Source organism: Sander vitreus, chromosome 14 (genome assembly GCF_031162955.1).
Source record: "Sander vitreus isolate 19-12246 chromosome 14, sanVit1, whole genome shotgun sequence".
NCBI classification, from domain to species: domain Eukaryota; kingdom Metazoa; phylum Chordata; class Actinopteri; order Perciformes; family Percidae; genus Sander; species Sander vitreus.
In genome coordinates, this window is record NC_135868.1 from 21,002,986 (window position 1) to 21,291,343 (window position 288,358).

A 288,358-nucleotide genomic window follows, 5' to 3' on the forward strand; every position below is an offset into this window, starting at 1 on the left:
ACAACATGTAAATAGGAAAATGTTGGCGTTATTTTGTCACTTATTGGGAGCAGTAGGCTAGTTGGAGCCGGTTACCTCCAGGATCTGGGCTAAGCTAGGCTAGCGTGGGTGCGTCAGACAGAGTAACAACACGCATTGAGATGAGAAGGGTATGTATGGACTTATCTAACTCTGGGGGATACGGTGAATAAGCTAAAGTTCAAATAAGTCGGCGTGTTCCTTTAACCACTGAAAACCGACGACAACGATAAGATCACCAACACAGTTCTCTTTATCGTTTCTTCCTCCACTTTCCTCTGATGCACCTCTGATATCGTCATTTGATCTCATGTCATGCTCTCATGAAATCTAATCACAGCTGTGATTATTTAGCTTCCCCACAAGCCACTGCACTAATAACTATCAGTGTTATCCATGATCATGATCATGATCACTAATCTTCTGGATTGTCGGGCAGCTCATCTGAGATTTGCCATAATATGTAACACTTTTGCAGTTAAGGGAATGACAGACACTTGTATTTTATAGAAAACTTCCCCTTTTAAAATGTATGTTTATAAGCCTGTGACTTTTTGTTCTTGTCAGCCTTTTCAAGGTTTTAGGGACAGTGTAGCGGAAAAAAAGTCATACAGAAATATTATTAAAGGAGAAATAAGTAGAGCTGTAAAATAGAAAAATATGCCCCATTGTCTCCCGGTATCCTTTCTGTGAGCTATGCACTGCATTTTGAGGAAATAAGGGGACATTAATATAGAGAGAGTTGTGTTTGTGATATTACCTTGTTATTTTCTCTCTTGCTAGTTATTTACTACTTTTTCTATGAAGCCTTCTCCTGGAGGGCGCTTCTGACTTTTCAAGAACACAGGGTTGGTCCCTCAGGGGGGCATTTTGGGGAGCTGTTTGTGCGTGGGTGCCTTTCGCCTGTCTGTCAGAGAGAAAGGGAGAGAATGGAGAGAGTGAGATGGAAATGAAAGAGAGGAAGAGACTAGATGGTGTTTGATCAGTGGGGTGCTGAGTCACACTGGGATGCGATGGAGAGATTGGTGCTTTGTGACAGAGGAGAGGGAGCAGAGAGAAAGAGACTAAAAGTGATTTTGAGAAGTAAAACATCAGTGGTCTCCTTCCTCCTTCAAGTTGTCTTTCATAGAACAAACGTGCTGCAGACACATGTGCACAATACAATTCTTTCCACTCTCTTTTTTTCTGCCTCCGTCTCCGTGGGCATCTGTCTTTGAGTCGGGGTGTGATCTGTGAGGTAGATGAAGAAAAAATACAGTGATATATTTTGCCATCCGTCAGAGGTGTGGTACAGTGTGTGCAAAAGAGTCTGCTGTCAGCGGTGTTCTCTCCAGAGCTGACAAATGTGGGGCCCTAAAAGCTCCACTTTTACACCTCCAACAATGCCGAGCCTCCTCTATTGTTTAGTAGGATTTGTGTCACATCGTCACAGTGCATGTTTCCAGAAAGAAACACGTGATAAACCCATTTACATTGACCTTGCTGCTTATGCTTCATTGCAGCCCCACGCAACACTAAGTTTTCCAAAGTTTACTAAGTTTTTTCATCAAATTAGTGATGCATAGAATCGGAATTTTTGCAATATAGGAAGCAGGCGAGTCATATACAACCAATATAATTGACAATACAGATACGAAATTATGTAGGTTTAATTAATCAGCCAAATACAAATATTTATAGTTTTGCAGTTATAACAGAATATTATGATGTCTTACTTAGTGAGGCCATTAGTTGAAACACTTAAGGTAATTTTGGTATTTTTCAACCTGGACCCTATTTTTCCATGCATTTGTAAACTACTAAAAATCTTTGAAATTGGTCCAGTATTGAGCCATTGTACGTCGAAATGTGCTTGTTTTTGCCACAGTCAGGCTCGGATTGTTATTATAAGTGTCTGACTACATTATGGAGGGATGGAGAAGTTGCCGTTATCCTGCCATGCTTTCATGTGTAACTTACTGATGCCAGGTCAACACAATGACTTTAGCTAATAGCATTAGCTTACTTCCGCTCTGTCTGCAGCTCTCCAATCTTGGATCAAATCATTTTTCTTTAGGAAAATGTGATTGGAAATCTTTTAAATATAAAAATAGCGCCAAGCTATGCCGTCTGCACTCCGAAAAACAAACTCCCCGGAACTCCTCTCTCACCAATCGACCTTCCACACTATATACATCCATGACTCCACACCGCTGTCTTCCGGCAAGTAACCTTGCATGTTTTCAGAATGAGACTTCTCCATCTTCCCATAGTCATACTTACAATAACAAACTGAGCCCGTCAGTCACTTTTTGTAGACGTACATTGACGGTGCGCATTTTCCTATTACATAGCAGCCCAGTCTGTGGCTGCCGGATAGCCTTTCGCTCAATACTGGACCAATTTCCAAGATTATTGTTCACATTAGTCACTTAGACACAAATGCATGGGAACATACGGTCCTGTTTGGTCCAGCTGAAAAGAAATATGACATTAGTGTTACGATTGTATATATGACCCAGCACACAGAGATACCACTCAGGACACAGAAACCGTTAAAGTATTTTAATAAGCGTATATACTCAGAGGGAGATGAACAATTGAGGCTGAGCTTGGAATTACTGGGAATGGACTGAAGCCCAAGGGAATCAGGCAGTGGCAGATCCAACGGAGTTCCACAGTAGAATCCAGGCGAAGCAGGTGGGGATGTCTGAGTGGCGTGAGGCAGGCGGCACGGCGGAGCAATGGCAGGTAGGAAGCACAATCTGCACAGAGGAGCTGAAGTTAGACGGACTAACTTACAGAATAACAAGAGTTGCTAGAAACACGAGCAGGGATACAGCGCCAAGTTACCACGTTGGAGTATGTAACGATCTGGCGCTGAAGAGGTGAACAGCCCGGGTCTAAATACTGCAGGGGTGAATCATGGAATGTGCATCAGCTGTGTTGAAACAGAGCAGGGATGAATCTTGACCTAGTTCCTCTTGACACGCCCCTTGCAGGTGGAGACAAAGACACACAGGGGAAAAGGGAGATACAAACACACAGGATGGGGGGGGAAAAGGCAGCTGACCCCCCCAGTACAGTACCCTGCAGGGGTTCTGTGTCTATCCGCCACCTCTTTATTACGCTCCATGGTCCGAAGCAGAGCTTCCCGGGCATCGCTCTAAACCCGGTGGCAGCGGCGAAGATGTTCCTGCACAGAGGGCACAGCCAGTTCCTTCTCGTGGGTGGGAAACAATCGAGGTTGAAAGCCCATAGGTACCTCAAAGAGAGGTGGTCAGCGAGTTATGAGCGTACTCAATCCAAGGAAGGCGTTTCGCCCAGGAGGAAGGATGCAGAGCAGCCACACAACGGAGGGATGCTTCTAGATCCTGATTTGCCCTCTCCGTCTGACCATTAGATTGAGGATGGAACCCTGAAGACAGACTGACAGACGCAGCAAGGGCAGAACACCTTCCAAACACGTGAAATAAATTGTGGGCCTCTATCGGAAACAATATCCACAGGTATTAAATGGAGACGGAATACATGTTGGACTAAGAGGTCCGCTGTCTCACTGGCAGTAGGTAATTTAGGTAATGCTATATAGTGGACAGATTTAGAGAATCTATCCACAATGGTAAGTATAGTATCATTACCTTCAGACAGGTAGGCTGGTGACAAAGTCCGACGTCATTGGGCGATTGGTGGGAGGCTTTACCCTGAGCACAAATTGAGCAAGCTGCCACATAGGCTCGGACAGCCGCTTCCACTGAAGGCCACCAGAAGTGTCTCTTTAATAACGTCAAGGTGCGGTACATCCCAGGGTGACAGGCAAAACGTGAGGTGTGGACCCACTGCAAAACCTGAGGCTGCACAGACTTAGGAACGAAGAGCCGATTCGGTGGTCCCTCTCCAGGATCCGAAACTTGGGCCGTTTGCACTAGCGACTCAATTTCCCAACGAACAGCGGCCACGACACAGGAGGGAGGTAGGACTGCTTCAGGTTTGTTGGAATCCTCAGAGTCGGCGAACTGACGGGCCAGAGTGTTGGGTTTAACATTCCGAGAGCCAGGTCGGTAGGTCAAATGAAAGTTAAACCTGCTGAAAAACAGGGCCCATCTGGCTTGACAAGAATTAAGTCTTTTGGTGGACTGGATGTAGGCCAGGTTCTTATGGTCAGTCCACACCACAAACTGTTGTTCAGCTCCATCTAGCCAATGCCGCCATTCCTCCAGCGCCAGCTTTACCGCCAACAACTCCCGATTCCCCACGTCGTAGTTTCTTTCTGCTGGGGACAGTTTCTTAGACCAGAAACTCCACCTCTGTGCTTTTCTGTCTGAGGGGGAGCATTGGGAGAGGACGACTCCCACCCCAGAGTCAGATGCGTCCACCTCCACAACAAACTGCAAAGATGGATCGGGATGGATCAACACAGGTGGGGAGGAAAACAGTCTCTGTAACTAGCTTTCCATAGCCAGATTTGCCTCGGGGGACAAGTGGAAAGGAACTTTGGGGGACGGGAGTTTCGTAAGGGGAGCTACCACACAATTAAAGTCTTTAATGAGTCTGCGGTAAAAGTTAGCAAACCCCAGAAAGCGCTGTAACTGTTTGCGAGTAGTGGGCGTGGGCCAGTCAGTTACCGCCTTGATCTTCTCTGGGTCTGCGGACACCTGCCCACTCTCAATGATGAATCCCAGGAAGGGGACCGAACGCTGATGGAAGACACATTTCTCTGCTTTAACATAAAGTTTATTTTCCAAAAGGCGCTGGAGGACTTGGCGGACGTGAAATACATTGTATATATGACCCAGCACACAAAGATACCACTCAGGACACAGATAAACAGTTCAAGTATTTGAATAAGCGTATATACTCAGAGGGAGATGAACAATCGAGGATGAGTTTGGAATTACTGGGAATGGACTGAAGCCCGAGGGAATCAGGCAGTGGCATATCCAACGGAGTTCCACAGTAGAATCCAGGCGAAGCAGGTGGGGATGTCTGAGTGGCGTGAGGCAGGCGGCACGGCGGAAAAATGGCAGGTAGGAAGCAGGTAACCAGCGGAATCTGCACAGAGGAGCTGAAGTTAGACAGACTAACTTACAGAATAACGAGAGTTGCTAGAAACACGAGCAGTGATACAGCGCCAAGTTACAACGTAGGAGTATGTAACGATCTGGCACTGAAGAGGTGAACAGCCCAGGTCTAAATACTGCAGGGGTGAATCATGGAATGTGCATCAGCTGTGTTGGAACAGAGCAGAGATGAATGGCCACGCCTCTTGACCTAGTTCCTCTTGACACGCCCCTTGCCACTTGCAGGTGGAGACAAACAGCACAGACAGACACACAGGGTAAAAGGGAGATACAAACACACAGGATGGGGAAAAAAGGCAGCTGACCCACAACAATTAGATTATTACAAACAACTTGTCCCATGCTAATCAAGTCATGAAAGATGTACTCCATTTACTTGTCATTTTTGACTAAACATTTATTTAAGCCTGTTTATTTCCCAGCTGAAGGCATTCATTATTTAAAAGAAATAAATAATTTGACAGTTGAATGAAAACAGCTTTTTAGAGAACAGAACACAGGATGAAATTGCAAGTTTGCCATTTCTATTTTTCCCAAGGTAAAAGTGTGTTAACCTCTACGACATGTCATTAATAATGGCAATGCTAATTTCCAGTTGGGGCCAGTTTGGGTTAAATGTGGCTCATCCGGAGGAGGGCCAGAGGCAGCAGCAGCTGCCAGTAAGAGAGCAGGAGGGGCACACAGCTGTCACATAGCTCTGACCTGACTGTATACAGAGGGGAGTAAAGGTCCAGTGGCCCAACATGATACTGCAGGGACCCTGACCTCTGTCTGCGATGTGACGGCCACAGCTAATGAGGAAACCCACTTGAATATGAATTATAATTCGGTGAGAATACAACTGAATACAGAGATGAACTCATTTATTTGTTTTGGAAAAGATAATGGAGACAGTGTAAGCAGAAGCAGTACTATTATTTAACTACAGTGGTAATAGTCTCGCTTTGCCAGACCTTCCTCCACAGCGCTGCGGAGGAAGGTCTGGCTAGTCCACAAATCATTCCGGGATGGGAGAAAAACGTGCTCTGGTTTATTGGCATTTCTTTGAACCAATCACAATCGTCTTGGGTGGTGCCAAGCGCCGAGCGGAGCCACGGAGCAACTTGTTTTGGTGGAACCTGTACGTTCAACGGTTGTTTTAGTCGGGCAACAGAAAACTCAGATTGGACAGATAGCCTAGCTAGCTGTTTGGATTTACTCTGCAGAGATCTGAGGAGCAGTTAACTATAGTCCTCATAAATCGACCAAAGTTTAAAATTATAACACAAAAAAAGCAGAAGATAACAGACATCTGGCCAAAAAGAGGGACATCCGGCGGAATTTCCGGCGGCAACAGAGCAATCCTACAAGTGGAACGTCGTGGATATAGACTAGAGTGGTAATAATACTTACAGTACAGTTTGTGATTGTCTAACATACAACCAAAGTTGTGTAATGTAGGTTACATCTGACCCCCTGCTGTGTAAACATGGGCGGCCAATGGAGTGCCACACTGTAAGTAACGTTACAGGGGGACAAGGGAAAAGAAAATCGTAGGCTAACACAAACATGGACTAAAAGGAATAAAATGTCCGCGCTAAATGGAAGGGGGATGTAAATTAATGTCGGCTACTGGCGTACAACCACATTGCGCATTGTAAAGTTATTTTATGAATGAAATAGATGTATTACATACCTGAGGGCAAGTTCGGGGACGTTTTCAAATCTTTTACAATCCCATAATTGTCTCCATCTGTTGAAAGCCCGACCGAGATTGACTCGGTTTTCGCCGTCTTTCACTTTTCACCAATACAATAACAGAAACTATATAAAATTAGCATTCTTTTCACTGTTAGTCTCGTTTACTGTTACAGGTCATTTATGATCATCAAATGGAACATTACACAGTTTTTATAAATGTGTTTCACTTTAAACGTGAAGAAACATTACAAATCAACTTTAAGCTACTTATCACTATTAAAGAATGAATTTGTTAATTTTCCTTTGTATCAGCATAATTTTAAGAACAATGTGTTCAATATTTCAGTTCCAAAAAACAGAAAAGACTACAAAGATCACAAAATATTGAAGTTATCCAATGTATTGTGCTGCGTAGAAAGTTTCACCCAAGTGATAGAGTTACTAATTTCCAATCTTTGAGTTTGACATTGAATACAGTTCCACTGCCCAGACCCCATCTGTCCCCACCCGGGTCTCGGTCGTGGTGCAACAATAAATGTAGATAAACATTAAATCAGCCATACAACAGTAATGCTGCGTTCCAGGCAACCCGTAACCCGTGTTTTCACAACCTTCTACCCGTGAAAGTGCCCTGGAACGGCAGTCAAACCCGTAACTTACTACCCGTGAACTCGTACCAGATCGTTGTACTTCCAGTTACAGTTTTTGACGTCACACACACATAAACAACAATGGCGACCCCTGTTGATGCTGTACAGACGCCGGTAATTAACGGTGAGAAATAGAAATAAATAGATATAAATAGGCAACGTAAAGTAATTCTGCACATTGTAATCAAAACAATACACATACAATTGTGTACTACTACAGGTTATGTTTATTAAATGAAGCCCCAAATATGTTGCCGACTAGAAATCGCTAGTATCAGCTAGCGCTAGCTAACGTTAACGTTAGGTAGCCTAACCTGAACCCTGCCAACGGCACGTTTAGCTAGCCAGCTTTGACGGTGTGCCAAATGTCATTATTTTTATCATCAGACGCACAAATCTGCTGTACATAAATGTAACTAAATCGACTTTCACTCAATCACAGTTCATCAGACCAAAGCCGCAGAAGGGTTTGTCGTGACTTTGCCGCTACCAAGTCATGAGTTGAAGTTGTATAACTTACAGGCTAAAAATTTTGTCTGGAATGCAGCATAAAACCCAGGTAACATAAATGCACACCCAAAACATTAACAGAACATTATTAAAACACACTTTAACTAGGACAGACACCTTTCAGAACATATCTTTTTTTCACATGAGCCTTTACACTGCTTCAGCACAGAACAGTTCAAATGACCTTGCATCTCCCGTACAGAAACTTCGTACGACATCCTTAGTTATCTCTGTTTAACATGATCTACGCACTGCATACCTTAGCTGATTATTACAACTAATGTGATTTAGTAATGAATATGCTTTTTATAAAACATGAACGAATAAGTAGTGACCACTACAAAGTTTAATTACAACTACAGTAAATCTGGGTTTACAGTGTACACACACACACACACACACACACACACACACACTTGCATTTGTGAGATCACCGGAGGCCTGCAGGACAGAGGCCATTAGAGACTTAGCACAGCCAGAGTGCTGGTACCTATAGCACCCACTAATGGAATACATTCACCACACCTGTGCTCGGGTGTTTCTCTGTGTGTGCATGCACTTTAATGTCTGTGTGCAGTTACACACAGCAAAACCTTCAATGTATGTATATGCAGTTAATGAACTCCATGCCTATGAACGCATGTATTCCCCTATTCCTGTCATGCTACTGGTTCCAGCTCATCCTCAGTGTTGGCTGCACTCATTACTGATTCACTATCAAAACTCTCTCACAATGTTGGCTGTAGGAATGCTCATACAGTACATTGTTAGAGGTAGTTGCCTTTTTTTGCATTTTGTGAAGAAGATTGATGCCAAAACAGTCGCTCGGTCTATCAATCGATTTTGAAAAGCGATTAATCATTTAATTGATTCATCAAGGAGGAACTGCCAAATATTTGCTTGTTCCAGCTTCTCGAATGAAAGGATGTGCTCCTTTCTTGGTTTAATATAATTATGTAAAACAATAAAGCTATGTATGGATCTGTTACATTCAGGTACGTACATTACCATCAGCTATAGAAAAAGGCAGGTTTACGGGTCCATTTAAGGACTACATGTTTATGTAACATGTCCTTAATTTCTGATGAGTTCTTCGGGTTGGATGATTCTAAAAAAAAAAAACTTGAGCTGTGTTTTAGGGAGGGAGCCTTCTTTGTTGCAGATTTTATTTGTCAAGCTCAATTGGACAGAAGGAAAAGTTCTTTGTTTGCAATCGAATGTTATATGTAAGAAGTTATGTTCTCTGAGTCTGACACATATTTCATCATTGCAACATTATTTTTTGTGTCTTCATGGCCTGGCCATTTAATGTGCATGACACAATATATAAATAACATGTTTTAGGTGTATTTGGCTTTCAGGCTGTAGGTTGGACATAACAGGCTATTTGAAGATATCAGGGATTTGAGAGTTTGTGATGGACAATTTTCACATTTTATTGACTAAGTGCTAAGAAGAAGTGATCAGTCATGTCAGATGTATCAATCATTCAAATAATCATTAGAAAGTGGACTGTAGTGGAGGTAGTAGAAGAAGTAATCTACCCGAGCCAAATAACACCAACTATGTCGCATAGCACAGTCTTTATACCTTATTTAGATGCTGAAACTCTGAATGTACTACCGATACATCATATCGGTAGACTGATATGGTTTATGCACAGAATTTATTGGCAGGTTGTAAACCACAACTGTCTGTAAATTGTTCAGTTTCAAAAGGCAATTGAATTACCAAATGGTTGTTGTGCAGAGGTTAAATAGTGTTTATTGTACTCTGTGTTGGATTTAATTTTGAGTGAAAGCAGCCAGGAATTAAGAGCGTGATTGTGTTGTGCTGTGTGTGTGTGTGCTGTGTGTGTGTGTGTGTCCTCTGAGCTTGCCGTGCTGCGCCCTGTGCAGCCCAGTGTGACCATTTTCTTTGACAGCTCTTGTGGACTGGGTGTGTGTGTGTGTGTGTGTGTGTGTGTGTGTGTGTGTGTGTGTGTGTGTGTGTGTGTGTGTTCTTGTTTAACTATATTCGTGGGGTCCAAAAACCAGGAGTCCAGTATACTTGTGGGGTCCGGACAGCTTTGTGGGGCCAAAATGCTGGACCCCACAACTTTAAAGGGTTGTTTGAGGGTTAAGACTTGGTTTTAGGATTAGGGTTAGAATTAGGTTATGGTTAGGGTAAGGGTAAGGGTTAAGGTTAGGCATTTAGTGGTGATGGTTAAGGTTAGGGTAAGGGGCTAGGGAATGCATTATGTCAATGACGGATCCCCACAAAGATAGTGCCATGCACTATGTGTGTGTGTGTGTGTGTGTGTGTGTGTGTGTGTGTGTGTGTGTGTGTGTACTTTGAAAATAAATCCCATAGCTCATATCTATACAGTATACGTAGCTACCCCTCCAACTTCTATGATTTCGCCTGTCACTCACTCTTGACATGTTCTAACTTCCCTTCTCTCACCTCTGCTCTTTTTCCTCCCTCTCTCATTTCCAGCTTCTGATATCAGGGTCTCTGCTTCAGTCCATTGGTTTTGGAGGCTTTGGAAGTAGATGGACAAGGTGAGAGTGAAGCCAACGAGGAGTTCAGAAGAGGGTGAACGAGAGAAGATGTAAGGGTCAGCAGTGATGGAGAGGCTGGGAGATAAGGGACGGGTCAGCAGAGAGAGAGGTCAGATGAGGGTGCTGGAATGGAATGAATCAAGGAAGGAGGAGAATGGTAAGGGTAAGGTGAAAAGGGAGGATAGGGAAAGATGGAAGGAAAGAGGAGGAGGGGAGGTGGTTGCAGGTGAATGCTTAAAGAGGGAGGGAGGGTGCAGGAAGGGGGGGATGGGGTTGGGTGAGTCAGTAATAGCAGGACTGCGGTCAACAACATTCATTGAGGGCAATAGTTTTTGTTTGTAATAATATTTCTTTTGGCAAATACACAAACAAAAATTTGGATTTTTTTACAAGATGTTAAACCTCCCAATAGAAAGAGATCATTCCACTTTACCAATGCAAATCAACTTCTTTGCAAGATTTTCCTACATTTAGTGGCATAAGGTGGATAGAAGTTAAGTGACTGATGATTGTTTTGAAGACATTTCTGAAGAACGGGTTCATTTTCATTAAAAGCAATTGGAAATATCTCCTAGCCCGGGAAACTTTGCTTCATGAAAAACAACTGAATTCAAACCTAGATTTGAGATGGATATATTTTAAAAGGACTATTACAAAGGAACAGTTTGTGGAAATACCCTTATTTGCTTCCTTTCTAAGAGTAAGAGCAAATAAGATCAATCTCATGTGTGCTCATTAGGTAGGGTGCTGGAGGTAGGACTTCTTTAGCCTACGTTAGCATAAAGACTGAAAGAGCCAGGGCGAAACAGCTAGCCTGGCTCTGTTGCAAAGTGGAAATTCAGTTTGTGGAATGGATCATTATGTGAATGTAGAATACACAGCATTAATGCTTGGTCATCATCATCATCTCATCTTACGCTTCGAAAGAAAGCTTGTTAGTATTTTTCCACAATGTTGTACTATTCCTTTAAGATTGTTGAATCCTGCAGATGTAAACAACATGACTGCCATACATTATCATGTTGTCATTATGATGACAGTTGGACTCAATGGTTTTCACCTATCCATTGAAACGCTAGGCCTACTTCTTTGGGTTTAGGTCACTTGTCCTTGTTTCCCCTCTGTCCCTTTCTCTCTCTCTCTCATTCCATATTCTGTGCAGCCATTCAGGTCACTTCTAATTACTGGGCACCAATTGGAATTGGCTTTTCAATTTTTGACGCTGCAGTGGTGGAAATCACAAGGTGCCGGTGCCAGCTTTCTCCCACCCCCACCCTGCTGCTCAGCGCCCTCCTAGTATGACTTAATATGCCTGATACATTCACCTCACTGCGCCAACACTTTGCAATGCAGTGTGACTGTGTATGTTTGTGTGAGGGAGAGAAAGAAATAAAGATAAGACTATTACTGTAAGTCACTATATGGCCAGCCAATTGTGTGGCAAGAGAAGTGTGTTTAGACAGTGTGGGGGGGTAAGTGCATTTGTGCATCAGTGTGTTTTAGAGAGGAATTGAGGGAGAACAGCAGAAAATGAAAAAGAGGCATCTCTGGGAAGCGAAAGAGGGATAGGAGTGGCAGAAAGAGCCTGGGTCTCTCTCTTCTGTCTTTCCTTGGGTCCGCAGTGCAGGAGAGGAGAAGATTAAAGTGGATACGCTGCTTTTGAAGTTGGGCAATGAAGAAGAAGAAATAGCAGCTACACACACTCAAATACAGAGCGGCTTCTTCCTTATAGCCTAGTATAGTCAGGGAATATCAATGCTGCTTGGACTGCCTTTGATTCAAAGTGCCGTTATGTGATTCCTCACAACATTCTCTCACCTAAACCACACAATAAACACCCTTTCAAAAAAATCAAATCCTATCCTGCTATTTAAATGAGAGCAAGGTGATAGAGAAGTAAACTGGATTAAATCCTGACTTGAGTTGTGTTTGTGGCCGTTGTGAGGATTTGGAGCCTGGGTCCACGCAGATACACTGGCAGCCCCAAAAGATAGATGGGGTAGAAAAAAATACAGCTGTAAATGTTTGCAGTGGTGGTAAATAAGAGGTTTAATCAGTCCCTCCAGGATTTCGCGGCCTTTTTTTGAGATTGTTGCGGCCCAAAATGCCTGATTTCGCCGGGGGAACGGAGCAGCCCCGCCCGCTGTAGAGAGCCGACAGGATTGAAACAGCAGCCACTGACTTTAGAGTGAAAAAATGTTACAGCGTTACAGTTACATTGATGTTAAAATGTATACAGGTTGGCAGGGCGGTCTGAAATGTTTTGCACGGTCTTTCGCCGTAAGTTTTTTGGTAAATGTGAGATGTTCGAGTCTCGTCTTCATATCGGAAACAAGCTCTCTCTCACTCCCACTTGGTCAGTGGCACTCAGAGTCACATTATACTGACGTAAAGTCTGGCACGTGGGACTGCTGGGATTGGTTGAAGTCGCGGGAAACTCCGGTTATTGGTCAAATTTGCGGAAAAGTTGCGGTGATTGGTTGAATTTGCGCGATTGCGACATCGTGAAATCCTGTAGGGGCTGTTTAATCGTCCACTTTCCACACACACACACACACACACACACACACACACACACACACACACACACACACACAGAAATGTCAAGAAGGATTGTAGGAGTAATACTCAGAGTGGTGAAATGTCAGACTCGCCCTCCCATTAGTGAGTAGACTCCAACCTGCACCCTAATGCCAATCATCACAGGCATATGGACAGTTCCTAAACTAATGGTAAACAATGATCATCGACCACTTCATGGTTGTAATTGTGTTATAGCGTGCATGACATATTTACCTTCTGTGTACATGTCAGTGTGTGCTTGATGAGTCAGAGGATGCGTGTTCAGGCACACCTACTAACATTTCTGTGTGTGTGTGTGTGTGTGTGTGTGTGTGTGTGTGTGTAGTCAGTCACATCCATTCCCAGCTTTCAAATCAATCTGCATTGATGGACATCGACATGTGCCAAGCTGTCATGAAGACTGATCAGGCTTATATTCGCCCTGGATCGCAGTGAAGTGCCCAAAGTGACAAATCCTGAATAATACTGCTGATGACACTCCAGAAGAGCATAAAGCAATATGTGTGTGTGTGTGTGTGTGTGTGTGTGTGTGTGTGTGTGTGTGTGTGTGTGTGTGTGGGGGTCCAAAATAACCTCAGAAACGCACTGGCCTCATAATGTGAATAAATTGGATTTTAATGTCCTTGTCAAGTCGAATGGTTTCCCATTTGAATTCTCTGGAGGCTGGTACACGCGCACTCCGTGGCTGCTTTCCTACTGGCCTAAAATTCCCTTTCGCTGCACGGGGGGGGGGAATGGTGCTAGCCTTTCTTGTTCTTTGGCTTCATCTTTTTGCATCATTCCCTTCGACTGCTCTTCTCTCTCGCTCTCTCTAGAAGCCTCAAGACAGTGGAAGATTTAATGGATTTTAGGGTGGTTAAGTAAGCATTTTTCTTTTTTTCCTTTCTTCTTTTTTCAGCCTTTTCCCTCATCTATCCATCCATTAATCTACCCAATAGTATAGGTAGTATCAAACAACTTACAACCAGGAGCCGGTTGTGCCAGCTCTTTGTAAGTTCAAATTTTTGTTTACTAAGTGGACTTTTACTAAATAAGAGGTTGCAACACAAACTAGTTTTTACATAGTTGTTACTAAGTATTTACACCCATTAACTGCCAGGTTACTGAACTGACCAAACTAATGTTAGCTTGTTAATATATGACCTGTGTAAATATAAGGTTGATACATCTGACCATATGAAAATGATAATTTTAACTGTTAAAATGCTATTTAATAATGATTTAAACTAGGAAGATTTGAAATTACTTTTTTTAAAGTGCTCATATCATGCTCATTTTCAGGTTCATAATTGTATTAAATTAAATTTTGAGGTTGTACCAGAATAGGTTTACATGGTTTCATTTTCTAAAAACACCATGTATTTGTTGTACTGCACATTGCTGCAGCTCCTCTTTTCACCCTGTGTGTTGAGCTCTCTGTTTTAGCTACAGAGTGAGACATCTCACTTCTGTTCAATCTTTGTTGGACACACATGTGGAGTAGCTAGGTAAGGACTACTAGCTTGTCAGTTGCAGAGTATGAGGGAGTGCCATGCTAGCAGCTAGGCGAGCATTATAACGTGTTACAAAGTGACGCATGTTCGTTACAGAAGTAAAGGCTGGACTACAACAGAGCTGTTTGGAGCAGTTTGTGAACAGTGTTTTCTGTTAGAGATGGTAAGTCCCTTTGGGGTGGACTTTGGGCTTTTTCACTTTGTAAACCTATAACGTCCACAAAAAAGATATATAACACAATAAAGGAAAGGGAAAAAGCCAAAAAGCATAATATGAGCACTTTAAAATAACACATTCCTTAGATCAGTGGTTCCAAACCTTTTTTCCTTGAAGCCCCCCTCCTCCTCTAAGAATGACACTTTCTGTCCTGTCCTTCATAAGAAAACCAAAATGAAGGTAACTCTCCAGATATAACCTTACTTTCTGTTTAGATACTGATAATGAGTCAGACAGATTTTACGTTTCTCAGACATGTTTCATTCATAAAATAGTGACGCTCTGAATGCAGAAAAAACTAAAATGAGCTAACTAGCTGACCTAAAAAAACAAAACAGATTGAGAGCGCTGGTCACAGAGGTTGAGAGGTCACAGAGGTGTTTGGCCTTCTAGGTAGTCTACTTTTTTTTGAGTGAGGACAAACAATGTATCCTTTTAAAATGATTTTATGTATAGACTTTTGTAGAAATGATCCAGTAAGTGTGTATATTATGATTTTAGTTGATATGTGCAAATCTAATTTTGACAACCTCAGAGCCGACAAAGCCTCGCCCCCTGTGATCTTTGGATCTTTCTTGAGGGGGGCCCAGACCCCAGGTTGGAAAACACCTGCCTTATCACAAAAATGCTATGCCAAAAATTACAAAATAACATTAGCTAGTTAGCATTTCAACAGATATTTCCCTACTTATTCTAAGCTGCCGAACAGCTTACGATTAACTCTGAAACACATTTCTCCATGTATGCAGATAGTATAATACCTACAGTACATTCATCAGCAGTGAAGTTTAATATATTGTCTGCCCCCTGAACTGTGATTTTTGAAACTTATGCTACATGTTGTGATGCTACAGTGACTTCCTGTTAGCATAAATTATTGTATTTGACTGAATGGCACTTCAGATGTTCCTTGACGACCAATTTACACATTAAACATCTTTAAAGTCTTTACTAACTAAGACATTTCTCAAGTTTAAATGGTCCATCTATCTATCCATCTATCTATCTATCTATCTATCTATCTATCTATCTATCTATCTATCTATCTATCTATCTATGTTCTTGTATCTTCTACACACACATGCTCAAACAGCTAGGTATATGCCTTTCAAATATCACAATAGGTTCATTTTTGTCCATGAAAAACAATATTAAAGCTGCATTCTGGAGAGCTCAGCGACATCCAAGTGAACACACACACACACACACACACACACACACACACGCAATGTCTACACACAAACAACAGAAATACAGCTAGAACAGCCTACACATTGACCACACTCATTTTAAAATACATGCAGCCGAGGCCCCTGCATTCCATTTCTTCTTCTGCAGAGCACTCTTGCTATAAACACACACACTTGCAGCACACACGCTTGTTCAGGCACACACTCTTCCATCAGTGATGTTCGAGCTCTCAGGCTCACTGTTTGTGTCTCTGAAGGGACTCCTACCTCACAAACTGTACACCAAGAGAAAAGCTGCTTGAATTATTGAAGGCAGAAAGAGAAAGATGGACAGTGAACAGGGAACTTGTGCGTGAAGGGATGAGAAAGAAGTGGACTGGCAGATTGAAGTAGGGAATGGAGGGAGAGAAGGAGGAAGGCATGGAGATATATTGGGAAGAAGTAGACTGTAAAAGAATATGCATGAGAGGGTGGAGATGCCGAAGGAGGCAGAGAGGAGTAGAGACCGGAAGAGAGAGAGGTAGAGGTAAGTAGAATTTGTAGTTTTCCCTGTGGCTTGCTTGCCTGCTGATGGGAAGAGGAAATGGCTAGATCAGCAGGGGCTTTCACCTAAACTGAGTTTAACTAGTTGCGGAAATGCATGCGTGCCACACACACTTATAAAAGGCCATGCCCCACGGGAATAAAAGAGATGAAGGGAAAGAAAAACAAACACTGTGCAGCAATGTCTTCTTCATGCTCAGGTTACCCTGCTCAGTAGAGCTGCAGAGGTTGTTGGGCTTTTTGCGCTTTATTGCTCATGTCAGTGTTTATGTGTGTGTGAACATATATATGTGTGTGTGTGTGTGTGTGTGTGTGTGTGTGTGTGTGTGTGTGTGTGTGTGTTGAGAGTGGGGCTTATTGTATGTATACGTGTATGTGTGTTATAAACTGGCAAATCTACTGGGACTCTGACTTCCCCTGGTGCTGGCTTTGTATAAGAACCCAGCTGAACATGGCTGCAGATCAATGCCTTTTCCAACACACACTCACACACTTGGACTTGTTTACAGTTTAAACAGCAGGTGGCACAGATAATAACTTAATCCACAGCCATTTGGACGACTGAATGTGATACCCACAATGTTTATCTATCTTCTTTGTAATAGTCTTCTTTTGTGTGTGTGTGAGTTTTTTCACTTAGAGTAGTCTAACTTTTGTTAACCATGCTGCAGTGAGGTGTACTTTGGGACACTGTGACATCACCTTTTTTTGTGTGGTTACAGGTGCAACAGAGTGCACTTCTAACAAACGCAGGCAACCTTCTTCCTCAAGCTCTTTCTCAGTTTTTGGAAAGATTGCCCGAAATGATCACAGGGGTGAAATGTGATAATCTCTCAATGACAGCAGTCTTATCACCTGTGGTTTGAGGTTACTATAAAGGATTTTGCCTTCTGATGTCCATCGGACGACATAGATCATACCCCCACCTTAAGGGGGTAGGGATGCACCGAATCAAACTTTTGTTAGTCCAGATATCGATACCGGTGTTTAATTAATTATCTGACTGCCGCACTGTGTGGAAGTGACTGGGATCATTCTTTTATGTGTAAGGCAACATCAGGTATGGCTATGGTGACCAGATGAGAATGGGTAAAAATGTTGTGTTATGAAACAAACACAATGACTGTGCTTTAACATCAGCAACATCCAACCCAATCACTCCTCGTGGCTGCCTGCAATTACCATGAAAAGTTTTTAATGTTCTATCAGACTATAACTAGTCGAGACTCTTCTCTTGAGACTTTGCTCTAATTTTCAGGATTCGGGACAATTGCTTGGATTTGGGGACTGTCCTGAATTTTTCGGGACGTCTGGTCACCCCTAGGTTTGGCTTAAACAAACTGGCTTTCATAACTTTGTATAATATGTAAGAAATAAATATATAGATACACATTTTCAGATTTGTATACAGTAGCAACTTGGTAAAACTATAATATGAATGACAAATGCCCTTTGAATGCAGTAACACATTGGTAACTTAAACAGGATATGAGGATAACATTTAACTAAAACAGATTGGCCCCATTGTCAACGATACCAAATCCAGCTATTTGAGTCGAGTCAGTATCGGCCTGATATCCTATATCGGTATCAGATCGGTGCATCCCTACTGAAAAGTGTGGTCAATGAGCAGGTAATACGTGGACTTTCATGTTGAAGAACGAAGTTTGTGTCCTGTCACAGACCAACCAAGCATTTTAGTTGCTAACCTTAGCCATACCTTGACAGGGCTTTACAGATTATATGCCATAATCACTAGATAAATCCAGGGTTTTGCAGAACTGTCCGATATCAACGTTCTGTCAACAGGGCTAAAAAGAAATAAGTGCCTCATAAAGAAACACAACAACACATTTATTTACTGCTGCATTCCTGAGAACTGTGTATTCACCTAGTGATTAAAGTTGAAGTGTGGGAAGTGGTGCCTACCCATTGTGAAAGCTGTCAGCCGGCATGTATTTACTGGTGGCCAGCTGTAAGAAAAGTATAGATGAGGAGGAAGGACAGTGGCACGTGAAAGAAGAAAAGAGAGCTAAAGAGTTTTAGCTAAAGTAAGGAAAGCGGGCAAGGCATGTGGCGTGGTGAAGGCTCTACCAGTCACTATGGCAACTCTTTAAAGGCCGATCCCCAATGCAATTAGAGTAGCTTTGAGGCAGACAGTCTGAGGGCAGAGAGTATGAAAAATAATGGCAAGAAAGAACAGACAGATGTAAGGGAAACAACCCTGCTGAATGAATGAAAACCAGCTATTAAGTGTGTCAGTGTTTGCACGGGATAATTGTGGGGAGGCAACCATTCTTCTACACTGGTTGTGGGAATTTTAATAATGAAGATGCTTCTGGCTAGGCATGTTTAAGGGTTTGTACGCAAGTGTGTGTGTGAGCTAGTATGTGCACATATTTGTGTGTGTGTGTGTGTGTGTGTGTGTGTGTGTGTGAGAGTTATTTAATGATACCTTTGACCGCAGAATCCACAGGCTAAAGCAAACTTTACACACGTAAAAGCAGCAATACTTCAAGACAAGACAGAGGGAGGGAGGGAGAGAGAGAGAGAGAGAGAGAGAGAGAGAGAGAGAAGGCATATGTTTGATTTATAGCAGCACAGAGGGATAAAGGCTGAGGCTCAGGCCACCAAGGTGATATGATCAATGAGATTAAACCTCAGAAATAGTAAGTATTATTGCTTGCAATCCTCTCAAGTCCTATCTAAGCTCATTAAGCACAAAAGAGCACAACATATCCAGTCACAATGAGTTCCATTTTCTTTGTTGGACACAAGATCTGCTTCATGCTTATTGCTTAAACTAACAAAACAACTGCTCTCATTTTATGTCCATCACAAAAGCAACATGCAAACTTAATATTCAGGTTTGCGTAATAAGGGCCTTGGCTGTCCATCCAATGAGGATCACATTGATTAGTTCATCTTCACACTGCTGATCAACTGCCAGTTATTAAGCACATAGATTGAGGATTTTTAGATCAATCGGCTGTCGCGATCAACATCATAAGCAGTTTCTGACTTGTGAGGACCAGCCACGTCAACAGCCAAGTCGTAATTACAATTTATGAAGTTTCATAGACGAAACAATGATGATTTACATCAGCCAAAATCAAAAAAAAGTTGTTCAGTGTAATAAAATGTTAAACTTATGGATATAAATTATATAAGATTGACCATGCACAGTATATTTAAACCTACACTCGTCTAAAGGTGCCAGTCTGCTTAACAAAAAAGACGTTGGATCCTTGAAACCCCCCTCCCCTAACAGATTTCGAATTCAGGTCGCATGCGTCCCAGCAATTGGCCAGTTGTTTAAGGGGGTGAGATAGTAGGGCAGGATTTGAACTTCTCCCTCATTCTCCATTCTTTACACAACTACTTCTGTCACTGTCTGAAAGTGTGTACCATTACCCCCCATATGTATGATTCATGAGGTTCTTCTCATGTCGCTTAAATTGCCTCCTCGACATCTCCACTTGCCTCCCTTCCTCGCGTCTTAGTCCTCCCTCCGAGGAGGCATGGGAGAGACAACTTCCGGTTCAGGTGAGGAGCTATCAAATAAGGGCCATGAGATGCAGCTCTGGTTTTCATGACTTGAAACATTTTGCCCAGCCTTTGACTGTGGACTGTGGGTATAACAGTTTTGCCTTTAGATATGGTCGGACTACATTTTGTACGAACTTAAAGGGATGAATATATCTTTAAATTAGGTCACTTATATAGTAGAAATGTGATTGAAATTGGTGGCTTCTAGGCCGAGAAAAGCCATAAAATGTGTTTTTGGCTCATGTGGATGAAAGACACCAAATCCCAGAATGCACTTGCTTCGCTGCTTTAGCGTCTACCCCCCAAACCACGCCTACCGTTACAGACAGACGGTGAGACAGTCAACTCAACTTTAGTCTGTTTTATTGTCATTTCAACCATATACACGAAACGTTTCACCGTGGCTCAATTGGTTACACAATTAAAATATATGAAAACGACACTATATAAAAACGACATACGAAACGGGCTACATTTAGTACACATGATATGCTCCGTAAGGTTCAGCTAACACATAGCTAGCTACTAGCATTAGCGCTTGGTACAAATTTGCATGTAATGTAGAATGGTCGGCATTTAACAGTCACAAACTACACCAGCAGTTAGCAGTTAGTTGGATACAAGCACCCCCATTTCTGCGGCAGGCAGTCCCTGTTAACACAGCTCATCTCCACTAGTCTTACCCGGTGACAGAGCGGTAGCTGCATAGTCCATAGCAATTGTTTCCACAACAACAAAAACACAGCAGTCTCTGAACTCGCGTTGGGAGTTTCGTTGAAGTTGGATGTAGTCCAGTTTGTTGTCTAATGAGCGGACACTTGCAAGGAGGATTGATGGAACAGATGGCCGGCTAACTTTAGTTTTCCACCCGCAAACTCGCTCAACGTCCGACGCTGATGATGTCCCTTTACCGGCCAGAGGCATCGAGCAACACCGCTGGTCTCCATAGCAGGCGGGCGAAGCTGTGTCGAGTATTCCGTCTTTAATAAAGTGTCCTGCATATTCTCCGATCTGTACCAATGTATCCCGGTGGTACACGTGTGCGGTAATTTGAATGCACATAATTGTTGTTCTAAAATTTCCTTCGGGATGAATAAATCCGTCTAAAGTTTTGATTCTGAGAAGCCACTAAAGCTACGCGAAGATTCAAGATGGCTGACACTCGTTTTGTTTTGTGGAATTTCGGAGAATGTGTATGGGCGGGTTTGAAATATGCGGAAGTTGGACTGTAGTCCATTGCCTCTGGGCAAAAAAGCCTCTTATGACGCAAAATGACAACTTTTCCGTCATAAGAGGCTTTTTTCCAGACCCACAATACAGAGATCTCCCCTCACAGGGGGACATGAGGGAGAGAAGCACAGTCATTAAAAAATACTACCGGGTTTCTACTGATACAAAGCTAAATGCTAAATCGGTGAAGTATCCCTTTAACTCTACACAACCAAGAACGAGAATCTTGCCCTTCACAATTGTCCATTGTCCATCCCACTAGAAGAGAACATAACAAAAACACGACCATATTGTTGTGAAATTTTTTGCCACAACACTAGCTCTGCTTGCAGGGGGAATGTCTTGTCATTGATGGCGGTCTAAAATACTCTGAATGCCGATCTTATGAGAAGTACACTGCGCTGCCCATACATGCAGTGAGTCAACAGCAACTCCATTCCTGTTGGGAACACTTGGAAGGGAAGCAATGAGGATAATTTTCATTGCACATCGAGGGCAATTTGATGGCTTGTGTTGCGGCCATAGCCTACTGAGTGTTTATTATGTAAAATTTGCACTCCACTGCCCTGATCCTGCGACCCCCAGAGGGAATCGATTTCTGCCGCTGCGCTGCCCTTTTCACGTCTCTTATCTTCTCTTGTTGTATTCACATTCTCTCTCATTCCATCCTCGGTTTCCCTTTTCTCTTCTCTTCCCCCTACCTCCTCCTTCTCTCTTTTTTTTTGTACTTTCTTTCGCACACACACAGATGTCTGTATGATTCTGCTCGGTCTTCATCTTTCTTCGTCGTTCATTTCATTTGCTCTTTTGCCCTCCTCCCTCCCTCTGGCTCTCTTGTCTGGCCTGCTTGTTTTATTGCTTCATACAATATCTCAAAGCCTCCAGCTAGTCTTTGCTTCACGATTCCTCCCCACACACTCAGCTCTCAGTTTCATCTTTCGCCACTGTCACTCTATACTTTCTCCTTGCTCTTTCCCTCTCTCCTGTGTTTACACCCTCCATCTGTCTAATCACTCAATCGTCTCTTTTCAGTCTTTTCTCCCCGTTTGTCTTCCCTCTCATCTTCTATTTCTTATTTCCTATCCCTCCTCTCTGTTTGCGCCTCTAACGCCAAGTGTTTCCCTTCCTCCTCTTCTCCGTCTGTCTCTGGGTATTGGGTCCTGTCCTCAGCCCACAGCTTGGTTGACAAATGGATTATCTCTCCAAAGACACCACATAACCCTCTCCAGACATCTTTATTTAACCAGCTACTGCTATTTTATAGCTGTCACTTTTGCAGATTGCTACTGGTGAGGTAATGGCCCCTGAGAAACGCACATTTGCGCATGTTTTGCTGCAATTTTTTTGGCCCTTATCTTGATGTTAACAATCTTTTTACATATCTCATCTTCACTCATAATGTCAAATCTTATCTCTGACTATGTTTTATTCCCGCTCAGTTCAAGCTTATTTCAGACTCTAAACATCCTAGTTATCTCATTTAGGAGCTTTAATGGCAAAGAATGTCAAATATTAAGTACAATTATCTCATTGTAAATGATCTCATCTTTATAGAAAACACATTTCTTTCATGCTTTTTCTGACTTCGCTCACGTATCAACGACATGACCTGCAGAGACCTCCCTCTCAATCTTTCTGCCATTGCTCCGCCCAGGCCCAAATATTAATTTGAAGAGGATCCCAGGTGGCCCTTTTGGTATTAGATATATTAGCTTTGAAGTAGTCTGAAATGAAAGTGCATTATTCAGTGTGGGTTGTGACTTGCCCCCTGTACAATATATTCGATAGGTTAGCTCAGGTGGTTAAAGCTTTTCAAAACTGCCCTTTAGTGTGAATTATTTAACATTTTTACAGCAGAAGCCTCCACCAAAGGCTAGGTCCCGTCACACCTGACCCATATTTCTGTCAGGAAAAAGTTGTATCAACTGCACGACTGTGAACTTTAACCATGACACCAATTGACCTGACATTTCTCACAAGCTGCATCGGAAAGTACATTAAAGACATGTAAGGAAATTAGAGAAAGACCTTTGTCTGTCTAATGATGTTTTTTTTCTTTTTCGTTTCATTAATTTTCACGTTATGTCCTGTGTGTGTGTGTGTGTGTGTTTTATAGTGTGTGCACCCCACCTTGCCTGAAATAAAGAGCAGCTCAGCTACCGTCACAATAGATTCCCAAATCTAACATGAAATTTGGAATATTTCCAAGTGACTTCCTCTGCACTTGTGCCTCTAGTGTGTGTGTGTCGTCCCTGTCGTTCCCCAATCACATACAGTACCTGCTTAGAGCCATCCACAACATTCCCACACTTTACATACAGTGCAGGCATACAGCACCATACAGCACTACTGAAAATAACTAATTCAGAAGGATGTAACTGAACCATGAATTTTTGTGTAAAATTCAAGGTGTGTGTGTTAAATTATTCTAAAGTGCAGCATCAGTAAGTCCATGCTTTCTGCCATTTAATCTCCATGTCATTATCAGGCCACCTCTGCATGGCATGTATGTGTGGGTGTGTGGGTTTGCCTCTGCCTCTGTGATTATTACATATTGCATACGGTTAGAGGATGGATGGCATGTTACTGTGAGAGATTCACAGCTGAGGGAACAGGGATCCCATAGAAAGAGAGGAAGATGGATGGAGAAGCATACAGAAGGGACCACAGAGGAGCAGAGGGGAGGATTTCTTTGAAGGGCTGGTTGGGATGCTGTGTGACGGGACACAGAGAGGGGAATGACATATGTGGCCCAGACAGGTGCTGTGGCCACAGCCACAGACTGAGTGAAAGACAGAGGCAGTGTGAAAAATTGATGTGCCCTACTTACAGCAGCTGAGCAGAGACAGGAGAGGGAGGGTGGGAGGCTGGAATGATGTTAGATTTTGGAAGCGAGCAAACCATGTTGTGTTTTTTTTCTTCTTCTTTTGTGCATTACATCACGCCAATTTGTTTCTGGGTGTGGGTGTGTGCCTGTAACTCGTTTAGCTTTATGTTCAGCCAACATGCAGCGCAGCCTGGCTGCTCTGTTGTTGTTTTTTTTATATGTATCATCTCTGTGTGTGATTTGTTTTTAAACCAACAGTTTTTTCTACAGGCTTAGATGTAAACTAGCAAAAAATATAAAGACTTTCTCTTTTACACACACACACACACACACACACACACACACACACACACACACACACACACACACACACACAACTCTGGAGGCCTGGGCCACGCAGCTCCCATTAGCCCATCTCACACTCTACTGCACTGTTTGACCAGGTGGAGCCCTTTATCTACCCTCCTCCTATTTGAACGAGGTGGGAAGAAGAGCTGGTCCCTGAATGAGTCAGCAGAATGGAAACCACCACGCGTTAATCAACGTTCCCAAACTCCACACGGGAACAACTAAGGAGCTTTGCCGCGTTAGCCTGTTTACTCCAAGGAATATCTTAATGACCAAAAAGGATTTATGGAGGCTAAGTTGCAGGCCACCCTGGCATTGGGTCTTTGAATTTATGCTGTTCTCAGCAGCCGGCTTAATGCAATGTAGTGACCATGACTCACCAGAGGGCTGAGATAACTATTACAGAAACCTAGCTCACAGCGTTTCACTCTCACCTCCCCACTTGTTAGGTGGGTATGAATTGATATGCGATATTGAAGGAATTTAAGGCACTTTGAAGGTTTTGCCTCAGATCTCCTCCTCTTCATCCTCCCCCACTTCCTGTTTCTCCTGTCTTTTTTTCCTGTCCAGAGCTTAATGAGCGATAGCGTTCCTATTTGATTAACAAAGCCTTCGCCTGTTACCAGGGAGACAATCTTACATTTAATTATCCCCATAATAGCATACAGTGTGTATACTGGCCATGGATATACATGCTACCAGACAGTTGACAGAGAGAGAGACAATACCTCTAGCCTCAGGTGACAAATTGGTCCAACACATTCAAAGCTATGAAACATAATTACACAAATTGAACACGCTGTCATTCCACATAAAAAAAAAGAAAAGAATGCCAACATGTTGTGATGGACAAACGAGATGAAGCTTTGACTGAGTTGCTTGGTAAGTACTCGTAAGTAGCTTTGGTGTCATGGTGGTCTCGTGTTTAGAGACTCGCTCTCTTTCAACCATAAAGTATGAGGCCCAGTTCTAACAAGGGTCTTCTTGCTGAAGTATACATGAGTAAAATGCTAAATCCCGTCCTTGACCTTTGACCTCGCAGGGGAAATAAGCTAAACAAAAGGGATTTTTTTTATGGTGTACAGTTGTCATGACTAGAGCTGGGTTGGAAATCTCAATACTTTTTATGCCTCCGCGCCAGGGAAAGCTGTGACCGGAGGCATTATGTTTTCAGGTTCGTCCGTTTGTTTGTTTGTTTGTTTGTTTGTTTCTCATGACCGCGATTTCTCAGGAACACTCTGAGGGAATTTCTTCAAATTTGGCAGAAATGTCCACTTGGGCTGAAGGATGAAGTAATTACATTTTGGGGGTCACTAGCTAAGTTTCCATCCACTTGTCAATCGAATTATCTGAAGTTCGGTAAAAAAACGTATGCGAATAAAGCTGGTGAAAGTGTGTTTCCATCCAGCGGCTTTAAAGCGAATAAAAAACAAAGTTTTGCTAGACAAAATGGATCGCGCCATCTACCAACAAGTGATCAATATTGCACAAGTTGTAATAGTGCTTATGTGCCAGCTGATAGCGACATATCAAGCTATAATAAGAAAACGACGACGCTATCAACACATTGCTATGATGATGATACAGATGCACGTAAATGCCCGACGATAACGGAGGCGGCCTGTGGTGTAGGAACGACGGCGCTCCAAACTGTTCTGGGAGATCGTGGTTCAGAGACACTTCACGGAAACCCTTTGGTTTTACATCTGTCTTTGTTGACACCCGCCATTTGTGCAAACAGAGCGGAAATACTGGGCGGAAATGAACTAAAACTTCTTCTTCTTCCTTTTGTGGCGGGTTGCAACCATACAATGACCTAAAACTCGCAATTCATTATTTATCGGCAAATAACGTTTCCATCAGCGTTTATCGCATAAGCCGTATATCGGTCAAGATAAAATCCGATGAGACCGAACGTATTTCCTTTGAGTCGATATTCATGTTATTGTTTCCATAAGGCATTTTTCATTCGATATCACTTAATTCGGATAATAACGTGTGGATGGAAACATAGCTACTGTCACCTAGGGGAAGGCGATATGGCAAAAAATATGATCACGATAATTTTTTCCATATTGATCAATATCGATATTTATCACGATTAATAATTTGATAATGCTGCCAGTTTGAAGAGTATCCTGATAATAACTGAAGCCTGAAGAAACCAGAGGGTCCATTAGTTAAACTTTAGAATATAGTTTAACATACAAAATAGAACATAATGTAACATTGAACTGTGCAAACATGGCTTGGTTTAGAATATATTGTGTGATAAAAGAATATATTGAATAACATCTAAATGATAACATTTAACTTTGCAAACATGCTTTATCTGCCTTAACAAAACAGTACAAGTTAGTAATGTAAATGCAAATAATGTAAATAAAACTAAAAGCTGTGACTACTATCACATTCACTTTTCATGTGGGGCAATGGTCGCAAAAGACGACACGATTGATTGTTGTTTTTCAGCCCTGATAACCCTGTTAACAGCAGAAGAACCACTAGGACGTTGGACAAAACATGTGGGCAGACTAACGTTAACATGGGCCCGCGTTTTCAAACTCTCTGTGTGGGATGGTACCTTTTCAAGCGACAGAAAAAATTGGGTAGGTTGTGTTTCCTGTCTTGGTCGACATCGACCAACGACATATTTTGCAGACAGTGTTAATCTGCGCTTCATCATTTTTGAAATATCCAAACCACTTCCATATAATTGACATTGTGTTACCTTTTTTGTCAACAATATGGTATTAATATATTGTATTATATATATATATATTATACAATATACTGAAAACGATACATTTTCAATATTGCATTTCCAATACAATATGAAAGGAATCAATTGTCCGTTAGATTGCCATCAATCATTGTTTCCCAAATAGCATTATCAAATCAGACAATTGGTCTCAAATTTCAACACAAATATGCACTTAACAACTGGCAACAATTTTACACAACAATGTCCATCCAATGTCCCCACCGGTTGCGTCTCCAATTTTCTCAAATCATGAGCTGAATGTGTCTGAATGCGCGTCGCTTCTTCTTCTTCTTCTTCTTCTTCTTCTTCTTCTTCTTCTTCTTGTGTTTTTGAATGGCGGTTGGCAACCAGCTTTTTGGAGCATTACCGCCACCATCTGGACTGGAGTGTGATCAAGAGGTCGAATACGCGTCTCCTCGTCAAGGAAGGAATTTCAGTGAAATGCTTTGTCCCAAACTTTTCACCACCTGCTCTCACAAAGGTGCACCAGTTTAAATGTTCCCTAGGGAAACACAAGCTAATGATGGGTTCCAACAATGCATGCATTTTTTTGCCCCCTGCTGGTGTTTTATCTTGCAAGGAAGTTGAAAAGGTGGATGCTTATGTTGTTGTTGTACTGTCTCTTGATGCAACACCGTTGCTTTTGTGCCCATGCACCTCGGTTCCACTCATTTCTTTCATTTTCTTCACCGCCGGTAGCTCAAACAATGCTCTGCGTAGGAAATGGGCGTGTATTTTGACGTGCAAGCCAAAAACTTCTTCTTCTACTGACGTTTTCTGCCGGTTGGCAGACAACTTTTGATGTGCATTACTGCCACCTTCTGAAATGGAATGGAGTTTATTTCTGCTGTGTGATAGGCTGTTAGATCTATCATATCGAGTAAAATATGTCATTAGTTAATCATCGTTATCGCCCTGAATTTTATCGCGATCCCATATCGAGATCGTTTTATCACCCAGCCCTACTGTCACCTCACATAAAATGTTTTGGGCCATAACTCAAGAATTAATACGCTAATTATGACAAAATTTCACACAACTTTCTAATAGGATAAAAAGAAAAACAGTTGGTCGGACAGTGAATTGGTGACACTAATCTTGAAACTGTGGTGATTGAACAGATCTTCTGTGCTGCCAGGTTGAAAATGTGTGTGAATAATCCACATTTCACCAAACAATACACTTATAATACCTTTTTATTGCATTTCTTCAAAGTCTTCACTACATCTATTATATGAGTCTGGACAGACATGGAAGAAACTGCAACTTGACAGGTTGGCGGTATTTCTAGTTTAGTTGAACTGAACTTTGTCTGTAGCATCAAGTATCAAAATTGTCAAATACCAAAAGCTGCTAGCAAAATGTCCGGCCAGATTTGTTATCTTGTATTCTTATTCTTCGATCACATAATTTGTGATTAGGCCCAGTCACGCCAGCATTTAAAACTAAGACATTTTGTAGTGGAATCAATTTATTTCAATGGAATAGGCACAATAAGGATTTGCTCATTAGGGTGAATCAGCAAATTTTTCACATTGAGTTTGAAGTTGGTTAACTTTGACATGCCAGTGTGTGCATTTAACTAATAGCAAACAGTCCTGACTGAACAGGAAGCAAAAAAGAGGAAGCTATTAGCTGTGTTGCACCAACTACTTTTTTATTTCTGACAGTCATGATACAGAAATCGTCTCTTCAATAAACTGTGTGAACTTATTAGCAACAAAGCCATAATAATAATGCAACAGAGAGCTATGTCTAGCAAGATGCTGTTCCCAGCTATGTGTTAGCAGTTAGCTACAGTGGTTCACCAGCCCTGGGAGTAGTCATTGCGCACCAAAACACCATCTGTTTTGCGAAGATGAACATTGCTGTGCTAACTTTTGCTGTGATCAAGCCTTCTACAATATTTTATTTAGGTAAAGATCTTGCATTGAAAAAAGTATAATTGTTACATTGGTATAGGAATTCAATAATCTGCCCTATAGTCAGAGATAGATTACAGATTTGATACTGCCTTTGTACTGTTGCCTAACTTTGTAGGGCAGTAGGATATCCGGCAGCTCCCACATTTTAACCCTGGGGTTAGAAAATTATTCAGTTTGACTTCTGACCAAGACAAATACACAATGGTCACATTCTCCTCTTGGACACAGCTGTTAAACAATAAGAAATGTCCCACACCACAATATTTTAGTTTGACAGCATTGACTGATTGGGAGCACATTCAGGAAAACAGCCTAATTACAAACATATCACTAGTTTAAATATTCTTATTTATGAGGTACACAACCTAAACAGTTATATTCCTGCTATAATAAGGTTTCTAATGAGGTAACCTTCACCAAACAGATTGGAGCTTATCAGAAGTTACATATAGAGTATAAATCCTATGTGACTGAGAAGATCATTTTAGCACCTGTCATCTCTTCCTAAAGTCTTTATCTGAATTTTATGTTTGCCCATCTGTCTCTCTTTCACAGCACTCATTGAATAGGCTTGTTTCTCTGTGGGAGCGAGGCATGCTGGGTAATTGAAAGGGGGCAACTGGCACAAGTCAAACAGATGGAGATCTAGTGTGCTTACAGTGTGTGTGTACGCATGTTTGTGTGGGGCGGCGTCTGGCAGGAGTCAAACGGCTGTGGATTTATCATCTCCCCAATGAAGGCCAAGAGCATTGCTTGCCAGATCTCACACTCTCACTCACATGCACACACACACACATACTGTCCACATCATGCAACACGTCTTCCAGTATTTCTCCCTCTCTTTCTTACATGGGCGTAAATCTGATCTAACAGTAGGGGGGGACAATAAACATAACATTTCTGAAGAGCAATTTTTGAAGGGGACACAAATAATTCAGCCACAGTTATACTCGTAGAGGACATGTGTACACAGAGGAAAGTCTTAATACTATCATTAGTGTAGCATGGAGACTGTACCATTATCCTTCTTTTCAGTGTTTCTCTCGATTCAATAAAAAAGCTGACTAAATTGACCAAAATATTCTTCTTTAAAACCATTTATTTATTTTTAAGTTGTTTACAATCAAGCCACAAAAATACCTTAAAACATAATGACTTATTTTGAAAATATTTCCCCATATAAAAGAAATACAATACTTTTGTATGCTTGTTAAATTAGCTGATCATAATGTAAATTAGTGAGCCACTGGTAAAGCTCATCTGCTAACCCTGATGGCCACACACCTCCAAAAATATGAACTAAGCTCAACACACTTACCTGAGACTCTCCACCTGACTGTCCCTGGTCTCCCTGAGACTCTCCACCTGACTGTCCCTGGTCTCCCTGTTCCTCAGTTCTTTCTGTCTCCTTTGCCAGTGACATTGTGACGTTATTATTTTCATAAATACCCATTCTTATAAAGATGTTACCAAATTGTCATGTCATGTCATTGTCTTGATATGAGGACTTATTGTACTTACTTGGCGTTTTGGTGTACTGAAAAAGGATCTTATGCGTGTTTTTCATTTCTCTGTCATTTTATCTGGGCAACAACAACACAAATCTTTAACGTCAGATGTCTAAATATGAGTTAGTTTCATAGGTTCACCACGCGGTCATATTATAATTATGAAAATGATCTTGCGTCCTCCACATAAATATTAGGTTTATATTTAACTGATCTGCCACTTAACTTCATATTCAGCAAAACACAACTGTAGATCTTCAATATTAACCCTAATATCAGTTCACACACATAACGTTAGGCTTATTGCCATGGTAACGTTAGTTGTAGTGGGTGCATTTCTATCCAACAAGCTATTAAATAAGCTAGGTAACGTTACATTATATTAAACTAACATAGCAAACTTTTTGTCATGACTAATTCATTAATTACTCAGCATCATTTCTATTTGAGAAAAGAACAACTTCATCCGATGTTTAATGTGAATAAAATAGCCTTGAACGCCTACTTACTACATTCCTGTCACTACCCGATGTGACTGTGAGTCTAGTGCAGATCCTGACGTACAGCAGGCAGTGGACCAAACCACTGTGAGGCAAAGGAGGGGGAACTCAAAATGTTTCTAAACTTAAAAAGCATTTTTTGGGGTTTGTATTGTTTTACTACTTAAACAGATATTTTAAGTATACATCATTATGGTATTTACAATACACAGCATTGTTTTAATGATATTTCTAGGGGGGGGGACAACCATTAGATGGGGGGGGTCCTGACCCCACCCCTCGGATTTACGCCCTTGCTTTCTTATGCCTGTCTTCATGTAGGTTTCTATTTTTCAGCAGCTTGTTGTTTTATTCATTTCATGCATCCGTCCATTCATCCGTCCATCTCTTTGTAGTTTCTTGGAAGGACTCTGAACACCACGTCATTTCTTTTCTCAAGTATGCTTCCTCTTTCTCGCTCCCTTTTCACTCTCTTCTCACATCTCTTTCCCCTCATCTTCTTGCTCCTTCATGTTTGCTATTGGCATTCCCAGTAGTAAGTGACAGATGCCAGGGCAGAAATGGATAAGGAGTGAAGCAGAGATCGAGAGAAAGAGAGAGAGAGAGGGAGAGGCTTGATGTTTTGTTGCTCCTGTGTTCTAAAGGAAGGTCTCTCTTTTATCAACAGTATAACAGGCTGCTGGGCTCAGTCATCCTGCTTTTTCTTCCGACTGTTTACTGCTGGGTGTCAGGGCCCTCACAGTTGGTGCCATACACCATACTTCTTTCATGCTTCAGTGTGCACGCACAAACACACACACATGCACACACAAACAGGAGCACACTTTATTCAACAAAAACATTCTGTCACCCAAAACAAATATTGACAAATATACAAAGTATTTGGGAATTTGTAACGGCTGATTTATTCAACAAAGCATCTCTTTTCTGAAAACTGGAGGTCACTTTTGTTGTAACCGTATTAGTAGGAAACACTCGGAATGACTCAGAAAAAGAAACATTTTATTTTCAAGTCTTTTCAAGCTGCTGTCCTCTCCTTGACTGTTCAGTTTAGGATTTAAAAGAGCTTCTTCAATGCGCAGAGGAAATAATCCAGTGTTTCCATAATCCTGCTTGGATGTATGTGTTCACTCGGTCACTTTCTCACACACACACACACACACGCGCATATTCAAATGAGCGTACAAGCAGACACACACATATACCTGCAGCAGGTGTTTTGTCTTGTTTTTGATAACCTGCAGAAACGGTCGGTCAGTGTGCGACAGTCATTTACCAGCTTTATTGCAATCTTTATGGCTCTGTACCGAACAGGATTTATCACATGTGAACTGAATCTTTGATGGTGTCCACGCTTTTGAAATACTCTGAGATCTTCTGACCTTTTCATCTCCTTCAGCTTTTTTCATCTGAAAAGAAAATGAATAGGCTTGTCAATCAGCCTTAGTGAGCCACCTGGAAATCATATGATTAGGTTTGAAATACTTGGTACGCCATCACTTTGCAGTGCAAAGGGAGTGATTGAAATTGTGATTGAGTGTGTGGCTGTCCAAGGACTGTCATGCAATCAAGGGGAATAACATATGCTGCCAATGACAAAATATTGTCATAATATATATAAGTTTAAAGAAATAAAGGATTTGTTGCCCAAATGTCCCAAAAATCTTTGTCTGTCATGTTAATTCAGTTATCGACGTGTTCTCCATACTTAGTTGAAGGTGACTTTTCCTTCCATTCCCTTCCACCGCCTAATTGTGGTTGAGGATGAGCCATTTGGCATTGCAAGAATTGTTTTATTTTCTGTCTGTAGTTTGGCTCAGCTTCTTGGATAAGACTTGGTATGAGGACAACAAACAGCTTAATATGTTTTAAAGTGACTCCAGAGAGGATTGAATACAAAGGCAGGGGATATGAAAAGCCCTCTTTTAGCTCTCTGTATAGAGGGTGGAAGGGAAGTGAGCTGTCGTTTGCTGTCGCATACCTTTTAAAAGATCTGCAGTTTCACAGGAATCCATCCATTGCCTGACAGAAATCCTGAGCACACGCATGCACAAACACACACACCAACACACACACACACACACACGCACTGAAAAACACAAATACTCCAAAAAGCAAGGAGTCTGAGTGTCAGAGTTTAGAAGTTTAATTGGCCAATGTGTCAGTAGAGGAACAGGGTGTGAGAGAAGTGTGGACAACTGCAGAGAGAGCGCATCGCCCTCCAAGCTCTCTCTGATTTACAAGGTGTTACAGCTGAAGATGTGTTCCTGTCTGATTGCCAGTGTCCCCTGTGTCTCCACTGTTCCATTCAATGTTGCAAGCACGAGTGAGAAACAGTTGTAACAGTATGGAGCTGTCCTTGTGTTAGATGTGGGTGTGTTTGGATATGAGACAATTTTGTGATTTCTGGGTTTCTAACACCTGACTGCGGTTTGTGTTCTTGAAAACAAAATGGCCCACCAGTATTTGGGTTTAGGGTTAAGGTTAGTGTTAGTATTATGTCAAAGTTAAAGCCCTGTCACACCAGAAAGTAGCACAAAGAAATGCATCTGTATGTCTAAGCAAAATATGTTGTAGAAGATTGGTGACAAAATGACTACTCGCAGGGCTAGTTGACAAACTACTAGCTGGTGAGCTAACCTATGCTAGCCAGCCAGAAACATCACAGTGCTAGTCAGTCACAATTTCATTTATCATTTGAATAAATCATTTCATTTATAAACAATAAAGAGTATTTGTAGGGGGATAAAAAGCTCTCTGTGCAAGCAAGATTTTGTGCTGTCAGCAAGGTTGTTGGATAGGTCGCTAACTGGACAATAAGTTTGTACCATTGACTCCTGTCTCATAGCTATCTGTAAAATGTTGCTCTTTTGTGGAGGAATTTATACTCCGACAGAGGAGGTTGTAAAAGTGGATTGTGACACATAGCTAGCTAATAATCTACGATAGCTTCCTCCTTCTTGGACTCTAGCTCTTCGTTGCCTCAAAGGTCAGCACTGTCAAGACGGCTTGCCATTGGTCAATAGCTTGAATTTGCGTGGCTGTGCTTCAACCAAATCTACTGGTTGCTGTAATTCCATTGGAATGAATTTTGGCACAAAATGTCACAATTTGACAATGCTGATGTGACCAGTTCTTTAAGGTAAAGTTGTGCACATAGTGTAGAGTAGTAAAAAGGTCAGGTTTTAGAGATCAGTGGAAATGTCCTAAGTAGTTATTACAAACCTTTGAGTGTATGTGTTTGTGTGTTTCTTTGCGTGAGCATTTCTGTGCAGGCACGAAATGGTAGGAGGACTCCCTGAAGGAAAGACCTCATTTCATGGCCTTGCCTGTCGATATTACAGCTACAAATCAGACCTCCCACAACGCTGAGAGCAGCAAATAGTACACAATCACACACAAGCACACACTCTCACAGACTCCATTGATGAAGGGAAAGTTTTATTACCAATCTCTGCCTGATACAGCTCCCCTGCTACAGTTTGGACTGTGCGAGAGTAGTTCCAGTGCTCTCTGTTTTGTGTATCTAGTGTGTGTAGGATGTGCTTATGCATGCATGTTGTGTGCTAATGCCTTCATTTTATTTGTTTGTGTCCATGTGTATGTGCATTTGCAATTGTGGAATGTAACGAAGTACAAATACTTTGTTACTGTATTTAAGTACATTTTTCACGTATCTGTACTTAAGTAGAATCAATAGTGCATACTTTTGACTTTTACTTTGTTACATTTTGCAGCAATTATCTATACTTTCTACTACACTACATTTCTACAACGTTCCGTTACATTTTCGTGACATTTTCTGATCAGTTTTTCCCCCTGCCAGAACGTCTTCCTGACCGTCACACGTTTGCCTCACCAGTGAAGTTTGGTTGCCATAGATATATATGGTGCACCGCTGATCCTTCATCGGCTTCCAAGCCAGCTTCCGTGCTCCAGAGCCCGGACGCAGCGCCGCTGACCCTCGGTAATACAGCCTCCGGTAAAAGTGAAAATGACAATGTTTTTTATCATTCTCGTTTTGAAATCATAGTTGCCATCTATTTCTCTCCCCAGCGTCGTTTACTTCTCCGCCAGGCTGCGTAAGACGTGTTCATATCTTATTTATTTGGCTGGACCTCTTCACATCCGCCTCCCCGTTTCCGCTGCTTCACACACTTTTTTTGCTTACGCTCCCATGGTTAAAGGAAATAATTTTTTGTCTTAAAATACATCCATGAATAAAAACAACCGCATTTTGATTCTAACAACATATTTCCGTTTTATTCTGGTCAGGATAGGAACTTTTTTTAAAAGCCAGGCCTTGTTTGTGGTAGTGGACAGTATGGATACTGCCGAAGCTCAGCACCTTTTATAAATCACGGGTCACTAGACACAGTGCCCTCACTGACCAAGGTGCAAACTAACCAACTAACCAACTTTTTTTTCTTATTTACATATTACCATTTAAAATGGTAATATGCAAATAAGATTAAGAGAATAAATCGTTATGCAAGTACTTTTACTTTTAATACTTAAAGTACATTTAAAATCAGGTACTTTTCACTTTTACTTAAGTAGGGTTGTCATTGTGGTACTTCTACTTTTACTAAAGTAAATAGGTCTCTGGTTATTTGTACTTTTACATAAGTACTGAGATTCAGTACTTCCTCCACCACTGTGCATTTGTGCCCATATGGGTGTGTTATTAGTATGCATGTGTACATGTGTGAACTGGTTCGGCCTGTTTGCTCAGTTGGGAAAACAGATTGCTCTCTATCTGGCCAGAGATGTGCATTGGAGCAACAGAGAAAACAAAACTAATCAAATGACACCGTTGCCATTTACAGAGCCTTTAAAACCTTAGGAAAACCCCATGGTGCATTTCTAATACTGTGTTTGACCTTTTTGTATTTTACTTCAGAATAGGGTGGTCCATGACACCCATTTCACTAGTGATTATGTGCAAAACTAGTGATCTGTGATTCTCTTTATATATTTCTAACACTTCATTTTATTAAATTTTATTAACACCCTACATTTCAACATGTACATTTGTATTACTGGCTGATAAGCCATATTGATAAACATTAATACATCTCTGTATATCCCCAGCTATCTTAGAATAGAGTAATTATAATAAGCTAGAAGACAGGGAAACTACTACCCAGGTGTTGTCCGTTATAATAGAGCTGTGTTCAGCTAGTTAAGCCTGTTATCAGGTATGATAACCGCTCATCCCACCAGCGGATCACACCGCATCCATGAAAGATCCATTGCTGTTAGGTTCAGTAAAGGACACTCAGTCATCATCATCCATCTGTTGTAGATTCACCAGACCTCTAGTCTATCTCTCATCTGACGATAGACTTTGCTTTGTATCGGTTGAGAAAGGGAAAGAAGAAAGACTATTTGAGGAAGAAACAAAAAGGTGTGATTAATGGAGAGAGACAGTGAGAGACAGAAAGAGACCACTAAGACCCACCAAGTCTCTTCCCACCTGCAGTGTTAATGTGACTGGACAGAGAGGGTGTCAGACAGAACAATGTCACAGTTGAGTCCATCACATGTACTTCCCTTGAACTTGTGAAGTTGGACACCCAACTTGAACTCAAACATGAGCTTTTAAGTTGAAAATGCAAACTTGGAGGCAATGAAGTATCTGTTTTTTTCCATTTTCTTCTCACAAAGAAAGTCCAAATACTGGTGGCATATTGACAATGTGAGATTGATTTTAGATAGCAGTTACTGTAGATCAGGGGGGATCTTGTTTTTGTATTGACAAAGTTGTCACATTTGGATACTATTGTATACAGTAACACACACGTTACATTTTTTTTCTTGTCGTGTCTAAATGGTAACCAACGATTTGCGAATGTCCCAGAGATGGTTAAGGTTACATAGTTAAGACTAGGCATTGAAAAGTAATGGTTGAGGTCAAATGGTTAAAGGGTTAGGGTTAGGGTTAGATCTAGATCTCTCCAGACAAGTTCAATTTAAAAAATGGTTGCTATTAACGTCATTCAATCAGAAACAAGAAAATTGAGTTTCCTATGATTCAAATATTGGACAATAGTATGTGACTTCCTAAGTACCGTACAGGCTGACGCAACAATTTATGTAACACTGGACACTGGACGTGGGGAATTGACTTTGCTTTGCCATCAGTAGCCTAAGTATGGATTGGGTGTATTGTGTGGTTTGCGTCTCAAATGATCAAACCACTAAAAAGTCCTCATGTGGCTCTTTGTCCACTTGTTTTTCTAAAAACACAATTTCCATCACACACACACCCTTTTGTTCTGTGTCCTCATTTAAAGATTTAGGACTGTTATGGACTAAAGTAAATGGCTTGTATTGTTGAATTAATTCAGTTCAAAATTGAATGCCCATGCACGCATGCACACACACGCACGCACGCACGCACGCACACACACACACACACACACACACACACACACACACACACACACACAGATCTCTGCTCCCTGGTCATGCGGATGCTTCCGAAAGCATAATAAAAGCATAATTTAAACAGAATAATTCATCGGTTGAAGTATTGTTAAATCACTGCATGTTTGTTGACAGAAGCCTGTGATACCAATTTTAGTCCAGAATGTAATACATTTTTTATGAATACATTATTTCGACTTTTGTGTGTGAGTGTGTCACACACCGCACCAACTATTAAAACCTTAGATATTTGATAAATTCACAAGACTGACACAAGACAGAGCTCCAGGAATTAAAGGGGGGGGGGGGGCAATTATGGTCACCCAAAAAGAGCTCAGCTCAGTCACTCTGGGTCCAGCCAACCCTCTGTTAGCCTCACTGCCTCACCAGGCCTTGATCCGTGGGTGGAGAACTGGACTTTGGTAGTGCAGCAGTCTTCAGCCAATTGATTTGGCTTGGAAGTGGCCATTTATCTTAATTAGCTAATGAATAGAATGGTTGAATGGGATGGACGCAGGGTTGTTTAACTTGATCACGTTTAGAAAGCAGCAATAGAGCCCAGTTAACTGAAGAGCAGCTCCCCTGTTACAATGAATCAACCGGCTGGTTTTTATTTCACAAGAGATACAAAGTGAATGACTAAATTAAATGCAGAAGTTACAAAAAGAAAAATCCAAGACAGAGAGCACAACAGAGAATGTTTCCAAACTTTTAAAGCTGTGTTTGAAGTCTGACGGATTGTCCCAACTCGCAGCGTGTTCCCTCTTCTTATCCAATGCTTTTCTATGCGGTCTGACAATGGATTCATTTTCCTTTTTCAAGCCATCCTGTAACCACAAGAGGCTATACAGTAGGGCCTAACACCTGGACATCACCACCACAGGAAGCAATTGATGTTCACTTACATTTTTCAGTGATTCAAACATAACAAACAGAACATGAACAGCCAGGGCATGCTACCTTGGTTCTTCAGAGAGGAACCAGTGAATCACTGGAGGGTCGTTTTTGCAGCAAGACCCAAATGCCTTTTCAACCCAATGCAGCCCACATTCTTTATCAGAGAGGACAGATTTGACTCTAGCACTACAGACTGTCAGGTACTTGGAAGAACCCGCAGAGATGCTCGGAACATCATTAGCAATTGCACTCATTATCTCTATCTGTTATGTTCTGTCAACATGATCAGCGCTTCCCACACCTTCAGTGGAGATCAGGGCTTTAGGTCTAGCGCTGACATAGGAATTTGTTAAACACTGCAGACTGTTTGAAAAAGGTTGGAAACAATGTCAAGTGTAAAACCATGAAGCCCACTGTTGCATAGGCCTGTTGGCATTAGCATTTAACCAGCTGTTCTCTTTAGGTTGACAGAAGGTGTGTGACATAAGAAACCTGTAACGTGTTATCTGTTACGCTCACTTTTAAACAAGAACTGAAAACACAGAGTTTGTTGTCATCTCAGAAGGCAGGCGTTAATGCTCACCGAATGTAAGCAGATGGTTGAGAAAACAAAGGCTTGGCCGGGTTTGAGATAGATGATAAAGGTAAGAAAAAGATGCATCTACCATACCTGAAATATCAAAATAACATTCAGTAAGAATTTTAATTGCAGGCAATGTTTAGACAACCTAATTTTGCGACGGTAGGCATTAAAATTCATGACATTGAATTCAGGGTTAAGCCACACTACTAAAACTAAACAAAGCACAATTAACGATTAGTGGAGGAAATCGCACAGAGTTATGAAGGAGAAGGAGAAAGACCAAAGAGAAAGCTGGAGAAACTGAGCAAAAAGCCAAATGGATAAGAAGACTTAGCAGAGCAGATGGTTTCAGCCTTTTTGCCCAAGGCGCTTCATACTGATGATGAGTTGAAACACTAACTACACATCTGCACTTCCTCTCCTCCAGTGCTTCACAAGGGCAGAGAGAGTAGAGAGAGAGAACTGTAGGGGTTTTGACAAGCATCACCAACACTGTGCCACATTCAGTAGTCTGTGTTCAGAGCAATCACAGTTGACACATGGCATCCATCATCTCATGATATGTATTACCAATACACTTTCTTTTACTTTGGATTTTCTCCTTTTTTTTCTGTCAGGCAGATGTACTGCAACTTTTAGACACATGTATTATTTTTTTCTAAATTGTAGTTCAGTGTTTGTGGGGGAAAACTCAAACACAAAACATAGCTGACCTGAAATCCTGCAGCTGAGCTTCAGCGTGCAGACCCACTTGACAACCAATCTCCTCAGTGTCATGTCACCTTAACATACACTGCGGACAAACACACACACACAAACACACATGAATGGTGAATGATGGATGAGTGTGAGGCTTGGCAGTGTTGCCATCTGTTCCGACATGAGACATAGAGAGTGGAGGACTCGCGGTTCATTGAGCTTCAAGCCCATCACAGCGTTCCGCTCACCTACTGCATACGCTCCACTGACACCTGGATGGATTTTTGTGCGACTGTGTGTGTGAAGAAGAGTCGACTGTATAAGACACCTCTCAAACTAATGCGACTCACATTACTTAAGCAGAGATGATCATTTAAAATATGGTAATATCAGACTGCATGAGTTCATAGTCGTACCCGTATCTCTACTCAGAAGTTGATCCAAAACCAATTTACGGTTTCTTTTCTCATTGAAAATCTCTCAGTGTCGCACTGCCTCACAGTCAATTTTCTTTGACTCGGCCATCGGCGCCTCCTCGCACAACCTTCCCCTAACTGCCCCTCTCCGTCTCTATTACGCATCCTGCCATTCTCTCTTTACACCACGATAGCCACTCTAGACATAATTGCCATTGATTGCTTCATATCTCCTCTTTTTTTTGTTCTTCTGAGAGTTTGGCTCAGGTGAGAGGAATCACAGGTTTCTGCATGCACCGCCTGAGAGGGAGAGAAGACAGGGATTGATAAAGAGAGAAAAGCGTGATGGGATATACTGCGAGTACTGTTTTAGGGATGCTCTGTATGGTTTGACACGTTCGGATCCCTTCACAGGGTTGATGCGCACACATTGTGACCAATGTGTTGGGTGTAACGCGTTACAGTAACATAACTACTTTTTTGGGTAAAAAGTAGTGTAACGCGCTACTACTGAAAATTTGGTAACGAAACGTAGTTCCTTTTTCAATTCGGCGCAACGTTACTTTTCCCAGGGACAGATTTGACAGAGACACTGCCTTCTCAGCTGCGCGCTCACAAGCTCCACACGGGACGTGACAGAGGTAGCAGAGTAATCATGGCAAGCAAGAAGCAGCCAAAGCTAACTTTTGAGAGCTTTTTAAGCTTCGTTGCTTTTTGCTGGACGGCGCTCTGAGCCAGGCAGACACAAAGCTGACAACCTCACAGATGGATGCGGTGGAGATGGCCTCATACATACACGCAGTGGACCGCTGTGGACTTGTGTCGGTTGCACGGACACGCAAGGATTTCCAGAAAAGAGGCTTCATGTGTCTACGACAATGCACGGACATGCAAGTCGATACAGACATTACATAGTATACACTAACACCATGTAACGCCGATGACCTGCTGATGTGCATTCAACCCGCGCTGGACTCGTTTATAATGAATCAGCTGTCACTCTGTGAGGAGAGAATCCAGTCTGCAGTTCAGACACTTCACTGATAAACCGGAGATTAGCTTTATGGTCAAAGATAGTTTTTGTATAATTAACTTCAGTCTCTGCCAGAGACGCCTGCTTTTAAAAGTAACGTAAAAGTAACGAGTAAAGTAAAAAGTTACTTTCCACAGGGGGTAACTAAGTAAAGTAATGGATTTCTTTTTTAAGAAGTAACAAGTAACTTCCCCAACAGTGATTGTGATATAGTGTGAACAGCCATCCCATTACCAAATGATCAACAACCTGGCATGCAAAGTCAGCCTTGGAAAGTCACATGCAGCATATCACAGTGCCATTTTGAATGCTCTTATAGTGTTTGTGTGAGTGATGCAAACTCTCCCTCTTATCCCCTTACCCTTCCGCCTCCTGATGACGAAAAGGTTATTGGAGGAGTGTCATGCCCAAAAGCCAGCAGACAGCTTTGCCCTTTACAGCAGAGTACCGGTGCTAATTAGAGACTATGAGTATGCCACTGGACTTATGGTGTGTCTCACTGTGACTATCCAAGCATGGCTGTATCAGCCTCTTACATTCAAACACAGGAGTAGTGTGTTCGTTCCACTCATCATTTCAATGAGGACTTTTGAGATTTGATCCTTTGTGTTATGAGGCCACATCTCCGGGCGGCCACACATGGCCTGAAAATGTCAGTCATTCATCTTGCAGGGATATATTTATTTATTAAATATCTATCCATAATACCTTTTCCTGCTCTCCCACTTTGTCTCTGTGCACAACTGATATACCCATAGTTTAGTTTAGACTTCATTGTGAATGCAGAGAATCATCAGTCTTTTTTGAATACCAGTCCAGTTGTCTTGAGACAATGTTGCAGTGTTGGAGAGACTCATTTATCAATGCAGTTTTTGTAAATAAAAAAGTCTAAACTTCAGCCATGCTAGCGGCTCTGTGAGGCTGTGACAAAGTTAGCCCACTGATGGCGATACCTTCACCATACCTAGAGATTGGCATGGGGTACTTTCCATAAAATCATCTCTCAATGCAAATCAAACCAGCTATTAGGCTAGCTGAAATAAAACCATGCCAATCTCTAGGTATGGTGAAGGGGATGTGATGATGTGGGGCTATTTTAATTCCAAAGGCCAAGGGAACTTTATCAGGATCATAGTATCCTGGATCCATGAAATAACTGGCTTTTAAAAAAAAAATCTGCCTGCCTCTATGGGAATTTAACATAGGGGTGTACTCACTTATGGCCCCTGTATTTTAAGGAAGAACATTTATTTATTTACAATACATTATTCATTCACAAACAAAATTGGTGTCCTTAAAGATTAGATTTTTCCTCTTTTTTTTGTAATTAAGGCATTAAGATAAATTTCCTAAAGATGATTTTTTTTTATCCCTCTTTTTAGTCAACTTTAGCATGGGTGTCCTATTTTTTTCACATGACTGTATACTGTATTCCCGGTTTTTGGACCCTACGAATATAGTTAAACAAGACACATACACACACACACACACACACACACACAGCAACACTCATTATGAAGTATGAGTCCTTCAGTTCAGTTCAGTCCTTGGACCCTGTAGCCCAGAGAGCACCTCTTCTTCGTCTTCTTGTAGTTTTATTAATTCATCGAATGAGAGCTGTGCACTGCAAGCCTCACAAACCGCAATTTACCATGCACTGCGCTAACAGCTGGAGCATATCTCAAATAGAGTATAGTTACATTGCCCCCACTGTCCTTTACATGAAAACAAAGCCAGCAGCTCAGTTATTTTTGATCCGATGAAGAGAGCAGGAGAGGAACGCTGCACAGACTGAGTCAGGGAGATAAATTGCCTAAACTCAGTGTGCTTCTGATGTTCATCAGCTAGCAGAAAAGATGGAGCTTAAATGAAGGAGAGAATTATTGCCAGTTGGGGGAAAGGAAAGACTGGGTGGTTAACAGAGGATTAAAAAACACCGCATGTAGCAGTACATATTTGAATAAATAAACTTTTCCACTTCTGTCTTTTCCACTTTGGGTTAACCTTCCCCTATCTCTCTGCTTCTTTTTTGCTGAAGTCTGAACTCATGCTCTGAGGGGGTGGGCAGAGAGAGTGTGTTTGTGGGACCCGGTAGAGAGTGTGTAAACTCAACCACTAACCCACCCTGGAGAGATCCAGTCCAACAAATCTGCATGTGGCAGCTGAAGCAGCTATATGGTTTTCTGTACAGTGAACTCTGAACCAGGCCCCTTCTCGCTTTCATACAGTTAAATGCATCTAGAAGACAAAGTACAGAAATAACATGCACCATCCCTCCGATTAATGCCCTCTTTTAAATGGCAAATCAAAAAAAGGTGATGCTGGGAGTGGAAGTTTCTCATTCTAATTGCAGACTCACCAGATTGTGACTCCTACTCTGCTCTTGACCGCCTGCTTTTTTTCTAGCTTAACATCAGCGATTTCCATTCTTTCACCAGCACAAGTACTAAGCTTTTGACAAGGTTGCGCCTGATGAGATGGGTTCACACAAAAGAGCAGGAGCGTGATGAAACGAGGATCTGCCTCACATTTAGTGAGCATGCAACGAAGTTCCAGTCTGTTCACCTGGAAAAGTATGAGACAATGGGAGAGAGTCAAATGAGAGTAAATCCTAAAATGCTATAAAGTCCTCACGCGGTGTGCGGCTTCACACTGTTTCAAAGGGGATTGTTATCATTCAACCAGGATGCATTTGCTGGCTGCTGTGGGCGCTGTCAAACACTATGAACTGTAATCCAATGAGCCAGATCTCATCATGAGGAGGCCTGGTTGCCACTTGAAGGTATAGCTTTATAAGCCTGGACACAATCCCATCATAATGGGCTCAATCAAGTCCTCTCATAAAGAGAAATCCACCGCCAAAATGATGGACCTTACACTTCTGGGCCTATTTTATTGTTCCATGTTTTTTTTCCCACCACCCCCATCATCTCCAAATAGTTTTCAGAGTTTATAGCTGTGCCATCGAAAGACTAAAGACTCAGGGTTCGCCTCAATATATAACGGCATAAAATGTTGCGGCCACAAGAGTGTGTGTCTGTGTGTGTGTGTGTGTGTGTGTGTGTGTGTGTGTGTGTGCATTCTGCATTTTTATGAGAGGTTGTACGCATGCTCGTCTACATGTTTGTGTGACTAGTACCCAGCAATTTATTCTCATGCAATATGGATGTCACTGAGTGCTCCGAGTGGACTAAAAGGGAGTGTGTGGGGATATCACAGTAATGTTATGCAAGGCTGCATTTATTTGTGAAATAGTTTTACAATATTTAATTTAAGGAATACACTGTCATTTTTGTTGTGAATTGTTTCAGAGAAGTTTGGCCAGTGAATGAGAAATGCATGCATTTAAAAATAACCAGCAACATGCACAGATGCACACAGCCAGCACAGAGATCAGGTCTGACAGATTTCTTTGGCCAAATATACATATTGTATTTATTCATGTTTTGGGGAAAGGATAATTCATACAACAGATTCCCAACCACACAAAAACAGACTCTCATTAGCATTGACACACACATTCAGCTACATACCCACATGTACCGGCTTGCCAGGCCAACATGAACAGTTGTGAAAACTGTGACTTTCAGTATATTCAGATATACTGTTGGAATATGAAAAATGTATTAGCAAAAATGCCACGTCATATTGGAAATGTAAGGCGTTTCAGTGTGTGATGGAAGTAGATATGGCTCCATCATGTGAGTGACACATGGAGAGGGAGTTGATATGTGGTGTGTGTCTCTTTGCGGGCGTCTTTGTATGTGAACACTTCCCTCTGTGTTGGCACTTTGTTCATGTAGAGTTGCTCACAGTGTGTGGATGTTCTTGCTCTGTTTAATGAGCAGGTCTCAGGATTAACACAGGAACATAATGAGAAACAGCGTTGCAGGAAGATACTGAGAGTGCCAAAACAGTTGTTCCGATTTTCTGCACCCTGCTAGTTCCGCAGCACATCAGGCTGACTGATTCCATAACCTGCTCAACGTCCGAAAGGAAAGCTAAGTGGATAGAAAAGTAACCGGCTGGCTTGAGATGGTCGTAATGACATGCATTTCACTTCCTTATATGTAGACTGATATACCACTAGAAGCAACAACAGGTATAAACCATCAAAAACTGCTGAAATCAACAAAATTATTGTTTCTTTCTTCAGAGCACAACTACTATTGTATCAACACACATCCACACCTCCTTTTAGAGGTTAATCTTACTGACTTGTATGTAAAGTAAGTAGTGTTGCAAAAGGCTGTTAATATTTAAGGTGGGAATTAATGGTAATTTATGGGAAATTGGAAAAAACAAAAATGGTAATATAGCTGTTATTTGCTAATGCTGTATTTACCATGTCATATGTCACAAGCAGACATCATCCATTAAATGGCCAAATAAATCAATTGCACACACATACATATATATATATATATACATACACACATACATATATATATATATATATATATATATATATATATATATATTATGGCATGCCGTTTAGGAAATTATTATTATATATGTGAAGTTTGACTATATTGAATGAACCTCGAATATATTGAATGAACCCCGAATATATATATATATATGAACCTTGACTATATTGAATGAAAGTTGAAATGGAATTTGACGTCATCGTCTGCCACCATCTTGTGTTTTCGTTGTGATTAATCCTAACCGTAAAGTGTGACACTATGAGCGAATCAGCAATGAAGAGATTATTAACACATTGGTGAATGCATGTACGGGCCAAAACACTGGTTACGGTAACCATATCCAGTACTGATCTCCCAATGAAGAAGTTTATTCACTTTTTCGTCATGTAAGACCGAATGAAAGGAACCTCTCTGGTCAGGCAAGTCCCTTTCATCAGGCTAACGTCAACACGCCTTTAATTCAATATATTCAGACTTTCATTCAATATATTCAGACATTCATTCAATATATTCAAGATTCATTCAATATATTCAGACTTTCATTCAATATATTCAAGGTTCATTCAATATATTCAAGGTGCATTCAATATATTCAAGGTGTATTCAATATATTCAGATGTTCATTCAATATATTCAGACTTTCATTCAATATATTCAAGGTGTATTCAATATATTCAGACTTTCATTCAATATATTCAAACGTTCATTCAATATATTCAGACTTTCATTCAATATATTCAAGGTTCATTCAATATATTCAAGGTGTATTCAATATATTCAGATGTTCATTCAATATATTCAGACTTTCATTCAATATATTCAAGGTTCATTCAATATATTCAAGGTCCATTCAATATATTCAAGGTGCATTCAATATATTCAAACTTCACATATATATAATCATTTCCTAAACGGCATGCCATAATATATATATATTCAATCCAGAAATAAGCTGAATGCATTGCAGGTTACAATGGGCATAACTCAAACCAAAACATGCCATAAGACCAAGCATTGCTTTTTATGAGTCTTTTTTTATGTTTCCCCTCAAACAATAGAACAATAGTCTTTTGTACAACAAAATTGTACTTCGTTTCAGAAGCATCATGTAATTGGTGGAAACTGAAAATTACAAACACAGGCAATGGGTAGGAAATTACTTTATAAACACCTTGAGAGGAAGCAACAGCAACACTTTCATGTTACTAAGTAACAAGCTTGGGTCTTGATCTAGCATCCAGCAGTTTCGCACAGAAAATATGCCCTCAGTCAGCTTATGCATAACAGCAAATGACTATACAGCAAATTGATCAACATAGAATCCTCCCTTTCAAACATAATGCAATGGTTAAAGCGATTCATGTTGCTCTCCCAAGTTGTCAGGTAACATGTAGGTAACAGCAACCTTTTATTATCCACCGATTCTTAAACATTCTGCAAAAGCTGAAAAAGATCTTACACCATGACTTAATAGGCCGAATCCAGTAGCAAATGTTTGTACCAAACACCCTCATCTCTTTGTTTTTCCTCGCTCTTAACAGAGCTCTCCCTCAGGTCCTAATGCAATGAGATAGATTCCTTTAGATCACAGTCACATAGTACAGCAGGAGCTTCACAGAACAAATTATACGCTAATCCCTGTATTGCTTAAGGGCTACAAGCCAAGAAGTAAAGATGGCGTTGCACAATTCCACAGCCCGTAAAGGATTCTCGGTAGGCGAGAAAATTAGTTCTTTGTTTTTACTTTACTTTTTTAATTTCTGCTCCTTTCGCTGTCACTCTGTGTGAAGTCTCTGTAACTGAAGTCTTTTTATTTCTTTTTGCGTTTTTTTTTTGGCACTTGTGTGTGTTCAAGTGTTGGTTTAATGGAAAGGGCAGCAAAGTTAGAAAGCCAGGTAAGAGAAAAAGTTAAATGAATAAGAAAGTCTAAGACTTGATTGATGGAAACAGTGGGGACGAAACTGGCAAAGAAGGAGGAAGAGAGAGCTTGTGAGTGTGTGTATAGGTCACCAATGTAGTATTCACACAGAATAAGATAATCACCTCCCTCTAGTTGAAGTTGAAGTTGAAATGTCTTTAATGTCCCAAGGGGCAATTTGGTTCACAACAGGTAGCCAACACATACACATTCGCACAAAAACACATAAAAACATAAAATACTAGATAGATAAGAGCATAAATACACATGTACACTATACGCAAATAAATGAAAAAAATGTGCTGTGACATGGTCAGGGATGGCAGATGACCTATAGTTTGTTGAGAAACCCAACAGCTGATGGTACAAATGATCTCAGGTATCTAATGATCTTCATCGCTCATCGCTGGGGGCAACCGAAGCCCACGGCACTCTGATGTTGACAATCACCACACACGCTCGCACACATCCAGACATAGATCAAGACCCTCACAAGCGTGACAGCCAATTAATGAGAGGGAAGGAATGGAAGAGGAGGGACATGCGGAATTACGACATTTCTCATTGTCAAAACTCTTAGCACCGCTTTGCTCCCATCTGCTAATTAGTGCCTGGATGTCGCTCACTTTCTCTCTCTGCTTGGCATCCATGTAGGTCTGTTTGACATCAACAGTGCAATTTTAGTCTTTGCAGATTTTTTCCCCTGCTAATTGGTGTAAGCTGAATATCCTAGTCTAAAAAAATAGATGTTTAAATTCAGGCATAGTTTCCAAATGGACTTTGCCACAGTTGTGTTTTACATCAGAGAACATGTATAAGGGCAAGTTTGTTGCATTTATTTTGCATTTATCTTTCATGCATGAACAAACATAATGATTATCAGAGAAAAAACGAGGCCTGCCTCCATCTGATGCGTGAGAAACACGCACTGGATGTTTTTGTTTCAATGCCTTTATGGTCGCTGGAATAATGTCCATACAGATTATGTTTGTGTGTATGTATGCGGCGAACATGTACAGCCGTTACCTAGAGACTCCAAAAGCAGCTGTGACTGTGCTGGCCTTTAGGAAAGGTCCATGTGATGGAGGGTTTTACATGCTCAAATGATAAGGTGAATCCTCAATCTGCAAAAGCAATGCATTATTGCACCAATATGACACTATGTGCCTCTGCCTTCCTCACTTAAAGGTCGCCGGATCATTTGTTTTTACGAAACATGCAAATAAACATAGACACACACATTCACACTGACAATGACTGTTTAGGTCAAGACTGACTCCCAAAACAGAAGATACGCAAAAAGAGATACGCAAGCAATCAATGTTGGTGTTTGTTATTCTGAAATAAGACACACAAACCTATGCGCATTATGCAGGAATATGCTAATTGCAGCAGAGACAGCCAGTCTGTGACAAATGTTACACCCATTGGTTCCGCTGGTGCGCACAATGACAAATTTTTACAATTTTAAAATATACAAACTCCACTGTTGCTTGTTTAGCATTCTGTCTCTGTCTTTTTCAAATGCAAATAATGAGGATAGCTTAGCAGGTAACGGAAGGATGTTTTGATGCTTTCCTCCCTCCCTTTTCCTCTCTTGTCTCTCTCTGCCTCCTCCATAATACTTGTCATTGTAATGGGGCTGTTTGATGTTGCACTTCTTGATGAGGTGTCCTTTTCCATGAACAGCATCTGACCACAAGTGCTGTGTGTTTGAACGTCTGAATTTTAAACTCAATTAGCACCTGTGCACACAATAGCCAACTCAGTTTCCACTTACACTGGGCACTGGCACAAATTAGACTGTGAAACACACACACGCACGCGCACACACACACACACACACACACACACACACACACACACACATTTCCATGCACTTGAGTGGTGAAGCTAATTTGCCCAAGCCGACTTGAGTGAAAGGAATAATGAGGCTTTGATGACTTCACTTGAAGAGACTCTCTCCACCGTGACATCATCCGTGACCTTGCCATGACCTCTCCATTTTGCGCTTATTTTCATTTAATTTATTTTTATTTCGAACAAAACTAAAATAAATATATATACACACATACACACACACACATACACATTATATATATATATATGTATATATATATATATATATATATATATATATATACACATACATACACACACACACACACACACACACACACACACACACACATATATACACACACACGTACATATATCCATAAAATAAAAAAGTGCGTAGCAACACACCAAAGGAAAAGTAACAATATTTATCCAGTGTTACAAATAAACAAATAAACAGCTGATGCTCTTTGGTGAAAAATAAATCCAAAGCACTCTTGAAAATGGGCCAATAGGCTTGTCCATTGAAAAGTGTAAACTAACTCCAAATGACTGTTGAAAGACTGCTAAAATGATCCAATACGGTTCTATGCTGATGAAGGTGTCCTTTTATCTGAGTGGTACAAATAAGGGCCAACATAGAGGTTCCACTTGTTCTCATACAACAAGGATCCATTTAGTAGAAAAGGCAAAAGGGAAATTGAAGTGTGCTTGCTTATGCTGAAAATTTCCACAACACCGTAAGCATATAAACACATGTAAATATCTGAAATCGTCTGCATCTTAGATGTTGAATGGGAGTTGCAGTTTAAATTGAAACACTTAAAGCAGTTAAAGTTGAAGCACTGAAAGGATTTGAAGAGTCTTTTTAATGTGGGGGTCGAAACAGTTAAAGGTTTGAGCAATGTATGCAGGGGAATTTTCAGTGTTTACATGTAGTAAAAGTAGTTAAACTGTCTAAGTGTGAAAGGTGAAAGCAATTGAACCGTCATTTAAAGAGTAAGAAATGAAAGCATTTGAAATGTCAATTGAATTGTAAACAATTAAATTTCAGCTGAAGTTAAAGCAACAGGGAAGTGCACTGTGAATAGTTGAAGTGTCAGTTTGTATACAAGGAGTAACAGTTTGAATGTGAGGCTACATTTACACTACTACGCTTGTCCACACTACTCCAGCGTTTCCGAGCCCCTAAAACAGACACTTTTGGAAGCACAGCTGCCCCCGTTTTGGTTTGAAAACAGGCTTTGTAGCCTGGACGAGCACAAAAGGAGACCTTTGGAAAAGAAATGGCACATCTGTCAGACTTAACGGTTAGGTAGGCTTACATACTTTTTAGTAGTAAATAAATCCCTGATCTTATTTTATGCCATTGTTGTTCTTTCTCCAAAGTATTTTCTGTATTTTCAATTTATACATCCATGATTTTCAACTGCAGAGTAACGTTAGACAATCTGCTTTCTATTTACACTGGCACGCTCATGCCCAGTGTATGCGAATGGTCATGTGATATATGTTGTCAGATGTGTTAATATGGACGGAGATTCGTTCCATTACGGAGCTAAAACAGACAGTTAAATACAGTTAAAGCGTCACAGATAGTCGAGTTGTGTGCACAACATAAATACGAGAATATGAGTATGGATTGCTAAATCCACTAATTCAAACAAATGGCAGAGAACCCCTACAAGCTTCAGATAACTGTAATGCATGAACAAATAACAGCCACCAACAAAGAGCAGTTCACCAACGACACCCAGCATGACAGGAAGCTCTGTGGCAAGAGGAAGGGGCTGAGCCTTGGATCTGGGAGCTTATATGCAGCTTCTCTGATGACCAGATGGAGAACAGATGTGGATGATCTAGGTGTGGCAGACAGTCATTTTTTGGAAGTCCAAGTCAAGTCTCAAGTCTTTGAGCTCGAGTCCAAGTCAAGTCTCAAGTCTCTGGCCATCTGATCTGTCCCTAACACTGTATTGTTAAATCTTATGAATTGAAAGCATGTCCTGTAGCTACCATCCATACAGTACAGTATCAAAATCAGTTGTAGGATAACTTCATGGGGTCTACTTAAAACATCCCTCTAGCCCTCTGACCTGGTTAAATATTAACCTAAAGCTGTCACATCATATGGATACAACTATAAAGATACAATGTGCCTGTTCCCAGCATTAGCACAACACTTTGCGATGGTTAGCTTGTTACCTGTGGTGATATATCCTAAATGTAACGTCTCTTTCACTCAAAAAAATCTAATGTCGAAGTGGAAATCAAGAGAATAGTGGCAGCACCACACCAGTTACAGAACAACATGCATCTCAGTATCAGTCCAAATTACGCACAATAAGCAGTTTGAACTCACTAATCTAATGCAATTTATTTATTTTCTAAGTGTTAGTATGTTCAGTGAAACTACAATACAAAGATACAATGTGCCTGTTCCCAGCATTAGCACAACACTTTGCGAGGGTTAGCTTGTTACCTGTGACGATCTATGCTAAATGTAACGTTTCACTTTCTTAGCGTGTGAGTGACTGACCTATTTGGGTGCGTTTTGAGATGCCTGATGAAGGTCGACGTTGTTGATCCGGCATAATTTATCTTGGTGCCACACACTTTGCATGTAGCTGTTAACTTACTGCCACTGTTTACCAAGTTATTGAAAGCAAAACTAATGACAAAAGGCACAACTCCGGGAGGACTTGGTGTCGCCATCGTCAATGTATTTTTATGTGTGAGTGCGCGCACATAAGGCATAACGCATGCGTTACGTTGCACATTATGGCAAAGGGCAGGGGACATGCAGCTCGTCATACGTTTCCCCGTATATGCGGCAATAAAAGAAAATAGAAATACATGAATACATTTAGATTTAAAAAGCTATAATTGCATGAAAACATGTTGGCATTCAGACTCAAGCTTTGATACATGAGTCTCGAAGCTCGAGTCTGAAGTCTTTTGGGTCGAGTCCGAGTCAAGTCTGAAGTCAGCTGTTTGTGCGAAACACAAACGACTCTCTTTCAAAAAGAGGCCAGAGTAACCTAAGGGAACATTGTGTTTTCAATCAAACATTTTTTTTAAATGTTGGTCTTTTTTGTTTCTGACCCATGCATCTTTGATAGAAAATACTGTATGGTTCCAACTACACATGTTGGTGAAAAAACTGGCATTCACTCTCAATGTTATATTGCACGTGACATTGAGTGGAAGCTGATGATGTGGCTTGGGATGATGCTGTAACCCCTGTGTCGTATTAACAATAGTCTGCCACTAATGGGCATCCTATTCATCTCCTTGAGACTGCATCTGAACACACACAATTACACATACACACAAACACATTTACACACTCACAATGGGGCAAAACAGCATGCATCATTCATTTCTGTAATCAGTGCACCGTCAGTATATTTGTCTAATGATCCATAATACATTAGCAAGCTTGGAATTGGGTTTCGGGTGAAGGGACACGGACGAGAAATTACATTTTGAGATTCACACATGTGTGTGCATACATTTCAAATATGTTCTAACACCCACACGTACACCAAATCTTCCGCAGGTCTGACTGAGAATAATGAGAAAGATACTGATTGTTTAGATGCTCTGGGGCATCATTTATACTGCTATATTCACCAGCAGCAGTGGAATGAATTAATCATAACTTTTGTCATTCTCCAAATTGCCCGCTTATGACTAGCGAATAGCGGGAGGTAATATGCGGCCAGGCTGAACTCTGCAAAATTGTTTCTAGGTCGTTGTTGTTGAAATGTTGTCTTGTTCTGCTTTGTTGTTCGTCATCATCCTGTTGTTGTGTCCTAGGAGAGCTGAGCAATTTAGCTGGAAGAAAAAAAAAAAAAAAAAAAGGAAAGGATAGAGGAAGAAAGAAATGAAAAGGCTGGGCACAGGTTGTTGGCTAATAAAGAAGAAGGAAGCAAGGGTTAAAGGTTAAATTATACAAGTGGAAGGTAGTAAGAGGAGTGGGTAGGAAAGGGTGAAAGATTGATTGAGAGAGAGTGAAAGGAGAAGAAACACTCACTGTATCCAGCTGCTGCCAAGGAATCGGCTAATGACAACCAAGGGATCCTTGAGAGTCGAGGGAGAGAAAGAGATCTGTAGAAATGCTATGAAAAATGGTCAGTTGTCAGGTAAGTACTAGAGAGGGAGCTGGGCTCTAAGTGTTTTGCCTTGACCACAGAAATTATGTGTGTGAGGTATCCCTTTGATATATGCCTGCAGTTCGGTGCCAGCTTAAAAGCACCATATCACCACCAGCTCACTCTAATGTGCAGTGCAGGCGTGTCCCGAGCTGGTACATTCATTTGATTTGTGTACAGTCAGAACAGAGTCTAAAACCCATTAGGACAGGAGATGGGGGTGCTTGTTTTGCATCCAGTTGCCTGTGTGTGTGTGTGTGTGTGTGTGTGTGTGTGTGTGTGTGTGTGTGTGTGTGTGTGTGTGTGCGTGCGTGCGTGTGTGCGAGCGTGCGCGCGTGTGTCTACTCAAAAGATCTTTATCTAGCTGCTCATGTGGAGAGGATTTGGCAAGGTGACAGTCCTGATGTTGAAACAGGTCATGCGGAGGCCAACCGTGTAAAGTTCTCTCCTGACGCTGATGTCATTCATTGAATGCAAACCTGGTTTTGTGTAAAAAGATTTTTCAAAGCATCAAAAAAAAAGTTCCATGTCGAACATTTACAACAGCGTGCAATAGCAAACAACAGTTACAGTTACATCTTTTTTTTCTGAAACTATTAGCGTTTCAGGTACCTTCTCCTAACCACAAACTGGCATCTCCACTGCAAACCTTCACTGAGATCACCGCTATCTATCACAGAATGAAATAACATAAGTATGACGACTGCAAAGAAAAGTCTCATTTACTAATTAAACAAGGCGGACATTGCCGGATAATAAAAAAAAAATGTAAAGATTTACTGTTAATAATACAAGTCAAGACATATTATCTGATCACATACATCAGGCCCAGGATGAAGTGGAGCAGTTAAAAATGGCGATGGGCCAAATATTTTTATATCATATAATATTTCCCTCCTGCAGTTGGCAATATATTGCTGTTTTGACAAAATGCGAACAATTCCCTACCCAACCGGTTTAATGTGTGTCTCTGCGTCATGGCCATAATGTGAAATAGGAATATTTGGTGCAGATTGCCAGGTCAGTGAGGTCACCACCTTGATCTGGTGGTAGATTTAATGATATTCATTGATTCAACCATGCAATAGTCCATGAAAAGCTAAATAACAACAACACAAGACTACTGTTTGAAAATCAAATGATCCATTTATTTTGCAGCACTGGTGAAGCCAGTATTAAACCTGAGTGTCCTCTCACAATTTAGAGAATTGAGTGCTCGGAACGTCTATTAGATGCAAAATAATAGAAGTTGTGAACGATTCTAACCACTGAGAGATGACTGCTAATATCAACAAAATGAATGCCAACAGTGTCAGGGTCATTAAGTTTAAAAAAGAAGGTGGTGAGATCATTTTGTCTGTCTGTTTGTCTCTCTCGTTAACTAAAACTTCTCTTCCCTGTCGTTTCTATTCTGTGGATTGCTAAAATGCCTATGCAAATATAATCTAAATGTATCTGTTTCCGACATGCCAAACCAAATAACTTGAAATATTTTATGGGGGAAAACTTCAAAGAAGGTGTTTCATAACTGTCGTCTCTATGACACTTCTCGGACAATAATTTTGTTGTTTATTCTATAGGGCAGGCCTACATAAAACTTAAACTGGGTGGGCAGAAAATCCCGCCCCTTCATGACACAATACCAACAAATCATCCAAACCATACGATCATATAGGTTGTTTATTCCTACCTCTAATACTACCCGTAGGAGCATTTTATATATTACTGCCCCTAGCGGTGGCAGGAAATACGACCCACAGGAGCATTTTCCACCATTAAGTTTTCACTGGTGTCACGATTCAATTCCATTACGATTATCCTGTCAAAGACTCAAATCGATTCGATATCACGCTGCGTCACCTCCTCAATATTATTATACTGTATATTGCTACACATGGTTTTCATCATCATTCACCTAATTCAAGCAGTCAGATATATATATGAAATCCCCTTTTTATTGTATCTGCTCTTGAAAAAGACACTTCCTGAATGTAGCGGAAAAGGCAAAAACAAAAACAGCAGCTACGGAAGAATCAACAAGTAACATCAGTAGGCAATAATTGATTATGGTCTGTCATTGCATCGATGCAATGATTAATTTCAACGCCCCTATTAAGTTTACACTACACTTTACACCCTTCTATGTCTCATCCACCTCTCACTGTCTTTTTTTGTTGAGTTTACACTCCGCAAAGCAGGGTTATAAAATTGCATGGTACGACCAACACAGCTTACACTTTTCTAAATTTGGACTTCCAGTTCTCTCAAAGGTCAGCATTGCCAAAATGGTTTGCAGTTCAGACAAGGGCACACATTTACGTGTCAAACTTACGCACAGATTTACTTTGCCTGCTATGAGAGAATGCTAGCATGCCTACTAATTGCAGAAATTCCATTAAAATGCATTGTATTTGGTGTTAAGTAGCACTTTACTTTACTGAATTATTTATGGGGGAAAAAGCAGCAAAAAAATACTTCTCTGTTTGTTTTAGCTAGCAAAGTTCACCATTCCCGCTTCATTCTGTTAACCTTTCCTCCCAAATGTCTTTCTTTTATTGCTTTTCGTCATCCATCTGCTACATCTGGATCAGTTCTAATAGATCACTAGGGAAAAGCAAGCATTCCTCCTGTTCTTGCTCTCTTCTCTCCTTATCTTGTTTTTTCTTTCTTCTCTCTCTGAGAAAGGCTGACCCATACAGTCTCTAAAGCTCTGTCATCTCATGTGCAGCTTAATAAAGCTCCTTTCAGCAGGCAGGGTGCATCAGGCATTTACAGTATACATGATCTCCTCAAATGTTCTTAGCATGATCCTTACAGCATGTATGTGTATGATAGGCATGAAACTTAACTGTATGCCGTATTCAAAAATATGCATTGGTGGGATCAGGGTGTTATCACACAACTTCATGGTATGGAATGAAGGAAATTAGATCAGTACATACTAGCTATATTCAAGGAATGCACACAACTCTTATTAAACTTTAACTCCCCTCTGTTAAGCTGATGGAAATCCCCTATAGGGTGTTTGCAGAGCTGAAGTCAGTGTTCTGTTAATAGGATCTAATTGGAAATGGCTGGTGTTAAGGAAGTTGCTTGAGTTGTCTGAACCTAATCCTGTGGAAATCCCTAAGAAGTTATTAAGAATCTCTGTGCTATGTCCTAAATGCAGGGCAGTGGTTTGCAAACGGAACTAAGCCTTCGAACCCATTGAGTCAGATGGCCCAAATTTGAGAATACAGTAACGCAATGCTCTTTACAAAGGCTCTTTAATGAAAAAAAACACGAGTGTTTTGTTGAGGTGTATGTTCAGTTCATCTGAGCGTCAGTCAGTTGTCAAATACAGCTGTGACTTCAGCTGCTGTATTTGTATACTTACACTTATGTTCTCAAGTATTTCACTCATTTAGGCCGGATATCCGTTGCCTTGGGCTTTCTTTTTGTTGGCATTTTAAACTCCGGTTGATTTATGAGGACTATGGTTAACCTTTTCTCCGATCTCTGCAGGGTAAATCCAGACAGCTAGCTAGACTATCCGTCCAATCTGAGTTTTCTGTTCCACGACTAAAACGACTTTTGAACGTACACATTCCACCAAAACAAGTTCCTTCCCGAGGTTATTTTGCAGAGGCGCCGTTGTTTTGTGATTGGTTCAAAGAAATGCCAATAAACCAGAGCATGTTTTTTTTCCATCCCGGAATGCTGTGTGGACTAGCCAGACGCTCCTCCGCAGCGCCGCAGTGAAGGAAGCGAGACTAGCCAAACCTGAACCATGGACTGTAAGCTGGACAGTCACAGTTTTTTAATCATACTCATCTTTAAAGCCTTTTCCCTTATATAATTGCAAGTGTATACAATTTGAAAAACTATACAAACAAGTATGTAAGCTAAGCAGAGTAACAGGTTAGGTTGAAATTAATAACATCTGATCTTACATTCTTCCTTACCGTAGGCCTACTTAGAATATTAGGACTAAAGGGCCGTCCACACCAAGAACGATAACTATAACTTAAACTATAATGATAAAGTTCTGCAAACAGCGACGTCAATAATACAGCAGATAATAATACATACAGCAGACGTTGCAACGTAGGATTACAGGAATGTGTGCAGTAATATCCTACATATACATTTGTGAATTCGGGTACATTTTATGAACGAAAAAAGTCTGACCGGCGGTGCTGACACCGCTGCCTTCTCCAGGAAACAGGGGGAGCACAGAGCTCCAGAGAGCCGGGGATGAGAACGGGCAGTTGGGTTTCAGATCTGACGTGGTAAAGTTGGTTTTATATTGGACATTGGATATTCGACACAGTCGAAAAATCTATTAAGCGGCTTGCCATTTTGACCTATTCATGTCAAAATACTTCTGATGAACTCAGCTAACTCCCCTACATATAACACAAAGCTTCTTTTCTCAAAAAAAAATCCTTTCATTTTTTTATATAAATCTATTATGCGGCTTGACCTTTTGACCTATTCATGTCAAACCACTTTTGGTGAACTCAACTAACTCCCCTACACATAATACAAAGCTTCTTTTTAAAACAAAACCCATCCTTTGATTTTTTTTAATATTTTTTTTTATTATTTTTATTATTTTATTTTATCTTTGTAGACCCAATTTGACTCATGCAGAATATGGTTCCAAGATCTCTGCACTCCAGCAATCGGAATGGTACATGTTCCAGAAGAATTGTTTCAATGTACACTGTGTGAAAAACTATAAATAACTAGAACTGCAAGCAGTTATGACAAGGTTGTGGGTAGCCCCTGACGACCCGGGGAGCGCGCGAAAGTGGGACCCAAAGCAAAACGTGAGGAGGCAAACTTCAGTAAATATCGACATGTGTGAGCCGCAAGGTCTGTGGTACATTGCCGTTGCAAATATCCCATTAACATTGATTGAGTAGAAGGGCCGAAAATGGTCTACGTTGGCTACAGTGCCCCTTAATGGCCGATCTTCTTAAAATGTGTGGGGGACCCCCAGAGGGTCATGGCAAACTAGGATCTAAATTTTTGTGTTGGTTGCATTTATTTTGGTAAGTTGGTGTTTTCATAGTTACCTATACAAATTTGTTTGTGCGTAATTTGCGCAATTGTTGTCTATTCTATAAAATTAAAGGATGGGTTTTTTGAGAAAAGAAGCTTTGTGCAATGTGTAGGGGAGTTAGTTGAGTTCACCAAAAGTGGTTTGACATGAATAGGTCAAAAGGTCAATCCGCATAATAGATTTATAGCATTTTTACGCGCATTAACGCGTTAATTTCGATTAATTAATCAGAAAAATATATACGCAGATTAATCCATTCCATATTGACGTTTGCATACAGACGAAAATCTGGTGCCACTGATATGTCTGCGCTTCTCTCTGCTGCTCTGAAACAGACGTTACAGGAAACACAAACCCCACTGCACGTGACGCTAGTTAACACAATACTCAACAGCAGCTAACGTTAGCCTACCGCTAGCTAGTAGCTGGATTAAACACGGTTAAAATGCTGACAGCTAACGCTAAACGGTGTAAAGTGTGACTGTGTTTTACTGTAGGATTCAACACTGGTATGTAACAATCTGCAGCTGCCATTGGAGAAACAACACAGCCGGTGTGTTCAATGAAACTGGTAAACTACAGCCTCGTGGTGCATTTTAAGTTTTTGTAAATGTCCTTTTCCTATCTGGTTGTTGTTTTTGTCGTTCAACAGCAATTTACTAGTGAAATAAGTTATTGTTATTGTTATACATTATTATTAAATCATTTCATTTTGACCATATGGCCTTAGCAATAAACAAGCCGTTCTTTAATGTCACCAACTGTTGTTTAGTACCCTTTTTTTCCCTTTTTTTTTTTACTTTCTTAAAAAGTATCAGTTCAGGCACCGTTAATTATGTATGCGATTCATTTTGATTAATTAATCACAGGAGTATGTAATTAATTAGATTAAATTTTTTAATCGATTGACAGCCCTAATTTTTTTACATTAAAAAATATTTAAAAAAATCAAAAGGATCTTGTTTTTGAAAAAAGAAGCTTTGTGTTATGTGTAGGGGGGTTAGCTGAGTTCATCAGAAGTATTTTGACATGAATAGGTCAAAATGGCAAGCCGCTTAATAGATTTTTCGAATGTGTCGAATATCCAATGTCCAATATAAAACCAACTTTACCACGGTCAGATCTGTGCAGAGGAGTACCGAAACAAAAACACCGACAGTATGATAATCACATCTAAAACACAAGATTCACTCTCAGTGGTTTCTGTGACATGAGAAATACTTTCAAAGTACTGATGTTTAAAAATACAAAAATACACAGACCTAAAGGATCGTAACCCCATGGAGGGGAAAAGTCACGCCACTAACCATTCTGATTGTCTGTCAGTGTTTCTATCTTTCATCAAATTGCTCTGAAGGTGATCCGAACGATATCGTTGTCCACTGTCGTTGTAGTTGTGGTGTGGACTTGAGTTAGAACGATTTTTTAAACTATATATTTAAAGTCATCGTTATAGTTATCGGTCTTGGTGTGGACGGCCCTTAACTAGCTCACTGCAATACAAGAAATGTCTTCTACAAAGATCATCAGCTGATAAGGATGCTGACTGTTTGCCCAATACATGCACTATGAATCTCAATCGTTTAGCCATAATGGTAGAGACCCCTTTTACAAGATTCTTGCTTAAAAACGAGACAGCATTAAAAGTTTCAACCACCTAGAGGAGCCAAAGTTAGCTTAAGCTAGCCAGCGACAGTCCTCATTTCAGCAAAATCAACGGATGCTAAACCTACTTTGGCCTGAAATGAAGGACCCATTGTATAAAAAATTTTTTTTGAATGGTACATCTGGCATTATGATTCACTATAAACTGCATGTGTTCCCTGTTAAAACAGAAAGCTTACCAGGCATAGGGTTTAGCAAACTGTCAATTCACTCAAGAATCCAATTTAGAAAATACTGCCAAGTTTAAACAAAAGCTGTTTATTACAAATACCTGTTTGTGTGTGTGTGTGTGTGTGTGTGTGTGTGCGTGTGTCTTTTAATTTTATCATCAATAGAAGCCAGTTCAATAGAGCTATTAAAGTTAAGCAGGGCCGCTGTAGATTGCTGCGTGTCAACTGCTCTCTCTGTGGTCTCTCATTGTTTCCTGTTTGCAGTGGTCAGGCCAAACCTGTCCTCTCCTAGCCTGGTATGAATGGGCCTTACTGCTCAGCCCTGTGGGGACTCCTTGGCGCATGTCTGGCCCTAGTTAATGCCCCTACTGCAGTCTCTTGTTAAAGGGGAGATGGAGAGAGCAAGTGAGAGGGGAGAGAGTCAGTAGAGAAAGGGACTATCAAATATTGATTGTATTTGCATAAATAGACGCAGTTGTTAAAAGCCTTGCATGATCCCACTAGCTAGCTTTGTACTCTCCGGGTATGCGTAGGGAGAAAAAAATAAAGAGAGTCTGAATGAAGACAAAAAGTGGTGATTAGAGTCAAGAGAATGCATGGATCTCCCGCAATGCGACATAGCACAGGACTCTCAATCAAGCCATCCCAAAGGGCTACGCCACTACTTGTTCACTTTGTAATTTGCACCAATTATTGCCCCATTAGTGAGTCCCCTGTAGTAAAGCAGACAGAAGATAATGATGCTTTTCGTACTCTGGACATCAGTGGTGGCACTTAATGAATGTGGCCTTTGAAATAGAGGGGGCAACATAGTGTAGTGCATGGAGAGAAAAAGGAGAAAATAATTTCTCCTCGCTCCTCTTCATCCAAGCTGCTCTTCAGTTTACACCCCATCAAGCTCTGCAGTCTTGGCTCCTGGATCCTGTATGAGCAGGTAGTGGCTTGACTATATATGGTACTAAACGTCGGTGTGGAAGTACAGCAAAAAGTGCAACACAGCATGTGTTGCGTATGCATTTGAGAAAGTGTCTATGAGGATATTGAGGATTTACTGTTAACTAAGCTGTAGCCCTCTCTGCATTTTTAGAGGTTATGCAGAGGAAAACTTTGAGTCCCACAGTTGTTGCCAAAGAACAGAGTGTTCAAAAACATTTGCTTTTCCAGCTATGTTGAAAGAAAAAAGAGAGAGAGGATAAACTCACAAAAAAGCTAAGCAAAATAACAAGATTTCTGAGCATACTGGTAAACAAAAAGTCTGGTAAATATATAAGAATTCTCAGTTAACTTTATTTTCAGAAAAGAGTGTATAACTACAAAGCTTTATGTAACTGAAAGTATGATATGAAATGTTAGGATACTGTATGACAACTATGATGGGTCTACAGGTATGAAAACAATCAAACAGAATGCAGATTTTTTTCACCACGTCCTTTGCTCTGTCAAATATTTATTTGATGTTTGTGGTACTTGTATTCATTACATCCAAGTATCAAAAATGACTATAACTAATGCAATTATTACGCCACAGTATTATACACACAGACTTAGGCTACTGTCACAGACTAACAATTTCCAGTCTGGTATTGATTTTGAAAACAAGTGAATGAATTTGCATCGACAATGTCTGGCAATATTTTCTTTTGCTGTGATGAGCTTGAAGTTACTTATTTGCACTGATGTTTTGAATTAGGCAGTGTGCGGGCAGTAGCTGGAAACGGGTGGGCATATGAAGCCGTGAGCGGCTGAGTTTTTCTGAACTCACACACCCGTTGTGACTGTCATCATTAATGTAGAGGCTGTAGTGTGGGTATTTACCTGCATATGTCTCAGCGTGTATGCCTGTACAGTATGTGCACCCTACATATGCCTCTCCATATGTGTGTTTTTGCATGAGTTTGACTGCATATTTTGTGTATGAGAGAGCTAGCAGAGCTGATCAGTGTCCATGCTGAGGGCTTTGTCACAGCTGACCTATATTAGATGAAAGCAGCTGGATCAGTGGCCTGCAGGGACAGCAAAAGAGTTGTGTTCTAATTATCTCTGCAGCTAGCTAGCGACACATCACACCCGCGCGCACTTGCACACGTACACACACATATACACACTTTTTGGCAACTCAATGGGAGCTCATGAGAGCATCTGCCATGCTTCGCTTGACGAAGGGCGGCGGCAGCAGATCCTCCGTGTAGGATTGGCCAAGCTACAGCGCCTTATGTCACACAATGCATATTAAAATCCCTCTGTAATCATGAACTATGCACTGCGGTCTCTGAATGTGACTATGTGTGACAGAACTCTACTTTGCTTAGCAAAATATAATTACCCTAAAACGCCACTAAAATGAAATCAGGCTCTTGTTGTGGCATCTTTATTCCTTATGTGGATTCACACTGTATACATGTAAATGTAGTCTGTGTACTATAGCCGCTGTTGCCATGGAGCCTCAACCTAACACACGCTGAGGGTGAGCGTTAGCTATAATGAGGCACAAAATCACGACAGAAAGAAAACAGCCCAGGGAGCTAATGCTAACAGATAATAGTAATCACTGGACTAATGCTAATTGCTAATTGGAAGGGTAATAAAGTGTGTGGAACCCCATGGCATCCTACAATACGACCGCAGTTAGCTTAGTAGCATTTAGCATTCAGCTCACTCAAACACATCAAGGACGAAGGCACAATGCTTTGTTTTTTCTTTTGTCCCATTATCCCCATTGGTATGAACACATTTACCTACACACATGTTCTGACATAAGGTTAAACACTGTTATTTCTGTGTAAGCCCCAGTGAGAATTGATTTCACACATTCTGCTACCTTTAGGAGGTAATTGGACGCAGCACACACTCAATTAAGCAGTTTGCCTCAGTCATCCCCTCCTCTTTAGGTCTCTTTCTTCTGCCTCGACTTTTTCCCCATTCCTCACTCCCAACCCTTTATTTCCAACGCTTATGTTGCTCTCCTCTCCTGACAGACCCCATTGTCCCTGTATTTGTGGGTCCAGGGCCTATAGCGCTCCAAGCAGGAAGTTTGTTAGTATCTGTAGCCTTAGCTAGACAGTCAGGGGAGCTTCTGGTTTCAGGACCAAGAGGCACATCGGCACATTTTCCACCATGTTGCATCTTCAGGCACCGCCAGGGACTATTTTACAGGTCGGAGCTTATGAGTAGGGGTGCTTTTCCCATGACAGAGGGAGGGACGTATTGTAGAGAAATGAAAAAGAAACAGAGCTTAACGCTTCCTGCCAGGTACCATAGTGTTTGCACAGATCAGCTCATTTCATTTTTTTGCAGTTTGAGCTTCCCTGATGTTTCTCTTGTTTTCTTTGTGTCTTCCTCTCTGCAGAGTGACCAAGAGCAAGTTATTTAGCCGTCCGTTTCTACCTGAAGACATGGAGCACCATTTCCTGATGAGACTGTGGTAAGTAAAGCATGTGGTAGTCTTGCATTGCCAGACCTTCCTCCACAGCGCTAAGCCCCGGACACAGTGACAGTGTCTCAGCAAAATAGCTTCAGGAAGAAACTTGTTTTAGTGGAACGTGTGTACATTCAAAAGTTGTTTTAGTCGTGCAACAGAAAACTCAGATTGGACAGATAGTCTAGCTAGCTGTCTGGATTTACCCTGCAGAGATCTGAGGAGCAGTTAACCATAGTCCTCATTAATCAACCGGAGTTTGAAATTCCAACACAAAGAAAGCGGAAGGTAACAGACATCCAGCCTAAAAAGAGGGAGATCGGTGGAATTTCCGGCAGCAACATTCCCAGAATGTCGTCAATAGAGACTATGCATGTGAGTGTCAGACACACACACACACACACACACACACACACACACACACACACACACACATATATATCTTGCAGCTACATGTCACCTGTACCCTCACATATTAATCCCACTTCTGTCTTTTGCATCCTTGAAATAGTACATAAGGGTTCTCAGTGGAACCTCAAGGATTAAGCCACGACAGTGAAGCTGCTCTTAGTAAGTGTGGATCAGAAGCACGTCACTCACTCTCTCGGCCTCTAGTGTCTTGTGTTTGATCTCACATGTGAAGCAGTATTAATTGAGTTACTCTCTGTAGATGATTTGCTTTTGAAGCTGCAGTCCACATTTATGGCCAAACACTAAATCCAACAGTTTGAGTAGTACCTACAGTGCGTGTGTAGGTAATGCAGCAGAAGTCACAGAACGCGCTGAAGGTTACGTAGGAATGCTAAGAGACTAAGTTGGTCTTACATTTTGGAAAATGACTGATGGAGAAAGTGATACAGAAAGAGAGAAGAGAAAGATGTCAGACGAGTGCTGGCTGGAACAGTATAGTAAAGTAAAAAATAGCAGGCAGGGCCGACTGATTGTGCTGGCCCGAGGTTGTACTACTATTCTTAGCCTCAGTCTCCTCCTTTCCTCACTCTCCCTCCTTTCTCCTGAGTTTTCTGTTATCGCTGTGACGCCAGCACTCTCCAGTCCATCTGGTGTCTGGAAGCACTATGGATCTATCTATTGTCCCTCTCTAACTGGCTAAAACCACGTTCTCCCTCCTATCCATTTGTCATTTTGTTTATTTATCCCCCCCCCCCTATCACCACCTCGGCAAATACAGTCATGCATCCCTCCTTTTTGACCAGAGTCAGAATAACCAGACAATATGGAGCTCTGAAGCTTCAACTTATTTATAGCTAGAGAGAGAGAGCTACTTAGAGACAAAGTGCAGTGTGTGAGTGTGTGTGTGTTCGTTCATTTTTTCTGATGTGATGGTATTAAAAGGCAGAATGGGTTGTGATGTTCTATAAAAGTGAAATCACAGGCTCATCAGAATGTAGCGCAAGCACCGGAAAACCTCTGTATTCAACCCCAACATGGCTTTGCACTGTTGCTATGGTGATATGCCATGCCTGTCATTGCTGTCAGGGTGAGTGCAGGGCGATTCACATCTCAAGGGTGTATGTGGTATGTAAGCATAACACATTATTAGGTGATAAGAAAATAATGGACCAGGTGGAGGTAACGAGTGAAGGCGTTTGCTCTGCCGTATCCATCAGTTTCTATATGGAGACATTTCAGTGTGAATCCTACTTATACCATCGCCACTTACCATAGATGCACGCCCTCATTAGGTTTAATCAGTGAAGTATAAGTATTGTTGCTACGGTTACTTGCAAATTAATAGCCTTGTGAGGTACAAAAAGAGAAATCTAAAGGGTGGTGAGATGATAAATGAAAAGTTGTCTAACACAAATTTCTACCTCTTCTATCGACGTTTCTCTAATCTTTGCTTTTGTAAAATACTGGATCATTTAACATGAAAGTCAGACGTTAAAAGGGAAATTCCTCTTTGCTGGAACCGCTAATGACTAAAATACATCTGAAATGTGACAAGATGCCACAACTAGAGGACTGCTTTTTTTGTAAGGACTCACAATCCAAAAAGGTTGAAAACTGCTGGTTTAATCGTTAACAATGCATTGTAATTTATAATCTTATCATATTTCTTAGTAAAATCTTAATCTGAAAAGTAACAATTACTACAGCTGTCAAATAAATGTTGAAATGTTGTGAAGTAGAAGTACAAAGTAGCAGAAACCCCTCAAGTATAATTCAAGTTCCTCAAAATTGTACAATAATGTACTCATCACTTTTCATCCCTGGTTTCAAACGGTGGTTAAAGTCTTGATCAGGACTGTGTTTGAGGTGTCCCAGTATGTGGTTTTAGAACCCCTACACGCTCGTGGCACCCACACAGGTGTTTTCACTTGTGCTGATTAGACCTCAAGACAGCGTGGGCAGGTACTAACTGTGCTTGATTGACGTCTCTCTATCTGTCCTGTGAGTTTTACTGCATCCTAAAATGGCTGAGAACACCTTTAGCATTTTTATCATGTTACAGTCAACCTTCCATCCAAAAAAAAAATAAATAATTTAAAAGCCTGGCAAGCCATCCTGGAAAATGATGAGATGTCAATGTTCCAATATAGGTAACACATTAAATAGGCCTTTCATTTTCCCTGCAGACATTTTTACATGTCGCATAAGGAAAAGCACAGGTGTACATAATAAATTAATGATGGCTGAATTGCATTGAGCTGCTTCAGTTTCAGGGTCCTGGTATTGTGCATGCTTGATCGCTGTCATGACTTACTGGTACACTTGGATAAAACGTAACCATCATTAACATCCATCCATCCATCTTCGTCCGCTTATCCGGGGTCGGGTCGCGATGGCAGCAGCTGGACGTGCCTGGAACACCTCCCTAGGGAGGCGCCCAGGGGGCATCCTTACCAGATGCCCAAACCACCTCAACTGGCTCCTTTCGACGCAAAGGAGTAGCGGCTCTACTCCGAGCTCCTCACGGATAACTGAGCTTCTCACCCTATCTCTAAGGGAGACGCCAGCTACCCTCCTGAGGAAACCCATTTTGGCCTCTTGTACCCTGGATCTTGTTCTTTCGGTCATGACCCAGCCTTCATGACCATAGGTGAGGGTAGGAACGAAAATTGACCGGTAGATCGAGAGCTTTGCCTTCTGGCTCAGCTCTCTTTTCGTCACAACAGTGCGATAAATTGAAGGTAATACTGCGCCGATTCTCCGACCAATCTCCCGTTCCATTATCCCCTCACTCGCGAACAAGACCCCAAGGTACTTGAACTCCTTCACTTGGGGTAATACTCATTCCCTACCTGGAGTAGGCACTCCATCGGTTTTCCATCATTACTGTTATTAGTAACACCTGTGACCTATGATGACGTCTAATCAGCTAGGTGAACACACCTGTGTGAGTGTGCAGAGCCTTTAATTTACACCTGCCAGCCACTCAAAAGAGTATCTACATATATATATATAAAAAAAATCTGGGTTACCGGCTAAATCTTGTTGCTATCTGGTAGGGGTGTGCAAAAAAATCGATTCACATTCAAATCGCGATTCAAGGTCTACCGATTCAAAATCGATTCATATTTTTTTTATTTAAAATATATATACTTTGTGTTTGGTAGATTATTTTTCTGTGGTAACAATGCTTTTTGGCAATAAATCTTATACCGCTGGAAAGCCTGTTTAGTTCCCTTTCAAATGGTGTCCCATTTGAAAGGAACATGCATTTGTGGGATGAGCAGCAGCGCTGAGTATGTTGGATGATTCTGCCTACGGCAGTTGGATCGTAGGGTCAAAGTGTGGAGAAGACGCGGAGAACGCTATGCTGATTGCTGCACCGATAGAGTAACACCTTTTGGTGGAGGCAGTGTGATGGTGTGGGGCGGCATCTCCCTCACTGGAAAAACAAGGCTTGTCATCATTGGAGGCAATCTCAGAATTGTTTTTAAATCAAAAATCGATTTTGAATTGAATCTTGAGCCTGAAAATTGATATCAAATTATGACATTTTCTGAATCATGCACCCCTACTATCTGGGATAATATTAAACCAACACACAGGAGTTTGAATGTGTGCCTATGATTAATACAATTTATTTTTGGAAATAACCTGAATAAATAAGTGAAGATACACAGATACTGCAAAATGCAGATGATTCCGTAAACGTTTATATTGTATAGCGTTGTATACAGTATTGTAATTAATGTCACCCCCTGCAACTGAGATTCATTGTGGTTTGTTCCAACGTCTTTGATTTAACCGTGAACTCCTCAAAAGGCTTTAGATTGATGTCATGTGAGCAGTGTTTTGCAGAGATGAGTCACCTCCCTCCATTTTTTTTCCCCTTCATTTAAGTTCCACTTCTGAATGAGTGCCTGTGTGTGGGTGTGTTTACATTGTCGCATGCATGTGTCTATGTATACTTGTTCGCTCGCTTACATGTGCTTATGGATTTGTGGCTCTGTGCCTAGTCTCTTTGCTGTAAGCATATGGTTTCTGAGAGAGTAAAACTTCAAACAGCACCTTTACGTAGCACTGAAGGACATCATCTCATTAGGAATCACGTCAGGATGTGTTTAGTTTGGTTTGTGTAGCTGTGAAGAGGCAGACTGAAGAGAGCCTGCAGAAGAACAGGTTATCAATTGTGTTTCTGATTATCTGCATTGCAGCTTATCAGCAGCAGATAAGAGAATTAGCCTGATAATCGTTTTTCTCTGTAGCAGTCCTGCATGCCAACCCCTTTCTCAACAACTTAATACAGGAATGTTATTTGATGTAATTTCTTATTTTTATATTTGACGCAGCAGTAGAAAATAAACTTACTTTTGTTATCATTCCTACTTCAAAAAAGTGATTTACACTCCTGCTTCTTCTTCTCCGAGCTGCACAAACAGAAGGCCATCTGTCACTGTCAAAGCTGTAGCTCCCACTTTGCATTACTGACAGAGAGGTAACAACAAAGCATGTCATACATGTGTTCACCATTTTGTGCCACGGGCCTCCTGTAGGTCTTTTAAAAAATGAATTGGGTTTTTGTCAATTTCAGAGAAAACGTAACAACTTGAACTCAACGGGTGACTAAATACACAGTATTTTGTTTTGTTCATAGATGAAACTCACTCACAGTACTGCCCCTCTTCTATCCGTGGACATGTTGCTGTGGTGTTTGTACACGCTGAATACAGCATAATGCATTGTTATCAACTGGTATTGCTAGCAATGGTAGACCTGGCTAGAGTCCCCCCACCCTGTTAAATATAACAGTTTTCCGACATTTTACTGGAACGCGGTTGGGTGTGACGTCATTCCCAGTTCCGACCCCCTGACGATTGTGATTGGTTTAAAGAAATACAAACAACCCAGAACATTTACTGAGATTAATCTTATAAATGATTAAAATGATAAACAGAATTGTCCCAAAACTTTCTCGCTCATCTAATTTTCGATAAGAAGATCAGTTCAGGGTCAGTGATTCTGTGTGCAAATCAACATTAAGCAAGCATTATTAGTTGTGAAATGACTGTGATATTATATTCTTTCTGATTGTCTGTTTCTCTGCATCTCTATCGGCCCATCTTTCCTATTGTCTCGTGTCTCTCTCTCTCTCTCTCTCTTCCCCCCCCCCCTCACTCCACATGATTAATGGATATCTATTATCAATCTTGAAAGCAGGGCTCATCTGTTCAAGTCTCTTATCATACAGTGAAAGAAAAAGGAGATTGAACTATAGGGATTCCTGTGTGTGTGTGTGTGTGTGTGTGTGTGTGTGTGTGTGTGTGTGTGTGTGTGTGTGTGTGTGTGTGTGTGTGTGTCAAAGGAAGTGAGGGATAGAGGGAGGCAGTGACTGCCCCAGCCTTCATATGATTTAATCAAAGCCATCCATCACATCTGGATAATTAGACAGCAGCATGTATCGCATGACCAGTGGCCATCGGTTAGAACACACACACACACACACACATACACATACATACATACATACATACACTTACACACATGCATTCCTACCCATCTCTATTTCTACATAGATATGCTAGGACCAGGAAACAGTCGAGGATGGTCCCAACACAGACTGAGGTCCAACCCTGTCTCTCTGTGTGGACTCAGGACTATAACTCCTAAAACATGTTGGCACAAATTTCAGACTTAATCAGCAAGCGATAGTATTGGGAGCAGTTTTAGCCAGTCAGCCTAAGTTGGTCTGTGTCAGAGGGGTTTTCGGTATTTGATGGCCAATTAAATGTGCAGAATTAGTGCTGGCAGTCGGAGAGCTCTGTGTAAAGCCAGCTAATGGCCTGAACACAGGGCCTCACTGCAGGAAATGTCAACAAAAAGTCATTCAGTGTCAAGAACTGTTGGCCATGAACTTTGGTAGATAACCCAGATGATACAGCTTTCCGTTATCCTTATCATGGTCACCAAAGGATGTATCCTAATGACTTTGGTGATGCCCTGACTTTTCATCTCGTGCCACCATGACATGCATATTTGTGGGTTTCAGTGAATTGTTTCATTAACTATAAACGATTGGATGGATTGCCATGGCGACCCTGAGGTTTTGTTTGTGCCGGAGCCCTCTGCATTTTACCTTGCAGCTTGAATCTCGCAATATCACGAGATCGCATGAAAATCCATCTTGTCAGGCTTTAAGTAATGCATTTGTGTCCGAGCCAACGTGGTTCGGACTAGGGGTGGGGGGGAAATTGATACAGCATAGTATCGCGATATTTTCCTAGGCAAGGAACGCCAAGTAGCGATCTATTATTGTATATGTGTTGGTCAGTTTGTCTGCTTGACAATCCCATTTTGCAGCAATAAAATTGAAGTGAGATGACCAAACCGAGAAATGTATCTTTTTAGATAAAACAGATGTTGACAAAGTTTCCTTTTGCGGACATCATTTGAAAGTGGGAAAAATTTGAAGTTGGAAAAAAGGTAATAAATTGCAATATATAGCAGAATATTGCAATATAAAACCGCAATAATATCATACTGTGACATAAGTATCGTGATGATATGGTATGGTGATTCCCATCCCTACTTCGGACCAATCAGCGTCTAATATGGGTCGATCTATCCCGTAAAATAACCATGTGTCATGTTTACAATAATCACTCTGTGGACAGCTATTTATTGGGTCCATTCGAGGAAAAAAAGTCAAGGACTGCATGACAGATCAACGCCGAGAAATCCTCGGTAGCTGTGACACAACTGCGGGCACGCTCATCTTGATCTGACACGTTGAGCCTGGTCTTGTCCCACTCGCCACAGCACAGACACTCTATTTCAGTCGGCATAGGTTGGTATATTCCCCCACACTCGCACCACCAGTTCGTGTCGGCTCTCATCCTCACGCCCTCAGGCGATCACAACCTCCTCCTCCTGTCGTTCTATTTCCAAAGCACGCAGCTCCTCTTCTGAAAACTCTGGTTTGTAGAGGTATGCTTCTGGATCATGACTGTCTGAGAAGTCATCCTCTTCATCTCTCAGAAAATCTGCCATGTTCATCGCTAGTCACTGTCTACTCTAGGAAAAATAGCCAGCTAATATTCACGCCGGCATGTTGACGGAAGTTGGGGGTTTTCAGGTGCTGCGTGATATCTCTGCGCCCAAGTAACAGTGCTTTGGCTGTGCTTCGCCCCAATATAGGGCCACAATATAGTCCTAAGAAATCGCCTAGTCTTAATCTGCATTGCTATTTGTACTCGTTGTGAATATGCAGGCCACGAGAAGTAATTAGGTTTTGTTTGTGTTGTTGTTGGGTCACTTTTACTCACAACATGCTAACCGACAACATAGGATTCAATTCACTATGCTAAACTAAGCTAGCGACGGCGCTGCCGGACTAAGACAATGCATGCACTGAGACAAAAATGCGTTTGCCCACCTATATAAATATAGAGGAGACGGTGAATAACCCTATTGCAACAAACGGTGGCGTGTTCCTTTTAAAGGTGCATTAGGTAAACTGAGGTAAGATGTTGGTCCTGATTTGTTATCTTGGTCAGGCCCTGCCTTGCTGATAAGTGAACTGACACATCTTCATCGCAGATTCAAGTCTTTACCAAGCCCTAATATTCCAAAAATGAATTCACGTCTCAGTGCCAAGTGTTGTACAAGTGCATACCGCCTTTATTCAAATTTAATCAGGAAAAATGTGTCTCAGTGGATTGGTATGAGATATAGAATTACAATAAAATAGTGTACTTGTATAGTATTGTTTGATTTAGACAAAACAGACAAAAAGTACTTAAAAACCTTTCCTGCATAGCAAATTTGCGTTGATCCTCCTGTGTGAATGCTTAATATGTAAAAGACACTCAATAACGACTCTGCCAATTACATGCACATCAGAGGATGATATGTATTGCAACAGATTAGCAGTAATCCTGCCAAGATGTAATTTTTGTTATTGTGTTTTCTCATAATCAACTAACAATGCTGCTCTTATGCTTTGAGTGATCCTGGTTTCATGGTGAGTTTGTGTTTACATTGATTTGATGAGGGGGAGTTGGTTGGCTCCTCAGGCTCTCATAGGATTTTAAAACAATATAGACTAATGAATGTGTGAATATTGTAATGAATGCATGCAGTATCTCTCTCTGCTGACTAAGAGCAGCAAGCTATCTTGTCCTTTTCCCTCTCCTCTATTCCTCACACATTCTCTCATTGATTATGCGGACGAATGACAAGAATGCAGCGTCGAGATTTTCGAGGGGAAGGTGAAAAGTTTCCGGCGTTTTTTTTTTTTCCCTCTTGTCTTTCTACTTCATCGCCGCTGCGACAACTCTCCGGTCTTCTCTTTCTCTGCCACCTTCTCTCCATCTCGCACACTCTAATAAACACAATCACACGTGCAAAAAAGGAGCCTGCTAATCACTTCCTCATTTGTCATTATCACCCTCTCAGCTGGACTCTTTCTCGCTGCATTTCATTTTCAGTTGTGACTGAGTTGTTGGTGCAGGTAATAAGAGCGTTTGAGCCTAAAACGGTTCCGATATGTCTCAGAAAGCAGCTGGTAAAGTGAGGTAGGTGCAGTTCTGAAGCTGTAAAATTTAACAGATTCAAGCCTTGCACACTGTGTGTGTGTGTGTGTGTGTGTGTGTGTGTGTGTGTGTGTGTGTGTGTGTGTGTGTGTTCTTCACACATGAGTGACGGTTTGTGTATTGTGTCTAGGCTGAGGCAGTTGCAAATTCGAGTCAATCACACACACACACACACACACACACACACACACACACACACACACACACACACACACACACACAGACTTAGTGAGCATTAAGTGTTGCAATATACTGTAAACTATGTATGTTCTTTAAACTATGCACAGACATAAATGTAAACTGGTGTCACTGCTTACTCCCTTTAGGTGCATAAATACCCTTCCCATCTACTGCAGTGACATCTCAAAAGGAAGTACTAACAAACTTATAAAGAATATAAAGATGAACAATGAAATTATTACATAACCTGCTTGTTGACCTGTATTGCATGTCATTCCTCATATGTTTCCCCTCATTTCTCCCCTTATCTCTTACTGTTGACTCCAAAGTAGTCTCGCTTGGCCAGACCTTCCTCCACAGCGCTGTGGAGGAGAGTCTTGCTAGTCCACTCAGCATTCAGGGATGGGAGAAAAACGTGCTCTGGTTTATTGGCATTTCTTTAAACCACTGACAATCGTCTTGGGCGGCGCTAAGCGACCACACAAATTGAGACACAGCAAAGATGACATAAATGTAATAAATATTTTTATTTTATAATTTGCCTTACCAAATGTTGATATTTTATCCCAGGTTGGCTGTCAGATAGAAGAATACAATCACATGTGTAGATGACCCAGTAAATCTCGTATTAGTGACATCTTTGCCCTGGAAATGTATACTTCAATAAGAGACAGACAAGACTGAGAGGAGGAGTGCATATTATACAGGTATGGAAATAGTCAACACAGACCCAGTGCACACATGGAACCAAAAAAGTACAAATTGTAGACACATTAAATCATGAGTGCAGAACAGACATACAGATTGAATGATTCATTGATGGAAGTCCTTCTGCACAAGGTGTTTCAATTTTATAAAGGACAGCTCCATTAACATTTCAAAAAATGTGATCAAGATCAGGTAGAAACGACATTTAATCTCTCACCTCATTTAAAAGCCACTTCAACATAAACCTTTGGACAACCAAAACAAATTTGGATACATTAACCATATTGTTTCAGAACATTTAGGCACCTCAGGTCAATGTAAATGACAGAAAACAAACTGCTCTTCGGGGATGTCAAGTGTTGGGAAGCTAATTTCAAACTGTAGCTAGTGAAGCTACATGCTCTTCATCACTGGAAGTAGGCAAGTAAGCAAGTATGCAACTTCATTTACAGAGCACCTTTCAAGAGCATAATGTCACAAAATGCTTTACAGTAAAATAAAAAATAAGGAAACTGACACAAATTAAGTGTGTCAAGTGACATTGTATTACACAATGTATTAAAATGACACTACACTCTTATTGAAAGTAACCGGCTAAACTACAAGCTATTCAGAAAAAGTAACATCAAAAAGGTATTTCTTCAAAAATATAGGGACAAAGCATTAGTTTTGCCACCCTGCATCATACTAGAAAAAAGTAGATTACTACTGCAAACATTATATGATTTTGAAAGTAGCTATGCTACCCGGCCAGCAGTTAAACTAGCATTGCTAGTATAGCCAGACACACCTAAAATACCCAGACTGCCCTCACCAAAAAAAACGTCCGTATAGGTAGTCTTTGCAAGCAGCTCATTTGGACTAATACTTATGTTAATAGCTAGGCTGCGACCGCTAGTGGCCGTAGAAATTTTGACAGGAGCAAATGAGTAAGTCAGGTGACGTAATAAGCAACAAAGTCCACGTATGGAGGAGGTCACGGTGGATGGCTAGGTCAAACACACACAGGTATTTTTCCCGGGAGACTGCTAAAGTCAAGGTTGTCTTATTTTAACTTATGTAACATTTATGTGCGTAACTTAACTTGCATAACAAATATACTTATTTTAATCCAAACCATGAACCTTTCCTAAACTTAACCAAGTAGTTCCGAATCACAAAGCTAACCGCATGTGTGAAACTGCGAACATTTAATACAACGATGTTTAATACATCGGTCATATGTCACTTTGGAAATACCTGTCTGTCTTAAGCTATCGTACCAGGACTTTTTGTTTTTTCCAAATTACATTTGATATATGGTTCTTTGTAGTTCATTTGGTTGATTTTAAAAAAATGTTTAGAACAAAACCAGATTAACACTGGTAATTAGTTTTGTTTTAGTTTCTGTGACAAAGGGAAAAAGAAGAAGGTAAAAAGGAAGATTTGTATGTGACAGTGCAGAGGGAAAAGAGAGTTTTGGGCCTACAAAATGCATCACTGAGCTCCCTGCCTCCCTTACACTTGACTTTTTCTCTTGTATTTCACTTATTTTAGATTCTATCACTTTGCATCGCCACCACATTTCTTCCCCCATATCCCCTCGTTCTCTCCATCCTCCGTTTTTTTTTTATCTCCGTTCCCCTGACTGTGCCCTGACACTCCAAAGCTCTGCTCCCCTCATTAACTCTCTTTCATGAGGATGCAGATGACAATAATTGGTTTGAAAATAGAAGACAATGGGATACAAGGATTATCCCCGGCTCACACCCACCAGCACTACTACTACCCCATACCCACGTCTCGAGGACATTGCTGCTCTGCATCCTCCTCTGTACTTCCTGTCCTTGTCTCTCCTGCAGACAGCAACTCCACTTGTCCTTTCTTTTTCTTGTTTCATAATTGCTCGTTGGTCCCCTCTCTTTCGCCCTCATCATTCCTTAACCCCTTTTTTTACTCTCTTGAACGTTACCACACATACACACACTCTCTCATCATCTCTTTTTTGGCTTTCTCTAACCCTCTTCTCCCCTCTTCTATGTTAAAATTTTCTCAGAGAGCTGTGAGATGAGTCCCCATAGGGATAAATATTCTGTTCCTGACAAGAGTGGAAGTGACATTACTGACACACTGTCGCGTGCGCACACACACGTACAGATAGAGAGTTCTGTGAAATGATAATGACATTTGATTAAAGAGTGTGACTAATGTGATGTCATCTTTCCAGGGAAACCATAAACCTGTGACAAAGTAATGGAGGAAAATGGAACAGAGAGAGGGCAAAGACGGGGAGGGGAGGGTGAGATAAGAACAGGATGCGTGACGCGTGAGGGGTGAGAAATAAAAAACAAGCCCGAAAGGTACACCATCAGCCAAGTTCACCTCATGCAGAGGGGCAGAGAAATGTCAAGAGCTGTCGTTCCAATCCTTCTCTCCATCACCATGTTTTTCCCTGTCATTCTATCCCTCCGTCACCTTCTCCCCCATCTGTTTTCTCCTCATTTCCATTTGTCCTAAAGTCACTCTCTCCATTGCTCTGGCTTATCCTCCTCTCTCCGTCTGTAGTCTCTCCATCTCTTCCCTCCGGTGAGGGCTCTCAGGTTTCGGCTGTAACCGTTTTAGCGCAAGGGATAATGGTTGGTAATTCACTCCCAGCTCCTCTCTGCTGGTCAGGAGGCCCACTCATGTACAAGCACAGAGAAGTAATTTGTGTGTGTGTGTGTGTGTGTGTGTGTGTGTGTGTGTGTGTGTGTGTGTGCGTGTAAAGAGAGGGTCCTATAGATTTTGATCACTTTTTCAGCCACACTGCCTGTGAGTGTGTGTGCTTCCTCCTTTCTGATTACATTCATGCAAATATATGCATGTGTTTGCATTATTTGTGTGCAAAATGTGGATAGAGAGCCAACTAAACTTTGTGTGTGTGTGTGTGTGTGTGTGTGTGTGTATTTACAATACACAATCTGATGCTGTATGCGGGTCATCTAATATGTTACGTAACCCCATATCAAAGTTTAACGCCCCTTCCATCCAGAAATAATGAGCACACACACACTAATGCGCACTCTGTTGATGATGCAGAAACTCGGAAGCAACACCCCCTCTGCCCCCCTCCCACTGTGGCACCATGGTGTAAGACTCCAATACTCCACCTCCCTGGAGTATGAATAATGTAGGGATCCCATATGTGTCAGCTTGTAAAACTAGATCACCAACTGTGGGCCTGAGGAAGCTTGGTAGGCCCAGGGGTGCCCAAGGGCCTCCAGGGTGGGGGGGGTGGGTTGAGGCTAAGCAGGACCAGGCAGACTGTCGACGGTGCGGTGCCTCACCTCAGGGTGACAAATTCGCAGTGGGGACTGTAGCGGCCTGCATAAGCAGGCCAGTAGCTTTTAGTTTAGTCTAACTTCAAAACTAACTGTTTTTAGGGATAAGCTAAAAACCACTGTATTGTACCTGCCCAGATCAAAATGACAGAGAGAGTTAGCCACTAGCTGGTGAACATAGTAGAGCATTTATTTGCTGAAGAGTCAGATATTTCCCTCAGGAGTTGGTAGTGACCAAAAACAGAGCTAAAAGAAAGTGAATATTGGACTTACATTTGTCCGGTGCACAGAAACATGATTCCATATGAATGCTAAAGTTGCTCTGCTGTACGCTAACACATTAACCATATCAACCAAAATGGCAATATGTCGTTGTGTTCACAGTTTGTTTCCACTGCCCCCAAGTGGCCAAAAATTGTGTTTGTGTGATAGTAAATTACTTTTTAATGTGTACACTGCATTAAAACCAAGCGACAACCCCTGGGTCTAAAAAGTGAAGCCAATGCGAAAGTGCCTTAAACCTGAATATTTCTAATGGCCAGCAGGAGGCCACTCCAATGGTTTTAAAAGGAACTCCTTTATGTTGGAATTTTAAACTTCAGTCGATTTATGAAGACTATTGTTAACTGCTCCTCAGATCTCTGCAGGGTAAATCCAGACAGCGAGCTAGCCTATCTGTCCAATGTGAGTTTTCTGATGCATGACTAAAACAACTTTTGAACGTAAACAATGGTCGACCATTCTGGTTTAAAGAAATGCCAATAAACCAAAGTACATTTTTCTCCCATCCCGGAATGCTGTGCGGACTAGCCAGACCCTCTTCGGCAGCGCTGTGGAGGAAGGTCTGGCAAATGGAGACTTATAAGAAAATAACCCTACATCTCACTTGATTTAATACCTCATTAAAAAATTTCAGGTGTGACTACCTTGTGATTAACAAATCACTACCACTGCGGTGTCCTCAGGTTCTCAGTCAGATTCACACCACGCTCCTCCCAAGCTCCACTCTCTTTTAAAAATATGTTCACTTCTGGCTGCAAAAAAAACAAGCTGTCGACAGTCAAAATGTAAAACTCAAGGCTTTGAAACGGTAGTCCACAAACCAATGGGTGACGTCATGGTGGCTAGGTCCACTTCTTTTATACAGTCTATGATTAACACAGATACTGCTGTTTAGCTTTCTTCCCAAAGAAAATTATCCTTGTCAACCTTTTAACCATAGCCATTGTAATCTTAAAACACATTTATACAATAGGGAGACTGTTCTACATATTATGTCTTGCACCATGGTGGTGAAATCTAAAAAATAAATGTCTACAGGGACCAATTTGTGCTACATTGGCTATTTCTGTACTTCAGTCATTAGGATTCAACCTGCAGATCTCAGACAGGCTTGCCTGCCAGTGAAAGTTCAGTGTCACTCTGATTCGTCTAAATGATTTTCCAATATACTGACAAATTGAAAGGTACTGTCACTCTGTTTTTAAGTACCCTATTTACTCTGAATACTTCATATACCTTGTCTGGACATCTTAGTCAAGTTTAAATTCAGCATATTGGTAACACAGCTCACTTAGTTTTGACTCTTATTTACACGAGTAACGTCAAACTGTTTGCTTCTGTCATTCAGGTCTTTGTCTCAGAGAAACAAATAGTTTTAGTAGTAGTAGTAGTTAGTTGACAAATTGAAGTTGTTTTTCACCACTGCAACAATAAAAAGTCCAACAATGGAGAGTTAGATGATATGGTTATATCACTCTCATATCTGTATGTTAAATATGAAGCTGCAGTCAGCAGTTGGTTAGCCTAGCTTAGCATAAACACTAGAAACAAGGAAAAGCTAGCTTCACTCTGTCCAAAGGTAATTTTTAGACTGGTTCTTTTGCGGATATTCGATAATCGATTAGTTGTCAACTATTAAATTAATTGGCAACTATTTTGATGACTGATTGTTTTTTTTTTTTTTTTTTTTTTATTTAGAGAAAAGTTAAAGATTCTGATTCCAGCTTCTTAAATGTGAAGATTTTCTAGTTTCTTCACTCTTTTTTGTTTCAAATATTTTTATTTTGAAGCTTAATTTGAAAAATCATTGACTGCGATCAAGATTCTGCTTGTCCTGTAAGATAAAATACCAAAGGTTGCCAAATGTTCTCAAAGTCTTTTAGTTTGTCTTTAAGGATGAACCGGATCCTCTCAAGGTGGAGTGTGTTCATCATCTCTGTGATGGATAACTTTAGTGTTGGTCCCTCTTTCTTTTTCCAGAAAGAAAGGATAAACTTCTTTGCAGTGAGAATTCCATATGCCAAGAAGTGCTGTTGTGCCAGTTTCATGGGACAATTTGAATATTTAACACCTTAGACATGAAACTTAATATATCACGTTAATAACCTTGTATTTTGCAACAAAGAACATAACTATGAAGTAAATTACCAACATGTGTGTCACATTTTTCACACAGAGGAGAGAGCTCAGGGAAGATCATATGTAGTCTTTCTTTGGAATAATGTAGCCTATGTAGCATTTTAAACTGTATTAGACAGTAACGTGCGTTTATGGAGCACTTGTGGATCTATGCTAAACTCTCGTCCCATCGGTCATTTTGTATGTTCGGACCCAGCTTTACCCAGGGTTATTTGTCGGGGGATTCAAAAAGGTCAGAAAAAGTATTGTGTAATAACATCATACAATTTTAGAAATATGTATTCACAATGTATTCAACAATAACACCAGTACATACAACGTAGCCTACATATGGTCATAAATATGTAAACAGTCTACACAAGACGCTGCAGTAAGTGCAAAATGTGTGCAAAGTGATGTTTCAGGAAGAAAAAAAAATAGCCAACAGACTAAAGAAGACATACACATGAACAGGTGTTTTGAACTTTGGTTTGAGTAAAGTGGCGAACTTTTTGCAGTCAATCGACTCACACAGTTGTGTAGACGTCCCAGTATCAATCCACATTAACAAACGCTTCCTCCCGCTTTTGGTCTTCCTGCATATTTACTAACCAGCAGCTATCGGGTCGCCGGTGAAAGCCCTCCTGTAGTCAGGGGCGGCGTATAGAGCTGAACAGTCCCGCCCCTCCTCTGAGAGACCTTGGGTTCCTGAAGTAAATTTTCCATTCATTTCAAGCGTGACACACAGATCGTGATTCGTGCAGTGTCGTAAATCCTCGTGACGGTTCGTGCGGGCAGCAGAGATCAGGTACTGACACCCCCCCTCACCAGCATGAGTTCCACCAATCAGAGTCATCACTGTGGGATTGTTCAGGATTGTGGGTAATGAAGTACTTATCCAAGACATCGTGAATAAAAGACATTTATCTATAAACAAGGTTAGTGCCCCATGATTTTTGGCATCTATATGAGCATATACAATTGCTTAGTCATGTACGCAAGCTGGTTTTAAGTCTACCATCGACGGTTACGATTTTATGGCTTATACTGCAATGTCAATGGAGAAATTGTATTTTTACTTCCGGAACCCGCTGTGGGCGGGACTGTTGAGCTCTATAGGGGGGAAAAGTTAGGACAATTCCAAGGGCCCATGACTGACAGGGTTTTAAAATGATTAAACCATCATTGTGTGTGTGTGTGTGTCTCTCTCTCTCTCTCTCTCTCTCTCTCTCTCTTAATAATAAAATTAATGATCTTTGTTTTTGGCAGTAAAAGTTAAATATCCCCATTGACCAAAAAGTAAACATCCATATTGACCAGCGACCACCCCCCTGTATCTGCATGAAATGGTTTGGTCCTGCCTTAACGCTCAGTGACGGTGTTTAGTTGGTCAGTTGATGCGCCAGAACTACAGTGACTACAGTGTTACCAAGTAACGTTAAATCAAAATCTGGCTTTCAAAAAAGGACAGAGAGAAAAGAGAGAGACGAAAGACAAAGGAAAGGGTGTCAAACTGTAACCCAGTTTTTCTCCAAGAAAGGTGAGTAGGCTATAGTCTGAGTGGTATTAACCTGTTGGCTTAATGTCCATAGTGAAATAAGATAGCTAGCTACAGACTAGTGTTAGGGCTGAGGGGCTTAACATATTCAAAAACTCACCAAAATTGGCGGTCGCATCAAGTCTGGTGAAAATTTACGTATTCACCCTGCCCACTAGGTATAATGGAAGAGTCCTCCAAAATTGAGTTCTATTTTTGAGTTTGTCTAAAAGGGGAAGAAAGCTTTCTTTGAACATAGAGCTTCATTTTTTAGTATGACGATTCCCAGACAGGTGAATTTTTCTGATGCTATCTTATCTTCACTCTTTGACAGTCAACTGAATATCTTTGAGTTACTGACTAAACAAGACAACGTCATCGCAAGCTTTGGAAAAACACTGATCGACATTTTTCACAATTTAGTGACATTTCATAAACCAAACAACTAATCGATTAATCGAGAAAATAATCCACCGATTAATAAACAATACAAAATAATCGTTAGTTGCAGCCCTAATCTTCTCATTTCATCTCGGCAATAAAGCCGAGACTTGCAAGGGAATGTGAATAGACACATTTTTCCAGAACCAGATTTGGGAAGTGTCTCAGAGTACAGAACCATGACCAATCATACAGTGCACCAATACCTCCCACCTCGCTGGTCCATTCAGTTGCTCCACTGCACTTTTGATTTAAGCCCCCAGATTTGTTTTCTTTCCAATAGTTACTGAACTTATCAGGCTCTGACATGGGTGTGTTGTCGCTGTCACGGTGCTGGGCCTTTCCCTCTGTTGGCAGAGTGGTGGAGGGTTGCATTGTTTATCGAGATGTGCTCAGCAATTTAATTTCACAGCTCTGTCTCAGATGAGAGCTGGAGGAGCATAGGGATAGAGGGGACAGTAATTGAAAGGCAGTGGCGCTCATCCTGTGTCCTCTTCCACGTTTATTCCTTTTTGTCTACATCTCTCTATTTGTGTGGGCATTTGTGTTTTCCCTCGTTAATGTCACTGTGTCATTATTGCTGGCCATTTTGGACTCTCCATGTAGTTATCCATAAAAATAAAGAGTATTTTACAATAAACACAGCTGATATGGACTCCCTCCCTTTGTCCCTGCTTTTGTAGGCAGCAGAAAGCTGTCCCAGATTTGTCCAAAAAAAACGTGGTTTGATCTCTACCTTGCTTTGGATCAAAGCCTTTTACTTTAATAAATGAATAAAATGACCTGTGCGACAGCAGAAATAGTCATTTCAGACACATGAAGGAACTTAAATTTGCATGGTGAGGTACATTGTCATCCCGATGATCTGTCACTGTTTAAATTAGATTTGGGAACATATCTTTCTAAACCCTTGTGTTGTCTTCCTGTCGGCCATGCAACTTGTTGTCCTCCGGGGCTTTTTTCAACGTTTTTGTCACTTTTTTTCTATGGTTTTTTTCCCCCACCAATACACTACATTATTACCACTAGTTTTACGCCTTTTTCTAACTAATCGTCAATAAACTTCATGTATATGAAATTATATCTATGTCACGATCTGTCAAGTGTGTGGCGAGGCTTGGACCCAAATGCAGTTCAGAAGTAATTTATTAAAACAAAAACAGTCTTACACAAAATGTCCTCCGGAAGGTAGCCAGGCAGGAAACAAACGAAAAACAAAACAAACTTTATGTATCCAGTATCCGGGATGACATTGTTCAGATTTTAATATGAGTATGTAATTATGCAATAAAAGATGAGATGATTGTTTGTCCTCATATTCACCGCCAGTGGCACAAATCTAGTTGGTATTAAATTAGTATATTATAAAATAATATAAATAATAACGCATTTGTTTCTGCTTTTGGCAAGTTAAATATTCATTTCAGACATCAGAAGCATTTAAAAAAAAAAAACATATCAAAAATTAAATAACTGCATTTTTATTTTTTTTATCATTCTTAAAATAGTTTTTTGACTGATCTGGGCATTGGCTCTCTCTCTTTATTGTGTCAGTGGGGTGTGAACCAACAAGGGCTTTTAGTGGAATCTAACAAGGAGTGAATGAATGTTTTGGCTGTGATTTTGGCCAGAGAGGAGAGAGGGGGAGAGTCACACTGCATAATTCAGAGGGGAGGGGAGATTATGCACCATCTGTGTCCATATCCCAGTGGCCCTGTCAGAATTGATCCACAACCCTTGACCTTTTCAGATAGTCATGGCAGGGTGTTTTCAACCCGCTCTGTCATGTGTGCCCTGTTAGCATGCAGGCATGTGGGTGTTTGTATTTCTGTGTGTTGTGAGCATGAGTCAGCCTGCTGCTCGCTAACCTTTCCATTGGATTACAAAGTGCAGGTCAGACACAAATAAAGACTTTTTCTGTCTTTATTTTGTTGTCGCTGAAATAAAAGGTCAAGCATTTCTGCTAGAATGTGGACTATCACTGGCCCTAAATACTATACGTAGGTCATATGAAGTTAAAGGAACAGTATATAACTTTTTGGGCTTTCTTGAGGAGAGTTAGAGGAAAAGACTGATACCATGCACTAATGTCTGTACGCAAAAATAAAGACTTTAGATTTAGAGTTAGTAGGGGGAAACTGCTAGCCTGTTATCACTGTAAGGTTGCCTGACAACCATCAGAGACTTCATGAAGTCAATGCATGTGGCCAAGGAAAAGCACACAACACCGTGTAAAACCACAATTTGTCATTTTGATTACATTTTAGGTTTTGTACGGATTAAAAAAGCCAATATATAACATATTAATTAGAGAGCTTCACTAAGTGAGCTTTTGTATAGAGCCAGGTTAGCTAACCATTCTCATGTCTGTACGGTAAATTGGGTGAAGACAGCAGCCGGTTAGTTCAGTTGAATTGTTAGCTAGTTGTTGTTATACACTTCCTTTTTGTACGGATTAAACACTCAAGAAATAACATTGTGCGGTTAGGCCTCCCGCTTAAAGCCTTTATGCTAAGCTAAGCTAACCGCCAGCTCAATCAATCAATACATTTTTATTTGTCACATGAAATTGTAGGAGGTACAGTTCCAGTGAAATGCTATTCTATCCGCTTCTTCAACTTGTGCATGATCCAATATAAAGCAGAATGTGGCCGCCAGATTGGCACATTAAAAAAAGAGTAACCAGGTTGGATGACACCACAGCTCCCCACATCCCGCTGGAAACCGACGCAGGCACGGTGGCACCGAGGACACCCATCTCACTGTCCACTGGCTGGCAGGATGCCCAGCAGAGAAGTTGAAGTCGTTCAATTCCTTCACGCTTGCCTAGGTAGCCCTCTCTGACGAAGAGATGGAGATGGACACAGAGATGGTCTTGTTTGTCCACGTAGTTGGGATAATAGGCCGTAGTTGATAGCCATCTTCACCTTTTTCTCTGTTTACTCTGTTTACATTTAAAAAAACTGGAGACTGGCGAGGAGCGACTCATAACCACCTGCTATTACCGTCAGATGTCAACCACATAAAGCATAACTAATACTTGTAAAATAGACAGTTCAGCATAAATGTTGCGGAGCTGACGGAGAGGCAACTGGACAGGCCGGTGCCTTCTAGCTCCATCTTCCTATTTAGTGTACAGACATGAGAGGGGTATCAATCACCTCAAATAACTTTTGTCAGGAAAGCGAAAAAGTGTACTTCATTTTTGGTAAAACAGTCCAATTCAGGTGTTCTACTGTGTTTTCTCGGAGCTCTTTGGCTGTCTTTCATCGTTACAATTCCACAGCTCCATAAAGGTGTTGTGCAGTATCTTTGTTCCGGCTCTGAATCGCTGACCAGCTTGACAAAGCATCAAGGACAACCTGATCCTGTGTGTGCTGTTACTATGAAGTGCAACCTGTGTATCCCAGTCTATTCAAAGAGAACAGTGTTTTAATGGTACAGTACGTAGTTCACTACGTATTGTAGTGATATAGTTCAATTCAAATATTCAGTAATAGTTCACTCTATTCAGGCACTGAATAGAGTGATGGCTGCTGTGAGTTTGAGGCTTTGATTCGAGCCTGCAGAGCATCAACACAGCAAATCCTATTCTCATGCTGATCATTACGCACACCTCTGCTACTGCACACCTTTAGCTTTTCTTTAAATAGTACCATATCCGATATAGGCTGATACAGGTGTGGCGGCATTAACCATTCTCTCCACAAAATCGTAATTATGATGAATGAGGTGGCTAATCATGTTCTTTGTGTTCCCCGCATACTTCATTTCCATGAGACAGGTGTTGCAGATTATATCGTCCTTAACAAGTTTGTTTGTCCCATCAGTGGTACACAATCCAAAATGGGCCCCAACTTGTGTTTAAAAATATGCCTCTCCATCTCTCTTCAATGCTATCCCCAAAGGTCTGTCATTGTACTAAATGTTTATTCTTCACTTCACATAACTTGCGCTCACTCTAACATCCTTAACACCAGGGCAACCACAAGTGACTCTCTGCTAAACCAACATGGTAGCAGGATGATTTAGAACACTATCAATCCATGCACAAGTGCATCAGTAACATATTACAACAGGAAATACGTAGCCACATTGATTTTATGCCCCATTGCGTTTTGATTTTGTACATGGAAGCTACTGTGGTGAAGAAATGTAATGTATTTTCCACAATGGAGTTCATTTGGCCAATTGATGAGCCCAAGATGGTCTTGCTTTTTGATTCTGAGGACATCAAAGTATTGTGTATCTTAATGACGTACTAATATACTTATGTTGCCTCAATTTGTCTAGGCATCTGCAGGAACGAAACTTTCACAGTGTTTTAAGGTGGAAAGGCCACTCCATGTTCAGTCTTATGTCCCTCCTCTTTCAGATTGGGACAAGCCAATCAGAAGCAACTCTCTCATAGCTTGCAGACCTTGCTCAATGATGATTCCATTCCAGTGCAACAGTCTAGAGCTCTTGACCATGAGTGGAAGATTGTGAACTGAACTGGTTTTTTATTTATTAAATCTATTAGCTCAGGGAAAGATGTACCTTTGGCTCAGGAAATCATTGTGTACCCCTTTACTGCTATTTAATTCTGTATATTGATGTGACATGGTGGGTTAAAGGGCAAAGTAAACAATTTTTTGTGTTTCTGAATACTGGTTAGTGTTGTGAGTTTGTGGCACAGGAGCAGGAGAATTAATACATTATAAAAGTATATGATACCATTTGTTGTTTCGTCTTTTTTGTGCTGTGATTTACAGTTCGATGTACTTTGTTGAAGTGGGCGCAGCCTTAACATCAGCACAGTCCAAATGCCTCTGACGAAGCAAATCGGCTGCGTGATGAGCGTGAACTAAATGACTATCTTACTGTAATTCATGCCAGGGTTGGGATGCTTGAATACAAAGTATGACATGAAAGGCTGGGAGCCTCGTCTCTCACACAGCACACATCAAAGAGCAAACAGGCGAATGACACCAAGCTTTCCTGTGATCCTCAAGGAGTCGAGAAAAAGAACGAGTGGTTGACAGTGCTTCTTTAAATCACTCCGTCTCCACATCTCTTCTCTCCCACTCTTACTCCCCCTTCGCTTTCTCATTCTCAGCTTTTGTGATTTTATCCTTTGTTTGATTGACTCCAGATTTTTTTTTCCCTCGACACAGCTGGCTGAGAAATTAAGGGCGTTAAGAGTTAGTATCGATGTGATGAGCGCCCAAATCGTTCCACTTTCATGGCGCCCTTGAAACGTAGTAAGGTTGCACCGCAGATGCCTGTACACATACAAGAGTCAAGTGTACTCAAGTGTATTGAGTAAAAAAAATGGCCAGTCAGACTAGTTAAGCCACTCTCTGTGTGTGTGTGTGTGTGTGTGTGTGTGTGTGTGTGTGTGTGTGTGTGTGTGTGTGTGTGTGAGAGAGTGAGTGTGTGTGAGAGAGTGAGTGAGTGAATCTGTGGGTGTGAGTGAATCTGTGGGATGTCTAGGTAATGCTAATGTGTTGTAGATTCCTTTCTGATTGTGATTAATTAGATGATGAGAAGTGTGTGCTGACAAGCTGCTTATTCTGATTAGAGAGATCAGCTTCCTGTGAGAGGCAGAACTAACGAGGCTCGTAAACCTGACACCAAGCTTTCTTAACACATCTGCACCTTGTCTGCACTCTCTTCCCACAGCTTTAGTTTTCTGTCACCCCCTCAGTTCACAAGTCAGTGGCTCTGGGCTTCTTTCCAGAAGAGACACCTGCTTTATATTTTTATTTAACCAGTTGTTATTCTGCGTTTTTAATTACTCATACTCATGAATGTTAAGTAAAATACATTGTAAAACATCTACATTATGTGATTAATAAGTTAGCTTTGCAACAATGCTGATAAGATACAGTTCAGTAACTGTGATAAGCTGAACAGTAACACATCAAAGCAAAAATGTTTGAAAGAAGAAATAACACCATCTTCCTGCTTAAATTCATAAGGAAGCCAATACCGGCTGGTTAGACACAGCAACAATCAACATCTTCTCCATCTTGGCTCAGTTGGAAAACTGCAGCCAAGTGGAGTCAACCACACACACTGTGTTCGAAACCGCTCCCTCATTCACTCACTCACTATTCCCTATATAGTGTTTATTAAATAGTGAACTATATAGGGAACGACCAAACAAGATTTCGGACACTCACTGAAAACTTATCGTTGTGTGACTTGCGTCAGGAGATGCGCCTGTTGTTTGTGTGATGGAGGCGGGCACGCCCAGCATCATGTAAACAAACCGAAACAAAAATACTTCTAATACGTCCCTGAAACAAACCAAGCACCCAGGATGAAAGTAAAAGGTTGTACATATGTTACGTGTTGCATTTTAACTGGTTAGAAACGAAAGTCCGCTCCATTTTTCCTTTTCAGTTTTCGCAGTGACTTCTGCTTCTTCTTTTCCTACTGGAAAACATGGCCGCGTTGCATTGTGGTATATGGGGGTAAAATGTAGGGTACATTGTGTGTTCACTCAAATTAGCTGTAGTACTATATAGTGAATGAAACGGCAGAGAATTTGAACACCACTACAAAATGGTGAACACACTATATAGTGAACTATTTCTGTGATAGGGAACGGTTTCGAACACAGCTACTGTTTTGCTATTGGTCCAAGTTCACCAAAGTTGAACTCCACGCATATTTGCTTTGCAAATTTGAAGCAAATTTTATTCAATGGCAAAGTGAACAGGAGGCAGTTAATCACCAATGTTCATTTCGTGTGTGTGTGACCGTGCCCAAATGCTGTGCTCACACCGCCCATGTTTCACGCAAATTAATCATTGCGATTACATACAAAGATTACATGCAAAGACCCAAATTTGCTGCGAGGACGAAGAAAATGACACGACACAAACTTGCCGTCATTCTCGTATATCAAAATATTTCAACTCAAGCGATCAAATTAACGCGGTGCAAAGCGTATTGCCTCATTTCCAATGCATGTTTTGGCTCGACTCAAGTACATTTTTCAATACCCGTCGTGTTCATAATGCACCCTGTAGTGTACCACATTTTTTAAAATCTGGGGGCGTGTGAATAACTACATTGCAGTCGCTATTGACTGTAGCTTGTCTATTTAAAAATAGCGGGTTTGTGCAGGATGTCTGTGTTGCGCGAGTGACGATTCTCTCTGACCAATAACTTGTCTGCAGTGTTTTAACTCCACCTTCTAGTATTAGCACAGCTCGCATGGAACCTCGACCGAGGTGGTACCCAAAAAAGTACCAGGTACTACCCACAACTATTGTTAGGCGGGGTTTGTAATAGAGTCAAGTTGAGTAGAGCTGTAACATGCCATGCAATGGAACAGCGGCATATGCCCTTTCTTTACTTAAAAGGAACACGCCGACTTATTGGGACTTTAGCTTATTCACCGTAACCCCCAGAGTTAGATAAGTCCATACGTGCGTGTTGTAACTCTGTCAGACGGCTCCACCGGTAGCTTAGCCTAGCACAGATCCTGAAGGTAATCGGTTCCAACTAGCCTACTGCTCCGAATAAGTGACAAAATAACGCCAACATGTTCCTATTTACATGTTGTGATTTGTATAGTCACAGCGTGTACAAATAACGTCACATGAGACACAGCCATCTTCTAACCGTATACAAACTGGGAACTATATTCTCAGAAAGGCGAAGCACTGCTACTTCTGCTACTTGGGCGGAGTGATATGATTGCAGCACCTGAGAATCCCCGAGCAGAGTAGCAATGCTTCGGCTTTCTGAGAATATAGTTCCCAGTTTATATACAGTTAGAAGATGGCTGTGTCTCATGTGACGTTGTTATTTGTACACGCTGTGACTAAATCACAACATGTAAATAGGAACATGTTGGCGTTATTTTGTCACTCATTTGGAGCAGTAGGCTGGTTGGAACCTGTTACCTCCAGGATCTGTGCTAGGCTAAGCTACCGGTGGGGCTTGGCTAATGATGATGATGATGTCTCTAAAGCTGCATGAATTGAATTTTTGTTTTTCGGTGGCTAATAGGGGGCAGCGGCACAAGCTAAAAACATCTGACGTATTATAATTTTTTGAAGTTGTCGTGGTTAGCAAACAATTTTCGCTTAGCAAACACGGAACAACATTAGCATTTATTAGGAGTCGTGTTTCTGAACACCTGACAAATGTAATTCTAATATGCAGTCTCTCTTTAGCTCTGTTTTGGTCTCCACCAACTTCTGAGAGACTAGTTAGCTTATAGATGCTTAACTATAATCAAAGCTTGCCGCTAAATGTTTGGTGCTGGGTAAGTGGGGTATCGTGGGTTTATCTGACCTTTTTTGTTGGAAAGGTGGAAATTACATTGATGAAAGCGAAGTTTGTGGACTAGAAAACCAAAACAATTAGTCAAAAGCAGCTAAAATGCCTGCTAGACTTGAGGAGGAACCCCACAGTTAGGTGGTATCTTCCTGAAGCTTTGTCATTATTAGTGACCACACACACATTTGATCTATTGTTAATATGAAAAGTATTGATAGTGCAGCTTCAAAGCAACAGAAGAAAATTTAGATTTATGAAACATGGTGGTGTTACCACTATTGTATAAAACCCATATGAGGCAGTGCAATTACAGCCAAACAGCACCTCTCAGCTGTTCTAAAGTTATTGTAAAGTACAGTCAGAGTGGTTTATTGGTTAAAAGAGAAGGTCTGCTGAAAGACAAGTGGTTCAGTTATAAGTGAGAACATTTTTACATTCACCCTCGGAAAGCTCTGACATCTCTTAGTTCAGTTGAAATTCTTTATTAGGCATAACTCCTTGAGATGTAGCATCTCGTTTTTGAGGGGGTCCTTAAAGGCAAACATATACAATACATTCACAATTAGACAAAACAGTTAACAAAACAACTTGAGGAGACCTCAAGAAAAACATAAATCATACATACATACTGACAGACGAAAGACAAAGCTCTCCATTACACCAAAACCACCCATATCCTCCCCATTCAAACCATTAAATATTAGACAATAAACAGTTAGGTCATTAATATACAGTTGAAAAAAAATTAAGAAAAATTAAAATAATAATAATAATAATAATAATAATAATGAAAACATAAATAAATAAAGTAAATAACAATAGAAATATCAAGCATGAGGAAAGCAGTTGCAGCTTGTATGCAAATAATTAAGAAGAGCCATCTTAAAATGGTGAAAAGAGGAGATAGATCTAAAAGACCTAGGTAAACCATTCCAATCGGAAGGGGCTTTACATTTAAAGGCTCTCCTCCCAATTTCTTTGAATATATGTGGTACAGAGAAGAAAAGGTGGTCAGTATCTCTTAAACTATAGGATGATTGATATAAAATCAAGTGTTGTTTCAGATAGGATGGATAGTTTGAAAAAATGCATTTATGAATAAACTGCAACCAGTGAAACTGACGTCTAGCATTTAGTGAAAGAAGATTCAATGACTGATACATTTGACAGTGATGGGTTCTAAATGGACACCTCAGAACAAATCTGCAAAGGTTTAAGATTGATTTTGGCTGTGTTCTGAATAACAACATCCGCATAATCAATTATAGGCAATAATAGTTGAGTAATCATTTTTAATCTAATCTGTTTTGTAAAACAATTAATTGAGCGGTATAACATTCTTAAGCTACAGTTTATTTTTTTCATGATAGAGTCAACATGAAGTCTGAAGGTAAGTCGGGAGTCGAGCCAGAGGCCAAGATATTTAAACTCCTCAACATTCTCTAGAGGTGTACCATCCAGGAATTTGACCTCAAGAGAGTTATTTTGCTTATGGAGTGCAGATCTAGTTGCAAAGAGCATGCTATAGCACTTATTTTTATTCAATAGAAGCAGATTAGAAGAAAACCATGTTTGAATACGATTGAAATCAAATTAAAGTGAGGTTTGAATCTCAGATATGTCATGTTTAGATGTATACATAACTGTGTCATCTGCATATAGATGGATCTGACAGTCTAAACATATTTGTGGTAGATCAATCATAAAAATGGAAAATAAAAGGGGCCCTTGGGAAGAACCCTGAGGGACACCCATTTCAATTATTCTAGGCTGGAAGAGAGCAGCATTAAGAGACACTCTTTGACGTCTGTAATGAAGATATGCATTAAACCAGAGAACAGCTGATTTGGAAAGACCAATAGTATATAGTTTATCAAGAAGAATATAATGATTGACCATGTCAAATGCTTTAGTGAGGTCAATAAAAATTGCACCAGTAGACCTGTTATCTTGTGCAGAAAAAATATCATTGGTAAATATTGTAAGGGCTGTTGTGGAATGATTAGGTCTAAATCCAGATTGATTTGGAGTCGAGGGAGAAGTCATTAATATTTATACAGTTGCCTAAAAATAAGCTTTTCAAATATCTTAGCTACATTACTAATTATGGAAATTGGCCTATAATTGTTGACATCAAGTGAGTCACCACCTTTGTGTAGTGGTGTTACTTTCATGAAAGTGATAAATTAAATAACTTGCATAGTGGAAATGCTAGGACGTGCGAAGAAAGCTTAATAAACTTAATGTCCAGACCATCAGGACCAGCACCATTAGATTTTATTTCTGAGATTGCCTGTTGGACATCAGAGGGATGAATTTTTTTAAACGAAAATGAGAATGAGCCATTGTTCACAGTATTTGTTATGCTACAATAGGAGAGTTCAGATGATTGAGAACAACAGAGGAAAAATGTTGATTCAGAGCATTGGCCATTGCCATAGGGTCAGTAATAATGTTGTTGTTCGTTCTAAGTTTGGAAGGAAGACTTGTATTGGTTTTGTTAATTAAAGAGTTAAGTTTCTTCCAGAATTGCTTAGGATTTTTGATGTCATCTGATAAAGAATACTTATAATAAGTTGATTTTGCATTCCTTGTTTTGGTTGTACAATCATTTCTTAATTTCTTATATTCAGACCAATCAGCAGCATCCTTTGTCATGTGGTATCTGACCCAGGCTTTATCTCGTTGTTTAAATAAATGTATTAGATCACCGTTAATCCAAGGTAAATGACTCCCCTTGACCTTAACAGATGTCCAAGGTGCATGCCTATCAACCTCCAACCAATTAAGAACCTCTGACAGAAAGAAGTTCCAGGCGTCTTCAACATAAGGGATCATTTGAAATCTAGACCAGTTAATGCTTATTAAATCTTGGATGAAAGCATCTGTATTTAGTTTTTTACACTGTGTTATCCTAATTACTTTAGATGGCAGACGGGGTAGTCTTATTTTCCAAACACAAAAAACAATTGAGTGATCACTAAAACAATCAGATAATACCCCAGTTTGAGATATTCTATTTGGATGGGTAACCAAGATCCAGTCCAGAAGAGACTTAGACTTATTAGTCACCCTAGTCGGATCAATAATGAGTTGAGTAAGGTTTAGACCATTAAATAAGTTTTTCTCATGAAAAGATGAGCGATCAAGCCAATTACGATTGAAATCACCCAATAGAATCAACTCATTTGCATAGTCTAAAGAATTAATAGTAGCAAGAATACAATTTGTCGATTCAACAGGGGAGTTATGAGGTCTATAGATGTTACCTATAATTATCTGCTTGTTTTCATGAAAAGCAATATTAACAAATAAGTATTATCCTAAAATATGACTCTGAAGACTAAACGGTGTTTTGCAGAATCACTTCTATTAAAAAGTTGGACCACTTGGACCTCTAAAGGAATCACCGCTAATGAAAACACATATGAGTAGTTCCATGTACCACTGTATTAAAACTAAATTGCTTTGTGGTTCTGGGGTTCAACAATGGGATTACATGAATTACAAGTGGTTTAAATATTGACAGAGTTATTAATGACTAGTGTTTTTTTTTATGGCTTTTCAGTACAAATAAAAAGCTATATGTTTGTGCAACCTGATCTCACTCCCAACCGCTTGCGCGATCCTTCCCTATTGGATTTGTATAATCCTTCTTCCACCCTGCCTACTTCTTGGACCAAATGGCAGATGTCCAGCTAGTTTTCCAGCCAGGAATTTGACTAAAATTTAAAAAGGTGGCTAAGCTACAGAACCAAAAATCTGAAATCAATTGCATCACAGTTGGACAATAACTCATATTGAACATTGTGAATAAGCATTACTTTGTCCTTAGAGTGGGTTCTGGCAAAGGTTCTTACCTTTTAATTTTGGTCAAATCTTCAGGTTTTCCTGAATAAAAAAAATGTGATTCCATTATAAAGATATCCGCAGCAGATGGGTACAAATGTTTAAATTTCAGTTAAGGTGGATTTACCCTCCACTGTTTTTCTGATTACAGCTTCTCCCTCTGTGTAGGATGGGTTTCTCAGCTGAAGCTGTCTAGCTCATCTGTTTCCCACAGATGGCTTGTCAGTCATTCCGTCTCCAACTCACCAGAGATCCAAAATTACTCAGAAAGTTTTGCTAAGCGTGTCCATCTGAGTCATCCCAACTCTTTGTGTTTCTCACTGATTATGAATATTTCTCTGAGGAATCATGGCTGTCTTCTATTGTCTCCATTGATGGTTGATAGACAGACCATCCTCGCTAGCTCAATGGCACATGCAAACACACACACACACACACTTGCAGGCCTGTGAAGCTGTGTGGATTAAAAAAGAAGAAAAAAAAGATAAGTCCCTTAATAACACAGGCAGAGATAATAAAGGCACAGTTGGTGAAAAGATGGAGCGCAAAAGAATTACACAAACTCCCATACACGCTGCAGTTCTACTGTTGGAAACACACCAATCATGGGTACATTGTCTTCCATTACTGCAAGTCAGACAGGTAATCAAGTGGCTGTTACCATGAGTTCTCTCCTCATTAGCACTCATTAGCGTTTCCCTCTCCACTCCACTACTTCCATGATCCTGATTATCTGTGGATCTGTAGAGTTGGCTCTACAAGAACGCAGACTTCTTAGAGAAGCAACAACAGACCTCATTTATCAAGTGAGCATGCAGCCAGATTGCATCATTACACCCAACCCATTCTTTCTCAGATAATTAGTATTTATCAATTAGATGTTTTTTTCTTAATGAGGTAACCACTGCATTTCAATCCGTGACCCCTTGACCTTGCAAGCTGATTTCATTCAAGTCAGGAAAGAATTGCACAGCTCACATTTAAATGGAGCTCCACTGATTTTACACACCACTTTCAATTTACATACTTGGGGCGTCAAATTGAGCCTGTGGAAACAGTTGCATATCTTCGCTTGGGCTTGGAGACTGCTAATATTTAACACAGCCTTTTACTTAGCTGGGAGTTAGGAGTTTGAAAGGCATGGGCATTAACCAACTAGCGAGTTGGCTTTTGAGTTGCATTTGGGAAGTGTAGGATCCAGTGTTTCTGGAGCTTGACCCATAATAGGGACTAAAAGTCGGGATATCTCAGCCTCTGCGACTTTGGTTTGTATTATTATTATTTTAATCTGTCTCTTAATGTTTCTAATTGCATGGATGTGTAATATTAAATTGGGAGAATACTCCATTGTTAAACTATGTACTGATACCAAAAAGCACAATCTTCATTACTTGCAGTCAAGAGGATAAGAATTTGGACAGAGCACTCACACAGGGTAATGGACTCACAAATGCACGACACGTTCTCAGGAGTCAAAGTCCAAACAGTTTATTCACAAACTGTATAAGAACACACAGGCGAAAGTACCAAAACTCAGAGACAGAGCTCAAAAACCAGAAGACAAAGCAAGGTAAAAAAAAAAAAAAAAACTCACTAGAAGCACACAAGGAAAACAGGCACAAACAGTACAAGCATTGACGATTTTAGACCCTCTTTAGGGGGGCTCAAGCCCCCCCAAATCAAATGTTTTTCAGTCAGTCAAAGTGCTTCAAGTTAGAGTTTGCGGACTTGTCTGTTAGTGACAGAAGACAAACAATTACAGGATCAAAGGGCTTGAAACGGGTAATATCCTGTGTCGCTGTTGCCAATGCTATGCCCGTCTAACCCAGTCAAGGAAAGGGTTAACAGAAACGTAGTGTTGGCCAATCGGAGGTGGTTGTGCCATACTCCCGCCTTTGGCTGAGTCTCGTTCTATCTAATCTGTCAGAGGGAGAGCAGGAGTGTGGTTGTGAAGTTTAACGTTGGTAGTCCCCGCAGAAGAAGTAATTTCATGGCGCAGATTAGAAACCAAATTGAAAAGTAAGCAACTAAAAGTGCTGAATGTTAGAACATTGTGTCAAATTGGTTGTTATTACTGTGATTTATAAAGTGTCAGGTTTAGTTCCATCATAGTGTTAATAGTGTCAAAAAACATTAGCTGACGTTGTTGTTCAGTAGCTAGAGCAGAGATTATCGAGTTATGAAATTACTGAATTAGGAGGGGGGTTCACACTTTTGCAAGGTACAGCATCTGTGTCACATTCTCATTAGGGGCTGAGCCCCCCTGAAGGTCTGATTCTAGACTCGGCCCTGAGTACAAGACAAACTGGCACAGGACTGAGGAAAAGGGCAGGTATATACACAGACACAGGGGAGACAATTGGACATAGGTGCAGCACATTAGAGGAGGGGCATTAATCACACATGGCGGGAAGGCAGACAAAGACCAGGACGTAAAGTGACCTGAAACTAGACAAGATGGTTAGTATAAAAATAAAACAGGAAGTGGCAAAAACATACAGAAATAAACTGTATTATAATGTAAAAATACTTATGAGCGGGAGCTAGATAGCTATTTCTAAGTGTATGTTATAGCTGTCGGAATGAGCTTTAGCCAATGGCCTACAGTAAATTAGGACAGGTTCACATTTGTTCAAGTCTTTCTTCAAACAATATAGGCCTACTCACATGCCCATTTGTACATTGACACTGTTTTTGTTTGCTGTATGGTATCTTCCAACGTTCCTTGTGTAACACAAAGAGGGGATACTGTACTTCAGACTTAGTAACTTTGGAAGATATCCACTTGATTTGACTAAGACAGAATGCTAAAGCCTCATAGTAGCTTTGGATGAACGTTTTTAAATGTACTTTCGCACAGAACAAGGACTGTGGTTTTTGTCACACATTGGGAAGTGATGTCTTTGCATGCGAGTGTTGTTTTAAAACACACTTGAAAAAATGTGAACCTAGCCTTAAAAAAAAAAGTGTTAATTAATAGAGAGATATGATCATATATTATATATTATATATAAAACCTGCTTAAACTTGACAAAAGTAATTACTGAGCTTAAAAAAAAAACGAACAGCAAATTTCATCCTGAAAAGCAAACAAGATTTTAACAGCTTACTGTTTCTACCACTCAGCACTACTGACTCCAGTGGTTACAAGCAGACATCCTCAAGATAACACAATCCTGTTAATGTAACTGTCACTGTCGGGACGTGATACAAGCCACCAGCACAGAATATGTCAAAGTAATGGAGCATCGCAGTGGGAAGCGACTGTGTCCTTTTTGAAAAAGGCATGTATTTTTGGAATACTGTTCAGTGGTTTATTGGGTAACAGCAACAGTTTATATTGCAGCATGTCTATGTCTTAGTTTTAGCACGTCATTCTATTGTGGATGCAAATGACCGACCTTTTTAAATATGGCATTTTAGATGGCCGAGGGAAGGTACAAAAAGCATGAATTGATGCTTTGTAAAGTGTAATATATTTATTCTTTTACATGTTACTGTATCACTGCACAGGAACATCTCTTTCTTCCTCGGTTGTTCTTAGTCGCCACACACAGAAAACAAAAATGAGCTTTCTTGCAAAATTCATTCTCCATAACCCGGGTAAAACCTGCTACTTTCTGATCTTTTCTTTGACAATTTCATTACATCTGCAGACTCATTTTCATCGTGTCTGACAATTTAATCTCACTAACATTTTATTGAACCGGCCGTTTTCAAAGACACAGTGAGCCACTAACAGCAGAGAGACACTGTCGTTCCCTTCGCTCCTGCGTTCAAATCCTCCTGTTCTACCCCATTGAATTGATTTGAAATCTAACAGACATAACACCTGTAAATTTGGCTCGAGGCCGCTGTGTGAGTGTATAAAGATTATTTGGATTCCTGTTTTGGCAAAAGCCTTCTTTCAGTGTGCAATTCTACAGATTACTGTATGTCAGTGTGACAGCAAGTGGGAAACTTTCCACAATCAGGCAATTTTAAGGACATTTCAGCGGTGGAATTTGTATTGGTTTCAACAATGGCATTATAAATGAGGGCTTGCATCAGCGCTGATTAATGAAGTCTTCATTATCTCCTGTTTTCCTGCTTCTTTTCATTCTCGCTCTGGTGCGGTCTCATTGTTTTGTCTGGTTAGATTGCCTGATTTTGTACTCCGTAATGAGACGGGGAACAATGGCGGAGTACTTTTTCACTTCTCCTCCTTCGCGATACTTCTTCTTTTGTCTGCATCCTCAATAAATGACTCCTGAATGTCACTCTTTTTATAGCTCTCTCCCTCATTTTTTTGTGAGCAATTCTCATTGATTCTTAACTATGAATGGTGACTGAAATGAATGAGAAGACCTTTTCATTTCTAACACTGCTGACTTTTCACTGCGGTGGGTTTGTAGGCGGCTATAAACCAAAACACAAATTTATGAAATTTGAATGCGTACGTTTGCGTGATTTTCAAATGTGACTAAATGTCAGATGTCACCAGTGTTGGGTGACTATCTGTCTTTTTGAAGGTATAGCGGTTGTAATGCTACATGGCAGTGTGCATTCCTATTAGATGCTATCTATTACAGAAATGAAATTACCATCAGTTAATTTAATTTGGAAAAAATTAGGCTAATAGAAGTGTGCAGTGCTCTGTGCTGAATATGAATTGAGTGAACGAAATTATACATTCTTGTGGCATACAGCTGCACAGGCTGCATTTCAAGGCTTTCTTTTTCTTCCTTTGCTATTCCTCCTTCCTAGGGCTCTCTTGCACTCTTTTTCCTTTCTCTGACATAATCTTGACGAAAAGAAAAGCACAGTAATAACAAAAGCCAGCCACTAGAGTCAATAGATTACTTTTGTCTGGCAGTGCAGCACATAAGCGAGACAATAATGGAATTACATACATTGCTCCTCTCCACTTAAAGCAAAAACAAATAAATCTAAGTAGTGCTTGAATGTTTTGGAGGCTTGTAAATGAGAAACGGAGCATTCTTGGTGACAGTCGTACAAACTGTTGTCGTGGAGTTATTGTGTCGGTGGAGACTATTGAATCTTTTTCCTAACACCTGAGACCAAATGATGCATGCTCACATCAAGAGTTGTTTAAAAGCATGTTGGGACTAGTCCAAGACCCTCTCTTATAGCATTATTTCTAAAAAGCAATTGAGTCCCATGCATGCAGCTCAGCGTAGTCCCAGTACATGGCTCTTCTGCCAAAAGCACGGGGTCTCTCCCTCTCCTCTCGTGCCGTGACACAACCGCTAAGCTTTATAAAAATGACACGCAATGACGTATGACGTCATCTGCCGACTCTAAGCAACTTTTGGAGCTAGTACTAGCACTTTAATTGGAAAAGAGTTGGCAACACTAAAAGCACAGGTGTCACTGATTACACTACCAATAGTCTCGCATTGCCAGACCCTCCTCCACAGCGCTGCGGAGGAGGGTCTGGCTAGTCCACACAGCATTCTGGGATGGGAGAAAAACTTGCTCTGATTTATCGGCATTTCTTTAAACCAATCACAATCGTCTTGGGCGGTGCTAAGCGCCGGATGGAGCACAAAATAGCCTCAGGAAGGAACTTGTTTTGGTGGAACGTGTACGTTCAAAAGTTGTTTTAGTCGTGCAACAGAAAACTCAGATTGGACAGAGAGTCAAGCTAGCTGTCTGGATTTACCCTGCAGAGATCTGAGGAGCAGTTAACCACAGTCCTCATAAATCAACCAGAGTTGATGCTCTAAGCGATGTCACACATTTTTTAGGCTACAACATTTTTTGTCACATACAGCAAACATCGCCTCACTATCTGCGAGCTGCCTGTAAAAAACACACTGTAAAAAAAACACGGTCTCTGTAGACAGCCCAGGCTCCACAAACAGCAACAAAAACAAACTGTGCCAACCTGCACCACGAAACATAAACAGTCTTCCAGCGTTCCAGCCAATAACCGACAAGAAGGATTTGGGGGTGGGGGTTAGGGGGGGGTTAGTGCGCGGAAGCACGGAAGGGAGGGAGAGGGGATGGGATGAGGAGGAGGGAGGGCGATCTAGCCTCATTTTGTTTGAAAATACTTCAAACGTCAACAAGAAGTGCCGTCACCCAACATCGCTTAGAGCACCTTTTTAAAATTACAACACAAAGAAAGGAAGGAAACTGACATCCGGCCGAAAAGGTGGAATTTCTGGCGGCACCGGAGCAATCCTAGAAGTGGAACGCCGTGAATATAGACTACATTACCAATGGCTCTGTTCTATTCAAGTGTCCCAGTGAGAGTGACGGTGAGCCAGTGTGCACGATACCAGGGCCCTGAAATCAAAGTAGCTAAGTGGAATTCAGCCATCATTAGTTTTTATTATTTACACCCGTGTTTTCCCTACTATGACAAGTCAAAATATCTTCCATTAAAAAGGCCCATTGTGAGCATGTTAGCATAGCAATGTTAGCATTTAGCTCAAAGCAATGCTCTGCCTATTTAAGGCCTCATAGCTGCTAGCATGGCTGTAAACTTTAAGGCTTGTTCGTACGGCAAAAAAGTTGAACCTGGCTCAGCTTTTGCCGCAATGCAACTTGACGTCATCAAGGCGCTGTGCTGGCCAATCACATACACTCAATTGTAAGCACACATTCCCGGTACATTATTTTGTAACATGAACGCCATATTTCTACTGTTTACCTCGTATTTGTGACAACAGATAAGATAATTGCCGCCGTGATAACATTCCAGATTTGTAAAATCCTGCCTGTGAGTAGTAGTACAAACCATTGTGCAGTGTTTTGGTATCTGAAATGCCTTTTAAAAACATGAATCTGTTACTTTAACTGGACTTTCATCTGAATGCCTGCTCAGTCTTGTTCATTGTTCAGGGATTCTACAAGGTCAAAACTTGGGATTACTATTAATTATTAGACATTTTTGCTTTCAAGTGTCAAGTCACATCACACCTTTAGAGCATCACACTTCACACACAAACATAGTATTTTCTCACCTGCTGTCACTTCTAACCTGCTGTGTCCCCATTGCCAGGAGTAACAGAACACCTCTTAGGATGACACAGTTTTCATCTTTCTGTGTGTATCTATGGGTTGCTGTGTGTGTTGTACCTGTATGTGTGCATGTGTATAATTCATCCAGCTATTGATTTAGGCAGCATGTGGAGCAGCGGATACTGAGCCTGCCTTTTAACTAAATGATGTAAACACTACCCGTTTAGTCAAGATTACTGCTCAACTTTTTCTTTTTCACCTTAATGAGATGAAGTGTTATTAAGCCTCCTCCATCTGTTCAATATTAGAGTTCTCCAGACTGTTGCTGCACTTTTAGCATTGATATTAGTTTGCTTTAATGAGGAGAAGAGGGAGACTGGAAGGAGGGAAAAGTGTGATGGGCATAATACAATAGTGAGAGGAGAGGAGAGGAGAGGAAAATCAAAGAAAGGAAAGCAAAGCAGAAGAAAGCAAAGGAGTTGGCCCACCTCTGTATTGGCTTAGCCCTCAAAGCCACTGTACCAGGCAATCCTACATCAAAGCACCAGCACAAGCAACCACACACATATACATTATGCAAAAGCACATATCTATTTTGCATGTATACTTTATTTGCATTTCAAACATGCTTACATTTGTATTTGAAACATATTCAACTGAACACACAAATAAGCCCTAATCTTGCTGCATTGCCGACATGGTTGCACCTTTGGAAGTTGAGCTGAGGCTGATCATCATTACTGATCCCAGTAGACAACTACTCTCTCTCTCTCTCTCTCTGTGTAAGAACACCCATGTGAGATTTATGCAAATACGTAGTAACCTATTTTACCAAGTAACCTAGCAACACTACATTCAGCTGGTTAGAAGTGTGTGTGTGTGTGTGTCCGTATATGTGTGTGTGTGTGTGTGTGTGTCCATCCCTCTGCCTCTATCTGTGATTTGCATCTGTGGACACAGCTGCAGCTGGTATCCATGTATATGTGCAGCATTTGGAGGAGTTAGAAGCGACCACTTGCTGGGAATCTGTCTACAAACTGGTAAAGTCGTGAATTAAAAGTGGAGCGATCCGTCACACTGCATAATGCTAGTATGTGAGTAACTTCTTTTTCTGATTTTAACTTACAATTTCAACTTAAAGTATGTCCTGCTGGTTGTTTTTTTTTACCCCTGTGATCAGCTATCAGTCGAACCCTGGGTCCAGAACGTCGTTAATGTTTGAGTTTCTGTAGCTTCATTCTTATCTTGGAAACAGTAGTTCAAGTTTTAAGTTGTTCTTTGTCACATGCATAGTCATACACTTACAAGCAGTGAAATGAATTCCTGACTCCACTCCAATTGTGCTATCACATATCTAATAGCATAATAAGTGAAGTTATAAGATAAAAGTTGTTATAAAATAAAAGTTAAGTTTAAAACATGAATAAATAAAAAGCTAGAGATAAAGATTTACCACCCAGACTACCCCTACTCATAAATATAATAGTTTGTTTAGTTGGCATCTCCACAAGGTTCATGTAGGTCCATTTATTTTTTTATTTTATGTTCAACCATGGCTCATCTTTTGCTGCTCATGCTTATTGAACAGTTGTGAAATCAGGTGAACAACAGAGGGTTTTAAAAGTCATTTCAGAGGCGTTGACAATTTAAGGGAACCAAACTTTATGACAGTGGGAAAACACTTTGAGTTGCTGTTTGGTGTGTGTGTGTGTGTGTGTGTGTGTGTGTGTGTGTGTGTGTGTGTGTGTGTGTGTGTGTGTGTGTGTGTTCCTCTGAGCTGTGGTTTTTGCATCTACCTTTGATTTTCTGTCAGGAGAGTTTGTAATACAACATTACATGAGCGACTAAAGAGACGGAGAGAGAAGGAGAAGCAACGTGTTGAGAGAGTGGCAGAGAGAGTGAGCAAAGGACAGACAGAAGGAAAGAGAGTTATGAAGTGACAAGTAAAGACTAGTAAGTAAAGTTTATTTATATAGCACTTCTCACAGACAGAGTCACAACGTGCTTCACAGGCAAAATAAATAAATACATTAAAACAAATCGATAATCATAAAAAGCACAACAAATCAAAGTAAATCATAATAAAACACAAAATCATCTCATAAAAAGCGAATAGTCAACATTGTGGCTAAACGAACGCCTGACTAAAAAGATGCGTCTTTAACTGCTTTTTAAAGATTTCAACAGATGCTGTCACTCTTAAAACATGGCAAAGCGTTCCACAGTCTAGGAGCAACTGTTTCAAAAGCTCTGTCACCTTCAGTTTTCAGCTTAGTACGGGGTACAGCCAGTAAACCCTGATCTCAAAGATCTGCTGACAATATAAGGGTGAAGCAGATAACTAATGTAGGCCGGTGCCTGACCTTGATGGCTCTGTATGTAATTACAAGAATCTTAAACTGGATCCTGAATTTAACAGGTAGCCAGTGCAAAGAGGCCAGGATAGGGGTAAGGTGACATGACCTCCTTCACTTTGTCAACAGCCTAGCAGCAGCATATGGACCAATTGTAAACTATCTACAGACGATTTACTGAGGCAAGTAAAAATAAATTGCAGTAATCCAAACGTGACGAAAGGCATGTGTGATCATTTCTAACTCAGCGTAGGATACAACACGAGTTTTGCAATTTTTCTGAGGTGGAAAAAACAAGTGTGGGATAAGGGCTTGACATGTTTGTTAGGCTCATAGCCTGATCTGAAGTCAAACCAAGATTTCTTAGGCTGGAACACACAATGGAGTTTAGTGGCCCAATACTGCTAGCCACCTCAGAGACAATGCTGTCTGCTGCAACAATCAAAACCTCAGTATTGTTGGCATTAAACTGAAGAAAGTTACTGGCCATCAAGTCCTTTATAGCAGACAGACACTCCTGTAAAATATTTAGATTATCAATCTGGTCAGGTTTAAAAGATAAACACAATTGAATGTCATCCGCATAGCAGTGATATGAAATAACTTTAAATATACTGATAATGTGCCCAAGAGGAAGCATATAAAGGAGAATAAAATTGGTCCCAGAACCAAACCCTGGGGCACCCCACATGATAAGGCAGCAAACTCAGACATATAATAGCCAACAGCCACAGAACGATTCCTACCTAACAAATATGAAGAAAACCAATCAAGGGCTTTCCCAGAGGTGCCCACTCACTCTCTGAGCCCGTCTATCATGATGTGGTGATCAACAGTATTGAGAGCTGAGGAGAGAGGACGTGGATGGAGGAAAGAGGGACACAAAAAAAGAGACATATAATGCTGACAGGAAGAAGGAGGGAGGGTACACTTAGTTTCTGTGTGTTACAGAAATGTGTGTACAGTACGTGACTGAGAACAGGATGTGACTGTGTGTATGTTGATATGTAATGTGTAATGACTGACTCTCTGAATGCCTGTTGTGCTATTTTGTTATTGCTTTTGATCTCTGTTTGACCCGTCTTATATCATCAGCAATGTCCTCACATGTTATCCAAGGTAGAGGGAAAATGCAGGCCAATTACAAGCGAGCAGCACTGTGCTAAGTGGTGTTTGTATTTTACCTCTCATTAAGTCACAGCCTTCTCAGCCTGTAAACATACAGCTTTATGCTAAATGGGTTTCTTCATCATGTTCATTAAATCAAGCTAGTGAATGTTGGCTAAAAGGCTGTTTTGAATACACAGAATACATTTTGATATGGGCCTTTATTATATGCAAGAAGAAAATATTAGTAGTTTGTCGTTGTTGAAGTGCCACAAAACCTCTTAGAGAGGAGGAAGGGGTCGATGGATTGGCGCACAAAGTGTCTGATTCTGACACTGGAGACTGCTGCGCATCCTATCAAGTTTTCTCAAGTCTTAAAGAGCCCCTATTATGTTTTGGTGGATTTTTCCCGTCTTTGAGTGAGTTAAATAGTTGAACTGTTGTTTTTATCATGGGTACTTTCACACAGAATGTGAATATTACACGGTGATAAAGCGGCATGATTTGTTTTCAAAACTAGTTTGATTTTTCTGAGCTTTCGCGAAGGGAATAAAGACTTTTACGTTGTGTTGTTTACTTCGGATCCTAATACAACGACACAGAGGCTGCTGGCCGACCCATACAGACGGCAAATGTTATTACTCCTTTCAACCATGTCAAAGGCAGCGTTTACCAGAGACTTCAGAGAGTTCAGACATTTCCCAATGAAAACCCTAGACACATGCTACACTGTTTTCCAGAGGGAATTAAATTCACTGAGTATTTCGTTAAAAGGAAACTCAATAACTAGCTTACAGTAGCTTAGCTTTTTCTGCTTCTGGGGGGAGACAGGGCTGGAGTCTCCAGAGCTAGCAAAAGATATATACCAGTATTATGGTGTTACCTTGAAGGCATTGTGGTCTTGCATGGGTATTGGGTCACCACAAGCAAATATTCTGATAAAATGAAAGTTCAAAGAATCAAACTTGAATTTTAAGTGATTTAAAAAAAAAAACGTATCTTACAGGTCCTGTAAACTTCGGACTTGTTAAACTCCTGCTGCATAATTGTTTCTGCTAAGTGTTAGAGGGGGAGTGAAAGTAAAGCCCTTGACACACCAACCGACCGTTGGTAGAAAAGGCAGTCGACTGATCAGTCGGCTCCCCAAGGTCCAAAAAGTGCCTCTGAACACAGCGAAGCGACGCCGACTTGAGCGTATGTTCTGCGAGTGCGTGAGACTTAATACGTCTCCATAACAGCAGGCGGCGCTAATCTGTATTGTCGCCCAAAAAAAGAAAACCGACAGCTGATTGGACGAACGCGTCACGTGGGTCTGACTGCTCCCGGATTGTACAACTGGGCATAATGGCGGCTCCGTTCGGAATATGATCTCATATTTTACAAAGGCCATGAATTTGTCTTCATTTCAGATCAAAAATGGTCAGTTTAAAAGATTTTCGTCAGATTGTGAGAGGCGTTAGTCAGGCTCGTCATTTCCGGGTTAGCACTCCACCAATCAGATTGGCCATTGAGTCTGACTGCCCGCCTTCCGATTCAACATATCAAATCGGCCAAAATGAAGGCCGACGGCTCCTCCAACTGACAACAACGGCACGGAACACACCGAACAGACTCGAGTCACTGACCTCGCCAGACGGCCGATTATCGGGTTGGTGTGTCAGGGCCTTAAAGGACTGGGAGATAGGAGGATGGAAAAAGCAGGTTGTGCAGGAGAATATGGGAATGATGAGAGATGGGAAAACAGGGCAAGAGGAGGAGGAGACTAGGAGAGCAAGATGGAGGAATTGCCCCCTATGCACTTTTCAATTTTTCCCATATGATGGGAGCATATTTCCCCTGTGCTGTGGCCATCATCACTCTTTCTCCCATTCCGTCTCGCACTCTCTCTGCCTCTCTCCAATGTTTCCTCTTCGTCTTTCCTGCATTTCTGCTTTATTTTCCTCCTCTCTCACCCTTCTCTGCTCCTTATAGGCATCTCAAGTTACATTCAATTGTCAGCCACCATTACCAACACTTATTTTTATTTCCAGAGTGTGCGTGTGAGTGCACAGGCATCTTGAGCTTGCAGGTGCAGTGTACCCATCTTTACTACCATTTTTGTATATTAACTCCTGCCAGTTCCCACCTGAGTGTGCAGCTACAACATCTTTATCCAAAAATAGATATGAAAGCACGTATTAGGCCAGAAGGTGTCTTGCATTTTTTTTAAACCCTAAGCCATTAACTTTTCTTCATATTTCTTTATTCCACATGGGTCTCCCTCTCCGTGTGCAAAGACCTGACTAGCTGCAGCTGTCCAGCCTTGCAGTCATATTTTCCACGGGTCACCCTTAAAATGTTCCATCTTACCCATCATCCTTGATTCTTTCTGGATCATGATGGGTTAGCTACGGTAGTCACCCGGCTGCCAGAGTAGTGTGTGTGTTGTGTGTGTTTGTGCATTTCAGAGAAGGCAGTGGGAAAATAGATCATTCATGGCTAAAAGCTGAGAAGAGCAAATCAGTCCTTCTGCCAGTTTCCCAGCATGCATATCTCTGTGGCTGGCAAAGAAGGAAGAGCAGGCCAACACACAGCTGAGCCAATCCTCTATTATTTCCATCCTCATTTTTATACGTTTTACTATTGTCTGTCCCACTCCCCATTATGAATGTGCACAGCTCCAGTGGTTAATAGCATCTGTGAAGTCTACTGTACTGGCACATATGGACCGATACCAGACTAATGAAAACTTTTCCATTGTTTGACTACAATTCTATAAGAGCTCTGTGCAGTTCCACTCCTTGTATTTTCAAATGAGTCGACATATCTGCCTGTGAGCACGCTGTATCTTCGTTCATTGTATCTGCAGTCAAACAAAGGCAGTTTTTAGGCACACAATACCCACTGTCTTCCAGCGTTAGCCCTTTTCAATAAAAGCCAAGACTGTAGCTGCCTTGTCCAAATGATTGTCTGCTATTGTCTCCCACTCTGGTAGCAAAATAAAACCCTATTTAAAGTAATACATGTAATTCATAACATTGTGTAGATATTAAAGAAAAAGGGGTTTATGTGGCAGGATATTTCTTGGGCAACGTTGTTAGAAAACCAAACTAGTTTAGGTTTAGAAAAAAATCATTGTTTGGGTTAAAATAAGTATGTTTGTTACATAATTTAACTTACGTCTTTGATGTAGGTTAAGTACGTCACCAACACATTCTCACTCCCAGCATGTCAAAAAACAATGCTTGGTCATTTTTCGACGGGCTTGGTCGGGACTCATGGCGTCACTTTTTATTGGCGCTTTGGGTCAGGGTCATTTTTCAACATGCAGGGTAAAACCACTTAGGATTACAGAAAGATTGTGGGTGGGGTTAGAAAATTAACGTTTAAGTGACACGCGGGACAAGAACGAGACAGGTAGGTTTAGGAAAAGATCGTGGGTGGTTACAAAATGTACGTTTCATTGACACATGGAACAAGAATGGGACACAAAGCCTGGTCTCCCGCGTGAAAGTCCTGTGTTGTTTCATGGGTGGGGTTAAAAAATTAACGTTTAAGTGACACGCGGGGAAAAAAACGGGACACGGACACTTGTCTCCCGGGTGAAAGTCCTGTGTCGTTTGACCAATCCACCACCACAACCGACCTCCTTACGCGATTTTTAGGTCTCTTATACTACTCGCTACAGTTGTCGCTCTTAATACTACGTCACCTTACAGCGCAGCGGTCGAGCTACTACTCTGCCTGGTGAGTCCTATACAGACTTTCGGAGTAAAATTTGTATCACTATGTGTATTTCAACTTGTGGGGTGAATTTCTGGAATGTCCACATACACTCACTTAAAGGATTATTAGGAACACCATACTAATATCGTGTTTGACCCCCTTTCGCCTTCAGAACTGCCTTAATTCTTTGTGGCATTGATTCAACAAGGTGCTGGAAGCATTTTTTAGAAATGTTGGCCCATATTGATAGGATAGCATCCCCCACACCATTACACTACCACCACCACCAGCCTGCCCAGTGGTAACAAGGCATGACGGATCCATGTTCTCATTCTGTTTAAGCCAGATTCTGACTCTACCATCTGAATGTCTCAACAGAAACCGAGACTCATCAGACCAGGCTAAAATTTTCCAGTCTTCAACTGTCCAATTTTGGTGAGCTCGTGCAAATTGTAGCCTCATTTTCCTATTTTTAGTGGAGATGAGTGGTACCCGGTGGGGTCTTCTGCTGGTGTAGCCCACCCACCTCAAGGTTGTGCGTGTTGTGGCTTCACAAATGCTTTGCTGCATACCTCGGTTGTAATGAGTGGTTATTTGAGTCAACGTTGATCTTCTATCAGCTTGAATCACTTGGCCCATTCTCCTCTGACCTCTAGCATCAACAAGGCATTTTCACCCAGAGGACTGCCGCATACTGGATGTTAGATCACCTTTCTTTCCCATTCTGCCATGTGATTGGTTGATTAGATAATGTAATTAGAGAAATTTAACAGGTGTTCCTAATAATCCTTTAGGTGAGTGTATAAATCAATTCAAATACTGTAGATGCACGAAAAAATGTTTTAAGATCTATAGGGATGAGGAAGGATTGGTGGGATGAATGTGAGTTAATTGTTATATCTGATTGAATGGTTGTTTGCAAGTCGTATACATGATAAATATTGTGTTAATTGTTATGGAGAAGAGGTAGGACCATATAAGTGTATACTTTTTTTTTTTTTACTCCTTTCCGGACATGTAGTATTTATTTATGTTCAGACGCTAATAGGTGATTTTCGCGTAGGTATCTGACACTAAGAGCCACTGACCAAGGGTTAGAGTTAACAACATACAGCAACTTCCTGGGTGAAAATCCTGTTGGTTTGTCTGACCCAACTAATGTAGGTAGACTGATTAGAAACGTATTGGTGATACGCCAAAGACAAACTTAACCCTTGTGTTGTCTTTCGGGTCCATGGGACCCGTTCAGTTTATTTGACGTTTTTGCATTGGCCTGGCGTTGAGCTTGAGACATGAGAGGGGTATTCCCTTCACCACCACCAGTGTCTAGACTCCATCTGGGGATATGCCTACTCATGGCTTCTCTACCCCTTAAATTATTTAAATAGCGATGGAGTCTAATCTCCAAAGACTCTGTACATTTCATATTGTGCATATATAACAAATAAACCTTTTGCATATTTGCAACGACGTCTCTCCTGGTTGAAATAGTTTTGACATAGCATATACATGAAATATTTTCAACAAGTCCTCCAAACCATACGAGATATGGATTGTTAATTCCTACCCTGTAATACGACCCACCGGAGCATTTCATGAATTAGTGCCCCTAGCGGGGGCAGGAAATAAGACCCACAGGGGCGTTTTCTGTCCTCATATTTAAACCAGAGAACGTAATGGTCGCGGTTTCAAACACACCATTAACATTGTGAAACAATCACAGTTTGGTTAGGCTTAGGCACAAAAACTACTTGGTTATGTTTAAAAAAAGACGTAGTGATAATGACGTAGTTACCTTTGTTCTGTTTGTTTCATGACAAAAACAAAAAAAACTTGCAATTTACTTGTATTTCCAAACGGAACACGAACCCCAGTCTCCTGGGTGAAATTCCTGTTCCTGAAATTTGTTTGTGACCCAGCCACCACCCCAACCAAGCTCCTTACGCAGAATCATTTCTGCTCTTATTCATCATCTCATTTCCCGCTTTGCTCCTGTTATAATTACTACGGCCACTAGAGGGTACCACCACTACACGCTAAACGGAAATATGAGTCGTAATTGCTGCTTGAACAAACGTTTTTAGGGGGAGGACAGTCTCAATATTTTACAATAGATTTTCATTCTCTGGAAGGGACACCTTTTACCATCCGCTGGTTCATTGATGCTTTACGATCACTGGCTTGTTTACAGCTGTGCGGCAATCAGCTGACTAGTCACTTCCAATCATATGAAGGTGTTTCTGTCCACCAAAATCTGTAATGGCATTTGTTGTACTGAGTGGGAAGAAGGGACAAGCATACAGGCATTGATTTCCCAGATTTAAAAAATGTATTCACCGGCCACAAAAAGAAAAAGGAAAAAAAAAAATGTCATTAGGTTTGTTCAGTTAGGGTGAGAAAAAAAAAAAGCTTAACAGTACACAAAACACTGGCCTTCCTCAATGTTCCTGGAGAGTGAAAAAACAACAAGCCAACCAGTTTGCTGTCTTCCAAACCCTTTTATACCCTGTTGCCTGTGGCCAATCAGGGAGGATCTCTGGGATTAGTGCCAATTTGACCCAGGTGGCATCAATCTCCCCTAATTTGGAGCTGAATAGTACTCAATTGTACTTTGACAAAGAACAAATGTAAATGTACCCTCTCAAAAGGCATATCAAAACATACAAACAAGCAAACATTCCCTTCTTTGGAACTGACTAACATTACAGCAGAAAATGTTCCTCTTAAAAAGAACATACAAAACTGTTCTTAGACAGAGAGAGGGGTTGTGATGTAGACTATGAAGAGTATGTTTATTTCAACTTATGGGGTGAATTTGTGGAATGGTTCTAATAAACAAAGTCCACATATAAATCAATTCAAATACTGTAGATGCACAAAAACATTTTTTTAAGATGTATAGGGATGATAAGGATTGGTGGGATGAATGTGAGTTAATTGTTTTCAGTTATATTTGATTGAATGGTTGTTTGTAAGTCGTATACATGATAAATCTTGCGTTAATTGTTATGGAGAAGAGGTAGGACCATATAAGTGTATACTTCTTGTTACTCCTTTCGGGACATGTCAAATTTATTTATGTTTTTTATGATCATTTGTATATTGGTATATGTTTATGGTTCACTTTGTTATTCTTGTTTTGCTTTTATTATCATTATTATTATTATTATTTTTGTCCGGCATGTCAGGGAATTAAAGTCCCCCTACAGAAAACCTGTGTGAGCAGAAAGACTACACACAAGTAATTAAAAGCATTTCTCAAACATCCCATAAGCACATATACAGTAAATGTTGATCAGATGAGCGAGAGGAATGTGCAGCTTCCTCTCGGCATACGTGCCAACATTGACTCAAGTAAATTACACATTGACCCAGACTCCAGACACAAGAACATTTCCTATAAGTGAGGAAAAATATATCAAAATGCGTTTATCATTATGGTATTTCAGTTGTTGAATTTACAGGATCTCACGGACGTGAAACACACTTTGACCCACAACTCACAGAGATGGCAGAGAGAGGGCAGACTCAGCTGTTGGCGAAGTGGGTCAGAGCAGCTGCCATGATCACATAAATATTTAAAAAGAAGCAGCTCCAGACTGAAGCCTCTGTAACAATCAGGTTGATGCCAAGCAGTGTTAAACAACGACAGCATGTTGTACAGCTCCAACTCCCTACTGAGCAGCTGCACAATATTCCTGCCTGCACAGAGAGGAGTGGGGAAGAGAGTTGTCCAAAGAGGAATTGAAATATAGAAAAAGAAAAAAAAGGGAGAGTGCAAAAAGGGAAGGAAGTAAGTATCAAATAGTGGCAGTACGTTCAGATTTGAAGAGATCCCTGAAAACGTACACACAAAAACATAAGAATCTTCTATTATTTGGTGTATAAAACGCGTGTACATAATACTGTAACACTTTAATTATCTAACAAGAAATGGAGCAGAGAGAACACCAGTGGATGACAGATAGATCAGTAGAGGCCAAGTGATGAAGCATGGAAACAAACTTTGTTATTAACTCCACACAGAGAAGTGCTGACAGGCAGAGAGCCACACGGACTGACAAGTAAAAAAGAAGGAAAAAAAGAAAGGAGAGCGTAGGGAGGGAGAGACATGACTGGAGGATGGATAGAAGTAGGTCAGGAGGAGAGACGGAGAGGAGAGGGAGACATGTGGAGAGATGGATCGAGGGAAGGAAAGAAAGGAAAGAGACAGCCAACGTTCAGCTGTGTCTTTTCTACCTCTCTATATCTTTTTAGTTGTCTGTCTGCACATGGGTGTCTTTTTTTAATGTGCGCGAGCGCAACCGCACGTTGGGGCATGTGTGCTTGGGTGTCACTGTGACTGACAGCTCCTAGCCAGCAGCCTGCTCCAAAGCCAAAGACTTCATAATAAACAGAACATGGTTTAATTTACTCCTCCAGGCAGAGCAGCGCGGCTCACTTTGCTGTCTATTCATAAACAGGGACACACACATGCAAGTATGACACACTGCAAAAAATATCCATCTCACCAGATTATTTGATATATATATATATATATATATATATATATATATATATATATATATATATATATATATATATATATACACACACATTTATTATATTTCTAAGAATTTTAAAGTCAAACTGAAAGTGGAAATGTCCTCACTTTTCGTGCAAGGAAATATAAACTATGATGACACAAAAAAGAATAAAACTCAGGCATATTTATGGACACTGTATCTAAACTTCAGGCGTCTGGGTGGGCTTTTCCTATGACAGTGGTTGACTGACATTTGGTGTTGCTAGGAGACACACTGTCAACTGTAGTGCGCTTCTAAATTAAGTGAGTCCTAGCCTGCAAAGAAAAAGCGGTCCCATCCAGCCAGGTGCCACAGCTGTCAAAAATCTGTCCACGGTGGGATGCTGACTTCGAGTGGCCCGTTGTCACGGCTACACCAATGACACGGCTGAATGTGGGTGAGCATGGGTGGCAGCTCTCATTCAGCCAATCAAGGCAAACAGGCCACGCTCTATTTCATGATTATCCCAGCATCTGTCCCCTATCTCTCATCTCTGTGTGAAGACCGACAAACACGAGCGCAAATAGACTCACAGGAGCTCAGTGAAACCCATCCAGCTGAGCGGCTCCATTGAGTAATTTCATCTCAGTTTAATCAAATCTTGAAATGGCAGGAAATGCTTGTGTGCATTATAAGCAGGTTGCATGCCCTTAATTCATTATATAGTTAGTTGGGAACATGGTTAATAGAGGATGAGATTACTGCAGCAGCAATTAATGCCAGTCCAATAAAATACATGATTACCACATTTGGAATCTCAGTTGATATCCATGTGCTGAATAGAAAGGCAATACAAAGATAGGCTGTTTTCTTCTGTTTACTTTTACTTAGAACAAGCAGAATGTGTGGGTGATAAGGTTTGGATTGTGCCACATTGTTACTGCAGCTTGGAAAGGTGTATTGATTTCATTCCCTGCATTTGTTTTGTGGAGAAGAGCCCATCCTCTTGTGCACTTTGTTTTTTCAAAGCAACGGCAGGGTTGGTTTCTGCCTTGTACCTTCACATTGTAAATGGTGTTATAGTTCAGCTGGTGCTCACACAGTGAATTCACTCTGTAACTGATAGCACAGAGGTTTGTGAATTTGCTTGGATGCTTGCCGCCGCTCTCTATCTCCCCTGCATTAGGATGCAGGTGATCGATAAACGATAATCAGCTGTAAATCATGTGAATGCCCCCAGACTCCCTGTGGGCATGGATGGAGGAAAAAGACACGGACAACAAGGAGCGCATGGGCTGATGAATATAAGAGGAGCGAGATGTGCTAAATGGGAGAGCCAGGCAGAAACTGAAGAGACATTATGAGAAAGAAAGAGAGGCTAATATTCTTGATTTATCAGCCCAGCAGCCTTATGAATGAGGGGAAGAAAGCTGCGGGATGAATGCTCACTATTGCTTATTGTTTGCCTTTGGTTGGGTAAAAAATGAAGCGCAACATCAATAAAAATGTTAATCCAAACATTTTCACTTTCAATTTAACAGGCCACTTGATAAAAGAGAGAAAACAATCTGGACATCAATCTACAAAATCCATTTATTTTTGTTGTGATTCATTTGTAAGTCATACCATGAATTACACCTAAACTGCACCTCCCACCTTTGTGTCTCACAGACACATACAGTGCAGATATCAATCATAAGTTACTGTATTTATACCTGTACGCGCTCAGAATCATATTATTAAAGGATTATACCACTGTTTTCACACAATACAGACTTAAGTGTATATTATTTCTCCTGTTTAGAAAGCTTGAAATCTCAGCAGCTATTGAGGTAACAGGAGAGTCACTGAAGTGATCAGCGACACCTACTCATCATCTCACAGTTATTCTGGGTAATGAGACAGTAAAATATTACTGATTGCAAGACTGAACCCTTGATTCAATTATTTGATAATGTGTTCACCCGTTTCCCCGGATACAATTTTGTTATACGATTGTTACTCTTTCTGTGCCTCCAGGTGAGACCGGTGCAGCCCTGTCACGCCCACAGCGCCCCCTTTCGGCCCGGACGGCCCACCACGCCCCGGCGCCTGTGAAAGGGTACCATGTCAGCCGTAGTATGTCCCAGCATTCCTCCGGTGGTGGCGGAGGAGGCCCCTGCCACTGCACGCCTGAGGCCTGTGACGGCCCAGCCAGAGAATACTACCAAGGTCACAGCGATGGCCACTATTACCCTCCAGGAGGTCCGGCTGAGGCCCTGGCGCTGGAGAGGCACCATTCCCACTCCCACTCCCATAGCCACTCTGGAGGGGGAACCTTCCCCCGCTCCCACCCCAACCAGCACCCACCTCTCCAGTCGTTTGACTCTTGCGAAGAGTGCCTGTCCTCAGGCCACGGTGGGAAGATGCACCGCATTCCCCCGAACCTGATAGACCAGTTTGAGAAGCAGGTGCCCTTTCATCCTGATGGCTTCCACACACTGCAGTACCAGCGCACCACTAGTGGGGGTGCTGAGCCACGCAGCGAGAGCCCCTCGCGTATCCGCCACCTGGTCAACTCTGTGCAGCGCCTCTTTGCCAAGTCCCATTCCCTGGAGGCACCGACCAAACGGGAGTACAATGGCACGAGAGGAGGCGGGGACTACCGTGGCGAGAGAGGAGGAGGCCACAGGAGTGGAGGGGAGGACGGCGGAGGCCACTATTCAGGTCACCAGCCTCGCTCTACCAGGAGGAGCAAGTCTCGAGAGCGAAGCAAGAGCGGAGACTCGCGGCACGAGTCGGGCAGACGCCACCGCAGCAGGACGGCAGGCTGGTGGAGCTCTGACGACAACCTGGACAGCGACAGCAGCTTCCTGGTCAGTGGGGGCAGACGGGGGTATCCCAGCGGACACGAGAGCCTGGATGCAGCCATCCAGGAGCTCACCATGAAGAGGCCCAAGGAGCGTAGTGGTGGAGGGGGTGCGGGTGGGGGTGGGGGTGCGGGTGGTGGTGTTGGTGGGCCAGGACCAGGGGAGTGCATGGCCTGCACCACAATGGCTCTGGCCGGGAGTGAGGGAGGGGGACACCACGGGCACCACGGCCACTCCCTGAAGAGGAGCACCTGGTCAGCCATGACAGTGAGTCAGGCCAGAGAGGTGTACCCTTCCGCCAGGGGAGGAGGCTACGAGAAAGCCCTTGTGCCCCTGGAGAGTAAGCTGAAGGAAAGGACCTTCCACTACCTGCAGGTGTGTGTACGCTTGCACGTCAACCAATTATTATTTGTGTGTTGTACATTGGGAATATAATATATGGGTGACTTTGTTTGCTGCTCAATGCTGACCTGTCTTATGTCCCATGCAGGTGAACCCTTAGCTCCAGCTCCATTTTTCATGAAACATTTCACACCTCCTTCTCTGCGTCATAACTTAAATCAAACTTGGGAGTGTGTGCTACTCTTTCCAGAGATGTCCGTTAAGGATTAACATTCATAACTCATGTTAAAACGCTCGATGGTGTTTTTTGCCGCCAACGGCGCCTTCCAGGCAGCTAACCCTAACCTTAACCCTAAACATAACCATTGCCGCGCTGCCTGGGAGGAGACGTTGGGGGCAAAAAACACCAAAGACCTGTTAAAACAGTGCTCTCATAACTTTAGATCACCCATGTTAATCGTCAAATTTTGACTATTTCTTCAGTTTCAAAATGAATACATTTGATAGTTTGTCTAGGGGTCTAGACTTCATGGTGCAGATTTGCCTAAATGTAAAGAAATCTAGGCTAGAAATGGGGCTCATTTGTAGCCAACAGCTGACTGACAACCTAACACTTCCTGTTTGCATTACTCAAAGCATGGTGGGAACCGTAGTGCCAAAAACTTGAAAATGTTTTAATCCCAAATTGAAAGAAGAAAGTGAGAAAATGCATGAAAATAAATGTACATTCTAAATACATTTTAAGAGATATAAGTTATATGTTCCTGGGACACTGACACTCTTGTCTATCTGTTCATTTTGTCACACACAGGCTAAAAACAAACATTTTAAAGTGCATAAAACTTTCTTAGTGTAAAAAAATATGATGTGAAACGAGAAAACTGAGCAAAAATATCCTAGGATTTAAAGGGTTAAATGTCCACTTAAGAGACCCCATGAACTGTGATTTAGTTCCAGTTGCCACGATTGATCTCTGAATCCAACACATGCAATTTTCCCTTTGCCCTTTTTCTCATTTTGTATGAATAGATTCCGTGAAATGAAAAGCTAATGTCTGTTACAGCGTACCTACAAAGTCAGCTGAAAGAGCACACTCAAACACAAACACACACACACACACACACACACACACACACACCTCCAGCTGTGCTGAGGTAGATGTGCCACAGTGTTTCTACGGAAACAGCAGGTAGCCACAGGAGTCCCTGGTGTTTTTCCAACTCTTATCCTTTAGACACAGCTGAGGTCTGCTGACAGGAGAGACAGAGAGAGCAGGCTTGTTAGTGTTAGTGTTTTCAAAGGACAAACACCACACAATTTGCCTCTGTGCCTTAGGCTACCATCACATTCACACCTCAGGACACGAAATGAACCTCACAGCAGCTTTTCTCATATCTCTAGGCGTCACTTGCAGGGGTGGAGACAGTGTGTGGAGTGAATCCTGTGCTGCGCTTAGTCAGCGAGATTGATCCAGGGCTTGAGAGCAGACAGCTGGAGCTGAAGATATAGAGCTGCTCAGGTCTACTCCACCGGTACCAGACCTCAGGACAAACAGCAGCACGGCACATGTGCCTTATTGAAGCAACAGCTCCTTGTTCTCTGAAAGCAAAATTGAAAACTGCAGATGTAAAGTAGACATCATGCATTCAACAACTGGCTTTAAAGCGGCTGTAAATATTTCTACACTAACAATGGATCACATGTCTACTTGTAAGCGGTCAATCGTGGTGATGAAACCACGGAGATTATCACGCAAATCTGCAGTTGCTCTCATCTCTACAGAGCTGTATAGCATATTTCATGTTTTGGTTTTATAGCCCACAACTTCACTGTTCCAAAAAAAACAAAAAAAAACATTCTAAAAACCAACTGTATGCTACCTGCCCTCCACAGTTAGTGGCTAGCTGATGAACATAGTGGAGAATTTAGCAGCTAAAGAGCCAGATGTTGCTACAACACCTGAGGGACAACACACAGGTATTGCTGTGGTGCAACAAAGAACAGAGTGAATATTGGACTTACATTCATCAGGTGGCCAGAAACACGACTCCAAATTAATTCCAGTGTTGCTCCTTATCTACTATTTTTTCCACCATATCAACATATACCAATGATATGTCATTGCTAAGTTAAAATTATCCAACCCCAACTGGATAAGAAACTGGATAAGGGCATAAGAGATTGAAGTAAAATATTATCACCAGGTTTCTTAGTCTCACAACCCAAAATTAGTACCAACTTGTTTCCATCGCAAACATGAGTCATCACAAAGTGATGGATATAATAGTCTCTAGCAAAATCTCAGAAGTAGAGAACAGTGATTCTTCTGAACAGAAACATAACGAATGCAGTGCAAATACAGTACATTTTAAATCAGTTTCAATATCCCACGACTGCTCCTTTAAGTCAGAGGGAGACAAAGTAGTCACACTGCCAAGCTACCAACTGGCATTTTGTAACGTGAACATACATGTCCATACTGGGTCATCGCTCAAATTTGTCGCACAAAAGCAAAAACAAAGTGAAGCAGCTCGAAGTGGGGAAAAAAAAAAATGAGTGAATCTTCACAAGTCTGAATTACTGTGGTCAGAGTCAAAAGGGACATGTGCAAGGTTTTCTCCCATGGTGTCATCGCCAATCACAAGGTGCGGCATCAGAACCCGGCGTTCTCCATTCCCTAAGCCTCTCCCTTCCCCTCGGCCTGTGTCTGATAGATAAGGAATGATAAAAAGCAGAATATGGAGCGGGAGTGAAATGAAGACAGAAACAGCGAGGGAGAGAGAGACAAAGATAGACGGGGGGGGGAGCAAGGTAGAGGGATGCAGAGATAGCAAAGCAAGCTCAGGGTTAGAGAAGAGATAAAGGAGGTGATGGTAGCCAACGGGCAAAGCGAGAGGAGGAGAGAAAGAGCAGGATGAGAAAATGAGAGAGATAGTAGAAGGCCAGGGGGATCGGGAGATTAGGCTGAATCATCTTTTAAGTGATGACCTTAAAAACACACACTCAGCTAGATGCCAAACCCTGGGGCCTTGACTGTGTGTGTGTGTGTGTGTGTGTGTGTGTGTGTGTGTGTGTGTGTGTGTTTTTATTTGGTCACATCATGCTTGTGTGAGACTGCATACCTCACAGCATTTGCAAAAACTGAAAGATTGAGGGGTCTTTCTGCACAAGCAGCTACTGTTACAGTACCTCCTGTTAGATGGTGTACAGCTTTCATCATACTGGGAAAAAAAGTGGGATCAAATGGTACACACACACTTACATATCACACTGAGTGGTCCTCCACAATAATAGAATTATCTGCACAAGGTTGATCGGTATTCACATCTGCTGGGATGCCAATTAAAGCTGCTCTGTCAGTATTTTGTTTTATATTCACAATGGATCAAATGAATGTGTGTAATGTGAAAGGCATAACTCATCAAGTGGTGATTTTAGACCCTTTTTAGTGAGGCTCAAGCACCCCTAAATTTCATCTCAGCCCCCCTAAACATTATAATAATAATAAAAAAAAATAAAATAAAATCAATTTTAGTACTTCAAGTTTGAGTTTACGAACCTGTCTGTATTCGTGTCACATTCTCATTAGGGGCTTAGCCCCCCTAAAGGTCTGATTTTGTAACTCATAGCAAGAAAACAGCCTTCTAGGGTGCTTTCACATCTGAGATATTTGGTCCATTTTAACCAAACCTTTGTGGAATAGTCCGGTTCGTTTGGGGATGATGTGAAAGCTCATTCGAACATTCAAACTTTTGTGCGGACCAAACAAACAAAACTCTGGTCCACTAGAAAACAGGGGTCTCAGTTCGCTTCCGAGTGCAATAGAGTCTGAGTCATATTAGGTAAGAACGCGATCCGATCCAAATATATCGAATAAACAGTGAATGAGCTAGCCTGCGATTTAAATTAAACATTGCACACAATTTACAGACTTAAAAAATGATTTAAATGATAAAAAAAAGCCATATTTTTTGACCACACGTTGCTCGTTGTCTGTGTGACAACACATCATAATCTCTTTCTCATCAGGGCCCACCCTCTACTTCATACGCTGTCTTGTCAGCTGTTCATACTGTTTGCCTTCTTCTAAAATATTAGAAACGCCAAAGCAAAACCAGAAAACCCAAGACCACATCAATTTGGTGTTGCTTCATTATTTCTGATACCAGTTAATACCAGACTCTCATTCATCTGCCTTCATCCGTCTTCCCGCTCTCTTTCTGCCAAAGTCTGTCATTTAGCTTCTCTGGTTCTTGTTTTGCCACCCTGTACATCTGTCTGTCTTTCTCTCTCTGCCACATTTCCTGTCTGTCTGCCTACATTTTGTCTGTCTGTCCACTCTGGCTTGTCTACTCGCCTTTTTGTGCATTGGTTTCTTTGGTCTGTCGGCTTACGCTGTTTCTGCTTCTCTGTGTCAGTGTTTCTCCAGCTGTCAGAGTTTCTCTCTTTCTGTAAGTCCCTTGTCTCTTCCTCACTTTCTCAAACATCATTTCCTGTGTACGTGTGTGTGTGTGTGTGTGTGTGTGTGTGTGTGTGTGTTTATCGTATGCATGAGCATGCTTAAGCTATTATGTGTGGATGTGTTGACTGGGTGCACGTGTGCCATGACTGTTTGTCTGATTAATCACTCTCCTTCTGTCTAAAGTGTGAAATATTTTTCACTGATGAAATGTATTTCCGCTTTGAAAAGTCTTTTGACTTTTATTAACAGATATTGGGAAGTCACTGCCAAGTGCGGTGACATCTTCAATATCTCAAAACTAAATGTATTCACACTGTGATCAATTGCTTTTCCCTTAACAGTTGGTGTAGAAGAAGAATGCCTACTTACTTGTAATCCATTTTAACAGTGTTTAATCCATTTACAGAAAATCTTATTCAAACCGTTTGACCACGTATATACTCTACATGGTTGTACACTTACATACTCACTGTATGTTGCAGTTGCAGAATAATCCTCCTGTCTTTTTTTATTCTAATCTATGACTATGCAAATGGTCGTGTGAATGTGATTGTGCCTCAGGTCCCTTCAGAAGACTGGGGAGGTGGATATGGCGGTGGGGGTGCAACAGACATCGGAGGGGAGATTCCATGCCGTCGTATGCGGAGCGGCAGCTACATCAAGGCCATGGGTGATGATGACAGTGCTGACTCCGACACCAGCCCAAAAGCCTCGCCTAAGTCCGCCCTGATCGCCCAGAGGGAGGCCTTTAGACGATCCATCAGCATGGATCAAAGGTCAAATGTCACAAATGGGGTGTTTATATAAATGGTGAAAGGCCCTCCAGCTACTCATGCTGCTCTCTGCAAAATATTGTTAATACCCACTCCAGATTGCCACTTTCTGGCCTTTATCATGTTCAGGTAGCTGTAGTTAGATTACTAACTGTTTGCTCCATTCGAAAGCTGACATTTTATCATGGAAGGACATTCTATGTCTTTAATATCCTTTCATTTATGGTGTAAAGGCCCATGGGTTCAAACAAGGGTAGACTGTATGGACAAAAAAGTGTAACAGTACATTACAAAACAAATCAAATACATACCATTTGCCACTTTAATTAAAATCTTTACATTGGGTTTTATTAGAGAAGAAAACCTGAATTTTAACACAAAAACCCAGGAATATACATTTTTAGGTTCTTAAAAAGGTGACACTCCAGTGATTTAGTATTGCACTTCTATAAAGTTCAGGGACTTTAAAAGCACTGGATCCTATGTATCCCATAAAGCAACTCAACAGCATTTTTTATTCAATCCTCCCTGCTTTGTAAATCTGTCTTGAAAACACATTGAGTGTGTAATGCAAACCACACGTCTGGCCCTGACAACCCACACGGGTGTTTTGAGTTTATCTGGCTGATTAGCTCTCTTTCCAGGACTGTGTGGGTGTGTATAGACTGATTAACAGCTTACTGAGCCTCTTTTTTTAGCTCTGTTGCACCTGATAGGGCAGGACAAACGAAAGATTTATCATTCTTATTGAAAGAAAAGAGATAGATAGATAGATAGATACACATACATACATACATACACAGAAAGTTTGTGTCTTTTTATTTTTCTTAGGATGGTGTCACTTCTTTTCTGTTTTGTTTTTGTAATTTGTCTCAACCCTCCCTGCTTTGTAAATGTGTCTTGCAAACTGTACACATTCAGTGTGTAATGCAAACCACACATCTGTAGTCTTTAAGATGAGATAACCCTGATGACATCATCAGGGTTATTATCTCAGACTTTAGGAAGCTCCCCCCACAGTCAGAGGATATTATATAACTGCTTTCACAGGCTGAGTTACATTGTGCAACGTTAGCGGAGTGCCTCTTTAAGATATTCCTGATCGTCCGGAACTGCAGTATTTTAGGATGAGGATTTGATCACAATATGATATGTAGAAACAATAAGTGATAATATTGAATTGTGGCGGTACGGATTCCAGTGGATTGGGAAGAAGCCTGAGAACCAGTTCCCAACCGCAGGATACAAAAAATATTTACTTGGAGAAATACATCTCACAAGTGCCTTCCCAATGAAAAAAATGACTCTTCAATAATTGACAAATGTCTCTTTGATAATAAGGAAAGGTGTATAAAAGGGGTTTCAATGAAAATAAACCAATCAACAACAAAAAGCCTGCTGCAGGCTTTCGGTTATTGTTAGGCAACCAAAAACTCTTGCACGAATGCTCAAGCTAGGTTTCAGAATGCTCAAAACCACCCACTATCAGAAAAGCAAAGAAGTCTCAAAAATACCTAAAGACCAGAGTTTCTGGCTGACATATCTGCTAAAATAAGGTCTGCATTAAGTCAAGGAGCCCCAGGTGTGCAATTTCCCCCCCTTTCTCAAGCCCTATAGAAAGGCATTGTCACACCCTGATTGGCCAAGAGGGGAAATGCACAAAGCTGCTCTCAATTCTTATTTAGGAGCCAGTCCCCACTCCCTACACCCTGCACCCTGCACCCGGTGGTCTGAATAAGCCTCTAATCAACTCAAGGACATTCAGCTAAAATATTGAGAAAATATAAACTATATAAAAAGGGAAATGACAGCACGTACCAAAGAATGAGAGACTGCTACAGAATTATTGCCCAACACTAGTACAAACAATAACAAATCCAACCTTTTATCACATCAGCACAGTTCATTTAGCTGTATTAAAAAAGAAATAGGAAAGTAGCATTCATGTCCTCATCGTGTATACAGTAGTGGATAACTTCATATAGGCTCCTCGACAACTTGGGCTTTGTCATTTGACAGAATTATCTGCACTTCTGAATAACCAACATGAAAACGAAAAAGAATTATTTCAAATAACATGAACAAATAGTAGTACTAATTTGATGCACTGGAGTTTTCCCCAATTCAGAAACAAGCGTCTTTCTAATTTTCTCATGGTGTAGCTTCTTTTCTGTGTCTTGTTTTGTTTTCGTCTTTGTAATTTGTCTCAATGTCATTGTAATTCAGGGCCCCTTAATGATTTCTCGAGTATAAATAAAGGTTGAATGAATGAATGAATGACTCAGTGAAATTTTCTTCGATATTCGTGGTTACCTGAATGTGTGTTGCTGCAGTGAGTTTTGGGCTAAAATATCACAGCTGAAGATTTTACAGCCCGATTATATTAATCTGTCGTTATACACTGTGGTTGTTACAGTCATCATTAATGCTGATTATGTGTATTATTTGTTTAATTTAGGTACTCGTGTAAGCAGTGTACAGACTCCTACCCCAACAGCCGAACTACACCCAAAACCCAAACTCGCTCTCGTAGTTACACCCGCTCTCTGACCAGCTCACAGGTAACGCACAATGTGGTTTATTTGTGTGAAAATATGTATTTGTGAAGGGTTTTTTTTGGGGGGGGGGATTTAAGTTGAAGTTGACTATAGCAATATGTCTCTCTCATGTTCCCTCTCGTCCTTCAGCTGGGAGATACCTTAAACCGTCAGTTCGAGGCGGTGTGTGAGACCATGTTCGGCGAAGTGGAGTCTCAAGCCGTTGAGGCCTTGGACCTTCCAGGTGTTTTCCGCACTCGCAGCCACAGCTACGTCCGCGCCATCCAGGCCGGCTGTTCCCAGGACGACGACTGCCTCTCTGTCTTCTCCATGTCGGGCCCCCAGGGAAGCATCAAGGCTGGGGCCGGTGAGTGTGTGCATGTGTGTGGTGTGGCGTACCAATAAATACAAGTCTGTGGTGTGTGTTAGAAGAATGTGTGGTTGTTTTTTGATGTGGTGGCAACCTGGTGGGGGACACAGTAGGACAGCCAGTGTAAGAAGGAATTGGAATTTTATGACAGCTTGTGTCTGCTTCCCTCTATAAAAAAAATAAAAATAAAAAAATAAAATAAAAAGAGCAAGTTTATGCACTCACACGCAAACACTCACACATTGCACAGCTGCGTGCAATATGTGAATCCATTTTTAATGTTTAACCATTTTTCTTCTCCATTCCTTCAATCTCTGTGATCTCACGTTTTCACCTAATCATTCTGCAGCACTTTCCTTGTGTCTGTGTATATGCGTGCATGCTATATGCATAGACTTGTGTGTATGTTATTGTGCATGCTCTTTGTTCTGTCATTTCTGTATCTCATCTATCCCATCACCCTCCCCAGTGTGATCGCAGGTTTCTCGGGCTCATTATGATGATAGCTCAGCGTCTCCAGCTGCTGCTTTCTCTCTGTCTATCTGTCTTTAGTATGTCTCTTCCTGGTGTCGTCTCACTCTTTTGCCTTCCCACTCTGTATCATCAAATACATCAACTACCAAACACACATGTGCAGTACACAGACACATACACCCACATACATGCATGCTCCCATATTGGAGCTTAGAGCTTCGTGCTCAGGATCTTTGTAAACTGTGACAAGCTGGTTGGTGTCGAAGATGCTTAGAAAGAAATGCATTAAAGTGTGATCCTTTATTCACTGAAAATAAAAGGTGCGCATGCGTGCATATACGTACGTTTGTACGAAGCTGTGAGGGAGGAGGAAGAGACAGAATCTGCTCTTCTCATTTTAATACCTCTCTCAGGAAATTGCTTTACCTTCCTAAGAAGCAGAGTTAGCAAGTTGGCTCAAGCGAAGAGGTTTTCTTTTGTCACATCTGTCATGTCTGTCTTTCTCCACCACATCGCTCCATACCTGTCACTAAAAATTAATAATAGCTGATTTTTGGGTGAAAAGTAATAGAGATTTTGAGTTGCGTTTATGACTCTCTCTGTCACATCTTGCATTGGCATTATTATTTAATGATTTTTGTTGTTTTCTCTCTTTCTCTCTTTATTGGTTTACCCCCTTTTATGTCAACAAATCTCCCTCTTTTCATTTTTTGACATTCCTTTCACCTTCTCCTTTCAGTCTGTCCCTTTTGTAAGTATCCCCCCTGTTGATATAGTACCCATTTTCTAACAGCCCACTATGCCTCTGTCTTCCTTTCTCCCGCTCTTCTGATACTTCAGTCTTTCCTTATCGTAAAGGTGCTCCTCCCCCACTTCCACCTCGCATGTCCAAGTCTTCACTCTCGGTGCGAGCCCAGAGCAGCACCGAGTCCACCCAGGATGCCTACTTCCAGAGCAGCGGACAGTTGGCCTCAAGCGCAGGTCCCGGGCGCCCCAAGCAGCACAGCAACTCCGTGGACCTTGGCAGCTCTGACGGCCCCTCGGGTCGCTCCTCCAGAGGAGGCTACTACACCGCCACAGGCCCTGGACGTTTCCAGCAGCACAGTAACTCGGCAGAGAGCCTTGATGGGGTCAGGGGCTCGCGGGAGCTGGTGCCCTACGGAGTGGGTCCGGGATTTGGAGTGAGGGCCAAACACAGCAGCTCGGCTGACAGTCTGCTGGAAGGGCCACCAAGGCCGGCCAGGGAGAGGGACGGCAGGGTCGGGGGCAGCCTGGGGAAATCAGTCTCTCTGCCTCAGAACAGCATAGTGCTGTGTAAAGCTGGGGGGCAGGACGAAGGGCGTGGTGGGAGAAAGTGGAGGCCATCCATAGCTGTACAGGTGAGAAAGGACAAAATTGGGCTGCAACTAACCAGTATAGTCATGTAATCTTTTTAGTCTACAAATGTCAGAAAACAGATACAAATGAGTCTTCAAACTGCTTGATTTGTGATACCAAAGTACTAAATTTGATCAATTCACTCACTAATCATTTCAGCACTAATCAAAGTACAATCCCAATTACACAAGGTACACGTTGAAGAAACAGTTTGACATTTGGGGAATCCAGTTATTTACTTTCTTGCCAAGAGTTAGATGAGAAGATTGATACCACTCTCCATGATGAGTGGTGTCGATCTTCTCATCTAAGCCCCAATAACGAATGATGAAGAATAAGGAATCCAAATGTCTAACTATTCTTTCAATTCCAGTTGTGTACCGTGTCTTTAGGGTCAGCAAAAACCTCTGTGCTCTGACTGTGGTGCTCTGTGGCTTCTTCTGTTCCAGGTGGACAGCTCAGAGACTCTGTCAGATTCGGACGCAGAGGGCAAAGCTCTTACAGAGGTCCACTCTATAGGAGTCCAAGTGGAAGATGACAAAAGGTAATGGAAACACAACTAGAAATCAAAGCAGGGAACAAGTATTTATCTTTGAAACCTCTTACCAACTTGAAGTGTGTTTATTTTGCCTGACATTTAACTTGCCCTAATTATAGACACAATCTCGCAAACTTTCCTTTGCCACAAAATATGTGGCTTCATCAAGAGCTTTCCATCTTTGCACAGTAATTTATGTGAATAATTGTAATATTTAATTTGCCTTCCATCTCCTGGGCGTCCAACAGTGCAGCCACCTATGGTTGATTTCTAGGCTAGATCCTATTATTTCATTTAACATTTCATCAGACATCACAGCTTGAACTTAGTAACACTTTGTTCCAAGAATGTCTTGTTTTTTCGACTGTAACCATGACTACTGGAAATCATACACTCGACATGACTTTCACACACAATGCAGCCCTTCTCCTAATTATATCCAGCATCGCTTACGGGTCAGATTCACACGCGTGCATGCAAGAACTCGCAACATCGCATACTCCCGAGCCCCCAAGCAGTGTGTGATCATGCACCTGTTAACAATGTCCCCCACCTCCTGCAACCATAGAGGAGGACAGGGTGACGTCGGGGGGGGAAACAGAAGTGCGAGAACGGAAAATCTGAGTCACACCTCACACCTCATGAGACAGCAAAGAAGGATGAGGGGAGGTGGGGTCTAAACTTGTAATAGTGTAAACAGTCATCGCTGAGTCCACTGATATGACATTTGCACACACGGGTGCGTCATATGTCAGAGGATTTAGCAGGGCTTATCAAAACCCGAGTGAGTAGTAGCGACTGCAGTGACCGCATGGATATCATGCTCCAATAGGAATGTGCAATCATTAGAAGGAAAAAACTGACTTGAGTAATGCTTTTGCGTGCGATACTGTGTGTGTGACTGGATGGCCCTGGGCCTGCTGTGACTCCCTGTGTTGCAGGCGGGCTCGTTTCAAGCGCTCCAACAGCGTGACCGCAAGCGTGCAGGCCGACCTGGACCCCGAGGGCTTCCCCGGGCTCAGCATCGCCGTGCCAACGCAGGACAAGAGTCTCCAGTTCGGCTGTTCCTTCCAAAGGCACTCGTCAGAGCCGGAGTCAGCTAGCCAGTTCGCAGATTGCCACCGCACCGTCCACACACAGGGACAATGGGCCTACAGAGAGGTAAGTCTGCTGTGATACGCTGGGCAAATACTGTTGTACTGTATCTTATTATTCCTTAGTAATTCCGTCAGTGGTTCCTTGTTGATGTGGATGTAGGTATTAGAAGAAGATCAGCAGATACCTTATGGTGAGATGAATTGCCACTAGACATAGACATGAGGATGAGTTGTGCCAATTCAGGCTGTTCTCATGAACCATTCATACGTATAGTTATGAAAAATAATGCACTGGAATTAGTATGTATTCCACATATGTATTACTGTATGCAGCACAATGACTGCTGATGTATAAGAGCCCGAAGGATGGGTGGGTCATAAAACCCTGAAGAAGTTAAGGGGAAAACACAAGATTTTCACCCATGAAACACGTGTTTGTGTCCCAGGGACTACTTCTAGGGGCGGTGTTTTAACCCAAACCACAATCTTTTTTCTAATCTGAACTCACTTTGGTACTCAAACTTAACTGTCGTCATCACATGACAGTCACCTTTTGTCAGCTAAACGTAACTGCAACGGCCGTTAAAACGACCAGGACCTCCCGGTGCACTCTACCCGGCTCACAGTAACCTTCTGTCAGCTAAATTCCACTGTAAAGACCGCTAAACTTAACTGTAGTGTGACCAGTCGTCACGTGACTGGCCGGCACTCACTGTAATTTCGTAAGATATCATACCAATTGTTGTTGTTGTTGTTGTACGTTTTCGTACGATATCATACGAACCCGTTCATGACGATGCATTGATCAATTAATAATGGTCCAAATACCATGTGTCCAACAGTTGTTTCCTCTGTTAACCCAGGATTTTCTCCAGAGTGGCTATACCACTGAGGCCTGCCCAGCGGACCCACGGCCCCACCAGCACCCACACCTGCCTCCACGTTCCCACTCCCCTCTGCCCATCACATCTGAGAGAGCATGGGCGGGGACGCCGTCCCTGGAGGGCCCCCGGAGCCTGCCCGACTCGGGCCGAGCCTCGCCCTGCATGAGAGACGGAGAGTTCTTCTTACGCCTCCTGCAGACAGAGGTGGAGAGGATGGAGGGCTGGTGCCAGAACATGGAGAGAGAGGCAGAGGAGAATGAACTGCCAGAGGAGAGTGAGTTTGGGAGGAGAATCGAAAGGGAGAAAAGGATAAACAATGAATGACTCTTGCATTTCTAAAACTACTTGTGTGCTCTTTCCTCTCTAGTTCTCGAGCTGATACGAAACGCAGTTGGCAGTGCCCAGATGCTCATGTCTCAGAAAGTCCAGCAGTTCTTCCGCCTCTGTCAACAAAGTGTGGTGAGTGTGTGTGATGGCATGCAAAAAGCATGACAACACACATTACATAGGGTGCATGGTTTTGCTGAGATTCACTGTCGCTAAAGGCTAAATTTGCCTGACCGCAAAAACACTGTTGCAAAAACGAAAAAAGGTCCCGTGTAAGTTTGTTGTCAGTCTCTCTTTCACAAATCCTTGTACTGTATATCGCTTTGTCACCCATCATATGTTATGTCCTGTCTCCCCCCCCCCAGGACCCATCAGCATACCCGCAGCCCACCTCTCAGGACCTGGCAGGCTTCTGGGACCTGCTCCAGCTCAACATAGAGGATGTCAGGGTGAAGTTTCAGGACCTCCAGAGGCTCAAGGACTCTGGTTGGAGGCTCCCACCTGAAAAGAAGGTGAGAGGCCCAGGGGTCCAAACAGCCATGCTTTCCCTACAGCACTCCCCCAGAGCTAAGATGGCAATGTGCAGAAGAGTAGCGCAGATGGCCGTGCCCGCCACGACTTTGCACGCTGTGAAAATACAAAACAGCAAGAGGAACTGAGCTGAGCTGAGCTGCTCACCACATGGTGGAGTCTTAAAAATGCATATCAGTTTTTTTGCATTTATTGCAGCTGGTCAGACAGAAGAAAGTACTTGTCTTATACCTTATGGTCTATAAAGGTTAGGCTACTCACTGATCAACTACATTATTCTTGATAACAACTAACAATTGTTTCTCTTTTCTTCTTTTTCTTTATACATTACCTTTGTTTACCTTTTTTCTTCTTCTTTCTCCCATTTCATTTCCTTTAATTCACCTGATGCATGCTGGTGATTCTTTTTTTTGTCAATTATGGTTATTTGTCATTTCATGTCTCGGTCCGTGATTGTTCCGTACTTGAATTTTACCCTTTTGTTGGTGATTTTGCTCTTTGGTTTGTCATTCTGTTTGCTCCTTCCAATATCTCCATCTTTTTTTGCATGGGATCCCTTTTGTACAACCATACAAAACCATTTTTTTCACCATCCGACACGATAAATCCACTGTCCGTTTTCATCTTATATGTATGAAAATGGATCACCATTGCCGGGCTAGGAGGATAAGAAGCTTCCTCCTCCCTTACCAAAGAAGCCAGCAGGAGGGGTGAGTGGCAGCCTCAGGGCCGATAGTGTCGGGGATGGGGGCGCCGGAGGTGGGTCGGGGGGCCTGGTGGTGCCTCGCATTGGTGGACATACCCTACCCATCAGGGAGAAGTCCCTGGACCTCGGGGACCGTCAGAGGACAGAAACGAGGAGGAGGCTGCTGCAGACCAAGCGTACTACCTCCTTCAGGCAGAACTCAGCGACAGAGAGCGCAGACAGCATCGAGATCTACATCCCAGAAGCCCAGACTCGACTCTGAACACAAGACTGAGGTGTGTCCCACCCACCTCCTCACTCAACCCCAGCCCTGCCAAGCTCACCTGCACACCAATCTCAGTCTTTCTCTGAGCCCAGTTTTGGATCTACTGTAGGTCATCGCTGTTTCACCGCCACCCTCCCTTCAGCATCTCCATCACTTCACTTATTGCAAATTCACTTTTTCTTGACAGCAATGACAGCCATTTTAGTGTCTTGAAACTATGGACATTTTACTGACACAGAGGCCTAGATCTGAAATGGTAGCTAGCAGATATGAGTTTTAGACTTTTTTTTTAAAAAAAATACTCAATTTCTTTTTGGCTGACAAACAAGAAAACAGTCCACTTTTATAACAGTAGTCAGCGGAGGTTCACGCAGTAGTAGCATGCCTGTGCGTGTTTACCCAGCACTTCTTCATCACTGAAAATAAAGGGCTTAACGGGCATAAAACATCTGTGGAGACGAGGAGATGACAGAATATCACTATGGTTCCCCTGTTGCCATCTCCTGAATGCCATTTGCAACATAATCAACTACGATATAGCCGCACTCTTCACTGATGCTACCAGTACGGATGAATAAACATTGATTCATTTCTCACCATCAGTTTAAATGCCCTTAAAGTCAGATGGTTGGCAATCCCCAAAGAACATTCTCCAAGCATAGTCAGTCAACTAAAAGCTGGCACTTTTCACCCAGGTGCCATCTGTCCACCCAGGCACCCAGTCAAAGAACTATTTTCTGTCTCTTTCCCTTATTCCTCACGTCCCGAGTATCCATCGACTACCCTCAGCATTTAGCAGTGGGGCTGTTTGTTTGGGGCAAGTGCTATTTGTACATAGTGTGCACACTCATGTTTGCCAAATGGAGCTCTTTCTGTGTAGCATCACAGCCTTGACAGCTCGAGAGCATCTCAAACAAAAAACAGAGCCGTTTGCTTTTTATGTAGTCTCTCTGAAGTTTCAAGTGTTAAGGGTTGGAGTTGCTGGGAATTTTTAGGGGAATATATTTTGGTGGCATTTTCAGGACTTTACTGAAAAGGCCCCCATTTCACTGTGAGACTATACCACCACCAAGTGGTCAAATGAGGACCCAAACCACCAACAGTGGTCTGTAGAGAGTTCTTTCCACCTCAGTCAGGAATTAACAGACACCCTGATGAAACAGCCACGAAAGAAGATCAGTTTCTTTATTCCAGTTCTTTCCCTTCTCTTCTCTAGAAATATTTAGAGTGGACTTTCCCAATGATATGTTTGCATAAGTGCAAAGAAGTAAAAAGGGGGGAGAACTGCCAAAGTCTTCAGCCGAATCCACTCGCCTAACTTGAAGTACAATCCTCTCAGTTTCACACACCGCTGATGAAAGAAGGAAATGATTTCTCTGAATCGTAAGGAAACAGAAGGTTAACGTAGCTCACTCAACAGCCCATCCAAAGAGTAATCGAAGAGAGAAAGCCATCCGTTATGAAATGATAGAAAAGAAGCAACATGATAGTGTTTGGTAATTACGCTGAGATTAAGCAACACTACTTATGAATGGAATTATGCTGTAGGTTTGTTGCACTGTGTTCTGTTCCCTTCCTCTTTATTTATTTCTTGAAATCATACTATCTGGTGTTTCCACGGAACAAAGTAGCATGATTTTCAAAAGCTTTGAAGGGGTGTTGCTTATTTATTTATTTATGTCCGAACAGATATTTCTAATTCAAGTAGTTTGTATGGATGGTGCCCATAGGCTTGTATGCGTGTGTGTAGTGTGAATATGAAGGGCTGTGTGTGATGAAGCCCAATGAAAAGTCCAAATCAGCAATTGTAAAGACAAAAAACACAACATACAAGAATCTCTAAGCATGACCTGTTTTTGTTTTTCTTTTCTAAACTTTGGATGGAATGTGTTGGCAAAAAGCGATATTTTAATGGGAGATGTATATTTTATAATATAATCTACATTTCTAGATTAGTAGAGACTATTGAGTACAGTATATGTACAAAAACAGCATATATCAAATGTGAACTACTACAGTATTATGATAGATTATAATAGCATTGTGTGAAACTACAGCTGTGTGGCATATCCAGACTCAGTACATGTGAAAAAGAATTTCAAATGATTATAATCTTCAGTTCTTTGTGAGTGCTGGGTCAGGTTCACAGGGTATAACTGGCAAGGGTGTTAATTGCCAAGTAAGATCCTCCTTAGGCCTACTGTTTATCTGTCTGTGGTTCTAACAACATATACTGCTGTACCCCCTCCCTGTATTCCCCTTTTAGAACCAACTACATGTGCCTAACCAGCTATATGTGGAGGTTTCCTTCTAACACAGTTTACAGTATATATATGTGTGTGTATATATATATATGTGTGTATATATATATATGTGTATATATATATATATATATATATATATATAGAAAGATATGTAAATAGAAAAGTATAAAAATCGGCAGAGAATATTGTTAAAGCAAATGTTTTTATTGTACTGACACGCCACCCTTTGTCTCCCTCACTTTCACTTGCAATATACACATAAGACTGGCAGATTTTGTTGATGTTAATACTGCATGTTTTATGTCAACCTAAAAATTACCAGAATCTCATTTTTGACCGATAAAAGTGAAGCAAATTTTGTAGCTTATAAACCTTTTTTGTGATTGAAAACAAATGACAGGCTTTTACAATGCCGCTATGTCAACGAGTCATGCCTTTGTACAAAGATGATATCCTTGGAGGACAATGATACTGGCAACCTTGAAACGGCAATCAATGGTTTGATTTGAATCTCAACAGATCAATTTAACAACCTCCATGTAAAACGAGCTGCTGGCTGAGAATCAGAATTGATGTTTAATTCATTTGCAGCAGCGTGGGTTGCAGAGAAGCCTTTTTATCCCCTCATCCTTCTCCTCTGTTACCCTCAGACTCGACAACATCTCAGTTTGACACAGCCCTCATCAAACAAAGCACAAATACCTGCTTTTATACTGTTACTCCACTGTGAAGGCCTCTTGACTCCACCCTCACAATCCTCAAACCTACACGCAGAGGGATGGCAAGGCCTTGAAGGACACCAGAAATCCAAGAGGCTTTGTTGGATATTTATCCACCGTAGCAACTACTACTACTTTTTCTTCAATTATTGCTGACTTTCTCTATTTGATCAAACGTTGAGATGTTAGCCAGCCACCTTGCCTTGAAACAGGTCCATTGCATACACATTTTCGCTGGTTTGATTACCATACTTTTTGTTCAGTATTTCATCCATCCGTCCTATATATCTTTCCAGTATAAATACAGGAGCCTCAGCTAGAAATAGCGCCTGGGTGTATACTTGTGCAAACATGATCTGAGCACTCACCAACACACCAGACAGACTACTATACAAACCCTTTTCACCTCTTTCTAGAAGTGCAAAAACCCCACGCTGACAGCCAGACGGACAAGTCAACTCCGAGTACCTCAGTTTCTAACAGCGGTGTCTCCAACCCCGACCCAGGCCTCTTGTCCTCAGGAGATTCTCTAACACCACATAACCGACGGACCCTGATAATACAGGACCAGATCAGTCCCGCAGGAATATTGTCCATATTCTCTGAATGAGAGGGAAATCATTTTAGCTCTCTCTTGTAGCCATTTTCTGAGACTGGAGAGCAGCAGAATCACAGGCAGTGAAAGCGGTGGTGTTTGAGGCGAGAGCTAAATTGTAGCCAATGTGTGTGGGCTGTATACTGTGCATCTGCAACAACGTGGAGCAGGAGGGATGCTGTTGCAGCAGATTTGAGTTTTAGTTATGCAGGCATTTCTGACAGGCAGAGCTGCTCTGGAGGAAAAAGCTAAGTCACTGGTTGAGTTCAACTTTAGTGGGAGAAGCCAAGGACCTATTTTTTTGTCTGGCTAAGTAACCAGAGCTATTAGCTGTGACTTCTTGTTCCATTACTTACTTATTAAAACTGACCCGCTCTCAAAAAATGGCAAAAATGACCATGTCTTGTTCTGTTGACACATTTTTCCGACGAGCAGCCACGATTCCTGTGTTTCAGCAATTGGAAATAGCATTTGCTTTGCCAGACCATCCACACGCTACGGAGCCGAGGAGGGTCTGGCTAGTCCACACAGCATTCCGCGATGGGACAAAAACGTGCTCCAGTTAGGTTTAAACCAATCGCAATCGTCATGGGCAGCGCCAAACTCCGCACGCCGCACGGAGCCTCTGTAAAATAGTCATGGGAGGGATTGGACAGATAGTCTAGCTAGCTGTCTCAATTTACCCTGCAGAGATCTGAGGAGCAGTCAACAATAGTCCCCATAAATCCACCAGAGTTTAGAATTCCAACACAAAGAAAGCGGAAGGAAACGGACATACATGCATCCGGCGGAATTTCCTGCGGCACCGGAGCAATCCCGGAAGTGGAACGTTAATGGTATAGCCTAGGTTAGCATTAGCAGCAACTAAATATACCTCTGATACAGCGTGAGGATACAGTAAATACTGTACATGTGTCTTTAGCTGTGAATCTCTTGTGCATAGGTAGGCAATTTCAATCCACTGCGGGAATGACGGACTCCACCACTAACACTTAAAACTACTACATAGAAAACGTATTACACAATGTAAATACATTCTATAGCCGTTGCTGAACAAAAGCTAGCCACAATCAGTATCAAAGACGGGATCTGGTTTCATAAAAATCTTAAGAAATATATCTTTAATACTTATACTGCGACCAAACTTCCTTAAAGCTCTGTTGTGTAATTTATTTAGTTGATTCTTAGCAACAACAAAAAAAAAACATTTGTGAAAAAACTGTTCTTTCACAAATATGTACTCATTCATGTGTAATTACTTCCACCAACTAATCAAAGTATTTTCGTAAGCGTAGAATCTGCCATTCAGAATCATTCAGAATACATGACGAGCGAGTCGCTCGAATGACGGCAGCCATGTTGCGCCTGGACATGTAACAGAGTCGCCAAGGAAGTTAAAAAGAGAATTAAAACGACAAAGCAACAAGACCAAAGTTAATAATGGAGTGGCTTTTCCAAGATGGAAAGAGCTCATAAGGAGCAAGGATTTTAAAATGCACGCCGAAGTTGCCTGCTTTCTTCTCAAAAGGTAATTCTGCCTATTTGTGTAAATTCAAAGTTTTATAGCTGCTTGGCTAACTATAGCATGGTTGTGCATAACGCTAGAACGGCGTCCAGGATAGTTTTCCTCGCGTCAATGATGAAAAAGGATTGTCTACCTTGTAACATAAACGTAATCATGTGTCGTGATTTCCCTGGCAGACAACTCACGTCATGTGCAGTTGTAACACTGACTAGCTACGGCTAGAACAGCTGCGTGTAAACGATGGAGATACTAAGAGCTAATTTCGGTTCATTGACATGATTGTTCATACTGCTCAGAGAAATATATAACACAAACCTCCGTTGCTTCTGTCCTACGCTGTAAACATTGCCTTACACTATTAATATCGTACAATATACAGAATAACGATAGCACTGATACTTTACTAACATTAGCTTGCATATGTTTGGGAACCTGATAGCTGATGTTAGCAATGAAATGGTACCAAAATAACGTAAAACTATTATTACACTGGAAGGAACACTCACGGGCGAAGTCGTACTTTTGGAATAATACGGCCACCGTAGAAGTTAAAACACGCTCGGAATGGGAGGGGCTACAATTTCACCGCTAGATGGGAGAAATTCTTACACAATGTAGCTTTAAAAACATATTTTTTGGCTCTCCTCTCATAGGCTTTACTTCCCTCTGCCTCCAGAGCAGCTCGAACCCCTGTAGATACTTAACTGAAACTCCAATGTGCCTTTAGCACTGAGGTGTAATTGTGTTTATATGAATGTGTGTGTGTGTGTGTGTGTGTGTGTGTGTGTGTGTGTGTGTGTGTGTGTGTATTTACACTGTAATGTTGCTTTACAGTATACACACAGGTAACCATGTGGGTCGGAGACAAGTGAGCAATTACTGTGTAATTAACAAAAAAAATAATACCCTGCCACTCTCACGTTTACAAAAATGTAAATACCTGTTGCCAATGGACATTGCTATTCTCAATATTACATATATTGTTATTACAATATTATTAGTAGTATGATTATTGTCATTAAAAGGATTAATTATTGCCATCACTCATTATTATAAATGGTGTTGTCGATTTTAGCTATGGGTAGGCATTGTTCTGTATTCAAGGGCGGGTCGTGTGTACAATAACAAAAATAAAAAAAGAGTGAAATCTACAATGATAAGTCTTAAATTGCTGCTACTAAGGAGATGGAGTAGAAGTAAAACAAACGGACTATTTCTCTGGGAAGACATTTTTCTCTGGGATCAATGATGGCCACTCTAATGAGGAGTGAGAGATCACCACAAGAGGAAGTCGTGAACAGATGGACTGAATGGAAGATTCAAAGATCGGACCTTATTTCTCCATATTCCACTGTAAACTATACGTTCTGCCAGAGGAAAACAACATGGACATTAAACTGATACAGTCTCTCCGCTCTCTGTATTCTACTCTATAATGTAGCAAAAACTAAATAGCCCCTCTGTGTCTACTCTCTCCTCCTCTTTCATGTATTTCTCACTGAACACTATGAGTTTTAATCAAACGGGTTTGATACAGCAAGCTTTTCTGTCTTTAAGCTCAGCTTTATCTTGAGTTCTCTTGTTTTATACACGTTTGATTCAGTGCCAAGACAGCATATTGTACATACAAACATTAAATGCTTTTGTTTTTGTTTTCTCCAATAAAAACAACTGACGGGAGAATATAGCAATAGCGATGCCATAAGGCATTAACTTTATTTCATTATGCCACCAGTGGATACACAAGATGCATGAGAACAGCACAGTGACGGGGAGATGCGGTCCCAATATGTGCTGGACGGCAGTGAAGGGTGATGCACAGTGAAGCGTAAATCATGATTCTATTTGTTGTGTTGTTCTCATTTTGTACATACACATTTATTTATTGATCTTGTATGTTTTATGGATCTACATGTGTCAAAGGAGCACGTCTGATAGCGCTGCAGTCCAGAGAGAAGGCACACTGTGACGTGGTTTACCCCAACACAGAATGTAACACTGTCAACGTTGTCAAAACATTTTCTAATAGCTAATATTATTACTATTAATATGATTATTATAAAGCTATTTTAGCGAGTTAATTGAGGGGTGCTGTGTCTCCTTTGTCGTTTTTTTGTGTTGATTTCTGACTCTATACTGAATGTTTTAAGCGCTGAATTCTTAAGTCAGTCAAATATGTCTTAAACTCCCTAAAAACTTGGTGTCAAATATCAAGTATTTCTCTGTTATATGGAATATCCATGACTAAATAAGCAACAATCCATGTTGCTGTTACTTCATAATTATTTATGAAGAGTTTAACTATCAAAAACAGTTGACAGTGGCCTGGTAATATAAACAAACAAGCCCACAACTGTCATCAGGTTTTGATTCAAATGTTGCTAAACTCTGATTGGTCCCCGTAGTATATGTGACATCACTTTTTTCTGACCGAGCCACATCCATTTCAAACCAGTGAGTAAAGGAAGGGCTTTAAAGGTGCACTGAGTTCCTGCATGGTTTCAGGGCGAGTTCATTTTTGTCTCAAAACGTAGGCATCTCTCCTTGATCCGCTAGCTGCCTGCCCCCTGAACACACTGTGAAAAAGCCCGGTCTCGGGAGACAACACAGGGGTCGTAAACGTCAAACAAACACTAGAGGCACAAGATAGGCACCAAAATACAACAAACCACTCCAGCCAATCACCGACAAGATGGCTGGAGGAGGGGGCGAGGGCACGGGAAGGGGGGTGCTGAGGGTGCTGCAGCACCTCCCGTTGGCATGGAGCTGGATTTTATATTTTTTATTTTTTAAATAATTACTAATTCGCTGTCTGACATTATTTATATTTTTGTATATCAAATAATGAGGCAAATAGCAAAAGAGGGTTATGCATAGGTTTGAATATAGCCTACTAAAAATTAACTGTTATAGCTGCTATAGAGGTCAAAGTGAAAGTGAGTCAAGTGACGTGACTCGCTGAGAAGCGAGCAGGCTGAGGCCAGTTGACTGGAACGTTAGTTGTAGAGAAGAATATGTCGCGGAAAAGGATACAAGATTTTTTTCTTCCGGAATAGTAATGCGGCTAAAATTAGGCAATGCCTGTAAGTACAATTGTTTTCATTGCATATGTTTTGTGTAACAGAAACCGCTGTGACGTGGTTAGGACACATTTGCTTTGGAGAAGGCACAAGTTAGGAAATTGTTGGCGAGGTCATTGCAGCCTGATTATTAGCATATATTTTCAAGCCAAACATCTCTGGTGTGGTTTTGACGATCACAAAAGTAATTTACCTTAGCTATAGTCGGAGTGGCGAGTGCTGTCGCATAATTGCGGAACAGTGGAATTTGTGGCTGCCCAGGACTTTTCTAAAACTTCTCACTCTCACCCATACACTGTGCTAAAATGAAGTATGAAGTATAATAATGAAGTATTTAGCTGTCAAAATCCGAAACATTTCCTGGGGAGAGAAATCGTCAGACATCCATTATTTTGTTATTCAGCACCCCTGGTAAAAAATAGGTTCCCGTGCGCCTGGGAGGGGGTGGGAGTTAGTGACAGTTAGTCATGACAGTTATTGGGGGGGGGGGGGGCAAGCTTGTTTTGTTTGGAATTTACTTGGAACGACAACAGAAGTGACGTCATGCAGGAACTCATAGTGTACCTTTAAAGCAAAAGTTTAACATCTTGGGAAATAATGTTATATGCCAAACTATTTCCTGGTTCTAAGCAGTTGCCAGGCAACCAGTGGAGACTCCAGGGAGATACTGTGCCTGTCCTAGACAGCACATAACCCCCATACAAATCAAAAGGGTCTTTTTACACTTCAGGTTTTGTACAGATTAAACATAACGTGTGAAAATGTCAGCTGTATAGAGCCAGGCTAGCCGTGTCTTTATGCTAAGCATCTAGCTTTATATTTAATGAGACATGAGAGCCGTATCAATCTTCTCATCCAACTCTTAAAATGTTGATGAATGGCTGAATGAATTTTTACTTTAATAGAAAAGTGTGTTTATGCAAGATCCTATTGCTAATAGTAACAAGCTAATTGAAAAAATACATTAGGGCCTTTACAACTGTGCTTTAACATTAAGTCTTTCCTACGCTAGTTGCATTAACTCAGCCTATTGATACTAAAAATAATTTGATACTGAACGCAAGACTAAATGACTAGTAGATGGACATTTTTCGCAGTGCAGACCCACATGGGCAGCATCCATCTAAAATGCAAAGTAGAGGTCAAAGAGAAGTATTTTCCAAATAGAAGTTCCATTTTCTTTTCTTATCGTCCCTCTCTCCCTCTATGCCTGTTGGAATTTGCAATGCAAATGTAGCAGAGCACATACACCTATTAAGGTAAGTTAAAAAGAGAGGACAGAGAACAATTAGCACTGGCATTCTGAGTCAAATGCACAGTCCCTGTGGGTATACTCTGGCCTACACTCCGACTGACACATTGAGGGGATATTTTTGTCCATTCACATGATAGTTGTTTTAAAGAACAGATATAGCTTGCTGCTACTGAATATAAAGTGTCCCGCTGAGATTTAAGAACATGCAGCATTAGCCTCAGGGTAAAAGAAGCAGGTTACAACCAAAGGTCAGGAGATAGTCAGATATAAAAGTGTGAGAGGTGAATGACTGATGCAATCCTGAGGCACTTACGGGAGTTGCTGAAAATGAAAGTGCTGCAAAGAACATCCAAACAGTCATGCAGAAGTACCCATGTCATCTTGTTCCCAATCGTGACCGTACTACATGTGAAAACGCGGGTACAAAAAGCACTCAAGGTTTAAATATCTTATCCGAGAGACTACAGAAACTCAGCTTTTAAAAAGGAGGTAATTGTGTCGGAGCACAACGCGGAGGCAAGGAACAAGTTCCTGAAGTGATGAGACCTAAAGGATGCTTAAAGGTGCTCTAAGCGATGTTGGGTGACGGCACTTCTTGTTGACGTTCAAAGTATTTTTAAACAAAACGAGGCTAGCTCGCCCCCTCCCTTCCGTGCTTCTGCAAACTACCCCCCCCAAAATCCTTCTTGTCGGTTATTGGCTGGAACACTGGAAGACTGACTGTTATGTTTCGTGGTGTAGGTTGGCACAATTTGTTTTTGTTGGCGTTTGTGGAGCCTGGGCTGTCTACAGAGACCACGTTTTTTTTTAAAGTGTGTTCAGGGGACAGGCAGCTTGCGGATAGTGAGGCGATGTTTGCTGTATGTGACAAAAACTGTTGAAACGTGTGACATCGCTTAGAGCACCTTTAAAGCGCCATTAGACACATATATAGTAAGACAACTTTGTTTCTTGACCTTGCTTCAAGGGATTCCAATGTTTTTAAAACCTTACAGGCTAAGGGCACTAGAGGAAAATGTTAATAAAATGGACCATGAACAACAGTATTTTAATATATCTTGAAATATTACCCCAAGTTCTGAGCTTTTCCCGAAGCTTCTTCAGAATAACATGAACCTTTAAGATCACTAATATACTGTACAACACCATTCATCAGAAAAGTCAAATCACCTTTTATTCAGCCATTTTCAAAGCACGCAGTACAAAAATAAAAAAAAGTGCTTGGAGTGTTAAACAGTTAATTTTCAAACAAATCACTTCAAAAAATGAATCGTTTCTGAAACAGTAATTAAACAGCTGAGACGCTGTCAGGAAAGCGTCACAATTAAGAGAGTGACGCATTAAATCTTTAGGCCTCAGAGCTACAAAGGAATCATTAAAAAGGAGAGTTCCATTCTTTCAATTTTTGTAAAAATACTTATCCATTACACAAGTGCTGTCCCTTTAACCATAGTACATTTGTTTCCCCTTATTCCACAAACAATGACAACCTGAGATGAACAAATTCTCAATATTCATAAACACTTCTGGGGTTTAAGGCTCACTTGATGCCATCCAGTCTGAGTGTCCAGGCCTGACCCGGGGAATAGGGCAGTTCAGGCAGAAGGACAGTAAGACCAGCATTGGGGTAGACTGGGGACCAGGGTAAGAGATGTGGATTCCCCAACAAGGTCACCTGGACAAGGGACCAAAATCAATGATTTAGTTTTTTTACATTTCACGTATAAGGAATCATACCTATATCCCTTCTGTGAATTCGATAAAGCTCGTTGTAAACATTCATGCTGTGGACAGCGAGTGGTACAAAATAAAACCTACATATATTTCTGTATTTAAGGTTACATATCTTTCTGTCAAGGCTTTACGGAGTTGTAATAATCTGTAAAACAACAACATTGTTAGTCCAGTTACCTTAGTGGTTGCTGATGTTTTGGGTCCCAATAGTTGCAGTGTCAGCTTGGGGGGTTTGGTTGTCATGATGGCATAGACAGCAGTCCCTTTAGATGTATACCTAGAAAAAGTGGAGACGATAATTCCATCAACGATCTCAATTTCAGAGCATCCAGTAGCTGAGTGGTTAAAACGCATACCACATAACCGCAACATCCTTTGTTGTTATCCCGCTCTCTTTCCCTGCATGTACTGCCTGTATCTCTACTACCACTATACCTTCAAATCTTTTTAAAAATCAATTATACCCCTTTGTGAATGTACCCGACTCAAACTTTCGTTTAAAAGCATATTTAGGACGGAAGCGCCACTTTTAAGATTTACCGTATTCTCGTTTTTCGGTCAAATGGCCTTTTGAATGGGAGTCCTAGAGGCACTTTTATGCTAGCCTCAAAATAGCTATTTTTAAAACACTAAGAAGGCTCGACACAACATGAAACTTTGCTCGAAGTATGACCAGGAGCTCTACACATGAACTCCAGCATTGAGAACATTGTTTGTGTACACCAGTGTTTCTCAACGGGGGTGTTCAAAAGATGACGGGGAGGCGCTGGAAGCAATATTTTGGAAAGGGGGGCGTCAAAACCTCTCTCTTAATTACTCTGTGAACACAAACAATGTTCTCAATGCTGGAGTTCATGTGTAGAGCCCCTGGTGATACTTCGAGCAAAGTTTCATGTTGTGTCGAGCCTTCTTAGCGTTTTAAAAATAGCTATTTTGAGGCTAGCATAAAAGTGCCTCTAGGACTCCCTAGGGGCCTTTCTTCAAAAGGCCATTTGACTGAAAAACGAAGACACGGTAAATCTTAAAAGTGACGCTTCCATTCTAAATATGCTTTTAAAACGAAAGTTTGACTCTGTTACATTCACAAAAATACCCTAGGTTGCCTTTTGGCGAGAGTTACGCTTTAAGTGCATAGTAAATCAAACTTAAAACTGAGTCTGTAAACACTATTTTCAGTCCACTTCTGTCCTCTATACAACGTGCATTAATTTTCGTTAGAAATAACGGGAACTACAAGATCACAGACTGCTGCTTGGGATTCAGCTCTCCCTCTGCTTCTTACCAGACTGGTACAGTGGTGTTCTCGTACTGGACCCTCCAGGGTTCAGAAGCGTAGATGGCCTCCCCGTTGATTTCGAGCCAGGCTCCAACACCCCGGAGTCTCTCCTCAAACACTGTGGGTATCATCCCATCAGGTGTGGGACCCACATTCAGAAGGTAGTTACCTCCCAGAGCCACAGTGCGAACCAGATCCTGTTACAGAAGCAGGAGAGGAAGGACAACCAGTCAGTCACTGGAAAGAGACACCTCACTGATCAGCAGTGTTGGGGAAGTTACTTTTAAAAGTAGTGTTTGCTCGTTACTTCTTTAAAAAGTAATCCATTACTTTACTTAGTTACCCCCTATGGAAAGTAACTTTTTACGTTACTCTTAAAAGCAGGCGTCTCTGGCAGAGACTGAAGTTAATTATACAAAAACTATCTTTGACCATAAAGCTAATCTCTGGTAATCAGTGAAGTGTCTGAACTTTCTGTAATTCTTTTTAAATAACATCGATATTGACTTTTTGAAAATCGATACAATATTGCAAAATAAAATATTGTGATACTCAAGTGTATCGATTTTTTCTTACACCCCTAGAAAGCAGTGTCGCTGTCAAATCTGTCCCTGGGAAAGGTAACGTTGCGCCGAATTGAAAAAGGAACTACGTTTCGTTACCAAATTTTCAGTAGTAGCGCGTTACACTACTTTTTACCCAAAAAAAAAAGTTATGTTACTGTAACGCGTGACTTTGTAACGCGTTACACCCAACACTGCTGATCAGTTTTATTTATTTATTTGTAAGCAGTGAAAAATCAAATGACTGACACATCATGTGCTTTTTAGAGCAGTATTCTCTTGACAATGATGGCAAAATCAAGGCACGCATGACTGTAACAGGCAATTATGGATCAGCAAATCGACTAGATTGATTGATTGATTGATTGATTGATTGATTGATTGATTCCTGTGGGAATGTTGCCTTCTATGACAGATTTATATGTTCGCAATTAACACAGACACAAGTAACAATTAACAAAAATGTTGTGTAAAAAATGATCTGTATTCTACATGTATGAGAGCCATATACAAAAGCAGAACCTGTCTAGCTATCATTACAGATTTGGTAATCAGTTATAAAAATTATACTACCACATATCCTCACCTCAATGATAGTGGGCAAGTTCATCAGTTCACTCATCTTCATGTTTCGACGGTAACCCCAGGAAAGCGTGTCCACAGATGTGCACTTCTCCCATTTGTGCTTGGGCAGCTGGCCTGGAGTATATTTGTCTTCACAGTTATAGTAGCCACCATGTTTACAGGCACAGCCACTTCCCCATCTGTCATTGGTCACAATGGTATCCTACAAGGAAGACAAGGAAAGGTACATGCAACCATACTGAAACAATAGCTGAATATAGGGCTGCTCGATTATGGAAAGAATCAAATCACGATTATTTTACACGATTACTCATTGACTTTTGGAAAGACGTAGTAATTATTGAAATAAACAAAAAACAGTGAGACAGTTAAACAAATCAACAGTGAAAACACCTTGAACTGTGACATTTCCCTCTAATACTTTTCCCGTTTGAGCTTTTTTTTCCCTCTCCATTAACAACACAGGACAAAATAAGGGTTTACTTGCAAAACGTAATGCGCTAAATAATCGTTTTTTCTCGATTACTCTGTTTTTGGGATCATTAGGAGCAGAAATCGCAATCACGATAAAAAAATCAATTAATTGCACAGGCCTAGTTGAATATCTTGCTTTAAAAAAAAAATTAAAAAAAACGTCTATGTACAGCATTCTTGCACAGTTAACAGTTATGTATTGCTTCATCGTTATAAAAATACTTACTTTGACAGGGCTGTCATTGTACAGCCATGCCAGGAATTGGGTGGAGTTCCAGTAGGTGTCAGGTGCTTCCCAGTCCCCATCAGACCAGATCACCTCAGGTTTGTACCTGCAAAACAAAAAAGGAAGGCAGAGGTTCAAACACACTGCCATAAGGTTGTATGACATGTGATTGTAGCTCATACAAGCACACGTCAGTATAACCAATAAAAAACACACTTGTATTGCAATCAGCTGATGGCGTAATTTAAGTGTTACAGACCTTACAACCATGTTATAAAGTTCTGGTAGAAGTTTATGAAACACAAACTCTTGTGTTTTGAATCCATTCTTCTTGTCAATCAGGTAGAGAGGGTGGAACCACTCATACAAAGAGTTGTAGAGTCCATAGTGCAATGACCTAAATGAGGAAATTAAAAACGTTACCATCTGTCATTGACAACAATCAGAATCCGTAAGAAAATGTTAAACTAAGGAAAGCCATACATCTCAATGACATGATAGATGCAAAAGCTACAAAATTCAGCACACAATATTTAAGTTGTTTAACCTTATTTTAAGTGTTGGGCATTTATCTTGATATCTAGAGTAGGATGCACTAATCCAACTTTTTTTAATAGGTCTCTAAATATATTTGACCCAAACAGCTATTAGGGTGTGAAGTGTGAGTAGCAACGTGGGAAGCCCCCCTTTAGACCTGACTGCAATTTAACATCATGTCTTCTGCAAAAGTCAGGTTGGTAATACATCACACTACTGCTAAAAAAAAATGCTGTACCACACTCTTTCATTCAATGCATGTTGAGTATATTCATGTCATCACTTTAATAATTACCAGCTATAAACACTTTCCCTGAACGTCATAACATTTGACGGCCCACCTGTTGCGCACAGCCTCCCCCAGGTCTCCCACTAGGTCCCTGTGAGGACCAGTATCAACTGAATTCCAGTTCCAGGAGTTTGGAGACTCCCAGTTAGTGAATCCCTCGTGGTGTTTGGCAGTCAGGACGACATATCTGCAATGAGGGCAACGTTGACATTCAGTACGTGGCACTGTATTCGGTAAAAGAGCCGATGCAGGTGTTCGATACCGGAAGTGTAGCTGTTGTTATCAGGTGCCCTTACATGTTAGCTAAAGAAATACACTCACTTTGCACCAGAAGCCTTGAAAATGTCCGCCCAGTCCTCCGGGTTGAAGAATTGAGCTTGAAACTGGGGAGCAAACTCCGGGTAGCTGAATCCAGGCTGGTAGTTCTTTGACATGTAGCTCACACACTTCTGGTCCGGAGGCTGTTGGCCCTGCCAGTGCCACCAAAACCACTCGCTACCAAACCCGGGGACAGAAAACACACCCCAGTGGACAAAAATCCCCACCTTGGCCTCGTCGTACCATGGAGGCAGGGGTCTGGCGTCCAAACTCGTCCAGTCCGCAGTGTACCGAGCCGCCGTTTGAGAAACTAAAGCAACGACGAGGACAGACACGGCTAGCATGATCACAAGTTAGCCTTTAACGTTACCTACTCACTCCTCTGGACTGCGCACAGCTTAATTGCTAAGTTTAGCGCCAATATGTTTTCACAGACTGGTTTTACTTTTTGTTGTGACCATAGACTTATTTTTACAGCCTGTATATGGTTGTGACTCCCACTACAGGTGTTATAGCCTATTTCCCATCGTATGACTGTGATCACATGAGATATCACGTGACGATACCGTCTGTCTGTTTTTTTTTTATTACAACTTTATTTAACAAATAAACTGCATGGGAACTTATTCGTATAAACTATACAATGTTAGAAGTCCTAAATGCAATAAATTAAGAAAATGAATGTATTTAAACTAGCCAACAATATTCTGGATAGATATGGATTGATATGAGAAAACCAGTACAACATTGCACATAGCTCTGTAGATTGTTCCATTAATTAAAGGAAAGCGCCCAGTGAGCAACGTTAATTTTCTTTGGAATGAATAGGACGTTATTTTTGCAAGGTATCCAGTTCTTTACTAACGTGATCATGCCGGGTCATTCTCGATGCTGCACACAGGGTCCGTGGAGGTCTCCAGCTGTTCTTCGCAGGATGTGTACACAGCTACAGCGTCCAGCCCGGCCAGGACGAGTGTCGAGTCCAGCCGCTGAGGCCTGTGACTGTAACCCAGCCGCTTCAAGGTTCGCCGGGTAGTCCTGAGTGAGATGGGCTTCTCCTGTCCGCTGCTGTTGTACAGAGCCTGGATCTGCATCACCGTAGCATTGTTGTTAGCTTCCACCACTCTCTCCATCGTCCTCTCGCCGCTGTCATCGACGAGGCGTTTTCTCCCACAAGACCCCCGCTGACTCGAGGTTTTCTGCGTCTCACACCATTCCCTGTAAACTCGAGACACTGCGGTCTTTGAAAAGCCCAACCGGTTCACTGTTTCCGAGATGCTGCAGCCGGCGCGTCGGGCTCCCACTATCATACCCCGCTCAAACTCACTTAAATCTCGCGACTTCCCCATGTGTCACCGTTTAAGTCCAACAGAGACTTTAAAGGAGCACCGCAGATATTCGCTTTCTGCTAAAAACCATAGACAGTATATAAGCTAAAAACAAAACTATCCCACCCAAGCCCCCAGGAAGAGCGCCATGTCTAAAAGCCACCATGGGCTTAGCGGATAACGGTGGTACTGCACCCCATGGCCCAGCAGCGTTGCCAACTCTTTTCCAATGAAAGTCGCTAGCACCAGCTCCAAAAGTAGCTACAATTCGCTAGATGACGTCATACGCTCATTTGCATATTTTGACGTCATTACGCAATCATTTGTTTAAAGCTTAGTGGTTGTGTCATCAAGGTAGATAGAAAGAAATAGAACTCTTTAGCCAAATAATCACAAATTCAATACAGGAATTTATTTTACCTTATAATTTTTACTTAGGTAGCCTATCTTTGAAGTAAAAAAAATAAATTCTACAAAGGGAGGGAAAAAGATCTATAAAGAATTCTCAAAGAAGGCTGGCTTGCCCAGGTCCAGGCCAGCTGAGCGGCGTCTTTCTCCCGTCGCGTCCTGCTGTCTCTCCTACCTACACCAGCACCCGCACACCCTGTCCCCCTTCTACCTGCCTGCGCACTGTGCACAGTGCTGCTGCACATGAGGAGAAAGGGGAGAGGCTGCTCCTCAGTCACAGAACAGAAGACTGTTTTGGCGGCTACAGGAGAGAAATACCTCGCGTGCTCGCTGGACAATACTAGATTTGTCGCTAGTCGCTTTTTTGAAAAAAAGTCGCTAAGGGGGTATGAAAAGTCGCTAAATCTAGCGACAAAGTCGCTAAATTGGCAACACTGCGAGCATGTTGCTACCCGTTGCTAAGACAACACAAACAAATTGTTGCTAGTGCGCGTGTCCATCGTGACGTCATGAGCCAACAATGCGGAAGATCCAAGCTCCATTTTTTTTCCAGTTTGCTTTATGCGCTTTTGAGCACTCTCATTGGAATATACAGGGCTTCCATAGACTGTATATAAGAATGGACCAACAGATCCCGTAGCTCTGGACGGAGACCAGTGAAGGATATTAGAAGCACTTTTCCGGTGATGGCTGAGCGTTACTGCGCAGCCTCCAACTGAGAGAGACAACGTAAATGTGCCGTGAGCAACGTGTCTGAAAGTTGTATGTCTTCTGGTAGCTGTGCCAAGAGAAATCTCAATAATTCTGAATATTGCAGAGATGGAGAGCGTAGGTATATGTAAGGAGATAACATAGGCACAGGCTAATTATTGCTAACTAAAATGCTATTTAACATTAGTAATTAAACTTAAACAGCTAATGTGAGACGAAACTGCCTGCGCGCTTCTCCTGTACTATACGGTAATTCCTCTACTATGCGACAGTAAGTCACGTGGTTATGACACAATCGTTAGCCTATTTTACGTCTGCTACGGCGCCATAACGTGAGGTACAAGGTAATGGAGCCTTTTATACATTGTTGTGTTTCTTTAGAAATAAACAATGGGCAAATAGAGTCTTTAAACGATTCAGATGTAAAGTTATTTGCTGTCAAAGTGGTGTCAAAATGAATGGCAGTCAATGGAATGCTAACGGGAGGTGATGGCTTATTAGCATCAAAATGGCACCATAGGAGGTTCGCGGCCCGAGGAGAAGTTTACCCCCTTGGGGGCTTCCCGCCTAACACTGTATCCAGTTCTCTTAATACATCCATCATCCCACCATGGAACGGCTTCTTCTATGGTTGTTGACACAGTGTACTCAACGGATGCTAATTGTCGCCCTCCTCAGTTGGCCTCATGATTTCTTCGACCATTTTTGGTAATATTTGATCAAGAATATGTATTTTACTACAACGGCGACAAACGCAGAACAGCGGTGCAGCCCGTCACCACCACTTTTCAAACATGTACGATAAACCATTCTGCAAACTAAAAGTAAAATATGAATGAACATGTAATGCCAAACACTCAGATTTGGTGCCAGCTGTTATACATATGCTGCACAAAAAAACAAAAGTTTGGTCTTTGTCTGCTACTGCCTCTATAAAAAAGGCAAATAACCACTTGTGAATTGTTCCCTAAGGTGCCCTGTTCTTCCAACAACAAAAAAATCATACAATGTTGGATTGTTTATTTTGACAACCTTTTAATCTCATATCATTGTGCATCCCGCTTTTGATTCAATTGATTAATGTGTTACATTACAGAGAACAGTCATCCAGGCGATGGTGGAAGAAGCCTATCATATGGGCTTGGCAAAATCAAGAAACAAACTGTTACAAAATAATTCCTCACAGAAAAAAACAATACATGTTACTTCATTCATTCGTATAAATCATGTTTATTATACTTATACCCAACTGTCACATATTGGACTCCATCATATTAAAAAAAAAAATCATTGGCACATTATATTCACCCTGCAATATTTAAAGATTTAAAAGAACCATTCATAGTTTATCACAGAGATAAGAATCTTAGAAATACTCTTGTACATGCGGATGTAGAATTCTGTGAAAAAGAGTACACAGGATTTGTTGAAACCTCTTTCAAATGGATGTTACAAATGCAGATGATGTGCTCAGTGCAACAATACGGTCAAATGTAACTACTTCACTCATCCTTATACTGGAAAAAAAATGAAGGTAATATATTATGTTCACTAAAACACAGGATAAGTGAACATAGGACCTCAATAAGGAGGAATGATAGAGATTACCTAATAGCAGTACATTTTTCAATGACTTCAAACATGACATTTCATCATTCAGATTCATTATCATTGAAAAGGTGACAGCCTTTTAATATTACGGTGCATAATAAATGCAGAGTAAAATCCCACTTAAATCCCATTGATTACTTAGGCCCCGTTTACACGAATACGCTCGCGGGTGAAAAGGAAGGTTCTACGCAGGCGCGCAGACTTGGTGGATCGCATTTCACACACTTTTGCGTCACCATATGCACTTTTGCGTTTTCCCTTCAGATCGTTTCCGTCTAAACGTAGCCTTAATTTACAATTGCACACACACAGTACAGTAAAGTGTAACAGACATGTCCCTTGACCTAAAGACTACTTGGTCTTTTGTTACAACTGGCTGACGTTAGACCACTCCCTCCAGTTTCAGACACCAGGCATCCCCAGGAGATGCTGGCATTGTAGGCATAACAATCATCAGTCCAGCTGTTGGTGTCACTGGTGCCCACTTCAGTGGAACATTAGGATAGTCCAGAAGTGTAACCTGTGGATGTAAATAAGTAATGTGTAGAGTTTATGATTATGACAAATGAGGTTAACTGGGATTAAACTGTATTAGGCATACAGGTGTAAGGCTTACTTGTAGGGCTGGGCGATATGGAGAAAATCAAATATCACGATATTTTTGACCAAATACCCCGATATCGATACCGCAACGATATTGTAGTGTTGACTATTGGTGCTTTCACAAAATATTTACACAATGAGATTTTTGATAAATAATCATCAGTAATGTGACTATAATGACTAAGTGGGTAAAGGCAAATAATAGAACAGTTACAACAGTCTGGTAAGTTCAGAAAATGACATCACTTTACTGTAATGCTGCCTTTAAAACCAGGAAAAGACAACACTTGTGCCATATTACGATATCCAAAATCTAAGAGGTTATCTAGTCTCATATCACAATATCGATATAATAGCGATATATTGCCCAGCTCTACTTACTTGTGTGACTCCAGACGTCTTTGGTGCTGTGAGCTGAAGTGGTTGTTTGGACGGCCAGCCAAGGATTATGGCGTAAACGGTTTTGTTTTTAGCAGTGTACCTATAATAGGAGCAAACAGTGGTTTAAGCCAAACGTCTACAGGCTTTGCATTATTTTGCAATATATTGCTAGAGAGAGTGCAGTCTGGACTATCTGGCTTAGCCTGCTGACACTGCGCCTGGCCTCGCTTTACCCCTTGTGTTCCTTCCGGGTCAACATTTTTGTCACTTATTTTGTCAAATTTTTTAATATGTTCTTGTCTCTTTTCGATGTTTTTCTTTCAATGTTTTTGCAGCATTTTTCAACGTTTTCTGCGCTTTTTTTCAACTACCACCAGTATACACTAACAGCAACGTATTACCACTATTTTTACACTCATTTTTGGAATTTATAGTCAATAAACCTCATTTTGCCTTTATGAAATGATGTCTTATTTTTGAGTTAAAGCAGAAAGTATGAAGTATATTGACTGAGATTCAGATCAGAGGATGTTGGATAATCACAGACTGTCAAAATTTAGTCAGAATAATGCTATAAACTTAAATAAAACACCCAAAAGTCAATTATACCAGTGAACTAATCCTTAATTTGACTTGTGAAGAGCGTTTCATGGAACCATCCACGTTACTTTTAGGGCAATTTGGTTGAAAGAAACCCAAATTTCTGCTAAAGAAACTTTGAAAACGGGTCAAATTTGACCCGAAGACAACAGGAGGGTTAAGAGGCAGAAAATGGAATTCTCACCAGACAGTGACAGTGCTGTTCTCCACCTGGACCCTCCAGGGTTTGGAAGCATAGATGGCCTCCCCATTAATCCCCAACCAGGCACCAAGTCCCCTCAGCCTCTCCTCAAACACAGGGGCAATCATGCCATCTGACATCGGCCCAATGTTCAGCAGGTAGTTACCACCCAATGCCACCACATACACCATGTCCTGAGGAAAAGAGAGTGTGAGATTAACGCAAAGATCATCAAATCACAAAGTGACTGGACGTAGAGCTAGGCCATATGGAGAAAAAAAAAACAGCATTACAATATTTTTGATACATCGATGTCAATATTGCGGCAATATTGTATTTGGTGTAATTTCCAGAAACACCATGTTGTGGTATGATGAGACAAAGGGAAAGCTCAGATGGATACAAAGACTGTAGACAGCTGCATGATAAGGGAAGGTTTTGTTTCAGGACTGTCTCCTTTTGGGGGTTGGTGGCCCTGCCAGCATACTTCCCAGACAGAGAGACAGGCTGAACTATGCTTTAGCATCTGTGTTTTAGGCCCCCTTTGTTTACCTTAAAATTTCACGTAACGCCTCCAGCATTAGTATAAATACACCTTCAAGAAGACAGGAACTTCAGAGAGTTGGGACAGCATTGCACAATAACACACCGTGGTTAAACTGTACTGCCTGCTTAATTGTCTCCTCAATTGAGTGTTCATTAAATGCTTCTGTGTAATTCATCAAAATCTCTCAAACATTCACTTCACGTAAGTGAGTTTTTCATTAACATTGTATGTAGGGTTGACTATTGCTGCTTTCACAAAATATTTTCATAATGAGAGTTTAGATAAATAATTGCCAATAATGTGGCTACAATGACTAAATGGGTAAAGGCAAATAATAAAACAGCTAGTAGGGTTGGGCATCAGGAACCGATTCCTACTTGGAATCGTTTCAAAAATTACGATTCCGGTGGAATCGTTTCTTTATTGGAATCGTTTGGAGGATTTGGTTTCAAATCTGATCATGGGTTCCAAATTTAACATGCACAAGTTTTGGTTTCCGTAGCGGCCAGGCGCTTGTTGTGTTGCAGCCATGGAGCACAGTAAACAGCGCTCTAGCGTGGCTTTATTTTACGTTGAAAAAGCCCGGTAAAACTGCAACCCACCATTGAATCAAAATAAAACCTTCCTCTTATTTGTGAAATAAGCATGTGACCCGTTTCAACTCCACCCCTCAAAGAATCGGAATCGAGAATCGATAAGAACCGGAATCGAAAGGAAGAATCGCAATTGGAATCAGAATCGTTAAAATCCAAACGATGCCCAACCTTAACAGCTAGTAAGTCTGGTAAGTTCAGAAAATAACATCACTTTACTGTAATGCAGCCTCTGAAACCAGGAAAAGACAACACTTGTGTCATAAAAATATTATGATATCCGTAATGTAAGACGATATCCAGTCTCATTTATCGATGTCGATTTAATGTCGATACATTGCCCGGCCCTAACTGGACGTACAGTTGTAGGCGAAGACCTACTGTGACCTGTCACCTTAATGATGGACGGCAGGTCCATGATTTCGCTCAGCATCATGTCCCTTCGGTAGCCCCAGGAACGGCTGTCGATGGACTGGCATTTCTCCCATTTGTGGTCTGGAAGTTTACCGGGCGTGTACTTGTCAGCGCAGTTGTAGTAGCCTCCATGTTTGCAGTAGCAGCCCTTACCCCACCTGTCATTGGTAACCACCACATCCTGGAGAAACACACACAAATGGTTATCTACAGAAAAAAAAAGACTGCTGCTATTTTATTAAATAGTTTGTTTTCTCACATGTGATACAATGCTACTGATGATTTAATATCAATCAATCTTTATTTATATAGCACCTTTCAAACATGACAAAATGCTATTCAAAGTGCTGAACAGTGACTGAAAAACACCAGACAAGAAAAAGGAATAAGAGAAAAATACATATTAATGGATTTTAGAAACCAATGCACATTAAGATAAATTAAAAAAAAGAATAAAATATATATTTTTTAAAACAATAAAATGTTTAAAACAATATCAATCATAATATAAAACTGTATGAATCGTTATAAAATAATTAAGACAATAACTGTCATAATACCTCATATATATATAAACATACATTATAAAACACTGAAACCAAGTTATAACAAATATAAACACTTAAAATAATAAAATAAGAGAAAATTAAATTATGAGATGTGAAAGCCAGACTGAGTAAGTAGGTTTTTTAGTCTCCGTTTAAAGGTATTTATATTTCCAGCTCCTCTCAGATCCTCAGGCAGGCTGTTGCAACATCTCGGTGCATATTAGCTAAAAGCAGCATCACCAGAAGTTTTTGTTCTGCTTTGTGGAACAGCTAAAAGAGAAGAGTTGGAGGATCTGAGGGGCCTTCCCGGTTCATAAAATAAAAGCACCATGTAGTCCCTTAGAACTAGTAAAATAATTGTATCATCAATACGAAAACTAACAGGTAACCAGTGTAAAGATTTTACATTTTAATATCGTGATTATAGAATGTTAAATAAACATGCTCTGATAAAACCGGTTGTTGTGAACACTCTATTTCACCTTGATTGGGCTGTCATTGTAGAGCCAGGCCAGGAACTCGGTGGAGTTCCAGTAGGTATCTGGTGCATCCCAGTCCCCGTCAGACCAGATCAGATCAGGTTTGTACGACATCACAAGGTCCACTAGCTCTGGAAGAGTCTTTTGGGCAACAAAATTCTGAGTCTTAAATCCAGAGGCTTGGTCCAACAAGTAAAGGGGATGGTACCATTCATATAGAGAGTGGTAGAGACCAAAGTGCAGGGACCTGTTGGCAGAGAACTATATGAGTGAAAACACACACACACACACACACACACACACACACACACACGACACAGCAGTTTAGCCATGTCGTTTTTAAGTCAACTATGTCAACCTGACTCATTTTAGATTTGGAATATGATTAACCAATATTAGATTGTTTTGTTACTTTCCACAGTGCTGTCCTGCAGATGTGAATCGGTCATTATTCACATTGATTAATTAATCTAGGCCTACAACCAACAATTCATTTCACGGTCCATTAATCGGTCCATTATTTTCCCGATTAGTCGATTAGTTGTTTGGTCTAGAAATTGGTGAAAAATGTTGATCAATGTTTTCCAAAGCCAAATATGATGTCCTCAAATGTCTTGTTTTGTCCACGACGCAAATATATTCAGTTCACTGTCATAGAGGAGTGAAGCATCTAGAAAATATTCACATTTATTTATTTTTTGCGGAGTTTTTCTTTTAATAAAAAAATGACTCAAACCGATTAATCAATGATGAAAATAGTTGCCGATTCATTTAATAGTTGACAACTAATCTTTTAATCTTTGAAGCTCTAAATGAATGAATGCATTTATTTTTTTAACATCATATCTTATTATCTATGCTCCCTAACTAGATACATGTATAATTGAATGACTGTTAGGAGCAGGATCCTTCTCCTGATCTCCTTACTTCTTCCGGATAGCAGTAGCCAGTTCTCCCACCAGGTCCCGGTGAGGACCTACATCCACTGAGTTCCAGTTCCAAGAGCCCGCTGAGGGCCAGTTTGTGAATCCTTCATGGTGTTTGGATGTGAAAACCACATACCTGTAATTGTAAAAGCATGGACACATGAATGGCCTTGCACTTCTGGGACAAATAAGTGAGACGGTAGTCTAGGCCTACTATGTTATACATATTCTGATATGACTTTAGAGAGGCATAAAATGAAAAATATAGATTGTATAATAAGCCCTGAGTAACACTGCCTACAAGCAAGCATAATGTCACCTGCAGGTGGGGCTGTGGCTGAGCAAACACTGGCAACTAAAGAAACTTTCTGCAGTCAAAACTAACTCAGATACTAATACAGCAGGTTTGTGCCTTGTATCGCACTATGGCCTATTTAAAAAAAAAAGTTGTACAGCAGGTTTGTGCACATACAGCAACAGGTTGGTACATTTGTATTGCACTGTGGCACCAGGAAGATAGCTGATGATTACCTGGCTCCAGAGGCTTTGAATATGTCTGCCCAGTTGTCCGGGTCGAAGAACTCTGCGCGAAACTCGGACGCAAAATCCGCGTATTTAAAGCCCGGCGGGTAGTTCTTCTGCATGAACTTAACTTCTTCAGCGCGCTTTTGGGAGTGCCACCAGTACCAAAACCACTCACTAAACTGTCCGAAGGCAGGGACCGAGAAGACCCCCCAGTGGACGAAAATCCCGATCTTCGCCTCGTCGAACCACTTGGGCAGGGGTCTGGCATCCAGACTGGTCCAGTTTGCTGCGTAGCGCGCTGTGCATCCAGGTGCCCACATAAGAATAACACAAATCAAAGGTATAATGCATGTTGGCCGCATTGGAAGGGACATGGTCCGTCGTTAGTAGGCTACGTGAATTAGACTTATGACGGTTATGACGGTTAAGTAGCTCTTGTTATGTGCAGTCAGAGGGCGGGGACAGGTGACTTTTTAACTCCGTGTGTCACATTCTTTACGCCTAAATGCTGCACGGTGTTTACGCCCTCCAGCGGGAGAATCTGCGTTTCCTAGGATAGCAAAGGAATGTCCCGCCCTAACCTGCCTCTGATTGGCTAGTACGTTACCTTCGTTTGTTGGATTGGCTAGTTCCACACTTAATCATACAGACTGTCATTTCCACGGGAGAAGAATCATCTGTAACCATGCAGCTTTTAAATTCAGAGAGCCAAACTGGTGGACATCACATCTGACATTTGTGTTTTAGCATTGGTACACCATTATAAATATTATATACCAAGGTAAATTCCATGTAAGTGTAACTTACTGTGGCATTAAATGCTTTTCTGATTCTGATCACCCTACCAAAGAACTAAACACTCCCTGTCAGAAGTAAGCAAACCGGTAATGTGGCAGTGTATAAGAACAAAACAACATAAGACAAAAGGAGTGAAATTGGTCAGGTTTGGGTAAGAATACCATGGTAACCTAATGAGGTCCAGAGTAATGCAGAGTAGGGTGAGACATTCCTCCGGCGGCACAGTTTGGTTAGTTTGGTTCAGTCTACTTCTTACATAAAATGGCTTCAATAAAACGTCTATCCTACTCAGATTTGATTCAGTAGCTTACTAACTTGTGCAATTCCATGAAAAACAAACAAACAGGGAAGAGCGTTTTAAGTGATCTCTTTATACATTGTAATGTAGTCAGTTGCTTCCTGAATGCAAAAAAAAGCCTGTGATTTCAGTGAAGACTGGTACAGATTCCTAAACACTGAATAATTTTTCTCTGGTAGGGGCTCAACCACTAGAAGGAGCCCCATGGCACTTTTGTATCAATACTGCAGGTTTATAACCTGTTCCATGATAACCAAATCCATGACAGGCAGCAGGGAAATGTACAGATATCACAAGATTAGATAGTATTTGCATGTATGAAAGCCCATAAAAAGACAAAACGTGTAATTAAAAAGGAAATATGTCAACTATTACACAACACATTTATTGCAACAATATCCACAATGCAAATTCCATCTGTGAACTGCCATCGTTTTGGGCAAAATAAAACATGTAGCAAACTACTTTGTCTATCATCAATGAGTCAATAAATAAGGCCATCTCACAGTAATAATTTAACATCAATAACAGTATAGCTACAGTTGTTGAACAGTAAATCAGTTCAAGAAATAGTTTTCTTCTCCAAGTGCAGCGGGCTACAGATTCACTGTGTTGTCTACATCAGTGCAAACAGCCAGCTGCCTTTCAAGCATTTGTTTCTCTACCAAGTCCTCCACTCTGCCAACCTCCACCTCATCTACGTCGTCCATAAAACTGGACCAATCTGTACCCACGTCTGCGCGTTCCATGGGCTCTGGTTGGCTGGCGGGGTGAACGGAGGCGGAATCATCATGAGTGGTGGTCACGCAGTTGCAGCTGTCGCATATGCCGAAGCGTCTGAGTCCTGGTGAAACGCTGGACCCAGTGAAGGTTCGCCTGCAGCTCTTACATGATACTGGCCAGCAGTGCCTATGGACCTGTTGATGGTCAACACAGTGAGAGAGACAACATACTGGGAATCCTTTTGCGCAGGCAACACCACATTTTAGATTATTATAGGAGAAGAATAACAATATAGACGCCAAAAGATTTACTGCTCTCATTATAATTCCTTCACTGCACACAAAGCACAAGCAACAGGGGAAAAAGAACAGAACGTAGCAGCACTCAATTAAAGAGTGAGCTGGCTAATTACTGTTTACAACTAACTAACTGCTAGCAATTACTGGCTTTAACTGGTTTTGTGCATACCATTTCATTTGACATTACCATTCTAGTACAAGCGAGACAAAATAAAACAATTAATCTGTAAACTACAATAAGGGGACACATCGTTGCCACTGTGCAATTTCCCATTAAAATCCAATTTTAAAAAAGGCTTTAAAAAAAGTCGATTCAGATTCATGCAGTCCCACTGATTTCTTACACTGAGGGCATGGCTGCGGAGGTGCTCCTGTCTTGTGAACCTCTTGCCACACATGGGACAGGGGAAGGGCCTCTCTCCTGTGTGGCAGCGGATGTGTCTCTTCATGATCCCCTTCTGCTTGGCAGTGTACGGACAGAATGGGCACTTGTGGAGTTTCACTGGCACTACCAAACCATCGCCTGCAGGGGGAGAGAGAGGCCAGCAGTTTTTTACCTCAATGCTTGAGAATCCATTGAATGCAGCATGGTATTGGCTTCAATATGTTTACAGGAAGACCTACGTCACGCTCGGCCATTTGCATGAGCTTAGATTGATCTTGCCAATTACCTGTGTCCTCTCCAAGCCAGTCAGACTGGATCTCCATGATAGACGACCCCGCGAATCCTAAACCCTCGTCAATTCTGCTGCCTCCTGTTTGGGTAAAGCGCTGTCCCACTCTGTCCCCCAGAGGACTGGGGCCTTCACCTCTGGCCAGCATCTCCATCAGCTGCCTGGCATTAAAGGAAGGGCTGTATCCCAAGGGAGAGCGCTCATTGGACGGAGAGGGAGGAAGTAGTCTGCTATGATGAGGGTGATGGAGAGAGGGCCCAGGATACGAGGCCATGTCTTTGGTGTCAGGGGACTCCATTAGCTCCTCATCGGGGTCATACTCTATCTTGGGGTTCACTAACTCTGGGGTCAGGGCAGACGACGAAGAGGATGAGAGGTTTGTCTGATCCATGTGTCCCTTCTGTCCTTCACTCCCAGATGCAAATTCCTCCCTGGAATGGTAGTCGCTGTCCATGTCTCTGCTGGTGCCCAGAGTTGTGGCGACAGGGATAGACAGGGGGTTTCTAGCCGAGGTCACAGTCTCCGGACCTAAACCCGCCCCTCTATCTGCCTCTGCAGCCTGTGAATGAGGCTCAGCAGCAGCCCCTGCACCACTGGAGACTGACGCAGCAGGAGTGCCGCTGTCTGCAGGACCTATCCCTCCATCCTGTGCCTGGTTCTCCTTCTCCATGTTCCTCTCCTTCTCCTTGTTGCATATTTCCAAAGATGAGCGGATGTATCCCTTACAAAAGTTTACCAGATCAGTCATCTGCAGGTAGCTTCCTGCCGACATCACCTCGATGACATTTCTTCTGTTCAGGGCCAAGCGGCCAGAGTAAAGGAAGTCCAGGATAATAGAAAAGGCATCGGCTGTCACAATGTCCAGCGATGCTGTGCTGTAGCGCTGCCCACTATCCTGAAAAGACACGGTACATATCTTAGCAGGTACACTGGATGCCCTACTTTGACAAGCTCAGCAACGTATGGTCAGCAAGAACAATGGAGAATCAGCTGTCACATTAACAAACTAGACCACACCTCCAAACCAGTTTACTTACTCCAACTCCCACCCATGAGGAAGTTATTTATTTCTTACATTATTCTTTACTGCTTTAATAGAAAGTGGTCTGCATTTTAAGGCATAGTAATAATTGATGAGACAATATTATCTTAGCCAACTCATTACATTTGTTTCTAAGAAGCCATGCCCAAAACTTGCCCACCTCTCCTAGAAATAAAAAGGTTGGGAAGCCTTGATAAAACTTATTTTCACCTGCAGATAGTGAACCAGAAGAGCCCGGAAATAGCCGCTCCCAGCAAACAACACATTACGATGGGCCTTGAAGACACGGCCTTCGACAAGGATGCTGCAGTCACAGAAGAAGTCCCTCTTACGCTGCTCATTGAGCTCAAAGAGCAGTTTGGGCAGGTAGCAAGGCACTTCCATGTCTGTACCTCAGTGAGTCCTGCCAAGGAGAGAGAAGAGAGAGAGACAATTAATATATAATAAAATGTATTTGTATAGAGCCTTTCATACAAGGAATGCAGCACAAAGTGCTTTACAATAAGGGAAACTAGAAAACATAAAAACAGGGACAAAATGCCATAAAATAAGATGAAATAGAATATAAAGAATGCATAAAATGGAAAATAAAACCCAATGAATAATTAAAAAAAAGGTAAAAATATTAAAATCAGTAGCCATATTTGCAGGATGCACATCAAAAGGTCTCCATTCTCTTTATCTCTGTTCCTATCTTTCCTTTTCTACATCAGTGGTGATTTGAAATTTTTAAAGACAAAAACTCAAGTGCACTTTCTGCCAATCAGCGCCTAGGTGACTGAGGCTAGAATAAACACAACAGAACAGACACAGACTCTCAATAGTCAACATTTAATTTCAGAAACTTACATTATACATAATCTGTAGAATACACAGAATGCATAAAATCAAGTGAAATACAACATCTTTAAAAGAATTGCAGCAGTGTGAAGCAAAGTGCAAAAACAAAAGTGTCAGGCCTGTATCAGGGAAGTCACAGCTAATGTGGTTAAAGGCTCAAGTGAAGAAATACGTTTTCAGCTTTCTTTTAAAACACATTTAGCAAGCTGGCTTTCCTGATATCTTTAGGCAGTGGGTTCCATAGCTTTGGGACGTAGAGCTAATTGACAAACTGTTGCATCAACAATTTTCTTTCGGCTGTTACTGGGAACCTCCAATAAACCAGCATGTAAGTGTGAGTTTAAAAGGGTAAACAGTAAAAGGCTGATATAAGACTTTTTGGTTCTGTAGTGCCAAACTCCATTAATTATGATGTTGTGTGACACTTGTCTTGACATTTCTTTATAGGAGACAGTTTCTCCACTGTGTTAGACTGTTAAAACGTATTTATTACAGTACTAAGTCAAAATGGTTTACAGGGAAAGGCAAGGCAGCTTTATAGCACATTTCAGAAAAATGGCAATTCTAAATACTTAAAGGGAAAGGAGGAAACCTTCCCTTGATGAGCTTCTATGCATTAGAGTAGTGCAGTTCAAATCACTGACGTTAGGCGATGTTTAATACCTTAAAAGACAGCGAGGCTCAAACATACAAATCAAATAGACACACGTTTGACAGATGAAACAAAAAGGGAAGTGGACACTAATAAGCTCTAACGTTATTTTAGTGATTACTTACAAGCTAACTTGGGTTGCTAGCGCCGAGTAGCCAGTTAGTTAGATACTTTATTAGCTAAACAAAAACGGCAGACTTACAACAGCGACTGTACTTTACAAAGCATATTCACCGACCGTGAGGTAAAAGGACATATAATACGGTCTCACCTGTGTAATTACGCGACTGAACGCGAGAAAACCTTTATCATAACACAAGGATTTAGATTAGCAAGGTGCATTGTCCAGTGGCCATATAACAACTTCCGCTTTTAGCAATAAGTGACGTTTTTCATGCATCCAATCGGTAGCCGACGGAGGCGTTGCCCTTTCCGGTACAGCTCCTACATGTAGTTTAATGAACTTCGTTTGTAAATTCACTTATTGGGGTGTATAAATGAATTAGCAAATCCAGAAGACACTGGTAAAGACAACATTTTTAGGCTAAATCCAATTTGGTCTAAAGGAATGGATACCCTCTCTGGCTATAATGTAATTTGACAGTGGGACTTTCATTAACAGCAAGATTATCTGGTGGTATCCCAGGTTTGACCCAGAGTAAGATGTTTCCTGTCAAAGTGCAGAATTTGTATATACATTGCATAATTTTTACTGACTTATGATACAATGTTTTTTTATAGACAACATATCCAACAGCTCCATGCAGGCTTCTTTTTACCCTGTTTTGCATTTCTGCATGTTTGAACTTGCAATGTTTTTACACTGTTTCTTTATGTATCTTTAATGTTCTTATATGTATTTTATGTCATTTTGAGCCTGCCCTGTCAAAGCCAAATTTCTGTCACTCATGACAGACAATAAAGGTTTTTTAATCTTATCTATGTTGTATATCTCATGTAATATTTTATAGGATTATTATTATTATTATTATTATTATTATTATTATTATTATTATTATACTTATTATTATAAGTATTTAGGTCTGTATTTCATCTACTGTTGTGTGCTCTTTGAAATATAGCCCTGTATATAACCCTGCTATATGGCACTATTAATTGTACCCCAACTGGGGGGGTTTAAACCCTGTGCATCAGTGGATGTGAGACGTTATTTTAAACAATGTTCCACTCAACTGCGATCAATAAAACAAAAATGACCCTCTCTAAAATAGGAACAGAAATGTACAAATTATCCTCAAAAGTTTGAGCTGTGGCTGCCCCTCTCCATAGCAGAAACATATTGATGATGATGATGATGATGATGATGATGATGATGATGATGATGATGATGTTGTGCAGAAGAGTGCCTCCCCCCCCCTCCTTCTCATACCAAGTTCAGCATGGCGCTGCATAGCCGCAGGCGGCTCGCGCCTGCCCACATTGTCTGCTCAAGAATATTTGTTTATTTGCTTTTCATTTCGGAGAGAAAATAATTCCTTTTTTTTTTTTTTTTTTTTTTCGGACGTGGCGAGAGTAAACAAGTAGTTCCTTCAGTGCTGCGCCACACCCTCTCAGCACAATCCACAGCTCTTAGAAGTGTTTTTTTACACTGATGGGTGCCGACCAAGCGACTTATTTGTTTCAGATATTTTCCCATGGCAAACAGGGCGAATACAAAGGCTTCGCGGTGGCCTGGAGAAACCGCAGGGTAGGCGTACATGAGCCTCCGTACTCACCCTCTTTTGAAAATGAAATTTATGGCACCTCATAAAAGTTCTATTCACGCTTATAAGCACCCAAATATAAACTAGTATAAACCAGCAGGATTTGACTCAATGCTTGTAAACTTGACCTGATGGAGCGTTGTGTCCGGCTGAAGGCAGGCCGGTTGACCCAGCTGCCCAGCCCTAACATGAGTCCATCCCTTCTTCTTGCTCTGACTCAGGGAAACACAAGGCCTTTGTTTGGGTCATTTGTTGACATATGGGCAGGAAACTCCCTCTCCACAGACCTTTCCGAGCCAAGCAATCACACTAGGGTTTCTACAATACTGCCCTATCTGTGTGGCAGTTTAATGCTGGTTTACACCCATCAACCCCTTAGAAACAAATAATATTCATGATTTATGATTGGGTTTTGGCTTACGCCTATGATTATGATGGCTCATGATTTGCAGATTGAAGCACAGTCTAAAAAGTAAATAGATGTAGTGACGGCTGTTATGTAAGGCTGCATCCAGATTTAGGGACCTCACTCATTGTGTGTGTTAGCCACTGTAAGACCCACGGCTGGCACAGAGGGCTCCAGCAGCACCCCTCTGGGTCCCTGTGGTCCGCGCCTCAGCACATAACAGCCACTTAGGCCGGCATTTTCCCAGGCTGAGACAACACACCACGGTGGCAGCGAGAGCCACAGAGAGGGCCTGATTAAAGAGTAGGGACAATGGAGGGAGAGAGACCGTGGTGGCATTTTCCATCTCCGCCGCTGTCTCCTGGGGGGACCAAGTATGTGCCGTGAAACGTTTGAATTATCCCAGAATCTCTGGAATTCAGACATAGGCACCGCGGAGAGGACCCTCGACTGGGGATCAAAGAGCTTTGAGAGGCGTGCGGTGGACTGGTGGTGAAGTGGAGTACATAGGGGAGTGTGTGTGTGTGTGTGTGTGTGTGTGTGTGTGTGTGATTGTGTGTTTCGGAAAACTGACTTGAAAAAGATAAAGACAATGTTTGAAAAATGAATCATATTTTCTTTTATGGTTACATGTCCTAAGATGTTTCCAAGAAAGCCATGTTTGACTTCTGAGGAGGCAGTGACCATTGAGCAATGAAATACAGGCGGTGTGTGTGTGTGTGTGTGTGTGTGTGTGTGTGTGTGTGTGTGTGTGTGTGTGTGTGTTGCTGTCCTTTTACCCCTCAAGGGATTAGATAATGCAATCATAGCCAATCACTGGGAGTCTAATACAGTGGGCGCCCCTCTTTAGTTTGGAGACGCCACTCTCCTCTGTGGTGGCAGAGGAAGAGGAAGAGAAAAGTGAGAGGGGAAACCTTGTGTCTCTCTTTCTGTCTATATCTCTCTGTAATTATCACTTAATGTTCTTCGGTGTTCTGGAGACGCCTGTCTCTCGCTCAGTCCTTTCTTCCCTCGCTGGAGAGGAAATGTATCACTGTCTGAAATAAATCTGCCAGCCTTTTTATTATTGTATTTTTAGCACCAGAACAGAGTAGTAAATGGAGCCGTCCCAGACCACAAGCTTCCGGTAGCGCCGAGCCTCAGCACTGGCTGGCTGTCTTTGCCACAGCCAAGTCCAAAGATCAAAGCCTCCTGTACTATATACAGTTAGCTAGTCATCCTCAAGCATTGACCTCAAGCAAGTTCTCATGTCTGAGAACGGCAGCGTGTGTTTGTGCATGAGCCACATGCAGAGTGTATAGAATTAGTTCACTACACAAGTATGCCTTTCAGCAAGGCAGATTTGCATGAACGATCTGTTGTGTGTGCTTTTCTGAATGTGTATAAGAGCTCTCGTGTCTGTCTACATCAATATATCTCTGCGCTGTAAGTCAAGCTTTGTCATGGCATTGTCTTGTGTTTGTTTGATGTCAAAAATGACAGGATTGTGTTGACATAAAAACAAAATGTACAACGTGGTGGCCTGGGAAGTTGTCTCCTGGCAATCAACGAGCACAACTAGCATTACTTATGATCTGATATAGGCTATTTGTGATTCCCAACCAGGGGGTATGTCTGTCTTCAGTTGCCAGCAGTTTCAAGGAAAACTCAACTAATTAAATCAACTAAACTTAACTACTTTGTGATTTGATTTAAAAGATATATCCACATATTTGTGTGAAGGAGGGAAATAGACAGCCAAATAGAATTACGAACTGGTGAGATGCTGATATTTAGTGAATTTACAATAACCATTGAGCTGCCCATTAAAGTCAGTTGAAACACATTACCACCACATGTATGTGAAAACTAGTTAGCAAGCAAGTGAGCAGAGAGGTTGAAATAACTAAAGTCTAAAAGTCATTTATGAAAAAATAATTACCTAAAAGTAACAATAAAACAGTTGAAATAGCAATCTAAAGGTGATGCATAAACAGGTGAAATGGTTAGCTAAGACATACTGTTGAAATAGGTAGCTACAAATGATAAACAGTATACTTAGCCTAAAGTATAAATGTTACAGATGTCTTCTGCCGCTCCAAGTGGTAGTAGCACAAATGCAAACTTGACCAAAAGTAACATAAACATTGACAATTAAATTATGTACATAAAATGTAACAATAACCACTTTTATGTAATTAATAGTTCTATAACATCCAGTTTATTGTCCTTTCATAAGAACAGATTTAGAACATGATAGGTGGTGTTGATGGAGGGGTACTTGAGCTCATGTGACAAAAAAGAATAGGAATATCTATTCAAGAACGGCCATATCACTTTTGCACGATGCAGACTAGTAGTAGTAGTTTGGCGTCAGAAAAAATAAAAATAAAGGACTGTTCAGTGCATCTTTTACTTTGGTTCTAGTCATTTTGATTATAAAAGCATCCATCAAGACCAATAAAAGTGCTCCCAACTCCCTCAGGATATGTGAATGATGTTTGGCATTACCCTCATGATCCTTCCTCCATCAAAGCCTCTATTTCCCTGCACACTCACTGTAATCCCCTTCTGGGAACGCTAAAAATTACCCAGCAGTGTGGTGGCGGCAAGTTTTTATTCTGGTTTTTAGGGGCTTATGCCTGCTCTTCTGAGCTGCCGTCTGAACGAGGTGTCGGCTGGACGCCTCCCATGATAAGGCCGTAATCTGAGGTGTAAAGTTATAGGAGGGATTTGGGAAAGTGAGAGGCTGTCAGAGAGCAGCAGCCAAGCGTGCCTGGGGCAGCGTAAAACAGGGATGGAGCACCATCTCCTGGGTTTATGGCTCTGTGAGAGCTCTTCTGAACAACCTGGTATCCAATTAATCCAAATCCTTGATTTTTTTTTTAAACCGACCAGGGAACAGATGCATATGCTTCGCTGTTTTGAATGCATCCTTGTCATGTACTTTTCCTTTTCTTTAGACGCTGGACAGAAATAGAAAGCTGATAGAGGAATTAAGCGTCCCATGACTCCATGCAATAAAAATTAGTCTCCTCCATAAACTTGAATGATAGTCAGCTTCCAAGTCAAAACGCTTGAGCAAAACTACTTTTACAGTGGCTTATATTAGCTGAGTCTTAAAACCCCCAGTCATCAAATGAGGCACAGTTGCATGAATGGCTGAGGGGACACAGTGGATTAGCCTTGAACTCTTTCATTTTTCACTTTCCCCTATTTTCTCCTCCTGTTTCTCTGCGGCTTATAAAAGATTGCATCCTGTGTGTGATGTGGCGGAGGAGTGCCGTCAGAACGAACTGATTACGGGCGAGGGCCAGCGTGCCTTTGAGCTATGGCACAGAACGACATTCTTCAAGCACTTAAAAATAGTAACAGTTGGCTTTTTTTTAGGTTTGTTTTTCTCACTGGAGGACTTTGGGACATCCTCTGCTGGCTTTTTTGGAGACAGGAATCATAACCAGATTCTTCTCCACTCACCCCCCTCCTCCTTTCTTTCATTTTGTTATTGGGAGTTTGTTTAATCTTGTGAAGAAAATTGGCTTAGCGTGGGAAAGGCAGAATTCTTTTGGGGATAGGTTTTGTTGTTTTAGAGTTGTATGCATTGTTGTTTTTTTCAGTGCAGGAAGAAAAAGTGCCAGTTTGTGCCAAAACCTCATGAAGTATAGAAAAAAAGGAGCTGAGTGAGAGGGAGGCCGCCACACCATGACAAAGATATGGGCTGTCTAAGCAAAGAGCTTTACAAATGACGATCTCCAGGGGGAAAAAAAGGGGGAGACAACATAAGGGAGGAAGGGAGTGGGAGAGGAGGAGAAGGGGGAGGGAAATAGGAGAAACAAATGTGGATGGATTGGGGGTTGGGGAAGGGGGGGTGAAGATGGGTATTGGGGGGAAATAACGCAGAGCAGTGAGGGGGGGAATGAGAGGGGAAACATTCCCCCTTGCCCACATTAAAGACATAAAAAAGAAAACAAACAGAAAAACATGTCTGACATAAAGAGGCTGGTTTCCGCGGCGACAGCACAATGGCTGCCTGTGGCTCTCGGGGCCCTCGCCGTCCCGTCTGGGGCCCGGCACCAGCGAAAGTCACCGCAGTCACAGGGACCATCAGTGTGTGTGTGTGTGTGTGTGTGTGTGTGTGTGTGTGTGTCTCTGTGTGAAACATGGTGAATGTCATCACAGGCCCAGTGCTGTGGGAACCGCCATGAAAGGGACCCCACTCAGAAGCCACAAAAGTTCCTTTCTGCTTCTTCTCTTCGGCTTTTAGCCTCTTTATTTATCTGCGTAGGGGGAGCCGGATGAGGAGGGAGGACCCTCTCTCTCTCTCTCTCTCTCTCTCTCTCTCTCTCTCTCTCTCTCTGTCGCTCACTCTCTGACAGGCAGCATGACCCATGATCGCCGCAGCCCTCCTGCCCTCTCGACACCTCAAATCACAGCAGCCTCTATCACAAACATATATACTGACTGTGTCTAACCCTATTTCTCTGGAGGTTTATTCACACCTCATATCAGCTCAATCGGATCATAAAAACACAATGCAGCTCTTTGGCAAACACCCTATAGGAACAAACCTGCATGGCGTTCCCAGGAATGCCTCATATACCCAGGTTACTCCGAGTGAATCGTGTAGATGGCCAGACAGGCAGTCCCACAGGTTCCAGGCATTCCTTATGTGTCTGAAGGGCAAATAATTCCCTCATGGGTCCAGCCTAGACAGTGCCAAGCTGCTCCAGTGCCAGTTCCCATGCCAATCCAATCTTGACCCCAGTGACTGAGCACGCAGCCACAGACGGACTACTATGAAGGCCTCATACCAATAAGAAATCTGTACAGATTTTTTTTGGGCGTATGTCAATAGTGCTTGCATACAGCAGGGCACCATGCAGGGCTCCTTTGACCACAATTGGCCTTTCATATATTCTCGGCAGGGGTTCTAGAGACTGAACAAACATTTCCTTTTGACTTGATTACATCTGAAGAGTTATTTTTGAGTACCTTGTTATTTAAAAGAGACATTTGCAAATACCACTGCCGTTCTTATTAAATACTCTTCATATTTTTGAGGATTAAAACCATGGTTACAAAGTGCTTCACAATAAAAAACTATAATAAAAAGCATTTGAATTAATATTTAAAGTGCTCATATTATGCTCATTTTCAGGTTCATAATTGTATTTAGAGGTTGTACCAGAATAGGTTTACATGGTAAACCATGTAAACCTATTCTGGTACAACCTGGTACAATTTTCAGAAAACATCATATGTTTGTTGTACTGCACATTGCTGCAGCTCCTCTTTTCACCCTGTGTGTTGAGCTCTCTGTTTTAGCTACAGAGTGAGACATCTCACTTCTGTTCCATCTTTGTTGGGAGTCGCACATGGGCAGTAAGTACTGCTAGCTAGTCAGTTGCAGAGCATGAGGGAGTGCCATGCTAGCAGCTAGGGGAGCATTATAACGTGTTACAAAGTGACGCATGTTCGTTACAGAAGTAAAGGCTGGACTACAACAGAGCTGTTTGGAGCAGTTTGTGAACAGTGTTTTCTGTTGGAGATGGTAAGTCCCTTTGGGGTGGACTTTGGGCTTTTTCACTTTGTAAACCTATAATGTGCACAAAAAAGTTATATAACACAATAAAGGAAAGGGGAAAAGTCAAAAAGCATAATATGAGCACTTAAAATCAAAGACAAGAAATAATTGTTAGAGAATAACAATTGAGTGGCTCAGCATCTTGGCTTTGCTCCCTCATGTCATACATTTTTGTCATTTTTCCTTTTGCATTATTACAAACATGCTTGTGTTTCAACACAGCAGAATATTGTAGGAAATAAAACTCTAACACAGTCTACATGTTAAGGGATTTTATTCCAACCCGTTTTTGTGCAATTGTGCATTTAAATCACTCAAACTATTACAAATTCAGTTTTAAAAATGTCTTTCAAAAGACGTTTTATGGTTTACAAGCAGCGTTATTGACAGTGATAATGCCCCATGTCATTTGCAACTTTCAACTTGTCTCTACATATTGACACAGCTGTTTGTTATTGTGATTTTAGCAAGAAATAAAACACATTATTTGTATGCTGTAATGGTTTTACTTATTTTCTCCTTTCAACAGGTTCAATCCTTTCGAGTGTCTTTTTACATCGGCGTATTTTTTAGGGGAAAGAAATGTTGCTGAAAGTTGGTTTTCTGTTGCCAAAAAACAGTACAAATAATCAAAGTCAACCATGCATTGAGACGTATCTGAGCAGTTATTCAGTTTGACGTGAATGCAGAGGGGAGAGTCACAAACAAAATATCCTGCTGAGCTGGTTCCATTTCACAGACTTTCAAACAATAGCAATAGACATGCATCAGAAGCAATAATTGCAGCTAAGTGTTTGTGCCTTATAAATTGTGGGTCTGCACTGTCCACATGCGTGTGAAGGAGTTGACTGTGTTTGTGCTTGTGTGAATCAGTTGTGTGTATGTCCCTGAGCATTCACACGTTCATATTCCAGTTGCGCATGTGTGCGTGTGTGTGCAAATTGTAAAAGTATGAGCTTGTTAATTTCAATAAGGGACATTGCCTTGTTGTGGTTTGGAGGGATGGGAGGGAGGGGACTTGAAGTGGCCGACCAAGATCGCCAGAAATCTCTCAGAATTCCATCCCACCACCCAGTGCCAGCACTTTCTGTCTCTCCAACTTATGTTTCTCTCCATCACAATCCCTTCACATACCCCCACAATGAAACTATTTTCGTAATTGACTTATTTATTTATTCATTCATTCATCTTGTTAATTACTTTCCATTTCGTGCATGTTTTTGTTTTTATGCAACTTGCCTCATCATCCTGGAACAACTGGGACGGCGAAAACAATGAGTTAAACCAGTGTGATTACATTAAAAAAACAAACAACAAAGAAAGACTGGTGGATACAGAGAAGAAAGTTAGTCATGAAGAGAAGGGGGAGGGGGTGATAAAAATAACAACAGAGAAGAGACTGAAGCCTGACTTCAGAGATGTCTCCCTTTGTCAGATTCTTTCTTCTCTGTTTTCTGATGCTGAAATGAGATCCAGATCCGAATTAAAGAATGATTGGTAATGAAAGGATATGTGAGGGGGTGGGCTGGGGGGGGTGGAGCAGTGGAGGGAGGGAGAGGGAGAGGGATTTCTCTTTTCTGTTAGTCCTGACTCATACTCACCACACTGTAAGCCCCCTGGTGATAGTCATACTGATTACCGACACTTGGGTACTACAAACACACGCACATGCACATATTTTAAGTTAGTTTATTAGCTTACACATATGATATGATAAAAGGCAGGCGGGCAGGGCTCAGTAACATCTAACGCAAGAGAGATAAACAGAAAAACAGAGATAAAAAAGAAACAGCTGGAGTAAGAAAAAAATCAATCAATATATACCTGGCTGCTTTTATATACAAAGCTCCTTGACTTACGGGACCAAAAATAAGTACATAAAGAATGTACTTGTTCAGAAAACAAATTACACAAAGATCTCAGGCACTCATGCATTGTGGTATGTTCAAACTAACACACCCTTCCAGTCTGCCAGGCAGGAAGAGACACACTCAGCTGGGCATTGTGTGGAAGGGGGCATGCCACTTGGTCTCGCTCCGTCTTTCACACACACATATGCACACACCGCTGGGTCGGCCAGGCATCGCTCCTAACAACGGGCGCCTGGGCCTCGAGTTTCCATGGCAATCTGTACCAGCAATCTTCCCACGGTGGCAGCGGAACCGAGCGCTGGGCGTAGCAAGGAGCCGTGTGTGTGAGTGTGTGAGTGTGTATGCGTGTGTGAGTGTACAGAGAATGCTATCTTGTCCAGTGAAGAGCCCAGATGTTCAGACGCTCACTGGGTTGATTCCTCTCTTGACCCCTCAGTGCTGATAAAAGAGTACTTGAGCTCATCTGATAGGGCTGGGGGGGTTATACGCCTGACTGGTTTAAATGATTTTACATTTTAGTCAGCAGTATTAAAGCAATATGAAGTACTGTTTATGGTAAAAAAATAGGGAAAAATAAGCACAATCTTCTTATTTTTCTTCGTATTGTGGTTCTTTGCTGATCACTGACAGCTGCCTAGAGGGTCATAGGTTACCCTTTTGTATCACTGCAGTAGTGTTTTTGCTTTTGCTGTTTGTCTCTCACACTCACTCCCAAAAACTAGTTAAATAACTCCACTCTCCAAGTCATCTGTGCGATTGTGTGAGAGTCAAGCTTTATGCACTGCCACACACTCCCCTGTGGATGATGGAGTGTTTTCACAGTCCATCATTCCCACACTCCTCACCTCTCTCCCTCCTGCTGCCATTGTTCTACACAGTAGTGTAATTGAAAGAGCAGAAATAGAAAGAAAGGAGGATAGAAAGAAGCAAGGAAGGAGAGCAGGATGAGATTGGAGGCTAATTGACTGAGGATGACTGAGCAACGAGGGTGGATAGATGGGGCTGAGGGGGAGGGAGAGTGACAAACTGGGCAAGGCCAGATTAAAGGGAGGGAGGAGGGACAGGGAGAAGAGGCGGGGGAGCCCAAACTGGCAACCCTGCCCCAACTGCCAAAATCCTATTTTGTCATTGGGTTGCTGTGACAGAGAGAGGCAGCCAAGAGAGAAATAACAGAGAGAGAGAGAGAGAGAGAGCGAGAGACTATGATTGGATGCCAGTGATAGAGTACAAGACTAAAGCAGCTTGTGAATTTTCTTAGTTGTCATGGGCCCTTGGGGGTCGATCAAGTGGCACTGCTGACTCACAGAGGAAAGGACAGGAGACACATGAAGAAACAAACAAAACAAAAAAACACAAGTGACAAGAAGTAACTAAGGACAACAAGGCTTTTATAAGTAACAGCGCAAGAGAAACAGAGAGCGAGGGGCACACAGGGTGAGCTCCTCTTCCACAGGGGAGACAGTCTTCAGAGTGTTGCGTCCACGCAACAGAGAGAGACAGAGAGAGAGAGAGAGAGAGAGAGAGAGAGAGAGAGAGAGAGAGAGAGAGTCCATCAGTCCATCATCTATCCATCCATCTGTCCATCCATCAGTCCAGCCAGTAAGGAAGAGGCACAGACATGAAGAGACCTCACGACTACAGCTCCCCAGACTCGGACACAGACGAGTTTATTGACGTGGGACAAGAAGACGGCTATTGGTGAGCATCTGCCAACTACACCTGAGGTTGTAACACATGCCCTCCAATCCACTTTAAAGGAAAATGACATGGCACACATTCTGCTAAAATTAGAAGCTAAAGACAGATTTTCTCTAAACATACTTCGCAGTGAGCTGTGGGCTTTAAAAGCATTTTGACACTTGCTGCCATGCACAAAATTGCAGACAAGTTGAAAGACTGCAGGAAAAGTTTTCGGGGAAATGCAACCAAATAATATAGGAGATTTGCTGCCACAGGCCTGAAGTTAAACTGACAGCTCAGCTTTGTTGGAAGGTGTTTCAAATGACTTAAATACATTTATCAAACATTTTAAACATTGAAGCGGAATGCAGAAAACTTTGAAGAGTAGGAATCACAAATTCTGTACCATTGCTTTATAAACCACATCAGCTTCTGAGACTTAAATACCTCTAAGGGAAACAGTGTAATGTTTGCCCCTTTTACTAGCCCATGTGAGTAAATGCAGAGATCTGTAATCGTCTTTGCACACATGACATGCATTACAGTAAGTATAGGTTAAAAAATAATGTAAGGCCTGTCATGTCTGAAGCATGAAGACAAGGGTTTTCTTATCATTTGAAAATTAAATCAATACATGCATTTAATAAAGAACATATCTTCAGATTATTATTATTTTTTTAAGTCTTGTAAGTCAAGATTCGCATTTTATTTTATTTTTTTAATTTTCCGCTTGTTTCTAATTTAAAAAAAAAAAGAATTGTAATGTAGCAATATTACATGTTTACCTTCCTTCTTTGCATGTTGAATAAAAAACAAAAAAAACAACCGAACTGTCAGATCAACACAAAAACAATTATAAGGGACGACCCGAGTTATTTTGCAGGAACATTTGAGGCACACTGCGTGTGAGTGGATACAATGACATTATTTTATTATACTTCAATATATGACATACAACCATTTTGCCTTATTTTAGACTCAATGAAGTGTTAAAAATGCTGATATTTCGAAAGGCTAAAAGTTAATTATTCTTATGAGCTTTGTTGAATTAAGGTTATCATCTTATTTTGAGTGCCACAAATTCCTATTGTACAATTAATGATAGGTTGTTCATTCTTCATACAGTTAAATATATGGAGTTATAAAAGGATTAAGATTAAAAATGCTTTCATTTTATTTGACAGGAAAACAATCATTTGAACCTTCGAATGCAAATGTGACCTACAATGCCAAGCTGTTAACTGCAGTCTATTATGTAGAACTTGTTTCAGTGTTGTGGTACATATCTGATAAGTAGTAAAACTGACTCTTAACACTGCACACACTAGTTACAAGCCATTATACCATTTCGCTTTTTAGGTGAATTAGTTCAATTTGGCGTCAGGAATTACAGAAATGTTACAAATACACTCTTCATCAGAGTGTTTTTGTAACGGTGCATCTCTACAGTATATATGAAAACACATTCACAGTAACACTAAAGACGGTTTGGATAAATCAAATTGCCATTTGACATGCAAACAGAAGACAGTGCCGCCCTTTCAAGTCAGCCCCATCAAACATCAAAGCTAAACAAAAACACACAGCTAAATTGGCAGCCTTCATGTTAAAATCTAATAGAAACACGAGTCTTTGGTGGGGACATTTTAAGGGAACTCTGAGCTGTCAGGCTCTTTCAGCCCTGTACAAACAAACACAATCCATATTGAGTGACTGTACTCGGAGGAGCTCAGATCCCATGCTGCATGCTGGAGCCCCATGCGAGCAAAAGCATCACCCTGAGGCTATATAATCATCTTTCTAAAAGTGCTTTCGCTCAGATGGAAAGAAGAACAGCATGTCATTTCACTGAGACTAATGTCCAGAAACGCATTAAACCAAAAACAATCTCGTCTTCCCTCCTCTCCCGGGCACTCCGATGCTGTTCCGTGCCCAAAAAACAAATTAGATTGAAGGGTTGTGCCATCCTGCCTCTGTGTCATATTAGGGAGGGTAATAATAACAATATGCAGGAGAATCAAAGTTAACATGTTTCTCTCTGTGCCAATACCATCCTCCATTTCCTTCTTTTCTCTCTCTCTTTCTTTCTCTCTCTCTCTCTCTCTCTCTCTCTCTCTCTCTCTCTCTCCATGGTATAGCCCAGTCACCGGGTCCATGTCTCCTGGTAGCGCCTCGCAAATTCTGGCCCGAAAGAAGAGAAGAGGGGTGAGTGGATTATAGCCTTGGATCTTAATCTTTTTAGTCCTGTTGTTTTGGTTGGCCCTGACTGGCCCTCTGCTCTTCTTGTTGTGTAGATCATAGAGAAGCGGCGCAGAGACCGGATCAACCACAGCCTGTCGGAGCTCAGGAGGCTGGTGCCCAGTGCTTTTGAAAAACAGGTGACCGCTGATAAATCCACAATCAATTAAAACCATTCTACTTTAACAACAGAAGTGACAAACCAGCTTCATAAATTTGGATGCCACAGGGTCAAATGTTGCTCATTTCTCCTGCAGGGTTCATCTAAGCTGGAGAAAGCAGAGATCCTGCAGATGACTGTGGACCACCTCAAACTCCTGCATGCCATGGGAGGAAAAGGTGAGACTTCCGAGTTTGGTGCTTGCAAAACCATTCACTTTGTAGCTCTTTCCGCTTCTGTAGGAACATGGACACATAACAGCCCTTGGAATAATGCTGCAATATATCAACAACCCAATCAAAAAGTAGATATTATAATGATTCATTGTCCTTTCTTTTGGACAAGATAATGCATGCAGCATGTACAGTAATTATATTGTTCATGACATTCCAATACTATCATTCATTGTATGACTAAGCTCTCTTTTTCTCTCTAAGGTTACTTTGATGCGAGGGCCCTGGCGGTCGACTACAGGACGTTGGGCTTTAGGGAGTGCGTTGGAGAGGTGGTGCGGTACCTCAGCTCCCTCGATGGGGATTCCCCGGACCCTATAGGAGCCCGTCTGGTCTCCCACCTTTCCCACTGTGCAAGTGAGCTCGACCCCCTTCTCCTACAGTCGTCCCCGGCCTCCGCCCTGCCCTTTCCTCCGTGGCCGTGGGCGTCCTTCCCTCAGATCTCCCCCACCTCACCAGCCTCCTCCTCACCTCCTTTCCCCAGTGGGCGAAGGGATCTGGCCCTGATGGGGAGCTACCCATCACCTGCCTCCCTCCGCCTCGGCCCAATGGCCGGCTGCCAGCAGGGTGTACCCCAGCTCCTTACCCCCACAGCCCTGGCTACCATTCACAGGTTGCCCTCCCTCGCAGCGTCGGCGTCCCTAGCTCCCTCCAGACCAACCCAGGCGTCCCCTCACAACGCCACCAGGGCCTCGCCTCTCCACCTCCCCACCCCTTCCTCTTCCTCTTCCTCTCCTTCTACATCCTCCTCCTCTTCTATTTCCTCATCTTCTGCCCCACTGCAAGTCTCTTTCAGGCCCTTCGCGCCGCTGGGGTCTCCCACAGCTCAGAGCAGGGGCTTGAGCGGAGCAGCCAAGGCGGCCCAGGGATGGGGGACTGAGATAGGAGCTTTCTGAGGCTCAACTCTGGTTTTGTTTTCCAAATGAACTCTGTACAATGGACATGGAGCTCCCATGTGCACCACGTAGCAAACATGAAGCCGTTGAAGAAAGAACTTTGATGATTGTCTCTGCTTCTGAGGGACTCTAAAAGCCATATCAGACTGTGGGTGAAGTGTCAGATAATCACAAACAATCATAGATAAGGGAATAATGAAGGAATGTGAAAGAATAGAAGATTTGAATAAATTCACGATCTTGCTTGACAAATACACACATACAGTGTTCAACAGAGCCATATATATAACGCTCAACAGAGTGACGTTGAGTTTTTACTGATCTTTTAACTGTGATATTTGTTTTTTTCCCCCCCGCAAACCATTTATACATATGATTACATTTTCCAAGTCTGAAGGATGTTTGACAAAAATCTCTATAAAGACTAAGTGCCTTTACCTTTGTTCATGTTTTTCTCTGTGTTTTTTCTGACTGTATAAGCAAATGGCAACACGTAAAGCTATATGTTGTCTGCTATCAAGACAAACGGAAAAGGAATGGTTGAAAGCTACATACTACCCACTTATCCATATTAGCAATGTCTGCAAACACTGCTTGCATGTTCTCCAGCCGTAACCCCCTCTGTATCTAAGCTGTCTCCAGCGATGGCTGATGGGAGCTGTGGTCTTGTGGCTGCAGAGGATAAACATGGTGGGAGCTGGTGATGTTTTTGGGATGCCGCGGCGAGGCAAACAGACCCATCACTTTGCCCTCTAATTGGCAGTACCCTGTCATTAACTTTACCCTCATATCAGTCTATGTATCTTCCTCTCCTCTGCTGTCTCTCTGCCATTCTTTCTCTCCAATCTTGTGGTAAACCAGCGGATATCTTCTCTCCCTGTTTGTCTGCGCCACTGTCTCCTCAACAATGGACAGACAGTACAAGAGGGTGAGAGGGAGGATGGAGAGACTGAGAGAGGGGAAAACAAAGGAAAAGATCTGAAGGGCTGTGGTTGGGTGACTGATTTGGCGTAGACGTTCAATAACAGGGTGGTGGGGAGGCAGGAGACAGGGTTAAGGAAAGATGAGAGGGATTGTGAAAAAAGAAAAAGGAAGAGAAATAGTGTGAATCACTGAGAGCAGGCCAGCACGTACAGGGTGCACAAGATCAATGATGAATGACAGTTGCAACGAGTTGTTTCTCAAGAAGATCAGCATAATTGTGCCGTGCTTCACCAAAACGGCTCTGCAGGGATGAGAGAGCAGAGAAGAGCCTTGTGTGTGTTTACTGCTGGAGAACGCTTTGATCTACTTCAGGATGCAATGTCTGTGGTCTGCGGTCCAAAAATGTGTGTGTTCCGCAAAGTGCATATTGTTTATTCGAGTGAGTGTGCTAGTGTGTGCTTAAGCCAGTTTCATGTGCCTGCTGCCCCGTGTGTGTGTGTGTGTGTGTGTGTGTGTGTGTGTGTGTGTGTGTGTGTGTGTGTGTGTGTGTGTGTGATTGTGTGTGTCTGTGTAATGTGAGTCTTCAGGGCTGGCGTCAGGACTGAACCGCGGTGGCGGCGTGGCTCTCGTGCGAGGCCGGCCGGCGGTCGGACGGACGGACGGTACGTTGGTGGAATGTTTGTGGAGGGTGCATGCGTGTGCGCACACACACACACACACACACACACACACACACACACACAGGCACGCAGACAACACACAAACATAGACACACACAGGCTGGCTGGCACTATTCTAGCCTCTGAGTTGAGGAGCCAGAGTCACCACCACAGCTTCCAGGAAGGACAACCACAGTCACACTGCACTGGGTTTCCCACGGGGGAGGGGAGGCTGGAGGGAGAAGAGAGGAAGGAGGGGAGGGAACGATGGAGAAAGAAGAAGTTTGTGAGTGTGTGTGAGGCGAGGGTGTACGTACGGCATAGACCGACGTTGTGGTCCAAGCTGAAAGAGGAAAAGATGCAGGGAGGAGGCAGAAGTGAGAGGGAAAAAAAGTGTCTGAAATTAGGAAGTGAGAGAGAATTCTCCTCTGACGTGTTAATAAACTCGCCCATGCAGTAATGCTGAATCTTTTATTGGATTATATGTGTGCAGTTTCTGTCTCTGTGCGTGTATGTAGAGCACTGTCCAGACACGCGACACTGGCCAGTTTGGTAACTTTAGAAGTAGCAGAAATGTTGATGACATGCTTTAGATAGCATATGCACCTAGAACACAAAATCAACAACAGCATCATTAATTATGTGATCAATTTTATGTAAAAATATATCCTTTCATCAAATGAATTTAAATGAAAAGTGTTGCTACAGACAATGGCATCTGAGTACTAATGGATACTTATTTCCTACTACACTTTAATCAAGAACATGATAGAGTCATATCTGTTGTTTCTGGTACTGTATTAGCAATGTGCAATGTCACTTAATGCAGCTTTTTAGTTTTTGTGTGCATGTTTGCATGCATGTAGGCACAGATATACCTGATACCAGCCGTAGAAAAACTCCTAGTGACATAGGTGAAGAACTGGCAGTTGGGCACACCTCTGCATCACCCGTCTAGCTAGGTGTGCTATACTGTATGCTGCTGTAATGCAAGCATGCAAGCTTTTATGACCTGGTGCTGTGACACCTCTCCGGTATACAGTATTGGTTGTTTCAGAGTCCAGATTCACATCAAGGGGAGATCGACCTTTTAAAAAAGATTCCTGCACACACTTGTCACCTCTGCATTTGGTTTATTTGGTCGGATGACGTTTTGGTCACAAAATACGTATAGTAGTTGGAGGAATTTATTGGTGGTGTGCGTGTTGCTTTCTACTCATCGGGATCAACCTTTTTGGCAAAAATAAAAAAACTTTTAAAGCAGGGGTAAGCAATTAGGTTAAGCAATGGACCAGTTATTTTTCCAACACTATTTAATGGGGGCCAATGCTGTACAGGCACAGTGAAAACACAGGCCTATATGTCTTACATATACATTGTTCGTTTATTTCTTTCAATTATTTAAGAATAAAATGCATTTGTAAAACAGCTTGTTTTAGGATTGTATATAAGGACAGATGTAATTTTTCTAAAGGCTAAAAGAGTTACAGCAGCTCATGTTGCAAAATAAATCATATTCATCATCATACTCATATACATGAATGCATGTTCTGTGGTACACTATTGTATGTTATCCACATATAAACAGTAGCTACTTTGTTTACGGCTGCCCAACAATGTCCTATTAATCGGAATGAACATGTTCCTTTAATTGATATTGTTTATATTGCTATCAGGATGGGCAAAATATTTTTGTTGGCGGGCCAGATTTGTGTGCCGCTATTTGCCTACCACTGCTATGATGGCTTAAACCTCTGCCTACACCCACACCAAGACAGATAAATCTAAAAACCCTTTTTTCTGTTTTGGCACTCTCAGAAACACTTTTCAATTTGCGTATATGAACGCCTTGGCTTGCATTTTATTGTGGACAAGGAAGAAAGCTTTTGCACAGTAATGCTGTATGTTTGTGACTCTGTTAAAATGAAGGCAACTGTGTGAATCCCAGGGTAGGTGACAATATATATGAAGTTCATTTAAGTTATAGTACTTTTACCCAAGTAGAATATTTTTGTACTCTTTTCACCTCTGTATATATATAATACTGATATATATATATATATATATATATATCAGTATTAGTTTGTTTTTTTTTTGTTTTTTTTGCTGGGCTGGTAAAAGGGGTTGTAAACCTCTTGAATGTGTCTTTTTGGGGTCTTAGATGTGACTATCTTTGAAAACAGAATGGACTCAAGATAGTAAGATCAGCAGTGGTTACATGTAGTTTAGTGACCTCTGCTGTTAAAACTACATAGGTGCAGGAATCAAGGTAAAACTACAGGGACAACCTGAACCGAAATATCATAAAGACTACAAAGATATTTTGCTGATTTTCTACTTGGAGCTTTGCTGTTAAGGCTAAAATGTGTGGAAAACAAGTGCAGGACACAGAACTGAGAGAGAGGGGAATTCAATTGGCTGGAATCATGACTGGCTGGTTAGATGGGCTGATGGCTCGCAGCTGGTCTCCTGACTCCTGACTGTGTTAGTTGCAGCTGACTTTATGGTCCTATGCCATTATGTTCCTACTTTATACTTATACTGAAGTTGGGCATTTTTTACAGCAGACATTTTAACTTGCCATTGTGGGAAAAGCACAGCTGTTACTGACAACTAGGACTGCACGAAAAATTAAAAAAAATGTGATATGCAAAAAAGGATAATGCAATAACTATATTAAAGATATTTAAGTGGACTCAGTTCTGCCTTTCTGCTTCTTTCAGTATATGGTTAATATTCAACAAACTGCTTGTTAAATCAAGGACAATTAATTAAATTAATTAATAAAACAAAATTATTTTTAGCATTATTTTATTGAACAAATTGAACATTGAACTTAACAGAAAATGCATCAATATAAAAAGAATGATAGTTACATTTTAAAGTGCAGTTTTGTACTAACACTCTTTCAACTAACCTAACAATAATATAACCCTGAGTGTCTTACACGATGTGTCGCAGGGGTAAGGGTTAGCCTAATGCCAGACGAGGTGTCCATTATCAGGAATTAATAGACCGGGAGGCCAGAACCGTCTGACGCGCAGCAAAGTCTATTAATTACCTCATAAGGGACACCTCGAAGGGCGTTTACCTGGTTATACGATGGTTCCTTAAAACATTTTTTAAACCATTTAATTTATATTTTAATGCTTTTAACAATCAACATCTAAAGTTTTTTCAAACAATAACTAAGTTTCCCTGGTAACGCCTGATGGTTTGACTAATACCTGGAACAATCATTCCCATCCCCTAAGGTTTTTATGCAATGCAAACGTTGCTCATAGAACTCTTTGGCTCGGACAGCTACGAGCCAAAAAGCTAACGGTATTTAAAATCAATAACATTGTGTACAGTAAATATAATTTAACAGTATGTTTAAAAACAAGACAAGCCAGTCAGCAGAACAAGTCTGATAATGTCCCTCTGAGTAACAGAGAAGTTCTGTATGGGAAGATGTCAGTTTTCCAATGAGAGCAAACAGTCCAATGGGAACTTCTTCCAGAGCTTCTAGCAAGGGACCAGGCTTTGTTTCTTTCATTGAACAAATCAGATAAGTCAGTGGTAAACCAGGGGTTTGATCTATTTTTTACTTTGTGCTTTATAAAGGGAGCATGTTTGTTTATGACTGAGAGGAAGGTCTTGATAAAATTGTCCAAAGCCAATTCAGTATCTGGAATTTCACATGTGCGACGAATATCACTATGAAGTAGATCATTTAAAAAGGCTTTTTCATTAAACATTTTAAGTGATGCTTAACAATGATTTGGGATGGTGATCTCTTCAAGCAAGTGCTCCTGTTACAGACCACCAGGCAGTGATCACTAATTCCAAGGTCAAATACACTGCCAGAAACAATTGTATTGCTTTTATTGGATAGAAGTAAATTATTTCAATTAGCGTTGAGTTTAGAGGGTTTTTAAGGTTTGGGCTAGTAGGCTACGTGATTAGCTGTGACAAGTTAAAACTTGAGCAGATCTCTTTTAGGTGATCCCAGGCATCAGAAAGCCAATCAATGTTAAAATCACCCATGACAATGACCTCCCTAGTAACATAACTAGAGTAAATCTGCAAGATCATGTATGGCGCTAGTGGCAGCTGAAGGAGGCCTGTATATACCAACTACAACAATACAATCATTAGGAGCCAACACTACTACCATAGCGATGAATTAAAACAATTTGGCACAGAAGCAGCATACAACAGGGAGACAGAAAAACAGGATTTTACATATATGGCCATGCCCCCACCCCTCCCGCTTATGTCTATTCTGTATAAAGTGTAGCCATTTATTGCCACATCAGTCATTGACACGCTGCTTTAACCATGATTCAGTGATAACCAATATATCTGGATCCGCCTGAGAGACTAATATTTTAACATGATCTAGTTGCTGGTGTTGAAGCAGGCTCCTGATGTTAAAAATCCCAAACCTTTCCTGGATTTGAGAAGGTGGGGTACATTTAGACTAAGCCATGTAGGTTTTAAGGCATTACAGGAATGCAGTGTTAGTTCAATGTTCATGGATAAAAAAACGAGATCCTGCATGATTCAGATGGAGGCGATCACGTTTTGAAGAGGTCAGTTCTGTACTAGAAGGTGGTGAAATTGTCCACGTAGAGGGAATGTTTTTGGTAGCGCAACAGCCCATAAGCCAGATGTGTAGTTGCCTAATTAGCTAAACTTTCTATCGCCAAACAGGGGGAGGGCAGTGGTCCTGAGATTACGCACGTTCAAAATACTGTCAATTAAGCAGACAAAATCTGTTTTAAGTTTCTCAGATTGCTTCATCTTTAAATAATAATTTTTTTTCCAGCATGAAACACAGCTGAAGGTACACACGGGCATTGACGTAGTAGCTGTTGGGCCGAGGTGTTAACATCGTTAACGAGGGCACCTGGGTGGCATGATATGTGGCACCTGTTGATCTGCACATGACGAACCATGGAAGACCCAATAACAAGTCGACAGCTGCCTCGGTGGACGTCTCTGGGTGAATATTCACCCAGACCATGGTATTATTTGAGTTTAGCAGCCTCTGCTGTTGAAACTTCAAACTTCCTGTGAGAGACCAGATTTGATGCCAGTGGTCAAAATATCTTGGTGTAAAAACCTACAGTTATATTTTAAAGGGATACACTGTAACAAATGTCTGTAGTTACTTCTTGTTCTGACATTTTACAAAGTTTAGCTGTAAATCACAATGCATTGTGGGTCCAAAATAATTAAAGTAGCTGACAGCATTTTAGTTAAGTAGTCACTGTATTACCTAAAGTAGATGTCCATCGGCACCCCCCCCGCCAGTTTAGAGAAACAGACACAGTTAGCAAAGCAATGTAGGCCTACTGCTGTTGAAGGGGCCTGCAGAAAAAAAAACTTATTTTAGCCACCTTAAAAAATATCTATATATCAGTTTGAAGCTATAGTGTGTGACTACTTCATATTAATGAATATCTGTTACATTCAAGCCATTGCCAAAATGAGTTGATACAAAGCAAATTAAGCCTATGAGCTCCAGAAAACTCTCTCTGTATTTCTCAGTATGGCTGTTTACAAAATAGTGTAGTCCGGCAACATTCGTGCGCAGCAGCTCAAGTGATGTGTTTTACATCAACGCTGAGAAAGGACAACAGCAGCGTTCAGATTTGGAGAGGAAGAGAACATAAAAATGGCAAGATAATTACCTCTTCTGAAGAGTCCATCATGTTTTTTTAATCCTCCATGTCCTTTTTGATTAAAAACTGATTAAAGCTTTAGGTGTATGCTATATTTAGAACCGCTTTACCTTTCCATCAGACAGCCCTTTCCTTTGGCACTGCACTTTCTCAACTGTCAACTTCCGTATTTCTGCCGCAGATCAGATGTTTGGGTCAGACCCTCCATGGTTTATGGAATAAACAAATATAAAAAAAATAAAAATTAGTGATTTTGACAGGGACGACGAAATGTGATTCTGTGGAGACAAGGATGTCTTCATGAACTGATGTAGCCTATAAAGAACTTTTGCAGAGGGAGACTAAGCAGCCGAAAGAGAAAGGGGAAACTTCTGTGGAAAGGAAAGGGCTGTCTGATGGTAAGGTAAAGCGGTAAAATATTCTAAATATATCGTACACTTAAATGAATATGTTTTTTACTGGTGGCAAAAATATATTTGGTTGCTGCCCATGCTGCTGGTAGTGCCTGCCTCTCCAAACTGGGAGTATGCCAACCGCCCTCCACTGTAAGAAATACACTGACTATGGATAAGTACCTTATAAAAACCCACTTTAAAATATCCCCACTATCCCTTTTATACCATTACTCCCCGTTACACAGACCTTTGTAAAACAGATTGCAGTCAAACATGGGTTAAAATAGGATGCTGCCCATTGGTTCTGCCAGAGATAGCAAAGCCCACCCAGGGACTTGTTTGACCAGTCACAACAGAGTGGGTCAGCTGACCAATCAGAGCAGAGTGGGCTTTTCAGGAAGGTGGGCCAAGAGCTCAGGCAGAGCTGCAGCAATCGGCAGTATGAGAAACATAATGTTTTTTTAACCAAAGCATGTAAACCTGTTCTAGTAGACCCCAACAGTACAAATATGATGCTGATAAGGAGTATAATAGGGGCTCTTTAAATGAATAAAGCACGCAAAGCTGTAATTACATATTTTATTGTTTTTTCTTTACAACACAAAAAAAGAAGTCATCTGCTGTTTAAGTCACAAACACATTAATGTTAATACAAATGAACTAACACAGTAACAGCAAATGCATATTGCTGAATGTAATAAAAATGCTGCAAGCTAGAGTATTGCAATGCAAGGAGTAGTTACATATAACCCAACAGGAACATTTCAGTGTGCCAGTTGCTGTGTGTTTGATTCTCAGATGTCTTTCAGCATGTCCGATCCCTGGGTCTCCAACCAGGTAGGAGGCCAGGTGGTTTTGATGCTGGGTCTGCTCTTCAGAGAGTTATAGTAAGCTGCCAGTTTAGGGTAACGCTCTTCACATAATCTATAGAAGGGAGAAAAGTTGGTGTGAACTTTAAATTTCAAACATATTGCTTCTTGGTAATCTATGCATTTATTTCGTTACGCAGTTTAAAGTCATTTCCAGTCATTTAATCCACGTACCCAAAACGGAAGACGTAAGCGATGCTTGGATAAACTGTCACATCAGCCAGTGAAAAGTTATTTCCTGCCAGGAAAGATCCGGATGCCTAGAAGACATTGATAAAATGAGCCGCTGCTGCTAAAGTCTTACAGAACAGAATTCCTTTTAACCAACATGCAATTGCGGTGTTAGTTCTACAAATCCTTTCTCTGCAGCTTTGTGTCTTTTTTTCTTGTGTGCTTAAATACATACATGCACGTATTTTACAATCATCAGGTTTACCTGCAGGTATCCCTCCCACAGCTTGAGCTCAGCACTCAGAGTCTCTCGGTTTCTCTTCACAGCAGAGTCGTGTCTCTCTGCCTCAGGGACCTTCCACGTGTAGTAGATAACATCCGCTATTACATTTAAAAACAGGCATTCAGTCATCACTGCTGCTCTCAGAAGTATGATGACATAAACAAAATCTATCTATTCACTCATTGTACAACATCAACTCCCACAGACTAATTACTTCCACTTCCCTGGCAGTTGAGGGTGGGATTAGTCAGGACATTGTTACATAACATCAGTTTCAAACTGAAGATAGTAAAAAAAAAAAAAAAAGTGGCTCAAATAAAGTGTGGAGCAGCCTACTTAGAAAATACTGAACTGTATTTCTGATTATGCACAAGTTGATCAAAATCAACTGGGAATGCAACTCTCTTCTCTTTGCACCCCTCCCCAAAAACGTATAGCCGTCTCATGACTTAAGCTTTGCGTGCAAGCTACTCTGAGCATGTGATCCTTTTTGGGACCTTTCAACATCCCTACCTCTTTTAAGGGGGCCCTACATATACTTAAATGCATGGTGCCAAGGCTTAATTATGTGAATGCACAGCACATTAGTGCATAGCTGGTGTTTTAGGTCTCTTGTTGAGCTCCCTCTGTGGACACTGACTGAAGAGGTTTAACGGTGGAAGTTCAGTGTACAGTGTATGTTGCCAAGAGCAACATAGTTCAAAGTCCCATAAGGCAGACCTCTAAACGGCAACAACATCAGCCAAGTCATAAGGTTGCAGGAGCCTGGTTAGGCTTTAACAACTAGATCCAAGTGGTTTAAATGTAACAACAATTTAATTTAACTGTAAAATACTTCAGCTTTGCATGTCAGGGTTAACCTACCCATTTTCTGGTTGAGTGTGAGACTCTCAAATATGCGCTGGTACATCAGTGCTTGCTCAGCTGGGGCGTCAGGGATCAGCTGGTTTCCCTGGGACTTGAACTGGCTCTGTTGTTGGGGACATGGAAAAAAGCAGCCATTGTGAACACAGTTGCATGGAGCTCCGGTTTCTTTTCCTCTGTGGTGTAGGGTGTCCTTCCTTCTACGAGGCATTGTTGAACACCCACAGCACAATGAGCCCTCCTACTTATGAACTCCTTGGTTGAATATGTCTGCATAAAAGTTTAACTAGGGCCCAAGTTTAGCACTTTGGCCAAGTTCTTACCTCCAGGTAGATGCAGGCAGCGCAGGACTCATTCAGGACATAGGTTTTATGCTTGAAGGCAGGAAGCTTTGAGAAAGAGAGTGAAATGAAAATGTTATGCAACATTATTTTGATTACTAAAATGAATATACATGTGTGCATATCAAGAAGAAAAGCAGACTTGACCCTATAAGAGGATTTATATTATTTCTAGGTAATGTTTAAAGTGAACTTACTTGTCCTCTGGGATTCATGTCCATGACTTCCTTAGACTTGTGCTCCCCTTTCTCAAAGGAGAGCAGTTTTTGGTTGTAGCCCTGCAGATTCTTCTCCTCCAGAGCGATCTGCACCCTCCAGCAGGGAGGAGAGCCGGAGCCCCACAGAAGAGTCATGTCCTTGGCCATAGTTTTAGAGTCAACTGCTACACCTTACAGCACCTGGAGTTGTGAGTGGTGGAAGAAATGAGGAGTGAAGCTGGAGTGTGGCAGCTGCTTGGTTTATTAACAAGTTCCAGCCCCTTGCATCTGGATTGGTGGGATTCAGTCCCATCCCCTTTTTTGTGTTATCGCCAAAGATCTGTGACTCAAGACAGTTGGGATGGTTCACACCCTATCCGAGCACGTTAACCCCTCCTTCTGTTAAGTCAAGGCAGCATGGTGTCATATTTAAAGTCTGCAGATTTCAGTAACTGCTTTAAACTAATTGAATGTGGATCATGACTAGCTGCTTATCTCCACAGGCATGAGAAGTCACATATGAGGAGGAGGGACTTCTCTTGCTTTACACAAATACTCTTTGATCGCAGACATGCAGATCATTACATAAGGGCAAAGAGGAAGGGAAAAAAACATGAATCCAACACTGAAATAATACTAAAATAATCATGTTTGTGCACTGATTGTGACTTATAATAATAACACCTATAGCATACACTGGAATTGTAATTAACAATCGCCCTATTCACTGAAATAAGAACTTTACATTAGTAAATAGTAGTTTTACTATAGCATTCCAACAAACATGGCTTAAATATGATCTTGGGTTATTGTTTTTATTTCAATCTACTATCCTGCAGTGATTGACTTCACTATTTCCTGTTGCGTGTTTATGGCATCCTGAATTTGACTGTTGAAAACTCACAGTGACTCAGCACTTTTCACTCACCCCTGCACACACACAGGGAAAACCAGTTCTGGCACAGGCATTAAAACCAAACAACAAAGGCACTACTGAACGTAATAGACACCACCTATCTAATTTATCCCTATACATTTGGTCGTGACATTTACAAATGAGCACCTACTATTATTCACCATGTTCATATATATTTTGTGGTTTCTTTGTGCCTCTTTCTCTGATTTAATCTTTGGACTGCAGAACTTGTGTACTTAGTAGTACTACTGGGTAGTTGCCAGTATCAATATGCATTTTGATACAGTTTGCAATCACCATTTCTGCTGTCTGTGGTCTGCAGTTGCACTCTAGAGACAACTTGTTGCATGAAAGAAAGCTCCAGAAATCACATGGAAAGACGTGGTTTTGCTGAAGCCTTCCTTCCTTCCAGCAGTAGAACTGCTGACCAGTATTATTTTAATATTTTCTGAGAAGTTTGACAAAAAGATTGCATCATGTGTGACTGAGTGCGTGCACTGGTGACATCCCCCCCCTTCATATCATTTCATCTCCATTCTAAAATTCTTGCCTCTCTTTTTTTTCCTTTTCTTCATCTGTGTGCTCCTCTGAGTGTGCATGATCAGTTCATCAGCTTCATTTTGCTTGAGTAGCATGACAAAGCATATTGTGAAGGACAAAAAGCAATGGTGTTTACAATATAACTGTTGTTTTTCCATATTTAGTCCATGTTGGCCGATATGCCAGGTTCTGCTCTACATGCATGACTTAGAACAGTTTGGCATTTAATACGTTGGTTTGTATCCTGTGTACACAGGGTGTCCACGGAAAAGAGAGTGGACTGTTTCCACTGTGTAAATAAAGGCTGAATGAATGACTGCAGTCCACAAAATTCAGGCTGTAGTTTTTCTTTTTAATGTAGAAGCTCTGTAGCAAGGATGGAGTTCTCTGATACAGTCATGTGAAAAAATTAGGACACCCATGCTAAAGTTGACTAATAAAAAAAATCATCTTTTGCAAATTGATATTAATGCCTTAATTAAAAAATGAGGAAAAATCCAATCTTTAAGGACACCAATTTTCTTTGTGAATGAATTGTGAATGTATTGTAAATAAATAAATGTTCTTCCTTAAAATACAGGGGGCATAAGTACACCCCTATGTTAAATTCCCATAGAGGCAGGCAGATTTTTATTTTTAAAGGCCAGTTATTTCATGGATCCAGGATACTATGATCCTGATAAAGTTCCCTTGGCCTTTGGGATTAAAATAGCCCCACATCATCACATCCCCTTCACCATACCTAGAGATTGGCATGGTTTTATTTCAGTTAGCCTAATAGCTGGTTTGATTTGCATTGAGAGATGATTTTATGGAAAGTACCCCATGCCAATCTCTAGGTATGGTGAAGGGTATGTGATGATGTGGGGCTATTTTAATTCCAAAAGGCCAAGGGAACTTTATCAGGATATAGAACATACAGTCCAGCTGTTGTGAATGACTAAATTAATGCCTGTGAACTCTACATAAAATGTTAAATCATTTATATTTTATGTAAATGGCCTAATCTCATGTGTGCAAAGTCATGCTAACAAAGGGCATTTCACTTACCTTTGTGCAGAGAAAAAAACAGTTTTGGCACTGCCATTTAAAACAATAAAACCACTTGTCATGCCTACATAGTCTAAGACACCGCCTACCTTTGTTTTTATTGAGATTAAAAATCTAGACTTGACCTGAACATTGGGGGTAAGGCAATGTTGTGTTCAGCAACAGTAAGCAAACTTTAATACATGTCTTATTTTCAGACTTTCCTACGCCTGTAGCAGTGACATCTTGGGTTTTATTTGGCCTGTGCTACAATACAGTAACATTGTAGTGCCAATATACTGGTTTACAATGCAGTGTGGAAAGAGAACCTACAAGACATGTTTGCTGGAGTGGAGGTTATGTTTTTAGTACAAGAAACAACTGACTTCATAGGAAGACTGAAAATGCAATGAAACTGCTGCTGTAGTGACTTAGTGAATTAGTCAACAGACATTCATATCAGATACAGTATGCACACGATGTATCTCAGCAACAAAAGCTGCTACATACAATATCACAATGGGACATTCTGCCTGCGTCCTGTTGCCCTGCAAACATCACATCTTGCAGTTTAACATAGCCTGTGTTTATCAACTGGTCTTTGTCAAAGATTTGACAGGAGCATGATTGACAAAAACATTTAAACTAACTAGAAAAGCTAGTTTGACAAAAGAGATAAGAAGCATCTTGCTGCCCTTGTAACACTAATATATCTAGAACATAGTGGTAATCTCAACACTTTTTCTTTTGTTAGGAAGACTAAAAGAGGTTTATTGACAACTTGTGAACTGAAACCATGTTAAATAAAAGGGGGAAAAAAGCATTGTAGCAAACTAGATGTAAAGTGTGTGTGGATCTCAGATGTCTTTTAATGTGTCTTGTCCCTTGGGGTTCTCCGACCAGTGAGGAGGCCAGCTGGCTTTGATGCTGGGCCGCTCCTTCAACAGAGCATAATACTCTCCTAGGTTTGGGTAATGCTCAGCAGACAGCCTAAAGAAAAGAAGGTAGGAGACCTTTGAACTGCAATGTCAAGCCATTCATCACTTATTTTGTTCATGTGACATCTAGAAAATACAACAGCCTTCTCCCACATACCCAAATCTGAAAAGAGTAGCAACGGTCGGAAAAACTGTCACATCTGCCAGAGAGAAGAATGGTCCTGCAAGGTGAGAGCCCGGGCCCAGCTGGAATGAAAAAAGGTGAACAATAAAGCATGTTTAACGCACCACTGCATGTTGAGTTTGTTTGTGTGTAGTACACTAGTACTAGTATGTACTGTATGTTCTAGTTAAACACATAACCTCTGCATAACCTGTTGTAACTCCAATGCTGCGTTCACACTGTTTTCGGCAGCGTGATACAAAGTCAATGCAAAGACAACAATAGATGCAAATTCGTGGTGGGCGGCTGAGACAACATTTGGATAGAGGTGTGTTGGGAGACCTTCTTCTGGATCTCGATTCCAGATAAACTGGAAAATTCAGCCAGACTAGCAGGGCGATTTTTGGGGTGTTTTTGGTCATTTTATTTCGCTTATTTAGCCGGCTTATTTTCATATCTTTGAATCGTTTATTTCGACCAAACTAGAGTTGCTGATTGTTGAACAGTGGAAAAGACTAACTAAAATGGTTTTATTTAGTTTCTGTCCCATTTGAATAAAGTGTGTTGTATAATGAGTTAGCATGTCTTGGTTCGGGTAAATAAGACAAACTTGAATTCAGGAGGTTTATGCACTTGTCGATAGCGCACAATGCATCCTGGTACATGTAGGCACAGCTGCCACAGCTCCAAAAGCAGGAGAAGTCACTTTTTCAGTCAATATAGCACACACTGGGGAATTTATTTCTTCAATGGACTACAGTACATATACCGTCAGTACTGATTAGACAGCCACATTAAGGTGGCAAATTTTCCCTTTAAAAACTGTACACACACACACACACGCACACGCACACGCACACACACAAGTACCTTCTGCAGGTAACCCTCCCAGAGCTTGAGTTCAGTGGCCAGTGCTGCCCTGTTTCTCTTTAGAGCTGAGTCATGCCTCTCTCCCTCAGGAACAAACCAGTCATAGTAGATCACTGCATCTAGAAAAACACACGTAGGTGACGTAGCACGCACACGCGCGCGCACGCACGCGCGCGCGCACACACGCACACGTGTAGAATTCAGTTTATTGTTAGGAAAGATAAAGCTGCATTATTCTAGATTATTCTAATTGTCAATATATCATATGAAAAGCAGGTCACAAATGTATAGTTTCTTTTTGTTTTAAAAGGCCATGTAATTTTCTTAAAACAGCTGGGCACTTTAGTTTTTAGCAAATGGTACTCAAATAAGAGTAAAAAGACATTAGACACATTTGTTGCTGTGAGTATTTTCAGCCTCGGGACAGTGTATGTGACTCAAAATAAACTATGTCCCCATGTTCATCATAACATGTCACCCAGTATTTTTGGTTTTGGTCTTTTAATGGGGTTTGCTGACAATAAGAAAAATACAGAATATCACTAATCTTACTCTTTAAACTATACTTTTTGAAACTCTTTGCTGTGTTTCTATTAAAAGGGGATTTTGAGGTATTTTAATGCATTCATCTTACTGAGTTTTTCGTAGAATGTGAGACCCTCAAACATGCGTTGGTACATCAGTGCTTGTTCTGCCGGGCTGTCCGGGATCAGTTTGTTTCCTTCAGACTTAAACTGACTCTGCCATTATGAGAGAAAAGACACACACATTTGATGCAACACTTATGGGGCCAATATTGTAGCATTATTGTATTTGTTAATGTGTGTGGAGAGTTGTGCAACTGTATCTCAATCCATGTGTGCGTAATCAGATTTGTAAATGTGTAAAAGATTCTCTGAATGCGTACTGAAATGTGTTAATGTGTACCGGAATCTGTGTATTCAGAATCTTTGTGCGTTTGTAATCAGATTTGTAAATGTATTGACAAATTTGTAGATGTGTACATAGATATTATTGTCTAAAAAGTATTTTGCTCGAAGAGAGTCATCATTACAACTCAGCAGGCCTCTCAAGTGGCTGTTATTTACAAGTGACTTTTGCTACACTTCTGCTTCCTCCAGAGATCTGCAAATGTAGCTGGAGATTTGTCTGTACCGCTCTGCTTGCACTGTGCCTCAGTAGCAGTGCATTTTGAATACACAACTGCAGATACCTGTACGCATCACAAATCTCAGTACGCATTTGAGATGATTTTACACATTTACAAGTATGATAACGCACACGCGGATTGAAATACAGTTGCACAACTCTCTACACACATTTGCAAATAGTTTTGCTACAATAATTAATAATTTTAAACGTAGTCGTAGTGAAATTGGTGGTTGAATTGATATGTTTCATGGACAGGCACTTGCACTCACCTCCAGGTAAAAGCAGGCTGCGTAGGATTCATTCACGATGACGTCTCCATGTTTGAAAGACGGAAGCTTAAAAGTCAAACAGGTTATAATGAAGCTAAGCAAGACAAGACCAAGGGGGTGAGCTCATAGACTGTATATAAGAATGGACCAACAGATCCCGTTGCTCTGGACGGAGACCAGTGAAGGCCATTAGAAGCACTTTTCCGGTGATGGCTGAGCGTAGTCGCCAGATTTGTCTTTTAGTCGCTTTGTGAAAAGTCGCTAAATCTAGCGACAAAGTCGCTAAATTGGTAACACTGTACACATACTGTGGGAACCTTATTTGGTCGCTACCGCCCTCTGTGGTGCGTTTTGTGTAAGGCACTTGAATAATGCAAATTAGTTAAAATATTCCAGAAAAAAAGTGCTGCTTGGTGAACTATGTAAGCCGAATTAAAAGGCACATCCACGTGATCAGTCTAGAGCCTTTAGTCATGTTTTAGCAACTATCTATTTTGTTGCTAAGCTGGAAAACTTTGCCTACTTAAGGTTCTGAATGGAGTTTGGCGTTGCTTTACAAAAAAGAACTCTCAGGGATTATCAGGGATAATAAAATGGTGGGTTTGAACTAGGCTTCGTGTGCTATGAATACAAGCTGTTGCGGTTGTTATGCGCGTGTTAATTGTAGAGGGGAATGCAAGGGTAACGTTAGTTAATGCCGATAGTCTAACGTTAATGTAATAGGTTACGGTGGATTTACGCTACTTCATACCTACCTGTCCCCTGGCATTTATATCTAACACTTCTTGGGACTTGTGCTCCATTTTCTCAAAGGAGAGCAGTTTTTGGTTGTAGCCCTGCAGATTCTTCTCCTCCAGAGCTATCTGCACCCTCCAGCAGGGAGGAGAGCCGGAGCCCCACAGAAGAGTCATGTCCTGTGCCATGGTTTTTAGATTTAACACAACCTGAAGCCTTCACCTGTCACTGCTACTCTTGATACATTCACGTACTGGGTATATGCTGGGTACTGAACAGACCAGACAAACGAATTGCGCACACTGACTGCGCACTAGAAAAAGGGAATTTGCTGATTGTTACTCTTTTCAAAGTTCGTGGGGCTCTCAAGCTATTATAACAGCACGAACTGCCACCTACTGGCTAGGAGGAGGTCATACAAATTATAGTTTGTCAAATTTGAAAGAACTGTCAACATTTATTTTTATTAATTTAATTATAAAACTAACTTACAGATATACAATAAAATGGTTAAAGTAACGTTTGTGTGTTTCAGAGATCCCTGAGGATGTCATAGCCCTCTGGACTGGCCAGCCAGGAGGAGGGCCAGCTGGCTTTAATGCTGGGTCTGTCCTTCACCAGGTTGTAATATTTGACGGATACACCGTGACCCTTTTTGTGGATCTACTGATCGCTGTGGATTACTTTCTTTTTTCTTCGTGTCATTGGATTACGGCAAAATAAGGATCTTTTTTCTTAACGTGTCTTAACGTTTTATGGTGTGAACACTGATTGTTCACTTTTACATTTTAGTTGAATTATTCCGCCACCGTCTGTCTATTGCGTTCCAAGACAGTCGTGCCGCGATTGGCGATTGATTATAACCCAGTGTGCTTTGTTGAATGGTCTCAATGTTTTATTGTTTTATTTCAGGTGAATACTAGTTTACTAGTATAGGAGGAGTAACTTAGTATTTGAAGTAATGCAGTAATGCAGGAAGTGTGTATTTAGTTTCCATGCTTATTCTGTTTCCACAACAATGTTAGTGAGTAAATCTACTGAAATGGCCACCACACCGTAACAGTGCAGTGTGACGTGTAAGATGAGAAAGCAGAGGTTAAATCATGTATGTCATGGCTGTAAAAACAAAATGGGCTTCTGCATGTTTGCTAATCGCAAACCAGTACAGAAGGCATCAATAAAATGTTGTGGAGGGTCATGCCTCTTTTCCCAACTATTTTGGAGGGTCATAGAAAATGTATTGTTGGTAAAGGGAGGGTGAGGTCTATTTTGACTAAAGATCCCAAAACTCCTCCAGTGGCCCCTTAAATAAATAACGAACAGTAACTTACCTCCAACCCCAGTTTTGAGTCGCCGGATCCACCCCCCCTCTGTGCTCTGGGACGCAAGGTTTTTTTGCAGGATGGTAGGGGAAGACTCATGAATATTCATTAGGGAACTCATCCCTGATTGGCTAACTCTGACATTCTTACCCTAACCATAACCAATCCCACTCCTCTTGCCTACACATAACCAATCCCACCAGAGCAGGCAGCGAGTACTAGCCATTCAGAGGGAGAGTAGGGCGGGTTCTTCCCCTACCATCCTGCAAAAACAAATTCGCCTCCGGGACCTCCCACTTTACAAATGATGCACTGGGTTCACAGCCTCAGTTACCATAGTAACTGACTCTGAGGTTTGATTTACCTCCCTTTTCTGAAACAGAAAACCCAGAGTTTCCCTCATCTCAGGGTTAACAGACTCAAAGTTTTCACTAAACCTGCTTTCTGAAACGGGGCCGACCACAGTTAGTCTCGCTCCAGACAAACCTTTGCTTATCTGTTTAGTCTAATTGTATGTTTGCCTCTCCCGATCCCTTCTTTTGTGCCTCAGCTGCCATTGGAACCTGACTCCTGCTACCGCTCCACTCCTGCCATCCACCGAACCAGAAACACCATCACTGGATCCCACCACTAGCCGGCTTACTGTCTCTCTCGGATGGATCCGCTCCTTCCCGGAATTCACCTGACCTGTTATCCACCCTGGAAACCTGGACTTGCCTTTCCCCCCCTGGAAACCTGGACTTCACACTTGAGAACTTTGAATAAAACCTGTTAACTCACACTCCTGGCTCTGCGTCTGTCTGCATTTGGGTTCTGTTCATCATTCAAACCTAACATGTTCATCATTCAAACCTAACACTTTCAAAGTCCAGATTAAAATCAACATTTGATGTTCTCGATCAACACCTTGGAACAGTGTTCTGTTTACTTTTGCTCTGCTGACCTTTTCCTTACTTAAATTGTAAATGTGATTTTGCTGTTTAATTCCCAGTATACTGTTGTTTTTATGGTATATTGAATCCTGTCACTGGCACTCACTGCATTATATCACTTGCATATACTTCACTGCAGTGAATTTCAGTGTGGGCGGTTTTTGCCATGTTTTGGCTGTATGTGTGTTTCTGCATGTGTACATGGACAGAGGTGTGCTGGAGACCTTCAGGATCCCGAAAATGAACTGGAATAGACAACCAAGGCCAGGAAGGCGACTTGGGATCAGGTTTTGTCTGAGGGTCACCAAACAGCCACTATGTTATACTGCATCCAGCTGGTTGTGGTGGAAGAAATTAATTTACGACTAATGCCCCAATATAAAAATACTCCTTTACACCGTAGATATTTAGTCAGAACAGTGTTTAAAAAATATTGTCTGTCTTCAACTTTACCGTCTTTGCCCACCCTCAAGAGTGCTAACATGTTAACTATCTTGTCACTTGACTGATGCCAGTTTCCCATTTTGTCTTCTTTGTTCATTACTAACCCCACACAGTAGACTGTATTTTGAGTTATACTAGTGTGTATGAACTAAAGGGTGAAAACAGTTGCGCTGACAGCAGCATTGCTTCATGTGACCTTTTATCACCCACAGCTAAATATGTTCTCAAGTAATAGGACCTTATATCAAGCTTAAAGTATGTGTATACACACACACAATTACCTAATTAATGTCTTTGATTTTGGCTAAAGAAGACTGAAAGCAAACTGATGTTCCTTATTTTTTATTAATCTCATTTACACACAGTCATTTGCAGCTTTAACAGCAATCCAATGATCTAATCAGCATTGTGTGTGTGTGTGTGGATTGTTCTACACAGTAGTTTAACTGTTAACAGTTCCTCAGCTGGAAGCCTGATACCACATTGGCCACTTTGGCAACTTTAGGAGGAGCAGGCATGGTGATGGTACGCTTGAGATAGCAGCGACGCCTAGAACACAAAATCAAAAACAGCATCTTTAATCATGGACCATTAATACAGCTATCATCAAATTATGAAGACAATATTGTCTTATTGATGGTCAAGTCACATGATTTCCAGGTATTGCCTAAATTGCTGGTACAATTTTATTTAAAATATAACAAACAATATTTGTGTTTAAGCAGGTTTCCATACATGCATAAAGAATACTGTACCGGTAGATGGGATCACCAAAGTTGTCATTGGTATAGGTGTAGAACTGGCAGTAAGCATCCTGAGTACAGGTCCTCTGACATGTGTCTGCATCATCCATCAGCTCAAAGCGAATGTCAGAACCTGAGAAGTCTACGTTTTCATGAACCACCTGAACCCAGGCTGTTAGCAGAGAGAAACAGGGTTAGACTGCTGCTGATGGCTAAACTACTGTACAGAAATACTTCACTAACAACAAACAAATAGGTGATGAATGATTCCAGAATATGTCATTTGATATTGGATTATAACCAAATCTAAAATGAGAGTTTGTCACTTATTTAAACTTGCATTTTTAGAGGAAAATGGCCGAAGTTTGGTTTATCATTGTTTCTAAAATGATTGAACAATGTTGCCATTCAGTGAAAGTTGTCTTTTCATAAATACAGACGAGAAAAAATACAGTCTAAGTCAAATGTTTTAAGACTTGGAGCAAAACGTATTTGTAATTGCTGAGGATAAATAGTTTCTTAATAGCAAGACCTAGAGTCCACGTAAAGCAGAGTAAATTCCATGGCAATCCATTCCTAAATGTTGAGACATTTCCCTCAACTCAAAGGTCACAGGATTACCAAATGCATAAAGATGCATCATCTGGGAACCATGAATGCCATCCATAGATTAATGATGCTAGCATGGCTAAAAAAGAACAGTGAAAAGATACATTACGTCATTGAGATAGTCGATCTACACAGCCAGAGCAGTTCAGATGGTCTATGGTGGTCTACTGAAAGAGTGTCTTTTCTGACAGTTGTGATATTAGTGATACATACCGTTATCCAGCTGACAGAAACGTGCTGGTAACCCAGATGTTCCCTCGCCGCTTTCTTGAGTCACCATTTCCTCATTGTTTTTCTTCAGGTAACAATTAAAGTCATTACTGCAAAGAAAGAAAGAAAATGAAAGCTTGCAAAAAGTATGTCTGAATAACATGAAGCAGAGAACAGATGTGACTGAAAAGGAGAACCAAATATTTAACGGCATCAGGACAGTTAAAATACTGTCATGTAAGCTGCTGGAACAATGAATATGCTAATATAACTCAGCACTTTCTAATTACTTATCATACCCTCGTATTGAGCACATGAAAGAGAAAAAAGGTTTCCAAATATTTGACTACCTGTTAAAAGTGAAGTAGGTGCAGACTGAATGAGCAGAGCACAGTGCCTGACAGTGTTCAGCAGAGGCAGCAGGAATATTCTCGATGTCGTTTCCTGGGATGTCAGTGTTTGGAAAAAGCTTGCCCTGACACACTGTAGAAAACAGGTAATAGAATAAGAAAAAGCACGCACAAAAACCTGCAGGAGGTGTTTGCTATGACTGTTTGTGTACCTGACTGTTGACTTATTTCTGTTATTTGGGAGAATCCAGATGTTACACCAGTCTTTTTTTCTACAACAGGTATCCTTGGTACTGGCCAGCTGAATTTAAGGTGGCACTTAAACCTATACCTAAAACAGAACAAGAAATAAAATGAGTTAAAGAATTGTTGAGCATATGCCATGTCACCACCCTGCTGTTGCCAGAGCAATATCTTTCTCCTCACTGGTTGAATTAAACCTCAGACCTGAAACCTCCAGGGGTCCGTTTCAGAAAGCAGGTTTAGTGAAAACTCTGTTTGTTAACCCTGAGATGAGAGAAACTCTGGGTTTTCTGTTTCAGAAAGAGAGGTAACTTAACCTCAGAGTCAGTTACTATGGTAACTGAGTCTGTGAACCTAACCTGGTCGGGAGCAGGTTTTCGTCAAGGTTTTCTTCTCTCAGTCTCCTCCCTCTCATACAGTATCAGAAGGAGGAGACTGAGAGAAACTCGAGGTTTCTTCTCTCTCATTTCCTCATTCATTCATTCAGTCGGTATCAGCTGCATTTTAATGCAGTTTGTTATCTGCATGAATAAACACTTAATAAATAAAACTTATTGTTAGGCAGATTATAAAACGTTTTTTTCTCAAACATGTCATGTCCTTTTGTCGACGATCGCGTTGATGAAAAAGCTGTATTAGCCTACTTCACAGAGAGTTTACGTCGGGAGATGATATGAGTCCTATAGATGTATTTTCATTTCCACATTTTTTCACAGTCCATCAGATATGTAGATACATTATCCGTCCTCATATCAATAACATCAACCATCGTGGACATGCTCTAACATCCAAGCAGATTCTTTGTGTCGCATTACGTTTTTTGCCAACGGCAGTTTTCTTATTGGTGGTGCGGATCATATTGGTAAAGCCACATGTATGCAGAGCCGTCAGAAAAGTATGACTCGCTCTGAAACGTTTTTTTAAACATTTTTTGTAGTGTTCCCTGGACACAAACCAGTGAGAGCCATTAAAAAGAAATAAATGATCATAAATTATAGTTCATTTAATGATCATGGTGCTGCAGCCTCAGAATGGGATTAGTATAGCTTACTTTTTTCGCCCGCAGGATTGCACCTAAATAAAATTATAGGTGTAATACAATTCCAGTTTTCACCACTTATCAGTTACCTGTGATTAAATATGAAATTAATACACTGTTAATGCTTACGCATTGACTCGAGCAGCAATTTTCTCCCACACCAATTCTCTCTCTGTTGCAGCAGCAGCCGCTGTCTTGCTTTTTTAACGAAATACATGTTCAAAATCGTTGTTTGTGCGCACGAGTATTTCCGCCGACCCGTTTGTTTGTGGTTGTTACCATGGTGAATCGTAGTGTCATGGCTCCATTCATACTGCCTTTTTATTGTGGTGGTGCACGCGCGTAAACCTACTCGGAGTTGATTGAACCAACTCATATCAGCTGTTCTGGAACCAAAAACTCAGTTTCCCATCTCAGGGTAAATCAACTCAGACGTCAGGGTTAGACTCAGAGTTTGTTAAACCTCCTTCCTGAAACGGACCCCAGGTACCATCACTGTTGACATGTCCTAGTGCATCAGAAAATGTGAACAACAGTGGGAGAGGATAAACACATCATTTAATTTCAACAGCAATGTTACATTATGTGATCCAGTTTTACCTGTTACCAAATGCTGTGAAGGCCTCGTCTAGTAAAGTAAAGAACTGACAGGCAGGGTCCTGTGTGCAGGCCCTCTGACACTCCTCATAGTCTGCTGTGAACAAGGTTCTGTAGTCGGCACCTGTGAAATCCACGTTCTGGTACACATTGGACAGGCAAGGCTCTGGCAGACACACAGAGAGAGCAAATGAGAGTGTGACCATGCATCATTCATTTCCTAAATGGTTTTCATAATGGTTTTAAATGGTGGTGAGTCTACCTAAGTCTTGGCTGCAGGGTTTGAGAGAAAATCCAGAGGTGACACCCAGTAGTGGAGCCTGAACATCGGGTTGTCCATTGGAAGCGGCTTTGATGTAGCAGTGAAAGTAGCTGCAGAGAGGGGCAGATGTTTGCTTTGTGTAACGGACTTAAAACGAGAGAAAAAAAACTGAAGTGGAAAGTTGGTTGTCACAGTTGCAGAGAAAACATAAAATGAATGCTGCAAGCAGCTATGAACGGGCCCTCGCACATCCCCACAGGTTGTAGGAGGAGTTTGTTAAAGCACAGCTCTGGAAATGGTAAAAAAAAAAACTAAGAAAATGGCAAGGTACCCATAATTACATGATAAGCAAATACAGCAGTTTTTAAAAATAATACAGATAATAATGTACGGCTGTGGAAGCACTTAGATAATAACTTACATGTTTCTTTTTTTTTCTTTTTTTGTCTCTCTAAATTACATTGCTTTTTGCATTCAGCTAAAAAACGTAATACAATGTTTGTGACATTAGGTTGGAATTAGTTCTTTGGTCCAGTAGGGACTTACAGATTAAATTAGATAGTAGCAGTGATACAAAGCATATTTTATATTTTCACCCTTTACCGGTTGGAACAAAGCTACAGTATAATACAGTATACAGTATAACTTTCTCAAAATATGATTTTTTGCCAGATTTGTTTAAACTCTTACTATATCCTGACAGTACTACATTAATACCTAAGTCTTGGCTGCAGGGTTTGAGAGAAAATCCAGAGGTGACACCCAGTAGTGGAGCCTGAACATCGGGTTGTCCATTGGGAGCGGCTTTGATGAGGCAGAAAAAGTTCCTGCAGTGATGGTGGAATGTAACCAAGTACTGCACTTAAATTTTGAGGTACTTCTACTTGACTTGATGAGTATTTTCATTTATTGCTACTTTATATTTTACTCCACTGCAATTTAAGGCAATATTGTACTTTTTACTGCACTGCATTTATTTAATTCCTTTATTTATTTTGCATATTCAGATTACTAATATAAAATATAATCAACAAATAACTTACAACAACTTATAATGTATTATTATGGATAAAGATAAGACTTGATTGATCCCCTGGTGAAATTCACAAACTACTCAGTAGTACATGCTGTACCTCACCCTTTACCGTCTGCAACATCAAAGCTACAGTAGGTCTAGGTAACTTTCTCAAAATATGATTTTTTGACAGATTTGTTTAAACTCTTACTATATCCTGACAGTACTACATTAATCAGATCATCCATGGTTAAAGTCATGTTCCTCTGCCTCCTCCTAGTGCTCCTAATGGCAAAAAAGGAAAACCACCGATCAGAGCCGAGAAGTCTCTGACACAGTGTCAATGACTGCTCGTGAACTGTGGTGAAACTAGGCAGGATCTGGGAAGCCACACAGTTTAACAAAACGTAGTGGCAATCTGACCACAAAAAATGCCACTGGAGGGAATTAGAAACCATTTCCAACGCTTACTGCTACAAATAATGAGGTCTGCCATCATCTTAAGTTTAATCCTTTATTTTATAAATGCATTCCAAAACACCTACAAAAAGACTGACTGTGAAAGATTAACAGCGAGGAGACGAGATCTAAAAGCATCACTTGTACACAGCTGAGTTTGAAAAACTGTGGTTTCCCAGATCCTAATTCCCCCATCCCCTTCTCGCCTGTGATTCCCTTTCTAACCTCTGATTAGCACACATACATACAGGTGCGCAGGTGACGTAGCAAACAAACCACACACACACACACACACACACACACACACACACACACACACACACACACCAAAATTGGCTACAACTACAACACTGGTGTTTGTTATCTCCTGCTCCTCATAGCAAATCAAGTTTCCCATCTGGGATAATAAAGTGAGTGAACTGAACTAAGCAGGACTTTAACTTGTAACAGTATTTCTACACAGTTTACTTCACTTAAGTAAAATATCTGAGTATTTATTTTTTCCACTACTGGAAGTAAGCATTACTTACTGATTTCTAATTACATGTGTACTGCCTGTTATTTACCTGTCATCTTTGTTCCAGTCAGCCCGAACGAAGGTAAAGAAGTTACAGGAGGGGTGCTGGGTGCAAAGCTGCTGACAGTGCTCAACATCAGGAGAGAAGAGAGATGTTATGTCGTTTCCTGAGAAATCCACATTCTCCAGAAGCTGTTGATTACAATCTAAAGAAATGGAAAAAGCGCACACACATTTACATCTACAATACATTCTACCATATATAAGTGGTACAATTCCAATGTATACATACTGCATGTATTACCTTGACCAAAAGAGAGACTGCAGATAGACAGCAGACCCACCAAGATCAAATGTGTTCCCATCTTCTTAGTTTTGAAGCCAGTAAAGATTCTAAACACAACTGCAATAAAAGAGCCGGTTCTACAACTGTAGCTTGGTCCAAGGACTGTTTCAGAATCATCAAATGTGTATGTCCATCAATTTATAGGCAGTCCCATATGACCTATGACATGCCACCACTGACCCAATCGAGGAGCTCCAGTGAAGTTTACATCCTGCTCAAATAGCCTGTTTGACTTGCAGTTCAGGTCAGCTGTCAGACCTGATTAGCTTGTCTCGTTGTTGTATGTGTGTGTGTGTGTGTGTGTGTGTGTGTGTGTGTGTGTGTGTGTGGAAGTGGGCCAGGGTTTTGAGCTTCAAAACTGATATCGCTCTTGCACTCAACAGGTTTGTCTTGTCTAGTTACATTAGGTTCAGGGGTGCTGTGCGCATTGTGTTTTTGTTTTGCAAAGCATTTTAGTTAGGGAGTTTTGGAATCTTATTATATTATATTCAAAATAGACCTGACCCTCCCTTTGCCAACAATAAACTATTTATGACCCTCCAAAATACAGTGGTGTGAAAAAGTGTTTGCCCCCTTCCTCATTTCCTGTTCCTTTGCATGTTTGTCACACTTAAGTGTTTCGGAACATCAAACCAATTTAAACAAAAGTCAAGGACAACACAAGTAAACACAAAATGCAATTTGTAAATGAAGGTGTTTATTATTAAAGGAGAAAAAAAATCCAAACCATCATGGCCCTGTGTGAAAAAGTGATTGCCCCCCTTGTTAAAACATACTATAACTGTGGTTGTCCACACCTGAGTTCAATTTCTCTAGCCACACCCAGGCCTGATTATTGCCACACCTGTTCACAATCAAGGCATCACTTAAATAGGAGCTGCTTGACACAGTAAGGTCCACCAGAAGATCCTTAAAAGCTACACATCATGCCGAGACCCAAAGAAATTCAGGAACAATTGAGAAAGAAAGTAATTGAGATCTATCAGTCTGGAAAGGGTTATAAAGCCATTTCCAAAGCTTTGGGAATCCAGCGAACCACAGTGAGAGCCATTATCCACAAATGGCGAAGACATGGAACAGTGGTGAACCTTCCCAGGAGTGGCCGGCCGCCCAAAATTACCCCAAGAGCGCAGCGACGACTCATCAAGAGGTCACAAAAGACCCCACAACAACGTCCAAGAACTGCAGGCCTCACTTGCCTCAGTTAAGGTCAGCGTTCATGCCTCCACCATCAGGAAAAGACTGGGCAAAAAATGGCCTGCATGGCAGAGTTCCAAGGAGAAAACCACTGCTGAGCAAAAAGAACATCAAAGCTTGTCTCAATTTCTCCAGAACACATCTTGATGATCCCCAAGACTTTTGGGACAACATTCTGTGGACCGATGAGACAAAAGTGGAACTCTTTGGAAGGTGTGTGTCCAAGTATATCTGGCGTAGAAGGAACACTGCATTTCATAAAAAGAACATTATACCAACTGTAAAATATGGTGGTGGTAGTGTGATGGTCTGGGGCTGTTTTGCTGCTTCAGGACCTGGAAGACTTGCCGTGATAAAAGGAACTATGAATTCTGCTGTCTACCAAGAGATCCTGAAGGAGAATGTCCGACCATCTGTTCGTGTACTCAAGCTGAAACGAACTTGGGTTCTGCAGCAGGACAATGATCCTAAACACACCAGCAAGTCCACCACCGAATGGCTGAAGAAAAACTAAATGAAGACTTTGGAGTGGCCTAGCCAAAGTCCTGACCTGAATCCTATTGAGATGTTGTGGTATGACCTTAAAAAGGCCGTTCATGCTCGAAAACCCTCTAATGTAACTGAATTAGGACAATTCTGCAAAGATGAGTGGGCCAAAATTCCTCCAGGACGCTGTAAAAGCCTCATTGCACGTTATCGCAAACGCTTGGTTGCAGTTGTTGCTGCTAAGGGTGGCCCAACCAGTTATTAGGTTTAGGGGGCAATCACTTTTTCACACAGGGCCATGATGGTTTGGATTTTTTTTCACCTTTAATAATTAACACCTTCATTTACAAATTGCATTTTGTGTTTACTTGTATTGTCCTTGACTATTGTTTAAATTGGTTTGATGTTCCGAAACACTTAAGTGTGACAAACATGCAAAGGAACAGGAAATGAGGAAGGGGGCAAACACTTTTTCACACCACTGTAGTTCGGGAAAGAGGCATGACCATCCACAACATTTTATTGATGCCTTCTGTACTGGTTTGCAATTAGCAAACATACAGAAGCCCATTGTTTTTTTTACAGCCATGACATATGTGATTTAACCAAGTATATCTGGCTGCAGCCTGGGGGAAGGTGGGGCTTGACATCAAGCTGGTAGTGAAGCTGATATAGCCTCTTGATTCACATTAGCTAAAACTGATGATGTAGGCTAAACACAAACGACATTTCATGCAACAATGAAGTTTTCATGTAGTTACTACTGACTTCCGATTTTGAAATGATATCCAAATTTTAAAAATGGGTCATTTTAAACCTTGTTAATATTGATGACAATGTGTTCAAACGGGAAAACGAGCCATATTTCATTTAATTTAGCCCTCAAAAGTAGAATGGTGTGTTGTTTCGTTATGGACTTTCATATTAACAGCAAGAATTCAGTCATTACAACCAAATGTACAAAGGGGCAATTTTGCTTTAACAATTAACAACAGGTGAACCAGAAGCATACAGGTGAAACTCGAAAAATTAGAATATTGTGCAAAAGTTCATTTATTTCAGTAATTCAACTTAAAAGGTAAAACTAATTATATAGACTTATTACATGCAAAGCGAGATATGTCAAGCCTGTATTTGTTATAATTTGATGACAATGGCTTACAGTTTATGAAAACCCTCAGAAAATTAGAATATTGTGAAAAGGTTCAATATTTTAGGCTCAAAGTGTCACACTCTAATCAGCTAATTAATCCAAAACACCTACAAATTGTCTCTCAGTCTGGTTCAGTAGAATTCACAATCATGCGAGATGCTCCTCGGATATTACCTGCAGAGTAACACACCTAATCTAACCTAAGTATTTCAAAAGGTCGAATACACATACAGATGTCTAGATACAGTAAAACTGCTACGTGATTACCGTTATATCCGAGGGTTGAAGTTGCATTTTAACGGGGCATTGCAAGTTGCTGCTGTGGTTTAGCTGAAGCTAACGCAGCCTGAGCTTTCACGTTACAATATAAAAGGTGTTGACCGTTGACTTAGCTAGCACGCAAACAGTTCATTTACATGTCTACGAGCATGTTAGCAAACTGCACCAAAAGACAAATACCGAGGAATATTGATAGAAAGCAGGGGAAACTAGTAGGGGCGAGCCGGGACAGTTGAAACACTTTTTAATTAAACGTAATTTACAAAGTGATCGTATCGCACTGAAAGCTAATATTTTGTCACTAGCAACCTACACCTGTCATCTGTCAAATACAGTTGCATTTTCAGCTTTGAACAAAACCGTTCAGGAATTATTACAGCAAAAGTGGGGCGTGCGTAATGTTTCATTCATCCCTCCTGGTCGGGACGATTGAAACAACATAGGGGGACGGATGAAACATACAGTATAAGCCATATAAACTTCCCACAACTTAAATATTTTACTACATATCATGAATGGTACTCCCAAAAGGTGTTATTTTAGATAGATTGTTGCTGGGCTATACGTCTTCGTGAATATCTGTTAACAACTCATTGCCGTCACCTTGAAGCGTGTATGAAGCGGTTTTTGAAATATCATGCACTGTGGATGATTCTGCCATTTTTATAGCTAGAACAGTACGTTTTCCGATTTATATCATGTTTCTATTGTGGAAAATGTCGTTTCACTAGGTTTTTATGTGGGTTAGGTCACTGCACATCCAAATAAGTGCCCTTAACGACCCACAGCCCATCAGTCTCCATAGGATAACATGGGAAAACTCGACCCCCTACCTGGTGGGGTCCAAATATATTTTCATCTTTCTAAAACTGCTTTTCCATGTCTCACCTCTATAAATTATTGTATAAACACAGATATTTGTGCATTTACTTAAAATACATGGAGTTACAGCCAGGTTGGGGATAGTTGAAACAGCTGTTGCCGTCCCGCCATTATAACCTGTTTTGCTTTCCATGTAAACAAGCATGCAATATGAAAGTCTGGGATTGTGGAGAACACTAAATAGTCTACCGAATAAGCACGTAGTCAAACCTTTAAATCTAAAACACTCATTAATAATCAAAAAAAATTAACCGCTAATGAAGTTTACTTTCGACCATTAAAACTCGTTTATCGCCTGTAACTCCGTGATAAAAGGAAATAACAGGAAGATATTTGGCTGATAGAAGGAGGTTAACATGCTCTATATTTTGACCTAAGGAAGTCTGTCTATCATCATTGCACTCGGAGAAAACTGGAATGTTTCATTCGTCCCACGTTTCAATCGTCCCGGCTCTCCCCTACTTCCATACATTTTAGCATTGGCTAATTAGCAACCTGCCTGCCATTAGATGTTAGCTTCAGAGCTAGTTAGCAGCTAGCCCCAGAAGCTCATGAAAACAAGGCTTTCACCGGAGCAGTCTTACGTTGTTTCCGAACCACTCTTTTCGTTTCAAAATCGGAAATCAAATGAACGAAAAAGTACACGGGCCCAATTACAGTTCACTGTTGTTGCATGAAATGTCATTTGTGTTTAGCTTACATCAGTTTCTGTCATCTAATGTGAAACAAGAGGCTATATATCAGCTTTGCTAACGTCTTGGTCCGTTCGAGTGTATGGGGAGTGACGTAGGCAAAAACAAAATGACTGACTTGGATGTGGCCTTCCCGCAGGCTGCAGCAAGATGCTCCTCGATTTAACCTCTGCTTTCTCATCTTACACATCACACTCCTCTGTTATGGTGTGGTGGCCATTTCAGTAGATTTACTCACTAACATTGTTATGGAAACACAATAAGCATGAAAACTAAATACACACTTCCTGCATTACTGCATTACTTCAAATACTAAGTTACTCCTCTAGTAAACTAGTATTCAACTGAAATAAAACAATAAAACATTGAGACCATTCAGCAAAGCACACTGGGTAATAGTCGACTGTCTTGGAACGCAATAGACAGACGGTGGCGGAATAATTCAACTAAAATGTAACAGTGAACAATCAGTGTTCGACCTACAGTTTGTTGAGATGCCTCTCCAAGCGCAGAAACAAAGCGCAGTCACACCATAAAACGTTAAGAAAAAAGATCCGTATTTTGCCATAATCCAATGACAAAAAGAAAGAAAAAAAGTAATCCACAGCGATCAGTAGATCCACAAAAAGGGTCACGGTGTATCCAGCAAGGCCGATACGAGCAACACATTCACCAGCCAGCTCCAAACAGGTGAACGAGGCCTCTCCACTTCGCCGTTTAAACAAAGTGGAATAAACGTATACAAGTCCAAATCTACACAAAACCCGCAATCACTTAGTAAGCTGACATCACATTTATAAACATGGCATTTAGGAAATCTTTATTGCAACCTTGGCATGGCAAGATGTCCAGACATAGTGCAACAGTAATTTTCGTTTTTTGCGTCCGGCTGCTCCCATCGTCAGCCAGGTAATATTTTTTTTTACTAAAGCAGTATATGAAATCTGATGTATTACCTACCACCATTTAGTTGTTTTGTGTTATTTAAGATATTTATAAAATATTTGGTCATGCCAGACGTAATTATCCACTCATTTTTTAAACAATGCAATTACTCGTTTGAGCCACCAGGGGGGCAGCGCCCCCTGCCCCCCAGCAAACTCCACGTATGCGGTCAGACCCATCTGGTAGCGAAGGAGGGCCGAGACTGAGAGCTATATGGAAAAATATGTACCAAACAAGCCACTTTGAAATTTTGCTGTTTTCATGAATACAAAAGTTGGGTGACCCCCCCCAGACTAAAAAATGTTGGGTGACCCTCCCCTCAAGAAAGAATAAAAAGACATGACCCTCCCCTATTTTCCTCTGCTGGTCCATTCCATAAATACCGAACTGTCCCTTAGAAAGGATTTTGGTTTATCCTTTTCTTTTCCTGTAGCTGGAGTAGTAGCCTACCGTATTTTCCGGACTATAAGTCGCTCCAGAGTGTAAGTCGCATCAGTCAAAAAATGCGTCATGAAGAGGAAAAAAAACATATATAAGTCGCACTGGACTATAAGTCGCATTTATTTAGAAATTTATTTCACAAAATCCAAGACCAAGAACAGACATTTAATCTGGAAAGGTAAGTTATTAAACTACACAATAGCACACAGAACAAGCCATACGGTGTCCGGTATGTTAACGTAACGTAACTGCACTGTTGACGAGCCTCTCCCAGCAGCACGTTGTTCAAGCACCCATCTGTGGACTCCTTCCTCCAGCTCTGGCCATCTTGATTTCAGTGCGCGACTAGCTTTCTTTGTTTTCTTCATTGCAGTAAGACTAACCTTTTCGCCAGTCCCTCACAAGTTTCTCACTCACTCCAAACTTTCGTTCTGCTGCTCGATTACTGTTTTCGGCTGTGTATTTTACAACCTGCAGTCGCCTTCGGTTTCTTTTCTTTCTCAGTTGTCTTTAGGAGCAGCATATAGTTGTCACAAGCCTAGAGCACCTCTCGCGGCTGTAGACGGTAATGTTTTCAGCATGAAATAACATTTAAAAACATGTTAAATTATATATATTTTGATATATAAGTCGCACCTGACTATAAGTCGCAGGACCAGCCAAAGTATGAAAAAAAGTGCGACTTATAGTCCGGAAAATACGGTAGTCTTCCTTTTGAGGATTTCCTTTTGTTATATCCCTTTGTTGATTTCCACAGCACCCATTGGCCCATTTTTCCATTGTGAGTTCTGTTTAACTTGTTCTAAATAAATATCCTTTCAAAATACCAATTACATCTGGTTTATGTTTACGTCCTGATACCCCTAGCACTTCGGAACGTAACACCTGTAAAGTCTATTTGCTCTTTCAAAGTCCAGATTAAAATCAACATTTGATGTTCTCGATCAACACCTTGGAACAGTGTTCTGTTTACTTTTGCTCTGCTGACCTTTTCCTTACTTAAATTGTAAATGTGATTTTGCTGTTTAATTCCCAGTATACTGTTGTTTTTATGGTATATTGAATCCTGTCACTGGCACTCACTGCATTATATCACTTGCATATACTTCACTGCAGTGAATTTCAGTGTGGGTGGTTTTTGCCATGTTTTGGCTGTATGTGTGTTTCTGCATGTGTACATGGACAGAGGCGTGCTGGAGACCTTCAGGATCCCGAAAATGAACTGGAATAGACAACCAAGGCCAGGAAGGTGACTTGGGATCAGGTTTTGTCTGAGGGTCACCAAACAGCCACTATGTTATACTGCATCCAGCTGGTTGTGGTGGAAGAAATTAATTTACGACTAATGCCCCAATATAAAAATACTCCTTTACACCGTAGATATTTAGTCAGAACAGTGTGCCACCTAACCCTTGTTTTAAAAAAATATTGTATTGTCTTTAACGTTACCGTCTTTGCCCACCCTCAAGAGTGCTAACATGTTAACTATCTTGTCACTTGACTGATGCCAGTTTCCCATTTTGTCTTCTCTTTGTTCATTACTAACCCCACACAGTAGACTGTATTTTGAGTTATACTAGTGTGTATGAACCGAAGGGTGAAAACGGTTGAGCTGACAGCAGCATTGCTTCATGGGACCTTTTATCACCCACAGCTAAATATGTTCTCAAGTAATAAAACACACACACACACACACACACACACACACACACACACACACACACACACACACTTAATGTCTTTGATTTTGGCTGAAGAAGACTGAAAGCAAACTGATGTTCCTTATTTTTTATTGCTCTTGTTTACACACAGAGTCAACTTTAACAGTTTTAACAGCAATCCAATGATCTAATCAGCATTGTGTGTGTGTGTGTGTGTGTGTGTGTGTGTGTGTGTGTGTGGATTGTTCTACGCAATAGATTTACTGTTACAGTTCCTCAGCTGGAAGCCTGATACCACATTGGCCAGTTTGGCAACTTTAGGAGGAGCAGGCATGGTGATGGTACGCTTGAAAAAGCAGCGACGCCTAGAACACAAAATCAAAAACAGCATCTTTAATCATGCACCATTAATACAGCTATCATCAAATTATAAAGACAATATTGTCTGATTGATGATTAAGTCACATAACTTCCAGGTATTGCCTAAATTGCTGGTACAATTTTATTTAAAATATAACAAACAATATTTGTGTTTAAGCAGGTTTGCATACATGCATAAAGAATACTGTACCGGGAGTTGGGATCAGTAAAGTTGTCATTGGTATAGGTGTAGAACTGGCAGTAAGGATCCTGAGTACAGGTCCTCTGACATGTGTCTGCATCATCCATCAGCTCAAAGCGAATGACAGAAGTTGGGAAAGCTATGTTTTCATAAACCACCTGAATCCAGGCTGTTAGCAGAGAGAAACAGGGTTACACTGCTGCTGATGGCTAAACTACTGTACAGAAATACTTCACTAACAACAAACAAATAGGTGCTGAATGATTCCAGAGTTTGTAATATGAGATCGGATAAACAAATCTAAAATTAAAGTTTGTTACTTTTTCATACAAACAAAGCAATGTTAGAGGAAAATGGCCGAGGTTTGGTTTATCATTGTTTCTAAAATGATCGAACAATGTTGCCATTCAGTGAAAGTACAGACAAGAAATGACAAGAAAAAGTACAGTCTAAGTCTAATGTTGTTAGACTTGGAGCACAACGTAATTGTAACTGTTTAGCATAAATATCTTCATAATAACAAGAGTAAACAGGCATGCTAAGTCAGCAATGAAAAGTAAAGCAGAGTAAATTCCATGGCAATCCATTCATAAATGTTGAGACATTTCCCTCAACTCAAAAGTCATGGGATCACCAAATGTGTTAGGATGCATCATCTGGGAACCATGAATGTCTGTTGAAAATGCAGTGTCAATCCAACCAGTAGATGTTGAGATATTTCACTCAATAAGTAAAAACTAGAGTAACTGACTGATCCATTGCCATTAATAGAGCCATGATGCTAGCATGTCATTGAGATACATTACGTCATTGAGTTAGTCGATCTACACAGCCAAAGCAGTTCAGATGGTCTATGGTGGTCTACTGAAAGAGTGTCTTTTCTGACAGTTGTGATATTAGTGATACATACCGTTATCCAGCTGACAGAAACGTGCTGGTAACCCAGATGTGACTCCGTCTTTAGCTTTGGTCACAATGCTATCTTTGTTGTTCTTCATGTAACATTTCAAGTCATTACTGCAAAGAAAGAAAGAAAATGAAAGCTTTCAAAAACTGTCTGAATAACATGAAGCAGAGAACAGATGTGACTGAAAAGGAGAACCAAATATTTAACGGCATCAAGACAGTTAAAATACTGTCACGTAAGCTGCTGGAACAAAGAATATGCTAATATAACTCAGCACTTTCTGTCTTACTGAGCACATGAAAAGGTATCCAAATATTTGACTACCTGGCAAAAGTGAAGTAGGTGCAGACTGAATGAGCAGAGCACAGTGCCTGACAGTATTCAGCAGAGGCAGCAGGAATATTCTCGATGTCGTTTCCTGGGATGTCAGTGTTTGGAAAAAGCTTGCCCTGACACACTGTAGAAAACAGGTAATAGAATAAGAAAAAGCACGCACAAAAACCTGCAGGAGGTGTTTGCTATGACTGTTTGTGTACCTGACTGTTGACTTATTCGTGGTATTTGGGAGAATCCAGATCTTACACCAGTCCTTCTGTCTACAACAGGTGTCCTTGGTACTGGCCAGCTGAATTTAAGGTGGCACTTGTTCCTAAAACAGAACAAGACATAACATTAGTTAGAGAATTGTTGAAGATGTGAACGAGTGGGAGAGGATAAAATTATCATTTTTTTAGATTCAACAGCAATGTTACATTATGTGATCCAGTTTTACCTGATCTCCACTATTTTGAAGGCCTCATTTACAAAAGTAAAGAACTGACAGGCAGGGTCCTGTGTGCACGCCCTCTGACACTCCTCATAGTCTGCTGTGAACAAGGTTCTGTAGTCGGCACCGAAGAAATCCACGTTCTGGTACACCTTGGGCAGGCAAGGCTCTGGCAGACACACAGAGAGAGCAAATGAGAGTGTGACCATGCATCATTCATTTCCTAAATGGTTTTCATAATGGTTTAAAATGGTTGTGAGTTTACCTTGGTCTTGGCTGCAGGGTTTGAGAGAAAATCCAGAGGTGACACCCTGTAGTTGAGCCTGAACATCGGGTTGTCCATTGGGAGAGGCTTTGATGAGGCAGAAAAAGTTCCTGCAGAGAGGGGTTTGAAAAAAAAGCGGAAAGTTGGTCATCACAGTTGCAGAGAAAACAAATAAAATGAATGACTCCGGTAATCTTTGCTCTCAAAGTACAATACTTAACATATTAAGAAGAAAAACAGAGATGACGGTAAGAATATAAAAAATAGTGTACAGTATAACAATACAATAGAATTTACAATTTTACAAAACCTATACAAAAGAGAGGGAAGGAATATTGCAATATCGGTCAATAGACTGAGATTTTGGGATTTAAATAAGAGTACAGTGCAAGGCAGATCAGTGCAATGGTAATATATTAAGAACAATATTGTAATTGTAGGATTGAAATAGACATGAGGTAGATGAGCAGAACAGTGGTGGTTGACTTTGTTCAGTGTGAGCGTGGGGGCTATTTCTGAGTGTTCAACAGAGTGACTGCTTGGGGAAAGAAAGTGTCTCTTTGTCGGCTCGTTAGCGCAGGTGGGGGGAGGGGGATGGGTGATGAGGGAAAACCTTTTGTGCGTGAGGGATGTGATAATGGGTGCTTTTCAAACCTGCAGTAAAAGTCGTTCAGGTCGTCAGCTAGTCTGGGATTTTCTGCAGAGTGGGGGGATGGTCTCTTGTAGTCCGCGATCTTTCGCAGGCCTCTCCAAACTGATGCAGGGTCATTAGGTGCTTTCCGACCGGATAGTACTTGTACTTTATAGAGGAAAAGTACACTTCTAAGCAGTTCTAAGAACTACTCTCCCGCAAAATCTTTTTTTCCGTTTGCATTCCCACTGGCCAAGTGGCCATAGGGACTGGTAGGAGGGGTAAGAGAGTGACGCAAGCACGGCAACGGTCTTTATAGCACCGTCACAAGACCTTAGCGCCACATACAACAACAACAACAAAGGAGGCCGTACATGGCCAGCAGTGCCTGCAATTCCGCATCAGTCCACTTTTCCGAGTTCCGCATTCCGTCCATTCTCGTAGTAATTCACGTAATGTTTTGCTCAACTATAGACAGGACTTTATTATACTCGGAACAGACCCCGCCTCTGCCTGCTGCACTGTGGACGTGTGTGTGTGTGACGGCCGGCGAGCCGCAGGACACGCTTGTGGAGTTTAACTCCGAAAAGACAGTTAACCACAGGTTCCCGTTAATCTTATGATGGACATGTGTTGTGATATTTAAACAAACGAACCGTCAACGGCGAAATAAAAGCCTCTTATTTACGAGAGCGGTCTGAGAGACCTCCAGCTCACAGCGAGGTGTCTGAGCAAGACTGGCCGAGCGACGAGCTAGCGGCCGGGGCAGGCGCTTGATGGCTGTCGCCTCACTTCATGGAGGTTCTCAACTCCGAAAGCTTTGAAGCAAATTGTCAATTCAGCATCAATTTTCGCAAGACTGCCTATACTTGAAATCTAAACAGTTAATTTCTCGCCTAAAACGTTGTCAGAAGTGAATTTAATGATGAATAAGATGGTGAAATTTTAAAAAAATGTTCCGTTGTTGCTCTGTCTGCAAGTTCCGAGTTGGCAGTGGGCGTGACTTATAAGTTCGACCAATCAAGTACACATAGGAAAAGGGAACAGGGAAAAGACCCTGCTCTATATCATAGACCATACAATGTAAATTTCATGTAAATCTGATGATGTTTGTCAGGTGAGGCTGACTTCCTGTTGCCAGCAAGTGGCACTACGAGTCAATATTGGCATTTAAATGTCCTCAGGCCTGGACTCTCGTCATGCATTAGAAATGTGAAGCAGATTGTACAATGTACTTCCACTTTTCTGTTTCTGAATGGAACATGCTGCTGCGGCAACACTGTTCAACAACAGCTCACAACGTTCAAATACAGCATCATCAAGGCCTTAAGGCTTTTCTGAACACGTTTGAGGTGGATCTGGTAAACCCACTAGGAAGAGGACATCATAGTATAAGAACTGTAACTTCCTGTTGTCAGTAGGTGACGCTATGACTATAACTCAATATTGGCATGTAGATGTCTTCAGGCTGGGAGTCTTATCAAGCATGAGAAGTTTGGGGCAAATTGGACCAAGGGGGAAAGCTTCGCTTCAGAGCTCGAACCTCCTATGGCGCCATTTTGATGCAACCAAACGATCACCCGACGCTAGCATTCCATGACTGCCATTCATTTTGACGTCACTTTGACAGCGAATAACTTTACATCTGAAGCGTTTAAAGACTTTTTTTTTGTCCATTGTTTATTTCTAAAGAAATATGACAATGTATAAAAGGCTCCATTACCTTGTATTTCACGTTATGGCTCTGTAGCAGACGTTTTTATAAAAATAGGCTAACGATTGTGTCATAACCACGCGACTTGCTGTCGCATAGTAGAGGAATTACCGTATAGTACAGGAGAAGCTCGCAGGCAGTTTTGACTTACATTAGCTGTTTAAGTTTAATTACTAATGTTAACTAGCATTTTAGTTAGCAATAATTAGCCTGTGTCCATGTTATCTCCTTACATATACCTACGCTCTCCGTCTCTGCAAGATTGGGAATGATTGAGATTTCTCTTGGCACAGCTACCAGAAGACTTACAACTTTCAGACAGGTTGCACACGTCACATTTACGTCATCTCTCTCAGTTGGAGGCTGCGCAGTAACGCTCAGCGCTCACCGGAAAAGTGCTAATATCCTTCACTGGTCTCCGTCCAGAGCAACGGAATCTGTTGGTCCATTATATACTGTCTATGGATTGGACAATGCAGTCTAGTTACAAAGCACTTCCTGTTTGTCAGTGTAACAATGGAAATCTGACGCCCTGCCACGCCCACGCTGTTGTTCGACGAATTCTCAAAAACTTTAGATTAGCTTTGCCAAGGTCAGATTGTACTGAGCAGTGTTTTGATGAGGAGTTTTTTTTTTATACTTTACTCCACTGCAATTTAAGGCAATATTGTAATTTTTACTGCAGTGCATTTATTTAATGCCTTTAGTTATTTTGCATATTCAGATTACTAATGTAAAATATAATCAACACATAAATCATAATGTATTATTATGGATAAAGATAAGACTTTATTGATCCCCTGGTGAAATTCACAAACTACCCAGTAGTACATGCTGTACTTTACCGGTTCGAACATCAAAGCTACAGTATAACTTTCTCAAAATATGACTTTTTGCCAGATTTGTTTAAACTCTTACTATATCCTGACAGTACTACATTAATCAGATCATCCATGGTTAAAGTCATGTTCCTCTGCCTCCTCCTAGTGCTCCTAATGACAAAAAAGGAAAACCACCGATCAGAGCCGAGAAGTCTCTGACACAGTGTCAATGACTGCTCGTGAACTGTGGTGAAACTAGGCAGCGCCGATCAAATATGAATCAAGGTTCATTGACTATTTCTCGTCTCAAATGTCTTCAGAAACATATGTTAGGGTACTGTTTGGATGTAAAATGAAGAGTTTGAGTCAGCTGGTGCTTGGTTTTGGCTCAACTTGGTCACAAACGTTATTTTACGTTGTTATTTTACACTACAGTACACTAAAATATGTTTCTGAACATTTGAGGCGAGAAATAGGCAATGCAGAAACAGAATCTTGATTCATATTGGATCAGCATTGCCTAGTTTGACAGTTTGATTGCAGATCATGAGCGGTATTATTGTCTTTTCGTTTAATTGTACTGGTGTTTTTTTTATCTCCTGCTGCTCACTGCAAATCAAGTTTCCCATCTGGGATAATAAAGTGAGTGAACTGAACTAAGCAGGACTTTAACTTGTAACAGTATTTCTACACAGTGGTATTGCTACATTTACTTTACTAAATATCTGAGTATTTTTCCACTACTGGAAGTAAGCATTACTTACTTATTACTGATTTCTGATTACATGTGTACTGCCTGTTATTTACCTGTTATCTTTGTTCCAGTCAGCCCGAAAAAAGGTAAAGAAGTTACAGGAGGCGTGCTGGGTGCAAAGCTGCTGACAGTGCTCAACATCAGGAGAGAAGAGAGATGTTATGTCGTTTCCTGAGAAATCCACATTCTCCAGAAGCTGTTGATTACAATCTAAAGAAATGGAAAAAGTACACGGACACACACACACATTTACATCTACAATACATTCTACCATATGTAAGTGGTAAAATTACAATATATACATACTGCATGTATTACCTTGACCAAAAGAGAGACTGCAGATAGACAGCAGACCCACCAAGATCAAATGTGTTCCCATCTTCTTAGTTTTGAAGCCAGCAAAGATTCTAAACACAACTGCAATAAAAGAGCCGGTTCTACAACTGTAGCTTGGTCCAAGGACTGTTTCAGAATCATCAAATGTGTATGTCCATCAATTTATAGGCAGTCCCATATGACCTATGACCTGTAAAGTCTATTGGCTCTTTCAAAGTCCAGATTAAAATCAACATTTGATGTTCTCGATCAACACCTTGGAACAGTGTTCTGTTTACTTTTGCTCTGCTGACCTTTTCCTTACTTAAATTGTAAATGTGATTTTGCTGTTTAATTCCCAGTATACTGTTGTTTTTATGGTATGTTGAATCCTGTCACTGGCACTCACTGCATTATATCACTTGCATATACTTCACTGCAGTGAATTTCAGTGTGGGTGGTTTTTGCCATGTTTTGGCTGTATGTGTGTTTCTGCATGTGTACATGGACAGAGGCGTGCTGGAGACCTTCAGGATCCCGAAAATGAACTGGAATAGACAACCAAGGCCCACAGCTAAATATGTTCTCAAGTAATAAAAAACACACACACACACACACACACACGCACACACACGCACACACACGCACACGCACGCACACACACACACACACACACACACACACACACAGTCTTTGGTTTTGGCTAAAGCAGGCTGAATGCAAACTGATGTTCCTTATTTTTTATTGCTCTTGTTTACATACAGAAAGAGTCATTTGCAGCTTTAACAGCAATCCAATGATCTAATCAGCATCAGGGCTGGCTGTCTGCATGAGTGTGTGTGTGTGTGTGTGTGTGTGTGTGTGTGTGTGTGTGTGTGTGTGTGTGTGTGTGGCATTCTACACAATAGATTTACTGTTAACAGTTCCTCAGCTGGAAGCCTGATACCACATTGGCCACTTTGGCAACTTTAGGAGGAGCAGGCATGGTGATGGTACGCTTGAGATAGCAGCGACGCCTAGAACACAAAATCAAAAACAGCATCTTTAATCATGGATCATAAATACAGCTATCATCAAATTATAAAGACAATATTGTCTTATTGATGGTCAAGTTACTTGATTTCCAGGTATTGCCTAAATTGCTGGTACAATTTCATTTAAAACGTGAACAATATTTGTGTTTAAGCAGGTTTCCATACATGCATAAAGAATACTGTACTGATGGGATCACCAAAGTTGTCATTGGTATAGGTGTAGAACTGGCAGTAAGCATCCTGAGTACAGGTCCTCTGACATGTGTCTGCATCATCCATCAGCTCAAAGCGAATGACAGAACCTGAGAAGTCTACGTTTTCATGAACCACCTGAACCCAGGCTGTTAGCAGAGAGAAACAGGGTTACACTGCTGCTGATGGCTAAACTACTGTACAGAAATACTTCACTAACAACAAACAAATAGGTGATGAATGATTCCAGAGTTTGTAATATGAGATCAGATAAACAAATCTAAAATTAAAGTTTGTTACTTTTTCATACAAACAAAGCAATGTTAGAGGAAAATGGCCGAGGTTTGGTTTATCATTGTTTCTAAAATGATTGAACAATGTTGCCATTCAGTGAAAGTACAGACAAGAAATGACAAGAAAAAGTACAGTCTAAGTCTAATGTTGTTAGACTTGGAGCACAACGTAATTGTAACTGTTTAGCATAAATATCTTCATAATAACAAGAGTAAACAGGCATGCTAAGTCAGCAATGAAAAGTAAAGCAGAGTAAATTCCATGGCAATCCATTCATAAATGTTGAGACATTTCCCTCAACTCAAAAGTCATGGGATCACCAAATGTGTTAGGATGCATCATCTGGGAACCATGAATGTCTGTTGAAAATGCAGTGTCAATCCAACCAGTAGATGTTGAGATATTTCACTCAATAAGTAAAAACTAGAGTAACTGACTGATCCATTGCCATTAATAGAGCCATGATGCTAGCATGTCATTGAGATACATTACGTCATTGAGTTAGTCGATCTACACAGCCAAAGCAGTTCAGATGGTCTATGGTGGTCTACTGAAAGAGTGTCTTTTCTGACAGTTGTGATATTAGTGATACATACCGTTATCCAGCTGACAGAAACGTGCTGGTAACCCAGATGTTCTCTCGCCGCTTTCTTGAGTCCCCATTTCCTCATTGTTTTTCTTCAGGTAACAATTAAAGTTATTACTGCAAAGAAAGAAAGTAAATGAAACCTATCTGAATAACATGAAGCAGAGAACAGATGTGACTAAAAAGGAGAACCCAATATTTAACGGCATCAGGACAGTTAAAATACTGTCACGTGCTGCTGGAACAATGAATATGCTAATATAACTCAGCACTTTCTAATTACTTATCATACCCTTGTATTGAGCACATGAAAGAGAAAAAAGGTTTCCAAATATTTGACTACCTGTTAAAAGTGAAGTAGGTGCAGACTGAATGAGCAGAGCACAGTGCCTGACAGTGTTCAGCAGAGGCAGCAGGAATATTCTCGATGTCGTTTCCTGGGATGTCAGTGTTTGGAAAAAGCTTGCCCTGACACACTGTAGAAAACAGCTAATAGAATAAGAAAAAGCACGCACAAAAACCTGCAGGAGGTGTTTGCTATGACTGTTTGTGCACCTGACTTTTGAGTTATTTCTGTTATTTGGGAGAATCCAGATGTTACACCAGTCTTTTTTTCTACAACAGGTATCCTTGGTACTGGCCAGCTGAATTTAAGGTGGCACTTAAACCTATACCTAAAACAGAACAAGAAATAAAATGAGTTAAAGAATTGTTGAGCATATGCCATGTCACCACCCTGCTGTTGCCAGAGCAATATCTTTCTTCTCACTGGTTGAATTAAACCTCAGACCTGAAACCTCCAGGTACCATCACTGTTGACATGTCCTAGTGCATCAGAAAATGTGAATAACAGTGGGAGAGGATAAACACATCATTTAATTTCAACAGCAATGTTACATTATGTGATCCAGTTTTACCTGTTACCAAATGCTGTGAAGGCCTCGTCTAGTAAAGTAAAGAACTGACAGGCAGGGTCCTGTGTGCAGGCCCTCTGACACTCCTCATAGTCTGCTGTGAACAAGGCTCGGTAGTTGGCACCTGTGAAATCCACGTTCTGGTACACATTGGACAGGCAAGGCTCTGGCAGACACACAGAGAGAGCAAATGAGAGTGTGACCATGCATCATTCATTTCCTAAATGGTTTTCATAATGGTTTTAAATGGTGGTGAGTCTACCTAAGTCTTGGCTGCAGGGTTTGAGAGAAAATCCAGAGGTGACACCCAGTAGTGGAGCCTGAACATCGGGTTGTCCATTGGGAGCGGCTTTGATGAGGCAGAAAAAGTTCCTGCAGTGATGGTGGAATGTAACCAAGTACTGCACTTAAATTTTGAGGTACTTCTACTTGACTTGATGAGTATTTTCATTTATTGCTACTTTATATTTTACTCCACTGCAATTTAAGGCAATATTGTACTTTTTACTGCACTGCATTTATTTAATTCCTTTATTTATTTTGCATATTCAGATTACTAATATAAAATATAATCAACAAATAACTTACAACAACTTATAATGTATTATTATGGATAAAGATAAGACTTGATTGATCCCCTGGTGAAATTCACAAACTACTCAGTAGTACATGCTGTTGTAAAAAAAAAATAAAAAATAACCTCACCCTTTACCGTCTGCAACATCAAAGCTACAGTAGGTCTAGGTAACTTTCTCAAAATATGATTTTTTGACAGATTTGTTTAAACTCTTACTATATCCTGACAGTACTACATTAATCAGATCATCCATGGTTAAAGTCATGTTCCTCTGCCTCCTCCTAGTGCTCCTAATGGCAAAAAAGGAAAACCACCGATCAGAGCCGAGAAGTCTCTGACACAGTGTCAATGACTGCTCGTGAACTGTGGTGAAACTAGGCAGCGCCGATCAAATATGAATTAAGGTTCATTGACATATTACTCAAATGTCTTCAGAAACATATGTTAGGGTACTGTTTGGATGTAAAATGAAGAGTTTGAGTCAGCTGGTGCTTGGTTTTGGCTCAACTTGGTCACAAACGTTGTTATTTTACAGCTAAACAGAATAAAAAATATGTTTCTGAAAACATTTGAGGCGAGAAATAGGCAATGCTAATCAAGTTTCCCATCTGGTGAGTGAACTGAACTGAGCAGGACTCTAACTTGTAACAGAGTATTTCTACACAGTGGTATTGCTACTTTTACTTAAGTAAAGTATCTGAGTATTTCCTCCACTATTGGAAGTAAGCATTACTTACTTATTACTGATTTATAATTACATGTCTAATGCTTGTTATTTACCTGTCATCTTTGTTCCAGTCAGCCCGAAAAAAGGTAAAGAAGTTACAGGAGGGGTGCTGGGTGCAAAGATGCTGACAGTGCTCAACATCAGGAGAGAAGAGAGATGTTATGTCGTTTCCTGAGAAATCCACATTCTCCAGAAGCTTCTGACATTCTAAAGAAATGGAAAAAGCACACACACACACACACACACTTACATTTACAAATACACATATTAAATACATTGTACCACATATAAGTGGTACAATTACAATATATACATACTGCATGTATTACCTTGACCAAAAGAGAGACTGCAGATAGACAGCAGACCCACCAAGATCAAATGTGTTCCCATCTTCTTAGTTTTGAAGCCAGTAAAGATTCTAAACACAACTGCAATAAAAGAGCCGGTTCTGCAACTGTAGCTTGGTCCAAGGACTGTTTCAGAATCATCAAATTTGTATGTCCATCAATTTATAGGCAGTCCCATATGACCTATGACATGTAAAGTCTATTGGCTCTTTCAAAGTCCAGATTAAAATCAACATTTGATGTTCTCGATCAACACCTTGGAACAGTGTTCTGTTTACTTTTGCTCTGCTGACCTTTTCCTTACTTCAGATGTAAATGTGAGTTTCACCTAACACACACACACACACACGAATAACATGCACATACACCAATTTCACCTCGCGCACACACATAAAAAGCATGCATATAAAAGAATTTCACATCACTCACACACACACACGCAACCTTTTTCTCATTGCATTTTCTCACAAAAAATTGTCTGTGTGAAAGATAAAAAGTTGTCTGCGTGTGAGCTAAAAGTATTGTGTGCCTATAAATGCCTACTTTTAGCTCAGTTGGAAGAGCAGCCGTCTTCTAAGCGGAAGGATGGTGGTTCTTCCCAGGCCCCTGCAATCTACAAATCATAATGGCAGTTTTTCATTGTTTATCTATACAGTCCTGATTTTCTTTTGGTTTTGGGAACGAAGAGGACATTTGCACAATGTTTAATGCTGCTCTTCAGTGTGTTATGGAAATACAGAGAAAATCTCCAGATGACTTGAGTGTAGAGAGACTCTATAGAGAATTACACGACCAAAGTTCTCATAACCATTATGCCGTACTGTGAGTGGAGCCGAAACATTGCTTGGGGTCCTGAAACTGTCACCTGCAATGCTAATGGTTTTATTTTCTCTGTTCAGGGGAAGGGACTTAACAGCTCAGTGAGGTGCTGATAACAAAAAGCCAGGCATCATAACACCGACTCTGACTTAAAGGCGTCTCTTTGTGGTCTTAGTATGAAAACATTGGAAAGTTCATGTTCTGTTACAGTGTGTTGCCACCTCTTGGACATATAGGGAATGAAAGGAAAGCTGCAAGTTGAAGTAGCAACAAACCAAACCAAAGGACAGTAAAAGCAGCAGTGGTTTATTTGAGTTTATCAGCCTCTGCTGTCCTTCACTGACCAATTTTGCAGGACAGGATTTTTTTTGGGGGGGGTGGGCAGTCACGTGATCGGGATATGACGGGAGTATTTTCGATGGTGTTTTTTGAAAATTAAACCATGTAACCCTATTCTGATATAACCTCTAAATACAATTATGAACCTGAAAATGAGCATAATATGATCACTTTAAAATATTTTCACCGCTTTACCTTGCTTAAACTAATATATATATATATATATATATATATATATATATATATATATATATATTTTTTTTCTTCTTCTTCTTCTCCGGGAACCATCACCTTATCGTGGTGGAGAGGTTTGTGTGTCCCTATGAACCTGAGGGCTGTGTTGTCTGGAGCTTTGTGCTCCTGGTAGGGTCTCCCAAGGCAAAGTGGTCTCAGGTGAGGGGCCAGACAAAGAATGGTTCAAAAAATCCTATGAAAAATCGAGGAAGGGATGAAGTGACCCTGCCCGGAGGAAGCCCGGGGCCCCCGTCTGGAGCCAGGCCCAGATGGAGGGCTCGTCAGCGGCGTCTGGTGGCCGGGTTTGCCACGGAGCCCGGTCGGGCACAGCCCGAAAAAGCTACGTGGCGGACATCCCTCCATCCCATGGGCCCACCACCTGTGGGAGGAACCGCTGGGGTCGGGTGCGCTGCCACATGGGTGGCAGTGAAGGTCAGGGGCCTCGACGGACCAGACCCGGGCAGCAGAGGCTGGCTCTGGGGGACGTGGAATGTCACCTCTCTGTGGGGGAAGGAGCCGGAACTTGTGCGGGAGGTGGAGCGCTACCGGTTAGATCTGGTGGGGGCTTACCTCTACGCACAGTCTTGGTTCTGGAACCATACTCCTGGATAGGGGTTGGACTCTTTTCTTCTCCGGAGTTGCCCAGGGTGTGAGGCGCCGGGCGGGTGTGGGGATACTCACAAGCCCCCGGCTGAGCGCCGCTACGTTGGAGTTTAACCCGGTGGGACGAGAGGGTCGCCTCCCTACGCCTGCGGGTTGTGGGGGGAAAACTCTGACTGTTGTTTGTGCATATGCACCAAACAAGAGTTCAGAGTATTCGGCCTTCTTGGAGACCTTGAGTGGAGTCCTGCATGGGGCTCCAGTTGGGGGACTCCATAGTTCTGCTGGGGGGGGACTTCAACGCGCACGTGGGTAATGATGGAGACACATGGAGAGGCGTGATTGGGAGGAACGGCCTCCCTGATCTAAACCAGAGTGGTTGTTTGTTGTTGGACTTCTGTGCTAGTCATGGATTGTCTATAACGAACACCATGTTCGAACATAGGGATGCTCATAAGTGTACTTGGTACCCAGAGCACCCTAGGCCAAAGGTCAATGATCGATTTTATAATCGTTTCATCTGATCTGAGGCCATATGTTTTTGGACACTCGGGTGAAGAGAGGGGCGGAGCTGTCAACCGATCACCATCTGGTGGTGAGTTGGGTCAGGGGGGTGGGGGAAGACTCTGGACAGACCTGGTAAGCCCAAACGGGTAGTGCGGGTAAATTGGGAACGTCTGGAGAAGGCCCCTGTCCGACAGACTTTCAACTCACACCTCCGGCGGAGCTTTTCGTGCATCCCTGTGGAGGCTGGGGGGCATTGAACCCAGTGGACAATGTTCAAAGTTTCCATTGCTGAAGCTGCGGTGAGGAGCTGTGGTCTTAGGGTCTTAGGTGCCTCAAGGGGCGGTAACCCACGAACACCGTGGTGGACACCGGTGGTCAGGGAAGCCGTCCGACTGAAGAAGGAGTCTTTCCGGGATATGTTATCCCAGATGACTCCGGAGGCAGTTGCAAGGTACCGAAGGGCCCGAAGGGCTGCAGCCTCTGCCGTGAAAGAGGCAAAGCAGCGTGTGTGGGAGAAGTTCGGAGAAGACATGGAGAAGGACTTTCGGTCGGCACCAAGGTGCTTCTGGAAAACCGTTCGCCACCTAAGGAGGGAAGCGGGGGAACCATCCAAGCTGTGTACAGTAAGGATGGGACGCTGTTGACCTCAACTGAGGAGGTAATAGGGGCGGTGGAAGGAGCACTTTGAGGAACTCCTAAATCCGACTAATACGCCCTCTATGGTAGAGGCAGAGCTGGAGGATGAGGGGGGGATTGGCATCAATTTCCCTGGTGGAGGTTGCTGAGGTAGTTAAACAACTCCACAGTGGCAAAGCCCCAGGAATTGATGAGATCCGTCCAGAAATGCTTAAAGCTCTGGGTGTGGAGGGGTTGTCTTGGTTGACACGCCTCTTCAACATTGCGTGGAAGTCTGGGGACGGTGCCTAAGGAGTGGCAGACCGGGGTGGTGGTTCCCCCTTTTTTAAAAAGGGGGACCAGAGGGTGTGTGCCAATTACAGGGGTATCACACTTCTCAGCCTCCCGGTAAAGTCTACTCGAAGGTGCTGGAAAGGAGGGTTCGGTCGATAGTCGAATCTCAGGTTGAAGAGGAACAATGCGGATTCCGTCCTGGTCGTGGAACAACGGACCAGATCTTTACTCTTGCAAGGATCCTGGAGGGAGCCTGGGAGTATGCCCAACCAGTCTACATGTGTTTTGTGGATCTGGAGAAGGCGTATGACCGGGTGCCCCGGGAGATACTGTGGGAGGTGCTGCGGGAGTACGGGGTGAGGGGTCCCTTCTCAGGGCCATCCAATCTCTGTACGACCAAAGCGAGAGCTGTGTCCGGGTTCTCGGCAGTAAGTCGGACTCGTTTCAGGTGAGAGTTGGCCTCCGCCAGGGCTACGCTTTGTCACCAATCCTGTTTGTAGTATTTATGGACAGGATATCGAGGCGTAGTCGGGGTGGAGAGGGGTTGCAGTTCGGTGGGCTGGGGATCTCATCGCTGCTTTTTTGCAGATGATGTGGTCCTGATGGCATCATCGGCCTGTGACCTTCAGCACTCACTGGATCGGTTCGCAGCCGAGTGTGAAGCGGCTGGGATGAGGATCAGCACCTCTAAATCGGAGGCCATGGTTCTCAGCAGGAAACCGATGGAGTGCCTTCTCCAGGTAGGGAATGAGTCCTTACCCCAAGTGAAGGAGTTCAAGTACCTTGGGGTCTTGTTCGCGAGTGAGGGGACAATGGAGCGGGGAGATTGGTCGGAGAATCGGCACAGCAGGTGCGGTATTACATTCAATTTATCGCACCGTTGTGACGAAAAGAGAGCTGAGCCAGAAGGCAAAGCTCTCGATCTACCGGTCAGTTTTTGTTCCTACCCTCACCTATGGTCATGAAGGCTGGGTCATGACCGAAAGAACAAGATCCAGGGTACAAGCGGCGAAATGGGTTTCCTCAGGAGGGTAGCTGGCGTCTCCCTTAGAGATAGGGTGAGAAGCTCAGTTATCCGTGAGGAGCTCGGAGTAGAGCCGCTGCTCCTTTGCGTCGAAAGGAGCCAGTTGAGGTGGTTCGGGCATCTGGTAAGGATGCCCCCTGGGCGCCTCCCTAGGGAGGTGTTCCAGGCACGTCCAGCTGGGAGGAGGCCTCGGGGGAGACCCAGGACTAGGTGGAGGGATTATATCTCTAACCTGGCCTGGGAACGCCTCGGGATCCCCCAGTCGGAGCTGGTTAATGTGGCCCGGGAAAGGGAAGTTTGGGGTCCCCTGCTGGAGCTGCTACCCCCGCGACCCGACCCCGGATAAGCGGATGAAGATGGATGGATGGATGGATATATATTTTTAGGTGGCAAAAATATGTTTCATCATGCATTGGTACATCTGTCCATGCCTGTTTTGTAGGACTTTCCAGGATCAGCTTGTTGGCCTGAGACTTAAACTGATTCCATCACAAGCAAAGGAATATATAACCTAAAGATCAGGCCTATGTTCCATAGTCACTCAGTATACTATTCAACATATTCCATATATAGTTTTACCTCCAGGTATAAACATGCTGACTCATTCAGTATGTTGTCTCCATGTTTTAAGGCAGGGAGCTTACAGAAAGACATTACATGACTGGTTTAAGAAGCCAGGCCTTTAGGTTGGTTATTGGCAGTGCAGTTTGTTCCACAAGTGTATCTTTACATGTAGAGCATGGTCAGTAAACCTGTATAATGTTACACAGGTACATTACTTATTGATTGGTTTTAAATATGGCAGCACCTTTTAGTTTGATTACTTGATCCTTTGTGATCACCCTGCGCATGTAAACCCACCTGTCCTCTCGGGTTGATTTCCAAGACTTCCTGGGATTTGTGCTCTCCTTTCTCAAAAGACAGAAGCTTGTGTTTGTAGCCCTGCAGCTTCTTTTCCTTCAGCGTAGTCTTAACTCGCCATTAGGGAGGGGACCCAGCCCCCACAGCAGACCCATGGACACGGGTAGCACAGACAGAAGCCAAGTCACTGAAACAAAACAGAAGGACTCAACATTGAACTGCACAAGTACATTGTGCAGCAGTTTATGGCACCTCGTTAATCCAATGGTGGGTGAGTAGAGACACACCCACCTTCTAGTGTGTGTTCAAGAAGTGAAGAAGAATGCACATCCTTTTTTTTCAATTGTTTTTTTTTTTTTTATTGCGGAGTGTATATACACAGCATTTCAAGTGAAAGTGTATCATGTTCAGCTCACAACATTATATTTATGAAGCAATATTTCCCTGTTTTTGTTGTATTGTGAGAGGTGCAGATGGATACCTACATTATCCTTTTTTTATTAAACCTTTTAAGTTCATACAAAGTACAATATGTGACCAGAGTTCAAAGTAAATGCCCAGATACTGCTCCCCTCTCTCAGCACAAAGCAATACTTTGAAAAGACATATTTCAGCTATGACCACATCTTTCATTTCTTTGATCTTTTATTACAATTCACAGAATAGCCTCTTCTTACTCTCTCTCTCAGACTATAATACACATTTCTACAGAAATTACAAAAATAAAACATCACATGAACCGCACTAAACATGCACACTGTAGTACTACAGTACTTAGTACCTGGCAGCTGACAAGGGCATTTACACATTTTATGCAGAATTCACTGCATATCCTTCAAAATAGATTCAAATTTAAAAAAAAAAAAAATGTCTTTATCGCTTTGTCTTTTTTACACTTTACAAACAGTTCCTCTGAGATAAATACTTCCTTTTGTCCGTGCTTTGAATCAGTCGTTCATTTCAGTACAGAAACTATTGATGTTGAGTAAGGTGCAAGATGTCGGAGCATTGCAAATAAATATTTTGCCAAAATAAAAACGTTAATTGTATTCAACAGTCATACTCGATATAACTACACCTGTGAATGTGACATTTGTGAGTTATCTGAGAAGTAGGAGGTGACTAAAACAAGAGGGAGAGATGGCGAAAAGGTACAGTATCGTCCCTTTTAAATGAAAGGCACATATGATTGAAAACCCTTCACATTCCTACTAAACACGACTACACTCGTCACTTGTCGAACGTGCAGCTGCAGAAGCAAAACACAAATGTTCTTAGTGAGCCTCTTTGTTTGTGGTGATCTCTTGGGATTCTTTGAAACTGGAAAAGAGAAACAAATCAAACTTTCTCTTCAGCCCGTTAATCTTTACAACCGAAATTCACAGCTTAAATAAAGGAAAAATGGTGAAGTCACAGCTGCAGAAACTCACAAGCAAAAATGATCCCTTTGGACTAATGCAACATTTCCAATATAATATATGTTAAATGTATCCGCTCAGTGTAGAGGCAGCAGCACTGAATTTAAAGTTGAATACATCAGTTCTTTCATCTTTCTTCATTTTCTTTGTGTTGCATTAAAAAACAAAAAAAACACTATCGTGGCTGCAGCTTCATCACTCAGACACATCAGGCAAACTTAGCAGCTGGCGAAAACCTATGAAGGAGGCTGAGACTGGTGAAATACAACTCTGTAAAGTGTGGCGAAGGCAGACGGCCGCCAGAGATGTTGCTCCGAGGATTGTCGCTGTGTTTCCACAGCAACGACGACGGGAGGGAGGTTTGGATGATCACATTTCTGCATCCGGAGAATCGGTAAGTCCTAAAGCAAGAGCTTCCTCTGGGGTCAGACCGCTCTTCAGAGTCCGCCTCACTGTGAGGTGAGGAGAGGAGAGGATTTGTTATCACAGGGTCATCTGCTGTGCTAAAAGTGATGGTGTGTCCCAGTTCCATACTACCTTTATACAGTATGTAGTATAAACAAAGAGTCATAGTTTACAGCTTTTGCAGTTAGTATACAAGAAATTAACATACTTATTTATACTGTTTTACAATGAACAGTATACTTGCTCTCTTGTGAACTTTGAAACTGTGACTTTAAAATGCTATTGCCAATTACAGTCTCCACAAACACACCTGTGACTGTTCTGACCGTGCTACGTTCAAGTCTCACCTTATCTCACCCTAATGTCTGATTTAATGTCCAGCGCTACTCTGTGCTATTATTGTGTTTTGGTAAGTTCTCTCTTACTTACTCATTATCAAAATGTCCTTTAGCTCCAAAAAAAATCAGTTCCTACAATTCCTATAATGCTAACTAATAATGTATTTTATCAAGCCCTCCGTGCCTAACTAATCATTCACTTCTTCATGCCTTTGGGATCTTAATGCAGACTATCTCGAGCCCATCAGCAGCACATAAAAAAAAATCAAAAGGTTTAAAAGATAAGTCTGCATACCGACAGTTTTGAATATTCTTTATCTTGCAGTGGGTACACACACAACATAAGCAAAACCTGCTTGGAATTAGTATGTGGTATGGATTCGGGACAAAAGTTAAGCATTCAGGTCGTACATGACTTGCGGTTGGCCCTGGACCTCCTCCTCTCTCTGGGCTGGGCTCTGGTTCCTGGACCCTGAGTGGCCGACCTCACTATACGCTCCATGATCTCGTCTGCGTCAGCGTCCTCTCCACAGATCTGAGTGTCCTCCACGGGTGGGGTCCATGCTGGCATACTGCGACCTGAAAACATCGAGCAGAATGACAAAGGCATGAACAAAGAAACCCTTTATAGTGCTGTGGCTCTGGTTTTCAGGTTGACGTCTCTGTGTGACCCTGTAAGGAACTTCCTGTCAGCCTCACCTCCCCTTCCAGGCCGGGATCTTGTCCGTGTACGAAGCCCTGGCACCCCGCTGGCCTCCTTGTCGCCGCCGCTGAGGCTAGTTCTCAGCACGGCTTTCATGTGCTCGTGCTCTTCAGCGTCCTCAGTGTGGCCCAGACCCTGAGAACGCTCGCCCTCCTGGCTGCCACTAGGGGCACTGTTGCTAATGCTGGAACCATACCGACCACACTGATGGGGAGGGACAGAATGAAAGAGAATAAGAATTTGACCGCTTGTATTTGAAGTATTTTTGGGCTTTGACTCAAACATGCCAAAGCTGAAGCATCAAGGAAACATCCAACCTGTGAAGATTATGATGCCTACTCTATTTTATTGACTGATCCATTCAGATGTTAAAATCAGTGAAAAGGAAAACTTTGAGGTAAAGTAGTCCAGTCAGGGTTAGTGCTTTCATGCACAAGCGCGCGCACACACACACACACACACACACACACACACACACACACACACACACACACACACACACACACACACACACACACACACACACACACACACACACACACACACACACACACACACACATGCAAACAGACAGCCCTTATGCTGATACCTCACTCTCCTCTTCCTCATCAGACTACAGGGGAAAAAAAGAATGAAAGTCAAAGAAAATGAAGAATAAAAGCAGCTGTACATTTTGTTAAGGGACTGTTGGTTATTTATTTCAGGGGCCACCGGAGAAGTTTTGGGACCTTTAGTCAAAATAGATCTGATCCTCCCTTCACCAGCAACACATCTTGGATCAATTTATTGATGCCTTCTGTAGTGGGTTGCGCTTGCAGATGTACAGATAGCCATTGTTTTTTTTTTTTTTACAGCCATGGTATATGTGACTAAACCTCTGCATTCTCATCCTACGTATCACACTCCTCTGTTATGGTGTGGTGGCCATTTCAGTAGATTTACTCACTAACATTGTTGTGGAAACACAATAAGCATGAAAACTAAATACACACTTCCTGCATTACTTCAAATACTAAGTTACTCATCTAGTAAACTAGTATTCACATGAAATAAAACAATAAAACATGGAGACCATTCAACAGAGCACACTGGGTAATAACAAATCCAACACTGGTTGCTATGGACTCATCACTAGGCTTTCTCAGTCATTGTATATTTTAGCATATAGGTAAAGCTGCCAAAGGTGAACATTATCCATAACTCCATTTCTCAGACGAGCGTCAATTTGGGAGCTTGCATGCTACCACTCCTTCCTCCTCAAAAGCCTTGAAAAGGCTGTCGTTTATATACATATATCATCACCGGGACTGAAAGGATATTTGAGTCGGGTATGGCTGCAGCCTAGAGACCTCCCGTCTCATGCCCTCCTGGCTTGGTGCAGTCCGGAAGCTTTGACTTTTCAAAATAAAAGCTTGCGTCTGGTCCGTTATGTTTTCGTACGGTGTTTTGGATGTTTTTGAACTAAACAGTACGGCAATCATGCTAATGAATACAATTATTTTTTCATCAGATGTCTTACTTACAACACGATGGAGCTAGCAGGAATTGAGCGGGATTTATTCCGTTTGGGAAATCCCACGGCCTCTAAAGCTACAGTTCAAATTGTCTGGCTGACTAAACAGGGAGGGACCCATCTGCTAGCGATAGGAGCAGAGACTGAGACAGCTACATGGAGCTGCATAGATAAATATGCACCAAACAAACCACTTTGAAATGTTGCTGTTTTCATGAATACAAAAGTTCGGTGACCCTACCCCCTAGACTAAACCCTCCCCTCAACAAAGAATAGAAAGACATGACCCTCCCCTATTTTCCTCCGGTGGTCCATTCCATAAATACCAAACGGTCCCTAAGAGAGCTACAAATAAATAGAGTTTGTGTGTGTGTGTGTGTGTGTGTGTGTGTGTGTGTGTGTGTGTGTGTGTGTGTGTGTGAGTGAGTGAGTTGCTCACAGGAGCGTTGACGTCTATGATCATCTTTCCTCTGGTCTTGTTGCGTTCGCGGTGGTCGGCTCGTTTCTGTTTCTGCTGCAGCACGCGGTCTCGAGTGGTTCGGTACTCCAGCGCAAACTCGCTGAGGATTTTACTGAACCTGTGGACGCTGACCTCTCTCACACTGTAGGCCGGATGGCCGAGGAACAACAGGAAGGAATGGAACCTGGGAGAAGGTAGGGGGAGGAGGGGAGATGAGTCCTTTTAAAAGTCCTTTTCTCCAGCTGTAATGCCATTTTATAATTGTTAGGTCAGTGTAATTTCGGCTGTTTAAGAATTATTCCAAAATGTTTACTACACACTAGGAATTTTATTACTATTCTACTTATGAGCAAATGTAATTTTACAAGTTAAAATAGTGTTGAGATATTATATTTCCAGTACTCATTAGCAATAATTTCATTAAACAAATCACATAATAGTAGCTAGTTAAATAAATAAGCATTTTATTCTGATCATATCACTACTTAACGATAACTAGCAGCTAAAAAATAATGACTAGTAGTATGTCATAGTCCAGTCAGTTTATATATACTGAGACATCAACATTTTTGGTTTCACTAGACATTTGGTGAAATGCAACTGGAGTAAAGAAAAAGAGAATGTGTCAGTAGCAGATGTTCTAGCAGTAAAAAAACGTTCTGCGACACGGACTAGGAGAGACGGTTGTGAGGGGAACCACCTGTTGATGATCCTGCGATGAACAATCTTGAGAATGATAATCCTCTCAGCGCAGTCTTTGAGGAAGTCAGACATTTTCTGCTTCAGCTGGGGCTTCATCTCATGCTTGGCGATCACCTTCAGGTGGTCCCATGAAGCTTTGCAGCGCCGCTCCATCTGACACAGGTTCTCCTGCAGCTGGTCGAAATCCACCTGACAGAAGAGGGGTCGATACACATAAGGTACTTTAATCCTAAACAAAATGTAGCAAGTCCTTTTTGTAACTGTATTGCTTCCCTCTACACTAGCTACACTGTGAAACACCATACAGGAATTAAGTGGGATCACCTAATCTTCCATCGTCAACGTAATGTAAATATAAATTATTATTTAAGTTCAAGTTAACAACTTCAAATTGACTTTTCATTTCCGGACAATTTCAGAACTTATAAAGGAGAGTTATTTCGCTTTGAAATGATGATTTCAAGGAAAAAATACTACTGAGTGTTCACTAAGAAGCATGATAGGCATATTGGCAGATGTCCCAGCATGCATTGTTTGAGGGCTTAATCTCTCCAGAGACTTTTCTTTTTTTTTGTAGCTTGAAAGAAACATATGTCATTGAAACATGCAGTTTCTTATGTGTGGGTGGGGGGTTCTGTGTGTCGTTTTCATATATATATATATATATATATATATATATATATATATATATATATATATATATATATATATATATATAACAATGTGTGGTATCATTTACCACATATCAAAATCCTGTGGGCTTGTATTTGTACTTGGAAAAACAATTAACAAAAGAATATTGTATATTGTATTTATTGTATTTATGCTCTGTTTTGTTATGGGCATTAAGGCGGGTATGAGCACTGTAATTTCCATTTTTATGGATGAAATAAACTTGACTTTGATGAAAGAAACATGCAGTTTCTTTACTACATGTTCAGTTGGTTGTTTCCTCTAATACTAATGAAAACAATGCTAATCATGAGGAAGGTTAGTATCCTCTTCAGTCCCTAACTCTGTAAACGTTTCATTTAAAAGAGGTCACTGGGTACAGCCTGACAAGTTATCTGTTAGCTCTAAGATTATTATGGCAAATGAGTAATGAATTCTTCAAACTGACAAAATGGAAAGTAAATTGTGCAACGTATCAGTCTGACTAGACAGTTGTTGATTGAACTTAATATCTATCGAGTTGGGTTCAGTTACTGTGACTTGCATTTTTAAAGGCATACTATGTAACTTTTCCCTCTTCGGTCCCCCTACAGGTTGTCTCATTGGAACTACAGCTCGCGCGGCTGTAGTTCCAATGAGACAACCTGTAGGGGGGGGGGGGGCAGAAGAGGGAAAAGTTACATAATATGCCTTTAAGGCAGCACGGGAAGTTATGTTTAATTAGAACCAGCTTGAAAAGCGTTCCCAATTTAGGAATGCAAAATAGTACATGTACAAGCTTTTTATGAGTGAGTGCGGAGCGTACTTTTGCAGATCGTGTGATGGCTCCGATCTCGGAGTAGAGGTCAGTGCTCTGAGGGAAGTTGTCCACCACGGCAGAGCAGGCGTGATGCAGCAGAGACTGCTTATGAACTGTGTCCTTCACCTCTGGAACCTTCTCCAAATAAGTCAGCTCGAAGCCTTTAGCCTGGACACACAACCAAAGAAATAGCGTTTGAGCAAAGAATATGTCTGAAGTACTATTATGAGGTACATGTGTTCTCACCAAATTAGAGTAGCTATCGTATGTGATGTCATTTTTAATCTACAAATTAAAGGCTTGGAAAACCCACACAACAGTAAAAATGCTAATTATCTCTCTACAATTACCACAAACTACTGCTACAAACAAAAAGAAGCTTGTCATTATGACCCGGTGTGATGAACCGGTAATGGTCATGACTCACGTTGGTGCCATTGAGGAAGTTTCCTATAGAGAGCAGTGTGGAGAGGATGTAGCGCAGAGTTTTGTTCTTCTCCAGCTGTTCCATACCCTCCTTCAGATCCTGCAGCGGCTCTGCAACTTCCTGAGAGGAGGAAAACACACACATCATTAGTTGAGTCAATTAAGACTCCCCGAAAACATGTGCTTCTTTAATCTGCAGTCGTAAAAAGTGGTGAACAGGTGCACCTCGTCTCCCACCGCAAATCATCTGCGCTTGTTTGAGGTCATGAGAGGTTGTTTAAAGGCCGCCGTCTCGGTCAGCCTTCGCTATCAAACATGCTTTTGATTACATGAAGCGTTTGTTTTTGTGCAGCAGGTTTCTCTCGTGTGCGCGTGTTTGTGGGCCTGCACGGTATGTTGCCCTCCATTAAGCCTCCCGCTACCACACCGTCCCACAAAGTCGAGTCAGGAATGTCGCTCTGCCAAACGTGCGGTCAGGAATCCTGCCTTTCACGGAGATGAAAGACGAGTGCGTCCTGCGGAAAGCCGTAAAATTTACAGGACAGAAACGGAGGGGCGGCGTGTTTTTCATTCTCTGGGTTTTGACTTTGAACTTCTCCTGGATGCATTCTTCGCCCGGGTAAAACAAGGTGTGCCAGAGGACGACGAGGTGCCGCTAATAAGCGTGCATATTTTGTTATGATGTAACTATGTTGATGATTTGCGGATGTTGTTTGTACCAAAAAAAGGATGTTGATACTTACTGACATGGGCATAAGACACACGCACGCACGCACGCACACACACACACACACACACACACACATGCTTTGCACATTTACTTAAACCTTTATAGTGCAGAGTTCATTTGGCTTTGTACAGTATGTCTGTTTCTGCTTTAATAAAGCCACATTCACTTGCTCAGTATGGTTTTAAATGTGTGTTTGGTTTGGCCTTCCCTCCTCTACATTTTTCTCTACATGTTTTTACAAACCTTCTGGGTTGCCTCGTAGTCCATCTTGAAGGCCCAGAGTTGGAGTCGGGCAGAGAGCTCGCTGATGGAGGACAGAGTGAGGAGGAACTGCTCTGCTGAGCCCAGCGGGACATCAGGGTTGGCCAGCTGGGCCTCCTGGATCTTCTGCTTCTCCTCCTCTGTAGGGATCATCGTCAGGATTTTCTAAGGGCAGGGACAGAGTGGGATAAGCAGTATATGGGTGACAGGTGTCATTTAGAAGATGAAGGATTTGGGGAGTTTAAAATAGGTACATCACATCATTGTAAGTTTGGGTTTTGCTTGTTTTATGCTGGTTCATGATAATGTTTCCTCACCTCATGCTTTAATTGCCTGTGTGTGTGTGTGTGTGTGTGTGTCTGTGGGGTGGTGGAGGGGACATTGTCTCTGTTTTTATGATGTGAAGCACTTTCAGTTGCATGACCTTTGAATGAAAAGTGCTATACAAATAAAGTTTGATCAATTGATTGATTGATTGACTTTCTTCCCGTTCACTACTGTCTGTATCTCTCACCTCTATGCCCTCCTTGTTAAGCGCATACTCATCAAAGTTAAGGATGGCCGTCTTGATAGTGCGAGGAGGAGGCAGCACCGTCAGACCGATGTTGATGGCGTTACTCCTCTTGGAATCCAAAACGATGATCTCCTGACGCTTGCCGTCTGCTGCTGTTTTCTAGGACACGAAAATACAGAGAGGGTCTGTGTGGTCTGCTTTATGGGCCTGTAAGGATTAAAGGGATCATCCCTCCGGCTACATTGACTGCAGCTGTGGGAACTATATGTGAGTAGGAGCAGGAAATACCATAATAGTTAACACTATATGATGTGTGTTTATGTGGGGTTTTGCATAAGTCTGCAGTCACATTGTCACTGTATGTGAACATATGACCTCAGCAGCACTTGAGGCCATTATAAGCTATTAATGGAAGGAAGTCGTAATGTGTGAGCACATAAAAAGGTAACAGAGTAGGTGCTAAAACCTGGTTACTGCCACTAGGAAGTTATATACTCACCATACGGAGACTGGGAGACTTACACAACAGTGCAACTCTGGCACTATTGAGTTGTTACATCATGATATGTGAGACTAATGTCATATTTAAAGCATACTTTTAGTGATCAAAATATTTATATTTAAGTATTTTATAGAAATACCTTAACATACTTGTTGTTGATGGGATGGAAAGTGTTCTGCGAAATATAAAATAGAGCTAAAGGCAAAATATTAAAGATTTCATTTTTAACCCTTGAGTTAATGGGATGATGTTGGGCAGATTAATCAGACAGGGTAATACTGGTAAGAGCAAACTTTAAAAAGACCTTAGAAAACTAGCAAAGACTGGTGGTAACTAAGAAATACACATAACCAAATTATACCAACCAAGTAGATGAAATTGGTTTGAACCCTGCAATATCTAATCTTTATTATCGAAAACACATACTTAACATTCTGATGAGTAAGGTATGATAACCATAGAACCTAAAGAAGGGAACAAAGGAGAGTCTGCTAAAGCAATATCAGTTTGCTCTGACCTTTGATGCTTTAACATTCCTCATTAACTGAATTAGGGGGCTCGAAAGAATCAGGGGCTCGAAGTTCAAAGTGTGAGAGGCCGGATTTCAGCTCCCCATCTTAGCGGACCATACTTTTCTTATTTAGAGGCTTTGTGAGAATTATGTAGGATTCAAACCTGCCATGTTTGATGAGGATCAGAACACTAGTGACCTCGCTTAACCCTTAACACATCAACTTTCAAACTCATGGGCTGTGTGGCTGGCAAAAGCAACGTTTTTGTGATAAAGCACCAGCCAAATTGCACAGTTTATGTGCATTCACATGTCATGACCAATTAAAAAAGGACATGACTCCTGCCAAACTTCTGTAGTTGAGTAGCTGGTAAGACTTTAAATGTGTTACATCCCTAATGAGGTGACCAGAAAACACGGCTGTCTCTCCCCTAATCAGTAACAAAAATGTCAGATTTTTAATCTGGTATGGTTGCACCACCTTTAGGCACTGCTGACAAATTAAAAATGTAATATAACTTTTGTCAAACTCCAATTACTGTTCAGTCCATCATGTGGGATGTAAGATGAATGAAAAAAATACATGAATAATAATAATTCATAATTAATAATAGTTGGGTTAGTTAATGCATACAGGTACATTCAGTATCATACAATGAGAAATCTCTCTGAAGCTGGTTCAGGCATTGGTTGTTTACCTTTGTAACTGGTATTTCCTTTGATTTCGACTCAAACAGGTGTTCCAGTTTGGCTGTGTCCATTTTCACTGGTTCCAGTTTGGACCAGAACGAGTCTCCACTCCGCTTATAATCCCTGTACTGAGAGTCTGCGGGACGCACCTAATCACAAACCGCAGAAATGGACTGAATTAGGTGGAGAGATGTGTTGGACTCCCATTTCCTGCAATAAAAGCATTCTTGATCTGCAGAACTTCTGTCCAACCAGCAATACAGGCCAAATACTTCTGACAAACCAAAAAGGCAAAATATGACTTAATATGACCTCAACACACAGAGACAGTGATACATGTAGCCTGTCTGCTTATCAATCAGCCTGTCACTGTTTATAAAGAAAGGTTAGTTATTGAACTTAAGAACATTTACATTATGGCATATCAAATCTTTGAAGAAGTTGTCAGTTATTATCTTCTGGATAAATGACTTGTAACACTGGATAAAAAGTGGGATAGTTGTACCCGACTGATGGAAATGGTAATCGTATCTTGACTCACCTCGCTCCAGAAGAGCCTGATTGTCTTCTTCTTCTTGTTGAAGAGAGGAGGCTCCTGGGGAGGAGGCACTGGAATTGAGGCACTAAAGGAAGGGGGAGGAGGAGGCCTCATAATTCCAATCAAGGGAGGGGGTGGGGGGCAGCTGCCTAGCATGGGTGGGGGCGGAGGGAAGCGGAGGATGCAGGGTGGAGGAGGCGGCGGGGGCGGGAGGTCACTGCATTCTCCCATCAAAACAGCATCCAGAATGTCTTTGTCATCTTCCTCCGTCAGGTCGGTGAAGTTAATGTCCCCGATGCGCAGCTCCCGAGGGCTGGCCAGGAGCTGGTCCCAGATCGTGTCCGATTCCTTTTTGGGTGGGGGAGGAGGGGGCTCGTTGGCTGGGACATCCAGGTGAGGGGGGGTCGAAACGAGGTCTTTGATCAAGTCTCCAAACCGCTCGGCGAACGGTCGGATGGTCCCGTGGTGCTCGGATTTCTCAGCCTCCTGCTCATTGCCCAGTTGCACGCCAGCATCCTTCTGGCTTTCTTTGTCCTCCCCCTCTCCTTTCTCTTTCTCTTTTTCCTTCTCCACGTCCTCTTCTTCCTCCTCCTCCTCATCACTGGGCTTCTTGTCCTGGGAGTACAGCATGTCCAGCATGAAGAGCTTGCTGTTGAGGAGTTTGCTGCACTGCTCGTTCACCTCTGCCTCCTTAAAGCCTGAGAAGGAAAGTTGATGGGGTTAAGAAGAGAGAGAGATATAAGAAAGAGTGCACATTAAAAGAGCTATTAGTATTAAGGTTTTTTGGTGATCTGAAGACATAACATTGACCATGTAATCAGGGATATCTTGGCTTGGGCTTGAGAGATAGAATTTTAAACAGCAAGCCTGCAACATAAACTGGAGGTGTGGTGTTTGAAAGAAGTGGGCATTTAGGAGATGGGAGGGGTCTACTGAAAGAGGCTATTGAGTCGTGTTATGGTAACTGGTGTTTTTGGAGCTTGACCTTTATGAATTGTCATGTATTTTTTTTCCTCTGTCTCCGTACATTCGCAAAACTTTACCCTTTTTCTTTTATGGCCCAGCATACAGTGCCCCAACTCTAAAACCTGATTGACACTTCTCTGGGCTGCATCTGGGCACGAGCACAAGGGTCACTCCGAGATATTCGTGTTGATATTTCTTTTATACTTGTAAGCAGTATGTTTAAGTTGGTTTTTCGTTTTGAGCATGCCTCCCAAAAGGAGTTGAATTAACCAAAAAACCCTGCTTGACACACCATGTTGAGATTTGGGAGGTGTGCCCGTCGAGTCCTGTGCGAGCCTCTGTCCATGGTTTTGGGACAACAATAGACTGCTGGTCTTGACTTAAAGTAAGGTTTACATTCACTGTTTCTCACCAAAATGCAGTGTTACATCCATGTCCACCGACTCATGAAGACATTGCTCGATAGCATTACTAGTGGTTAAATATTTCACGCTGTAACTTAAAACATGACTTTACTGGTGTTAAAGTTTTGAATAAGGGTGATGTTTTATATATTGCCAAAAACATCCATCTTAACAGGTAATTTAGTGACACATTAGTTGAGAATATCTTAACTCTGAATACTAATTCAGTATATGTCAGAAGCAACTTACTGACTTAAAACTTGGAAATGTAACTTGAATGTTATTTCACAATGCAGTACCAAACTACCCACCATTCTGATTGCTCCCCCTCTCCTCTCTCTCCAGAGTGCTGCTGGCAGAGGAGATGCTGGAGGCCGAGCAGTTGTCCTTCTCATTCACTTCCTCATTCTGTCGTTCTTTGTCGCTCAGGATGCCGCTGTCCTCCTCCGCCTCCTCTTTCTCCTTCTTCGGGTCCTGCTCACACTCCTCGTCTTCCTCCACCTTGTCTGCTGCTGCTTCCTCCTGTACTTCCTCCGGCACTTCCTCCTCTTCAGCAGTGGCCTCTTTTTCCTCTGTTTCTAGACTGGCACTGGAGTCATCAGCCTCTCCTGTCACCAAAAGCATCAGTGTTACTTTATTCTCTAAGATGCCCATTTACAATCTGCAATGAAATACAGTTTGGCATGTGACATGGCTGTCTTTGAGTTCTGCACATGGGACACTCCCGTATCAACACACATTCACACGTACTAATAAGACAAACAAAAACACACACCCATACACTAATGTAAACAGTACGGCAGGTACAGAAAGCCAGGTTGTTGCAGGACCAGGATATGAACAGGAAATGAAGAATGAAGTTCCTGTTTATGTCACACACACAAACACGCAACTCCATAGTACAGTCCAGGTAGTGATGCAGGCGGGGTTAGAATAACAGGACACGGTGAGGCCTCATATACTTGCCTAAGTGAGCTACAGTACCTCCGCTCGTGGCTGTGCATGCACTCAGCCCCAAAACAAGGCTTTTTTCTTGCACAAGATGTTTTGGCATTACACTTTCAAAAAGGTCTTTCAAAAACCCATTTGACCCTTTCACCCATATCCTTTCTCTGTGTTTTTTTTCTTCTCCTTCTACCCCCCTGATGGTGTCCCCTCCTCTCCCTCAGTATATTTTCCCCAATTCATCTCCCCTCTCCTTCTTTTGCTCACGCCAGAATGCTAATGTGAACGGCAGGCTGCAACCTGAAACAATTTAGGGTTAAGAATGATTGCTTTCGGGTGCACTGTTGGGACTTGAACTGACAACCTTTTGGTTTTAATTATAAGTCCCCAAAGTATTAACTAGTCAAAGTCATACAAATACTCTGAAAGCTTTAACACACAACCTTAAAGTTTGAATCCTTTAAAGACAAACTCAAATTCTTTCAGCAATAACTAGTGAATGTATTTACATTCAGTATATTATATATATATATATATATATATATATATATATATATATATATATATATATATATACTATATATATATATATATATATAAAGGAAACAATGCATGTATGCAATCCAGGGTTTTTTGCAATTTTATCTCATTGATATTAGCCTTGAGAGAAATTGTTCATCCAAATACTTTTACAAAACAATCTATGGTCATTTTCTGCATTCATTTGACAGCAGATCATTTTTAAATATTACATGAAATAATGGAACAAGACCGCGAGAGGCTGCAAAACTCTTCAGCAAGGTAAGAAAATCGGTTTCCTGTGCCCTGCAGTGTCTGCTGCTGTTTACTAGAATTACTTACAGTGTGCGCAGCATGAAATCAGATTGCGGTTTCAATTATAATTGGCTGACTTCCTTTTTAAACAGGAGTTTGTTTGGTATCACTGTAAACAGATGCACCAGTTACACCTCTACTGTTGTATTTTTGCAAAGTAGCTACTCACGGAGTGTTTGTTGTCGCAAAATCAACCCTGACTGAAAGGATTCTGACTTTAAATTGTGTTAAATTCAATCTTTCTACCACCATTATTAATTATAAGACCAAAACATGTTTCCTAGTTAACCCCATTCAATTCATATTTTTAAAAGTAGAAATAGTGGTAGTAGTGCTAACAGTATTAACAGGAGAAACTGTCGTAATCCTAGTAGTAGAAGCCATAGTAATACTGAATACACAAAACATAATAGATGGCATTTGGCTACAGTATTGTAATTAAATCATCAACACAAACAGGAGATGTTGTTACATTTTACAAGACTATGTTTAGTTGACTCAATGTCAGTTTTGGGCCTCGTCGCCTAAGCATTTTCGACTTGTTAATAACTCACATCCCCACCATGTTATTAGTAAATACTGTGGTAGTGTGTCGACATATGACAGCTACTCCATCATACTATACTATGATACCGTATTCTCAGTTGTCCTACCAGTCTCAGAGGGTGTGTAGGCAGTGGCGGGGGTCCCGGCTTCGGGGTCAGCCTCTGCGTCCTCCTGGGAGGCGAAGGAGGACGGGGTGCTGCTGCGCGATGACGAGGGCCAGGCCTCCGCGGGTTCAAAGTTCAGGTTGAGGTCAGGGCGAGTCCTCGACACCCGGACGTGCTCCCTCTCGTACTCCTCCGCCGCCAGACGCTCCACGTTCTTATACCTGAGAGAGAGGGGGAGAGGATTAGAGGAGGCAAGAAGCAAAAATAGAGTCAGAGACAATGCACCTTCTGTCTTGCCTTTCTCAGCAGTGCTGCTCTAAGTTTTGGTCTTTGCCAAATTTACTTGAATTTATAAGAAACCTGTTTCCTTTAAAAACAAACACTCATGCCACCTCTTCACTCTATAAGCCCACTGCACTCCTCTACCTCGCCCCATTTGTCGCCGACAAAGCATTCACAAACGCATTCATCACTCGTTTCCTGCAGTCAAGAGTTTCACCATCCTGCTGTCCTCTCCTCTCCTGTCTAGCTAAATGCTCAGTTATAGCCAGCAGTCCAAATATGCAACCAGAGGGAGTTTGGAAAAGAAGAGACTGTGTTAGGGAGGAGGGTGGAGAGGAAAGGAGAGCGACAGGAGAGAAGAATGGGAGAGATGGGGAGAAGGTAATGTTAGTTTGGCTGCTGAAAGGCCAAACATCAGACGTGAATCAGAGTAAACCTGTTCAAGATGTGCCTCGATCAGTTCTCCTCCCTTGTATTTTTCCCTTCTCTTCCTGTCCTCTCTCTTTCACCCCATACCAAACTTTACCACTCAACTTGCCAGCCAGAACCGAGATTTAAGGCACTAAGTCTCTCTCTCTCTCCCTCTCCCTCTCTCCCTCTCTCTCTCCCTCCCTCACCATACCATGAATGTGTGGAGCTTCTGTTCCGAGTTCATTAGCATCAGACCACTTCAGACGTCTGAAGAAACTGGATACCAATACATGTGTGTGTTTGTGTGTGTGTGCATGTGATTAAGAATAATAAAGAGGGAGTGAGTCAGCTGTGTGTTGTGTGCTTCAACTTGGACCAAAAACCTTCAAAATGCTGTATGTCTTAAAACACTTAGAAAACAAAAAGGAGTTCAGTGATTGGCACATGTCCGCTATATCCACTAACATGGAGGGGGCGGGATTTATGACCTATGCTGGGGGCGATCGGGATGTTTTGGCTTCACTTAAACAGTCTATGCATCAACCCCTGATTTAGACCAAGAGTCTACAGCCACGCTAGCGGCTCTGTGAGGCTATATGTACGGTAAAGGTGCTGTGAGCTAAATGCTACTAGCGACAACATCAGCATGCTAACATGTGTAGCAGGTGTGATGTTTACCATGCTCACCATCTTAGTTCGGTGTGTTAGCATGATAACATTTGCTAATTAGCACTTTACAACTAGCAACTAAGCAATTTGCAACACATAGTACGAATGAGGCTGATGGGAATAATAGATTTGCAGGTATTTGATCATAAGCCAAAGTTCCAAGGAGAAAAAAAAAATTAAGTTCAGTGGCTTTAACAAACCAAAAATATTTGCGACATGCTTCAGGAATCCAGTTTTAGTCCAACTCTTGTATGTACGCCATTAACAATGTTTTTTGGACTCAGTTGTCTGTCATTTAGGCAATCATATTTCACGCAAGTCCTTTCTGTCCAGGTGTTACAGTGCTGTATCTTGTCAGACAGATGCGTACCTCAGGGAGGTGAGCTGGGGGGAAAAACTCATGTTTTCCTGATAACCGTGAAATACACCATAAATACATCAACCACTCTAGGATACATCTCCCACATGCTCACTCAGCAGCTCTTCTCCTTTTCTGTCTTAAATATCTGTCCACCTCTGTCTGTATTGTGCTTGATTTCTCTGCAAGTTGTTGAATCAAACTCAAGTCTTTCTTTTGCTCTATCGCCCTTTATTTCTTTTCGCTCTGAAACTTTGTATTACTGTATCAACGGTGCTTTAAATTGAGGCTGAAAGAGGTCTGAGCCTACAGGAAAAGCTACAGCACTTGGCACAATACATAAAGCTATTGTTTTCTATTTGTTTTCAGGTTAAAAAGGTTGGACTGAACCACTATGTATATATATGGCTGCACGAGTACACAAAGAGATAGATTTATTAGCTCTTATGAGAATTCTTTGTGTGCCTTTAAACGTACATGAGTACTTGAGTAAAACGTGTGTCTGTGTATGTGCACGTGCATTGAGTGTGAAAAAAAACTTGACCAATCCTGGAATCTGTTTTTCTCACAGCATGCAGCCAAAACAATTAAGCCGGCAGAGCGCGGCAGTTAAAACACGGCTCTTCTTAAGAAAAGAGAAAACAGGCAGACAGACCAAAGAGAATTGGTCTGTCCCCCACTCTCCAACCTTTTTAATCTGAAAACAATTACCGAGCTTCCCAAACCAAAGGCTGAAACATATTCCCTGCGGGTTCAGCTGTTCTGTGAGTATGTGTTGTTTTGATTTAGTGCACACCCTTACCTCTCCTCCCGTGCAAGCCTGGCCTCTTCCATTTTATCCACATAGTCGCGGCTGTGAGAGACACACAAACAGAACATTTTAAAAACAAATAATCCTACCCTACACCAGGGTGGGCCTCTGTAGACCTGCCAGTGTGAATATGAAACATAATTCCATATTTTCTTCTTATCTTTTTGTATGGTAAAATCATCCTTACCGCACACTTAATCGTTTTCTAAATATATAAAATTCAGATATTTTCATTTAGATTTTTGCACTAGCAATTTACATGTCTCGTTTTTTAATTTGTACAAATACCAAAAGTGTAAAAATGACAAGTTGTGGTGAATGCTTATTTGCAGGACTGTTTCTTGGCGGAGTGCAGTGACTTCTGGGATTCATTTTTATGTAATCTATATTCTAATCTCAAACTGCGTACTGTAGGGCTCTTTAAAAAAAACAAAGCCAGCTATGCCTCACCTGTGCTTGTTCCTCTCCTCTCTCTCTATCCTCTGCAGTCTCTCCTCTCTCTCCACACGGCGGCGCTCTCGCTCAGCCGCCAGAGATTCCTGGTGTTGTCGGTAAGAGGAGGACAGAAGACCTCCCAAAGCAGGCCTGAAGGGGGGAGGGAGGGAGAGAGAGAGAGAGAGAGAGAGAGAGAGAGAGAGAAAAAAAAAAAGTTTGATTACACTACTGCACAGTCAGTGTGATGCTGTGATTCCCAAGCAACATTTGCGGTTTGTACATCGCTCTACATCAGCACAGTGTGATAATAAACCATGCACAAAGGATTTTGACGATGTTCCTTAATAAATGCATCATTGTGTTTTCATCTGCTAGTTTTTCCTGAACTATTTTAATCTGCTGCACCATTGCGATGCAATGTGACGGTAAACAGCTAAATATGTTCGTGAACATAACACATTCTCCTTGCATAAACAAAACTTCTATATGTGTAAGTATGTATGTAAGCAACACGCCATAAACTATGTTTTAATGACTGTATTCTCCATGGAGGTAATAGGAGCAGCTTCGTAACTGGGGAACCAGAGAGCTGAGATCACATTCACTTCAGTATGTCACCACCATTAATGCACCACATGGATGCACACAGACCATACTTGTTACACGTGTGAGTGTCGGCAACACATGAATATGTACTTGTATGTGAACATGTTTACAGTACACAAGTGTGTATTTTAAGAATGTTTTCGTGTACGTGTGCAGGCACATTGGTGCAGTCCTCTCACCTGGAGCTGGTGGGCGTATTCGGGGTGCTGTGAGAAGAGTTGGACACGAGACCTCCATTCCTGGGTGAGAGAAAGGGGTGAGAAAATGGGTGACAGTGAGTGACCTCTCCAGTCAACCAGTTACACGAGACAACATCAACCAGTGCCAAAGCTGGTGGCGAGGTACGAATGTGACACCTTATTACGTAACAAGTATACTATTGGAGCAACACCAGAGTGACCCTAATTCATCACGGCTGTGGTGTTTATTCCCTTATGTTTCTGGAAAATCCAGGCCAGGTGTCTCTCCTCACTTACCTCATCTGAAAAGACATTTATTATCAATATATTTACCTTGACTAGTCATTTAGCCAGTGTTAGCAGGCAACAGTTATATATATATATATATATATATATATATATATATATATATATATATATATATATATATATATATATATATATATATATATATATATGGTATACTTCATATGGAATACAGTCCTATCCAACAAGAAAGAAATCTTACACAGCAATACAGTGAATGGAGAAAGTAGAGCTGAGAAAATGCAACGTTCCACTAAAATAATCATACTTAGAAGCAAGGAGAGACTAGACAGATATACAAGTGCTGCTGTTCTTGAAAAGAAGGGAAAAGCTGTGGCTCTGGGAAACAGTGCAGACAAGTGCAAACTATCCACGCATTGACAGATTTAAGAACAAGAGACGTGAAGGAACAAATAGGTGATAATAAGAGAGTTGACAAGCTGAAGGTGAAAAGCCGTGCAGTCAAAGAAGTGAAAAGAACTGGTGAAAAGGGGGAGGTGATGAATAACAAAAGTGGTGCAAGGAGATACAGGCTGGTGCGAGGATAAAAGCCCGAAACAGAAGTGGAAATTGAAAAAGGAAAAGTGGAACGTTGAAGAGCTGCAAGGAAAGCTTTCTGTGCTTCATGAACTCATGGGAGATTGAGTTGTGTTGTCCGTCTGACCTGGGAGATGTCGTTTTGGGTGACTCCTCACTGGGTTTGGGCGGAGCCGGGGGCGACGGCTCCTCATCGAGGTCGTAGGAGAAGAGGTGGAAGGGTGAGTGGGGCATGTAGGGCAGGTGTTCGGGGGAGAGATGGGAGCTGCCGCGTGATGGCGGGCTGACCTCCTTGGTAGCCGGGACAGTGACGATGGACCTCTTCCTTGCCAGCAGCGTGGCCAGAAGAGAGGGTGGGGCTGGGGGGCTGAGAGGGGAGGAGACGGGAGGAGAGAAGGTGGGGGTAGAGGGGGAGTGGAGGATGGGTGGTGGAGGTGGTTCAGGTCGATTCCTCTGCTCGGACTCTTTTATATTCTCCTTTCTGGAAGTGATGGTGATGGACTGGACGGTTGTTCGGCGAACTATAGATGGAAGATGTCTGGCCGGGCTAGGAACAGAGGAATGGATTGAGAGGAATAAAAGGATGAAACGGCGCAAATGAAAGAGAAGTTGTACAATATGCACCTCACTGGAGGCGTAACCAAGTACATAGGCCACAAGGAGATCAAACCAACCAGATAACTGAAAACAGTGACAAAAGAGACTTTGTGGCTTTATATATAGACACCTTAGCTATTAGAAGACCACAGGACATTACTTCATTTCCATGTTACCACTATGTCCTAAAATACCTGAGGGTGGTCAGTTTAGACACTGTATCAGCCCCCTCCTGCTCATCTGAATCAGACTCAGTCACTGGAGTCTCGTCTTCCTCTATCCCATCCTCACATTCCTCCTCTCTGCAGAGGCGGGGGGGAGGGGATGGTGGAATATTAAAGGGTAGGATTGAGGGAAAGAAGATGCAATACATATATGATAAGCATGCAAATGGAAATCACCACTGAAGAAAATAAAGAGATGGAACAGAGGAAAAGCATGAAGATGATGAGATTGATGTGGAAATAATGTTTAAGGCTGCACTATCAAACCAAGCAAACATTAAAGACGCTCAAAGACAACAAACAAGGACATGACAGTCATAAAACTGAGATACCGTGATAGAAAAACAAATGGATTAAGACGAGAAAACACAACACTGAAAGTGGGGAAAAGGGGGATGAATGTTTACCATTACACACACACTCCATGCCTCCAGTTAGGAAGTTTGACATGCACAAATAGACCAGAAATGATGACAAGGAAGAGGAAAAAGGAATGCTAAGAGGAGAATAAGCCGTGGCTGAAGAACTGACTTGAGATCAGTGTCACCAAACAGTTTTGTCTAGTGAAACCAGATGAGCCTTGTTGCAGTCGAATCAGCGTGTGCTGCCAGGTGGCGTTCCACAAGACTCGAGCCGTGCGTGTGCGTGTGTGTGTGTGTGTGTGTGTGTGTGTGTGTGTGTGTGTGTGTGTGTGACGAATGGGACGGCCAATAAAATGTTGTGTTTGTTTTTCTGTGTGTGCATAATATGAAGCAGTCTCTGACAAAAACAACTTTCACCTATCAATTAATTCATTTAAACCACTATGCAAGTGGATCATACAACTACCGGTATGTACGCTTTAAAGCTACATTGTGTAAGAATTTCTGCCATCTAGCGGTGAAATTGTATATGACAACCAACTGAATATTACTTTCTAGCCCCTCCCATTCCGATCACGTTTTAACTCCTACGGTGGCCGTATTATTCCAAGAAGTACGACTTTGTCCGTGAGTGTTCCTTCCAGTGTAATAATAGTTTTACGTTTTTTTGGTACCATTTCATTGCTAACATCAGCTATCAGGTTCCCAAACGAATGCAAGCTAACGTAAGTAAAGTTTCAGCGTGATCCTCCATCTTCAACAAGCTTTCAAATCTGCCGGCAGATCGAGTAATCTCCCCCTGGCATTCAGAATACATAGGAGCGACTCGCTCGTATGTATTCTGAATGATTCTGAATGTCAGATTCTGCGCTTACGAGAATACTTTGATTAGTTGGTGGAAGTAATTACACATGAATGAGCACATATTTGTGAAAGAACAAAGGAGCTTTTGCTAAGAATCAACTCAAAACATTACACAATGGAGCTTTAAGATACAAATGTGTCCTAGAATGCACACTCTTGCATACAACCGCCATTTTAATACTAACAGAGGCATGGGACAATCTGCTTTCGTTCATGTTACACCCTGACAGGATAAAGAGATGAAGGGAGGAGGACATAGAGAGGAAATATTTACCTGTGGTAAACAGCTACAGTACAGCCGGCACAAAATTCCCCTTTTTGTGCATACACACACAGCACTGAAATAACGTGTAAGCTTGTATTAGAATTACAAACTCTGAAGGCTCGTGCAGCTGCTGAGAACTTTTTTTTATTTCTTTTAGTGGAGCACAAGTCTGAACCAGTGCAGATTAAAAACCCCACTGAGAGTGCTTTATGTGACATGAGACACACTGGGAGCTGTTAACAGCATGGAGGTGAGGAGCAGCGATAGGAAAGCATGGGCAGAGGGCCACAGAGATCAGCAGGTCAGGTTTTTGAGAGACCTTTTGAACTTACATGGATGGGAGGAAACCTGACAGTGCTCTGGAGCAGAAAGTGTTGGTACAAGACGGTCAGAACTTCTCCATTAGGCTCAGTTAAGACGTGCGTGTCAAAAGTGATGACTAAATATTTGGCACCAATCATTCTTTATACCTACTGAAACCAACCCCTTTATGACACTATTTTTGAATCAATGAAAACTTGTTAACTCTGACACTCCATTTTCCTCCTCTCTCACCTGTCACTCATGTCCCCAGGTCTCTGTCCATTGAAAGGCTGGAAGCCGTCTCTCTGTGGGGACGCAGGGCTGCAGGGGGAGGCGTGACCGGATCGCCCAAGGGAGGCTCTGCGGCTCCGCCTTCTCTCCAGGCCACGCTTTTTATCCCCGCCCCCAAGGCTGACTCGTCGGCGGTCCTGGCGTCCCGTTGGTGGAGGCTGGCTGTCATCGTCACCGTCTTCATGCCGCAGGGTCATCTGGGGGAAAGTTGATTGGGTGTGAAGTGGGAGCGGTGACAGGTGCATTACACAGGGAAATTCAGTATAAAGCAAATGTACTATAAATACTGTATGGAGTCATATTTACTGGATGTGAACACTGTGCGTCACTAACTAGCTGAAATCTGATCTTTATTAAAAGGCAAGTGTCAGCTTGCAATATTTTCCTTGTGAACTTATGATTTTTTGTGTCTCGAACCTCATAGATGTTGAGCTGCTCAACCAAGTCCAGATCGGTGCCTTTCCGCCCCAGATGTCTTTGGGACACTGTCTCTATGTCCTGTTCCTCCAGACTATCCAGCATATCGTAGAATGAGTCCTGATCAGGCAGTGCTGCAAGCGTCTGCAAAAAGAAAAGATGGAACTGAGGTTTAAACATTTTGGTAGCTAAAGTCGTTGGTAGCATATTTAGTTATCTATTTTGGCTGGGGGAGAAATTCCTGAGACACCACTATTAAAGCATGTTAAAAAAAATGTTATGGGAAACCTTGTTATGGGATATCTTGTGCATAACTCAAGAATTCAAAAACAAAACACTCAATTAAAAAATTAAATGAATGAATGAATGAATGAGGAAAGAAAAGGCTTAACATTTTTTAAGTACCAGTGGTCATAGTAGAGTTATATTTTCTTGTATCCAGTTCTTAGAAAGTGAATGATATAAAGCACATAAACAGTCAGTATACAGACACTACAGACATGCAGACCTTATTAATGAGGGTCATGGCGTAGACCAGCAGCTCTGTGTCCACTCCATCCTTCTCATGCAAGATCTCCATAGTATTGGACCACGGCTTACATCCTGGAAATCAGTCCATGACGAATAAAAACATGAATTACTTTGTCACTCTCTACCCAACCACCCCTCCATAAATGTCAACCTGGGCCAGAAACCAGTAACAGTAAACAGCACAGGCTAACAGAATAATGAATGACAAGTTCCTCAGCAGCTGGTGGCATGTTGACTTATTTATACCTCTCTTGGTGTCCACAGAGGTGATAGCTTCTATCAGCAGCGGGCCGTTGGACTCGGAGTACTCCACAAACACCAACAACAGCTTCAGAGTTGTTTTCACCACCAGACGGAACTAGGGTGGGGGGAGGGATACAAGGTTAGAAACTCACACAGAGACAAGAAAGAATACAAACAATGGAAATATTATGTCATCATGTTGGAAATCTGTTATTTTCCCCTCTGCTCGCATCATGATATATCTTTAAATCATCCTTATATTATTTTATTACAGTATTTCTGGAATTCACATGATATAGATTTAGCAGAATTGGCATTAAGGAAATTCATATACACCTTCTTTATTTATTTGTGTACTGTATGTGTATATCTGTAAATAATATAATGTCTACGAGTTCCTCTACATTACAGTCCATGTTATATATGTTTTTGTTTAGATGGCTCAATGTAGAGGATTTAATTATAGGTAAAGATAGGAGAGCATTTGTTATATATTGACGCTACCTAGCAGAGTTTCAGGAGCAGGGCCACACCTCAAAGACGCCTCTTCCAGTATTCCTATAAATACCCACCTAACCCTCTCCTCTCATTCGCTCCCGCATTCTGCACCCCTCCCTCCCACCCTCTTTCTGTTCCTCTCCTTTCTCCTCTTCTTTAGGTCCTAAGGGGGTCCGTCTTGCCCGGGTGCTACGGCGGATTCCATACCGTAGCACGCCTCCCCAAACGCAGTCAACATCAAGTCAACTAATTATATGTCCATATAGAAAATAAATCAAAGATTTTCTTTTTTGTTGAAATTTACTAAAGAAACAGAAACAATACAATGATGGCATTTAGGCACTGGTACTCTCAGTGCAAAGCAGAAGTATACCTTTACCAATTGTGAAAATACCACAAAGCTAACAAAAGACACCAGCCTCAGTTCAGGACACAGAATACAATCAGTAGCAGATGTGTTTCTTTGTCCGTTTCTGGGCATAAAAGCTAAAATTAATGCTCACCAAACAATGAATGGCTAGCTCGGAACTGATGTGTGTTGTAGGATTAGGGTTAGAATTAGGTTATGGTTAGGGTGAGGGTAAGGGTCAAGGTTAGGCATTTAGTGGTGATGGTTAAGGTTAGGGTAAGGGGCTAGGGAATGCATTATGTCATGACGGGTCCCCACAAAGATAGTGAAACGCACTGTGTTGTGTGTTGTGTTTTTGTACAGTATGTATTTTTTTTTGTATGTACAGTATTCTCAGCTATACCTTCGAGCCAACAAGAGTGTACAGCCACTGGATTGTCTCAGCGTGCCCAATGACACCGTTCATCCCGTCTACATACAGCATGATCTGACCCAGAGCTAAGAAAGGGGAGGAGAACGAAACAAAAAGTTAGAGAGACAGATCCAGGAAATGATTCAACACTTGCTGTAAATAAACCAAGCACACCAAATGGCAACTGTTTGCAGCACACAGGCCCATTAGTAGCTATACATAACAGGAAAAGGGAGTTTCCTTCCCTATGCTTTTGGGTCATAATGACAAACAAAAACACAAAGAGCAGAACATTAAAATGATTTGGAAACCTAGTAGTTTTCAAGCCCATTGCCGAAAAGGTGTGTTGTCATTAGTTTTATATGTAAAGTAGTTGACGTGTGTTTCTTTAAAAAAAAAAGTGCATTAAATAAAAAAGTGTGAGGGTAAAGCAGTACCAGGATGTCACCCTTTTTCTGTTAGAGGGAAAGCAGCTCCTTTTGTGTCCCAGTCCCTCCCTGCTGTTGCTGTATGTCAAAGCACAGGACGGATTTTATTACATCCAAACTCTCAAAGTGAAAGTGAAAGACATGCAGAATATAAGGTCTTGTGACAAGTGAACAGAGCTCACATAATTAGGCTAACTTTACGCTTCCCCGCCCATCTTTTTATGGGAAACTCCCACTTTCCCCTTGACCCTCCCGTGAATGCATATGCATGACACGGGAAAGCGCAATTTCCTATTTTCAGTTCCCGCGACAGGCAGTCTGCACTTTTACCTCAGTGCAGCCTGTTTGTACATACCTCGCCATGCTTTTACGCGCACGTTGTGAAACAAAAACGCCTGAAGTGGGCGTTAGTACATCTGGCCCACAGACTCTCAAGGTGACTGACCAGAATGTAGTGAGATACAGAGCGTGGTTTGAAGGAAAACTGATTCTTGGCTGACACAGACCACAGAGGTGTCATGTGCTGTGTACTATTATCATATTCCTTATAATACAAATGATTTGATAGGATTCGACTTGAAAAAAACGGAGACCTCTCTGAACAAAACAATGTGATTGAAACAGATTGAGAAGGCAAATCTTGAGTACTTATGACAGAAAAAAGATCAAAAAAGATAAAAGATGAGATATGGTTCTCCTCTCACTGAATTCGCTTTGAGCTCAGTATTTACAAAATCTTTGCAGCCTCCATTCCTCCTTGATACACAGCCACGTTTCCTGTTGTTGATGGTGAGCCAACCTCATAGCACTTGCCATGAAAAGCCTAACCTATTTTTATGACTTAAGCTTATCAGAGGTCACCCGGAGTACTTTTAACCACTTCCTCAATGTTTAACGCAGCTCTTACACACATTTTGTTAATAAAATATTTCTACAACTTACATGGACTTTAGTTTACATTTTCCACTTTAAAGTCAGTAAAACAACATTTGTGAAAGTCAGTAAAACAGGAAAGAATGTAAAAGAATGACATCTGTTGCTGTGTCAAATCTGCATAGATTCTTTTAGATTCAAACCGGAAGTCATAATGAAAGTGAAAAAATTGTCTTAGCAGGTTTTACCACATGTTGAATCAAACTTACAGTGCAGAGAGAGAGAGCTCAGCTCACACACATCGGGAACAAGACAAGAAGAGAGAAACTTTGCTTTCATACTCTTTAACCATGTATTTGGACTCAAATTTAAAAATTGAAGTTTTGTCTTCACTTCTCGGACAAATCGTTCAACCCTACAACGAGAAAGGATGTGTGACATCAGCAAATATTTTGTCTGTTGATGACTTTCATCTGTACAACCTCCTTGGAAAGGCTTATGTGAGGGAATTTTTCATCGATGAGAAAGATTTTTTTGACCCCGAGTATGACTATGACTTCACTGATCTCTCTGATTCGTCTCAGTGTATGAGAGGTGATGAACTTTATGAGCGGCCAAAAGGCTGGTACCGCATGGCCTTAAAAGTCAAAGGTAAATATCCAGACGGAAACACCTGGCTGGGCAAAAAAGGATGGAGGAGTCACTCTGTACCTGGAGAATGGCCTGTTTCCTACCATGGAACAAGCTTAGAAGGAGCCAAAGGCATCATCAGGAGTCACTACACAGCAGGAGACAGAGCCATGTATGGGAGAGGAATCTACTCAACGCCAGACATACACGTTGCTGACAGAGAGGACTATGCCAAGACCTTCACATCGAAGACGACAGGGAAAAGTTACAAAGTGATCCTGCAAAATCGAATCAACCCTGAAAAGAGAGTGATTTGCCAACGATCTGATTATTGGCTCATTCCTGTTGATAAAGAAGTGTCTACCAAGGAGGAGAAACAGATAGTGGAGAGCTCGATTCGACCTTACGGCATTCTGATCAAGGAACTAAATGACGATGATGGCAGTGACAAGGATGCTGGTTCACTTGGTGGTATTATTCATTCTCTCTTTTCAGCAGTAAACTCACTGTTTAGTTAGAGCCAGAGAAAGTGTCTTATGGTCTGTTGCTCAAGGGCCTTTAAAGAGTATTATTCTAAGCTTATAGTCACTTTGTCTGATCATACTGTCTTCACAATGTACAACTTACATTGACATTCAATCCATTGTATAAACCAATTAACAAAGCTGTGTTGGGATGGAAGATCAACAACACAGGCACATTATATTTGGAGTTTGTTCCTAACATAAAAGCTTTAGTAAGTAATACAAAAATTTAAAGATCTGAAAACGTTTTCTCAATCAGCTTCTTACTGTGAGTGGCCTACGGATCTTACATGCACAAACCATTTTCTGTTAAAACTACAATAATTGTGTTTCTTCAAACCAGAGAGTTCTGTATATTTGTGCTGTGTCTGTGCTCTTCTTAATTCTTCTAATTGAAGTTATTGAATTCTTGAGTGTTAATCTCATAAATAATAACAAGAGATGCTTTGTTTCCCAACATATACTTTTTTTCTAACTGTTATAGAGAATCACTGATTTAAAAGTTTATAGGTGCTTGGAGAACTACAGCCATGATTAGAAAAATATTTCTAAGATCCCGTTAAGAAACTTTAAGAAAATCAATACGATGATTCATTGTTTTCTTGAATCAAATTGTTGTGTCTAATTGTTCATTTTACTATATATAAATAAATAATTGTAAATGATTGTCCCTTCACCGTTTTGTTGGTGACGGGGTGTTAGAGGATTTCCTACAGAGACTCTTACAAGTTTTATAACTGGCTGTTTAACTGTCAACTGACACAGACCATAAAGGGACAAAATATTCAAACCAAGCAGAAAATTGAATTGATATGGAAATTAAAAAAAACAACTTTTTTTTAAGCCTGAGTGGTATTGTATCCACTGTATTTTGTATCACATAAAGAAGCATGTTGTTCATTTAATATGAACATTAGTTGAGATATGGTTTCCCTCTCACTGGAGTTTTAATTGCTATACTATATTTCATATTGTAGTATATATAGTTTTATGTTTCATGCATTACCATTGGACTTCAAATTATTCACTTTGTTCTATTTTGGGGTATGGTAAACACTTATATACATTGCAGTATGCCACTCTGATAAGGTCAGTGATGTAGAGAGCAAATTACAGTACAGAGGAAGGGCGTGTGCAAGAAAGACCGAAACGGAGCTGCACTTCCAATAACAGCGACCACAAGTTTTTTTCCCCCTCTAATACATCGTTTCATTTTGGTTTTTCTGTTACCAATCTCAATAGTTCAGTATTATTATCCGTAGGTATTAATCACAATATCACAAATGTTTATTTATTGGTTCTGTTATTATTATTTGTATTATTAATTGTGATCATTACTAACTCTCTCTCACACACACACAACTACATTCTGTTACATTTGTTTTTTGCAACCTTTGCTAATGTTCATCAGCTGTTGCAGTCAGGTGTTGTTGATTATTACATAGCAGTATTGTATGTTTCTTTTCCTTTCTTTTTCATTATTTAGCTTAACAATGTTCTAAATATATTTTATATTAATGTCAGTATTCATACTTGCAATACTGTATCTGATTTTGGTCATCAGTGAGTGAGAGAAACTATACCTCTTAATATGTAGTTCTGGTAGTTCTGGTCAGCTTCTGCTCCCACCTTGATGAGACACGTCAGACCTTCAGCCATCACAAACTCATGGACCAGATCTTTGTCATCCTGAAGTGAAACACACAACACAAGAGAGAGAAAACTCATACAATAAGCACTGGCTGTATACATACAGAACCATACAAAATCCCTCTTTACAACTCATTATTGTATTAGTGTGTTCAGGTTGCATTATCTGTAGTGGCCACATAGTGTCAGTAATGTGTCAATCCCCCACTAGTTCAGGCCAGCTGATACACACACTCCATATGTCAACAGCCATGTGTTTTGCAATGTGTTACTTTTGATAGATAATCTTCAATAGCATAAACAAAGCTGAAAGGATGATAAAAGTTCTTTAAGGTAGTTGTCTGACCAAAGGCTCTGAAACCTTCCAGGCAGCGCTGCCTGTAAATTGTAATGATATTAAATGCTGCAGTAAAGTTCTCATATTGCTGTATTGTTGGTGTTATTATGTGTGTGTGTGTGTGTGTGTGTGTGTGTGTGTGTGTGTGTGTGTGTGTGGCCTCCTCACATCTTAAAATAAAGATTCACACAAATGCAAACACCCACACCCACACAGGGAGAGAAATGCCACGTTGATGGAGATCCCTGTCATCATGGAGGAACACGGTGGCCACAATAACCAACTGTATTCTGCAACAACAAACTGACAGTAATTGCATGTGAAATATGTATGTGTTACCTGAAAGATTTGCTTTAGAGAGAACAGTGCCCTTCTCAAGTCACGTCCATTGGAGTTGTACAGTCTTTCTGAAGACAGAGAAAGATGCAAAGAAGTGGTTATTTATCTATAATTCAACAAACAGTGATAAGGCTTTGCTCATACAAAATGTGAAAATAGCAAAACATTGTTTAAGCAAGCGTTTGTTTTTGTTTTTTTACACAATCTCTATTGTTCATTACCCTGTGCACCTTTCATCTCTCACCAATCCTTATGTGTTTCATGACTAGATCAATAAAACTTGGAAGTAAAATGAGTCTCAGCTGTGCAAAGGTTGCACAATAATTGATATGCAGAGGAACGCCAGGGAGTCCATGGACCCAATCCCACCGCTTGGCTCTGATCACCTGCAGCAGGCACTATACACACTTTCCCCGCTTGTTCACTCACAGAGCAACACGTGAGTGGTCTCTCTCTCTCTCTCTCTCTAACAAACACACATACAAACACACACACACACACACACACACACACACGTTTCAGTGGTGATTAGAGCTGTATTGGAATGTTAATGAGCAGCTGGCCGGGGTTCAATGGTGAGGTATTCAGGTCACGACACGGAAAGCACTCAGAACCAACGACTACGAGCTCTAATACCACCACACTGATATTTAGCCTTATTATATATCTATCCTTGGACACAACTATATCATTAACATACTTCTATGATATAACAGAGCCTTAAAATGGTTACTGTGACTGTGTGAACTATACTATCGGACTACATTTCACATAGTTATGGTTATATTTTAATGTTGATATTTGATCTGAAATTAGCATTTTGTTAAAAAATGTATTGCTTAAAAACCACAAGTTCCAAATTCCTCCTGTATGTCAATGTCTGTATATCTATGTATCCATATGTGTGTACAGACTACAGAGGTTGACAAAATACAACAATATTACTATTATGAAACCTATGAAGTTTTGGTAAGAATGTGTAAGAAAGTTGTTGATTCCACTCTTACGGTAATTTTTAAAGCTATACTTATTTGTAAGCTTATTATACTTACTTATTATACTTTTGTCTCCCCTTGTATGTACACAATACATTTTATTTGCATACTATACACCTACATAGTACTTGTATTTGTACATTCCACTATAATTAAGTGGTCTGCATTAAGCTCAAAGTCTGTTCAGTGTTCATAATCTCCGTTTGTGCATATAAACAGTTGTTGTGCATTCAGCTGTGTGTCAGCAGGGGGTTTGTGAGTCTGTGTGTATAAAAGAGTTTGCATGATGATGACAAATCCTGCAGTCTATCAGGAGGGGGTTAAGATAGACAAGGCTAACCCAAGACCAGGGTCAAAATCATTATTATTCCGCATACGGATGAAGAATTACAGGCCTGTCTGTCCCTCCATCTGCAGTAGAGGATGGATACCCGAACCGAGCCCGTCGGGACCCAACGGTACCCGACCGGCCGGGCCGGATTCGGACAGATATTTAGAAATGATGTTCGGGTTCGGGTCGGGCTCAGTCACATCAGCGCGATAAGGCATTGCACATTTTTTATTTAAAAAAGCTGACTATGTAGGTGCGCGCCTGTGTTAAGTTGCGTTTGTTGCCCCGTGTGCGCTGATGCGCTCATCTGTTGGCATTTCCACTTGTCTTCCTACAGTTTGTTATTAAAAGCGGGCTTTCCACACAAACAAACGTACATGTGTCAATAGTATGAGAACATTTTTTTTATTTTAACTGTGTCGGGCTCAGGTCGCAAATAATTTGCGTTGACGCGTCACGCATAGAAAAAAAAAACATAGCTGCCTCCAGCAACTGCGCAAGTATGGATTCCTCGCGAGTTCAACAACACGTTGAACTCGCGAGTTGTATTCCTCCTGAAAGTGACTTTATTTTGTTGTTGGATTGATAGCCTACATCTTGTTTCAGGTTGCACTACAAATTCATTTTACTTGAACGGTGCAGTGTTAAACAATTTTAATAAATAGAGATATGAACCTTATTCAAATTTGTTTTGTGTAAATTGTTAATAATTGAGCAATGGGAAAATAATCGCTAATTGAAAAATCAATCAGATTAATCGAAAAATTCATCGTTAGATTAGTCGACTAATCGAAAAAATAATCGCTAGATTAATCGTTTAAAAAATAATCGTTTGGGACAGCCCTAGTACTGTAGGACCGAAAGAGAGGAAAGAACATAAGCATGAAAGAGTTGGACTAAGACAAGGGTGTGGAAGGACAGGACAGGACAGGACAGGAAGGGAAAGAAAGACTGACCACTGAGTACAGGTCAGGGTCTGATTTGAGGAAATAAAGCCAATAATCAAGGCAGAGGAGACAAATGAGAGATGGCATAAGACGTGCAATTCACCTTCTAAAGATACACAAACTACATATGTCTCTGCCAAGTCTTTTGAGTAGAATGTACATTTTTAACCTTTTCTGACCTAGTGCAGCTGATTGGAAAGATGGTGGATTTACAGTAAGGGCCTGTTGAAGGGGACAAACCACAGGTTTCCAGTGTTCAATTCACTCTTCCCCTTAAAATACTAAAAACACAGAACCAAAGAATTCAATTTCTATAATCGATCAGCTCCACCGTTGATGAGCCGCACTCATATACGTGACCTTTCATTTGGTTTAATGTTATTTTTCTTAAACGGAGTAGAACACACATAGGGGACAGTCGCAATGATCACAACAGAATCTCTTGAGAAACTCTTTTCAAATAGACATTTTGGTCCAACTTCCTTGTTCTCGTTTCTCTAGGTTTCCCTGGAAATCAGGAGGCCACTGGATGATGTAGGGAACACTGTCAGTTAATTTAGTCTGTTACGTGTAATGTTCATGTTCATGATCAAGCTGTGAGTGGGGCTGTCAGGATGACCTTTACCAAAATGTCTGCTGTCCATCAGGAGCAAGTCAGCAGCAGTGATAAGCCTGAAACTTGGCTTCATTCATTCTGGTGTCCCGCTGCAGTCTGAAGGTGGGCAATAGAATCAGCTAGAGTTTACAGGGATAATTACAAGCAATGTAAATATACACACATTGAATGAAATGTTCAGACTACCTACTCTTATTCGCATACTCATATCATGAGGATGGAAACCTCTCCCAACCATTTTCTGTGCTACAGTTTTTAAATAACATGGACTAGTTACTTGGCTTCATTTCTGTTTACTTTCATTCAAAATGAAAGTATCACGGTTGCATAGAACCCATTAAAGAGGCGCTATGCAGTTTTGGCCATTTCTTCGCTGTTTTCTCTCTTTTTGCTCGCAGGTTTCTCTATAGAGCTCCCCCTACAGCTTCAGATTAGATATTTGGCAGCTCCTACGTTTACTTGTGTCTGACTCCTCGCTCGGTCAGTCTGCCGTTTCCTCTCTCTGTTCCTCCGACAATGCTTTCCTAGCTTTCTGCTTCTTTTTTGCCGGCTCAGCCATGACGATAGTGTGAAAAACTTCATCGCTACCTTGTTAGCTGGTTCCTGAATGGGCATATGTGTGCAGTGCCGTGAAGCAATTCGTTACATCGGCTCACTGGCCGAAAGTTGCAAGGGTGGTTTTTCCGCTCACAGGCACTAGGGGGGAGCGAGACGACCACCATTCAACTCGAAAAAAGTCATAACCATTCCATTGACTCTGAAGCTGTTCAGTTAAGGTAAATTAAGCTTAAAAAAAACTGCATAGTTCCCCTTTAAGGACCCACTATGTGCAGGCTAATGTTGGTGTTAACATACATGACTGATTCATCACCCAAGCTGGATACAGATGCTGTACCATATGCAATAAGTTGACACATTGTTTGTACCAGTGTTGAATTCTGTAACAGACAGAGGTTCCTCATCACCACACTTTTTAATGCAAGAACTAACCATCTCTATAAGTAATTTAATATAGTGAATTCTAAAATATTGTGTGAGACAAGTGATACAATCGGCCAGTTGGTTGAGGTCATTTTATTTCTTTTCAAAGAAACCCCCCCTTCACAGTATTTCTTGAATCAAATGTCATTATCTTGATACTATCACACAGAGAATTCTTCACACTGGGGATTTTTCAGACATAACCATTCAGTAGTACATTTGTTAAACGAATTAAGATGTTTTTTTGCAGAGCGCAACCAATAGTCTCACAGTCATGCCAACATGTTGTCATGGCGATACCCTGTAATCCACTCACGGTTGCTAACAAAGTCTTGTCAACATAATTACCCTTCTGCTCCAGAGTAAACAGAATTTGACACGCTAAATAATCAATGGGACATTTCCCCATTGGCACAAAGGGCTCCAGCTGTCTTAACACTGCGTGTCTGGAGTGATGCTGGAAATAATTCAAACAACTGACTCTCACCTTCAACCTCTCGGCCAAACAGCTTGGCCTAACAACACTGCTTCAGTGCCTGCATTTCTCTAGAGAGAGACTCAAATAACAGCAAAAACACAAACTAGGAAGATGACACATCTTAATAAGATGCCCTCCACTGGTCTAAGAGAAAGAGGAGTCCGAGTAGATGTGGGAATGTGACGAGGAAGGAGAGGGAAAAAAAAGCAAAATAATGTTTTTTGAAGGGAGGATGTGCCTGTCCACGTGTCTTTTGCTGGCCATTCTCCTTTTTTCCTGGCCATAGATTTTATTATTGTCACAAGAAAAGCTGAAACACTCACTGGGATGTGTCATTGTGGTTTGTGTGTGTGTGTGTGTGTGTGTGTGTGTGTGTGTGTGTGTGTGTGTGTGTGTGTGTGTGTGTGCTTATGTGCATGTGCACAAGCCCATGTGTAAGCCAGTGCCTGTTTTTGCTGAGTGCAGACAGACAGATGAAGGAAAGACAGAAAGGCACGTTTCATTTATAGGTTCGCTTGGAGTTTTACTGTTTTGTTTTGGAGGACTCACAGTTCTTGTCCACACTGTTTCACCATGACCTCACATGCACTGCAATATGTCAGCCATAACGAGTCATTTAGTCCCATATTCCATCTGACATTTTTTTAATTATCTTAAAGCAGGGGGGAAAATCCACCAGCAGAATCACTTATTTCCACTTATTTCTGATGTAGTTACTTCTGTTTATAATTGAATCCAATATGACTAAAACAAAAGCATTGGTTCCATATGCCTTTAATGATGTTTAACAACGCACAAAACGTATAAACTGTACTGCACACCAAGTGTCTACACTCCATAACTAAAGCCTCTTCCAGTAAGCCAGGCTCTCTTTATAATACGAGCTTTATTAAATGAGTAACATGGACACTGGAATCCAGTTACTGTTGGAGCTTGGTTTACACTCTCATAGGGTTTATCACATCCTAAACACCACAAGTGAGGACCCAACAGATATGAAAAGATGTGTATATTATGCATCATCCAATTCTTCTGTTTGTTTATCATTCTTTTCATGTTTAAAATCCCTCCAAAATATAACTCTAAGGCTCAATAATGGGTTAAAAGCCCTGTTATAACAAATGTATAGAGTGCAAGGACTAGATTAACTACCATATTTGTTTCAGAATATAGCAGAAAAACACAATGGAAGAACCTGTATGTGCATTAGCATGCGTGTGCGTGGGAGTGTCCTCTGCAGTGAAACAGGGATTCCCTCAGTGCAGAGTCTGTCTGTTAAGTCGTTCAGGAGTGGTCAGAACCCTCCTTCCCTTCTTGCCATAATGAGATTAGTGCGGTGACCCTTCAGCTTTGACTAATCCCTCAACATTTACTGCACCAGCTACATATTTCCAAACAGAAAAACACACAGGCCAGCTCAGGCTACACTAGGCTTAATCCACAGCAATCATACTCGAAAAACCACACTCTACTTTGTTGTACTGTAATGCATTAAATGCAAAAGCCCAGAGTCCCCAATTGATTGAAGTCTAATTGTGCTTAATTGGCCTCAGCAAAGGGCAGCAACAGTCTACTACTACTCTAGTTAATCCTCAAATTTAACAATAGGCAGCCAGCTCAGCAGATGTTTCTTAAAAGTCAACCTGGTTACAGAAACAGTGGTGTGAAGGTGAGATTCTGCAGGCTGACAAGAAAAAAGACAAACCAAAAAAATTCTGAACGTAAAAGAATCTGTTTGGCATTCAGCATATGAACTTATATGAAGGACATTGAGTTATTCATAAGAATGATCATTCTCTATTGGTGAATCTTCTGTCTCCTAACTCACTGATGTGGTTTTCTGGCCCACAATTTACTGATTTGGTTCACCCTCACCACTCTCATAGTGTTCTTTTCAGCCAAATGAAAAAAGGCACTAAAAAACCCATTGTATGCTACCTGCTCAGCACCGGTAAACGAGCAATGTTAGCACTAGTCTCGCTTTGCCAGACCCTCCTCCAAAGTGTGCATGCTTTATTGGCATTTCTTTAAACCAATCACAATCGTTTTGGGCGGTGCTAAGCACCGGAGAAAATCCGCGGCTGCAAAATAGGCTCAGAAGGAACTTGTTTTGGTGGAACATGTGTACGTTTAAACGTTGTTTTAGTCGTGCAACAGAAAACTCCTATTGGACAGATAATCTAGCTAGCTGTCTGGATTTACCCTGCAGAGATCGGGAAAAGGTTAACAATAGTCAACAATGCCAACACAAAGAAAGACGAAGGCAACGGATATCCGGCCTAAATGAGTGAAATCCGTCGGATTTTCCGGCAGCAACGGAGCAATCCTAGGAGTGGAAAGTCACGGATATAGACTAGCAACTAGTTAATAGATATAGTGGACCATTTGGCAGCTAAAGCCAGATACTGTATTTCCCTCGGAATGATATGTTTGTCAATGATGCGTTTATAGCTTATTTCCACAGCTCTCAAGTGCTCACAAATGCAACTGACTAAATTAAAATGTATGAATGAATTCATTATAGAAAGGAATAATAAAGTTGTAGTAGTGAGCCATTGCAAAAGAATCCTAAGATGCAGTTCCTCTCATGCCCACTAGATGCTAGCTCCAAATACAAAAAAAGGAAACAAATTCAGTGTATTTTTGCAGAGGAAGTTGGGGTATCAGCAACTTGACGTTACAGAAGCTATATTCATGTTGTTCTAAAGCACAAGTGTCAAACTCAAGGCCCGCGGGCCAAATCCGGGCCCTTGCTACTTTTGATCCGGCCCCTATATAAATTTAGGTTCACGATACATTTTGGCCCACCTAATTTTTGTCACTTTTCACAACATATTTTTCAAAATTTTTTATGCTTTTTCCAAACGTTTTTGGCATTTTCTTCGACATTTTTGTCGACCAAACTGTAAGTGAGAAGACTATAGCAATAATACAGTCAAAGATATTTGACTTTTCCCATGACATAAAAGCAATAAACTCTATGTCTGGCCCTTGATATGATTCTCATTTTCTAGTGTGGCCCTTGAGTTTGACACCCCTGTTCTAAAGCAGAAGAGATCCAATAGAACTGTTTGCTTTATTATATCCCTTTTCTAATCCTTTCTCTAGCCATAGCTTAAATGTTGCGCATCATTCATGTAAGATTGTTTAAAATGTATTAATTAAACAAATACACTTAATAAAGAAATGCTAACGAGTGACAGTACAAAATAAATAAATGCTGGCAAAGAGGCAAACCCCAACACAATCACCAACATACAGGTAGAAAAGTGCAACCTATCTAACCACAGTATACTGTATACAGTAACATGATCAGAGGAAATTATTTCAGAAATCACAAATCTTTTTTGGGTCACAGCATATTTACACATAAGCATGTACTGAGGTCAACAAAGGGTCATATTTTTCAGGATGGTACGACTGTCTCTATGGGTCAGGCAAGAGAGGGGCGGGTCACAGCTGGTGGTCTTGCATTTAAGCCCAGTTATAACCGCTGACTTGTGTTTCTGGAGGATTTCATTGCACCCCTCTAAAAAAGCCTCCGCACGGCTGTCTGGGCCAATCAGTCAGTTGGCTTTCAGACTAGGTCTTCGGTGGGATCTAAAATAAAGAAGTGAGAGGAGCATGAGGTGTAATGGCACGCTGGAGAGCTGCATTTAATCCCTGGAAGTCTTTCCCTCTCTGTGCTGGTATATCATGCTAAATATAGTGGAGTTGGGTATCTAACATACTGTAACAAGTCTAGATACTGGGTTCAATCTTTGTTCAGGTCATGCAGTGTACAGCATGTGTGCTGCCCTGTAGCCCTGTATTCAAGGAAAAATTAACAACTGGATGATACAATTCCATTTATTTCAAATGCAGTTTCAGGAACAACTCATAAACGTTTGTTTCAAACAAGGAACTTCACACCTCCGGCAGATTCGTTTTCACTTGTTTTAGGACAACTCATGCAATGCAATTAAATGACGTCTTAATATTACGCTTTTTGTATTTCTCAGTAAGGGTTTGCACTTCGTATCAGTACCCATGTCCAAACTGCAGTTGGGTGGTATTTTCTTCTTGTGTGCACATATGTGTGAAGTGGCATGTCCATTAATCTGTAGTTAAAAGAATAAATACTCCATCAATCTGTCATAATCGCATATACTGTAGTTTGGACAATAATGCATGATTTCAGTCTCATATCAAGTGAAGTGAAAAGGAAAGGCTGGCAGGCAGCAAAGGCAAGACTGCTCAGTGTAACTCAGTTATTTTGTGACTGTCTATTTTGGTCTGTTGGTCTTGGCCTACAGTACGAGTACTGAAGGCTGCTGATGGTACAGATGACGATAGAGGTCCCATGAGCTTGGTGTGTGTGTGTGTGTGTGTGTGTGTGTGTGTGTGTGTGTGTGTGTGTGTGTGTGTGTGTGCATGCATTTGTCTGAGAGAGAGAGAAAAAGAGAGTGAGACCTCCAAGGTTTCACTGTAGGATTCATGAGATTTAAAGAGTCCGGACCGAGACGGACCTAGACAAAGATTACACTAGGCTCAGAAATGACACAGACATACCCACACAAGCATGAGCCCACGTGCTCAGGCAGATACAGTACAACGACAGAGGCCTAAATGCAAACGTATGGAAACATTTGGAAGTACATGAAAACAAACTTTTATATGATTACCATAAATCCAACGCTGTGGAATGAAATGGCTGCTATATTTTATAGTTAAGACACTGATATACAGTACGTACAGCATACCTATATATAGACACAAACACACAGTTAAACACCTCCAGACTGTTACCTTGAACCCTGATGAAGGACATCAGCTGTGAAAGAAGCTGAGACGCAGGTGTCTTCAGGAAAACATACTGCCACATAAACACATGCAAACACATAAAAATACACACAAACACAGCATGTCCCGAGTCAACATAATCCAAGACCAGAATGTGCCCTGTGCCCCTCATATGCCCCTGGCACCTCTGAATTAGTCCACGAACACACACCTACAGGAATAGTTAGCCACAACACAAACACAAATATACCCAGCTTTTCTTACAGGCCCCGTAAGAAAACATGACAGGCAGCTACAGTACTGCTCTATATTCACACACAGACTACTTACTACACTGTATCCAAAAGGACAGTCAGTGATGACTCATTATATACTCACATTAATATTTTAAGATATTGTACAATATTACACTGTATAAGTTAAAAAAATGGCTTGCAGTTTTTTCCTATTAGTTTGTTTTCTTGTATCCTTTCTGGAAATCAATTTTACGCAATGTAAACTGCGTAAAATTGATTGATTTGATAAACAATGTAAACGCAACTGTTGGAAAACGGGCCAAAAGCTTCATATAGCTAACGAAAGCCTTAAAGTGGCCATTTTGCTCATTTTCAGGTTCATAATTGTAATTTGAGATTGTATCAGAATAGGTTTACATGGTTTAATTTTCAAAAATCACCATATTTTTTATTGTACTGCACATTGCTGCAGCTCATCTTTTCACCCTGTGTTCAGTTCTCTGTTTTAGCTACAGAGTGAAACTTCGCAACTTCTGTAACATCTTTGTTGTCAGTTGCACATGCGCAGTAGCTAGGTTTACATGAGCTAGCTAAATGTTTCTCCAACTTTGGTCTGTACAAGGCAGGATTATGTAAGTAGTTCTATAGAATTTATTTTGTATTTGTATTTTTGTTTTGCCATTGAGAACGAGCTAGCATGCTAACGGTTAGCCCCCTAGGCCCCTCGTCTCGGCAAGTTATGTAGAAAGCCGTGCAGATTTTTAACAGCTCACCCGGAGACTGAAGGCAGGACACATTCAGAAACCTGTATCTCACTCAAAACAGCGTGGATGGTTTTCTTTCAAAGTTTGTTTGATTTTTTTCATAATATGGGCACTTTTATAAAAATCATAAACAAATAAGACTATGGTGGAGATGATTGCTGTGTCTCTGTCACAGTATTATTGTAATGCTAGTTTTTACTAGCAGACATTTTCACTATATCCTTCCTAGCAAAAATACTGGGTGGTTTGGTTTTTCATAAATACTGTAGTAGAAATACTGTTCCCAAAACAATGTCCAGTTGGTGGCATTTCTTTTAACATCCTTATATTAAGCATATTTGCTCTCTTGCCACACTACTCAGTAATGTGGACCTACAGTAAGCAGCTGGTTAGCTTAGCTTAGCATAAAGACTGTAAACAGAGGGAACGGGCTAGTCTGGCTCCGTTTAAAGGTAACTAAAAGCACCTACTAGCACCTCTACAGCTCACTATATAACACATTATATTTCCTGAAGTCTCCGCTACCACCACCAGACATTGTCTCCACGAAATAACTGCTCGCTATTAGAAATATGACTTAAATAGTGAGGAAAATGTCAAACTATTTCTTTAACTGCAAAAGAAAAAAGCTGCAAAACTTTGGAATGATCAAAAGCTTTGTATATAGATTTGGTTTAACACTTTTAAATTCCTTTCATTCAATGCTTGCCTAACTTTTGCATGCAACTGACATTATGTGAAGGAGTTGCTTTGTAATTGCATTTTATCTGTGATAATGCATTGTTATAAAGGGTGACCTGATTCTCTGCAGCATGCAACCAGACACAAAAGCTGAATGTGGGAAATATTGTTGTGTTCAATCCCACAAACAATTGTGCATGTGTGAAACAAGCATCCAGTGTTTTCTCTCATTTTTTGCCATTCTGTCTCACTCTCTCACGTCTCATGATTGCTGCTGATGTCATTGTTAATTGATTGGATTCACTGGGCATGTGCAATGACATAAATAAGACTGGAAAAACATCAGACAAGCAGAGAGTTTAAACAAAACCAGAGTTTTGTGTAGCTACAGTAGCTCTCAATTTAGGTTAAGGATAAGTACAATGAGCACTATTGCTTATGTATTACAATGTAATAATGCTGATAATGATGATCATTTCAAGGTAGTTTAAGTGTCTAAACTGCTCTTTTATTGGCTTTGAAAATGCACTTTGGCAGTGTTTTTGATGGCCAGTCATCCGAATAAATTAGCTGGATTGAGAATACAGAAAAAGGGAGCCTGACAAAGAAGACAGAGGAAGACAGACATAAAAGAGAGAAAAGACAGAGAGTGAGAAAGGCAAACACAGTAGAAACAAACGGAGAAACCAGAGTAAGACTAACAGCAGCCACGGCGAGAGTAAACATTGAAGACATTGGAGGATATGTGCTGCTTGCTGAGTGGATTAGCTGAGTGAAATTGTGCTCTGACTCATAGCACACTGGCCTGTTATTATACTCCTCACTTGCTTGTGTGTGTGTGTGTGTGTGTGTGTGTGTGTGTGTGTGTGTGTGTGTGTGTATACGTTTATTTCTGTGTGATCCTAATATAGAAGGCACAATGAGATATGACAAAAGCTACTGTATGAGGGAGTTCTAGTACTGTTACAGACAGAGAAGAGGCTGTATCAGATAAAAGGCCCCTTAACTCAGTATGTGTGTGTGTGTGTGTGTGTGTGTGGGGGGGGGGGGGTATGATACAGTATAATATAAGAGTACGTATAACTACAAAGTGGGCTGCAAAATTGTTTCCTAAGCCTAACCTCTTTCCTAACCTCTGCATGAATTTGGAAATTAACCTGCAGATAAACTAAACTGAGATACACTGTATAAAACTACAGAAAGCATTTATTCAGGTTGGACTTATACTAGAGCATGATTTGCACTGGTTATGGCTTACAATTTTCATTTCTTTAAAAAAAAAAAGTACTGGGGTTAGGAGCTAAGTTAACTCCTCATCAGTCCAGCCAAGTTATTCTCTAAATTAAACTGCCAAAGCAATATTCCCTAACCTTTCTGGTCTGGAACCCCAAAATAGAAGCACATTATATAGAAGAACCACAGTGTGTGTTAAACTTAATAGAAAACAGCAGAATTGTACCACCATGGCAACGTTTTCTCTCTTTCTTCACTTTCCTCACCTGTAAGTTGGCGGTCCACAGAGCTACGAAATAACTTGTGGAGCTGCTGGCCAACTGCTGCTGCTGTCTGGCAGGTGCATTTCCTCCTTGCTTTATTTTTCCCTTGTGTTTCCTTCCCTAAGTGTTTTAACATTTCCCTGGAAATCATCCCTCTCCCGTCTCTCTCCACACATCCCCTAAACCCATCATCTCTAAAACCCCACGGCTGGATAAGATGCCAAGCCCGCAGATTCTCCAGTGTGTGTTCTGGATGTTTAGCTTGTGGTAATTGTAATGTTTTATTGCATTATGTAATAGTTTCAAAATGATTAAAACAGACCAGCCAGAGGTTTGTGCAGGCACACTCAGTTGCATATATGAACAAGCCCAGACACAACACTCAGACGCACACACAGCCAAACACACACACACACACACACACACAGCAATGTGTTGTGCCAGTGCACAACAGTTGGGCTGCTCATGTTTGTCAGCATAACTAGAGCCCAGGGAAAACCCCGCCACATCCACAGAGAGCACAACACTGTAACACACAGGATCCACCACACCACAGCAACTGATCACGGTGACAATAGACACACAGCTGCAACACACAACAGGATTACACAGCAAAAACCATAGAATCCATAAATAATCATTGTAGTTTTACTCCAAAAATATATAATTGCTAAGCTTGACAGCTGAGGGTAAGCAGTGCAATATGCACAGTTGTTATTTCTATCTGCATACGGCATATTGCAACAGAGAACATTGAACTTTGTTTAGACCAGGGTCCTCTTCTCTGACCTGATCTACTACTAAACTGTAAGAAAGCAAGAGGGAACGTTATTTACAGTTAGAGACAATTTGAAGAGTGCTACTGCAGTAGGAATGGAGAACAGCTACAGGATAGATGTGTGTTACGGGCTTTTCTACAGCAGCTACTGTTAAGTTATTCCACCACTTCCACTGCTCTACACCTCCATCCCTAATGTCTCATCAGCCCATCTCTCCGTCTCCCACAGCAGTAACTAAGGCATGACTCATGTGGGCGCAATGCTCTCAGTCGCTCCTCCGGGTCTCAGCTGCTGGTGAGGGTAGAGGGGAAACTATTTGAGTGGGGTTTTTTTTCATTCCTTCTTTCTCTCTGTGAAACACAGATGAAAAGAGAGCAGGGCGTCCTGTATTCTGAATGCATAACAGCCGATTTCAGTTAATGATGAGATAGTGAAAACAAAATACAGACACAAACACACATTTGCATGGAAGATATCATGGCTGTGCACAGATAAAACAGATTAAGTGATCCTATTTAACTCACACATGTGCACAGAGAGATCATAAGGCACAATTTCTTGAGCCAAAACCACAGGTGTCTATGAGCACAAAGAGTCACGAACAGTAGCCTATGTGAAGCTGAACAGAGTAAATATAGATTTAGAGATCAGAGCGGGCAGGCCAGGAAAAGAAAGAGGTTGCAGGGGTTAAACAACAGAAGTGGTGAGGGTGTTTGAATAAAACTTAGTTAGGAGACGTGGAGGAGAATTGGAGACAAATGGACAATGTAGAGAAAAGTAATGTAATTAATAGAGGATGAAGGGGAAATGATACCAGATTGAAAAGTAGTTAGAGCATGTTGGCTAAGGTTAGCACAGATATTAGAGGGCAGCGTGTCAGGAAAACCATATAATATGTCTGGAGTTTTACAACTGCGCAGCCACAGATGTACTACTGCCCCCTCCCAGCTTACCCGGACATCACCAAGTATTATCTCCCTGTCACACCATGCCATTACCAGGCCTTATCTCCCACAGCGGGGGGACACCAACACAGTAAATCACTGTTAGAACCAGCTGTAGCCATCTCTTTCTGCAGCATCTCACAGCCAGACTGCTGTCACTACCACTGCACCCCCTGTGACTGAAGCAATACTGAATAGTGACTATTGTTTTTTCACTAGAGACCACCATGTCAGTAAGCTTATATTTACAGAGATATGGATTTGTGTAACTCACTGATTCCATCAAATCCTCAAAATATTGCTTTACAGTGCATACATACAGTCACTATAAACGTTTGTTTTTGTATAGTGGTCTATTATTACTTTTTCGTCCAATCAAAGCAGGATAAAAACATACAACTGGAACTTAGACAAGAAGAAGACAAGGGCAACACAATCTTAGACTCTTTCGTTAAGTTAATGCTAAGCTAATTTGTTATGTAACAACCCAAACTGAAAAAAAATCAAAGAAAGTCAACCTTCACTCCACCTCAACCTCTGGCCCCCGCCTCTTTTTTACAATGGGGGGTGATTAGAGACGGATAATTGGGTCGCAGAAATCCAACAGTAGAAAAGCCACGTTTTTTTTTTTTTATTTTTTTTTTTTTAAAAAGGGCTAAATTCCAGAGGAAAGTGCCAAGGGATTGAACAGGCTCCAAAACACATGCAAGGTCTTTTGTTCTGCACTACGGCTCTTTTGTTTCACCTGCTGTACAACTCATTACGGGGAGCTTTACCTGTCAGATAGCATACCCTCTCTATATTTGATCACTTAAACTGTATTTAATTACTGCATAGCCTTTCACTTCAGGAGAGGCTGGGAAAGCTTTGGGATTCTGTAATGTGCAGTTTAACAGTGTACAAATGAGAAAATTACAGATTGCCAGTGCAGCTTTATATGTGGTTTTATCATTAATCCTAAATGTTTTGCTAACTTTTGACTTACATTTATTAATGTGTCTATATATGAATGTCTTGTATTTCGTTTTTATGTTATGTTTAGAGTAATAGATTATGAAGATCATAAAAAAACCAACCAGCATATAATACTTACAATGGCTATAATCAATGTTTAAAATTAACAATAGTTTGTATGACTGCTTGTATGCGTAAGTTCACCAGGTGGCCAGAAATATGACTCCAAATAAATGCTAATGTTGCATTGTATTTGTTTAGAAAAGGCAACAGTTTGCTAACATTTTTTGTGACCCCACTAACCTTTTATTATGGCGTCACTCACAGATCAAAATATTATATATTATTATAGTATAGTATAGTAGTATAGTAGTAGTAGTAGTAGTAGTAGTATAGTATATTATAAGTACAGATAAAGGCAAGGTATTTCAAGAACTAATGACTGCATATCTGTGAAATACGTTGTGTATATTATCTGGAGCTACATCAATCAGCCAGGGATCCTTATAATAATGTCTGTATATATTAGTATGTTATGAAAAAATTATAAATCCATGAGATTGTCATGGGATTTTATTTAAACTCTCAATATCGGTATTCAGAAATCTAGTATCGATCAGGGTATTCATTGTATTGTCATGGTCCCCAGATGATAAATCATGTTTTAGTTGACCCATTGACTTTTCCTCTGGAGACACTGAAAGGAAAAATGTTCAACTACGCAAAAAATATTCAACTGCATTATTGCACATTTAGAGATGAAGAGGATGATCCATTTGTTTGCCTGCTCTTTTACAATAGGAAGAAAGATGCATACATAGTCACATAATAACACTTACCAAACTCACATTCCTAATAGATAACTGGTTTGACGCTCTCATATTGCGGGATGTAATGAGCACTACTGATGCTGCTTGCAGGGCTGTAGACTTCTAGTCTCGTACTACCTATCAACATTATTCCTTCCAATTATCCTCTATCTTCCACAATCAACCCTCATTCGCCCCTCTCGCTTCCTGTTACTCTCACATTAAGTGAGTAGAGGTTCAGCACTGTGCTGCCTTCCTCGCATGTTTCTGTGCTGTCAACACTTTCTAAAGATAACAACCTTCACTTCACCCCCACCCCTGAACCACCTCTCTCCACCCATCAGCTACGCCCTACAACAACTCTGCTGCGACGGAAACTGCTAAAATTAACCCTTAAACAAGGGCTTCTGATTGGCACTCTGACGGGACTGCAGACCACAGGATCAACTAAGAGAAGGGGAACGAATATATGGAAACTGGGCACACAAGTAGATATTGAGGGGCAAAAGAACAAAAGAAAGAGAGATGTTAAAGTCAATGGGTAAAATGATGAGGCTTAGGCTAAACCTTGTTCACTCAGGACACCTGCCCTGCGAAAAAAACCCCTGATACATTCCTGTTAAACTGACCTCAATCAGTGCCCCCAAACGCAGTGAGTACTGAGCAGAGCTGGATCATTAAAGTGCCACGAAGGCCTCTCCAGTGCAGACACATTGCCTGCAGAGTAGTGCTTACACCAGCAGACAAAGTCACTGCTACGCTGGCCATGCCGATGTGTTCTCCCTTTCATATACAACAGAAAAACTCATTAACTCACACACACATTATCAAACCCTCACTCACACATACGCACATCACAGAACATCCATAATCCCAAAATGGCAAGCCTGAATGTAATTTGATCTTTCCGTTAGCAGCGCTGCCAAGAAATGCAATGGAGAGCTGTGTTTCTCATAGCTACACTGATTTTTTCAACCTTGTGGCACTAGAAGAAGATCAGTGAACGACTGAAGAAGTCCGCAGACCCTAAGATCTCCCTAACATTTGACCTTAATACAATCAAATACTGATCCTTGTTAATCAAACCTGGAAGCTGATAAAGACAGCAAGATTACTGTAGGAAAATGTAAACCAAATAAACCAAATAATGATCATGCATGTGGCATGGTCATGACATGCAATCCTACTATACTGACCAACTAATTGTAAGTCACAGATACTTGATTCCACAAGCAATTTGTATTCTTGATTGTGACAGACTTTTAATTTAGTGGATAGTATGCTGACCACTAGCCCACTACTCAGGCAATTTGGAAGTCAAGGATCCGGAAGGATTAGAGAGCGTTAAAAACTGGCAGATGAGTAGATAGCTGAACCGACTCATTGAAGCAACGCTGAGAGGAGTAGAAAATGGTCAGTACATCTCTAAAGTGAATGGGTCGCTCTGACTCGCTGACGCTATATGATTTTATGTTTGTAAGCAGAATTACACAGTGCCAGTCTGCATTATGAACTCCAATCAGGATCTGGTTGCTGCTTTGCATCTGTGCCATGCTGAAAGGGCAAAATTCAAGTTTCACTTATGCCCTTCAAAAGTAAATGCATCTTACATGGTGATAAGGCAGCCTTTTTCTCCAATAAAAAGTCTGAGTCTGTTCTTATAAGTTCTTTTTCTAATTATGCCAAGACAAGCAAATATAGCCCGGCTATGCTTGTTTATGTGCAAACATATATCTATCTATCTATCTATCTATCTATCTATCTATCTATCTATCTATATATATATATATATATATATATATTTATTAGGGCTGTCATATAATGTCAAATAACGCATTAATTTCGATTAATTAATCTGAGAAAAAAATAACGCGTTAAAAAAAAATAACGCAGATTAATCTATTCCATATTGACGTTTGACCCAGAGCCGTTCTAGCCACCACTGGACTGTAAAATGAAGGAGGGAGACGAGAATGTTCTGCCTGGATTATTAATTGGAACATTTACTTGTAAAAATCTTCCTGCCAACCCTGGCTACCGAAATCTGGCGCCACTGATATGTCTGCGCTTCTCTCTGATGCTCTGAAGACGATACCGGCAACACAAACCCCACTGCACGTGACGCTAGTTAACACTATACTCAACAGCAGCTAACGTTAGCCTACCGCTAGCTAGTAGCTGGATTAAACACGGTTAAAATGCTGACAGCTAACGCTAAACGGTGTAAAGTGTGACTGTGTTTTACTGTAGAGGATTCAACACCGGTATGTAACAATCTGCAGCTGCCGTCGGAGAAACAACACAGACGGTGCGTTCAATGAAACTGGTAAACTACAGCCTCGTGGTGCATTTGAAGTTATTGTAAATGTCCTTTTCCCATCTTCATATATATATATATATATATATATATATATATATATATATATATATATATATATATATATATATATATGTTTGCAGCAGATGGCTGCAGACTCGGGTCAGGTTATCTCATCCCAGTAACAGCAGAGCTTGTCTGTGGGACTAAAGAGAGCCCTCAGTCTAAAGAAGACAGGAACCATATGTCCACAGTAATCTACTAAAGGAGAGTAATATGGGGCAAGTTCCGGGGTTCATGGCCCTTAGATTGGGTAAATGCGAACTGCTATTTACAGCATGTTGCAAAATTAAAAGTGACTTGTATGATAATACAATATACAGTTTAGAATCAACTATTATTTTCTTATTAACTCTATTCTTCTCCATTGTATTACTGCACTGTGAATATGTAAGTTATGTCAAATCCTAAATTAAGAAACTGATGGTGTTTTTTTTATGTGCACGTTTTCTCTCCATAACACCATAAGTCCCACACCTAGTGACCTTTCACCTCGCCACGTTCTCAACCAATCCGGGACACTGATTCTAAGATCCAGAATTAGCACTGCTATCACTGGCATGGAGAATGTTGACCATGCAGACAAGTCATGGAGGAAAGGAGCGAGCGCAGACAAAGTGCGGGGTGATATAAAGAGAGTGAGTTGCAGACAGAAAAAGGAATACATCACTTGTTATATGAATGGGCTGTTGGCCAACTTACGTTTAAGTAAAGAGAAAACGGACACTAAAATCATCCATGTGTTTTCTGTACATTATTTCTTCTAGATCATTAAAATAGACCTACTGTACATTATATGATAAGCCAGTAGGCAAGAAATGCAATGTCAGAGTGAGAAAATGAAATCTTGAAAAAAGCTGTAAGGCTAAATTACGAATAATCTTAAATGATAAGTAGCCAGTTCTGGCAACTGTGCTAGATAAAGGTAAAATGTAGAGGTGCAACGATGTTGTCAACTGTTAAATTAATCGCCAACTATTTTGATAATCGATTAATCGTTTGAGTCATTTTTTTATAAAAAAAAAAATAAGATTTCTCTGATTCCAGCTTGTTAAATGTGAATATCTTCTAGTTTCTTCTCTCCTTTGTGACAGTAAACTGAATATCTTTGAGTTTTTGGACAAAACAAGACATTTGAGGATGTCCTCTTAGGCTTTGGGAAACACTGATCCACATTTTTTTACCATGTTTTGACATTTTTATAGATCAAACAACTAATCGATTAATCGAGAAAATAATCGACAGATTAATCGACTATGAAAAATAATCGTTAATTGCAGCCCTAGTAAAATGTACAATTTTCTGTATATTACAGTACAATACTACGAGTCCACAAAATCTATGTGAGGCTGTATGTAGGCACAGTGATGCTTTGAAATAATGACGTTCACTATCTTAGTTTAGCATGTTCTGCATACGAACATTTGTTAAATAGCACTAAAAACAAAATAAAAGCTAAGACTGATGGTAATGTCATTACTTTTGCAGGTACAAAACCAAACTATTGGACAAACTGAAATTGTGAACTGTGATGGTAGTACAAAATGAAAAGGTCAAGTATCTATAATTCCAAACTAAAAAAAGAGGATGTGTTTGGCTCTGTGTTGTTTGACAGTGTGTCACCCTCTCAACTCCATCTCCAATCATTCCCTCCCTTTCTTCCTACTGTTTCTTTCTTCCTACTCTTATCATAACATATTGTCCCTTTCGTACGGCTATCTTTTTCTTCAAGCACCCCATAACTTTCAATGTTACTCACACCTCCCTCTGTCTCTTCCTCCCTCCCTCCTCTTCACCATTACAAACTGGGAGGAGTTAAGAACATCCCACTGTGAAAACTTCACCAGCCCCAGAGGGGAAAAAACTGAGCTTACACTTACAGCCACATACACACACATAAAAAGCTTCCATTCGCTTTTCTCTCTCTAAACCATGGAGAAGCTTACTGACATGATCACAATACCACGTTGAACTTGGTGAAATTTCACATACCGTAGCAGTCAAACCTGCCTCTGAGTGGGAGGTCTCAGGTCTCAGCCCAGCATGAACCATGTGTAAACCCCTTGACAGCCATCTAAGCGTGTAGTAAAATGTGTTCTTAGGCTTGCTGATGTGTCTGACGGGGCATGTGTGTGTCCAGGGAGAAATTTATGTTAAACACATACATAAACATGTCACACAGCACTCACCAATGCAAGCGTGTACTCGGACGGTCAGCTGGGTCCGCAGAATAATACCATGCTTCTTCCCTCTGGACCTGACAACAAAAGAAGCAAAAGAATATCTTTATGAAAGCAACTAAGCATGTTGTCTAGTTTCTGCACAATAATTTGACTTAAAGCCAAACCTAATTAACTTCTGGAATCAAGTGTAATTTTCTTGGCATTAGTGGAGTGATCTGTCTTGTTCACGAGTTATTCACACTTAATTCTAGAGAGGAATTTACTGCAACAAGTGAAACGGCGTTGGCTAATGCTTTAAGGCAAATTAAAATTAGCTCATAAGACAAAATATGAGGCAATGACATGTTATGATGGACATTTTTTACAATGCAGAGGCAGTTGACAGGATGGGAAAAGTGCAAACAAACAGTGACCTGCATTGGATCTGTACCCCTATCCTGATACACATCTGAGCCTTGAGGACAGAGCGAAAAGTGCAGGAGCAGACACAACACACACACCTCCACATACCACCGTGCCATCTGAGCACACATTCATACACAGCATATTTCCAGTGGGAAAACAAAATGATCCCACGCACACATAAAAGGTAAATTATGATGGTATTTTGAGAGCAACTCAAACTCTCTCTCGTAGCCTTAGTTGTTCTAATCACTGACTTGCATCACTAACATGCTGATAGCATCCAATTCAAGCAGGGAAAGCACTGCTCTGCTAACACACACACACACACACACACCGCTGCAATACACCAGTTATGCATAACGTGCAGCAAGGATAACACCCACCCAAACAAGAGACCAGCTGGCCTCCTATCCTTTTGTTAAGCTGCGTTATCAGCTTTGCTCGGAAATAGAGCAAAATGTTAACACAATCTGCTGAGATGCTGATAAAACTGTTTTTCTTGCAAATTAATTTTTTTTGCCATACCGGTCTGATAATGTTTTGTGTGTTAATAATCTGGCATTGCCAGACCTATCTCCACAGCGCTGCAGAGGAGGGTCTGGCTAGTCGACACAGCATTCCAGAATGGGAAAAAACGGACTCTGGTTTATTGGCATTTCTTTAAACCAATCACAATCGTCATGGGCAGTGCTAAGCCCCGGACACAATGACGGTGCCTCTACAAAATAGCCTCGGGAAGGAACTTGTTTTGGTGGAACGTGTGTACATTCAAAGGTTGTTTTAGTCGTGCAACAGAAAATTCTGATTGGACAGATAGTCTAGCTAGCGGTCTGGATTTACCCTGCAGAGATCTACGGAGCAGTTAACCATATTCCTTAAAAATCCACCGGAGTTTAAAATTCCAAACACAAAGAAAGCGGAACGTGACGGACATCCGGCCGAAAAAGAGGGACATCTGGCGAAATTTCCGTGGGCACCTGAACAATCCCAGGAGTGGAGCGTCGTCGATATAGACTAGTGTGACAATGACAGAGACTTGGGGAGAGTGAGGGTTCCGGCCAGTCAGAGAACAGTGTGAAGAATGTGAAAGAAAATTCAATTATATAATTTAACTGTGAGGATGAGAAGGGCTGTTTAGGATTAACAATACTAGTGAAAGAGAGATAGGATTCATTATATTTTGATTTTTCAAATCACTATTTCAACATAGTATTTTAAATGATACAAAAACACCTTGAATGGCTTGGAGGGACTTTGGTTACTTTGCATCATAATCTACAGCAGTTTGCTCCCAATGTTTCTTTTCACTTTCCTTTAGTGAAAGCATACTCTTGAGCTGTCCTCGTCACCAGAGGACCTTGTTTGTGGTGAGCAGTGTCGCGCCGCAGCTGGAATCACAACACATTTTTGATGGCAGGGAACATAAATTCTGGGTGAAAATCACTTTACACCAATCTACTCATTATAACACATTCTTCAGTGAAAGGCAATTTTTAGTTTTACAGTTCAGGCTTGTCAGTAAAAAGAAGAAGAAAAATAAGCCTTAATGATATACTATTAAAATATACCATGATACTGTGATACAGACAAGCAGATTTGAATGGCCATGCACATTAAGGCAACGTTATTATGACTATTGTGAGACTGGAGAAGCTGCAGCTTCAGTGGGAAAAGACAGTACATATGAATTTATGACAAACAACACAGCTAGTCAATCACAAAATTCACAACCACTATGCCTTTAAAATTTTACAACAGCTGTCATTAACTGCCTGACTTTAAAGCACAGGTAAATGTGTGGTGTAAGGCTGAGATATTGAGTATGACCAGTTTACTAATTTTTGACACTATATAAATAGTATTCTTTCGACAGAGGGAGGACAGAACAGACTTAGTCTGAAGCATCCATCATCAACCTTTGTGATGTATAGCCAAGAAAGTGTCAAACCCGACCCAATGTGTGATTCATTTCCTACAGTCAGTGCAGTATGACCTTGGTTGGATGACAGACAGGCCTGTCCAATCCAACCAGTTCCCCAAGATCTAAACCACTTCAGAAACACACACACACCTTTATACACCTGTCACATGGCTTACCAGGCACATAATAAAGACACAAACACACACATGCTTTGACAAAAAAATGTATGTATACATGGAAACCACACAAACAGACACAGATAACAACCTGGCTCTGTCGTCTGCTATCACTTATCATGATGCTGCCCCTAGCCTACCACAACTCTACACACACACACACACACACTTACTGTACATATGCATCCAGTTAACAGCTGCCATCTCAGTGTAATTCTCAGAGCTCTACATCACAATGCTTTCTCACTTATGTAGGAGCTAACATACGAGAACAAAATGCATCTAAAGTGACTCAGTCTTCACAATAACGGTATTAAAGACACAGTATCTAACGTTAGTTTTGATACTGCGACATTTACTTGGACACTTTAGGGCACTTTGTACAACTTTATTTTTTAATCCGCGATCCCTGTATCCCCACAAATACCTCTTTATTGCAACACGGTTAACAAGTTTCAATAATTTCGAGAGGGTGTCAGGAACGTTTTTCCTTGCACATCTAGAGATACGCTCTCATTTTAATTTGTGCAACTGTCTGCAGGGCTCCGTCCAGCTGTGTCTTCCGGGCGTAACAGCGACGTGAACTTAAGTGTTTATTTAACTACACAAACACGAGGTTGATGATAATCATAAAAAGGCATGGACTACATAATTTTGGTCCACTTCTCCCGGCGCCCTTGTAACGTTACTAGGAATTTACTCACCACTGTCACTACCCGATGTGAGTCGAGTGCAGATGGGAGTTGCGCATGTGTCACTTTGCGACAGTGACCAAATTTCACGTAGATCTGTTTTGCTTCTTAGCCAACATAGACTATATATATTAATATATACAGTCTATGTTAGCCACAGAATAATGAGATAGGTACATTACATAGCAGTAATTTATTATTTAGCGTAAGACATTACATTTTCACGGCATGATCCCTGATGTCAGTTCTAGATTAGAGGCTGAAGTAGCCTACAAGAACCTGCTAACGAGAGACTTCTGTAATGTCAATACAACAAAAATGGACCTACATAACGAAGTTCGTTCACTGCTGGCTACAAGTTACCAATCAAACACAACAAAGGCTGTCACTTGAATGGCGTTTTGAGCTAACGTTAGCAATCAAACAATCATAGATAGCTAAAACACATAGACAGTTAAAGAAATGGACCAACAGATCCCGTTGCTCTGGACGGAGACCAGTGAAGGCTATTAGAAGCACTTTTCTGGTGAGGGCTGAGCGTTACTGCGCAGCCTCCAACTGAGCTTGAAGACGTAGATGTGACGTGAGCAACGTGTCTGAAAGTTGTAAGTCTTCTGGTAGCTGTGCCAAGAGAAATCTCAATCATTCCCAATCTTGCAGAGACGGAGAGCGTAGGTATATGTAAGGAGATAACATAGGCAGAGGCTAATTATTGCTAACTAAAATGCTAGTTAACATTAGTAATTAAACTTAAACAGCTAATGTAAGTTGAAACTGCCTGCGAGCTTCTCCTGTACTATATGGTAATTCCTCTACTATGCGACAGTAAGTTGCATGGTTATGACACAATCGTTAGCCTATTTTTATAAAAACGCTTGTTACGGAGCCATAACGTGAGATACAAGGTAATGGAGCCTTTTATACATTTTCGTGTTTCTTTAGAAATAAACAATGGACAAATAAAGTCTTTAAATGCTTCAGATGTAAAGTTATTCACTGTCAAAGTGACGCCAAAATGAATGGCAGTCAATGGAATGCTAACAGCGGGTGAGTGCTTGTTAGCATCAAAATGGCGCCATAGGAGGTACACGCTGTGGAGAGAGGCTTACCCCCTTGCTAAATCGTTTGCCGGATCCGGATCCCTTGGCGTTATGACAAACTGTTAACATCTGAGCATGCGCAACTCACATCTGCATTCGATTCACATCGGGTAGTGACAACCACTGATAAGGTTATTGTCATATGGTCATGGTTTGAAAGACGCTGTCCTGTAGCTTACTAATGAATAAAAACGTGGTTTAATGTACGTAAACAATGATCAATGATTACCAAATTCTCTCTCATATTGCTCCTCATAACCACTGAAAACTGTCAAAACATCTAACCCAAACTCCAATTATTATGGACGTTATCTGACATTAAGCGTTTCTGCTTCATTAGAGCCTATGTAAGGAAAAAGCTTAACGTGGTTTAATGTACCTAAACAACGATCAATCATCACCAAATTTCTCTCTCGCATTGCTCCTCATAACCACTGAAAACTGTCAAAAAATCGAACCCAAACTCCAATTATTATGGACGTTATCTGACATTAGGTGTTTCTGATTCACATTTTCAGCAGGGCAGCAGAGCGGCTGTGGGTTGACTCCCCGCGGTTCTCATGGGCTTCATAAGTCATAACGTGAAAAAGCTTAACGTGGTTTTATGTACCTTAATATCGATCAATCATCACCACATTTCTGTTTTGATACCCACCGTCCCCACCGAAATCGACGCCTATGACGTTATGCTAGTAACGTCTATGCATGGATGTCTGTGCATGGATGTATAATAAGAACGTAAGTTAGCTATGTTAAACCTAGTTCGCCAATTGTAATTGCTAATTTAACGTTAACATTGCATACAGAAAAAAGACGCTGTTGAAGATAACTAATTAACGTTAGCTAGAATTTGTGCGGCTAGCAATAGTACTAAAGAAGATAACTAACTTTATGTAACACTAACATCATTTTAAACAAAACAAATATGTAGGCTATTACATTATTTGGTCATTTCTTTTCAGTAACTTACATTATAACTCCTCAGTCAAGACTTGCTGCAATTCTTATATACATTTTGAGTTTTTTTTTAGAATTGTTACAAAGAGCTAATTATCATAGCTACAGATTTGATCATTATAATGTTACACGTGGCAACAGCAACACTGAGGTGCTATTTTACACAGAAAAGGCCAAATATTTGGCTATTGTTTAGGCCATAATCTACTAGCTAAATTGAACACAAGGCAAGGTGTGTCAGGATCTAATGTTATGTGGCTTACCACGTCTGCTATACAATTTTCTGAGCAAAATGCAGAGCCATAGCAGCAGATTTTCATTTTCCATTTCTCTTGTTAAGCCAAAGTGAGACACCGCGGTGGGAGATGAAAAAGTTAAAATGCTGTTTCTTCTAGAGCGAGTACACTGAAACATTTTGTCACAACGAAAATCTGAATATCAATTATTGTGTGTGTATATATATATATATATATAAATAAATTAAAATAAAAACAGTGAGAGAGCTGTAGCTGTGGAAGGGAGGGCACATCTGTCCTGCTTTCCAGAACACTTCATACTTTCCATGAACTTGTGCTTCCAAGAAATCCATATCCAGCAGCTTGAGATTCTTCCGATTTTACAAGAATGGAGAAACTTTTGAAAAGATTTGTTTGTGTGTGTGCGCGTGTGTGTGTGTGTGTGTGTGTGTGTGTGTGTGTGTGTGTAGGGGGGGGCACATGGTATCAGTTTATCAGTTTGATACGTTTCACAGGGTATAAATGTGAATCAGTCTCACCCTGTGTCATCCTGCTGAAAGCCCTCCAGCTCGTCCTTTTGCTCAGCCAGAGAGGACTCCAGATCCAGATAGGTGCCATTGTGGGAGAGCTGCAGTGTGCAGTCATCAAGCTATGGAAAATAATGAAAAAATATTTTGAACACAAAAGTCTTAATGAATGAAATAGACCTGAACTAAGATACTGGATTGGATTTAACTGAGTTAAACTGAGTATACCCTAAGGGACAACTTAAAATTGCAATTAGGAATGGAAAATATGATTGAGCGCTTGGTACGTACATAAACCACCCACAGGAATGACATTGGTCTCCGGGCCCACTATTTTTTAAATAATCACTCTGTACAGTATGTCTCTGCATGTGTTTCACACCCTTTTTTGAAACAATTTGAGCACGTAACATAAAGTCAGTTTACAGGGCAAGGATTTCAACATGAGTGTGTACAGTGAACCATGAAAAGGGGGAGAGCCATATGCGGTGTGGCTCTGCTTTCAGCATTACAAAGCTGTTAAGGGAATTAACTAGTAGAGACGTAGCAATAAAGGCTGCAGAACATGAAACCAAAACCAGAGGGAAACAGAAAAAAAGAAAACTTTTAGTGCATTAAAATACCAGCTGTGAGAAACATTTTTTAAATTGTGTACAAAGTGAAGCTACAGCACATTTAAGTCTCTGTATGTTTGTGGAGAGAGCAATCACAGTCATCCCCACCTACTTAATTTACACATGTACATTTATGCACATGAACTTCTCAAGAACAGAGCAATCTTGCGCCTATGTCATCTGTGATGGCATGAGCTAAGGTAGCACTGCAGAGCGGCCTAAGTCAGAATTGACCCGCTATGCTGTGTAATGAGAAACCCTGCTGAGTTTGAGACCAGGTGCACAGTAATATATCTGCACACCACTGGCATTGATGTTTATGGGTACAGTCACAAGTTGATAGCAGGTGCAAGCAGCCATCCCAGCAACAACTCATAAAAAGTAACATACATCATGGCGTTATTGTTACAATAAGCCATGAGCTTTGCAACTGATTGTTAAAGCTGCTGATGTATGAATAGGTGAATGAGATCAGAGTCATGAGTTGAATTAGCATTTAGCACCTCCATAGCATCGTTAGGCCTAACCGAGCCTCTGGTGTGCTGCCAAACGCCCCCTGGCTGTCTGGGGCGGGCTGCATGACGACACTCCCTGACCAGCAGAGACCGCAAATCACAAGACCTGCTGCAGCTCTCTTTCTGTCCCTCCTTCTCAGAGAGACGGACTGTCGGATGGACTCGCAGCATAAATATAACCTTGCTATATTTACTCTGCACTGAGGCAGCACAGGAGCTCAAGGGTGGGTGTATCCAGGGGCTGGGAGTTAAGGGGGGGTTACTGTCAAGGCCAAAGTGTTGCAAAGGAGAAGCTGACTGTCATCCATATGGCAATGAACTTTGCAGTACTACACTAAGCAACTCCAAGCTTAGAAGAAGGAATTATGAGCCATAAGCAAATGAGGTGAGTCTGGGTTCTGCTCCAGTTTCCCCTCACCCCCCTCACAACAACATTAATCCATCTGTGCCAAATAGCTAATCCGCAAAGCAAAACACATTGTTCTTAGACACATCCCTGGTTGAAATTCAGTCAGTAAAGCCAAATAAAATACTGTCAACATAACCATATTTTACAAGGTAGACCACTGTAATATAGACGAGATAGGGAAAATTTAAGGAAGCGTCTTGCAAGATGAGAATGACAAATAAAAAGATAGTAAGTGGACCTTGAGTGGACGTTTACCTTTACTAAGCTAAAAGCTGATCTTACAATGGCAGGATGCTCACAGTGACAACATGCTGATGTTTAGTAGGTGTAATGTTTACCAAGTTCACATCTTACTTTTAATTAGCACTAAACATAAAGTACAGCTGGGGCTGATGGATGGATACAAAATGGAAGGGATCACCAAAGCTGGTACATTAGCCTACATCCTAAGAAGGACATGAATGTGCATGCCAAATGTCAATCCAAAATGTTTTGCCAATCCATCTAATAGTTGAGTTAGTCTGAGCCAAAGTAGTGGACTATCATACCAATTCTGCCTTCCCCAGAGCCTGCTTGGTTTCTAGCATGGCTAAAAATATGAACTAAGAAGAAAACATGAGCATTCTATTGCAAAAATGTTAAGCGCCATCTTTGTAGTCGGGGGGGTTAATCATGCCCTGCCCCACTGCCCCGCTTTTTATGTAGCAGTAAGACAAAAGCATGTCTTGTGCCTAATCCGCTAACATTATTCAGCTTTTTTTTTTCTTTTTTTTTCCCAATATTCCAGTTTTACTTAATTACAGTGATCTTTGTCTGAGGCTTTGTTTATTTCTCTGAAAATCCCCCCATTCTGTCTAACACACATCCCAAGACAGAGCCAAACCTCCAGCTGCTTTCTTTTGCTGCTCCACTTTATCTACACACATTACTCAATCATACAAATACTGCTTGGAGAGCAAGAAGAAGTGAGCCCCGGACCACTCTGTAACACAATACATTAACAGCTCCCCCTCCAAAGGGTGTCTCTTTCCTAAAACACTTCGCTTGGGTAATATTAGTAATAACATAACAAAACACATCATGCTGGACGGAGCCGGCAGAGAGGTGGCTCCAGAAGGAACCACAGGCTCTTCACACTCAAGGCTCCGGGACGGGCCAGGGATACACTTAGTGGCTGGCTAGTATATACTTTACACTCATTTAATCAAAAGAACAAAAACGTGGGGGTAGGGGAGTAATTACTTCCACATTAAAACAACACCAAGCCTGCTGGCGATCACGGTGGGTCTACACTTAACAATAACCTTACGTAACTTAAACGATGAGTTTTTAAGAACTTTTTTGTGTCAAAATCAGAGCCACAGAGGAGTAGGCTCTTTAAAGAGCGTGGAGGAGGGTGTGTTCTACACGGCTATTAAATCTCCCAATGGTGCTTTAATGGGAAGCCTTTGGTAATGAAATACAAGTTGAGCTGTGAAGTGTAGGCTTTGTTGTTTTGAGAGGAATGGGAGTTTTTCCCCTGCAAAACTGTGGCTGTTTCACTGATGCTGAGACTTCTGCATTGAGCTGGACATCTATGCATCATTTTGAAGGGGTTGCTTGTCTTCGTGCTTTACTCACTAATCTTTACACTTTAACATTCAAATGTTCAACTTTGAAAAGTGATAATATATTCTGTGAGAATCAAAAGCAACTTCTTTGTTTAGCAGTTTGGATAGAATGACATATCCCATGCAAACGAACCAGTGATGCACTGATTTAGCCCTGGCAATTTAGCCTAACCGTGTGTGTGTGTGTGTGTGTGTGTGTGTGTGTGTGTGTGTGTGTGTGTGTGTGTGTGTGTGTGTGTGTGTGTGTTTGACTCTACAAACTGGTGCATGGTCAGAGAGGTGGAAGAGGAGTTGGAGGAAGAGGTCAGGAAAACCACGGCACCCAAAGTGAGGAGAACAAAGTGTTGCAGGGATCCAGGCCCTCGGCCGCAGGAATTCTGGGACAAGTGACCTATACTTTACATGCAGCGCAGCCGCCAGCCATACACAGAGTTCTACCATCACAACATAATAATACAGTAGGCTTTTCTCAGAGAAGAGCACAAGTGGTTAAGACAAAAAGAGAGAAAGGCTGCTTTAACAAAGAAAGACTGAGAAATGGCTCAGGAAATTGTCAAACGCTTGCTAGCTTTGGCATTTTCCAATAATATAATAACATTCAACACCAACTTTTAGATCTGGACAGTCTGACGGGCAAATTTGCAACCGTTCCGTTTCATCCCTATAATCCAAGCAGAATATCCAGTTGCCATTGTGCACAGGCTTCCTACTGATGTGAACAAAATTGCAAACACGGACGCAGGCTGTGCCATCTGTCTGTGTATAGGTTGTAATCATGAGCTTTTCTGTGCTGTGGGACATTTTTCATTTGTTTTGTGGCTTTTAAAGATGGGGCAGCAAAAGATCTATTTGGTCTGGAAAACCACTCTGCTGTTGAACGCTGGTTTGCTGTCAGTGTTGTGTGCCAGCAGCGGAACTCCCTTCTCTCTGTGTCTCACTTTTATTTTCAATTCAATCAACTATTTTTTTTTTTGTGTGACTCACCCTTGTCACTAAGGAACGTGTTTTTTTTAATTGAATTTAATTGACTGAAATTCACTAAGAATGAACATCTCTATCATACACACATGGTGATCTGACTCGCCACTAAATTTGATCATCTGTGATTCAGGCTTTTCGCTGGGAACCAGAGCTTTCACTGACTGCCACAGTTATCTGGTTGCACTGCCTTTGCACACCTGTCACTGCGACAGAGTGCAAAACATATTCAGAAATAAGAAATGATTATTTAATTTGAGACAGGGATTTATTCTTATTTCTAGCCTCCTCAAAAAGAGAGGTCAAAGTGTTAGAATCAGCTTCAAGGTCTCTTACAGCTGGTGGAGATCCAGCATATTTCTCAATGGCTCTTCAACAGAGCATATGTATGCCAGCATGGGATTTATTCCAAATATTTAGTCCAAAACAAATTAAATCCATGTGTAATGTTGCCATGGGCTTTGAAGGAAACATTTTCAACCTTGTTTCAGTCCTCAGGCTGGAGAACCAATCAGTTGTGCTTGCATGTGTTCTCAAAATAGCCTCTGAATGATGGGTATGGATGTTTATTTGCAGTAGGCTTGAAGTGTAAAACAGCAGCCAAAACAATCCGATGTAGCCCTGATTTAAACCTATGTATTCACAAGAATGTGTATTTGAATCTAAACAATAAAACTATTTACAAGGCTTAAGTTTTTATTAAGATTTGTGGTTGTTCTTATGCTGTTTTTTTTTTTTATTTATTTTTTTTTTATATTGCTTTATTTTGTGATATATCCTTGTAAAAAATCCTATATTCGCAATATAGGCTATCACACATAATGGTACATAAGTTAAGTCTAGTATGAGTTGTTTACCAAGCTGGTAATCCTACCTTGTGTGGAGCTCTGAGGAGCCGGTGGACGCCTGCTAACTGGTTGATGAGTGGGACATCCTCCCTGAAGGTGTACAGCGGGGGTCTAGTCGGTTCTGGGAAATTCGTGCTGTTGAACGGATCGGTGTCATCTAAAAACTGAACCCTGCAGACAAGCGTGGCCATGGTGCATCCATGCAAGTATCTCTTCTGAGGGGACAGCCCGGTTTAATGAGAGCTGTAGCGGCTATGGCTCGGGTCGCTGGGCTCTCCTCTCCTGCTGGTAACGACAACAAACCCGGGTCGCCAAGTGCTCTCCGGTGCGCAGCCTGTCCTCCCGCAGGACAGGGGTAGGAGCGGGGGGTGCTGGAAGCCGAAAAGGTGGCACTAAGGAACCGGTCAAGTATCTTGTCTCGCCTCCTTGTTGTGGCTGTGCTCGCCCTCAGCTTTGTTGGTGTGTTATTCTCGGAGAGGCAGGTGGCCAGTGATAAAGCGGCGGCAGCAGGCGGACTCCAGCTTGCTGCCGGAGAGTGAAGGATCAGCGCAGCTTGGGACAGCCGCTGTGCTGTCTGTCTGAGTCCCACTAAACCCCCCTCTGCCTCATCGCTCCCTCCTCCCCCTCCCTTCAGATCACTGTCTCCGACTTAGCAGAGGCTTCCTATATAAAAATGAACTGCACCAGATAGATAGGCCTACTTTATTTTATCTTATACTTTATCTCCTAGGGCAAATTCGTATTTAAATGTATTTGTAATGAATTAATAAAATATGAACATAGGCTATACAGTATATAGGCTACATAATTGCCGTAAGAACATTAGAGAAAAAGCAACATCATTAGCCTAATATATCTAGAGTAATACATATAATATAAATATTCATAAGGCTGCATAAGCATTAAAGTGCTCATATTATGCTTTTTCCCTTTCCTTTATTGTTATATATCTTTTTGTGCACATTATAAGTTTACAAAGTGAAAAAGCCCAAAGTCCACCCCAAAGGGACTTACCATCTCCAACAGAAAACACTGTTCACAAACTGCTCCAAACAGCTCTGTTGTAGTCCAGCCTTTACTTCCGTGACGAACGTGCGTCACTTTGTAACACACGTTATAATGCTCACCTAGCTGCTAGCATGGCACTCCCTCATACTCTGCAACGGACTGGGTAGTAATCCTTACCTAGGTACTGCGCATGTGCGACTCCTAACAAAGATGGAACAGAAGTGTGAGGCCTCACTCTGTAGCTAAAAACAGAGAGCTCAACACACAGGGTGAAAAGAGGAGCTGCAGCAATGTGCAGTAACCAGTGTTGGGAGTAACGGTGTTTAAGTATAACGGCGTTACTAACAGCGTTATTTTTTCAGTAAAGGAGTAATCTAATTAATTTCTTTTCCCATCGTTGCAACGGCGTTATCGTTACTGAGAATGTAAAGTGGCGCGTTACTACAATTTGGTTGAATGAGGTAGGCTTTGGCTACACATCAGTTGCCTGGAGAGAGCAGGGGTGGGGATGATGACACCGTTGCAAATGCGATGATTGGCTGGGTGGGCGGATGCCCTGCTCACGCTGTCTCACTGCACGCTCTGACTACCACTAAACACCAGACAGCGACAAGCCAGGGAAATTCAAAGGTAGCGTTCTGGAACTGGAAGTACCGGCACTACTTCTTGCTCATTGAAATTA

At 41.3% G+C, this 288,358-nt stretch overlaps 12 protein-coding genes and 1 long non-coding RNA gene across 17 annotated transcripts; 4 read left to right on the top strand and 9 right to left on the bottom strand.

Annotated features, from left to right (window-relative positions):
• The first annotated feature begins 63,620 nt into the window (after positions 1–63,620).
• On the top strand, positions 63,621–129,145 carry dlgap3 (discs, large (Drosophila) homolog-associated protein 3). Its single transcript, XM_078268216.1, has 12 exons — positions 63,621–63,673; positions 63,771–63,845; positions 114,201–115,405; positions 120,396–120,610; positions 123,066–123,168; positions 123,295–123,511; positions 124,829–125,367; positions 125,815–125,909; positions 126,845–127,064; positions 127,864–128,158; positions 128,252–128,343; positions 128,577–129,145. Exons 3-12 carry the CDS (start codon positions 114,302–114,304, stop codon positions 128,868–128,870), a joined length of 3,174 nt encoding a protein of 1,057 aa, XP_078124342.1. The 5' UTR covers positions 63,621–63,673; positions 63,771–63,845; positions 114,201–114,301; the 3' UTR covers positions 128,871–129,145.
• An 11,154-nt stretch (positions 129,146–140,299) lies between these two features.
• Positions 140,300–145,674, bottom strand: LOC144528843 (tissue alpha-L-fucosidase-like). Its single transcript, XM_078267693.1, has 8 exons — positions 145,157–145,674; positions 144,888–145,022; positions 144,269–144,406; positions 144,010–144,115; positions 143,311–143,511; positions 142,168–142,358; positions 141,063–141,162; positions 140,300–140,826 (listed from the first exon to the last, which is right to left on the bottom strand). The coding sequence occupies exons 1-8, from the start codon at positions 145,495–145,497 to the stop codon at positions 140,692–140,694; spliced, it is 1,347 nt and encodes a 448-aa protein (XP_078123819.1). The 5' UTR covers positions 145,498–145,674; the 3' UTR covers positions 140,300–140,691.
• A 2,931-nt stretch (positions 145,675–148,605) lies between these two features.
• LOC144528401 (tissue alpha-L-fucosidase-like) lies at positions 148,606–155,449 on the bottom strand. The gene is made up of 7 exons (XM_078266944.1): positions 155,015–155,449; positions 154,485–154,619; positions 153,561–153,804; positions 152,511–152,711; positions 150,980–151,170; positions 150,196–150,295; positions 148,606–149,731 (listed from the first exon to the last, which is right to left on the bottom strand). Exons 1-7 carry the CDS (start codon positions 155,380–155,382, stop codon positions 149,594–149,596), a joined length of 1,377 nt encoding a protein of 458 aa, XP_078123070.1. The 5' UTR covers positions 155,383–155,449; the 3' UTR covers positions 148,606–149,593.
• A 707-nt stretch (positions 155,450–156,156) lies between these two features.
• Positions 156,157–160,702, bottom strand: zbtb8b (zinc finger and BTB domain containing 8B). 2 transcript variants are annotated; one of them, XM_078266942.1, is made up of 5 exons: positions 160,606–160,702; positions 159,053–159,245; positions 157,798–158,695; positions 157,471–157,649; positions 156,157–157,021 (listed from the first exon to the last, which is right to left on the bottom strand). In XM_078266942.1, the coding sequence occupies exons 2-5, from the start codon at positions 159,224–159,226 to the stop codon at positions 156,701–156,703; spliced, it is 1,572 nt and encodes a 523-aa protein (XP_078123068.1). In that variant the 5' UTR covers positions 159,227–159,245; positions 160,606–160,702; the 3' UTR covers positions 156,157–156,700. The 2 variants fall into 2 exon arrangements, with proteins under 2 accessions (XP_078123068.1, XP_078123069.1); XM_078266943.1 differs by lacking the exon at positions 160,606–160,702 and adding an exon at positions 160,460–160,589.
• Positions 160,703–171,004: 10,302 nt separating this feature from the next.
• Positions 171,005–175,542, top strand: heyl (hes related family bHLH transcription factor with YRPW motif like). Its single transcript, XM_078268446.1, has 5 exons — positions 171,005–171,596; positions 173,717–173,783; positions 173,873–173,956; positions 174,074–174,155; positions 174,414–175,542. The coding sequence occupies exons 1-5, from the start codon at positions 171,517–171,519 to the stop codon at positions 175,103–175,105; spliced, it is 1,005 nt and encodes a 334-aa protein (XP_078124572.1). The 5' UTR covers positions 171,005–171,516; the 3' UTR covers positions 175,106–175,542.
• Positions 175,543–183,320: 7,778 nt separating this feature from the next.
• Positions 183,321–185,724, bottom strand: LOC144528997 (glutathione S-transferase A-like). Its single transcript, XM_078267905.1, has 6 exons — positions 185,481–185,724; positions 185,266–185,331; positions 184,943–185,048; positions 184,061–184,176; positions 183,799–183,884; positions 183,321–183,679 (listed from the first exon to the last, which is right to left on the bottom strand). Exons 1-6 carry the CDS (start codon positions 185,646–185,648, stop codon positions 183,550–183,552), a joined length of 672 nt encoding a protein of 223 aa, XP_078124031.1. The 5' UTR covers positions 185,649–185,724; the 3' UTR covers positions 183,321–183,549.
• A 1,543-nt stretch (positions 185,725–187,267) lies between these two features.
• Positions 187,268–192,397, bottom strand: gstr (glutathione S-transferase rho). 2 transcript variants are annotated; one of them, XM_078267289.1, is made up of 6 exons: positions 192,113–192,397; positions 191,358–191,423; positions 190,571–190,676; positions 189,937–190,049; positions 189,061–189,149; positions 187,268–188,955 (listed from the first exon to the last, which is right to left on the bottom strand). In XM_078267289.1, the coding sequence occupies exons 1-6, from the start codon at positions 192,278–192,280 to the stop codon at positions 188,823–188,825; spliced, it is 675 nt and encodes a 224-aa protein (XP_078123415.1). In that variant the 5' UTR covers positions 192,281–192,397; the 3' UTR covers positions 187,268–188,822. The 2 variants fall into 2 exon arrangements, with proteins under 2 accessions (XP_078123415.1, XP_078123414.1); XM_078267288.1 differs by having other exon boundaries at positions 189,937–190,055; positions 192,113–192,396.
• On the top strand, positions 191,364–194,319 carry LOC144528605 (uncharacterized). Its single transcript, XR_013502915.1, has 3 exons — positions 191,364–191,474; positions 192,628–192,713; positions 193,965–194,319. It is a non-coding gene; the product is annotated as an uncharacterized LOC144528605 (long non-coding RNA).
• A 797-nt stretch (positions 194,320–195,116) lies between these two features.
• LOC144528602 (coagulation factor XI-like) lies at positions 195,117–201,392 on the bottom strand. Its single transcript, XM_078267287.1, has 9 exons — positions 201,139–201,392; positions 200,884–201,040; positions 198,844–198,953; positions 198,585–198,747; positions 196,915–197,033; positions 196,703–196,835; positions 196,356–196,462; positions 195,546–195,705; positions 195,117–195,339 (listed from the first exon to the last, which is right to left on the bottom strand). The coding sequence occupies exons 1-9, from the start codon at positions 201,197–201,199 to the stop codon at positions 195,240–195,242; spliced, it is 1,110 nt and encodes a 369-aa protein (XP_078123413.1). The 5' UTR covers positions 201,200–201,392; the 3' UTR covers positions 195,117–195,239.
• Positions 201,393–209,028: 7,636 nt separating this feature from the next.
• LOC144528604 (plasma kallikrein-like) lies at positions 209,029–215,842 on the bottom strand. Its single transcript, XM_078267290.1, has 9 exons — positions 215,655–215,842; positions 215,390–215,546; positions 211,417–211,526; positions 211,158–211,320; positions 210,922–211,034; positions 210,710–210,842; positions 210,389–210,495; positions 209,488–209,647; positions 209,029–209,281 (listed from the first exon to the last, which is right to left on the bottom strand). Exons 1-9 carry the CDS (start codon positions 215,713–215,715, stop codon positions 209,164–209,166), a joined length of 1,122 nt encoding a protein of 373 aa, XP_078123416.1. The 5' UTR covers positions 215,716–215,842; the 3' UTR covers positions 209,029–209,163.
• A 725-nt stretch (positions 215,843–216,567) lies between these two features.
• On the bottom strand, positions 216,568–220,365 carry LOC144529316 (coagulation factor XI-like). The gene is made up of 9 exons (XM_078268329.1): positions 220,305–220,365; positions 220,029–220,182; positions 218,934–219,043; positions 218,675–218,837; positions 218,313–218,431; positions 218,101–218,233; positions 217,768–217,874; positions 216,855–217,026; positions 216,568–216,667 (listed from the first exon to the last, which is right to left on the bottom strand). Exons 1-9 carry the CDS (start codon positions 220,363–220,365, stop codon positions 216,568–216,570), a joined length of 1,119 nt encoding a protein of 372 aa, XP_078124455.1.
• Positions 220,366–225,961: 5,596 nt separating this feature from the next.
• Positions 225,962–287,243, bottom strand: fhod3a (formin homology 2 domain containing 3a). 3 transcript variants are annotated; one of them, XM_078267496.1, is made up of 28 exons: positions 286,695–287,243; positions 281,707–281,816; positions 275,687–275,754; positions 255,328–255,395; positions 254,585–254,690; positions 250,538–250,632; positions 249,291–249,402; positions 249,022–249,116; positions 248,514–248,657; positions 248,058–248,293; positions 245,982–246,089; positions 245,318–245,737; positions 244,348–244,407; positions 243,578–243,712; positions 243,119–243,169; positions 240,600–240,817; positions 238,479–238,775; positions 236,801–237,495; positions 236,268–236,408; positions 234,557–234,715; positions 234,025–234,207; positions 233,053–233,172; positions 232,632–232,793; positions 231,153–231,343; positions 230,432–230,636; positions 228,476–228,683; positions 228,188–228,355; positions 225,962–227,485 (listed from the first exon to the last, which is right to left on the bottom strand). In XM_078267496.1, the coding sequence occupies exons 1-28, from the start codon at positions 286,857–286,859 to the stop codon at positions 227,403–227,405; spliced, it is 4,803 nt and encodes a 1,600-aa protein (XP_078123622.1). In that variant the 5' UTR covers positions 286,860–287,243; the 3' UTR covers positions 225,962–227,402. The 3 variants fall into 3 exon arrangements, with proteins under 3 accessions (XP_078123622.1, XP_078123623.1, XP_078123624.1); XM_078267497.1 differs by lacking the exon at positions 245,982–246,089; XM_078267498.1 differs by lacking the exons at positions 254,585–254,690; positions 255,328–255,395; positions 275,687–275,754; positions 281,707–281,816; positions 286,695–287,243 and adding an exon at positions 250,984–251,100.
• On the top strand, positions 252,088–253,668 carry LOC144528717 (uncharacterized). The gene has a single exon (XM_078267499.1). It carries the CDS (start codon positions 252,099–252,101, stop codon positions 252,993–252,995), a length of 897 nt encoding a protein of 298 aa, XP_078123625.1. The 5' UTR covers positions 252,088–252,098; the 3' UTR covers positions 252,996–253,668.
• Positions 287,244–288,358: the final 1,115 nt, after the last annotated feature.

What these genes read in the sequence shown, in the direction of transcription:
- gstr (XM_078267288.1), bottom strand. Translation starts at nt 192,280, where the DNA reads ATGGCACAGGACATGACTCTTCTGTGGGGCTCCGGCTCTCCTCCCTGC. An exon ending in CAGCCTGCTTTTACCTGGAG is followed by an intron (nt 190,677 to 191,357) that starts GTGAGTGCAAGT and finishes TCATAATGGCAG; the next exon opens with AGTCAGTTTAAGTCTGAAGG. An exon ending in GCTACTCTTTTCAGATTTGG is followed by an intron (nt 188,956 to 189,060) that starts GTATGTGGGAGA and finishes TCTTTTCTTTAG; the next exon opens with GCTGTCTGCTGAGCATTACC.
- fhod3a (XM_078267496.1), bottom strand. Translation starts at nt 286,859, where the DNA reads ATGGCCACGCTTGTCTGCAGGGTTCAGTTTTTAGATGACACCGATCCG. An exon ending in CCAGAACTACATATTAAGAG is followed by an intron (nt 250,633 to 254,584) that starts GTATAGTTTCTC and finishes CCCCTTTCTTAG; the next exon opens with CTCTGGGTCAGATCATGCTG. An exon ending in AGCAGCTCAACATCTATGAG is followed by an intron (nt 248,294 to 248,513) that starts GTTCGAGACACA and finishes ACTTTCCCCCAG; the next exon opens with ATGACCCTGCGGCATGAAGA.
- zbtb8b (XM_078266942.1), bottom strand. Translation starts at nt 159,226, where the DNA reads ATGGAAGTGCCTTGCTACCTGCCCAAACTGCTCTTTGAGCTCAATGAG. An exon ending in TTCTGGTTCACTATCTGCAG is followed by an intron (nt 158,696 to 159,052) that starts GTGAAAATAAGT and finishes GTGTCTTTTCAG; the next exon opens with GATAGTGGGCAGCGCTACAG. An exon ending in CTGGCTTGGAGAGGACACAG is followed by an intron (nt 157,650 to 157,797) that starts GTAATTGGCAAG and finishes CTCCCCCTGCAG; the next exon opens with GCGATGGTTTGGTAGTGCCA.
- LOC144528717 (XM_078267499.1), top strand. Translation starts at nt 252,099, where the DNA reads ATGTTGAATCAAACTTACAGTGCAGAGAGAGAGAGCTCAGCTCACACA.
- heyl (XM_078268446.1), top strand. Translation starts at nt 171,517, where the DNA reads ATGAAGAGACCTCACGACTACAGCTCCCCAGACTCGGACACAGACGAG. An exon ending in CCCGAAAGAAGAGAAGAGGG is followed by an intron (nt 173,784 to 173,872) that starts GTGAGTGGATTA and finishes CTTGTTGTGTAG; the next exon opens with ATCATAGAGAAGCGGCGCAG. An exon ending in GCATGCCATGGGAGGAAAAG is followed by an intron (nt 174,156 to 174,413) that starts GTGAGACTTCCG and finishes TTTCTCTCTAAG; the next exon opens with GTTACTTTGATGCGAGGGCC.
- LOC144528401 (XM_078266944.1), bottom strand. Translation starts at nt 155,382, where the DNA reads ATGTCCCTTCCAATGCGGCCAACATGCATTATACCTTTGATTTGTGTT. An exon ending in TTCAAAGCCTCTGGAGCCAG is followed by an intron (nt 154,620 to 155,014) that starts GTAATCATCAGC and finishes TTACAATTACAG; the next exon opens with GTATGTGGTTTTCACATCCA. An exon ending in ACCTGCCGTCCATCATTAAG is followed by an intron (nt 151,171 to 152,510) that starts GTGACAGGTCAC and finishes TCTTTTCCTCAG; the next exon opens with GACATGGTGTATGTGGTGGC.
- LOC144528997 (XM_078267905.1), bottom strand. Translation starts at nt 185,648, where the DNA reads ATGGCCAAGGACATGACTCTTCTGTGGGGCTCCGGCTCTCCTCCCTGC. An exon ending in ACATGAATCCCAGAGGACAA is followed by an intron (nt 185,332 to 185,480) that starts GTAAGTTCACTT and finishes TCTTTCTCAAAG; the next exon opens with CTTCCTGCCTTCAAGCATAA. An exon ending in TGTGGGAGGGATACCTGCAG is followed by an intron (nt 183,885 to 184,060) that starts GTAAACCTGATG and finishes AATGTCTTCTAG; the next exon opens with GCATCCGGATCTTTCCTGGC.
- LOC144528604 (XM_078267290.1), bottom strand. Translation starts at nt 215,715, where the DNA reads ATGGGAACACATTTGATCTTGGTGGGTCTGCTGTCTATCTGCAGTCTC. An exon ending in ACCCTGCAGCCAAGACCAAG is followed by an intron (nt 211,321 to 211,416) that starts GTAAACTCACAA and finishes TGTGTCTGCCAG; the next exon opens with AGCCTTGCCTGCCCAAGGTG. An exon ending in TTTCTGTCAGCTGGATAACG is followed by an intron (nt 209,648 to 210,388) that starts GTATGTATCACT and finishes CTCTGCTAACAG; the next exon opens with CCTGGATTCAGGTGGTTTAT.
- LOC144528602 (XM_078267287.1), bottom strand. Translation starts at nt 201,199, where the DNA reads ATGGGAACACATTTGATCTTGGTGGGTCTGCTGTCTATCTGCAGTCTC. An exon ending in TTCACAGCATTTGGTAACAG is followed by an intron (nt 197,034 to 198,584) that starts GTAAAACTGGAT and finishes GTTCTGTTTTAG; the next exon opens with GTATAGGTTTAAGTGCCACC. An exon ending in TTTGGTGATCCCATCTACCG is followed by an intron (nt 195,340 to 195,545) that starts GTACAGTATTCT and finishes TTTGTGTTCTAG; the next exon opens with GCGTCGCTGCTATCTCAAGC.
- LOC144528843 (XM_078267693.1), bottom strand. Translation starts at nt 145,497, where the DNA reads ATGCTAGCCGTGTCTGTCCTCGTCGTTGCTTTAGTTTCTCAAACGGCG. An exon ending in TTCAAGGCTTCTGGTGCAAA is followed by an intron (nt 145,023 to 145,156) that starts GTGAGTGTATTT and finishes CCCTCATTGCAG; the next exon opens with ATATGTCGTCCTGACTGCCA. An exon ending in CTTTATAACATGGTTGTAAG is followed by an intron (nt 144,116 to 144,268) that starts GTCTGTAACACT and finishes TTTGTTTTGCAG; the next exon opens with GTACAAACCTGAGGTGATCT.
- dlgap3 (XM_078268216.1), top strand. Translation starts at nt 114,302, where the DNA reads ATGTCCCAGCATTCCTCCGGTGGTGGCGGAGGAGGCCCCTGCCACTGC. An exon ending in GGCCATCCATAGCTGTACAG is followed by an intron (nt 125,368 to 125,814) that starts GTGAGAAAGGAC and finishes CTTCTGTTCCAG; the next exon opens with GTGGACAGCTCAGAGACTCT. An exon ending in GCCTCTGTCAACAAAGTGTG is followed by an intron (nt 128,344 to 128,576) that starts GTGAGTGTGTGT and finishes CCCCCCCCCCAG; the next exon opens with GACCCATCAGCATACCCGCA.
- LOC144529316 (XM_078268329.1), bottom strand. Translation starts at nt 220,365, where the DNA reads ATGGGAACACATTTGATCTTGGTGGGTCTGCTGTCTATCTGCAGTCTC. An exon ending in ACCCTGCAGCCAAGACTTAG is followed by an intron (nt 218,838 to 218,933) that starts GTAGACTCACCA and finishes TGTGTCTGCCAG; the next exon opens with AGCCTTGCCTGTCCAATGTG. An exon ending in TTTCTGTCAGCTGGATAACG is followed by an intron (nt 217,027 to 217,767) that starts GTATGTATCACT and finishes CTCTGCTAACAG; the next exon opens with CCTGGGTTCAGGTGGTTCAT.